Source organism: Hyperolius riggenbachi, chromosome 3, assembly GCF_040937935.1.
Source record: "Hyperolius riggenbachi isolate aHypRig1 chromosome 3, aHypRig1.pri, whole genome shotgun sequence".
Lineage (NCBI taxonomy): Eukaryota > Metazoa > Chordata > Amphibia > Anura > Hyperoliidae > Hyperolius > Hyperolius riggenbachi.
In genome coordinates, this window is record NC_090648.1 from 247670019 (window position 1) to 247958376 (window position 288358).

At 44.3% G+C, this 288358-nt stretch overlaps 4 protein-coding genes across 9 annotated transcripts; all 4 read left to right on the forward strand.

Moving 5' to 3' along the window:
- The first annotated feature begins 14538 nt into the window (after positions 1–14538).
- Positions 14539–51114, forward strand: LOC137561366 (enoyl-CoA hydratase domain-containing protein 3, mitochondrial-like). Its single transcript, XM_068272662.1, has 5 exons — positions 14539–14700; positions 31314–31435; positions 42185–42282; positions 44173–44373; positions 50304–51114. Exons 1-5 carry the CDS (start codon positions 14564–14566, stop codon positions 50613–50615), a joined length of 870 nt encoding a protein of 289 aa, XP_068128763.1. The 5' UTR covers positions 14539–14563; the 3' UTR covers positions 50616–51114.
- Positions 51115–69315: 18201 nt separating this feature from the next.
- Positions 69316–134180, forward strand: LOC137563534 (oocyte zinc finger protein XlCOF7.1-like). 5 transcript variants are annotated; one of them, XM_068276114.1, is made up of 10 exons: positions 69316–69389; positions 70976–71102; positions 82348–82491; positions 91754–91906; positions 112168–112338; positions 113086–113125; positions 114114–114253; positions 121497–121646; positions 125545–125659; positions 130109–134180. In XM_068276114.1, exons 4-10 carry the CDS (start codon positions 91805–91807, stop codon positions 131251–131253), a joined length of 1863 nt encoding a protein of 620 aa, XP_068132215.1. In that variant the 5' UTR covers positions 69316–69389; positions 70976–71102; positions 82348–82491; positions 91754–91804; the 3' UTR covers positions 131254–134180. The 5 variants fall into 5 exon arrangements, with proteins under 5 accessions (XP_068132215.1, XP_068132216.1, XP_068132217.1 ...); XM_068276116.1 differs by lacking the exons at positions 69316–69389; positions 70976–71102 and adding exons at positions 73941–74124; positions 106726–106806; XM_068276115.1 differs by lacking the exon at positions 70976–71102 and having other exon boundaries at positions 69346–69389.
- LOC137562289 (uncharacterized) lies at positions 76316–82405 on the forward strand. Its single transcript, XM_068273621.1, has 4 exons — positions 76316–76453; positions 76706–76807; positions 79216–79989; positions 82348–82405. The coding sequence occupies exons 1-4, from the start codon at positions 76440–76442 to the stop codon at positions 82403–82405; spliced, it is 948 nt and encodes a 315-aa protein (XP_068129722.1). The 5' UTR covers positions 76316–76439.
- A 13567-nt stretch (positions 134181–147747) lies between the features above and the next one.
- Positions 147748–204963, forward strand: LOC137563536 (uncharacterized). 2 transcript variants are annotated; one of them, XM_068276119.1, is made up of 5 exons: positions 147798–147832; positions 148357–148425; positions 180221–180416; positions 194602–194824; positions 201381–204963. In XM_068276119.1, exons 3-5 carry the CDS (start codon positions 180237–180239, stop codon positions 202964–202966), a joined length of 1989 nt encoding a protein of 662 aa, XP_068132220.1. In that variant the 5' UTR covers positions 147798–147832; positions 148357–148425; positions 180221–180236; the 3' UTR covers positions 202967–204963. The 2 variants fall into 2 exon arrangements, with proteins under 2 accessions (XP_068132219.1, XP_068132220.1); XM_068276118.1 differs by lacking the exon at positions 148357–148425 and having other exon boundaries at positions 147748–147832.
- The last annotated feature ends 83395 nt before the right edge of the window (positions 204964–288358 follow it).

Genomic DNA, 288358 nt, shown 5'->3' on the forward strand with positions numbered 1-288358 from the left:
ACCCTTGACCCAACGCTCTGTGCCAGAGATGACACCACTTGCCTCTCAACTGCACGGTACAGTTTGGGTATGGCCTTTTGTGAAAAATAATTGCGGCCTGGTATCTCCCACTGCGGTGTACCAATGGCCACAAACTTACGGAAAGCCTCCGACTCCACCAGCTTGTATGGTAATAGCTGGCGAGCTAATAGTTCCGCCACGCCAGCTGTCAGACACCAGGCAAGAGGGTTACTGGCAGACGTTTGCTTCTTACGCTCAAATACTTCCTTCACGGACAGCTGGGTACTGCTGTGGGCAGAGGAGAAGGTACCGCTCAAGGGAAGAGGCGGTGTGGAGGAGGGTGGCTGTGAAGGTGCAAGGGAGAAAGTGGATGAAGACGATACACCTGAAGGAGGAAGAGGAGAAGGAGGGTGGCTTGTCTTTTGAGGGGTGCTGCTTTTCCTCAGGTGTTCTTGCCATAGCTGTTTGTGCCTTCTCTCCAGGTGCCTTCGTAAGGCACTTGTCCCTACGTGAGAGTTGGCCTTTCCACGGCTCAATTTTTGCTGGCAGAGACAACAGATGGCTTTGCTCCGATCTGAGACACACACGTGAAAAAATTTCCAAACCGCTGAGCCCCCCTGGGGTGATGGCGCTATGGTGGCATCAGCAGCTGACGTTGAAGGGCATGTTGGCTGGCTGGCCATAGCTGATGATACATGGCGCCGGACACTGCCCCCAGCTGTTTCTGAGGACGAGCTCCCTCTGCTTCTATCATGGAGTCGTCTCCTCCTACTCCTCTCTGACTCCTCCTCTGAACTGTCCCCCTGGTCATCTCCTCTACCGGGAACATATGTGGTATCCGTATAATCGTCATCATAATCCTGGCCAGCTGCGATTTCCTCAGACACCTCCTCAACTGCACCAACTTCAGGTGGTTCATCATCCCCCTCCTCCATACTATCGCCACCTAACTCAGACGTATGAGGTGGTGTACCTGCGCCTTCTTGTTGTTGTTGAAGTAGTGGCTGGGAATCAGTGATTTCACCACCACCACCAAATAACTCCTGCGAAGTGTCAAATGCAGCGGATGTGGTGCTTGTTGTAGCGCTGGTGGCTGCGGGAGATGAGGTGTTCTGTGTTAAATACTCAAGCACCTCCTCACGATTTTGGGAAGTGATGGCACGTGCCTTCTTCTGAGCACTGTATTTTGGACCAGGTCCGCACCAAATCACGGCAACACCACCTCGCACAGCCACAGACCTGCCGGTGCCTGGTGGCCTTCCTCTGGGCCTGCCTCTACCTCTTCCTCTACCTGGTTTGTCCATTTTGTCCATCTCGGGGGGATGCTAGGTATATGCAGTGAGGTGGGTTCACTCAACACAACAGCTAGTTAGATGCAGTGAGCTGGGTTCACTGAACAGTAAAGGTACTTAAGATGCAGTGAGGTGGGTTCTCACTCAACACAACAGGTAGTAAGATGCAGTGAGTTGGGTTCACTGAACAGTAAAGGTACTTAAGATGCAGTAAGGTGGGTTCTCACTCAACACAACAGGTAGTTAGATGCAGTGAGCTGGGTTCACTGAACAGTAAAGGTACTTACAGAGAAACTCCAACCTAGAATTGAACTTTATCCCAATCAGTAGCTGATACCCCCTTTTACATGAGAAATATAATGATTTTCACAAACAGACCATCAGGGGGCGCTGTATGACTGATTTTGTGCTGAAACCCCTCCCACAAGAAGCTCTGAGTACCGCGGTACTCTGGGCAAACTGCCACAATGTAACAATGTTCACAGACAGGAATTAGCTGTTTACAGCTGTCTCTAACAGCCAAAACAGCTAGGAGCAGCTACATAACCTGCCCACAGTAAAAATGTCACCATGTAATAAATGTCAGAATGTAAATCGGGGAGAGGAAAGATTTTACAATGAGCAAACACTGACTAAATCATTTATACATAATTATGGTAAAAAATGAAGCACTTTTTTTACTACATTATTTTCACTGGAGTTCCTCTTTAAGATGCAGTGAGGTGGGTTCTCACTCAACACAACAGGTAGTTAGATGCAATGAGCTGGGTTCACTCAACACTAAAGGTACTTATGATGCAGTGAGGTGGGTTCTCACTCAACACAACAGGTAGTAAGATGCAGTGAGCTGGGTTCACTGAACAGTAAAGCTACTTAAAGAGAATCTGTATTGTTAAAATCGCACAAAAGTAAACATACCAGTGCGTTAGGGGACATCTCCTATTACCCTGACACAATTTCGCTGCTCCTCGCCGCATTACAAGTGGTTAAAAACAGTTTTAAAAAGTTTGTTTATAAACAAACAAAATGGCCACCAAAACAGGAAGTAGGTTGATGTACAGTATGTCCACACATAGAAAATACATCCATACACAAGCAGGCTGTATACACCCCTCCTTTTGTATCTCAAGCGATCATTTGTGTTTCTTTCCCCCTGCAGTTCTCATGCACTGAAGTTTCAGGCTGCTTGTTTTTCTCCTGCAAACAGCTCTGCCTGTGTCTGTAATTCTTCAGTATGTGAAAGCCCAGCCAGCTCAGAGGACGATTCATCCAGCTTGTAAAAGATAAGAGAGAAGAGAGAAGCTGCTCTAATCCTAAATAACACACAGGCAGTGTGCATAGAGGGGCCTGGAAGAGGGAGTTCATAGCAGAACCACAACACTGAAGAACTTGGCAGCCTTCCAGACACAGGCCGACAAGTCTGACAGGGGAAAGATACATTGATTTGTTACAGAGATGGTGATAGTAGAACGTGCTGCAGTAAGCCAGAACACATTAGAATAGCTTTTGGAACTTGTAGGATGATAAAAAACAGGATGCAATTTTAGTTACGGAGTCTCTTTAAGATGCAGTGAGGTGGGTTCTCACTCAACACAACAGGTAGTTAGATGCAGTGAGGTGGCCAGGTGGGTCCACTCAACACAACAGGTAGTTAGATGCAGTGAGCTGGGTTCACTCAACACAAAGCTAGGTATATGCAGTGATGAGGTGGGTTAAGTAAACACAACAGGTACTGGGGTATATGCAGTACTGGGTAGTACAATGTGCAGCTCCCTGTCACACACACAGGTAGTCACTGAATGTGCTCGGCTGCTGGCAGTGGCACACACACTATCAATTAGCAAGGCTGTGCATGCAACAAAAGTGTCAGTTTGACACACAGGGAAAAAAATATGTACAGGATGAGCTCTGAAAAGAGCTGTTGCTGTTGATGGGTGCTTTAAAAGCAATAATAATCAGTCAGGAGAATGCAAAGCAGCCTAGAACCTAACTAATCTGTCCCTAGGAGAACAAGTCTGCAGCAGCTGTCCCTTTCCTCTCTCTAGCAGGCACACGAGTGAGTGTAATGGCCGCCGGACCCTGCCTTATATAAGGGGGGGTGGGGCTCCAGGGCTTAGTGTAGCCTGAATGGCTACAATGTGCCTGCTGACTGTGATGCAGAGGGTCAAAGATGACCCTCATAGTACATTATGGGGCGAATCGAACTTCCGAAAAAGTTCGCCTGGTGCAGGCGAACGCGAACCCCCAACGTTCGCCTGGAACCGTTCGCTACATCTTTAGTGCAGAGACTGGCACCACCACTGACAGGTTTATTTGCTCTCTCCACTGGCTGTTGGACCTCAGTGACTATTCCTGGTAGCTGTTTGCTGCTATCTATAAGAAAGTGTGGCTGCTGCTTTACCCAATCTCCAGTCCATTGAATTGTTCTTCTTCTACTAAGTGTTGCTAGGACCCATAGGATCCTGACTTTTTAAATTAGAAAGTGTAGGAATTGAAATGTAGAAGGGGAATGTATGGTTTTCCACAACAACCATTTTTAGAAATCATTGATCATAATTAGGTAGCAGACCCCTGTGATAACATAAAAAAGCTAGAATGTCTACCAAACAATTAGGAAATATGTCCCCAAATAATGTAATTAGGCAGGTGTGTCCCCCAAATAACAAAATTAGGCCGATTTGCCCCCAAATACCATATTTATGGATCAATACCCTCCTCCCCCACATAAGAATTAACAATTACCCATAAAACAACTTTAAGCAGCATGTCCACCAATAATTGTCCTAATGTGTTCCCAAGCATTGCTGTTCAGTAATGCCGTAACATAAAATAAAAAAAATAAAAAAAATAGTATACCCACCAAGAGGTTTGCTCCTGTCCTGCAGGCTCCAGCCAGCTATCATTGTTTAGGCTGCATTTCCACTTGTGCGGTGGGAATCGTCACGGGAAAAATTTGCATGCAGATGCGAATTTCGCATGCGGGTCTATGCGAATGTCCATGCGAATTTTCATGTGAATTCGCATGGATGACAATGTATGCTAATTTAACCATGGCAGTGCTGGTGTGGGTTTCCATTGTTTCTATACGAATTCGCATGAAAATTCGCATACCCAAACCGCATGCGAATTTCCTATTAAATACATTGTATGCGATTCGCATAGCGGTATGCGGTATGCGAATTCTGATGGCTCTGCCATGCGAATTTTTTTTCTGCACAGAAAAATGCAAAGGAATCCTGACAAGTGGAAACAGTTCCATTCACTTGTATTGCTATGCGAATTTGCATGCGAAAAACGCATGCGAATTCGCGAGAGTGGAAATGGGCCCTTACAGCAGCAGCAATCCTTCCATTTGCACATTAAGCCTGAACTCTAACAACAGTATTGGGACACACAGCACATAGAGCCATATGCAATTCACTTTTTCTCCTGAGTTTTCTCCTAAGTAATATTTTTACATCTTGTCATAAAATGTGTTTTAGACAACCAGAAAGCAAGAAGATACTCAAAATAACTTTGATAGTACTTTTTCACTAAATTTTAGGTACTTTTTCAGTTGTAAAATGCTTAAAGAGAACCTGTACTGAGTAAAAATATTTAAAATAAACACATGAGGTAACTTCAAATGAACATTACAGAGTTACCTTGCCATCAGTTCCTCTCAGAAGCTCACCATTTTCTTCTGACAATAATCCCATCCAGTTCTGACAATATTTTGTCAGATCTGAAATATATCAGTTGCTGTCAGTAAAATATCAGTTGCTGTCAGTTATAGCTGAGAGGAAAACAGATGTACCAGGTAATGTTCATGTTTCCCTATGGCTCAAGTGGACGATGTTACAGTTTAACTGTGTGCTGACCAGAAAGCTGTTATGGGGTAATGGCTATTTTCAAAATGGAGGACGGAAAATTCCCTTGATCATAGTGAACAAATAGGACGCGGGACAGGAGAAAGACACTGAGGAGTAGACTACATGGAAGGTAAGTATGACTTGTGTATGCTTATTTTGACTTTTATTTTCAGTACAGGTTTTCTTTAAAAGTGATTTTAAAGAGAAAATGAAAATGATCACCTTGGAGATAACTCAGGAGAAAAAGTTAGGCCCAGTGCACACCAAAAACCTCTAGCAGATCTGTAAAACACTACAGGTTTTTGCAGCAGATTTCAGAGCGATTCTAGGCATGTTTAGAGACGTTTTCTAGACATGCCTAGCGTTTTTGGGAGCGTTTTTGTGTAGCAGATTACAAATATTGTTACAGTAAAAGCTGTTACTGAACAGCTTCTGTAACAAAAACGCCTGGAAAACCGCTCTGATCTAACGTTTTTCAGAGCAGTTTTCCACTTTCCTATACTTTAACATTGAGGCAGAAGTGCCTCAGAAATCTACAAAATGCTGCAGCCCCTGAGTTAGTAACCTGAGAGCTGGGCGAAGCTAGGGCGAGAAGGGGCGTGACCGGGTGGGCTCTGAGCTGGACTGTCCAGAGACAATAGGGTCGCCAGGTGTGAAGTAAAGGTGGAGTGTCCTGGCCTGAGGCCAGGACACTATAAGACCAGGGGGCTGGCCATTCAGCCTCCCTTCTTGGATCGTGTGGATAATGCAAACTTCGCTGGAGTTTAGGCTGGGGTAAGTGCAGTTTTTCTTACTAGGCCTTAGCCAGAGCCCTCCCCAGCCATCTCCCAGCATTAGGCCCAAACAGCAGCAGCCTTTTCCCCCGAGATAGCTGCAGCCCTGTGAGTCACATCCATCCATCCCATTCATCCCGGCTGCCCCAGCCCGGCCAAACCTCATCGCATCCCAGCGGCCCAGCTCACACAGCGCGCTACAACAGATTCAGGCAGCCGACCGGCAGTCCCGGCATCGCCTTGCAACTCACCCCAAGGCGATTCTGGGCAATCCAGGCCCCCCTCCCAGCCAGCTTCAGGCGGCCCCTTAGTGTGCCATCCAGGTTCCCCTACCATCCGGCACAGTAACCCCCCCGGCTCCCCGCACACTTCGAGTGCCTCAGTGAACGGAGGGCTGCTGCATCCCACCCCACTCCCCCCGCCTGCCCAGCTACCACATTCCAGGGCCCTCATGCAGGCCAGCCACCTCAACCCACGGGTACACCGCCTCCCTCCCCATCATTGAGCCGCTGCAGGAGCACACTAGCATGGATGCCCCCATGCAGCAGCTCTGGGACCGAGTGCGGGCCCTGCCAGGGGACCAAGGGATGCTGTGGCTGCAGGCCCAGCTCACCAACCTGTCGGGGGCTCCGCGCCCGGAGAGCACCAGAAGAAGGAGGCCTCCGGTTCGTTTCAGCCCCGCGGGATCCCCAGCCAGGAGCAGGAGAAGGGGGGAGGAAGGCCCCATCACAGCGGAGGTCCAGGCGACGAACTTAGGGGCCCAGGCAGCGGCGGCGGTTTGCGGGGATCAGGATGGCCGGGCGGAGGGTGCGGGGGAAGGCCCGGCCGAGGAGACTTGCTCGCTCGGGCAGGAGCAAGCGGCAGGTCCACGCCCCCTCCCTCCTCCTCCCCGGGGTCCGGAGCTCCCGCAAGATGGCCGCCACCCGGGGCTACGGGAAAATGGCCGCCGGGCTAGATCCTCTAGCCCACGGCAAAATGGCCGCCGCCAGGTCAGGGCGAGCAAGAGCCCCCGGCGGCGCGGCCAGCGCGGCGGCGATCGGAGCGGTGCGACCAGTGGGGGCCCGGCATTAACCCCCGCAGCGCAGCGCACACGAACCCCATCCCCAACCAGCCACCAATCGGCCACCCCCACCCATAGGCCAAACAGACATGGCCACCGAGGGGGACCCAGCCCAGCCCTGAGCCTCCAGGCACCAGGTCAAGTGAAGGGCTCGCCACAGAGCCCCAGCATGGGACCGTGGGCTTGTGGGGGGAGGCAGGAACCACAGACAGAGGGGGCCCCAGGAGGACAGAGGGTCACAGGGCAGCGCAGGGGGGGGGGCCGCAAGTCTGGGGGGAAGAGAGCAGCGGGCAAGGGGGCCACAAGAAGCCAGGGTGGGGGTCAGGGGTCAGCACAGAGGCCCAGCAGGTGGGAAGGGGACAGAGGGCGGCAGCAACAACCGGAGCACGCCACGGAGGTGAGTTCGGCGGAGGAGGGGGGGGGAGAGCGAAGGGGACCAGGAGGAGGACCAGGGCCAATACGGGGGCCAGCAGGAGGGCGGATGGGGATATCAGGAAGGCGCGGGGGAAGCGAGGGGGGACCAGGCGCAAGGCCGGGGCAGCAGCAGCGGCGAAGGACGGCAGCAGCAGGGCGCGCGGCAGCGGTATAACTGGGCGGAAGGGGTCGCCTCTTTGTTATTGCCTCCGCAGGTCGCCCATCACGGCTCCGGGGAGCAGATAGCTCAGGGGCCACATGGACGGGATGGACCGGCGACACTCCACGAGGCGGAAAACCAAGCAGGTGAGACTAACAAAACGACTGCCAATGAAATGTATGCTTCTACAACTGCTAATGGGGTTGCTCAGGAGGGGGACCAGCGGTCTTTACTGCTGGAAATTCTGAAGGCCATTAGGGCAAATAATACAACTCAACAGGTGGGGGGAGGACGACATAAGGAGAATGTATAGACTAATACCCAGGACATTCCCCAACTGGTCCAGGGCGTTCCATATATTCGCCAGCATAGTGGGGGAGAAGACCCCAGAACAATGCGCAGCAATGTTCTGCTACCTAGACGGCATCAGGGAAGCATACCACAAATACGGGGGGAAGGCCTGGCTGCTATACGATGAGCAGTTTCGCCAAAGGATGGCAGTCAGGTCATCTTTGACGTGGGAGCACAGGGACATCATGCTATGGATGTCACTGAGTAGCCCCGCCAAACCAGAATACGGGGGCGGGTACAAAGGGGGACAGAACACCCCCTTTCAAGCGGGTGCCGGCGGGGCGGATGCCTCGCTGGCCCAGCAAAGAAAGGGTTTATGCTGGAACTACAACAACGATACCTGCAAGCGGGGAACCACATGCAGGTATAAGCACGATTGCGCAGTCTGTGGGGCCAGTGGGCACCCAGGGGCAAAATGTTACAAAAGGAACAGAAATGCGCAGGGGGTCAAGGCAGAGCAAGGAGCTGGAAAAGGGAGTCACGCCAGTTAAAGTTGGGGCGATGGCCCCATGGCTAGACAGGTACCCCAATAGGGAACAGGCCGACCTGCTAGCATATGGTTTTCGGGAGGGGTTTAGAATACCATGCGAAACGGCCTACCCAAATGACAGGTGCAAAAATTTAAAATCCGCTTATCAATTCCCAGAGGTGATGGCGCAAAAATTGGATAAGGAGCTAGCCATGGAAAGGATGGCAGGTCCTTATCACCACCCACCCATTCCCAACCTACACATATCACCCCTAGGCGTGGTCCCCAAGAAAGAGGCAGGTAAATACCGCCTTATCCACCACCTATCGCACCTACGGGGCACGTCAGTAAACGACGGGATCGACCCAGACTTAGCGGCGGTACACTACACATCCTTTGACAGGGCAACAGCCCTGGTGAGAGGAAAAGGCCAAGGGGCACTAATGGGCAAGGTAGATATAGAATCGGCTTTTCGCCTACTGCCGGTGCACAAGGATAGCCTGCACCTGTTGGGATGCAAGTTTGAGGGAAGATATTATGTCGACCGATGCTTGCCCATGGGTTGCTCAATATCATGCGCATATTTCGAAGCCTTTAGCACATTCCTAGAATGGGTAGTGAAGAACGAAAGCGGCTCCAAAGGCATAGTTCATTACTTGGACGACTTTCTTTGCGTGGGCCCGGCCGGGTCGGGCGAATGCGGGCAGCTGATGCGCACGCTGGTAGACACATTTGACCTATTCGGGGTACCATTAGCACCTGAAAAAACTGAGGGACCAACGAGGCAGATCAAGTTTCTGGGGATAGAGATAGACTCGGAGGCGATGGAATTTAGACTACCTGAGGACAAGGTGAGTGACCTCAGGCTTGAAGTGGGAAAATCCCTGGCAGACAGGAAAAGGATACTGCGCGAAATACAGTCACTACTGGGTAAACTGAACTTTGCATGCAGGGTCATGCCAATGGGCAGGATCTTCTGCAGGCGCCTAGCCTTTCTGACGAAAGGAATACAGCAGCCCCACCACTTCATCAGGCTAAACCGGGAGACAAAAGATGACTTAAGGGTCTGGGAATCGTTCCTGGCAGATTATAATGGGAGAACGCTGTGGCCCCAAGAGTGGCGCACGAACGAGGAGCTGCAGCTCTTCACCGACGCTGCGGGGTCCACAGGCTTTGGAGCCTATTTCAAAGGACGGTGGGTGAGCGGCAGGTGGCCACACCCATGGCTCCGATCACCACTGGGGAAGAACCTGGCCTTTCTAGAATTCTTCCCGCTGGTAGTAGCACTGTTGGTCTGGGGCCACGAGCTAGCCAACAGAGCAGTCCGATTTCGCACGGACAACATGGCAGTAGTCGCAGCGGTAAATAGTCTGACTTCATCATCACCCCCAGTTGTGAGTCTCATCAGGCAGTTCGTACTAAAGTGTCTGCAGCATAACATTAGCTTTAGGGCAGTACACATCCCCGGTAAGGAGAACGGGATAGCTGACGCACTGTCTCGTTTTCAGCTGGACCGTTTTCGGAAGTTGGCCCCAGAGGCGGACGAGAGGCCCACACAGATACCACCAGGCCTATGGGACACAGTCTCGACAGACTGGCGAGTTGGGTGAGACAGTCCATCTCACCAACCACTTGGAGGGCTTACAGCAGAGTATGGTATAGGTGGGCGGACTTAGAAATCAGGCACCCAACGGGGAACCCCGAAGAAAAAAGGAGCCTTATGCTCCACTTCCTCGACAACATATGTGCCACGGCTACGTCACCCTCCGCAGTGGACAAGGCCATGGCGGCACTGGTGTTCCTATTTAAGTTAAAGGGGGAGGAAGATTTAACCAAGGTCTTCATGATTCGCCAGGTGGTCAAGGGTTTTAGACGTAGGGGTAAGGAGGAGTTGGGAGGTGATTGCCGAAGGCCCATCACGCTGGCATTGCTGATCGAACTACTGAACGCACTGGAGGTACATTGCCGCAGTGCACACGAAATTCGGCTGTTCCAGCTGGCTTTTGCGTTAGCTTTCCATGGTGCTTTAAGGGTGGGGGAGCTGGTAGGCCCCAATAGAAATAGCGGGGGGGGGATACAGTGAAAGGATATCTCGATAGCCCAAGGCAGCTTATGGGTGCACATTCCCAGGTCAAAAACGGACCAGAGGGCCAAAGGAGTAACCCTTAGGCTCAGGGAGATGGCCGGGAGCAGGGCTTGCCCGGTACAACTGTACACAAGTTTTATGCAGGACCGAACCGGTCCGCTCCTGTGGCACGAAGACGGAACTACGCTGTCCAGATTTCAGTTCGTAGCCCTGCTAAAACGCACACTCACAGGGATCGGGTGTGTCACGGCCGAATACGGGTCACACTCATTTCGCATTGGGGCAGCTACCGAGGCAACCAGATGGGGCCTCGGCGCCGAAATGATTAAAAAGATCGGCAGATGGGAATCGCACCGTTTCAGGTCTTACATTCGCCCGCACCTGGCGGAGCGATAAGTGTAGGGCGCGAAGAAGTATCAAAAAAAAAAAAAAAAAAAGTTTGTACTGTAGCATGTTATAATGACTATCATCCCTCACAGGCCGACGAAAATGTATAGTGTGGATAATGGGGCATTCATACATAGTGCGGGCCGAGCGACGAGCTGCAAAGCGAGACAGAGACCGACACCTCGGGCAGGTAAGCGACAACGTGGAGGTTCACTGGCTGGGCCAGGGAGGACTGACAGTCGAGAGGCTGGCCCAAAAATTTTTTAAGTTGGTGAAAGCAAGGCGGTCCCCCGACGTGCTAATGGTCCATATTGGGGGTAACGACGTCGGGCATATGCAGCAGCATCTACTGATGCAAGAACTAATATCACTATTCACGCGGATGTGGTCACTCTGCCCCCATATGACCGTACTGTGGTCGGAAATCATCCCCAGGCTAACGTGGCGCCCGCGCAAGCCCGAGCAGGTCCTAAATCAGTCTCGGGCAAAAATCAACAGAGCCATTTCGAAATTTATGTTCAGGGCTGGGGGGTTAGCAGTACGTCACACGCTGCTCGAAAGGCCGGCAGGGCACCTGGAGAGGGACGGCGTGCACCTAAATGATCTGGGCAACACCATCTTCTTATATGGCCTGAGAGAGGCTCTCGAGGCAGCGCTCTGCGTATGGGCGGGCATTCGCCCTTGAGAGGGCAAGGACGAATGCTGTGGCGGGTCCTTGGCAATGCCGTATCTTTGGACATCGAGAAAGTATTCACCACTGAGCTGGCATAACCAATGAATGAGTCGAAAGAGGATCCCATAATGAAATATCATGATAATGGATAATGCATAATGGAGTGAGGAGTGGTGGTGTAATGTGATAATGTAAGCCGAAGGCTAGTGGCCAGCACGCAAGGGCATTGTCAAGGGACCTGCAGAGCGCTCAAGCGCCCCGCCATCGGTTAATGGAAATATGATTGTTGTTGTAATATGTGTTTTGTCCCTCCCCCCTTTTTACTCATCTTTTTATTTCAATGTTTCGCTGTCACAGCTCAACTAATGTTTAATGTTAACACTGTAATAAAGCTGTGGCCTTATAACTCCAATTGGGTGTCATAGCTTATGTTACGGTAATTAAGAAGGTCGGCTCAAATAGGGCCCTACCCTGGTCATGCGTTTGTGGAACAAACTACCTGCTCTGGTGTGCACCGTCCCATTCACTTTCATTAGCCAAGCGGTTTTTCCCCTGCAAGCATTTAAAAAACGCTGCAGAACCACTCTGGTGTGCACCAGCCCTAAATTGCATATGGGCCATATAAATCTGCTGCCCCACCAATACTGCAAATAGGACTGCTGAACCCTGGAGAAGTGTCTTCCTGTACCCAGGCTCCTCTGCACTCTGCAGTGATAGTTAGGGGCACTGACAGAGGGAGCCATACATATAGTAACTTTACACTGTCCATTTTTAAGTATTAATTAACATTAATTAGATCAAATCTGGCATTTTGCAGCTTTTTTTTCTTGCCAATATTTTAAAGCAATCTGAGCTGAAGCTCAGGATCAAAATCAAATACTCATCATAAGAGAGGGAAGCCTAAGGATCCTATTAAGGGTTCCCTCGTTACTCAGATGTCCCACGTCGCTGAGCGTGGCTCCCCCCAGATCTGGGCCGTGCTGCTTGCAGTGTGGCCGCAGAGTAGACACGCGAGCATGGCCATGCTACACAGTAGCACAGAGCCTGCACTTCCAGCTTACTGCACATGCGTGTGCTCGTGCGGGTCAGCTCGCGTGGCCACGACACACGAAGGACTGTGCGGCCCCAGTGTGATTAGTGACAATGCCTTGTCGCTAATCTTCCGGGGGTCCATGCTCAGTGACGGGGGACATTAGAATACAGAGGGAAGCCTCAATAGGATTCTGAGGCTTCCCTCTCTTTAGGTAAGTTTCTAATTTTGTACCCGAGCTGAAGCTCGGGTACACTTCAAAATTGTTTTTCTCAAGAACTTCAAGGTCTTTTAAAAGATTTGCCAACGGGAAGGACACTGTTGTGAATAGGATCAGCAGTGCAATGCACGACAGTGCAGATGGCGTGCGATCGCTGGCGTTGCATTCCGATCGCTCGGCCATCTGTGCTAAGAAGTGTAAACGAGGCCTGAGAGTAGGGAGAGGTTAGGTCATAGTAAAATATCAGTAAATATTACCGATATTTTACAATATGAATGTAGTACGATATCAGTAAATTTACTGATATTCTACTACCGTTATCCTGCGTACTTTTAAAGGGACTATGAGGACAAAATCGGAACTTACCTGGGGCTTTCTCCAGCCCACCGTAGATCGGGAGGTCCCCCTGGCATCTTCCTAGTTCTTCTCCCGGTCCCTCCACAGAAATCACGACCGGCGACTCCGGGACACTTCCTGAACGATGACGCACCTCGTCATCACGCCGGCCGCTATGTGTGATCACAGCGGCCGGCATGACAGTACTGCGCATGCGCGGTTTAGTTAGAAACCGCGCATGCGCAGTTCTGTCACGCCGGCCGCTGTGATGACGTGTAGCCCGACCGATGATGAGGAGCGTCATCGGTCGTTATTTCTGTGGAGGTACCGGGAGAGTAACCAGGAAGATGCCGGGGGGACCTCCCGATCTACGGTGGGCTGGAGAAAGCCCCAGGTAAGTTCCGATTTTGTTTTCTTTTACTCCTCAGAGTCCCTTTAAACGGGCATCTTTTTCAAATGTACGCCCATAAATGTCCAGCTGGGTTTTGATGAGATGAAAAATAGAAAAATGAATTGAAGTGATTGAGTGAACATAGACAAGAGGATTTGCAAACATGTTGAACAGAATACAGTGAGGCTACATTCACAGTGGGACATTGTGTTGTAATGCAACGTTAAAGTCACAACGCAGCATTACAACGCAACGCAAAAAAAGGTGGTAACGCACATTAACGCTGCGTTACTGCCGTATATAGTAGGTACAGTAAAGCATACAGGCAAATAAAAGTATGCTTTCCTGTACCCGGTAACGTGTATGTTTAGAAGAAATGCACTTCAGCAGTTCGTTACCATAACGCTAAACATTACAATGCAATGCTATCGTCACACTGTAAACGTCCCACAGGATTAGCACTGCTTTAAATGAGTTTATAACGCAGCTCCGCAACGTCCCACTGTGAATAAGCCCTGAGGCAGGGAACACACTTGTCTTTCAGTTTTCTGCGCGCGTTTTTCTACATGTTTTTCTGCACACCAAGTGTGTGTGTTTCTATGTAGGAAAACATGCGTGTTTTTTCACAGCAGCTGATGTAATTGATAGAGAAAACTGACAAAATGTGCAGAGTCATCAGGCAGAATGTCTTTTTTTCTGTGTGCAAAAAAATATGAAGGGTGAACTAGCCCATTGATTAACATGAGTTCTCACTAAAACAGTCAAGTGTGTCCCCTGCCTCAATGAGCAATTAGTACAGTTACTATTTGCACTAATTTGTGCAGTAATACATACTTAACAGCATGTGAAGTGCTATCAGTAAACTGTTACAATATTATTCTGAATAGTTCCATAACAAGTTTTATTGCTGACCACAAACTAGAGTGAAGCGTCGTCTACATAATATTAGCTCGAGCCTGCTGTAGCGTAGATCCTCCATTCTAGAGGGCAGCACTGACTTTCTGTATTTACTTTTACCTCAATGCTTTTTCCTATTTGGAAAGTGGAGCATAACAAACACGAGGGCTGCCATGAGTAAAGTGCTGTGTCTATGCAGAGCTGTGACTGCGCCCCGCACAGCTGTAGCTGCACTCAGGAGGAATAGCAGCACAGTGCAGCGTGATGAGCCCCCTCCACTCACTGTCTGTCTACAGGAGGGTGGGATAAGGTAAACTGCTGGACTGAACAGACGCCACACTGAAAAGTTCAGTAACGAGATGGAAGCTGCAATGAGCCTGAATCTTGTTGTTTATCTAGTCAGTGTAACTATCTAATGTAAATGCTTATAATATTGCTGACAAGTTTCATGTAAATATATATAGATATTCAATGAGCTTTTAAACTGAAACCTTTTGGGTGCAAACAAAAAATATGCTCCCTTGCAGCAGTGAAAAAAAGATTGAATACTGAATGTTATATGCCATTTAGGAGTATAAAAACTATTCGAGTATAAAAACAAATAGTTTCTGTCTGCAGCTCTCTCCAATAGAGAGGGGAAGGAGAAACAGCCTAGTTCACAATGCTAAGTTTCGTTGAAGAATAATTCTGCATGTCGACTCACTGCCCACACAATGCTATGGAGCTGTTCATAGTACTGCGTTGTAACAGATCATGTTATTATAACTTGCTGCATGCTGACTTTGTATTAAATGTCCAGTCTTCATTGCTGTTCACACTCATTGTAACGTGTGCATTATGTAACGAACCACTGTGAATCCAGATATAGGGCTGGGAACCAGAACCACTAGGGCGATTCTTGCAGCGGTTTTGGGATCGCCGACACCGATGCTCGTCAGCGTTTCCTAAAATTGCTTTGCCAATTAAAGCGAGTGGTCGGGAATCCACTAGTGCGATTGCGATTAGGGGTAATCGCAATTGTAGGACGTAGCATTTTGAGCACTGAATGCTAAGTATATAAGCATTGCAAAATAGCTTTTGAAATTGATTTTGCAATGCTTCGGGGGGCCGAGCGATTACGTTTTTAATAAACTTTATAATACTCATCAGGTGTCAGATTTCCTGCTTCCCTCCATAGCTCTGCCCCCTAAAGGAAGAGGTCACAGGCGCTTCTCTGATTGGTCATAGAGAAGCACCTATGACATCTTCCTTTAGTGGGTGGGGCTACGGACAGAAGTTGGAAACCTGGTAAATATTATTTAAAGTTTTGTTTAACTTGTTGAGGACCACAGGCTTATATTCCCCTAGTCTAGTCACTAGGCCATTTTTAACAATTCAGCACTCTGCATCTTCAACAGTTTGCTGCACGGCCATACAACTAAAGGTGGCCATACACTGATAGATTTGCAGCAAAATCGACCATCAGATAGATTTCTGTCAGGTCAAGTCTGACAGGAATCTATCTGATGTGTGCCACACATTAGGAACAGATTTCAGAATTAAATCTATTGAAAATTGATCTTAAGGCATTACTGCACCATTTCATTTTTGAGGCAGATAGATGGTTCGATAGATAATTTCTGACACGTCCGATCTCCCGTTCGATCGTTTTGACGCTCAATTCCTGATAGAAGTGAATGGAAAAGATAAGAAAAACGAGCAGAAGATAAGAGAATCGACTGCAGAATCGAGTGGCAAAAACAATTGAGCGGAGAATTGAGCGGCAGAAACGAACAGTGTATGCCCAGGATTATGGGCCATCGATCTGCTGCCAGCAGCAGATCAACCTAGATTTTCCATCCTGTCAGAACAAATCGATTGATTGGCTAATATGAAAGAATCGATCGATGGCTGAAATCGACCAGTATATGGGTCCCTTTGGAACACAAATGAATCTTGCCTCCTTTTTCTAGCCACCATCAGAGCTTTCTGTTGGTGGCATCTGATTGCTGCTGCTATTGTTTGTTTATTTTTTATTAATTTAAATTTTTGTTGTTGTTGTTGTTTTTTTTTTATTTCCCTCCCTCCAAGATCCAGGAGCGAGATCACCTCTCATAGGCATCAGCCTATAAGAGGGATCTGAATGTGAGCCACTGCAGGGGACAGCCAAGTGACTGGGCTGTCCCCTGTACAGCGCTGCGCTAGATCGCATCGCTGTACAAAAGAAAAAAAGGCCATTTATTTTCCTAACAGCCTGCCAGCTCTGATCGTGGCTGGCAGGCTGTTTACACAACGGAGCTCCGTCACTCAGCAGGGATGTGCGCATCCGTGCGAGCATTCCCCCACCAATCTCCGACCCCGGGACTTGATGCCAATTGGCGTTAGGCGGTCCTGGGGGAGCCACTCTGCGGCCGCCAATTGGCGTTAGGCAGTCGCAGAGTGGTTAAAAAAAACACGCAAATCGCTAATCGTAAGTGCTGTTAAGTTTTTATTTTTAATGCATGGTACAGTTTTCTGTACTGCGCTTCTAGGCGTTGGCAGATCACGAGCACAATCGCACTAGGAATCGCTGCACACAGTGCTGAAGCGATTCTTAGTGGGTTCCAGACCTGAGGCTACGTTCACAGTGCTCAGTTACATTGCGTTATAACGGCGTTTTTTTAACGGAAAATAATGTACAGCAATGAAAAGTCAATGTGACGTTCACAGTGCATGCTGTGCGATGCGCATCAACGGGGTACGTTAAAAAATAACACAGATTCTACTCTGTGTTTATGCAAATTATGTATTGACGCATTTAATGTTAGTCTATGGTGACGCTTTCATGTTTGAATGTTTGTGCTGCGTCGCACTACAGGCATTGCACACATCTGTTTTTAAAGAGGCGGAGCTTTATACTCTCAAATGTGCGACACAAATGTTGCACACCTATGATGCAATTTTCATTCGTATGCCTCCCGTACATCGCATGCCACCGCAACACATTACTTGCTTCTTTGCGTTGCGTTTTTTATCTGCGTTGTGTAGCAACACAAGGCGCTGTGGCACTGTGAACCTAACCTTAGGCAGTTGCATAACTCACATGTTATGAGTGTGAACTGCAATGGAGGCTGGACATAGACTTTAATACAAAGCCTGCATGCAGCAAGTTAGAATTACACAATCTGTATAAGTTGGGCTCAGACACACTATAAGTGCTTTTCTGAGCGCTTGTGATTGATTAACTCCCATTCGCTCCCATTCACTTTCATTAAAATAGCGGTAACCTCTTTTTTTTTTTTTTTTTTTTTTAATGAAAGTGAATGGGAGCAATTTTTAAAAAGCACTCATAAAGCACTAATCAATCACAAAGCGCTCAGAAAAGCCCCTTAGAATTGTATTGGCAATCAGTTGACATGCAGAATTTTTCTGCAATGCAACTGCCCACTAGGGATGCTCATTCGGATTCCGCGGAAATGCAATTTCCGAAATTCCGATCAGAAATTGCATTTCCGCATCGGAATGCGGAAATCTGTAGTTCTAGTGCGGCAGGCGGATTTCTGCTGGAAATCGCGGAAATTCCACCCGACTTTAACATCGATTTTCTCAAAAACTATAAGGTCTTTTTGAAAACTTAAGGGGGCTTTTCTATTAACCACTAAAGTCAGCGGATTTTTACTGTAATGGATTTTAGCAGTTAATAGCAAAGCCCCCGTAAGTCCTAGAAACGCCAAATTTTTAGGGTTTATTAAACAGAATCTTCTGAACAAGATGCAAAAGAAAAGTTTTCAAAAAGGCCTTATAGTTTTTGAGAAAATCGATGTTAAAGTCGGGCGGAATTTCCGCGATTTCCGGCGGAAATTTCGCATTGGATTGCGGAAATTGGTAGCGGAAGGCGGAATCGGTAATTTGGCAATGGCGGAATGCGGATATACCGCGGAATCGGAATTTGGCATTCCGACCATCCCTACTGCCCACACTGAACAGGGCCTTAGGCTAGGTTCACAGTGCTCAGTTGCGTTGCAGAAAAATTCTGCACGTCAGGTTACTGCCCATAAAATTCTATGGGCTTGTTCACAGTAACTGATCGCATTATTGTAACTTGCTGCATGCAGGCTTTGCATTAACCTCCCTGGCGGGCAATTAAATCCACCAGGGAGGCAGCGCAGCACTATTTTTAATTTTTTTTTTTTTTTTTTTTTTTTTTAAATCATGTAGCTAGCCTAGCGCTAGCTACATGATAGCCGCAGAGCAGCGGCATCCCCCTACCCTCTTCGATCGCCTCTGTCGATCAGGCCAGTCAGGAAATCCTGTTCTGAACGGGATTTCCATGAGGGCATGACGTGCACGATGACGTCCAACGTCGTGACATCAGAGGGAGTCCCAATCCACCCCTCAGCGCTGCCTGGCATTGATTGGCCAGGTAGCGCACAGTGTCTCGGGGGGGCACCCTCTGACGCGGCGGGTAGCGGCGAATCGTCGGCGATTGAAGGTAACACGCAGCTAGCAAAGTGCTAGCTGCATGTATAAAAAAAATTATGCAAATCGGCCCAGCGGGGCTAGAGCAATCCTCCTGCGCGGCTTACCCCGTGTCCAGCACGGGGTTACCGCTAAGGAGGTTAAAGTCTATGTCCAGTCTCTATTTCAGTTCACACACATTTTAACAAGTGCGTTATGCAACTGACCACTGTGCATCTAGCCTTAGGGTCCTTTCACGCTGAATCCCAACGTGATGCAATGATATTTGTATGGCACGTTCACAGGCAGTGCAGTTGCATTTACAATGGCAAGGAACCATACTTATATTGTACTGTGTGCTTTACTGCATGGTTACACTGCACATCTAGGGCTTGATTCACAAAGCGGTGCTAACTGTTAGCACGCCTGTGAGAACCCCCTTAGCACGTCTAAACAAAACTTTATGCGCACAAATCTTTATGCACGCAAAACTTTACGTGCGCACTGCACAGAGCGCAGGGCGCTCCGCGCGATGTGCCCATTAAAGCCTATGGGACTTAGCGCGCGCATAGGACTTTGCACGCGGTACTTAGTGCGCGATCTGATTGAGAAAATCGGTGCTAACCTACTTAGCACCCTGGTTAGCGCGCCTAAAGACTTTAGACGTGCTAAGTAGGTTAGCACCGCATAGTGAATCAAGCCCCTAATGCGCAATGTGACTTTTTGGCGCGCAATGTGCACAGAGTGAAAGGACCCTCAGAGTCTGTTTACAATGAATTGGGTGCATCACAGCGCAGTGCTAGCCTAACAGGTATGTACAGCGCACACCAATTTATGACAATGGCATCATGTGAAAAATGCATGCAGCAGTGCTTTGGACGCGACACAATGCACTGCAATGCATTCATTGTATGATGCCATTGACATGTTCTGTGTTTTTGCCTTGCATTACTCTGTACTCCATGTAAACTGGCCCTTAAACAGAGGCGAGATGTGTTGAAAAAAAAATCAGCTGCAGCTAAACTTTTGTTCCAACTACTAAAGCTAGGTGCACACATGTGACCAATGTTGCCGGCAGTGATGGGGAATAAATCCCTCTGACAACAGTTCTGGGCTCAATGCTGTGCAGACATGCCGCTAGTCTACAGGCTAGCGATGCATTCTGTTACTTTGGAGGGGGAGGCGGGACACTGAGCTGCACACGAACGGAGCAGGGTAAGGAGGGAGAACAATATAGTTGGGTACGTTTTCTGCCGAGAAGATCCGGCAGGCCCTATCTCTTACTGGCACATTGGGGCGGTGGTCGGAAATGATACAGAATTAATAGATTCTTGGCAGCGGTGATCATTTGCGACTGCACTTGTCAAATTAGGCAGCCAAAACTCCTGTGGCATCTAGGGCTCAGATGCATCTTCATGGGGGGAGGGCAGTGAATTCACTGCCTTCAGCTGCTTGTGGAAAGGAGGCCCAGTCTGTACTTAGTGTTTAGGAGAGCTGCCAGCATTGGACTACTGGTCTTACTGCTTTAGCTGCACAGACAAAGCACTGGTTTGTTAACCAATAAATAAAAAGGCAATGCAAACAAATTCTAAGTTGGTTTGATACTATATGTATATGTGTTTATGCCATCATGTCACATGTCGTTTCAGGAATGCTTTAACCACTTGCCGACCGCCCCCAGCCGATGGGCGGCGGCAAAGACTGGGCCTAAACGACCGCAATACGCCCATCGGCGGAGGCGGGCGTGGTTATGCGGCGATCGCGTCATTCGTGACGCGATCAGCTGCCGGCGACTGGCTCCGCCCCCTCGCGCTGTAACCCGCCGGCCGTTCGGAAGCGCCGGCGGGTTACTAGCACCCGGATCGACGCATGTTAAGTGTATAATAGGCTTTGTAATGTATACAAAGCCTATTATACAGGCTGCCTCCTGCCCTGGTGGTCCCAGTGTCCGAGGGACCACCAGGGCAGGCTGCAGCCACCCTAGTTTGCACCCAAGCACACTGATTTCCCCCCCCCCTGCCCCCTGATCGCCCACAGCACCCCTCAGACCCCCCCCCCCCCCCCCCGCCCACCCCCCAGACCACTGTTTGCACCCAATCACCCCCCTAATCACCCATCAATCACTCCCTGTCACTATCTGTCAACGCTATTTTTTTTTTAACCCTAAACTGCCCCCTGCTCCCCCCCAACCACCCCCCCCCCTGTGTACTGTATGCCTCTATCCCCCCTGTAGTAACCCACTGATCACCTGTCAATCACCCCCTGTCACTGCCACCCATCAATCAGCCCCTAACCCGCCCCTTGCGGGCAATCTGATCACCCACACCAATAGATCGCCCGCAGATCCGACATCAGATCACCTCCCAAGTGCAGTGTTTACATCTGTTCTCTCCTCCAAACACCCACTAATTACCCATCAATCACCCCCTATCACCACCTGTCACTGTTACCCATCAGATTAGACCCTAATCTGCCCCTAGGGCACCCAATCACCCGCCCACACGCTCAGATTGCCCTCAGACCCCCCCTTATCAATTCGCCAGTGCATTATTTACATCTGTTCTTCCCTGTCATAACCCACTGATCACCTGTCAATCACCCATCAATCACCCCCTGTCACTGCCACCCATCAATCAGCTCCTAACCTGCCCCTTGCTGATCACCCACCCACACCAATAGATCGCCTGCAGATCCGACCTCAGATCACCTCCCAAGTGCAGTGTTTACATCTGTTCTCTACCCTAAACACCCACTAATTACCCATCAATCACCCATCAATCACCCCCTATCACCACCTGTCACTGTTACCCATCAGATTAGACCCTAATCTGCCCCTAGGGCACCCAATCACCCGCCCACACCCTCAGAACGCCCTCAGACCCCAGCCCTGATCACCTCGCCAGTGCATTGCTTGCATCTATTTCCCCCCTCTAATCACACCTTGAGACACCCATCAATCACCTCCTGTCACCACCTGTCACCCCCTAGCACACCTACCCATCAGATCAGGCCCTAATTTGCCCCGTGTGGGCTCCTGATCACTCGGCCAAACCCTCAGATCCCCCTCAGACCCCCTTCCGATCACCTCCCCAGTGCATTGATTGCATTTATTTTCCTCTCTAACCACCCCCTGAGACACCCATCAATCACCTCCTGTCACCCCCCTAGCACTCCTATCCATCAGATCAGGCCCAATACAACCTGTCATCTAAAAGGCCACCCTGCTTCCACAAAATTTGTCCCCTCATAGACCACCTGTCATCAAAATTTGCAGATGCTTATACCCCTGAACAGTCATTTTGAGAAATTTGGTTTCCAGACTACTCACGGTTTTGGGCCCGTAAAATGCGAGGGCGGTATAGGAACCCCACAAGTGACCCAATTTTAGAAAAAAGAGACCCCAAGGTATTCTGTTAGGTGTATGATGAGTTCATAGAAGATTTTTTTTTTTTTTTTTTTTTTTTTTTGTCAAAAGTTAGCGGAAATTGATTTTTATTGTTTTTTTCACAAAGTTTCATTTTTCACTAACTAGTGACAAAAAATAAAATCTTCTATGAACTCACCATACACCTAACAGAATACCTTGGGGTGTCTTCTTTCTAAAATGGGGTCACTTGTGGGGTTCCTATACTGCCCTGGCATTTTAGGGGCCCTAAACCGTGAGGAGTAGTCTAGAAAACAAATGCCTCAAAATGACCTGTGAATAGGACGTTGGGCCCCTTAGCGCACCTAGGCTACAAAAAAGTGTCACAGATGTGGTATCACCGTACTCAGGAGAAGTAGTATAATGTGTTTTGTGGTGTATTTTACACATACCTATGCTGGGTGGGAGAAATCTCTCTGTAAATGGACAATTGTGTGTAAAAAAAAAAAATCAAAAATGTGTCATTTACAGAGATTTCTCCCACCCAGCATGGTTATATGTAAAAATACACCACAAAACACATTATACTACTTCTCTTGAGTACGGCGATACCACATGTGTGACACTTTTTTTCAGCCCAACTGTGCTAAGGGGCCCAAAGTTCAATGAGTACCTTTTAGGATTTCACAGGTCATTTTGAGACATTTGGGTTCAAGACTACTCCTCACGGTTTAGGGCCCCTAAAATGCCAGGGCAGTATAGGAACCCCACAAGTGACCCCATTTTAGAAAGAAGACACCCCAAGGTATTCTGTTAGGTGTATGATGAGTTCATAGAAGATTTTATTTTTTGTCACAAGTTAGCGGAAAATGACACTTTGTAAAAAAAAAAAAAATTAAAATCAATTTCCGCTTACTTGTGACAAAAAATAAAATCTTCTATGAACTCACCATACTCCTAACGGAATACCTTGGGGTGTCTTCTTTCTAAAATTGGGTCACTTGTGGGGTTCCTATACTGCCCTGGCATTTTAGGGGCCCTAAACCGTGAGGAGTAGTCTAGAAAACAAATGCCTCAAAATGACCTGTGAATAGGACGTTGGGCCCCTTAGCGCACCTAGGCTACAAAAAAGTGTCACAGATGTGGTATCACCGTACTCAGGAGAAGTAGTATAATGTGTTTTGTGGTGTATTTTACACATACCTATGCTGGGTGGGAGAAATCTCTCTGTAAATGGACAATTGTGTGTAAAAAAAAAAAATCAAAAATGTGTCATTTACAGAGATTTCTCCCACCCAGCATGGTTATATGTAAAAATACACCACAAAACACATTATACTACTTCTCTTGAGTACGGCGATACCACATGTGTGACACTTTTTTTCAGCCCAACTGTGCTAAGGGGCCCAAAGTTCAATGAGTACCTTTTAGGATTTCACAGGTCATTTTGAGACATTTGGGTTCAAGACTACTCCTCACGGTTTAGGGCCCCTAAAATGCCAGGGCAGTATAGGAACCCCACAAGTGACCCCATTTTAGAAAGAAGACACCCCAAGGTATTCTGTTAGGTGTATGATGAGTTCATAGAAGATTTTATTTTTTGTCACAAGTTAGCGGAAAATGACACTTTGTAAAAAAAAAAAAAATTAAAATCAATTTCCGCTTACTTGTGACAAAAAATAAAATCTTCTATGAACTCACCATACTCCTAACGGAATACCTTGGGGTGTCTTCTTTCTAAAATTGGGTCATTTGTGGGGTTCCTATACTGTCCTGGCATTTTAGGGGCCCTAAACCGTGAGAAGTAGTCTCGAAACCAAATGTCGCAAAATGACCTGTGAAATCCTAAAGGTACTCATTAGACTTTGGGCCCCTTAGCGCAGTTAGGGTGCAAAAAAGTGCCACACATGTGGTATCGCCGTACTCAGGAGAAGTAGTATAATGTGTTTTGGGGTGTATTTTTACACATACCCATGCTGAGTGGGAGAAATATCTATGTAAATAGACAATTGTGTGTAAAAAAAAAAAAAAAAAAAAAAAAAAAAAAAAAAATTGTCATTTACGGAGATATTTCTCCCTCCCAGCATGGGTATGTGTAAAAATACACCCCAAAACACATTATACTACTTCTCCTGAGTACGGCAATACCACATGTGTGGCACTTTTTTGCAGCCTAACTGCGCTAAGGGGCCCAAAGTCCAATGAGCATCTTTAGGCTTTACAGGGGTGCTTACAATTAGGCACCCCCCAAAATGCCAGGACAGTGAACACACCTCACAAATGACCCCATTTTGGAAAGTAGACACTTCAAGGTATTCAGACAGGAGCATAGTGAGTCCGTGGCAGATTTCATTTTTTTTTTGTCGCAAGTTTTTGTTTTTTTTTGTCACAAAGTTTCATTTTCCGCTAATTTGTGACAAAAAAATAAAATCTTGTATGAACTCACCATGAATCTTAGTGAATACTTTGGGATGTCTTCTTCCTCCCTACGTCCTCCAGGACGGCCCTCCTGAGATTGTGTAGTCTCCCCTCCCAAATCGGAAACACCTGACAAGAATTAGAATAATAATTAGTATAAATCCCACCCCTCCACAATCTCCCCTCAGTTTTTTGTATGTTTCCTACACTCACCACGGAAGCACCTACGGAGTCCTGGTGGTAGGGGAGCCTGATGGCACCTACTTTGTCTAAAGATGGCCAGGCAAGAAGGATTGAAAGGATGTCGTTGGAGAGCGGTACGAGTCAGCGCTGGGCGCGACCCGTCTGGTGGTTTTTTAGGCAGCCAGACCTTTTCTCCACTTGGGGGTGGGGGAGGTTGTAGGATTTCTCCCATCCCACTGCTCTCCTGGACGGCATGGCGGCTGGGTGACGCCGTCTCCTCTTCCGCATTGAAGTTCCGGAAGTTGAAGGCGGAAGTGACGCGGAGGCACGCCGCATGACGCAGCGGCGGCGTGCGCGTACATTAAAGGGGCGGTTCCGGCGTGCCAGCGGGGGTCATTTGCACGCAGTCTGGCCACGCGTTACAGCTCTATCTCCGCACAGCACACTCCGCAGACGGACGCCAGATCACCCAGCACGCCAGCAAGTTTGCACTGAGTGCAGCAACACTCTGCAGGGGCCATGCAGCAGCCAACAGAGCCCTCTCCAGAGACGAAGCAGACGCCTCCGGCTGGCACTGAGGAGTCAGGTCAGCAGCCGGTAAGGTTCCTTGCATTCCTGTTTTATTATGCTACAGTGTCCGGTCTGTTACTAGCTAAAACATTCCCTGGATTTGTTTATGTTTTCTTACAGAAGCCAGTCAAGAGCTCAGGAAAATCTAATAAGTGTACTAAATGTGGGGGCAGGCTACCTGAGGGAACTTCTAAATCTTTATGTGCTGATTGTTACAATAAATCAAAGTCTCATTCTCTGAGACCCGAGAGCACTACTGTAGCATTGTTAGATTTAATGAAATCAATGAAACAGGAATTAGCTACTACATTTTCTGCATTTAGAGCAGCTCTACCTCCTTGTCCAGTCCAGATGGTCCCTCTTCCACAGGTTCCGGCAGCTTTACCAGCATCATCTACTGCCCAGCCTGTTGTAATAACTTCCCAATTACAGGTTCCACAGACTGGTTCTGTCCCTATCGATCAGAGTGTATCCTTGCCTGTACCCAATAGTACCCAGAGGGTGGATACGGAGGTTCCCCAGAACGTTGGTATTGAGAATCCCTCACCGTTTTCGGACGTTTCTGAGGCATCAGATGAGGGAGAGCTGGCTGAGTCTGACGCTTCAGGTAATACATCAGCTACAGTTCCTAGGTATTTGTTCAATGCTGAGGACACGTCTGAGCTACTGAAAGCAGTTTATGATTCGGAACAAATTGAACAACCTAGGCCATCCTCTACTCCACAAGATGATATTTATAGGGGACTAGAGGATCGCGGAGGTCGGGTTTTTCCTGTCCATAGAGCGGTCAGGAGTATTATTTCCGCTCAGTGGAAGGATCCGGAGGGAAGGCTTTTTATCCCTAGATCTTTTAAACGGCGTTTTCCCTTTAATATGGAGGAACATGAATCAATGTTCAAGTGCCCTCGATTAGATGCTCCTCTTTCTCAGTGTTCCAAGGATACTGATTTATCCTTTGAAGATATGGGGACCTTGAAGGACCCGATGGATAGGAAGGCAGAGGCCCTGCTTAAAAGAGCGTGGGATTCAACGTCCTTCTCTTTTAAACCGGCCATTTCCTCGGTTTGTGTAGCCCGGAACTTGGATAAGTGGGTTCGTGGGCTCCAGGAACGTCTGGAGGAGGGCACTCCACATGCTAGAATCCTAGAGAGCCTTCCGGTTATCATCAAATCTATTGCCTTCCTGGCGGACGCAGCAACTGAATCCCTCAGAGCTGCCGCCAAGACAGCGGCCTTAATTAACTCGGCACGAAGGGCCGTTTGGTTAAATACGTGGCAGGGAGATGTTACCTCCAAGCAGAAGCTATGTGGAATGGCGTTTCAGGGGGATCTTTTGTTCGGACGAGATTTGGACTCGGTTTTGGAAAGATCTTCCAATAGAGCCAGGAAATTCCCGGATAAGAATAAGAGCGGGAAGCGGTCCTTTCAGAGCAGGAAGCCCTTTCTTAGGCAGGACCAGCAGAATAGAGGGCAAAGACAAAATAAGAAATGGACCTATAATGCAGGCAGAGGCAGGCCATTCCTGTTCAATAAACCCCAGCCAGCCCCGTCCACTGCAAAGTCCGCCAAGTGACAGCCAGATCCCGGTGGGGGGGAGACTTCTCCACTTCTTTCCGGAGTGGCAGAAGATAACAAAGAACGACTTTATTCTATCTCTGATCCAACTGGGTTACAAGATAGAATTTGTATCTCCTCCTCCCTCCCGGGTGATAGTCACTTCTATCCCCAGGGACCAGATCAAGGCAGAGGCCCTTATGGACTCGGTTTCCTCTCTTCTGCAGAAGAACGTGATTCGACCGGTTCCAACTCAGGAACAGGGGAAGGGGTTCTATTCGCGGGTATTTTTAATCCAGAAGAAGTCAGGGAAGTTTCGAATGATATTAAATTTGAAGCCCTTGAATCCCTACATTGTAGTGAAGAGGTTCAGAATGGAGAGCATTGCCTCAGTTCGCAACCTCATATCTCCAGGGGATTTTCTGGCATCAGTGGATCTGGAGGATGCTTACCTCCACGTCCCGATACACCCGCTGTTTCAGAAATATCTGAGATTTGCAGTCCGGACGGGGGAGTCGATATGCCATTTTCAATATCAGGCTCTCCCGTTCGGAATTTCGTCGGCCCCAAGAATCTTTACGAAGATTATGGCAGAGGTGATGTCCTTTTTACATCTCCACAATATAAGGGTCCTGCCTTACTTGGACGACTTCCTTTTTATGGCAGGGACCCGAGAAGCCTTGCAGAGGGAGCTAAATTTTTCACTCCAGCTCTTGAGCAGTCTGGGTTGGATAGTGAGCATGGAAAAGTCTCAGTTACACCCGGTTCAGAGCTTAATTTTTTTGGGGCTAAGTTGGGACACGACGGTCAGACGTGTCTTTCTACCCAAGCAGAAGATAGACAAGCTGAGGTCAGAGATTCAGGGAATCAGATTGGATTCTCAGGTTCCCCTTCGAAGGTTAGTATCAATCCTGGGTCTAATGTCGTCTGCCATTCCAGCAGTAGAATGGGCCCAGGCCCACTCTCGGGGCCTACAGACTTGGGTCCTAGCGAATTGGGACAGAGATCACCGGTCTTTAGACAGGAGAGTGATGTTACCCGACCAGGTTATACAGTCACTTCTCTGGTGGGATCATTTGATCAATCTAGACCAGGGTCGCAGATGGAACCAGGAGATCCCATTAAAGTTGTATACGGACGCGAGCGCCTGGGGTTGGGGTGCCCACTGTTTGGGTCACCAGGCTCAGGGGCGATGGGACGAACAAATGTCTCCCAAATCATCCAATTACAGAGAACTCAGGGCGATCCTTCTGGGATTACAGGCCTTGCATCCGGTAATCTCCGGCTCGGAAGTCCTTGTGTTCTCGGACAACTTTGTGTCGGTCTGTTATGTCAGGAAGCAGGGGGGCACTCGTGTTCCGGACCTGCAGGGCCTGACAGAACAGATCATGTCATGGTCAGAAGCCAACCTGGAGTCGATATCAGCGGTCCATGTTCGAGGGATCCACAACAAACAGGCAGAATCTCTGAGCAGGGGCGTGGTACAGGAGTCAGAATGGGAGCTCAATCCCGATGTTTTTCAGGAGATCACAGAAAGTTGGGGATCTCCGGTTCTCGACCTGTTTGCCAATCCAGAGAACGCAAAAGTCAGAGATTTTTGTACCCTGGATCCTTCTGTTTCAATAAACAGAATAGATGGCCTGTCGATTCCGTGGCCAGAGGGACTGCTTTACGCTTTTCCACCGTTCAAGTTGATTCCAAGGGTTCTCAGGAAGATCCTGACAGAACAGGCGGAGGTCTTACTGATCGCGCCTTGGTGGCCGAGGAGAGCTTGGTATCCTCTCCTTCAGTCTCTTGTGATCAGGGGCCCTTGGCATCTACCATGCAGACCGGACCTGCTGTTACAGAAGGGCCAGGTCCATCCGAGCCCAGAGGTCTTACATCTGACCGCATGGATCCTGAGGAGCAGATTTTGAGGCATCAGGGATTTTCCAGTGATGTGGTTAAAACATTACTGGCCTGTAGGAAGCCAGCAACTAGGAGAAAGTACAACAAAGTTTGGTACACCTTCTCCGCTTGGAAACAGAGGGATGTTTCCAGGTCAGATAACATTATCTCAGTTTTGGAATTTTTACAGCACGGGGTGCAGTTAGGCTTATCTGTTAGTACCCTAAGGGCCCAGGTGTCGGCCCTTTCGGTTTTTCTTTCTAGGCGACTATCAGCCGATGTTTATGTTAAAAATTTTCTGAAGTCAGTAGAGCGTTCTCAACCGATCCCTCAGAAACTGGTTCCTCCATGGGATTTGTCATTAGTATTGGATTTTTTAACCTCAGACAGGTTTGAACCCTTGGGTTCGGTCCCGTTAAAGTTCCTTACACTTAAGGTTGTTTTTTTGGTGGCCATCACTTCGGCTCGTAGAGTCGGTGATATTCAGGCATTGTCTATTAAAGATCCGTACATGGTGGTCCATACTGACAGGATTATCTTTAAGCTAGATCCGTCATACTTACCCAAGGTATCTACGTCCTTTCATAGGACTCAGGATATTGTACTGCCATCCTTTGTGGCTAATCCACAGAATGACAAGGAGAGGAGGTTGAGCTCTTTGGATGTTAGAAGGGCAGTTTTGATTTATCTGGATAGAACCAGAGAGTGGAGAACTTCCACTAGCCTTTTTGTATCATTTGGTGGTTCTAAGAGGGGAAGCCAGGTTTCCAAAATAACAGTGTCTAGATGGATTAAGCAGCTAATATCCCTAGCATACTCAGAGGCTCAGTTAAAGGTACCTGACCACATTACGGCGCACTCAACAAGATCCTTATCAACGTCTTGGGCGGAGAGATCAGGAGCTTCTCTGGAGCAGATATGTCGGGCCGCGACTTGGTCCAGCCACTCGACCTTTGTCAAGCACTACGGAGTGGAGCTTCTTTCAAGCCAGGATCAGGCCTTTGGCCGCAAGGTTCTTCAAGCCGTTATCCCACCCTAGAGGTAAAATTTCTCGCTAAATCTCAGGAGGGCCGTCCTGGAGGACGTAGGGAGGAAGTGCCGGCTGCTTACCTGGTAGCAAGTGTTCCGGCGAGTCCTCCAGGACGGCCGCCTAAGTTCCCGACCCTATTATATCTATTAATGGTATGGTAGTGGTTGGTGGACTAGTTGTTTCTCTTCATTAAACTGAGGGGAGATTGTGGAGGGGTGGGATTTATACTAATTATTATTCTAATTCTTGTCAGGTGTTTCCGATTTGGGAGGGGAGACTACACAATCTCAGGAGGGCCGTCCTGGAGGACTCGCCGGAACACTGCTACCAGGTAAGCAGCCGGCACTTTCCAAAATGGGGTCATTTGGGGGGTATTTATACTATCCTGGAATTTTAGCACCTCAAGAAACATGACAGGGTGTCAGAAAAGTCAGAGATGCTTCCAAATGGGAAAATTCACTTTTGGCACCATAGTTTGTAAACACTATAAATAAATATACACTGAATGTTTTTTTTTTTTATCAAAGGCATGTAGCAGAATAACTTTCGCGCTCAAATGTATAGGAAATTTTACTTTATTTGAAAAATGTCAGCACAGACAGTTAAAGTCATTTTTTTGACAAAATTCATGTCTTTTTTGATGAATATAATAAAAACTAAAACTCGCGGCAGCAATCAAATAGCACCAAAAGAAAGCTGTATTAGTGACAAGAAAAGGAGGTAAAATTCTTTTAGGTGGTAGGTTGTATGACCGAGCAATAAACCATGAAAGCTGCAGTGGTCTGAATGGAAAAAAAGGCTCTGGTCCTTAAGGGGCGAAAAGACTGTGGTCCTCAAGTGGTTAAAGTGGATCCGAGATAAACTTTTACTCATTGCATAATTATGTTCCTTTTATATAGTTTATAGGGCATTCCTCAAGCCAAATACTTTTTTTGTTTTGTTTTAATACTCTAACTCCATATAAACTAAAGAAGCCTCGCCCACAGCTTCAGAGAGGTTCCTTGGCATTCTCAGACTCATGTAGCAAGGGCTCATGGGATCTCAGTCTGGGTAGGAGGAAGTTACTAGCCAGAGATTCCAGAGGCAGAGGGGAGGAGGAGAGGGGATTGAGCTGAGGGCTGCAGATGCTATCAGCTTACCTGTGTGTTATGTGACAAACCGAACATGGCTGCCCTCATCGTATCACAGGAATAAATAATCATAAATTGTTGAAGCTGTTTGCGGCTAGATTTGCTGTGTAAACTATCTAAACTTTAGATAAGATATATAGACAAGTTACTTGTCATAGTTAGTTTTTCATCTCGGATCCGCTTTAAATAACATCTAGTTTTCCTATTTTTCTTTGCCGTCACACAAAAATCCAGACTCCTGAACTTTGTTCAGTGTCTTTCTTATGCACTAATGCACACTCTAATGAGTCTGAAGGTATGCTAGCAATGTTCTGTTTGGTACAATACTAACTGTTTGAAATAACTGATTAAAATGAATGTATTTCTGTTCAGGAGGATAACTATGAATAATCCAGAGAAGCGGAATGCTTTGTCCCTTTCCATGCTGCAGTCTCTCCGGAGAGACCTCTCTAATGAAGTTGATGATCAAAACTTAAAAGTCATTATCATCTCAGGTATTTACAGATAAAAGATTAAAGTGCTGGTTTAAACACTTGAGTTAACAAATATTGCATTGAAATATAATCTGGATGGGGATTGCCCTTTGGGCCCGACATGTCTTAAAGGGTACCTATAGTGAAAGTAAAGTGCCCAGTTTCACCTTGGGCTTCTTCCAGCCCCCTGTAGTCCTTCTGGTCTCTAGCTGTAGTTCCGCTCTCCTTCATTCAGCTGAAGTGTTGTATGATTCTACTGTGCATGCGCAGCCCGTCCGTGCACCTTCACAAGCATTTGGCTACGCTCCTGGCTACTTGAGCGTGATCGAGGAGGTGCGTGTCCCAGATCACGCAAGGAGCTTTCTGAGGGGCACAGCTGCCAAATGGAACAGAGCGGAAGAGAGAGCGACACAGAGAAGAAGCCACAGGTAAATTAAACTGGTCACTTTACATTCTCTTTAGGTTGCTTTTAAGATAGATTAGATGTTAGATCAGATTAAAATACATTGTATTTGAGTCAGCAAGTGTATACAATGTTTCAATCCCTTCAGCAGTGTCTCAGATTACGGCTCCCTGCACACTGCAAATCCGTTTTCCGATTCCGTTTCCGATTCCGATTCCGTTTCCGATTTTCCTTGAATACATTCAACAGAAAAACGGATCAAAAAACGCAGCAGCAGTTGATTAAAAATCTGAATCGGAATCGGATGTAAAAACAAGCGGAATCGGAATCTGAAATGCATGCAGTGTGCAAGAGGCCTACAGCCTGGAATCCCTTTCAATAGAGGTGCTGTGGCTATTAGGTGCAGAATGAACACATTTACTTACAAAGAATAGTTTAGTAAAATTAGTAACCCTTAACCCCTAACCTTAACCCTAACCCTTCACCTCCACCATCCTTATTTCCTAAACGTATCTCTAAAACTTAATTCCACCTCCTTAACTCCTAACCTTAACCACTCCCCTTCCCCCTACTTAACTCCTAACCTTAAAGGGAAGGTTCAAGCAAAATTAAAAAATGAGTTTCACTTACCTGGGGCTTCTACCAGCCCCATGCAGCCATCCTGTGCCCTCGTAGTCACTCACTGCTGCTCCAGTCCCCCGCTGGCAGCTTGCCGACCTCAGAGGTCGGCGGGCCGCATTGCGTACATTTTTACGCATTCCCGCTAGTGCAGGAACATTAACACATACATTTTTACGCATTGAACCAGTAATGCGTAAAAATGTATGTGTTAATGTTCCTGCACTAGCGGGAATGCGTAAAAATGTATGTGTTAATGTTCCTGCACTAGCGTCCGAGGTCGGCAAGCTGCCAGCGGGGGACTGGAGCAGCAGTGAGTGACTACGAGGGCACAGGATGGCTGCATGGGGCTGGGAGAAGCCCCAGGTAAGTGAAACTCATTTTTTTATTTTGCTTGGACATTCCCTTTAACTTCCCTCCTCCATAACCTAACCCTTAACCTCCCCCTTAACCCCTAACCTTAACTTCTCCCCCATACTTAAATCCTAACCTTAAATTCCCTCCTCAACTCCTAACCTTAAAGGACTTACGAGGCAATCACACAAAAAAAAGTTAATTACCTCATGGCCATTGCAGTGCTCCTTGCAGACTATCAGCGCCTGGCCTGTCACTGTGTGGCTCCCTGTTAGCATTATCCAAGCTGTAGTTCAGGCCCCGACCCTGCCCAGGGTCGCCCTATCAATTTACGATCAAAAACGCCGCTTTAAAAAAATTCTGCGTCTGCGCAGTTCTTAGCCGCAAGTGCGGCTGCGCAGGTTCTCTGGCCTGTCCCCGGCCCATCCTCGCTCCCTTCACTCAGCTCTGTACGTCATGTGGGCGTGTCCGCACGGCCGCCCACATGACTGATTGAGGGACAAGTCACGTCTCCCCAGGCTCAGCGCTGTTTCTCTCGGCTGAGGGGGCGCGGCTGACTTGTCCCTCAATCAGTCATCCGCACGGCCGCCCACATGACTGATTGAGGGACAAGTCAGCCGCGCCCCCTCAGCCGAGAGAAACAGCGCTGAGCGTGGGGAGACGTGACTTGTCCCTCAATCAGTCATATGGGCGGTCGTGCGGACACGCCCACATGACGTACAGAGCTGAGTGAAGGGAGCGAGGACGGGCCGGGGACAGGCCAGAGAACCTGCTCAGCCTCACTAGCGGCTAAGAACTGCGCAGCTGCAGGATTTTTTTAAAGCGGCATTTTTGATCGCAAATTGATAGAGGGGAGGGGGGCATAATGGCTGGGGGCTATGACCATCAGGGGGCGCTGTATGACTGATATTGTGGTGAAACGCCTCCCACAAGAAACTCTGAGGACCATGGTATTCTTGGCAGTTTCCTGTCTGTGAACCTTGTTGCATTGTGGCAAATAGCTGTTTACAGCTATTTCCAACTGCCAAAAAAGCATGCAGCAGCTACATCACCTGCCAACAGTAAAGATGTCACCATGTAATAAATGTCAGAATGTAAATCAGGGATTTAAAAGATTTTACAATCGGCAAACACTGACTAAATCATTTATACATAATTATTATAAAAATGAAGCACTTTTTTATTACATTATTTTCACGGGAGTTCCTCTTTAAACCTAACTCTTCCCCTCCTTTACCCCTAACCTCCCCCTCCTTAACTCCTAACCTTAACCTCCCCCCACCCCCTCCATAACGCCTAACCTTGGGGTGGTTAAGGTTAGGAGTTAAGGAGGGGAAGGGGGAAGGTTAGGGAGAAGTTAAGAGTTAAGATTTGGAGTTACACGAAGTCACAGCACCTTTAGTGAAGGAGATTCCAGGCTGTAAGCTGAGACACAAACACTGAAGGCGTTGAAACACTTGCTGACGCTGAAGTGATTGAGGGCTCATTCACAGTGGAATGTTGCATTGTAATGCGAGGTCACAACACAGCATTGCAACGCAAAAAAAAGGTGGTAACACACATTAACACTCCATTACTGTTGCATACAGTAGGTACAGTTAAGCATACAGGCAATGAAAAGTATGTTTTCCTGTTCCTGGCAACCTGTGCGTTTGAGGAAAACGCACTGCAAGTAGTGCGTTACCATAACGCTACATGTTACAATACGACGCTAACGTCGCACTGTGAACGTCCCATAAGCTTAGCATTGCACTTTTAGTGAGTGTGTAATTGCCTGGACCGCATAATACTCGCATGTAAGCCGACCCCCAACTTTTTCCTGAAAAACCAGAAAAAAATTATTGACCCCCATATAAGCCGGGGGTATGAAATGCTGGCCACGTGATCCCCCCAGTATGTCCCAGTATAGCTAGTATAGTGCCCAGTATAGCTAGTATAGTGCCCAGTATAGCTAGTAAAGTGCCCAGTATGGGTAAGGTAGTCCCCCAGTATAGCTAGTAAAGTCCCCGTTCCCCCTCTCGGCCGCCACTGACGCTGCTATTACCTTAGGCGGCGCCGCTTCCTCTATCCCCGTCCTGCTCTGGTAACTAGTTCACAGCAGCGCCCCCCTCGGCGGCTGCTGTGTGATGACGGAGGAAACCATAGAGAGCGGCTTCCTGTACCGGCGATATGTATCGCCGTTACTATGGGAACCGCTCTCTATGGTTTCCTCCGTCATAACACAGCAGCCGCCGAGGGGCACGCTGCTGTGAATTAGTTACCGGAGCAGGACGGGGATAGAGGAAGCGGCGCCGCCTAAGGTAATAGCAGCCGCGGGGGGAGCGAGGAGGGGCACTACCTACCCACCCACCTACCCATACTCAAGGCATGTGGTTACCACATGCCTTGATAAAGGGGGACCCTGTGCTGCCCCCGAAACAATTGTTGGACTACTTTGTGGAAACTGGCACAATAAAGTGTGTGCATTAGAACAGTGTTTCCCAACCTTTTCCGGCCCGGGGAACACTGTCTGACCAAATTTTTCTCCGGGGAACGGCGCGCGCGCGGTGGGGGCGATGCGGCCCCCGGTTGTTTGCGCGACCTAGTGGACAGTGCCGCTATGGGGGGGTTGTGCGGCTGCATAGCTGGCATAGTTGCCCCAGTGTAGGGAGTTTAGTTGCCTCAGTATAGTGCCCCAGTATAGCCAGTATAGTGCCCCAGTATAGCCAGTATAGTACCCCAGTATAGCCCCCCAGTATAGCCAGTATTGTGCCCCAGTATAGCTAGTATAGTGCCCCAGTATAGCTAGTATAGTGCCCCAGAATAATGCCCCAGTATAGCCAGTTTAGTGCCCCAGTATAGTGCCCCAGTATAGCCAGTATAGTGCCCCAGTATAGCCCCCCAGTATAGCTAGTATAGTGCCCCAGTATAGCCAGTATAGTGCCCCAGTATAGCCAGTATAGTACCCCAGTATAGCCCCCCCAGTATAGCCAGTATTGTGCCCCAGTATAGCTAGTATAGTGCCCCAGTATAGCCAGTTTAGTGCCCCAGTATAGTGCCCCAGTATAGCCAGTATAGTGCCCCAGTATAGCCCCCCAGTATAGCTAGTATAGTGCCCCAGTATAGCCCCCCAGTATAGCTAGTATAGTGCCCCAGTATAGCCAGTATAGTGCCCCAGTATAGCCAGTATAGTACCCCAGTATAGCCCCCCCAGTATAGCCAGTATTGTGCCCCAGTATAGCTAGTATAGTGCCCCAGTATAGCCAGTTTAGTGCCCCAGTATAGTGCCCCAGTATAGCCAGTATAGTGCCCCAGTATAGCCCCCCAGTATAGCTAGTATAGTGCCCCAGTATAGCCAGAATAGTGCCCCAGTATAGCTAGAATAGTGCCCCAGTATAGCCAGTTTAGTGCCCCAGGATAGCCAGCATAGTACCCCAGAATAGTGCCCCAGTATAGCCAGTTTAGTGCCTCCCGCCCGTCCCCGCGGCCGCCTCTGTTATTACCTTGTTAACAGCGGCCGCTCTCCCCTCTCCGGCGCGTGTATATTCAAGCAGCGTATCTCCGGCTGCTCTGTGTGATGCACTGATGCGGAAGAAAGGAGGGCAGCGACTTCCTGTAACGGCGATATGTATCGCCGTTACTATGGTAACCGAGCCCTGCCTCCTTCCGCATCAGTGCATCACACAGAGCAGCCGGAGATACGCTGCTAGCATATACATGGTCTGGAGAGGGGAGAGCGGCCGCTGCTAAGGTAATAACAGCGGCGGCCGCAGGGACGGGCGGGAGGGGGGATAAGAGCACGGCACACCAGGCAACGTTCCGCGGCACACTAGTGTGCCGCGGAACAGCGGTTGGGAAACACTGCATTAGAAAACGGTGTGCTGACAATCCTTGGAACATTGTATTGATGTTGGCATAGCCTGTGTCACTTTGTCAAGCACCCGAATAATCTTTGGATGGTGTGCCGACTTCTTTCTGGAACTTCACCTACCCATACTGGCACATGACTCGCGAGCAAGCCTCCCCCCCTCCCCCCCCCCAACTTTTGGGCCACTTTTGGAGGGTGAAAAATTTGGCTTGCTTGCGAGTATATACGGTAAGTACTCTTTATAAAATATGAAGTCCCCTCAATCAGTGTTAGATTCGCCACTTAAGCCTACCTGGAAGAATATATTTGTCCAGTGTTGTGGACAGTGCAGCAGCAGTTTGCTACTAAATAAGGCACATGTGGTATCATTTTAACCGTGACGAGTTGTAGAATACATTTTGGTGTGTCTAAAAGCTGTGAACCACGTCACATGAAAAATAGGTAGGGACAAAATCAAACATAAAAAAAGTCATTTTCAGAATTATGATCAAACTTGGGAAAGTTTTAGCAACACTACAAGAGACATATGTGGTATCATTTTAACAGTGATAAGTAGTAGAATAGAGTTTAAAGAGTATTAGGGTTGAGGCGCATGTCTCCTGTATTTTTTTTAGTCACAAACTGAACCAAAAGAAATTAAATTTTGCATATTCTGTACCAAAATAAAAGACTTGTAAAATGAAAACAAAGTGACAGAATATGAAAGAAACAACATATATTGTTACCTTAGGAACCTGGCTTTTTAAATGTGTATGCCAAGAGAGTATAATACTATTTTTCAAAATAAGGCCTTGTAATCATTGATAGTTTACAACGAGAAAGCAAAAAAAGCTAGGAACATAATCTAAATGTTGCAATAACCAGCATGGATGAGCAAATAAAATTAGTGGGTTTAACTTATAGTCAGCACTGTTTAACCTCCTCACCGGTAAGCCCAAGCTGAGCTCGGCCTAAGCCGCCGCGGAGGATTTCTCAGCCCCTGGTGGGCCGATTTGCTCGCTTTTTGCTAGCACTTTGCTAGCTGCGTGTACAAGCCGATCGCCGCTGCTCCGTGCCGATTCGCCGCTACCCGCCGCATTAGAGCCCCCCCAAGACACCTTGCGCAGCCTGGCCAATTAACGCCAGGCTGCGGTAAGAGGTGGTTCGGGATTCCCCCAGACGCCATGACGTGGATGACATCATCCCGATCGTCGCCATGGCGACGGGGAAGCCAAACAGGAAATCCCGTTCTGAACAGGATTTCCTGTTTGCTCTGATCGCCTGAGGCGATCAGAAGGGGTGGGGGGATGCCGCTGCACAGCGGTTATCATGTAGCAAGCGCTAGTCTAGCTACATGATTAAAAAATAAATAAAAAGAAAAGTGTTGCGCTGCCATCCTGGCAGTTTTAATAGACCGCCAGGGAGGTTAATGTAAAGCTATAATAGATGTAAATGGAGAAATAGTTTGATTTTTCAATTTTCCCTTATTTTCCCTTTAAAATGCATAGAAAATAAGGTGATTACTAAACAAAATTAACACATACTAAAAGCTGAATTTGTCCTGAAAAAAACAATCTATAGATCATTTAGCTGTGATAAGGAGTAATAAAGTTATTGGCGAATAAATGGGAGCAGCGCCTATATGTGAAAATTGCTCTCGAGCTGAAGTGGTTAGTTTGACAAATAAACATTGATCAGGAAAGGCTGCTCTATGTGGGATCAAGCAGGGTGGGAGTGGAATGCATGCATGCCTCCATAGCTTTGTACTGCAGTGGGGGAGGGGGATATTAGTTCAGATCTTTGCTTGCATCTGATGTGATGCAAGGTGGTAAATTATCAATATTTTCTAGATATTAAATCATCATAACTTTTTCACATCTGGTATATGCTATACTTTATACAACTGACTTCAATAGTTAGCTCTCCATGAAATGGACAGATAATCCCCCTGGATTTTGGTAGGGAAAAGGGAGAAGAGTGAACAGAACTAGAGTTAATTTGGGAAGAATTTGGATGGAAAGTCTGTTCTCTTTCATATGAGATACTTCCTTATGGCAGCACTCAGTACTATTTTTTTCTGCCACTTTTGGGTGCATTAACCTGAACCTTGTCAGTTGTGTATGTTATACATTGTAACTTTTGACTGCCTAACTACTTTTGATCTGTTGCTCAGACAAATTCCGATAAATTGGCCTCAATTCACTAAGATCATGCTGGAGATAATAAGGCAAGAGAAAACTTAACTCCACACAGTAAGATAGTTATCTTATCTCTTCATTCCTTAAAGGGACACTGTAGGGGGGTCAGGGGAAAATGAGTTAAACTTACCCGGGGCTTCTAATGGTCCCCCACAGACATCCTGTGCCCGCGCAGCCACTTACCGATGCTCCGGCCCCGCCTCTGGGACGCTTCTGGAATTTCAGACTTTAAAGTCTGAAAACCACTGCGCCTGCGTTGCCGTGTCCTCACTCCCGCTGATGGCACCATGAGCTTACTGCGCAAGCCCAGTATGGTCTGTACCTGCGCCGTGCGCTCCTGGTGACATCAGGGAAAGCGAGAACACGGCAACGCAGGCGCAGTGGTTTTCAGACTTTAAAGTCTGAAATTCCAGAAGTGAACCAGGGGCGGGGCCGGAGCATTGGGGAGTGGCTGCACGGGCACAGGATGTCTGCGGGGGACCATTAGAAGCCCCGGGTAACTTTAACTCATTTCCCCCCGATCACCTCTTACAGTATCCCTTTAAGTTACCTCTTCTGTAGTTAATTTACCTCTTCTGTAGTTATTTTCACACGCAGTTAATAAACAGCCTTTTTTTTAACCGTGGAGTTATTTTAACGATTGAAGAGTTAACTTAAAGACAGAAGAGTTAACTTTAGGTTTGCCTGAGGTAAAATGTTTCCTGAATACTACATGCCTTATCACCATGGTGACTACTCTAGAAGTTATTAAAGACAGGAGATAAGCTTAGTGAATTGAGGCTATTGTTGTCTGACCTTCCCTGCTCATCTGGTTTTGTTGTGATCTTGGCCTGTTCCATTGTCTACACTGTTGTCCGCCAGCCCTGGCCTCAGCCTGTTACTTCACTTAAAGAGGACATGAACTCAGAACTTCCTCTCTGCTCTGAAAGATAAGCAACAGCATAATAACCTTAAAGCCCCGTCTACATGTGGAGATGTGGAGGCGATCCTGCGGCTCGATTAGCCGCCGGATCGCCTCTTCCGCATACCCGCGCGTACCCGCTGCGTCCCCGTTCGTCGCGCGTGCGTCTGATTCGATCCCCCGCTCGTCCCCGCCCCGGCGCCGCTTATCTTCCGCTCGATTCCCTGCCATTGTCCCCAACGAGCAGGGGATCGGCGGCTCACAGATCAGACCTGTCAGAACTTATCAATCGAGATGCATCAGCGGCTCGGTTGATAAGGAACATCGCCGCCTCATCTACGCGTGTAGATGAGGCTTTAAAGCTTACAGAACTCCTGCAATAAATCTGCAGTGTGTCTACTTCCTGATTTAATGGAAGCAAAGGGTTAACTTCCCGTGTTTACATATTAACTGTGTCTGTCAAGGACAGACAAATTTCTGTGCTGACACAGCTGAGAGATAATTTATACTTGTGATTACGTGGGTATGGGGAATTAGACAGGCTCTTCGGGTGCATTTTTCTCTGTTTTCCTTGTGTCCTGTGCAAGAGTACAGGTCCACTTTAAATAGAACCTGAACTGAAAATAAAAAATAAAAATAACCATACACAGGTCATACTTACCTTCCAGTGTAGTCTACTCCTCAATCTCTTTCTCCTCTCCTGCGTCCCATTTGTCCGCTGTGATCAATGGATTTCTCCGTCCCTCCATTTTAAAAATGGCCATTACCCCATAACAGCTTCCTGGTTAGCACACTGTTAAACTGTAAAATCACCCACTTGAGCCATAGGGAAACATGGACATTACCTTGCACATTCAGTTGTAACTGACAGCTGCTGATATATAACTGACAGCAACTGGTATATTTCAGTTCTGACAAAATATTGTCAGAACTGGAAGGGATCACTGTAAGTAGAAAATGGTGAGCTTCTGAGAGGAACTGACGGTGAGGTTAGTATGTAATATTCATTTGCACTACATCATGTGTTTATTTTAAATAATTTTCCTTGCTTCAGGTTCCCTTTAAGGGAAACTGTAACTGAAAAAAAAAATTGCCAGTTAAATGAGGCTGTTATATGGGCAGTTATATAGGTCTTCTTTCAGCCCCCTGAAGTCTTCCTGGTCCCTCACAGTCATTCCGTGCTGTGCGGTTCCCTCTGTGTCACGCTATGAATACTGGATGCTTCCTCCAACATGCTCCCATAGCCAGGAGCATCCCTCACTCGCGCAGTGGGCAAAAAAATGCCACTGAACATGCGCAGACCACTCATGGCTGTGAGAGTGCGATTTACTAGTTTTGGAGTACATATCATATTGTATGAATAAATAATAATACTTCACTGGTATGTACTACTGTGCTGGATCTTAATATCAGAACTACAAAACTGCTTATAACGAGTGTTAGTGTTCAAATTCGGCAATTCATGGTTGGGTGCCTGAACACACGCTTTCAGCACCATTTCAGCAAGGACTAGCAGGACAAAGTGCATTTCCTTTAACTCCAGTACTTATAGTATCAGCGTTAAATGAAATGCACCCTGTCCTGCTGTTCTGTACGGAAATAGTGGTTTAACGAGTGTTTTTGGGTTCCAAACCACGTAGATTCAAACACTAACACTCATTATAACACGCACAGCCTCTTCTTCCATCAGAAACATGAGTAGTTATGGCCACGTCACATGATCAATTCTGCTGTTGCAGTATCGTGTCACCTTGACTTGTCTCCAAAGACATTGATATGTCACATGTCTCTAGCAGTTGCAACATGTAGATGGCAGTAGACTTGCATTAGCAGTTATAGCCACTACTGACATTGTCCCTTCTCATGAACGCATACAATTTTCATTTGCTTGGCAAATGGAGATAGGATTTCTACAAGAAATTTAAAAATAAGTCGGTGAGAGATGTTGCAGAAGCAAAGATGCCCATATGAAATACATTTCCAAACCTCACACTGAAAACCAGCATCCGGCCAGGAGAGTCAAAACACCTGACAATTTTCTTGTTCTGAGTCAGTCATTCAGAGTTAGGCTAGGTGCCCCTTTGCGGTTGTGATAGGAGATTCTAAAATCATGCTCGATTTTTGAAACGCCAGAGTAACGCATTGTTTTGCCTTGATCCCAGAGTGATTGCGATTTGGCCCTCATTTGCTTAAATAGGATCACTACAGATCAATTGCAGAAATGGTGTGGTGTATCATTTTTGTGATCACCCCACAATCCCAATGCTGCTTTGGGCTCACTCCCATAACCTTTCAGTAGCAATTCCTTGATAGCATAATTAATCGCTACTGAACCAATAAAGTCTGGCTCTGCATCTCATGAACAACATGCTCTAATTGCACCTAACAAAGCAGAAGTAGTAGAAGAAATGTTTTCATTTTAATTCCCACAAAACAGTACATACTGTTTTATTTTATTTTTTTCAAACAGCTAAAGGCCCGGTGTTTTCTTCTGGCCACAATCTGAAAGAATTTACTGTGGCACAAGGAAAGGCTCATCATGCAGAAGTATTTGAAGCCTGTGTCAAGGTAAACTTATTGTCTGGAAAATATAAATATATATTTTTTCATTCAAAAATTTTTTTTCATCTGGCCAATTGAATTCTTGACAGTCACCATGACAATGAATTAGTAGTCTAGGTTTGTCAGGAGTATCTGAGATGAGTATTATTTTATTCCTCCATTCTCAGAGTTTCTACTTAGACACAGCTTCCATATAACCACCCCAGAGCAATCTGCCTGTGCCTCCATTCATGTACTGCCACAGGCTTAGGGCGGTATTACATTTGTAGACTTTCATATGCAAGTTCAGTTTAGCATGCACTTTTATATACAGGTAAGATGTGCTTTACAATCTCCATGAAGTAAACTGAGGCAATATAAACAAGACTTTGGCTGCTGTTCGCCTGCCTCATTTCCATATAGAAAGCACTGATTTTAATCATCTTAGCAATGAAAAAATAAAAAAAAGAAATAGTCAAGTTCTAATTAAGCTTGGTACTATATGTACCCATGTTTATTTCATTATGATACATGTCATTTTAGTTATGCTTAGTAAACTGTCTAACTGAAGCCTCCTACTGGAATCCCAAAGTATTATGTCTATAGATAGCATTAAACATGAATATTCAGATGAACTTAGAATGTATGTTTGTATTTAAACACTCCATCTACCATAAAGCTATGCTGTATGTTCTGCTTGACTACTGAAAGGCTAGGTGCATCCAACTTCCTCCAAATCTCATATGTCTGCTCCCAGATACATTAGATTTTCCTCACCCTATCACTATTATGAATATTCATTTTCCTGGTTAGTGGTGATTTGATGAGGGGCTCCTGAAGGGGTACATATGTCACATTATCTCACACCACTTGTAAACCCACATCCAGCTTACATCCACCTCTATACCTTCCCACCTACCAGACACATAAATACATCTGCATTACCACTGTCCTCCTCACCAGCTCTGTTATAAAGCCGTCTGTCTACTCTCCTGTATCCTGCTCCTCCAACATCCAAGCAGGTAGGTCAGGCTGTGACTGGCCGCTTGTGATTAGTAATGGTCAGTAAGATGTAAACAATTCCAACTTGCATGAAGATTTATTGCAAATTGTATGCAGCTTGGAATTGGGCGTAATGAGATCAAATGACCATTTTTACAGATGATGATGACCGAGTGCTAGAGATGCTGTGGGAGGTCCCAACTCCTGTATATAACCACTATCAATTACTTCCTCACTCACCTGGGGCTCAACCCCAGTGTGCTTCTCACTTATCTGTGCACTCACCCTGCAGCCCTGTTCACAATGGTCAGTTGGGTTGCAGAATAATTCTGCATGTCGACTGCCCATACATTTCTATGGGCATGTTCACAGTAACGGTTTGCGGTATTCTGCCTCACTGCATGCAGGCTTTGTATTAAAGTCTATGACCACTCTCCATTGCAGTTCACAGTCATTATAACATGTGAGTTATGCAGCTGTCCACTGTGAACCTAGCCTGCATGGACAGAATTTTCTACCCATTGTCTCTCAACTTGAACACACCCATTCCCTTTGTACTCTCTTCCAGGCCACTCTTCTTTCTTCTGACCACATTACCTATGTGTTGTGCTGTCTATGTCCCCATACAACCTGTCAATAGGGATGACCAATGAGATGCAAATATTTCCGAGTTCATGCAGGATTATGTCAATTGTTATGCAAATAGATGCAGCTTGATAATGGACCAATCAATGTATACATATGTGAATACCATACCCAAATTTCCTTTTGCACAAGCTGCAGACTCAGTTACCACTTTCTGTTCATGTGCTTAGTCAGCTCACCAGCCTTATCTTATTTTTACTCGTCATTTTAAATTTAATTTCTTTCAAATTACGTATGTCAGTGGTTCACAACTCTTTCTGCTATTTGCAGCTCATGACAACAATCCAAACTATTCCAGTTCCTGTCATTGCCCAGGTGAATGGACTAGCCACAGCTGCTGGATGCCAGCTGGTGGCTAGCTGTGATCTAGCAGTGGCATCTGAGAAATCTCAATTTGCTACACCAGGTGTGAATGTTGGACTTTTTTGCTCTACTCCTGCTGTTGCTCTAGGAAGAGCTGTGCCTAGAAAGGTTTGTATGAATTCATTAGTACTGATTGTCAAATCACAGTAAGCAGTATATTCTTGTTTGTTTCCATTACTTGTACATAGTTCTTGAGCTTGAATGGCAATATCTTGACATGTTCTGAAGATTAGATCATAATTTTGTGGGTCAACGAATATATATGCTTTTAAATAAGCAGCCACACCCTTACCCAAGCACCACTTCCATCCTCAACCAATTTTGGCACCCAGCATTGGGGAGGTGTCAGGCTGGTGGATGGAAAGCTGGCACTGCTAAAATACTAGTGAACCCAAAAAGATCAGCACAACTGCTAGACTATTGGTATTGTTTAAAGGAAGATATATATGGCACCCTCTTTATCTTTCTCGCTATAGTATCAATTTAGATGTAAAGGATTTATGAAATTATCTATGAAATTGTTAGAATTGCAGTTTAACTGTGTGTATTGCTGTAGTCATACTAGACTATTATCTGAGAAGTGTTAGGAACAGCAAAGTCCCACAGTAAAATCTCTGGAGATAGGTATTTTTTTAAAGTTGTGCAGATGCCAGGGGCAGAGGCACAGGAGAGTCGTTAGTCAGGAATGAAGGCATGCCTGCAATAATAAGCCTTGGTGGGGTTGCAGAAAACAACCTCAAAAGCAAGTGCACAGTCCAGAAGTAGGCAAGGTACAGATTAAGATGATAGAGGCAAAGTTCACAGAACTATCCAGATAACTAGGGCCCATATGCAATTAAATGTTTCTCCTGAGTTTTCTCCTAGGAGATAATCTTTCAACTTCTTCTTTTTTAAAATAACTCTTCAGCACTTTTCAATGAAAAAAGTAGAAAATGTTGGCAAAAAAAGTCAAGTTAAAATCATTTTGAGTATTGTCTTGCTTGCTTGTGGTGTAAAAAGCATTTCATTGACAGGTAGAGATGGCCCTAACGGTTCTCCGGGGAACCGATTCGCGTTCGCGGTGAACCGCAAACTAACTGCGAGTTCGACCTGCACCCTATACTACATCATTAGGCTCAACTTTGACCCTCTACATCACAGTCAGCAGGCACATGGTAGCCAATTAGGCTACACTCCCTCCTTGAGCCCCCCCCCCTTTATAAAAGGCAGGCTACGTCGGTCATTGCCCTCACTCGTGTGGCAACAGTGATTACAGAAGGAAGAGTTGCTGCAGAGACATAGGGAAAGCTTAGTTAGGCTCTTGTTAGGCTTGTTAGCTTCCTCCTTGCTGATACTTATTGCTAAAAAGCACCCCTCAACAGCTCTTTTGAGAGCTAATGTTGTTCTTGTTGTGTCTTTTTTTTTTTTTTTTGTGTCCCACTGACACTTGCATATGCAGCCCTGTCAGTCAGCCCCAGCTGGCCCTTGGCCCCTTGCTAATTCCTACTGTGCCACTGCCAGGCCCAGCACATTCAGTGCCTACCTTTTCACTGCACATGTGTGACAGGCAGCTGCACATTTGTAATACCAATCACTGCATACCTGTTCATGTTTACTGCAGCTGCGTGACAGAAGCATGTAGTGTTATATACCAGTTACTGCACCTGTTCACGGTACTTGTGTGTGTGTGTGTGTGTGACAGCTGCACATTTGTAATACCAATCACTGCACACCTGTTCATGCTTACTGCAGCTGCGTGACAGAAGCACGCAGTGTTATATACCAGTCACTGCACCTGTTCACGGTACCTGTGTGTGTGACAACTGCACATTGTATTGATACCAGTCACTGCATACCTGTTCAGTGCACCTATGTGACTGCACGCAGTGTTATATTATATACTGTACCAGTCACTGCATACCTGTTCACGGTACCTGTGTGTGTGACAGCTGCACATTTGTAATACTAGTCACTGCATACCTGTTCAGGGTACCTGTGTGTGTGTGTGTGACAGCTGCACATTTGTAATACCAGTTCGTGCATACCTGTTCACTGCACCTGTGTGACCGCACACTGTTTTATATACCAGTCCGTGCATACCTGTTAACTACACCTGTGTGACAGCTGCACATTGTAGTGTAATACTAGTCACTGCACATTGTATTAGTCGAGGCAGTGCATACCCTTCACTTCATTCCCCCCAATATAGACAAAACAAGAGGCAGAGCCAGAGGCAAGCAACCCGGCAGGTCTGTTCGAGGTCGCGCTGTTGTGAATTCGTGCGGCCCTCATCGACTAAACTACAGTGTTCAGAAGACGGCACGTGCCATCAACCCCCAATATTGTCAAGTTCACTATTTAACACAGAACACCTAATCTCCCTCCGCTTCTGCACGGAAGCGTGACATATCTTCCTCCTCCTGCTCTGATTCTGGCACCTCACTTAACACTCCGTCGGCAGCCATCACCAAATTTTTGTGTGTGTCTGCCTCAGATGAGAGCAATGCCATCTGTACTCTCTGCCACCTAAAGTTGAGCCGTGGAAAGACCAAGACCCGCGTAGGGACAACTACCTTACGTAGGCACATAATTACAAAGCACAAACTGCAATAGGATGACCACCTGAGGAAAAGCAGCACACAAAAGTAAAGCCACACAATGCAGTGGAAGATACCAGGCCACAATTTTTTCTCAAAAAAGGCGATGCCCAAACTGTACCGTGATGTTGAAAAAGGCAAGTTGTGTCATCTCTGGCACACAGCGTTGGGTCAAGGGTCCATCTGACCACGGATACCTGGTCTGCAAAGCACAATCAGGCCTGCCCGAAGACTGTCCCCACACACAGCATCTCTACCTGACTGCCTGCCCCAAGACTAAGTCGCTCCCCACACAGCATCTCTGCCTGCAGGCCACTGGACTCCCTTCTCCGGCACCACCAACAGGGTCCAGGACTCCAGGCGGATTCCTAAATTTTTAACAAAACACTAACAAAACTAATAACAGTTTTTTTCTGGTATGTGTACCTAATTTTTCTGGCTGCACTGCAGCTGCAACAACAAAACAAAAGGCATGTACATGTGTCAATTCCCCTTTATGATCACTACCTTACCGCGGTGAAGGGGCTTGCGTATAACAATGAAGCAATGACCGCCGGCTATATGAGTGTCTCGGTGGGGCACACCCAAGATAATAAGGTTGTTCCTTCATTGTGGACAGACCAAATTTGTTCAGCTGGACACTCAGTCACTGTTCTGTCATTCAGCTACCTCAGCCCGACCATATGAGCTTGAAAAACGCCATCGCCTGCACTCTGACCATGGTGCGCACCAGTCCAGCATGGCCGTCACTACACAAACAGCTGTTTGCGGTGCGTTACACAGTGAGTTTGGTGTGTCAGTGTGAAGCCGTACACTAAATACACTCCCTGATTGATGTATACACATGCAAGATGTTTTAAAGCACTTTAGACCTCCAATTTAGCATGCAATCTGATTTCTGCCCTTAAAACGCTGCTGCGCGTCAAATCCTGATTTTTTTTTTTTCCCCCCGGGACTTTTGGCGTGTATCCCACTCCCCCATGCCCCCTCCAGGTGTTAGACCCCTTGAAACATCTTTTTCATCACTTTTGTGGCCAGCATAAATGTTTCTAGTTTTCAAAGTTCGCCTCCCCATTGAAGTCTATTGCGATTCGCGAAAGTTCATGCAAACCGAACTTTTGCGGAAGTTCGCGATCGAGGTTCGCGAACCAAAAATGGGAGGTTTGAGCCATCTCTATTGACAGGATGTAAAAATATCACCTAGGAGAAAACTCAGGAGATAAGTACAGAAACTCAAGAACAGTACAGAAAGGCATGTTCTGCTGCAATGCGGGAGGTGGAGGGCCAGGGCCGGATTACCGACCAGGCAACAAAAGCAGTCGCTTGGGGCCCCATTCAGAGTCAAAGGGGGCCCCATCAGCACATAAACCAGCCCTCGCCATCCTGTCAGCGGTGGCTGGATGGTATAATGGTTAAAGGGACTCTGAGCAGTGCAGTAACTATGGAAAGATGCATATCATTTTAAAGTTCTCTTTCTCCTCTTTCCAATGATATATAAACGGCCGCCCTATGCCTTTTAGTTTTTGCTATTTTTACGATTGAAATCGCAGCCACGGGACGACTTTTCTCCGAAGTCGGCAGCTTGATTCAGCACAATGCAATGAAATATAAGGAACCCAGGGGGATATAATTACAAACATCATGCTGGTAGGTGTGAGGATGTAATTAATTAGTTGTGGGTATGCTTAAAGGCATACCCACAGGCACTGCTCGGAGTCACTTTTAAGGGCTCTGCCTCTGACACAGGAGACCAGGGTTCGAATCTCGGCTCTGCCTGTTCAGTAAGCCAGCACCTATTCAGTAGGAGACCTTAGGCAAGTCTCTCTAACATTGCTACTGCCTATAGAGCGCGTCCTAGTGGCTGCAGCTCTGGCGCTTTGAGTCCGCCAGGAGAAAAGCACAATATAAATGTTATTTGTCTTGTCTTGTCAAATGATGCCATGCGCTGCTGATTGTCTTCAGAGCCAGGCTCTCCTCCTAGGTCCCCCTCCTGCTACTGTGCGCTCTGCCGCTGCCCACTCCGCCCTCCCTTCCCACAGAGAACCACAGCTGCAGCAAGAATGATAGCAGCAGATGGCAAACGCTCACTCACCTATTCATGATCCAAGCAATAGAGATCCCGTCATCTTAAACCCATCTGTCTCTTCTACAGTGCAGCCGCTCGCTCTGAACTTCCTGATTCTCAGATCAGACAGGAAGTAGGAATAGTAGTATTAACAGAGCGGCAGCACTCTAGAGGAGACAGATGGGCTCCGGATGACGGGACCTCTATTGCTTGGATCGCAATAGGTGAATGTGAGTCATCTGGTGCTGTCATTCTCCCCCGCTGCGGCTGCCTTTTCTGCTGGACTATCGTATTCACTGGGATGGAGGCTGCATGGTGGCTGTCTAGTTTGGGAGGAAATCGGTTGTTCGGTGGTGGGGGTGGTTATGTAATTCTGTCTGGGGAACAGCTTTCGGTTTGGCGGTGTCCAGAGCTTTCTGCTATTGCCAGGCTGGAGATGCAGGGGGAAGTGCTGCTGCTGTGATATCTGGCGCCCTCTTCACAGGGGTGCCCCAGCCCCTGAGTGCAAATGTCCCAGCCATTCATCTCTCACTCTGCATTTTGCTGCTGCTATTCCCTGCATTGTGCACCCACAGAGGAAAGCAGGCTGTTGCCCATAGCAACCAGTAGCTCGGCTGCCCCGGTGTGTGCGGCATGTTGCTGTGCAGCTGCATCTTTTGATTCTATTACGACATGATGGGGGGCCCAAATCAATTACTTTGCTTAGGGCCCCATTTAGCCTTAATCCGGCTCTGTGGAGGGCCAATGGAGCGGCACAGGGGTGACCTCACACTGCAGGCAGGTTGAGTGGTTAGAGCAAAGCTATTGGCTGTCCCTCAGACACATTATTGGCAGAGCCAGTTGTTATTGGCAAACTTTAACCTACCGTGTGAATGGGCCATAAGATTGTATACACACAAGGTGAACTGAAGACAATCCTTTAAGCAACTGAATAATAATTGATTGGATGGGTATGCCATACGAAGAGACAAACATAACTGCTGATAGAGTGCAGAGATAGAAAGAGGTGGAATGGAAGCTTCAGAGAGAAAGATATGGCACTAGCTCGAGTACAGTGACCCTAACAAGATCATCACAAACATCTGATTTAGGTGACAACAATCTAGCGTGTATACATAGCTTTGCAGGTATTATGTATGTACATACCAGCAAACTCCATCTACCCATCATTTTCTAGATGGACCATTTCTACTTACAGTTGTTTACCTCAAAATATAGATGACACAGTGGATATCTGTCCGGGCTTCTCTGCTGCAGAAGCATGCATGCTCAACTAATTCGTGTCAATTTTCTATATATTTTTAGCTTTTTTATATGATTGGTCACATTATTAGTACATTTTGTTGAACTGTTACAAAGGCAAATCTACTGCCAATCTGCATGATTTTATCTTCCAGGTTGCCTTGGAAATGCTATTTACTGGTGAACCAATATCCGCCCATGATGCTTTGCTGCATGGCCTCATCAGCAAAGTAGTGCCTGAAGAGAACTTGGAACCTGAAACAATGAGGATTGCCAGAAAAATTTGCCAGGCAAGCCGCTCTGTAGTTGCTCTGGGAAAAGCTACATTTTATAAACAAATGTCACAAAGCCTGGAAGACGCATACGCTCTGACTTCCCAAGTCATGCTGCAGAACCTTTCACTGAAGGATGGACAAGAAGGAATTGAGGCCTTCGCACAGAAGAGGAAACCAGTATGGAGTAATTAATCAGGAAAAAAACACCATTGAAAACCTGGCCATAATCCCTTACATTATAATACAAACTTAATTATAGGTGAAATAAATGAAAATAAAAAGACATTTTAGGTTTATTTTATTTTGAAGTGGGAAAATGAGTATCACTTGCTGATCATAAACGGTAAAACATTAAAAAATATATTTTTACAATTTTTTTTTAAATGATGATTTTAATGCTTGTATTGACCATCCTACTGTATTTATCATAGCACACTTATCACTGGATGATCACGTTTCATTTATTCTTGCATAGATAGATACGGTAAGTTAAATGGCTTCCCCTAAATTGGCCCTTGTCTATGATACACACACCACAAGACACATACATATGACTATGATAGGGATTAGATTGTGAGCCCCTCTGAGGGACAGGTAAATGATGAGACAATATACTCTGTAAAGCGCTGTGGAAGATGTTGTCGTTATATAAAATACTGAATTATAATAATAATTATATTCTTGATCTTTATTCTCCTCTTTTTCTTATCGTGAAATCGAAAGATATGCATTTATTACTAAACATGTTACTAAGGATAAAGTAAATAGTTATCAACAAAAAGGTAAGTATTTCAGTAATCCTTTTACACTTAATGCGTTGGTACGTGTTTTTTTTCCTCTAAAGTAGTGCATGGTGTAAAAGCTTTCAGTTAAAATGCATATAGTGGGAACTGTGTCATAGGAAAACATAGACATTACTGAAAATCAGTTAATAACTGAGACCAAAAAAGGACCCTAAAAAAATTTAAAAAAAAGTGTAAAAAGGACCATAAACCTAATATGATGCCTATAAATAGTTTGAAGACTTTTTTTTTTTTTTATTCAATACTTATTAGTGTATTTATACAAACAGGAGAATCCAGACAGATTTGCCAGCATAGCATTTGCGTAGCCAGCTGAATGCTGCAAAGTACAAATATGTGTAAAGCTGAATATGCATTACATTTAAAGCCACATACACACTACTAAAATAAATCAATCATAATAATCACCAAAAATCTGTGTATACTAACATCCTTCCTCTCTAGCAATAACCAGAGGGAACTGAGCAGCACGGTGGCGTAGTGGTTAGCGCTCTCACCTTGCAGCGCTGGGTTCCTGGCTCGAATCCCAGCAACATCTGCATGGAGTTTGTATGTTCTCCCTGTGTCTGCAGGGTTTCCTCTGGACAGCCTGGTTTCCTCCCACATCCCAAAAACATACAAATAAGTTAATTGGCTTCCCCTAAATTGGCCCTAGACTACAATACATACACTAAACGATACATATAGACATATCATATGACTATGGTAGGGGTTAGATTGAGAGCCCCTCTGAGAGACAGTTAAGTGACAAGACAATTTATACTCTGTACATCGCTGCGTAAGATGTCGGCGCTATATAAATACTAAATAATAAAAATTATTACTGCTGCCGCCTAATTCGTGTTGTCACTGTGGGACCTTGAAAGGAATTTTCTGTAGCTTAATGACACTGACTGGCTGCCTCCTTTCTCTCCCAGCTGAACATAGAGCAGAGTGTCTGTACAGTGATCATTTCAAAACTGTTGCCCAAACCTAGGAAGCCGGTAGCATTCGAGGCACCACAACGGCTTTGAGAATGGTCTGCTGCCCCCGGGGAGACATGGTTGAACTGCTGCTCTCTACCCCTGCAAATCAGGATCTGTGAAGCAAGCATGGCTGGCATGTCACTCATCCTCCTCTCCTCTAATGCCTAGTACACACCATATAATTTTCTGTAAGATTTTTCTGTAATTAGATTATTTTCTGTAAAGTACTAGTAGAGACTGGTCATTATCTCTGGTGCAATTTTTCAGCCCCGAGTCAATACTTTGTAGAACCACCTTTTGCTGCAATTACAGCTGCCAGTCTTTTAGGTTATGTCTCTACCAGCTTTGCACATGTAGAGACTGAAATCCTTGCCCATTCTTCTTTGCAAAACAGCTCCAGCTCAGTCAGATTAGATAGACAGCTTTTGTGAACAGCAGTTTTCAGATCTTGCCACAGATTCTCGATTGGATTTAGATCTGGACTTTGACTGGTCCATTCTAACACATGGATAAGTTTTGTTTTAAACCATTCCATTGTTGCCCTGGCTTTATGTTTAGGGTCGTTGTCCTGCTGGAAGGTGAACCTGTGGCCCAGTCTCAAGTCTTTGACTCCAAGAGGTTTTCTTCCAAGATTGCCCTGTATTTGGCTCCATCCATCTTCCCATCAACTCTGACCAGCTTCCTGTGAGGTTTAGCGCAGACACCGCCGCCACGCTGGGCAGCATGGCGGCGCTCTCCGCTTCCCAGCCGGCGGTTTCCACCACACATGCGGAGCCGCTGGCACAGAGCAGGGGGGATACCGCTGCCGCGGCTGGCGACATGGCGGCGGGTCCCGCAACCAAGCCAGCGGACTTCAGTGCGCGTTCGTGCGCTGACCTGGGGCCTGGCCTCTCTGGTATTTAGAGGCAGAGGGTCATGCGCGCGCACGCGCGTGAGGCGGCAGGACTTTTACCTCCTACGTAGGAAGGTCAGCTGACTCTCCAGTCAGCTGACCTCAGGAGGTCTCCGGATTGGCTGGGCTTCTGGGCGGACTGGCTGAATGACTCTCAGTATAAGGAGCAGGATGTCTGTTGCTCCTTGTCTGCTGTCGTGAATACATTTTGTGTTAGCGCTCAGACCTTAGTCCAGTTTCCCAGGTGTTGATACCAAGGACGTCACACCTTAGATTAGGATTGTATTTGTATATTTACCAGTGTTTTGACTCTGGCTATCCCTGACTTCTCTTTACTCTAATCGCTCTTGTACTTATGCCTATCTGATTCAAGTTGCCGACCCTGCCTGTTTACCGACTCTGAATCAGCCTTCTGTTTCTATACTGCTGCCGCCTTCTCTGTTGCCGAACCTCTGCTTGTCTGACCTTTCTCCCTTCAGCGGAACGTCTCCCACTGTAGGGTTATCTCTGAGGCTTGCCTCTCCGAGACGCCTGCCCTAGCAGACGATTACTGCCAGGGGCCGAGATTCCTCTCTTTGCCTGGTTTGAGGATCTCACACACAGGGTTCCCATTCAGAGGTAACCACACCTCTAAGGAACTGCCGTGTGGTCGATATTTCCACGATCTTGTGAATTATTGCTGTCGTTATTGTTATTTACTGTGTTAGGTGTCCGGAGGTTAGTCACACTTGTATTATTGGTGATTCTGCAGATCATCAATAATTAGGTGACATCTGTATTATTGGCGATACTGCAGATCACCAATAATCAGATTCTCTCTGTGTGCTGACACCGATCCTTACACTTCCCTGTCCCTGCTAAAGAGAAGCACCCCCAGAGCATGATGCTGCCACCACCATATTTGACAGTGGGGATGGTGTGTTCGAAGTGATGAGCAGTTTTAGGGAGCGTTCACACTGCACGCGTTTCCAGCCGCGTTTTGGAAACGCGTGCAGGTGACCGATATGCACGACATCAGACATTGCATAGAGTGCAATGTCTGATGTTCACACTGCATGCGTTCCGGACCTGTGCGGTCCGGGAACGCATGCTGCACGCAGATGTTGCTAAAACGCGTGGCTGTCCCATTCACTTTTCAGTGATGGGATCAGCCACGCAACGCACACAAACGCGGATTGCCATGCGTTCGTACGAGTTGCGTTCCACATGCGTGGCCATCCGTGTTTGTAATGTGAACCGGCCCTTAGTTTTCCTCCACACATAGCATTTTGCATTTTGGCCAAAATGTTCCATTTTGGTCTCATCTGACCAGAGCATCTTCTTCCACATGTTTGCTGTGTCCCCTACATGGCTTGTGGCAAACTGCAAACGGGACTTCTTATGCTTTTCTGTTGACAATGGCTTTCTTCTTGCCACTCTTCCATAAAGGCCAACTTTGTGCAGTGCACGACTAATAGTTGTCCTATGGACAGATTCCCCCACCTGAGCTGTAGATCTCTGCAGCTCATCCAGAGTCACCTTTGGCCTCTTGACTGCATTTCTGATCAGCGCTCTTCTTGATCATACTGTGAGTTTAGGTGGACGGCCTTGTCTTGGTAGGTTTACAGTTGTGCCATACTCCTTCCATTTCTGAATGATCGCTTGAACAATGCTCCATGGGATGTTCAAGGCTTTGGAAATCTTTTTGTAGCCTAAGCCTGCTTTTAAATTTCTCAATAACTTTATCCCTGACCTGTCTGGTGTGTTCTTTGGACTTCATGATGTTGTTGCTCCCAATATTCTCTTAGACAACCTCTGAGGCCGTCACAGAGCAGCTGTATTTGTACTGACATTAGATTACACACAGGTGCACTCTATTTAGTCATTAGCACTCATCAGGCAATGTCTATGGGCAACTGACTGCACTCAGACCAAAGGGGGCTGAATAATTACGCACACCCCACTTTGCAGTTATTTATTTGTAAAAAATGTTTGGAATTATGTATGATTTTCGTTCAATTTCTCACGTGTACACCACTTTGTGTTGGTCTTTCACGTGGAAATCCAATAAAATTGATTCATGTTTGTGGCAGTAATATGACAAAATGTGGAAAACTTCAAGGGGGCCGAATACTTTTGCAAACCACTGTAGATGGTTAGATAGATAATTTCCAACATGTTGGAAATTATCTATCTGGCAGGTAAATTTTACAGAAAATTGTATGGTGTGTACTAGGCATTATAGGGGTCAAAAGAGTCAGGTTGACATTGCCAGTGGTAAATTCGGGGTGTGGTGGAGTTTGTATGCACACGTCTCTTCACAGTCTCTTAAGCTGAGTTTCACGAACATTGAGGGACTCAATCAGCACCACCGGTCAAGGTATTTGCCAGCATTTTTATACACATTTTCCTATATTGCTATTGTGGCAGGAGGGGAGAGAGCCAATTTATTAATAAAACAATTGCCTGGATAGGGGCTTGAACTTTGAGGATTCACAGTGGTAGCAAGGCAGCCAGCATTGTAAAGCTGTGCACAGTCATAATGTGGTTGTCAGCTGTGCAAAGCATGGTCAATAACCATTAAAGCAGAGCAGTAAGTGAACATGCAGTTAAGATGGGCTTAGTATGTTCATTTCTAGGGTGAGAGAAGCAGGTTGCCTCCTAGCAAAACACAATAGCAACCAGCAATAACAAAAACCCATCGTGTTATAATTCTATTCCCCATAAGATTGTCAGTCGCAGAGGCAGAGCCGGATTAAGACCACACAGGGCCCCAAGCAGAGCAATAAATGTGGGGCCCCCCTCCTCAGCCACCCTGTTGAAAGGATGCCCCCCCCCCGGTATAGGTGACCGGATGTCCCTGCAGTATAGGTAGTTGGATGTCCCCCTACTATAGGTAGTAGCCAGATGTCCCCCCAGAATAGATAGCAAGACAACACCCCAGTAAAGGTAGCCAAGTGACCCCCCCACTATAGGTAGCCAGATGACCCCCCAGGATATATAGCCAGCTGTCACCCCCCAGTATAGGTAGCCAGATGTCAACAGATGTATGGCCACTTTAGTTCCCGAAGGCTCATTCCTCCCCCCACTCAGACCTGGTGCACACCAGAGGATTTTTTCTGAGCGTTTTGAGTTTTTAAATCTGCTGCTAATGTTATCCTATGTGTCTGTGCACACTGGAGCGATGAGGTTTTGTAAAAAACCCCATAGCATTACATTGGGAAGAGCTTTTGAAACCTCTAAAAGCTCTTCTCAATGTAATGCTATGGGGTTTTTTACAAAACCTCATCGCTCCAGTGTGCACAGACACATAGGATAACATTAGCAGCAGATTTAAAAACTCAAAACGCTCAGAAAAACTCCTCTGGTGTGCACCAGGCCTATCTTATGTCCTCCCCTTTGCCACCATCTCCCTCTGTCAGGCCAAACATCTTTATTGACACTTCTCCTGGCACCATGATCCTTGCTCGCTAATGCTAATTTCCGAAGTTTCTGTACCTCTCCTTCCATCACTGTTTTCACTCTCCCCCAACATCCATGCCTTTTTGGTGGTCAGTGGCAGTGCATCACTGCCTGCACACAACCCACTTTACTATAGTATGAAACCCTATAGGCCTCATCCATTCTCAGTACTGACAGGTGGAAAAGCCATTATGATTTGATCATGGTGAAATAATCTGCCTGTAACAATTGAAGCATGTATGGCCAGCTTTAGATTATGGTTTCTAATAAGATTGGAGAGAGGAGAGAGAAGGCAAAGCAGGTGGTTTTGGTGCACAGTGCTCAGCACCGGTTACCCAAACCAGGAGCCCCATAGCAGCGGGGTGCGTAAGGGAAATTCGGGGCTCCGGTGATCGCCATACCCCAAATTACACCTCCCTCAGAGTTGCGACGACTTGGAGGGGGAACAGTATTTACCGCCGCCGGGGAGTTTATTGGCAGCAGGAAGAGCCGTCATTCGGCGCTTAACTCGCCCACAGCTTACAAATACTAAGGGCTCAGACACACTATAAGCAATTTTCTGAGCACATTTAGCCATCAGAGCTTTCGAAGAGCTTTTTAGAAAACGCTCAAATTGACTTACATTAAAATCATGGTAAAATCGCGATCGCTCAGAAAAGTGTTTATAGTGTGTCTGGGCTCTTATGCAGAGAAGGGGAGAAACGGCGAGGAGAGAAAAGCTTAAAGGGAAGAAAGTATTTACCTCACCAGGATTGCACTTTATTTAGCTTTCCTGTATGACACAAGAAGACACAGCCCCACTAGGGGACGAGGGAAACCAAGGTGAATGAGGGAGGGCTGGTGCACACCAAGAGCGATTTGAAAAGCGCTTGGCTAATGTTATCCTATGAGGGTGTTCCCACAGCAGCATTGTGATTTTTTTTAAAATAGCAAACATGCTGCATGTAGCATTTTTTGGAGCAATTCATTCAAAAATCGCTCTGAAAATCGCTTCACAAAATCACACTCGCAAATTGCTAGCGACTGCTATTGCGGTTTTGGCGTGCACTAGCCCAGAGAGAGGAGGAGTGGAGAGAAATTGAGAATAGCCTGCGATGGAGCTTATCTGTATTGCAGTCCCACATCACACAGAGGGCATAGATATGCAATTGGCGCCGGTAGACTTGGGCGCAGGATACAGGCATATACAGGCGTATGGCTGATCCTGCTGCCGCATAAGTCCAGGCCGTGTTTATTACTATTCCCCCTCCAGGCCGCCATGGATAGTGGGGGAATGATATAATTTGGCTTCCAGCAATTGCTGGAGGCCGAATTATTGTGTTTTTTAAGCAACTTTGGCTCCGTCTTCTGACGGAGCCGACGTTACTCACTGAGCGCGCTATAGAAGTAATCCACTTTATAGTCTATGGTGGCGCCGGCTGCGTCCAAATCTAATAGGACTCCTGTCCCTGCCAGCCTCTCACACAAGTCAGAAAGCAGCCCTCCTGGAGTCTAGTGACTATCAAAAACTTTTCAACTTGCTTAAAGCCCCATCTACACAATACGATTTTTTGTGCGATTCGATTACGATTCTATTTACGATCCGATTAAATCAGACATGTCCGATCGTGATTCGATTTGCCATTGCAAAACAAGGGCAAATAGAACTGAATCGAATCCTGATCGGACATGTCGGATTTTATCAGATCGTAAATAGAATCGTAATCGAATCGCACAAAGAATCGTATTGTGTAGATGGGGCTTTACACCTTATCCACACATGCAGTCATTATAACAATGGGGAGAGTCCAGACAGATTTTTTTCAATGGGGAGAGACCAGACAGATTTTTTCCCACAGACCAACCAGGTATGCTCTGCATCATGCTGTGTGTATTTACCAGCTTGCCTGCCCTCTAATTGCACTGTTATCAGCTAGCCCAGTGTTTCACATTGCCTTACAACAACAACAAACCTGAATACACCAGAGCTGGACCAGCCCTAAATCACGGAATGAAAGGTGGTCTGGGGGGAAAAGGTGGTCTCTCCCCTTCCCCCCCTGTAATAGATACTTTGCTCCCCTCTGCTCACACTCTGCAAATTGCATCTTTTTTGCTGCCAGGTAATACCACAGCATGTCAAACCAGTGGCCACACTCAGGTATGGGTGATAAAACTAAGGGTAAATGATGATGCTATCATGGAAGAAAAATTAACTACAGATGTACCTGTAGCCTTGGCCCTGGCTTGCAAGTAGTTCAGGACAGAGATTACACAAACAACATTAGCCTGTGTCTGACAGCTAAACTAAGGAGGGGAGGGGAAAAGATCCAGGAGGAAACACTGTGTGTATGTGTTATTATATATGTTACAGAGAGCATTCCTGAAGACTTTGTTTTTAACCTCTTGACGACCAGCTAACGCCGATCGGCGTAAACTGGTCGTCTGCGGGTTACCATGGAAACGGTCGCTCGATCGCGCGGCCTTTCCATGTCAGTTCACGGAGGGTGTCTCCGTGAACAGCCGGAGAGCCGCCAATCGCGGCTCGCCGGCAAAATGTAAACACGCGAGGAAGAAATCCCCGCTGTTTACATCATACGGCGCTGCTGCGCAGCAGCGCCGTAAGGCAGATCGGCGATCCCTGGCCTCTGATTGGCCGGGGATCGCCGGCATCTGATAGGCGGAAGCCTATCCTTCAATTCAATTACGGAGGGAGGCAAGGAGGCAGAGGGCGGAAATGGCTGCGGAGGGGGGCTTTGAGGAGCCCCCCCCGCAAAACGCAGATGGCCGGCGGCGATCAGACCTCCCCGGCAGGACATCCCCCTAGTGGGGAAAAAAGGGGGGGAAGTCTGATCGCCCTGGCATAATACTGATCTGTGCTGCGGGCTGGAGAGCCCACGCAGCACAGATCAGCCAATACAGACCTGGTCGGCAAGTGGTTAATGGACCATAAAGAGTTGCATCAACAGGTGCAATAAATCTTTATTGGGGCTGCCGGGGCCTCTTACCTTTCACTAGATCAAAGCAACTGCCTCTGTTGCCTGGTGGATAATCCGGCTCTGCGCAGAGGTGGGTAGAGGCTCATGAGATTATGATTTAAAAATGGTCAGATCAGACAATAATCATCTAATATACCCCATAACACACAACGTGACTTTTCCCATTGTGCTGCAATACTGTTTTCACAGGGCATGCAATGTCCAGTGTGAACTGAATATGCTCCACTATAGCATTAGTTTTCTTCTTACTTTACTTGAAATGCTTTTGACTAAACTGTCCCAGTGGTTTCAATTCACTAAGAGTTGTGCGATAAAAAAACATGGTTAACCCCTTCAGTACCAACGGTCTCTGGCCCCTTAAGGACCAGAGACCGCTGACACGCGTTTGCGCTGGCTGAATCGCAAAGTCGCAAACCGCTAGCGATTTTACAATCGCTACGGTTTGCTTTTTTAACATAGGAATCGCGGTAGGTCATTTCCACTACCGCGATTCGTTTTTTACCCGAACGCGCGGCGGAGCGATATTTGCCGCGATTTTGCTATGCAGTGCATAGCATAGCAAAATCGCGGCCGCAAAACGTCGGGGAATCGCTGGTTTTGCGATTCAGCAATCGCTAGCGTTCAGCGTGAACGCTAGCGACTGCAGGTGGAAAAGGGCCCTAAAACAAAAACCTCCACATACCGACAAATTGCCACACTGAATCGCCGCTACCGACTCAGCCCACCTATTCTGCAGTCTCTATGACAGCAGAGGTCTATGTGCCGGTCAGTAGCTGATTTCATTGGCTCCTGACGCTGTGATCAGTAAGCCAATGGGATTGGCTCACTTTGATGACAGGGTCAGGAGCCAATGAAATCGGCTCCTGACCGCCTCACGGAACTCTGCTGTCATACCGACAGCAGTGTGAGTGAGCTGAGGTGGGGAGACAGCGACGAGAGTGGCGAGAACGCACAACTGCGGTGAGGTGAAATCCCTGGAAGGAATAACCGTTTACAAACAGCATAGATTTCAATCACCGCCGTCCGGAAGCAGTTAAAATAACCCATTCGGTATTTTTCCAAATTCACTAAGATTACCACACATGTGGTGTTAGTTCGTTAATATACCGAAAAATGTTGCTTAAATTAACACCTGCTTGGTTATGTAAAAGACTCCCCAGCTGTGGAGTAGTTCTCTGCAGCAAGCTGTGATTCTTGTCCTACATGTGGTCTGCATGAGCCGTTCCTGCTCCAGTCCAATGCTTCCTGTATCCCTTTAGATGTGCATGTATGCCACTAGAGGGCACTCTTCTTTGTATCAGTATATAGATCTGAATATCTAAATAGATACAGAAAAGCCTCTTTTAGGCCTAGTGCACACCAGAGCGGTTCGGCAGCGTTTTGCGATCCGCTTGCGGCTGCGGATACGCTTGGGTAATGTATTTCAATGGGCTGGTGCACACCAGAGCGGGAGGCGTTTTGCTGAAACGCATACTCCCGGGGTGAGGCATTTTTTGGATTGCGGAAGCGTTTCTTCCTCCAATGTAAAGTATAGGAAAAACGCAAACCGCTCTGAAAAACGGCAGTTCAGAGCGGTTTTGCAGGCGTTTTTGTTACAGAAGCTGTTCAGTAACAGCTTTACTGTAACAATATATGAAATCTACTACACTGAAAACGCTTCACAAAACCGCAAAATGCTAGGTGAAACGCTACAGAAAAAGCGTTTCAAAATCTGCTAGCATTTTGCGGATCTGCTAGCGGTTTTTGGTGTGCACCAGGCCTAAATGTCTCCTTCTGGCCCTGTGTTTCTTTTTCCTTGTCCTACCCGGCAGTGCATCGGATGGGGTGAGTAGCAGGACCAGATGGCTCTTCCTATTGGCTGTCTCCTTTAGTCTGTTAATTTTACCAAATGCTGATTACAAGTTTATTACTAGTTACCATAAAGTCCAGGCTGGTCTTAATATACCAAACATTTTTACTTTGTTGTAACCTCCTTAGCGTTAACTCCGAGTCAGGCTCGGGTTGGAAATCTGCAGCTCAGAGTGGTAACCCCGAGCTGGATCCATGGGAGGTGTGTAATGTGCAGGGCTGTCGCAGATCTATCTAATGGTATGATTTTTAGGGTCTAACAGCTTGTGAAAAAATTGCACCATTTTCAGAGACTAAAGTCTGGTAATAATCATACCGCCAGCTTTGTGGATTGACATTTATTGAGGTTTTTACAGCGAAAATCAGTACATAACCTTACTAGTCGTTAATTTTACTATTCAATGCAGTAACAGCCTTAGTGAATTGGTGTTTGGCAAGATGTTTGGTAAAATCAGCAGTTTTCTGCATTGCAGGGCTGAGTCTGTACAGATGTGTCGCTTGCCCCTTAGATTGTAAGCCATTGGCAGGGTCCTCCCTTCCCTAGTGTAATCTACAGGATTGTGTGCTCCTTTCCAATGACAGCCTCCTACTTGTATTACTGGGCCTACCTAACCAGCCCATATCGCATAATCATGTGTTTTGTACCGTTTGCCTTGTATAACCTTGTTATGTCTGTCATCCTTGTATCATTGTATATATTTATTGTCCAGCGCTGCGTAATATGTTGGCGCTTTATAAATACAATAAATAATAATAATTACTGAATGCTGCAGTTTATTGCAGCATGCATCCAAATCCCTATAGCCATGTGTGGTCCGATTTGGAAACAGACACGGCACACCAGTGGAAATAGGTCCTAAGGGCCCTTTTCCACTAGCAGTCGCTAGCGTTCGCGCTGAACGCTAGCGATTGCTGAATCGCAATTCCGCCGTTTTCCCGACGTTTGCGGCCGCGATTTTGCTATGCACTGCATAGCAAAATCGCGGCAAAAGTCGCTCCGCGGCGCGATTGCGATCAAGTAAAAAACGAATCGCGGTAGTGGAAATGACCTACCGCGATTCCTATGTTAAAAAGCAAACCGTAGCGATTGTAAAATCGCTAGCGGTTTGCGGTTTTGCGATTCAGCTAGCGCAAACGCGCTAGTGGAAAAGGGCCCTTAGTGAAATGAAGCAATTGTCTTGATTTGGAACAGAAACCAAGAATTCAGACTACAAAACAAAGTCCATATCACCCAGGCTCTGCCTTTATATCAAGCTGTGTAATTCAATGATTGCAATAAGAAAGTTAAACTACAGTACTTTAAATCTATCCATTAACTGTTATTTTTCCTTCTTTTAACGTAACAACATATGTATGCAAAATTACTGCATATTATAGGGTTATTGCTCTATATATTATGAACAAAGGATCCTAACACTGTGTGCAGTTGTAGAGGTAAAATCCATAGTCTCCAAGCACCATATGTATACAAATTAAACATGGATGTGATACATGTCAAATAAAACCCATTAAAAGGATTTGAAGTATTTCGTGCTAGATATCACGCAGTGACGGCCTGAAGGACTTTGATTGCCTTAAAATAGCTGGTGTGACTTAACAGTGACAGCAGCAATAAAGAAAAGATTTCCATATTTGTAAATGCTACCAAAAACTTTATCTTGTAAGAGTTTTGCATAGCGTGTTTCAGAATTATGTTTTAATGAAAATGCTCACCTGTGGCAGCCTGGGAAATTATTATTTTCCACAAGTCATGAAAGCAATAACACTTTCCAATAAACACCTCTGGGTACAGATACATCTTCAGAAACCTGCTTGCAGCAGACAGAAGTAGCATAAACCGATCTCAAGGCATCCACTGAGTATTTACTGGTTTAATGAATGTTGCAGAAGAGAAGACGGATGTAGGAAACTGAATTGCACTGATACTTCTATGGCTAGAACAACAGTATAAGAGCATCTTGTACTGTTACCAGCAGCTACTGGCTTCATTATCATGGAAATAGCCTCAGACCAAAAACAAAATGAGAAGTACACCCTTCAAACAAGTTTTACATTTTTCTTACAACATGGTTTAGAACTACAAATTTAATCTATAGAACATAAAACCTTTTATTTTGGGAACTCTGGAAGTGATTAAAACTGGAGATGTTACTCATAGGTGCAATGATTTTTCACACCTTAGAAATATAGTAAGGTTGGGTTCACACTAGGATGCAAATGTAGCATATGTGGAAACATTGCGGTAAGCACATTCACTTAGGATGCAAGCGGATCCGCTGGTGTCATTCACGTTGGCCACTGCGTCTACGCTGTCCCAGCTCGTCCGCAGCTCACCTGGAGACCAGAAAGCTTGGGAGACCAGGAAGCAACAGGGAGGATTCTCATTGGTCCACATGAAACAATGAGAATTTTCCTTTTACATGAAGCTTTCCATAGTTTTTTTTGAAAACCAATCAGGCGCCCCATGTTTCTGCTGGCCTCGGCTCCCTTGCAGTGGGACATGGGACAGGTGAGTGTTTTGCTTGCGGCTAGCAGCATAGTGTCTGTTCCCATAGCCTCCATTGCATCCAATTTGCGATTTTTGCAGCAAGCTCAGTCCAGCTGCGGAAAAATGCAGCAGGTCAGGACTTTGTATTTGCAGTCCAGTCTGTTCCCATTGTGTTCGTGTTCCAAATGACAGTGTGAACGCATCCGATTAATAACATAGGCTGCATTCACTGTCCGACTTACGGTACGTACACACTTGCGACTATGGTCGTTTGAAACAGCAGCTTAACGATCGGTCTGCCGACAATCGGGTAAAGAACTTTACCAAACGATAATTAAGTACAACGACAAACGAACGATATCGGCACGATGAGAAAATCCAACAGGACGGATCGTATCGAGCGACAATCGTTACAAAACTATAGTGTGTACAGTTATCTGCCGAGCATGATCATTACAAGGGCCAATGCGCCTGCTTTGGATTCTGCCCAGCTTCTGTACTTCCTGTGTAGCGTGGCCCGTAAAGATTGTTACATTACAAATTTCAAATAAACTTTGTTTTCAAGTTAACTATCATTTTTATCTATTGTAACTCCATTTTAGTGTTTGTTTGTTTTTTAAATTTTATATAAATATGTACGCAACATTTCCCTCTGATCGTTCTTTTCTGCGAGAACGATCGTTAAAATGTGTATGATGATCGTTGCATCCCATCTTTGCATTCCAATCGTTCCAATATTGTTAGTCTGGTAACTATCGTTCCTTGCAAATGATCATTATCGCAAGTGTGTATGTAGCTTTAGTGTTTTCCTGTGTTCTGGAAAGCAAAGGGTTTTTTCCTGGAGTGTGAATGCAGCCTAAAGGGGCCCATACACTTAACGATTTTCCCACCGATATACAGCAGATTCGATCACTGTGATCGAATCTGCTGTGAAATCGTTGTGCAAACGCTGACCGAACGATTAATTTCCATCTGAAATCGATCGTTCCCTTCGATCCGTCCGTGCGGAAGATTTCGCTCGATCGTCGGCGGGTCGGGAGTGCGTCGATAGCGGCGTTTCAATGTCCGATGACCAACGCTAGTGGCAATACATTACATTAGCTGTCCTGCCGGCATGAGTCCCCTGGTCTCCGCTGTCCCTTCTCCGCGCTGGGCTCCGGCTGGCTTCACTTCCTGTCCTGGCAGCTCCACATATTGTGAATCTGTTTCATAGTGAAATCGATTCACAATTTGTTTGCAGTAAAGGCAGCCATACGATCCCTCTCTGATCAGATTCAATCAGAGAGGGATCTATCTGTTGGTTGATTGGATGGCAAATCGACCAGTGTATGGACACCTTAAGGACTGGAACCACTACAAAACGCTATCACTAATTGCAATCGCCAGCGTTTTGTATGCGATTTCATGAACGTTTTCAGGAGCGATTTTAAAAAGTGTAATTAATTTGCCAGTGGTTGTGTAGCGATTAGCGTTTTTAATTCTGATTGGTCCTTTCAATGTAAAAACGCTTGCAAAATCGCTTTGTGTAGGTTTTGACGAGCGATTATGACAGTGCTTATATGCTTTACATTGCAGAAATGCTAACGCTCAAAAACGCTGCATGTCCTGGGTTTCGCGAATTTGGTAATCGCAATTGCTCTGGTGGAATTTGGCCCATTCATTAACATTAGCTGAGCGTTTAGGGAAATCGCTAGCGGTTTGAATCGCTCCCTAAACGCTCAGAAAATCTCTCTAGTGGGTTCCAGCCCTCAGTGTTAGTCACTCAGCTGCTCAGGCCCATGGGGAAATATGCACGAGTGCCTATGTGCAGGTTCATGCATCCACAAAACGGCCTGAGATGGGTTATGGGCCATTGTGCGCAGCTTTGTTGTGTACACAATCTAGTGTTTTAGAAGTGCAAATTGAAGATTTTTGTTCCCTGACAAATTATGACCAGTCTTGTGACTGTAAACACAGTGACACAAAAGAACAGCATAACCATTCTATTTCATGTAAACATCAAATATATCAAATATACATAAACATTCTCTTACGGGCTCGTTTCCGCATCGTCATCGCAGGGACAGCAGACTGCTGTTTCCATTCATGCGCAATTCACAGTGCTTGGTTGCCTGTATTTCGGAGTGATTGCACCCGCGATCCCATTCAGTCTAATGAATGATCGCAAGCTCAAAAAGTTAATCAACTTTTTGGCAATGTGGTGCAATGTGGAGGGCGGAGCATTGCATTGCAACGCTCTGGCCAGGTGTAAAACCAGCCTTAGGCCTGGAACCCAATAGGAATCGCTACAGCGCTTTAAAACTGACGCAGAGCTGTGTGCAGTGATTCCTAGAGCGACCGCGCTTGCGATTTCCGACAGCAAACTGTACAGTGTCTCTGATTAAATATTCACGTTTTTTTCCCAATAAACTTTATTATACATACCAGGTGGTCATAGGTGCTTCGCTAGGACCAATCAGGGAAGCGCCAGTGACCTCTTCTGCTAAGGGGTGGGGTTACGGATGGAAGCCGGAAATACGGACACCCATTAAGTTTAAATATCTCTATTTAAATATTCAGTTGCTAGCCCCCCAAGTCGCTGCAAAATCGCTTTTCAAAGTGATTTTGCAGCGCTGCTATACACAGCATTGAGCGCTCAAAATCATGTATGTCCTGCAATTGCGATTACTCTAATCACAATCGCACTAATGGGTTCACCACACCTCACTTTCATTGGCAAATCATTTTTGGGAATCACCGGCGATTGTCGTGATCCCAAAACGCTGCCAAAAATGCTCTAGTGGGTTCCAGCCCTTAACGTCACTGCTGTAAACATCTGCAAAGTGTCTGGGGATATTAGGAGCACCAACGGCCATAGGACGATGGATGTAAATATTCCTCAATTCACAACCTAAATTCCTTGGTGCTGCATTCCACATACTCAATACAGGTACAGTATTTGATAACTTATACAATAGCAAACTGTAAAGATGCTATTGCAATTATCATAATGCTTAAAGCCTGCCTGAACTGACATGTTACATGGGCCCATATGCAATTAACTGTTTCTCCCGAGTTATCTCCTAGGTGATCATTTTTCATCTTCTCTTTAACCTCCCTGGCGTTCTATTAAAATCGCCAGGGAGGCTGCCGGAGGGTTTTTTTTAAATTAAAAAAAAACTATTTCATGCAGCCAACTGAAAGTTGGCTGCATGAAAGCCCACTAGAGGGCGCTCCGGATCCGCACTTTCGATCGCCTCCGGCAATCGAAAGTAACAAGATAGGCCGCAACGAGCGGCCTATCTTGTTTTGCTTTCCTCGTCGCCATGGCGACGAGCGGAGTGACGTCATGGACGTCAGTCGACGTCCTGACGTCAGAGCCGCCCGATCCAGCCCCTAGCGCCGGCCGGAACTGTTTGTTCCGGCTGCACTGGGCTCGGGCGGCTGGGGGGACCCTCTTTCGCCGCTGCACGCGGCGGATCGCCGCGGAGCGGCGGCGATCGGGCAGCACACGCGGCTGGCAAAGTGCCGGCTGCGTGTGCTGCTCTTTACAGAATGAAAATCGGCCCAGCAGGGCCTGAGCGGCGACCTCCGGCGGCATACCCCGAGCTCAGCTCGGGATTACCGCCAAGGGGGTTAAAATAATTTTAGCACTTCTCAATTGAAAAAGCACCAAAAGAAGGTGAAAAAGTGCTATCAAACTTATTTTTAGTATTTTCTTGCTTGCTAGTGGGTTAACAGGCATTTAATTGACAAATTTGTGAAAATATCTCCTAGGAGAAAAGTCAGGAAAAAAGTTAATTGCATAAGGGCACCTGAGTTTTCTCCAAGGTGATATTTTCACAACTTGTAAATAAACTTGTAAATAAAATCGCCGGCGATTAACGCAAATCGCCCAAGTGAGAACGGGCCCATAGTTACCAGGCAGCAGTGAGCCTTTGTGAGAGTTTGAGAGGCATATCACTGCCTACCAACAGTCTGTGGAAAGGAGGCCTAAGGCCCTGTTCAGACTGTCAGCGTTTGTAGAACGCGTATAAATTGAAAGAAACACACAATGAAGAACGCATGCGTTTTTCTTGCATTCAAATTCGTTTTCTATTGCGTTTTGCACACACGTGACCCGGGGGGAAAAAAAGAATTATGGGAACCGCAGAGGGAAATGTACGCTAAAACGCAATAATACGCGTCCATAGACTTTCATTGTGTCCGTTTCTGTGCGTGACGCACAGAACTGCGTGTAGCAATGCGGATGAGAAACGTATGCGTCTCATATACATACATGTGAACGAGGCCATTAGAAAACATTAGTAGCTGTTTCTATGCGTAAAATCTTTCTGTATGCGTTCTGTAAAAAACGGCTAGGAACGCACATAGTCTGAACAGGGCCTAAGGCTCCTTTTCCACTTGCAATCGTAAATGCATTTGCAAGAGCTTTTATTCACTCAACGCGATTGCGATTTGAACTGTCAGGAGCGAAATGCGATCGCTACAATAATCACGCAACACTACAGTTGCGATTAGCAAAAAATCAAAATGCTTTACATGTAAATCACGGTGCACTAACAATCGGCAAAACGCCGGCGATCTGCTTGTTCAAGTGGATGGCGGCTATTGAAAAAGGGCCCTGAGGGTAGGAACACACTAGGCAGAATTGCATATGCATTCTCCATAGCATGTAGTGGAAAACGCATTTGTGATTCTGCCTAGTGTGTTCCTACCCTAATGGCTGCTGAAAAGTGAATAATGAGAATGATGTGGAACAGAGAAGTTCACATCAAACTGTGTAAAAGGTGACACATACGGTAATTGAAGAGTTGTGGAAATGAATGATGGCTTGTAATACAGTACTGTAGATTCATGGCAATGTGTTTATGCAGTGAAAGACTCTCTGAGAATTGGGTGTGTACATGGAGGTGGTAAAATTGGCCAGCGATTGGCAAATCAAATTTGGATGTGTATGCCAGGCTTAAAGGACTTACGAGCCCAAATAAAAAAAAAAAGTTAAGTACCTGCCTGAAATTTGAATGCACGGAGGACGCCACCTGCACCGTTCCGCCGGATTCCCGCAGTTAAATTGTCCCCCCGGGCTGCTCCCGACCCCACAGCAAAATGGCAGCCTGAGCTGGCCGCGGCTGTGCAGTCCACACAGACGCGAGTGCGGCTGCACAGCTCTAGGGCCTCCCCCCGATCCACACTACAGGAAACAGGCCGAGGGGATGATTTTACTGCGGGGACCCGGCGGAACTGCACGGAGGGTGCGGATGGCGTCCTCCGTGCATTCAAATTTCAGGCAGGTACTTAACTTTTTTTTTTTTTTTTTAATTTGGGCTCGTAAGTCCTTTAACATAGCAGAAGGAAAGGATGCATCTGAGCATGTACCGTATGTGTGAGGCCTCTTTTCCACGGGCAGTTCAACGGTGTGCTCAGCAAGCAGTTACCAGACAGCAGTGAGCAGTTACCAGTCAGCAGCAAGCAGTTGTGAGAGTTTGAGAGGCATTTCACTGTCTATCAACTTCCCGTGAAAAAGAGGCCTGAACGAATTGCAGATCAAACAGTGGGGATAGAGAGAGGCAAGGTAAGGAGATGTGGCCACAATAATTAACAAGCAGGGGGGTGGTGAAGCATACATGGCCACATTAATTAACAAACAAGTGGTAGGGGCAGATAGGAAAAATAATGGCTACTCTAATTACCAAAAGGAATTGGGAGGGGAAACAAGAGGACTAATGGCTGCAAGTGGAGACCTGGAGGAGTTATTGGCTGCACTTGGGGGTCAGGGGGGTTAATGGCTGCAATACTTCAGGCAGTGCAGCCATTAACCGCTCCTGAGCCCTAAGTGAAGCCATTAACGCCTTCTGGTCCCCAAGTGCAGCCATTAACTTTGCTGGGTAAAATTATACTTAAGTAATTAAAAAAATTTCAGCATAAGCAGGTCAAATTTAGGGGTCGAGTTGGACTTATATTCAATGATATACAGTATATCTACTTTTTAAGTTTTTACTGCATTGTCTCTGCTCAATGACAAATTCATTGAAGTATGCCAGAGCTAAAATCTATGAACTGTTGACCCTTTTTATCTCTTTCCTGCTCTCAGAAGCCATTTTCTGTCAGAAAATTGTTTTATGTCTGTATTTCCTTATCAGTGAGGGTTATGTTATAGTCTGACCAGGTCCTGGCTGGACAGAAACTGTCACTTGCATTCCTGAGGTTTAACTCTTTCAGACAGAGAAAGGGAAAAAAAGGAAAACAGCATTGTTATTTGTGTGCTTGGCACTGTATATACACTTCTATCTCATCATGTCACCTCGGTATTCCTTTCAGTTCAGCTGTCGCTATCCCTGCCCATCCTATGTGACTGTTACACTGCCATTTGCACTGGTACAATAGAAGACTGTAACAGCCCAAACAGCCTGCTGTTCATCTGTAATGGCTTGCATGGTGGGATCACATGGTAAAGAAGGAACTATTATAGACCCAGAAGAAATTGAGCAGTGGAGGTAATCAGTGAGGCCTCGCTCACAGTGGTATGTTGCAGTGTGGCATAACAGTCTCTGTAATGCCACGTTCTGCACAACAATGCACCAACTATAGTGATGTTCACAGTGCGGCAAATGCATTGAGGTACCACGGCATGCAATATGGTAACCCACACAAAACACGCACGTTAACAGTTACAGTGAAGCAAACTTTTAATTGACTGTATGCTTAATGGTAATGTGTTTAGTTGCATTGCATTACCGTTATACAGGGAACACCGCGCCTCATCCCGCTGTGAACATGGCCTTAGGGTACTATCACATGGTAATATAATGCAATTATATTGCAATGGTACATTCACATCTGCGCATTAGTGACACTGTGCAGCAGATACCCTTAGAATGAAGCACAGCATGCTCTGCGTTTACTGGACAATGGGCCTGATTACAGTTACAGTGAAGCATACGTCTATGTAGTGTATGCTTCAATGTATTAATCACAGTGCACTTGTAACGTGCAATCAAAACTTTCAACAACATTGCAATCTTTTTTTCAGGATACGCAAAGCAATATGCACAATGTGCGCAAATTTCCAGTTTAAACCCTGTTATAGGACATCTTAACTGAGAGGAATATGGAGGCTGCCATATTTATTTCTTATTAAATATCAGTTGTCTGAAACAGGAGCGCGATTGACACAGTGCCGCGTATGCACAGTGGCTACTTACGAAAGGGAATAGTGGGGGAAAGGAGCAGCGCGGAATGATGGCCATAGACCAGGAGGACTTCAGGGGGCTGAAAAAAGCCACATGTAAGTAGCAGGCCACTTTTTCTTTTTTTACTTAACACTCCCTTTAAAAAGACACTGAAGTGAAAAAAAATATGATATTTGTATGTGTAGTACAGCTAAGAAATAAAGCATTAGGGGCAGAGACATAAGCCTAATGTTGTTTCCAGTACAGGAAGAGTTAAGAAACTCCAGTTGTTATCTATGCAAATTGCCATTAAGCTCCACAACTTTCAAAGTCGCAGAGAGCTCTGTGTTCTGAACCTTGTTATCTTAACTGTATTGTTTTTTCTTTTGCAGAGAACAGTTCAGGACAGGTCAAAAGTTCACTGCCTGTTATGTAAAAAACATTTTGAATGCTGAGTAGTGTGTAAACTGCAAATATTAGAGAATGATGCAATGTTATAAAAAAAAAGCTGTATAACTGAAAATAAAAATGAGACATTTTTTTTACTACTTATGTTCTAGTAATTATCTGTACTACACAACCAATTCATTATATCATATTTTTTTCCGCTTTAGTGTCTCTTTAAAGAGACTCCGTAACAAAAATTGCATCCTGTTTTTTATCATCCTACAAGTTCCAAAAGCTATTCTAATGTGTTCTGGCTTACTGCAGCACTTTCTACTATCACAGTCTCTGTAATAAATCAACTTATCTCTCTCTTGTCAGACTTGTCAGCCTGTGTCTGGAAGGCTGCCAAGTTCTTCAGTGTTGTGGTTCTGCTATGAACTCCCCCTTCCAGGCCCCTCTATGCACACTGCCTGTGTGTTATTTAGATTAGAGCAGCTTCTCTCTTCTCTCTTATCTTTTACAAGCTGGATAAATGTCCTCTGAGCTGGCTGGGCTTTCACATAGTGAGGAATTACAGACAAGGGCAAAGCTGTTTGCAGGAAGAAAAGAGCAGCCTGAAACTTCAGTGCATGAGAGATGCAGGGGGAAAGAAACATACAAATGATCTCTTGAGATTCAAAAGGAAGGCTGTATACAGCCTGCTTGTGTATGGATGTATTTTCTATGTGTGGACATACTGTACATCAACCTACTTCCTGTTTTGGTGGCCATTTTGTTTGTTTATAAACAAACTTTTTAAAACTGTTTTTAACTACTTTTAATGCGGCGGGGAGAGGCGAAATTGTGACAGAGGGTAATAGGAGATGTCCCCTAATGCACTGGTATGTTTACTTTTGTGTGATTTTAACAATACAGATTCTCTTTAAGCTCCTTGCCGGTTATCCCGAACTCAGTCGGGGTAACCTGCGCAGGAGGAATTCTCAGGTCCCGCTGGGCCGATTTGCATAATTTTTTTTTTCCTACACGCAGCTAGCACTTTGCTAGCTGCGTGTAGTACGCGATCGCCACCGATCCGCCCACCCCCTCCCCTGCGCAGCCTGGCCAATCAGTGCCAGGCAGCGCTAAGGGGCGGATCGGGATTCCCTCTGACGTCACGCCGTCCATGACATCATCCCGCCCGGTCGCCATGCAGGAAATCCCGTTCTGAACGGGTTTTCCTGCTTACTCTGATCGCCGAAGGCGATCGGAGTGGGTGGGGGGATGCCGCCGCTCAGCGGCTATCATGTAGCGAGCCCTGGGCTCGCTACATGATTTAAAAAAAATAAAAATAAAAAGTGCTGCGCTGCCTCCTTGCCGGATTAATTAGACCGGCAAGGAGGTTAAGTGATCAGTATGTATCTACTGCTTTTGTGCTTGTAGCTGTCACAGCTAGCTTGTCCACTTTCTTTACTTCAGTTCAGATTTAAAGGACTACTGTAGGGGAAAAAGAGTTGAACTTACCTGGGGCTTCTAATAGTCCCCCACAGACATCCTGTGCCCACGCAGTCACTCACTGATGCTCAAGTCCCACCTCCAGTTCACTTCTGGAATTTCCAACTTTAAAGTTGGAAAACCACTGGCCGCGTCCTCGCTCCCACTGACATACCCAGGAGTGTATTGCACAGGACCAGTACAGTCTGTGCTTGCGCAGTACACTTCTGGTGACATGAGCGGGAGTGAGGACACGGCCGCTCAGGCGCAGTGGTTTTATGACTTTAGGTTGCATTCACAGTGGGACGTTGCGGTTTGATGCAGCATTAAAGTCGCAACGTGTCTGCATTAAGAGGAAATGCACTGCAAGCAGTGAGTTACCACAACGCAACATTTTTAACGTGACTTTAACGTCGCACTGTGAATGGTAGATAGGATTAGCATTGCAGTGCGGTAAGCTGCTTTATAAGACTTTATAACGCGCGACCATAATGTCCCACTGTGAATGCGACCTTAAAGTCGGAAATTCCAGAAGTGAACCGGAGGCGGGGCCGGAGCATCTGTGAGTGGCTGTGTAGGCACAGGGTGTCTTCGGGGGACCATAAGAAGCAGGTAAGTTCAACTCTTTTTTTTTCCCCCACAGTAGACCTTTAATGCTAAAAATCCCCAGAAACATAACTATAAAATGAAATTGTAGTTCAGAGCTTTCAGTTCAGCTCTAGGAAAGAGGAAACATATTTTTTTTTCACTTTACCAAATTGTGCTCCGCCATCAGTCATTAACAGACGAGGGAGCGATGTCTTCTGATAGAGCTATACTATTTTCTTACTTTATTACTGTACTTGCTAACCATAAAAATGATTTCACGTCTCCGATCAGTAAAGCTTCCACGAAACACGCCACCATTACGCCGAGCGTAAAACAACCCCAACCAAAGCGCCTGCTCGTTGGTTGCATGATGCATGATCTCGCATTGCACTATGGGGGAGGAAGTTTGTTTCTTCTATACTCCCTTCATTGATAACATGAAAAAGACTACAACTCCCGTCTCATACGCAAACGTAAAGCGGACTGGCCTGATGACGTATACATTATACGGCCAGAGGGGAGCTTTGTTAATGCAAATTATGACAAATACACTAGATATCAGATAATAGAAGATATGCCTAATGCCTTCTGTTTGTTTATAGTTATGATTCTAAAAAAAAAAAAACTCTGACAATGAGCTGAGCCGGTGATCTACCCCAGTACGTTCACAGCAGCCTCTGTGTCTGCAGCGAGGTACAGTATATGGAGAGCTTTCTGCTACAGGGCGCATTCATTTCCCGTATTTGTACAGCTGGTTGCTGATGCAGGATTTACCGACTCGCTTATTCATCCATGGAGACAGCTAAACTTCCATTTACTGCATGCCAAATGTGCTTTTGCAGTTTGTCACCTCACCTTTATACATTATTTGCTTTTGTGCATTTGGTTAACCTTTTTTATATATATATATATATATATATATTCTTCTTTACGCAGATGGTTTTGGAGAGCTGAAGTGCTGTTTTCCTGTTAACTGCTCCACAGCCAGCTATTTAATTTTCCAAAACTGCCTCCAAATGTTTGGGCTATGTTTAGAGCCCATTTACACTTGCTGATAGCAAAACGCTAGCGATTTTGCTAGCGTTTTGCTCTGGCTTTTTTTGGTGATTAACGGCAAAAAATCACCATTTACGCTTGGCGATTTTTTTTTTTTTTCGATTGCGTTTTGTGCTGCTATAGCACTGAAACGCGATTGCCGGGAAATCGCCTGAAAATGGTGCAGGCTACGTGTTTGCGCGTAGTGTTTTTGGGAGATTTGCGTCGATTAGCGCAAATCGTCCAATTGAGAAGGGGCCCATAGACTTTTATTACCCTAGTGCTTTGAAAAGCGCTAGCGTTTGAGCGTTTTGCCGAAATTGCCGGCAAAACGCTCAAGTGTGAATGGGCCCTCATAGTGGGGCACTGCGGTGAGGCATAAGGGTCCTTTTACACTTAATTGGTTACTCTCACGCAATGCATGCCAACGCATTAAGTGTAAAAGGACCCTATCATGGGCACTTGGTAATTCGGCTTGCTGAATTGCCATGCACCACCTATGCGACATTCACAGTGCAGTGGGTGCAGTATAATTGCCTGCAGCATTGTAACATACTTGCATTTTAGCAGTAACAGTGAAGCATACTTTTCATTGACTGTATGCTTCACTGTATGTAATGCAATGCGCGGAAAACATGCAGCCCTGCTTTCCTGTTCCATTGTGTTGCATTCATGCTGTTACAAGGAATGCAACACAATGCTCGCTGTGGTCATAGCCTTTTCTGTGCAATGAAGGCAATGGCAGTTAGATGGCTGTGTCACATCCCACTAGCTCTGTAGGACTGGATTAGGTCAGTCAGTTTCTTTCTGCCATGAGGAAAAAAAACATAGTGCCCACAGAGGCTGTCCATCAAAATTTACTTTAACAGTAGCATCATTCTGTCTACAGAGCTAAATCACTAAACTGTCTTGATGTGCTTACATTCCTAAACTAGAATATTAGAATTTTAAAATATTTTGATATTCGACTAAGCAATGTATACATTTGTTGATTATTTGCAAAATAAAGTTTGATGTTGACAAAAAATGTAATGCTGTATATGCATGATAGAGCAGCCTAGATATTTGTGCTCTGGGGGAGTTCTGACAAGTGACTGAAAGCCAAAATCGACAGCTCTGGATGTTAGCATTCAAGCAACCTAATCACTTCAAAAATTATGATATAACAAAGTCACCAAAAGATCACATTCAGAAATACATTCTGATTTTCAGCTTGCATGTTGGAGAGCTGCATGCTCTGAATATCCATACTTGTAGTTTTCAAACACCTGAAAAATGACAACCTCACTAGCAGAGTTACTCTAATATAACTGTTGCAGGAACAATCTTTGAGGAAGGAACTGATTCATATAGCAGTTTAGATGTAAAGCACTGCACAATTTGTTGTATATAGTGGTGACATCTTCTGGAGCACTTTACAGAATATGACCAGTCAAGTTACCAGTACTACCTGTCTGACAAAGGAGCACACTATTTAATCCTTAGGCCCCGTTCACACTTGCGGTTTTGTAAAAACCGCACCGGATGTCCGGACCGCACCGGAGCCGGATCGGACCTGATCCGCACGGTTCCGGTCCGGATCCGGTCCGTTTGCATCCGTTTTCCGTGCGGTATGAACATGGTTGCGGTCCGGATCCGGATTCTTAAAGAGATAACAACCTGTATAAATACCTGGGGTTCTGGGAGGTCAGCAGAAGCTCTGGGGTCATTGTTGGAGACAGCTGGACGTGTGGAGACCATCCTTGGATACAGAGACAGCAGTTGGGACCATGGATCCAGTCATTTTTTACTGTTATTACCTGGGAATTCTCTCCTTCCTGTTGTTTACCTACTACTATGTGGGGAGTAGGCGTGCTCCTCGCAGGAGATGGTGGGTGCACCCTCTACTAGCCAGGAGGCAGAGGAAGGGAGAGTTCCAGGCCCTCTACCGGGACCTCAGACGACACCCACAGAAGTTCTACAGCTACACTCGGATGTCTATTCCCCTGTAAGTATAGGCCTAAATACACCAACCCCCACCATCCCTAAACACCCCACCCTCACCCCCACAACACCTCATCCCTGTATACCTAGCTAAACACACCACCCTGACCCCCACACACCTGTATACCTAGATATACACTACACCCCCACCCTCCACAACACTCCCAAACCACTGTAAACACACCTCCCCCATCCTCCACCCAACACCTTGTCCCACAACATACTTTACAGCTTCTTCCTTTCCATCTCCTGACAGGTTTGATACCCTTTTGGAGATGGTGAAGGATGACCTTAGGAAGAAGGATACCACGTTCAGGAGAGCAGTCACACCACAAGAACAACTACTCATCACACTGAGGTATGTAAAAACAAATTTCTTTATTGCAAAAACAACCACTTTCCAACATGAAAACATTCTTCCAACATGGAAGACAAAAAATAACATATCTATGGTATAGCCCGGTCAGTGTTATTAAGGAACACCAACCACCAACTTTGTGCTGGAAGAGTTGCAGGGCATAGCTGCCCAAGTGTCTTTCGGGGACACCAGTCCCTAATATTAAAGTGCTTCAAAAACCTAACCACTGGCACAGGACCCTCTGAGCCATGGATGAAGGACACAGGTCAGTGAAAAGGCTAGGCCTCTCACCGACCAGTCAAGGTGTCCTTCATCCATGGTTCAAAGAGTCTTGTGCAAGTGGTTAGGAACAAGAACAAAGTGAGGAGCAAGAGGAACCGATGGCAGAGGTGCAGGACTACAGGTGCAGTGCAACAGGCACAAGGTTGTGACCCAGGTAGTGTCTTTCGGGGACACCAGGCCCTAAAATTGAAGTGCTTTCAAAAACCTAACCACTGGCACAGGACCCTCTGAGCCATGGATGAAGGACACAGGTCAGTGAAAAGGCTAGGCTTCTCACCGACCAGTCAAGGTGTCCTTCATCCATGGTTCAAAGGGTCTTGTGCAAGTGGTTAGGAACAAGAACAAAGTGAGGAACAAGAGGAATCAAAGGCACAGGTGCAGGACTACAGGTGCAGTGCAACAGGCACAAGGTTGTGACCCAGGTAGTGTCTTTCGGGGACACCAGGCCCTAAAGTTCAAGTCCAGCAAAAACAAAAGTTCCCTGACATGGTCATCTGAACACCTCTGAACCTTGGTTGAAGGAGATGGGGCAGGGAAAAGGTTGGGCTAAAAAGCCCTGGGATGGTATCCTTCCTCCGAGGATCGGAGGTATTCAGAGGAGCATGTCCAGGAACAATATGACTGTTTTTTTCAAATTTGATCGGCACCACTACTAGAGAAGGTGGGAGTTGCTGCCTGGAAATCTGGACTCTCTTGGGTGCTGGTTGTGGATGAGCTGGACCCTGACAGCGGTGGCCCATATTGACTGCCTCTGTAGCCGGTGTACATCTGTGATGATTGCCAGGGGGGCACCGCTGTAGGTTGTGGGGGTCTAAAAATTGGTGGTTGCAACAATGGCGTGTCCATGTGTTGTTTGATCGTGTCCAGCAAAGTGGAATGGCACGCCATCATGTTTTGGGAAGGCACCTTTTCCAAATATGGTAGTAGAGACATCACAGTGTGAAAACACGGGTGTGCCTGCAATTTCAGCAGTTCCTTGCTTTGTTGATGCATTTGCTGCATCATGTTCTGCAGCTGGCCCACCGACTGATGATGCTGCGCACGCAGTTGGTCGATTTCTCCTCTGTGCATCTCATGCATCATTTTCAGCTCGTCCCTGTAGTGCCCATGTACAGCTTCGAGCTCACATTGCAGTGAAGTGATGTGGGACTTGTACTGCTCCATGATATGGCCCCTGTCCTCATCTTGCAACTGCCGGGTTATGAGAGTTTGGTGGCTCTGCAGAATCCCGAGAAGTCCGGAGACAGCCCCGGACATCTCGGACTCTGTCTCTCTCCTTGTTGGGGGGAGGGTACCTCGACGCCTCACTGGTGGGGTGTTCCTCACTGGTGGTGTGGCAGCATCTTCCCGTCCTCTGGCCTGCGTCGGGGTTGCCCTGCGCGCTGGTTGTGCTGCAGTCTCTCTGTGCTCCTCTCTTTGTTCTTGGTCCCCTGGAGCTTCCATACCGGTCGATTGTGGAGGTGCAGCTTATGCCACACTCGGTCCTGCAACCTCAACATCCAAGCTCTCTTCTCCCAAGTCATCATCAAAGCCGAGAGCTTGGATAGCGAAGGACTCCCTCCTCCTACTCCTCTCCTCGGGGCAATAGGTGACATCGGCGACCTCATCATCCAACACGCTCTCCTCACTGCTGAAGCGTGCCTCCTGGGTCGGTTCCTCTTGCTCCAAATTGTCTTCAGTCCTGTAGATAAAAAAAAATATTTATTGGTGTGCCAAACAGCATGTGGCGTCAATTCACAGAGCTAGCAAACACTAATCAAACACTTTATCAACCGTTTCTACCAAACGTTTGATAAAGCTTTTGAGAAAAGTTCGCTAAAGCCATGGGAATTGAGGCCAGTTCAATACATGGCCAAAGTCATGGTAGTTGTCTGCTAAAATGAGTTCTCAGTTCCTGCCCACAGTAGTGGTACTTACAGTCTAGGTTCCAAGCTTTCATTGATGAAAGATAATTGCTTGGCAAATTGGTAGTCTTTTGGTCGCTTTCCCCCGCCACTGCCACTTCGTTCGGCAAGTTTTTTCTTCCGTAGCCATTTTACGTATGCATCACGTATATTGCGCCACCTTGTCTTGAACCTTTCTCCTGTAACGACATGAAAAATTGATTTCGATTATTTCTCTTGTAGGTACATCGCAACTGGACAAACATATACATCGCTACATGTGACATTTCGTATTGGGAAGAGCACGGTGGCAGGCATCGTCGTGAGGACTTCGAGGATCATTTGGACGCGACTGAGGGCCAGATACATGCCTGTGCCAGACACCAAGAAATGGGAGGAGATCGCCCAGGGCTTCTGGACCGAGTGCAAGTTTCCTAATTGTGTTGGCGCACTGGATGGGAAACACATCAGGATTCAGAAACCCGTGGGGAGTGGCAGCCATTATTTCAACTATAAAAAGTACTTTAGCATTGTTCTAATGGCAGTGGCAGATGCGGACTACAAGTTTGTGTACGTGGACGTGGGGTCGTACGATAGTTCCAATGACTCTGGAATTTTCCAGCGTACGACCCTTTGCCGGCTGCTGGAGGAAGGCAGACTGCGTCTCCCCCGTGACAGACCCTGGCCTGGGACAAGGGCACCGGCCTACCCCTATGTGTTTGTGGGGGACGAGGCCTTCGCCCTGTCCGACCATGTAATGCGTCCGTACCCAGACAGGGGACTTGATGCCAGCCAGCTACACTTCAATGCTCGGTTGAGCCGTGCAAGGAGAATGGTGGAGTGCACATTTGGGATCCTGGTGTCAAAGTGGAGGGTGTTCCACACGCCCATGCTGCTGAAACCGGCCAACGCAGTTGTCGTGGTGAAGGCAGCATGCATCCTCCACAACTTTGTGCGGCAGGAGGAAAGAGACACTCCGGAACCCCCGAAAGTGCTTCCACTTATGCCCCTGCGGAGGTATGCAAGCAGGCCAAGGGTAGTGTCACTGCGGAACAGGGACCAACTGAGACTTTATTTTAATACACCACCAGGACAAGGGTGAATGTTTGGTTTTTAATATGTTTTGTTGAAATGTGTTTATTTTGTAGTTTCAAGTTTTTAAGTGATTTTAAATGTGTTAATTTTTTACAAGAAATAGATGTTTAATAATTGGTCATTGTGTATGTTTTATGTGCACAGGTGGGGTACATCGCAGGTGGGTGGGATACATCACAGGTGGGGTACAGGTGGGTGGGATACATCACAGGTGGGTGGGATACATCACAGGTGGGGTACATCACAGGTGGGTGGGATACATCACAGGTGGGGTACAGGTGGGTGGGATACATCACAGGTGGGTGGGATACATCACAGGTGGGTGGGGTACAGGTGGGTGGGATACATCACAGGTGGGTGGGATACATCACAGGTGGGGTACAGGTGGGTGGGATACATCACAGGTGGGTGGGATACATCACAGGTGGGTGGGATACATCACAGGTGGGGTACAGGTGGGTGGGATACATCACAGGTGGGGTACAGGTGGGTGGGATACATCACAGGTGGGTGGGATACATCACAGGTGGGTGGGATACATCACAGGTGGGTGGGATACATCACAGGTGGGTGGGATACATCACAGGTGGGGTACAGGTGGGTGGGATACATCACAGGTGGGTGGGATACATCACAGGTGGGTGGGATACATCACAGGTGGGTGGGATACATCACAGGTGGGGTACAGGTGGGTGGGATACATCACAGGTGGGTGGGATACATCACAGGTGGGGTACAGGTGGGTGGGATACATCACAGGTGGGTGGGATACATCACAGGTGGGTGGGATACATCACAGGTGGGGTACAGGTTGGTTGGATACATCACAGGTGGGGTACAGGTGGGTGGGGAACAGGTGGGTGGGCCACGGGTGGATGGGCAACACGTGGGTGACACAAATCCATAGCAAAAGTGGAATACATCACAAGCTAACCACAAGCCCCCCCAAAAACTTCTAGTCAACATACCCTCTGTGCCTTGCTGTTTCTTGCTCAAGTGCTCAAAGTCCTCCACATACAGCTTGGCAATTTTTTTCCACAGGCCTCTGCATTTTTTGATGTTGCTGTGGTCCGCATCCCCCTTGTCCCACAGGGCTGGTACCTGCTGCACCTGTAGGATGAGGTCTTCTGCTGTGTAGGGCCTCACCCCCTCGTTATCAGACATATTGTCAGACATGTTGCTGCCAAAGAGCTCCAGCTTGAAGTCACTGCTGCTCCACTCTGTGAACGCTGGGCCCATGTGGTCCCCATCCAAAATGGCCACCATACCATAGAGAAAGCATAGGAAGTGGGGTAGAACGTCCGGTTTTTATAGCCAGTGTGTTGTGCGCTCTCCGGTCCTCATTGGTTTCCATTGGCCGGATGCAACAGTCCGGCTCCGGTCCGGATACGTCAGCCGGAGGAGCCGGACCAAAAAATAGCGCATGTTGGAACGGACGCCGGAGTCCGGATCCGGTCCGGCTCCGGTCCGGACGAAACGGACGCATGTGAACGGTCGCATAGACTTTCATTGCTATGCCGTGCGTCCGTTTCGTCCGGTCCGCATGCGGTCCGGCTCCGGCACGGCGATTCCGGACGGCGCCCGCTAATGTGAACCGGGCCTTACCGTAGTCAAAGTCTAACATCCCTGCCATGGCTCGGATTTTGTTTTGTTTTTTGGGAGGGGGGGGGGGGGGGAATCAATTAATTTACTAGTATGTTTTTGGATATGAGAAGAAAACTGTGTGAACACAGGTAAAGGATTCAAACCTTGAGCACAAGGCTGGACTTAAACTGTGGTAAATCATGACTGCTTTGCACTGTAGGTTAAAAGCAGAGAGCCACATATGAAACGTATTGTTATTGGTTGTTCGCAGTTCTGCTATTTATTTTGCATTTGTTAGCCTTGCGGGAAAGAAAATTGCCTGCATTCAGCTTTTGCTTCGCACTCGGCAAGCATTTTAAAAGCAATGTATTTTTGCACTATGCATTAACAGAACACAGAAACAAAATGTAAAAATTGTATGTGAAAATGTGACCGCTAGGAAACAAGTCCTGCAAAATGTTTGTGATTCGCTCTGCACCAGTATGCACCCAGCATTAACACTCCAAAGCCAGAGCGCCATCCAGTTGGAGTCCTGTATATCAAGGGCTCTGGTGACCTTTCCATTTTACTATGTGTGACTTTGTAGTAGAAAAACACTCTGAGTAAAAGCTGTTGAACATTTTATTGTTGTTGAGCATTATCACTATTACTATTGAGGTAGACCATGACCTTTGTACCTTTTTTTTTGTTTTTTAGAAATAAAGAAGAAAATGGCATTGCTTGGTTTGCAGAGCAGGACACAGTGGCACTTTAAGGATCAACATGACAACTCCTAATAAGACATGGTGGATGCAAGCCAGTATATAATATGTTTGTACAAAGCTGTTCCCGTTTTTAATGGTAGTATATTTTTTGCAGTATGTATTTACCAGCATTATTAAGAGTATGATTCAATTCAGAGAGCCTGGCACACACTTTCATTTTTCATTGTCCAATGATTGGCCAGTTTTACCATCGCCGTGTAGTATTCGAGCTTACCTACACTAATCTGTTTACAATATTCAGACTCTGTTGGCCCTCCTACTGCATAGAGGTGGTAAATTTCCAGACATTGGCCAATCAAAATTGCATGCGTGTACCAGGCTTCAAAAACAATAATAATGGCTATCATTCATAAAAGTGTTGTCGGTAACAAAAATCCGTGCGGGAAAATACCGATGTCGGTATTTCAGCCTTCTGGGTGGTCATTCATAACAATGTTTCTAGTTGCGTTAGGAGTGCGGAGATATCCCGCTGTAGGCTGGCGGTAGGCATGCGGAAACAGGAGAAGCTGGCCGAGTCCCTCCATGCGGTGTTCTCTCTGCTGCTGCTTGGGAGGCCTGTCCCATTCACTTACATGTACTCCGCATGCCTATCGCTACATCCAGGGGAGCGGTAATCCCCGTCCGCATACCGCTTGCGTTTAATTTTTATGAATTTACATTTTGTTACATTTCCACATAGAATCACCGCACAATGCGGTCATTTATCGCTCTGCTCGGGAAAGTCCGCTTCGCATGCGGAAATGGCCTTTATGAATACACATTTTGCGCAGTGCTCGGTAAAGTCGGCTGTTTTTAGCATTTCCGCATGCGGGAACGCTTTATGAATGATAGCTAATGTGTTTTATACCTTTCTTTCCTTTACTTGTTTAGAAGAAGATATATATTTGTTTTAATACTGTATATCTCATATACTCCTTGGCAGAAATGGTCAATGAGATGCAAATATTTGTATGCAGCTGGACGAAAGACAAGACATAGAACATTTGTATTGGGCTTTTCTCTTGGCAGAGCTTTCTCAGTAGGCAATAGCAGTGTTAGGGAGTGTTGCCCAAGGTCTCCTTACAGAATAGGTGCTGGCTAAGGCCTCCTTTCCACAAACTGTTGAGCTGTGTGCTGAACAAGCAGTTACTAGGCAGCAGAAAGCAGTTACCAGGCAGCAGTGAGCAGTTGTGAGAGTTTGAGAGGCATTTCACTGCCTATCAACAGTTCATGGAAAGGAGGCCTAACTGAACTTAGCAACTCCAGATCAACAGGAAGTTATTTTAACCACTTCCCGACCGCCTAACACACAGAGGCGGCCGGGAAGTGGACCCCGCAAGGACCAGCTCATGCCCAAAGGCGGCGGTCCTTGTAGGGGCATGGGCGGAGCGATCGCGTCATCCGTCCCGCGATCCTCCGCCGGCGCCTGTCACCGCTCACCCGCCGCAACATCCCGCCGGCCATACGGAAGCGCCGGCGGGATGTTAACCCCGCGATCGCCGCATACAAAGTGTATAATACACTTTGTAATGTTTACAAAGTGTATTATACAGGCTGCCTCCTGCCTTGGTGGTCCCAATGTCCGAGGGACCACCAGGGCAGGCTGCAGCCACCCTATGTCGCACCCAAGCACACTGATTTCTCCCCCCCTGCCCCAGATCGCCCACAGCACCCCTCAGACCCCCCTGCCCACCCCCCAGACCCCTGTTTGCACCCAATCACCCCCCTAATCACCCATCAATCACTCCCTGTCACTATCTGTCAACGCTATTTTTTTTTTATCCCCCCCCTGCCCCCTCCTGATCACCCCCCCCACCCCTCAGATTCTCCCCAGACCCCTCCCTCCCTGTGTACTGTATGCATCTATCCCCCTGATCACCTGTCAATCACCCGTCAATCACCCCCTGTCACTGCCACCCATCAATCAGCCCCTAACCTGCCCCTTGCGGGCAATCTGATCACCCACCCACACCAATAGATCGCCCGCAGATCTGACGTCAGATCACCTCCCAAGTGCAGTGTTTACATCTGTTATCTACCCTAAACACCCACTAATCACCCATCAATCACTCCCTATCACCACCTGTCACTGTTACCCATCAGATCACACCCTAATCTGCCTCTTGCGGGCACCCAATCACCCGCCTACATGCTCAGATTGCCCTCAGACCCCCCCCCCATATCAATTCGCCAATGCATTAGTTACATCTGTTCTTCCCTGTAATAACCCACTGATCACCTGTCAATCACCCATCAATCACCCCCTGGCACTGCCACCCATCAATCACCCCCTGGCACTGCCACCCATCAATCACCCCCTGTCACTGCCACTCATCAATCAGCCCCTAACCTGCCCCTTGCGGGCAATCTGATCACCCACCCACACCAATAGTTTGCCCGCAGATCCGACGTCAGATCACCTCCCAAGTGCAGTGTTTATATCTGTTCTCTACCCTAAACACCCACTAATTACCCATCAATCACCCCCTGTCACTGCTACCTATCAGATTAGACCCCTATCTGCCCCTAGGGCACTCAATCACCCACCCACACCCTCAGAATGCCCTCAGGCCCCAGCCCTGATCACCTCGCCAGTGCATTGCTTGCATCTATTCCCCCCTCTAATCACACCTTGAGACACCCATCAATCACCTCCTGTCACCCCCTAGCACATCTACCCATCAGATCAGGCCCTAATTTGCCCCGTGTGGGCTCCTGATCACTCGGCCAAACCCTCAGATCCCCCTCAGACCCCCTTCCGATCACCTCCCCAGTGCATTGATTGCATCTATTTTCCCCTCTAACCACCCCCTGAGACACCCATCAATCACCTCCTGTCACCCCCCCCTAACACTCCTATCCATCAGATCAGGCCCAATACAACCTGTCATCTAAAAGGCCACCCTGCATATGACCGGTTCCACAAAATTTGCCCCCTCATAGACCACCTGTCATCAAAATTTGCAGATGCTTATACACTTGATCAGTCATTTTTAGACATTTGGTTTCCAGACTACTCACGGTTTTGGGCCCGTAAAATGCCAGGGCGGTATAGGAACCCCAGAAACGGACCCCATTTTAGAAAAAAAGACACCCCAATGTATTCTGTTAGGTGTATGACGAGTTCATAGAAGATTTTATTTTTTGTCAAAAGTTAGCGGAAATTGATTTTTGTTTTTTTTTCACAAAGTGTCATTTTTCACTAACTTGTGACAAAAAATAAAATCTTCTATGAACTCGCCATACACCTAATGGAATACCTTGGGGTTTCTTCTTTCTAAAATGGGGTCACTTGTGGGGTTCCTATACTGCCCTGGCATTTTAGGGGCCCTAAACCGTGAGGAGTAGTCTAGAAAACAAATGCCTCAAAATGACCTGTGATTAGGACGTTGGGCCCCTTATCGCACCTAGGCTGCAAAAAAGTGTCACACATGTGGTATCTCCGTACTCAGGAGAAGTAGTATAATGTGTTTTGGGGTGTATTTTTACACATACCCATGCTGGGTGGGAGAAATCTCTCTGTAAATGGACAATTGTGTGTAAAAAAAATCAAAAGATTGTCATTTACAGAGATATTTCTCCCACCCAGCATGGGTATGTGTAAAAATACACCCCAAAACACATTATACTACTTCTCCTGAGTACGGCGGTGCCACATATGTGGCACTTTTTTACACCCTAAGTACGCTAAGGGGCCCAAAGTCCAATGAGTACCTTTAGGATTTCACAGGTCATTTTGCGACATTTGGTTTCAAGACGGTTTAGGGCCCCTAAAATGCCAGGGCAGTATAGGAACCCCACAAATGACCCCATTCTAGAAAGAAGACACCCAAACGTATTCCGTTAGGAGTATGGTGAGTTCATAGAAGATTTTTATTTTTTGTCACAAGTTAGCGGAAAATGACACTTTGTGAAAAAAAAACAATTAAAATCAATTTCCGCTAACTTATGACAAAAAAATAAAAACTTCTATGAACTCACCATACTCCTAACGGAATACCTTGGGGTGTCTTCTTTCTAAAATGGGGTAATTAGTGGGGTTCCTATACTGCCCTGGCATTTTAGGGGCCCTAAACCGTGAGGAGTAGTCTTGAAACAAAAATGACCTGTGAAATCCTAAAGGTACTCATTGGACTTTGGGCCCCTTAGCGCAGTTAGGCTGCAAAAAAGTGCCAATCATGTGGTATCGCCGTACTCAGGAGAAGTAGTATAATGTGTTTTGGGGTGTATTTTTACACATACCCATGCTGGGTGGGAGAAAAACCTCTGTAAATGACAATCTTTTGATTTTTTTTTTACACACAATTTTCCATTTACAGAGTTATTTCTCCCACCCAGCATGGGTATGTGTAAAAATACACCCCAAAACACATTGTACTACTTCTCCCGAGTACGGCGATACCACATGTGTGGCACTTATTTGCAGCCTAACTGCGCTAAGGGGCCCAAAGTCCAATGAGCACCTTTAGGCTTTACAGGGGTGCTTACAAATTAGCACCCCCCAAAATGCGAGGACAGTAAACACACCCCACAAATGACCCCATTTTGGAAAGTAGACACTTCAAGGTATTCAGAGAGGGGCATGGTGAGTCCGTGGCAGATTTCATTTTCTTTTTTGTCGCAAGTTAGAAGAAATGGAAACTTTTTTTTTTTTTTTTTTTGTCACAAAGTGTCATTTTCCGCTTACTTGTGACAAAAATTAATATCTTCTATGAACTCACTATGCCTCTCAGTGAATACTTTGGGATGTCTTCTTTCCAAAATGGGGTCATTTGGGGGGTATTTATACTATCCTGGAATTCTAGCCCCTCATGAAACATGTCAGGTGGTCAGAAAAGTCATAGATGCTTGAAAATGGGAAAATTCACTTTTTGCACCATAGTTTGTAAACGCTATAACTTTTACCCAAACCAATAAATATACACTGAATGGGTTTTTTTTAATCAAAAACATGTTTGTCCACATTTTTCGCACTGCATGTATACAGAAATTTTACTTTATTTGAAAAATGTCAGCACAGAAAGTTAAAAAAATCATTTTTTTGCCAAAATTCATGTCTTTTTTGATGAATGTAATAAAAAGTAAAATTCGCAGGAGCAATCAAATAGCACCAAAAGAAAGCTTTATTAATGACAAGAAAAGGAGCCAAAATTAATTTAGGTGGTAGGTTGTATGAGCGAGCAATAAACCGTGAAAGCTGCAGTGGTCTGAATGGAAAAAAGTGGCCGGTCCTTAAGTGGGGTAAAGCCCACGGTCCTCAAGTGGTTAATTAGTGTCATTTCAAGCTGCATATATTTGCATGAAAGCTGGAATTATTTGCATCTCATTGACCATCGTTAGTACTAAGCAGTATGACTTGTAAAACACATTGGCGTCAATTCACCAGAGGTTACCAACCTATTTATCTCTTAGGAGGTAATTTACCTCCTGTGATATCTCCAAAAAGCAATTCTCCAGAAGTATAGGGGAAAATATTGACAGAGAGAAATGCAAGAGATAAATGTGAGATAAGTATGAGATAAATAAGTGATAGTTAGTAGTTAGTTTTTCTCCAAATCACAATTTACCAGGGAAGAAAGGGGGTGTGGCCATTCGTTATTTTTTCATCTCTTTATCCCCTGAATGAACCTGGAGATATCGTGGTTTTCACACAGCAGCTGCTGCTGTGGAAGATGGAGCCTTTTGAGCTTACTCTGTTAGGCCTGGTGCACACCAAAAACCGCTAGCAGATCCGCAAAATGCTAGCAGATTTTGAAACGCTTTTTCTTATTTTTCTGTAGCGTTTCAGCTAGCATTTTGCGGTTTTGGGAAGCGTTTTTGGTGTAGTAGATTTCATGTATTGTTACAGTAAAGCTGTTACTGAACAGCCACTGTAACAAAAACCGCCTGGCAAACCGCTCTGAAGTGCCGTTTTTCAGAGCGGTTTGCGTTTTTCCTATACTTAACATTGAGGCAGAAACGCCTCCGCAATCCAAAATCTGCAGCAGCCCGGGAGTATGCGTTTCTGCAAAACGCCTCCCGCTCTGGTGTGCACCAGCCCATTGAAATACATTACCCAAGCGTATCCGCAGCCGCAAGCGGATCGCAAAACGCAGCCGAACCGCTCTGGTGTGCACTAGGCCTTAGAGCTTGCTTCTATTATGAGGAGACGAAGGCGCAGGAGGAGGGTCTGTTTAATCGCCCCTCGTATTTTTCGTGAGAGAACAGTTCTTGATAATTTTACTGAGACAGAGGTGGTGAAGAAGTTCAGACTCACTCGTGATATAATTTATGATATGATCCGGCAGTAAAAGGCGGGAATACTCTGGTCAGGTAGTGGTAAAACTCCGCCTCCTACCCACAATGCTTCACTTTCAAGCTTACAGAGAGGAAAAGTATCCCATGTAAATCATTAATACCGATTACCTAACTCTCTGCTTTCTCACACTTTCCTCATGCATATCTCTCCATTATCCCCTGCTATCGAACACTTTTCTCTCTGTCCTCTCACACTGGTGAATTGACTCCAGAGTGTTAAAATACCTCATGAGATAAACTACCTACCTTTTTTCTCTTAGCAAATCCTCTCTGGTGAATTGACAACATTTAGTTGATAAAAAAAAAAAGTTTGTGTGTCTTGTGGGGTTGTATTAGAGGTCAACTGCTCCTACACACACACACACGCACGCACGCACGCACGCACACACCTCCTTTAGGCCTCCTTTCCACGGACTGTTGATCGGCAGTGAAATGTCTCTCAAACTCTCTCTGCTGCCCAGTGACTGCTTGTTGCTGCCTGGTAACTGCTCACTGCTGCCTTATAACTGCTTGCTGAGCTCACAGCTCAACAGTCCGTGGAAAGGAGGCCTTACAAAGACACTTTTACCAAATCATAGCCATCAGCAATACTGTGGAGAGGTTCATCCCAATGTAAGTATTGATATTTTCAAAGCTTGCTAGCAGCTCAATAGACTTTTCTTCCTATCCAGGAGCGTGTGCCTGTTCTTATCACTGTACTTGCTTCACACTTCTTCATGCACGAATAACTACGGTATACTGTATATACCATAAATAGGGCCACTTGTGACTGTAATGAATCACAGTCCCTAATATGAAATATAGCCCTATTATGGCATATTCAGCAGTGATGCATTGTGGGACATCTCATATGTTCACTCCTGAATGATTGCAAATAACTTCTGTTTTTAGAAGGCAAAATTCTGTTTTACATAGCATTTTTAGTTATAGGGCCTTTTGATTCTTTTTAGCTCCTTACACACTCCTAGGAGTTCTGGCTCACCATGAGCTTGCTGGGCAATCTGTAACTCTGGGTGTTTTAAGTGCTACCCCATATAGCCATATTAATCCATGCCATGCACTGATCAGGGCCAACCAATCTGTGTGGCTCTGTAATATTAAAGGTCTGACATGTTGCATTCCAGCAATTCTGGAGATGTTTAGCTTGGCTGGATAGTGTATAGTGGCTGGATAGTATGATGGTTAAGGGCTCTGCCTCTGACACAGGAGACCTGGGTTTAAATCTTGGCTCATCCTGTTTAATAAGCCAGCACCTATTCAGTATGGCTCAGTACTTTGGCTAGACTCCCTAACACTGCTACTGCCTACTGAGCGCACCCTAGTGGTTGCAGCTCAAGCACTTTCAGTCCCCCAGGAGAAAAGCACAATATAAATGTTGTCTTTTCTTTTAGGGACAACAAAGGGATGATTTGCATATTCAGCAGTGGTGCACCTCATGTGCTCACTCCAACCTGAATAACCACAAATACCTTCTGTATTAAAAAGGCAAAATAATCTGATCCATACATCCACCTTTTCCTGGTGTAAGTTCAAGGACTACTTAAAAAAAAGTTTTGCTTTCCAGGGGCATTGCTCCACTGTCACATTTATATCGCGTGTGAGACTCATCCATGTGAGCCCACAGATTTGTGGTTAAAACTCATTAGAAAGGCCGAAGAACATACAAAGGCAGTGGATCTTTGCAGCAGTCCTGGATCCCTTTAGGGGTGGTCAATGAGATATAAATTTAAGTTGATGCAAGATTATGGAAAACAAAAGTTTGCTTTCTTAAAACAAAAAGTATTTGCGAAAAGCTCTGAGAAGTGAGCTTCGAGATGTCTCCCTGAATATATGCAAATTAACCATTGTCGTCCTTAGAAGCTAAACACACCTCCAGATCCACTGGAATGCAATGATGTGTCAGCTTGTAATTAGTGCAAAATTATGCAAACTTACTTAAAAATGGACCTGTCAAATAAAAGCGATCATTTTGGCTGATCATCAGACCTTTAAATATGGAGGACTGAAAAATTGTGTTATTTCCTCAAAATAATTCTATTTTTCTGACAATCAACTGATTGCATTCTTTATAAATTGGCTACATACTGATGCTGCTTAATTTTGTTGATTGCCCCCTTTTACATAAGCCCCGGTTCACATTAGTATAAACATTTCTGCTTAGTGGATGCGAATGGATCCTATGTAAAACAACGGGGTCTGTTCACATCAGTCCGTTCATAACAGATCCATTTGTTCTGTTCTGACGAGTGGAATGCAAGGATGTGTGGTCCGCGATTTTTCCAGATTGAGCTGACAAAGTGAAAGCTGAGGGAATCGGTGGTAGCCTATGAGAATGGACAGTGTCCATTCTCACTAGCCTGGTCACCATGTCACCCTGATTCGAGGGAGGATTCCTGTTGGCCGGTTGCAACCCAGCGAGAAGCCTCAATGCTTTTGCTGGGCCTCCGATCTGTAAACCGATAGTGGCAGCGGAGGAACAGGAATGTGACGACGACAGGTATACAAAGCAAAGCAGGTGACAGACCGGGGACAATGGATGAAAAACGAATGCCAACAAAACAAACTGATCCGTTTGAGATGGAAAACCGATTCTTTCTTACTATAGGGTTAGTTTTTCTTCCTGCATAGTGTGGACCAGTCTCAGTTCACATTCACTAATTTTAGTGTTTTTTTTTTTTTTTTGAACATTCATGTCATTACGTTTTTTTGATTAGTGGATCATATGCTAACTTCTAGGATTATATTTAGGTTTGTTGTTTTACTTGTCTGCACGCTTTTTTTTTTTTTTTTTTTTTTTTTTTGCTATGTTTAGGTACATCTGATGGACCGAAACATGCAGATGTTTTATGAAACTTTGGGATTAAATATCTGTGTGTTTTCCCTGGAATCCTGGCTTCAGCTATATTTACATGGATTGGCGTCTTCTGCCAAGCATCCAATGTGACGTCTGTTGTCCTAGGCAGCTTTGCTTCTGAGTTGATGATTGTATAACTTGCCAATGTTCATAAATAGTATACCTATTTATGCTAGAAGTGAATGTAACTGTAAGCTTTCTTTTTCAGACAGTAAGGTAACTTTTTATTAGGAACAGATCACATTCTCATTATGTCTGGATGCTAAACTGCTTGGAAAGCAAAATGAATGAAGAGAAACACACAGTCATGGATGAGATTCTGAGGCTCAGTCTCCAGATTATGTGCCTTCTGACTGGAGAGGTAAGGTACAGGAAGTTGTGGTACTGTAAAGGTACATAACATCAAATATTTCAGCTAGGTTTGTACTTTATATTCTTGTGCCCTCAAATGGTTGCTAGAGATCATTGCAGGTGGCAGTTTGTGTATGAGTACTGTACGGACTTGCTGCTCAGCCCTGAGCTCTGTGGTTAAAGGGAACCTGTACTGAGTAAAAATATTTAAAATAAACACATGAGGTAACTTCAAATGAACATTGCATAGTTACCTTGCCATCAGTTCCTCTCAGAAGCTCACCATTTTGTTCTGACAATAATCCCTTCCAGTTCTGACAATATTTTGTCAGATCTGAAATATATCAGTTGCTGTCAGTTATAGCTGAGAGGAAAACTGATGTACCAGGTAATGTCCATGTTTCCCTATGGCTCAAGTGGGCGATGTTACAGTTTAACTGTGTGCTGACCAGAAAGCTGTTATGGGTAATGGCCATTTTCAAAATGGAGGACGGAAAATTCCCTTGATCACAGTGAACAAACAGGACGCGGAACAGGAGAAAGACACTGAGGAGTAGACTACATAGAAGGTAAGTATGACTTGTGTAGGCTTATTTTGACTTTTAATTTTCAGTTCAGGTTTTCTTTAAGGAAGGACAAGTGAAGGGTACGGTGGTGCAGGACATATGAATAGACATCAGGCATGAGCAATACATTGACCAGAATTACCTGCAGCGTGCCACCATCCACTCGCATAAGAATTTAAAGAGCGGTTCCGCTCAAACAGCTGGTCCCCTTTATTGGAATAGTCAAAGGTATTACATGAAATTGGGTTTCCGTTATTAAATATCTCACCGCTGTAGTTTAAAGGATATAGACGGTTTGATTTATGATCATTTTGCATAACTTAGGGCATCCGGCACTGCGGTTAAGTTGCTTTTCACAAGGAGTGCACAGCATGTTTACCATTACTAACACTGGGGGTGCACCATACATTAACCCGTTAAAGCTCCCCTTTGCTGTGGTAATGTCCGGCGTTAGAAACAGTAAAATTGCTGTGCGCTCCCTGCGGCAAGCCCTAAATCCAGTACAAATGTGTTGTTTGCTATCTACCAAGCAACCTATTTATTTATTGTTTTTATAAAGCGCCAACATATTACGCAGCGCTGGACATTAGTTTAGGTTACAGACAATATTTAGGGGTGACATACAGCAATATGACAATACAGGAATACATGAAAAACCACATCACGCAGCACAGTATGAGTACAAGGCCCTAATGGGTGGAGGTAGGGAGTCCCATAGTGTTGGAGCAGCTCTTGAGAAGTCCTGGAGGTGTGCTTGGGACTGGGTGATGCGGGGGGGCGGTCAGGCGAAGTTCATTGGAGGAGCGGAGTGAGCGGCTAGGTGTTTACCGCTGAGTAAGATCGGAAATGTAGCTTGGACAGGTTTTGTGGACAAATTTGTAGGTCAGACACAATATCTTGAATCTGATTCTGGACTGGATAGGAAGCCAGTGGAGGGAATGCCCATGGTACTGCCGTGGTGGAGCGATGGGAGGAGTGGATAATTCTGGCTGCCGCATTCATGATGGACTGCAGAGGGCTATTCGAGTTATAGGGAGACCAGACAGAAGGGCATTGCAGTAGTCAAGGCGGGAAATTGAGGGCATGGATGAGGAGTTTGGTGGTGGCAGAGGTCAGAAAAGGGCGGATCTTGCAGATGTTACGAAGGTGGAAGTTACAGGACTTTGTGAGGTTTTGGATGTGAGAAGTGAAGGACAGTGCGGAGTCCAGGGTGACTCCCAGACAGTGGGTTTGAGAGGTAGGGCGAATGGTAGTGTGGTTAACAGTGACATGCACATCTGGGAGGTTCAGGGATGGCCGGGGTGGGAAGATCATAAATTCTGTTTTGTCTAGATTTAGTTTCAGGAACCTAGCGGACATCCAGGAGGAGATAGCTGATAGACAGGAGGAGACCTTGTCCATGGAAGTGGAGGTAGATCTGGGTGTCATTTGCATACAGATGATGGTTTAAAACCCATGGAGGAGATAACCTTGCCAATGGAGGATGTGTATAGGGAGAACAGTAGGGGCCAAGGACAGAGCCTTGGGGGACTCCCACCGAGAGGTGGTTGGGGGTGGATGAGGACTCATTGAAGGAGCGGTTGGAGAGGTAGGATGAACGCCAGATCAGGGTGAGGTTGTGAATGCCCATGGACTGGAGGGACTGGAGGAGAAGGGGATGATCTACTGTGTCAAAAGCTGCTGAAAGGTCAAGGAGGAGAATGGAGGTTTTACCTTCAGCTTTATCTAAGGTCATTGACCACTTTAATTAGAGCAGTTTCAGTTGAGTGGGCAGGCTGAAATCCAGATTGCAGTGTGTCTAACAGTGAGTTGGCACTGTGAGGTACTGGGTCAGGTATTTGTGAGCCGGACGCTCAAGGAGTTTTGAGGCAAAGGGGAGGAAGGAGATACGGCGGTATTTGGAGGGTAGTGAGGGGTCGAGGGAGGGTTTCTTGAGCAGGGGTAGTACAGTGGCCTGCTTGAAGTCTGAGGGGAAGGTGCCTGTGGATAGGAAGAGGTTAAATGGGGTAGTGAGGACTGGGGCCAAATCCGTGAAGTGAGGCTGGAGTAAATCAGAAGGGATGGGATCCAGGGGAGAGGTAGTGGTATGGGAAGTCTGCAGTAGGTGGTTGACTTCCTCAATGGTAGTAAGAGTGAAGGAGGTGAGAGGAGGATAGGGTGGAGGAGGAGCTGGTTGGGAAGGGGTGGGAGGTGAAGATTGAAGATTAGATATTTCCTGATGGATGGAGACAATTTTGTTGGTGAAGTGGGTGGCTAAATCTGTGGCAGAGAGGTAAGAAACGGAGGGTGGGGTGAGTGGGTTTAAGCCGGGAGTTGAAAGTGGCAAATAAGACGCCGGGGGTTGGAAGCTTGTGCTCCAATGAGCTTGGTAAAGTATTCCTGCTTCGCATTAGCAAAGGCAGTGTGGAACTACGGCAGGTTAGCCTTGAACTATGGGAAATCCTGGTTAAGTCGACTTTTTTTTCCTCCATTTCCATTCAGTGGCACGTGTTACCCTCTGGAGGTTGCGAGTATGGATAATGCGCCAGGGCTGGGGGTTAGGTGGGCGGTTGCGGCGCAATGTTGGGGAAGCAGCTTTCTCTAGGGCTGATGAGAGAGTTTGACTATACTGAGCTGCAGCAAGATTAGGACAGGTTAGGGTGGGGAGAGTGGAGGAGAGGGCATGAAGGGGGTCAGCAAGGACACTAGGGTTGAGCTTTCGTAGGTCTCTCTGCTATCGACCAGGTGGGTGGGTGGGTAGTTTGGAGGTGCCTTCTGTGAGGAGGTTGAAGGTGAGAAGGTGATGGTCTGAGGGTGGGAAGGGTGCAATGTCAAGGTCTGTAATGGTGGTGGATTTTGTGAATATAAGGTCGAGAGTGTGACCTGCAGTGTGGGTGGGGGTGTTGTACTAGGCCAAGTGAGTTGGCTATGGTGAGTAGCCAAGTGGCAACAGAGTTGTTTAGTTCATCGATGGGAATATTGAAGCCTATTCAGTGTTTGCTTTTTGGAGAGGGGATTGGTTTTGGCCAGTTTGCAGACATTCAGGGACATCTGTATACACGAAAAAGGTAACCAAAATAAATGATTCCTTTGATTGACCAAAGTTGTGGTTGTATACAAGTCCTTACATTTAGGTGAAGTAGCTATGTGTATTTTACATTATCACACATAATGACATAATGATGTAGATTAGTGGAAAAAAAAAATTGTATTTATTTTCTATTTTTTTTTTTTTGCTTAGCTTTCCAGAAATCATAATGTCAGATAGGTGGGGTTCACACTAACTGGGGCATCACAGCAGATCTGATGTATGATCTGCTATGTTTCTTCCATTCATTTCCACACAGTGTTGCCATCCATTGTAACAGACTTGTATCTTTGTCATATCTGACTTCTGTCCGGTGTCCAGAAAACTTGTGCAATACAGTACTTTGTATTCCTTCTCCTCTATGGATACAACGGACAGATAGGACTTAACTGCACATGCTTGAATGGATCCTATATTTAACATAGAATCAGTCGATGTGGTCTATTCTAGGAAACAGTACATTTACCCTTGTAGTGTGAACCTAGCCTTATTTGGCTTTCGCTCAGATACAGGAACTTGTGTATAAGTATTCATAGATGTTTATGACCATGTGGACCTGTTATACTTCCCTTTTTTTCCCACAATCCTTCAGGGCAAGGTGAGACGTTGCCCCACCCAAACGCAGGAACAAGCAGCACTTCCCCTATAAAACAATCACATGGTTAGTCCACCCTTAGTGCTGTTTGTTCCTGCGTCCAGGCAGGTCAGCATCTCCCCTGGGAGTTGGATCTGTGTGCTGGGCTGCAGGTTTGAATTCCCGTGGGTGGCTGAGACTGTGGAACTGAGGCAGTCTAGCCTACTACCCCATGCTGGATACTATGTGGGTAGCCTACCTTTCTTTCCCAGGCTGATGGGGAGCAAGTGTGGAGGGCGTGATTTTCCCGGACTGTCTGACGGAGGCGGCAGGAGGAGAAGACTGCAGTGGCAGAATGGGCTGTTGGAGGCCATCAGGTACGCCGTGCTGACCGTTGGCTGCTGTGGTAAGCGTGCAGCCGCGTCGGCGGCTGGTCCAGGCGGCCAATGTTTCGCATGGGACTTCCGGTATGCGTAACTTCCGGCGGGTATGCCGGAAGACGCTCTTTATGCCAGCGTCTCTATGGTTCTTCGGTCCCCGCCTCGTGTGACGTCATAGACAGGAAGTATAAGGGAGGAAGCGCGGGCTGAGTAGGTGCTTTCATTGAGACGGCGTTTTGTGTTGGACATAACCATGTCAACTTCTGACAAAACGGACAGCACCTCAGCCGCCCAGAAGGTGAGATGGTGGGGTCATTCTCTTTCTGTGGCTGTATATATCTTATGATTAAAGGTATATTTGTTCAGTATGTGCATATGGAGGAATAGGCTATATACTTAGCAATTGTTAACAAAAGGGTTCTTAAAGTTACAGGTGGTTCATTATTTTGCCATTTGATTTGTTTCATTCTAGGCAAAATCTGGAGAGTCGTCAGAAAGGCCAAAGCCTCCTACTTACAAAAGATGTCCTGTTTGTAATATAAAAATTCCATTGCCATATGCTAAAACTTTGTGCCAATTATGTATGGAAAAAGTGTTGGGGGAACAGCCTGGGTCGTCCATTCAGGACACGTTGCAGGCTTTTAGAGAGGAAATCAATGCTTCGTTAGCTTCCTTCAAATCCTCCATTGCAGAGGCAGGTACATCATCTGCTCAAGTTGTTTCTGAGCCTGCTTTACCCGATAAAGATGGTCAGGAACCAATTGAGGCTGAAAATAGTTCAGAAGAATCTGAATCCAGAGAATTGGAGACAGAGACTTCTTCAAGGTTTAAATTCCGCATTGAAGATACTGAGACACTAATCTCAGCAATCTATGAAACGTTAGAATTAAATAAAGACGTAGTTTCAAACTTGTCATTACATGATCAACTTTATAAAGGTATGGAAGAAAAAGAAGGCCTTGTTTTTCCTGTACATAAAGCTATTAAACAAACAATTGTGAAAGAATGGAATGAGCCTGAAAAGAGGCTTTTGTTGTCTAAAGCCATTAAAAGGAGATTTCCCTTTTCGGCTGAAGATACAGTTCTCTGGGACAAATGTCCAAAATTAGATACGCCCTTTTCTCAGGTAACCAAACAGGGGGATTTGGCTTTTGAGGATCTGGGAGATCTAAAGGATCCAATTGATAAAAAGATTGATGCTTATCTTAAAAGATCGTGGGAGGCCAGTGCGGCTACATTTAGGCCGGCTGTGGCTGCTACTTGTGTATCCAGAACGTTGGAGCTCTGGATAAATCAGTTAAAAGCTAGTATTTTAGCAGGTGCTCCTATGGAACAATTGTTGAATTCCATTACTATACTTACAAAAGCGGCTGCCTATTTGGCAGATGCGTCAGCAGAGATAGTCAGGTTCACTGCAAGAACGACAGCTCTGGTTAATGTAGGCCGCAGAGCCTTATGGTTGAAAACATGGGACGGAAACTTAACGTCAAAGAACAGACTTTGTGGAGTTCCATTCTCAGGAGATTTACTGTTCGGTCCAGAGTTAGATTTGGCTCTGGAAAGAACAGCTAATAAGAAGAAGGTTTTTCCGAAAAAACAAAAACCGACTCCTAAAAAGAGGTTTTTTCGGAAGCCAGCAAATGAGCAAAAGGAATCTTTTAAAGATCAAAGAAGAGGCAAAAGATGGACCTTGGATAGGTCTGCGAGAGGGGGATTTAAATCCAAAAACCCTGAAACACAGCCTAAATCACAATGACTCATTCCAGGCGGTGGGAGGAAGATTAAGGTACTTCAATCTAAAATGGTCTCTGATGTCAGGAAGTCCATTTATACGACAACTGATAAGATTCGGTTATCGAATAGAGTTTGGTCATCCTCCGCCGTCAAAATTTGTAATCACAAAGTCTCCAAAAGAGCCAGATCTGGTTCCAGAGATTCTCAAGATTCTAGAAAATATGTTAAGTCAGAAAGTGATAAGAAGGGTTCCGAAAGTGGAATAAAAGGAGGGGTTTTACTTCACAATTTTTGTTGTAAAAAAACCGTCAGGCAAATACAGACTGATCCTAAATCTACAAAAGTTAAATCCGTTCATGAAAAAGAAAAGATTCAGAATGGAATCAATTTTTTCCGTGAGAGATCTTTTATTTCCAGGGGTCTTTATGGCGTCACTAGATCTCAGAGACGCATATTGGCATATTCCAATCCACAGGCAATCCCAAAAGTTTCTGAGATTTGCCGTAAAAGTAAACGGAATTGTAAACCATTACCAATTCGTTTGCCTCCAGTTTGGAATCACTTCTGCCCCAAGAATTTTTACCAAAGTTCTGGGAGAGGCATTGATTCCTCTAAGACAAAAGTCAATTCAGATCATTCCTTATCTGGACGACTTGTTGATTCTAGGAAGTTCAGTACAGGAACTGGAAAATCATTTAGAGATGGTTTCAGATCATCTCAGATCTCTAGGGTGGATTATAAATTTGGAAAAATCCATGCTAATTCCAAAACAGGAAACAGTGTTTTTGGGAATGAGTATAGATACAAAAAGACAAATGATTTTTTTGCCACCGGAAAAAATAGAAAAATTAATGCTGGCAATACAGTCTTTAATAAAGGATCCAAAGGTGTCACTCAGAGAGATCTCTCGGGTGCTGGGTCTAATGACTTCAACAATTGTGGCAGTGCCGTGGGCATTAGCACATATAAGGCTGTTGCAGAAGTGTCTGTTGGAAAATTGGGATGGACGTCCCCAGACATTAGACTTCAAAATTACGATTCCACAAATGGTTGTATCGTCTCTGCTATGGTGGTTGGAGGAGTCCAACCTGAGGAAAGGCAGACTTTGGAAGGAACCAGTGGAAAGGATCCTTACCACGGACGCGAGTGCGTGGGGATGGGGAGCTCATGTAGGGCACCTAGCGGTCCAGGGAAAGTGGACCAAATGGGAATCCCAAAAGTCATCGAATTGGAGAGAGTTAACAGCAGTAAACATGGCTCTGCTACAAGTACAACACGAGGTAGCCAACTGCCATGTGCTGGTACAATCAGACAATGTGACGACCGTGGCGTTTATAAACAAACAGGGAGGTACAAGATCCCGGTTGTTACAGGAGATGGCAGAACAGATTTTTTTCATGGGCAGAAAAGAACATATTTTCTCCCATCGTCCTCCAGGACGGCTGCTGCTGAGACATTGTATGTCTCCGGCGACACTGGAAACACCTGAAATAAATTAAAAATGCAAATGAAGTGTGAGCCCATAAAGGAACTCCTCCCTCCCCATGCCTTCAGTTTTTTGTTGTTTCCCATGCATGCTGGTCACCTGAATAGACAGGGAGTTTATTATTTTTATTTCCTAAATACGGGATTTTGCCTGGGGCACCTGTATTGTAGATAGGTAGGTTACCTTATGGCGGTTAGGGTCGGTGACGGGATGTTCCAACCCTGGCAGGAGATTGTGCGGTAGGTTTTACCTGATTTCCTGTGGCTCTGAGGATAGGAGAAGCCGCCATGGCCGCCTACTCTGGCGTTCGGGGAGCGTGCAGCCGGAAGTGGATCAGGCCGGATCAAGTCTCGCGCGTTGAGACTAGGAGCGTGGCGTCATGTCCACTTCCGGGACTGGTGGAGGGCAGGGGGCGGCGCCTGATACCAGGAAGTGCGGCTATACTAGCCGCACTTCAGCGCACGAGGGACGCCGCTCAGCTGCATAATGGAGCGGATGCAGTCCTCCAACAATGCAGACGAGAATACCCCGGCGGCCATTCCGAGAGAAAAAAGCACAAGTCCGCGGGTATGTAAGGAAGAATAGCTTCCTATCTCTCCCCATTCTTTGCAAATGTCAGTTTCTAAAGAGCTGTTTGTGTCTTGTGTTTTCTCCACAGAAAGCGGCTGCAAAACAAAAAATTAGATGTAGAGTTTGTAATGCTAGGCTGCAGGAGGGAGCTACTAAGAATATATGTAGAGATTGTCATTTAGAAGCAAAACAGCCTTCGGGTCCTGGGGGAGAGGGATCCCAGGCAGCTAAAGCTTTATTAGATTTAATGAATACGGTTAAAGAGGAGATTTCAAACACGTTTACTGCTTTCAGGTCTGCCCTGTCTGTAAACCAGGATCAGAGCCAGACTCTGGTGCAGGATTCTCGGCCCTCAGCAGCCACCTCAGATGTAGTACAGGAGGTAGGTTTAGCGGGTCAGTCTTCAGTTATCCAAGCATCCAGTCAGCAGTCTCTCATTCAGTTGTCTGATGATTCGGGGGAGGAAGGGGCAGTGTATTCAGATACTTCAGACAAGTCGAAATCTTTAGCATCGTCCCGTTATTTGTTTTCAGCAGAGGACACAAATGAATTATTGAAGGCGGTATATGACTCTGAACAGTTAAAGTCAGATTTACCGGTCACATCTGTTAGAGATGACATTTACAAGGGGCTAATTGTACAAACGATGAAGGTCTTTCCCATACACGATTCAATCAAGGAACTCATAAGATCCCAGTGGAGGGATCCGGAGAAACGGTTTTTTATTCCGAGTTCTTTTAAAAGGTGATTCCCCTTTAAGGAGGAAGAGGAATCTCCTTGGACTAAATGTCCGAAGTTGGATGCTGCTTTGGCGCAGTATTCTAAGAACTCTGATTTGTCTTTTGAAGATGCTGGATCCCTAAAAGATCCCATGGATAGAAAGGCGGAGGCATTGTTAAAACGCGCGTGGGACGCAGTATCTTTTTCTTTCAAGCCTGCAATTGCTTCAATCTGCTTGGCAAGAAATTTGGTAAGATGGATAGAGGGGTTGCAGAATCATCTCATTGCGGGAACTCCGCATGAGAAGATTCTCGAATCCTTGCCGGTTATCTCCAAGTCGGTGGCGTTCCTGGCTGACGCAGCCTCAGAAAGCGTAAGGGCCTCAGCAAAGGGCGCAGCGCTTGTCAACTCCTCCAGACGAGCAGTTTGGTTAAACGCTTGGGAGGGAGATTCAGCTTCGAAACATAACTTGTGTTCCATGGAGTTCCAGGGCGAGTTGTTGTTTGGGAAGGACCTTGATTCAGTTTTAGAAAGATCCTCGGATAGGAATAAAAAATTTCCGGATAGAAGGAAAAAGATTCCTAAAAAGCCCTTTGTCAATAAAAAACCCCCGTCGCGGGTGGATTCCGCAACAAGGGGAGGATTTCAGTCCAAAAGATGGACATATAATGCAGGTAGGGGAAGAGGTTCATTTCTGTTTAACAGACCCCAAAACCCTCCCAATAAACAATCAAAGTGACTATCAGGCTGTGGGGGGAAGGCTGAGTTTCTTTCTTCCAGCTTGGAAGGAGATATCCAAGAGTCCGTACATTTTGGATTTGATTCAGTCAGGCTACAGAATCGAATTCAGTTCAGTCCCTCCTCGCAGCAAATTAGTAACAGGAGTCCCAAGGGACCCTCAGAGAGCGCAAGCTCTGAGAGATTCAGTAATCTCTTTGTTGGAGAAAAAAGTAATCGAAAGAGTTCCTCCCCAGGAACATTTTCAGGGGTTTTATTCAAAAGTGTTCCTGGTTCTCAAACCCTCGGGAAAGTTCAGGATGATTTTGAACCTAAAACTCTTGAACCCTTACATTGTGGAGAAAAAATTCCGCATGGAAAGCAGTGCCTCTGTCAAAAATTCGATGATTCCATATGCGTTTCTAGCGACGTTGGATTTAGAAGATGCTTATCTTCATATTCCAATACACCCGTCGTGCTTCAAATACCTCAGATTTGCAGTGCAGATCGGAGAGTCAATTTGCCACTATCAGTATCGTGCTCTGCCGTTCTGGATTACATCCGCCCCGAGAATCTTCACAAAAGTGATTGCAGAGGTAAGTGCTTTCCTACATCTCCACAATGTAAGGGTTCTGCCCTACTTGGACGATTTCCTGTTTCTTGCAGAAACAGAGGAAATTTTAAAGAAGCAGCTAGATTTTTCAATACAATGGTTAATAAAACTAGGCTGGATCATAAGCAAAGAAAAGTCCAATTTGATTCCAACCCAAACACTTGTATTTCTGGGATTATTATGGGACACAGTGACTCAGAAGGTGCTCCTGCCCGAAGACAAAATTTCCAAGTTAGTACAGAGGGTGCAAATGTTCAGGGAGGGAGAGAGTGTGTCATTACGAGTCGTAATGTCTTTACTAGGACAGATGTCCTCAACCTTCCCGGCAGTAGAGTGGGCCCAGGCTCATTCGAGAGTCACTCAGGCCTGGTTTCTGTCTGTTTGGGACAGGAATCAGGAGTCATTAGACGACTTGGTACAGCTGCCAGACCAAGTGCGAACGTCTCTCCAGTGGTGGACTCACCGAGAGCATCTGTCTCTGGGGAGACGTTGGTGTCAGACGGCCCCAATCAAAATGTATACGGATGCCAGTTTAACAGGTTGGGGAGCTCATTGCTCAACCTTTCAGGTTCAGGGTTATTGGGGTCAGGAAATAATGGACAGTTCTTCCAATTTCAAGGAGCTGATGGCAGTGAAGCTGGGTCTGTTACGACTCCAGGACCAGGTAGTGGAAAAGGAGGTCCTGGTTTACTCAGACAACATAGTGACGGTATCTTACCTGAGGAAACAGGGGGGTACCAGAGTGGAAAATTTACGGGAACTCACGTTGCAAATAATGTCCTGGGCGGAATCGAACCTGATATCTCTGACAGCAGTGCACATTCAGGGGATCAGGAACAGGTGGGCAGATTCGCTGAGCAGAGGGATGACTATGGAGGCGGAATGGCAGCTCAATCAAGAAGTCTTTTTACAGATAGTACAGGAATGGGGGTGGCCGATAATAGATTTATTTGCGACCCCACAAAATGCGAAGGTAAAGGACTTCTGTTCCCTGTACCCCACAGTTCCGGAAAATCGATTAGACGCCCTGATGGTGGATTGGCCTACGGGCCTCCTGTATGCATTTCCCCCATTTTATCTAATTCCCAGGGTACTGAGGAAGATAGAAATATCAGATTGCAGTGTGATATTCATAGGTCCATGGTGGCCCAGAAGGAGCTGGTTCCCACGTGTTCAACAGCTAGCTGTCAAAGGTCCATGGCATTTAGGCAGCAGAGGGGACCTGTTAATCCAGGGAAGCCAACTACATCCCAATCCTCAAATGCTGAACCTCACGGCTTGGATTCTGAAGAAAGCATCCTAGTAGGATGGGGGTTTTCGAAAAAGGTAGTGTCCACGTTGGTTAGATGTAGGAAGCTTACAACTAGAAAAAAATACGAGAAAATTTGGAAAGCTTTTTTACTTTGGAAGGAAAAAAATGAGGTCAGAACGAATGACCTAAACTTTATTTTGGAGTTTTTGCAGAGGGGAGTGGATCTAGGGTTAGCGGTTAGTTCCCTAAGAGTCCAGGTGTCTGCTTTATCAGTTTTTCTTAACAGACAGTTGTCAAAAAACAATTTTGTTAAAAACTTCCTTACCTCAGTAGCCAGGACTCAGCCTATCCCGGAAAAATTAGTCCCGCCTTGGGATCTGTCACTTGTTCTTGATTTCCTGACTTCGGAAAGATTTGAGCCTTTAACAGACGTACCGTTAAAATTTTTGGCAATTAAAGTAGCTTTTTTGGTGGCTATCACGACAGCAAGGAGGATAGGTGACATCCAAGCCTTATCCATTAAAGATCCATACATGATAGTACATCCAGACAGGATAGTTTTTAGGCCAGATCCAGCATACTTACCTAAGGTGGCTTCTGCGTTCCATAGATCGCAGGAAATAATATTGCCTTCCTTTTCCGCAAGTCCAACTAATGAGCAGGAAAGAAAGTGGAGCACTCTGGACGTTAGGAGAGCGATCTTGATATACCTCCAACGAACAACGGAGTGGAGGAGGTCAAGTCATTTACTAGTCTCTTATGCAGGTACAAGTAAAGGCTTACAGGCATCAAAGGGCACCATTTCTAGATGGGTGAAGGAAGTTATTGCGTTGGCTTACAAATCCTCAGATATTACAGCCCCTTCCAGAATAACAGCCCACTCTACAAGATCCTTGGCAGCTTCATGGGCAGAAAGGTCAGGTGCAAGTTTAGAACAGATCTGCAGAGCTGCAACCTGGTCTTCTCATACCACGTTCATCAAACATTATCGCGTGGAGCTGCTGTCAAGCCAGGACCAAAGTTTTGGACGCAAGGTCTTACAGGCCATCATCCCTCCCTAAGGTAAACATTTCTCGCTGGTCTCAGCAGCAGCCGTCCTGGAGGACGATGGGAGAAAGTCCCAGCTGCTTACCGGTAGCCGTGTTTCGGCGAGTCCTCCAGGACGGCTGCCTGAGTTCCCAACCCTATATGATGTATCTATGTCTATGTATATGTTATTTTTATATGCATGGGTACTCGGTTTTGAACTGAAGGCATGGGGAGGGAGGAGTTCCTTTATGGGCTCACACTTCATTTGCATTTTTAATTTATTTCAGGTGTTTCCAGTGTCGCCGGAGACATACAATGTCTCAGCAGCAGCCGTCCTGGAGGACTCGCCGAAACACGGCTACCGGTAAGCAGCTGGGACTGTCCTTGAAAGCGGTACATCTCAAGGGTACCTTGAATGTGGAGGCAGACAAATTGAGTCGCAATCAGTTTCTGGCCTCAGAGTGGTCTCTCAACAAGGAGGTGTTTGCAGAGATTGTGGCGAAATGGGGTCTTCCAGACGTAGATCTCTTAGCCACGGAAGAAAATGCGCAGGTTCAGAAGTACTTTTCACTGAACCCGAGAGACAATTGTTTAGCAGTAAATGCATTCAACCAGAACTGGGAGTTTCCACTGCTGTACGCTTTCTCTCCATTGAATTTTGATTCCAGCAGTAATCAGCAAGTGGAGAAAGTGCAGAAGGAAATTAATATTGATTGCTCCCTTCTGGCCAAGGAGAAGTTGGTTTGCAACTCTGAAATCATTGGTAGTAGAGGAGCCTTGGATACTCCCAATCAGGTCAGATCTACTGTATCAGGGTCCGCTATGGCATCCTCACCCAGATTATCTGAGTCTAGCAGTGTGGATCCTGAACTAAGGTTACTTAGAGGATTGGGGGTGTCAGACAAAGTGGCTTCTACTTTGATTAGTAGTCGCAAACTGGTGACAAGAAAAATATATATGAAATACTGGAAAACATTTCATTCTTGGCTGGAAAATTCAAAGTTTAATAGCTTGTCAATCCCAGCGGTTCTGGAGTTTCTTCAGGAAGGCTGGGATAAGAGTATCTCAATAAGTACACTGAAAGTACAAGTTGCAGCACTTTCTGCGTTTTCTGGGTTGCCTTTGTCTTCCTCACCTTTAATTATAAGGTTTTTCAAGGCCCTGTCTAGGAAGTCTCCGATCTTTAGACCTTATGTGTCCCCATGGGATCTATCTATTGTGCTCAAAGGTTTATGTAAAGAACCGTTTGAACCTGTAGAACATTGCTCCTTTAGATTGCTCACATTGAAAACGGTGTTTTTAGTGGCAATCACTTCAGCCAGGAGAATTAGCGAAATTCAAGCGTTATCTGTAAAGAATCCATATTTTCAGGATTTCCAAGACAGAATTGTACTACAAACTGATCCTAAATTTTGCCCAAAGGTTATGTCCAAGTTTCATAGATCTCAGGAAATTGTGCTTCCTACTTTTTGTGTCAATGCAGGTTGTGAGAAAGAGAACATTTTTCACACTCTGGATGTTAGAAGATGTGTTATGGAATATCTAAAAAAGACATCTGAGATTAGAAAGACAGATTCTTTGTTTACGTTGTTTTCAGGGAAAACAATAGGTCAGAGGGCATCAAAATCCTCTATTGCTAATTGGATAAAGTTGGCTATTGTTGAAGCATATAAGGCAATGCAATTAGAAGCTCCGGCTTCATTCAAAGCTCATTCAACTAGAGCAGTGGCGGCATCATGGGCCAATAATACAGGGGCTTCACCAGAACAGATCTGCAAGGCAGCCACGTGGTCAAGTTTTTCGACCTTTATTCGACATTACCGAATTGATGCAATTTCAGCTCATGATCAGGCGTTTGGAAGAAAAATTCTCCAAGCGGTGGTCCCACCCTGAGGTTGTATTACTTGTTAATCGTCTCACCTTGCCCTGAAGGATTGTGGGAAAAAATCAGAGTTAGTACCTGCTAACGCTGTTTTGAACAATCCTTCAGGGCAACGATCCCACCTGGGTGTTGATTGTCTATGTCATATAGTAGCACGTATGTGGGTTAGTGGATGTTCACCTGTCGGGTACTTGGGTTAAAAGCACTGAGGGTGGACTAACCATGTGATTGTTTTATAGGGGAAGTGCTGCTTGTTCCTGCGTTTGGGTGGGGCAACGTCTCACCTTGCCCTGAAGGATTGTTCAAAACAGCGTTAGCAGGTACTAACTCTGATTTTTTTATGTTTTTCTTCTTCCTCTGCAGTAGCATGAACACACAACCTTCAGATACTGCTGCACTGGCTGCAGTTGCATAAGGCATTGGCATTGTACGTGTCCTCCACTATCTTCTTGCTTACACGTTTAAAATTGTAACTCAATTGCACTACAGGGAGTGTATTCCTGCACTCCCCATAGTCTGTCCACAGGCCCCCCTGGGAACTCTCAGTGCAATCTACAGAAGGAGAAGGACTGTGGGCCAGAGAGCTGCAGACTTTCAGTCTAGGGCAAGGAGGAGGCCCAGGCTACTGATGGGCAGAGATTATTCTTTGCTTGGATGGAGTAAGCTGAATCTTCTAAAGGAATTGCTAGCCATGTCCCATAGGGGCAGACTAATAGAAACACAGGAGCACACCCCCAGAAGTTGAACTGACGATCAGTTTGAAGCAGAGAGGAGAGGTACAAACCTATGGTGCCAATACCATTTTCATCTGTGTGCTGAAACATAAGGTGTACATTTACAAGCTGAAACAGATCCTGTCTTAACTTCTTATGAAGCTAGAGCAAAGGAAATAAGCATGGAAGCATGAAGCTAGCCACACACTAGTAGATTACCAACCAATGTGGCAAAAGACCTCTGATCAGATGAATGATCGATTCCTACCACACACTGCACATACAGTAGATTTTCAATAGATTTTAGTATTAAAGGGATACTGTAGGGGGGTCGGGGGAAAATGAGTTGAACTTACCCAGGGCTTCTAATGGCCCCCCCGCAGACATCCTGTACCCACGCAGCCACTCACCGATGCTTCGGCCCCGCCTCCGGTTCACTTCTGGAATTTCAGACTTTAAAGTCTGAAAACCACTGCGCCTGCGCAGCTGCATCCTCGCTCCCGCTGATGTCACCAGGAGTGTATTGCACAAGTCCAGTATGGTCTTTGGTCTGCGCAGTATGCTCCTAGTGCCATCAGCGGGAGCGAGGACACGGCAATGCAGGTGCAGTGGTTTTCTGACTTTAAAGTCTGAAATTCCAGAAGTGAACTGGAGGCGGGGCCGGAGCATCGGTGAGTGGCTGCGCGGGCACAGGATGTCTGTGGGGGCCATTAGAAGCCCCGGGTAACTTCAACTCATTTTCCCCCGACCCAATTCACCACTGCTCCTCCTTGATCAAGAGTTTCCATCTTCCTCATGGATAGTTTCATTAAATTTTTGCTAAAAATCTATTGAAACTTCGATCAAACTGACATGTTACAGCACAGATTTCTGCTAGATTCAATCAGTGATGGAATCTGCCAGAAATCAAACTGCAACATCGATAACTGTGTGGCTACATTTAGGGACATAAACAGGCCTGGACTTTGTTCACATGGTGTAGTCAGTTGCAGCTTTCCCCTCTTTCTCAGCAAGGAGCCAAAAACCTGTATATGGGGCACATTAAGAATCACAAATATACAGTAGCAAGAAAAAGTATGTGAGCCCTTTAGAATTACATGGATTTCTGCACAAATTGGCCTTGAAATGTGATCTGAACTTCATCTAAGTCACAACAATAGACAATTACTGTCTGCTTAACCCCCTCCCAACCGCCTAACGCCCATTAGCGGTGGGAGAGTGGCAGCTACAGGACCGCCTAACGCCGATTGGCATCAGGTCCTATAGGCGGGGATCACGCATCTCCACTGAGTTACGGAACTCTGCTCAGTAAACAGCTTTCCAGCCGCAATCGGAGCTGGCAGGCTGTTAGGGGGCAAAACACACTTTTTTTTTTTTTTTTTTTTTTTTTTCTAAGCCATTTTCATCAATAAGATTAATAAAAAAAAATGTTTTTAAAAACGCAGCAACAATCAGATGCCACCAACAGACAGCTCTGTTGGTGGCAAGAAAAGAGGGCAAGATTAATTTGTGTGCTAAGTTGTATGGCCGTGCAGGCAGCAAACTGTTATAGCGGCAGTGTGCTGAATTGTAAAAATAGCCTGGTCACTAGGGGGGTGTAAGCCTGTGGTCCTCAAGTGGTTAAACTAATACCACACAAATCATTACATGTTTCCATGTTTTTATTGAACATACCATGTAAACATTCACAGTGCACGTGGAAAAAGTATGAGAACTGGTATGTTCTCCCTGTGTCTGGGTGGGTTTCCTCCCACATTCCAAAAACATACAGATAAGTCAGTTGGCTTCCCCCTAAAAATTGGCCCTAGACTATGATACATATACTACACAATACATACATAGACCTATGACTATAGTAGGGACTAGATTGTGAGCCCCTCTGAGGGACAGTTAGTAACAAAACAATATACTTTGTACAGTGCTGCGCTATATAAATACTTAACCTATTTTGGTTCCTGGACGTAGTTTCTACGTCCAGGAACCATGCGCACTACCACGCGCTCCCGTGGCTCATCGTGCGCGTGCACGCGTACTCCTGGCCGCGGATTCGGTAGCCACGTAATCAATGTACCGGGCTATGGTGCCCGATCACTGATTCCTTTCCCCCGCTGAAAAAGCGACAGCTTCTTTCGGAAGCTGTGCTTTTTCTGGCTGTTCCCTCCCCGATGCGTCACTCTAAGCGTGTGCTACGCTTAGAGTGACGTCATGTAAACAAAAGTAATACTACACCTGAAAAAAAAAAAATTAACACACATTTACATTATAAATCTATTGTTTACCTCCCACCCTCCCAAAACTACCCAAATAAAATGTTTACTATAAAAAAAAAAACCATTACAATTAAAAAAAAAAAAAAAACATGTGAATATTTACCCAAGGGTCTAAACTTTTTAAATATCAATGTAAAGATGAAATATTTCTATATATTTTTTTTTTATTATTTTAAACTTGTAAATAGTGATAGATGCAAAATGGAAAAAAATGCACCTTTATTTCCAAATAAAATATTGTTGCCATACATTGTGATAGGGACATAATTTTAACGGTGTAATAACCGGGACATATGGGCAAATACAATACGTGAGTTTTAATTATGGAGGCATGTATTATTTTAAAACTATAATGGCTGAAAACTGAGGAATAATGAATTTTTCCATTTTTTTCTTATTCTTCCTGTTAAAATGCATTTACAGTAAAGTGGCTCTTAGCAAAATGTACCCCCCAAAGAAAGCCTAATTGGTGGCGGAAAAAACAAGATATAGATCAGTGCATTGTGATAAGTAGTGATAAAGTTATAGGCTAATGAATGGGAGGTGAACATTTCTCACGTGAAAACGACAGAACGCGAATGGGTTAAATACATAAATAAAGTGTCTTACCGTGGACTGATGAACTGCAAGGCTTTTAGAGATACTTTTATAACCATTTCCAACTTCATGCAAGTCAACAATTCTTAATTGTAGGTCTTCTGAGAGCTCTTTTGTGCGGGGCATCATTCACATCAGGCAATGCTTCTTTGGAAAAGCAAACCCAAAACTGTTTTTTTTTTTTTTTTATTTATTTATTTATTTATTTTTTATAGGACAGGGCAGCTGTAACCAACACCTCCAATCTCATCTCATTGAACTCCAGCTGGCAGACACCTTCACTCCACTTAGCTCTTGGGGATGTCATTAGGCTAGGGGTTCACATACTTTTTCCACCTGCACTGTGAGGCCTCATTCACACTTAAAATCGAAAATGCGTTTTTATGTGCTTTTTTCCTTCCTCCTGGCGCTCCACTGCGTGCTGCGTTTCTGGTAAAAGTGCTTTTCTAATCATTTTTCCAGAGCGGTTTTGTAATTCACTCTCTGACGCAAGTCAGGAAATGAACTCTTTGACCCAGAAAAGAATACAATGTATGTATTCTTAAAAACGCAAAAGCAATCGCTGCACAAAGCGATTGTGAGCGTTTGTGTTTTTCCTATACTTTAGATTGAGGCAAAATCGCCCCAAAAATGGTACAGGCACCGCTTTGCTGAACGCACAGTGCACAAACCGCGCTGATATGAACCTTCTCATAGAGATTAATTGCACAAGCATATTGTGGGAGATTTCAAAAATCGCCTGCGCTTGAAAAAAAGGCCAAAAACGCCCCTAGTGTGAACGAGCCCTGAATGTTTACATGGTGTGTTCAACAAAAACATGGAAACATTTAATTATTTGTGTGGAATTAGTTTAAGCAGACTGTGATTGTTTATTGTTGTGATAGATGAAGATGAAGACCAGATCACATTTTATGACCAATTTGTGCAGAAATCCATATAATTCCAAAGGGTTCACATACTTTTTCTTGCTACTGTATATATTGTTAGATTTCTGGACACCAGTATCAAGTTGCACAGCTGTGGAGGGCTTTTTCCATTTCCATTTTACAAACCGACTTCTATTTCCAGAGAAATACAGGATTGACATGTAAGTGCAAGCAACTAAACCCGTATCTGTGGTTTCACAAATTTAAAGTCTATTTCTGTTTATGGAAGAAACCTAAAAAGCTTTTATTCATTTTTTTCCTTTTTTTTTCTTTACTGCATAACTAATGATAAATTGCAGTTATGGATATCACACCAACAAACATTGATTCCAGTGATACCTTTAATGACTGACTGTACATGGTTTATTGCAAGCTTTCAAAACGTTGTTTCTTTTTCAGGTATTATACAGAACTACATCAGAACCGTATAATGCCTGAAGAAGAACCTTAATGTTTCGAAAAGATTGCAATAAACCATGTACAGTTAGTCATTAAAAGTATCACTGGAATCAATGTTTGTTGGTTTAAGGTCTGCATTTCTGCTCCTCGACTAACACCGGACCACACTTCCCATGCTTAACCACGGAAGATACCACAACCTACCAAGTATGAATGGAATTGAAGAACAGGACAAATAAATTGGCATGAGTGTACAGTTCTGATACAGTTCTGTATAATGCCTGAAAAATAAACTTAAAGTTTCGAAAGCTTGTGATAAACCATGTACAGTTAGTCATTAAAGGAATCTCCGGAATCAACATTTGTTGTTTTGATATCTGCAATTATGGATAGTGTTACTATTCTTTATAAAGGAAGAAACAGCTTTGTCTCCTGTGATGATTATATTAACTCTTTTGCTCCCAGAGGGGCTAATTTATCAACACGTGTGAAAAAATAACTGGAGCAAAAGTGGAGTATCTTCCAAGAGCAAACAACTACAATTCATGTTTTATTCAACCTGACCTGATGATACTGACCGGTAATGTTCATTGCCATTTACTTTAATCCACCCAATAGATGAATGTAACCATTCATGGCTTGAGATTACCTGACGCATGCTCGCAGCCGACCACTGGTCCTACCAGCACAGTTTAAGGACCACAAATGTTAATATTTTGATGTAAATGTCAGGTTTTAGTTTTTGAGACGTGTTCTGTTTTTCCCTATTGATTTAGGATTATAAAGTTGTGAAGAAATGTGGGGAGCCTGTCAAAGGAAGTGCCAAGTCCTCTATGATGGAAGATAATTCTACTAGCATAGAAATATCGGACTTAAAACTTGAAAACAGGTTTATGTTGGAGAAGTTGCTGGAGCTAGCTTACAAAATAAGTGATGAGCTTGATGAGGTGAGCATACTGCTATTTCATACAAAGACGGGGCATAACAATAGACCCTGCAAGGGATGCAGCCGCAGGGTGCCCTGTGGGGGGAGAAGTTTCTTGTCCCTGTAATGAGAGACTGACAGCTAAGTACACGGAGAGAGAAAAAGCTCTCTGCACAATTGTTGTAATGACTGCATCTTCTCAGCCACTGATAAGGAACCATACAAAGTTTTGCAGACAAAGATTTGTAGACAGTCCCTATTTAGTGTGCAGCAGGCTCTTGTGCACAGCGCCCAACCTCTCCACCCCTCCCTCAAGTGCTCTGTACTATAGTGATGCTGGAGTCTGCAGAGCAGGATGGACAGAGTGAGTGTAATAAGCTGAGGCTGGGAGCACACTCGTCTGTCGGGTTTTCTGTGGTCGTTTTTCTGTATGCGTTTTCTTGTCTGTATGTGTGAAAATGTACGTTTTATCACAGAAGCTAATGTAATTGATAGGTAAAATGTGTGCAGTGCTTCAATGCTGTCAGTTTTTATTTGCATGGGGAAAACGCATTCAAGTGTGCACTAGCCAATTGAATAACATTGGTTCTCAGTTTACCTGTGCAGAAAGTGAGGGAGAGGGGGCCCCATCCAAAGTTTTTTGCAGGAGGGCCTAGTGATTTCTAGCTACACCCCCGTATGCCAACTACCTATTAAACAAAACCTTATTTCACTAGCTTATGTTGTGATGTAAGATAGCCTGTTCATTTTTTGTGTTTCTTCTTAAAAGTTTTCCGAAAAATCTGGTTTCCTGGAAGAATCATGTGAGGGTAAGTCAAGACGGAACTCTAGAATTGTGAGGCCTAAAATAAATAGTATTATTATTATTCCTTTTGCCTGACAGGTGAGGTCTGGTTGCACACTGGGAGGTAGCGTGCTGATTTGCCCCGCTATGATTAAGAGCTGAGGTAGCTCGAAACATGTTAGCTTATTGATGCATGTGTGTATTGCTATACTGGATACGTCCTAAATAAAGACTTTGAATCCTGGACAAGTGTGGACCTTCTTGCTGTGTACTGTGGGCCTTGCTGACCTGGTCGTGCACGGTCCAGCGATTGGTGGGTCGAGCGGTGTTCACACAGACTTCATCTGATTTGCCCCGCCATGCAGTGCTCACAGGGGTGAAGCAAGGCAGACTTTCCTTTTAGGCAGGGCTCATGCTTGATTCACAAAGCCATGCCAACGCATCGCACAACCGTGCTATGCGTGTAGCATGCAATGTGACGTGCGTGCAGGTTTATGCGTGTAAAGATTTAAGTGCGTGCGGTAACGCGGCAAAGTGCGCGCATTAACGCGCGAACACCTTCGGTAGCGCACGCACGTAACTGTTTACACACACAAACCTTCATGCGCATCACATTGAGTGCTAAACGCATGGCATGGCTTTGTGAATCAAGCCCTTACAGTGGAATTCAATGAAGATTGGTACTTCTGTTAAAAAAATTGTGACAATGCGTTTGTTTTCGAATGCGCAAAAAAAGCAATACATCTTGCAGCATGAACTTGCAAACCGCATGCTAATTCTAATTGACTTTCTTTAGCTACTCTGAAAGAATGCATGTGAAAAACTCAAACTTGTCAGTTGTTCTTCGTAACTTGTGCATGTTGTATGTGCAGACTGATGCTGCAATGCATGTAAATACTAAAGAACTGTGCTTACCAAGCAAGACATTCACTATGAATTGTGACCAGACACTAATTTATTGTACCTTTTTCTTTTTTTTTTCTTTTCTTTTCTTTTTTTTTTTTTTGCTGCAGGCAGTACACAGCCAAAGGATATATCTGAGCATTTAACCAACTTATTTAATTTGGTTAAGAAAATGACCAAGGACAAAAACCAAATGATTGGTAATATTGTCACACACACCTTGGAACTCATCTACCTTCTAATTGGAGAGGTGAGCAGATAGTGAAGCATGGTATCTTCTGAAAAATTTGCTGATAGCAGGTAAAGACAAATACACACCTTTGGCATTTGAACTGCAAACATGCTTAGATGTTTATGTATGTGTCACCACAGTTTAACAAGCTTAAAGTGAACCCGAGCCGACGCTTGGGTCAAAAAAAAAAAGTAAGAAGAGGGAGTCCCCTGGATCCTATATAGAGGCTTTCCGAGCTGAGCCATGCTACACCTGCATAGTAGCATGGACCCGGTGCGGCTCCAGCTTACTACGCAGGCACGGCTGTACTCATGCAGACATCCTCAGCAATTAATGATTACACGGCATGTACTAACGCCAACTTGTGTTCATTATCTCCTAAGTCCTAAGCTCAATCAGTGACTATTCAGAGAAGCCCCCTCTCATGTTTATTTCCCGGCCCATCCTGATCCTCTCCTGCAGGGATCAGTACTCATAAGTGAGGCTGAGGTAATTCATGTCTTTCATCTCTTAGCATTCCTGTGTCCCGCACTCTAGTCAGACTTCTCCAGCCTCAATACTGGATCCTGGCCTGATGAGATCATCAAGCTGGGACCTGGTACACACGGAAGAGGAGGCTGGCTAGAGTGCAGCTACAGGAGCACCTGTGCTGAGAAGTTGCCATCTGTATCTTTCACTGGAGTTGAGCATAGTACACACAAGACTATACTCTCTAACATTGTTTGAAACCGAAGAGTGAATTTTAGAAGACAGTTTGGGGCAGAAGCTAGCGATGTGTTCTGCTTGCAATGCAGATAGGTGGAGAGCAGACACCATGGTTCATGATTAAACTGCACAGAGCAGGTGGGGTGAGTGGTAAAAACGACCGCTAGACAGATCAGTTTGTCACTCGGGGGTTGGGGGCAACTGTACATAAGCTAGATTCACAGCAGAGGCGGCACACAGTAGAACGGCACAGAACGGGTGGTGTGAGCGAGGAAAACTATAATCGCCAGACTAATTGCTCGCTGACGCATCAGTGGGGTCCGGGGGCAGCTGTACATGAGCTAGATGTTCGGCAGAGGTGGCCTCAACCATTATTACAGTTGAAATATCGATGTAATATGGTTTGGTCATGTCAATATCTGGAAGATATTGATCGTTCACCTGATCTATCAGAAATTGTAGCGTATGGCTAGCAGTAGTCTGCTATCCTTACAGCAAAACAATAACTTCATGGTACATAAATCAACGGTCAGAAAAAATCTTATGGGGCTCTATCACTATCCCAGCATTTTGTTTCTGCTGTACTTTGAAAGGGATTCTCAGAGAATTGGCCACATTTTTGAGCACTTTATTTACAAAAGCAATTTTCTAAGCATATTTTTAAAGGCATTCTGCCTGCATGAGAAATTCATTTCAGAGTTCTACTGGAAACAGTCAGCAGCTTCATAGGTATGGCCCAATGGGAGAAAGATGCAAGGCTTGTTGAGCAGGGAGTTGTGCCCCGTTTCATATATGCTCAGGGGTGATGCAGAGGCTCCTGAGTAGTTGTACAGGAAATGTCAGTTACATTCTTTCATCTGTGAAATTCATTCATCTTTTATCTAAAAACCCTTTGTTGGGATGTTGTTATACATTATTGGCATCAGTAGTGGTATATGTTTTTCCAGATCTAAGCCGAGCTATGTTTTCCTTTTCAGTTTACTGGCCTCTGTCCAATGATCCTCTCATGGGTTACTGCTAGATATCATGCATATTGATTTCATAATTTATTACAGAATCTTGTTTATAGATATTTGTATTAGAAATGTACATCTGTGGATCTGTCTCATACTATGTATATGATTAATCATTACATCTTCCAGAGAATCTTCTAGTTCTTTAGGTGGGCTCTGAAATGTATTAAATAAGTCCTATTGTTTTAGAAAATAAATCAGAACTTGTACCTGAGATGGGGCAAAAGGAAAAATGTATACACACCTGGGCCACCACCTGGATCCTCAGCAATTGGCCCCGGAAAATCCTCCAGTCGGCGCAGGCGCAGTCCGGCCATGCACGCGCCCCTTTCATGCGCCCATGGCCGGGAGCGTTCTGCGCAGAAGAACTTTCTGGGGCAAATTATGGACGATCCAGGCGGTGTAGAAGGACGGCAAGGAACCAAATCAGGCTGGAGGAAGCCCCAGGTATGTATAAATATTTCCTTTTGCCCCATCTCAGGTCTACTTTAAGTTAAACTTCTCAGTGCATGGAACTAATAAAAAAAATGTTCAGCAGACTGAGATTCCTCTGTGCAGTGGTTGTCTCTGAAATACGTGAAATCTTTAACCACTTCCTGCAAAAAAGCATGTCCAAAAACCGTTCTTTTTATGCAACTTTAGTGCAAATAGGACGTTCATAAAAGTCCTGCTATTCTGCTAAAGTGCACATGGCAACCCGACCTGAAATTTTGGGTTAAGAAACACATACTTTTCGAAAAAGAGGGAAGCTTCTGGGTCCTGTTGAGGCTTCCCATCTTCGCTTCTGCTTGCCAGGGCCCTCCTCCTTAATATCGGGGCGGCGATCCTCTTTTGGCACAGGCATGGCCATACTCCTGCAGTTGCCAGAAGAGGAACATGGCCTCAATATTCATTCCGACAAGCTTGCCTGAATTCTTGGGGGGGGGGGGGGGGGAATCAGCACAGGACAGAGGATGGCATGGGAATCCTCTATAGAATCCAGAGGCTTCCTTCTTCTTAGGCAAGTATGTGACTTAGGAAAGTATGTGTTTTCGTACGAAAGGTTCGCCATGGGTACACCTTGAAATACAATATGCAACTCATCAGTCTAGTTTCACTTTAGGTTTGCTTCAACTAAATAATGCTATAAATGCAGTGGGATGCGGAAGTTTTGGTAACCTTGTTAATCGTTATAAATTTACTGTATAAATCGTTGGTTGTTATGATAAAATGTCAGTTAAATATATCATTAAATTACAGAGAGTGTGCAATAATTGTTTAAACAAAATTAGGCAGGTGCATAAATTTGGTCGCAAATACAAATTAGAACTGTGCTACACTTGTGACAGTAGTCCTACAGCAACTAAAGACCGCCAAAAGAGTCCATACAGTGCAAGTAGCACTAATAGGCCTTATATAGCTTCAAGCTTCACAGATAATACTTGGCATATGCTTCAGTGTATCTACACCTCCACCACAAACAGACTGGGCACTCACCCTTATCCTATGACCCTCAACCAGATGGGTCACACAGCACTTGTGGGATACTCCCAGGGGATCCCCAGCCTTTAATGATCCACTGCTCACTCAATGCTGTATACTCTTCACAAAGAATGCCTGGCGGGGTCACCAATGAGGAACCAGTACAGCGTGCCGCGTGGAGGCCGAGGCGAGCGGGGATCCAGACACACGGTGCCTGTGGGCGCATAAGCCCAGCCAGATGGCCACCGTATGGGGGAGAGCCCACTAAAACTCTATGCCTTACTATACGCTGAGGAATATGTGAGTGTGTGCATTTTTAACCTTTTAATACATTTCCGGATGGATTTACGCTATGGGAGCCTTGTGCTTTTATTTTGAGGTGCATTCTTTGTGAAGAGTATACAGCATTAAGTGAGCAGTGGATCTTTAAAGGCTGGGGATCCCCTGGGAGTATCCCACAAGTGCTTTGTGACCCATCGGGTTGAGGGTCATAGGATAAGGGTGAGTGCCTAGTCTGTTGGGTGTGGTGTAGGTGTAGATACACTTTGTGTATTGAACGTGCACCACCTGGTTTTATATACGTAGAGTATATTAATTTTACATACCAGTGCAGTGTACTGTATACAAGTTTGCATAAATTTGGGAACCACAAAAAAGAAATGAAATGAAATCAATATTTAGTAGATCCTCCTTTTGCAGAAATTACAGCCTCTAAATGCTTCCTGTAGGTTCCAATGAGAGTCTGGATTCTGCTTGAAGGTATTTTGGACCATTCCTCTTTACAAAACATATCTAGTTCATTCAGGTTTGATGGCTTCCGAGCATAGACAGCTCTCTTTAACTCACACCACAGATTTTCAATTATATTCAGGTTTAGGGACTGAGATGGCCATTCCAGAACGTTGTACTTGTTCCTCTGCATGAATGCCTTAGTGGATTTTGAGCAGTGTTTAGGGTCGTTGATCTGAAAGATCCAGCCCCGGCGCAGCTTCAGCTTTGTCACTGATTCCTGGACATTCATCTCCAGAATCTGCTGATACTGAGTGGGATCCATGCGTCCCTCAACTATGACAAGATTCCCAGTCCCTGCACTGGCCCCACAGCCCCACAACATGATGGAACCACCATATTTTGCTGTAGGTAGCAGGTGTTTTTCTTGGAATGCTATGTTCTTTTTCCTCCATGCATAATGCCCTTTGTTATACCCAAATAACTCAATTTTAGTTTCATCCGTCCACAGCACCTTACTCCAAAATGAAGCTGGCTTGTCCAAATGTGCTTTATCTTACCTCAAGCAGCTCTGTTTGTGCTGTAGGCAGAGAAAAGGCTTCCTCTGCATCACTCTCACATATAGCATCTCCTTGTGTAAAGTGCGCTGAATGGTTGAACGATGCACAGTGACTCCATCTGCAGCAAGATGATGTTGTAGGTCTTTGGTGCTGGTCTGTGGGTTGACTCTGACTGTTCTCACCATTCGTCGCTTCTGTTAATCTGAGATTTTTCTTGGTCTGCCACTTCGAGCCTTAACTTGAACTGAGCCTGTGGTCTTCCATTTCCTTAATATGTTCCTAACTGTGGAAACCGACATTTGAAATCTCTGAGACGGCTTTCTGTATCCTTCCCCCTAAACCATGATGGTGAACAATCTTTGTCTTCAGGATATTTGAGAGTTGTTTTGAGACCCATATCTTGCTTCTCTTCAGAGAAAATTAAGAGGAGGGAAACTTACAACTGACCCCTTGAAATACTTCTTTCTCATAATTGGATTCACCTGTGTATGTAGGTCAGGGGTCACTGAGCTTACCAAGCCAATTTGAGTTCCAATAATTAGTTCTAAAGGTTTTGGAATCCAATAAAATAACTGCCCAAATGTATGCACCTGCCTAATTTTATTTAAACCATTATTGCGCACGTTCTGTAAAGCCAATAAACTTAATTTCACTTCTCAAATATCACTGTGTGTGTGTCTCCTATATGATATATTGACTTTTTTTATCGTAACAACCAACAACTTATACAGTAAGATCATGACGATTAACAAGGTTGCCCAAACTTTCGCATCCCACTGTATATATTGATCTTCCACAATGCTTTTTGTTTTACTTTGTACTTGTTAAAGGATCTTTCTATTTCAGCTTATAGCCAGTTAAAAATTTCCGAAACTGACTGAAGCTGAAATCGCACTTCTTTACAAGCCTGGAATCTGTACTCTATTTATAGTGTACAGACAGCCTGGAAACCTCTCATCTTGCTTTATGAGTAATTAGCAGCGTAGACTAGGAGCTTGTTACTCATTTTAAAATCATGGACTAATCCAGTCACTGGCTGCAGTGGACACTCCCTTTCACAATCTCTGTTAGGAACAATGTAGAACAGTTGTGTTTTGCATTGTTGCTAATCTGAAATAAAACGTGGCATTAATACTTGCAATATAACCAGCCCAACTGCAGAGACTGCTGTTTCCTCAGCAGTAGTGGCATTTCAATACTTTCCATTCCATTTAGAATGGAATTTCCATTTAGAAAAACTCCTTCCCTATCTGTCCCCATCTGGAATAGCTGTGACAAATGCTAACTTCACTTGCTCCAGTACTATCACTAGGGGATATACTGAGATGGTGGGAGGAGGTGCACCAGGGTACATAGAAATCTTATGTACTAGTAAAAAGTAAATGGTCTTACCTCAGATGAAGAATGAATTGTACAAAATAATACATTTTTATTGGACACCAATAACAAAGCGTTTCATTACCAAAAATATATACATATTCTTTTTAAAAATTCATTCTTCATCTGAGGAAAGACAGTTTACTTTTTAGTAGTTTATAAGATGTCTATTTACCCTGGGGTGCCTCCTCCCACCCCTCTCCTAGTATAATGTTCTGTTCCTTACCAAGCTGTCTCCGGACCCAAACATACTCGTGTGGAAAGCCTGAGGTATCAGGACTTGCATAATGCCATCAGGAAGATGTCTCTTTACCCTGGGGTGAATTGTCGCTACTGTAGTACACGCCGCACACCTCAGGCCACCCACTCTTCCGTCTCTATGACGGCAGAGCTCTGTGAGCCGGTAAGGAGCCACTTCCATCAAGGTAAGCCAATGGGATTTGCTCACATTGATGACAGGGTCAAGAGCCAACAAAATCTGCTCCTGACCGGCTCACAGAGCTCTGCCATCTTAGAGACCACAGGGCAAGTGAGCTGAGGCGGGGGACAGCGACGAGATTGGCCGGATCGGTGAGAACGCGCAGTTGTGAGGTGAAAACTACACCCTGGCAGGAATAACGGCCTTAAAACAGGGTGTAGATTTCAATCACTGTGGTTAGTAATGTAACAGCGACAGCTTAGAAACTTTTTTTTCTTCAGTCCTTCAGATTCTGGTGCTGTATACATCAGGCATGAAGCAAGGAGACCTCTCTGCAACTGGAAAAACACCTTTGCTCATAGTTCTATGTAAATATAAAAACAAATGTTATTTAATGGTAGGAATTCCACTTAACGGGACCGTTATTACTAATTAAAAATGAAATAGTGACTTACCTGGGGCTTCCTCAAGCCCACCATAGGCCGCAAGGTCCCCCGGCGTCGTCCTGGCTCCTCTCCCAGTCCCGTCTGGCGGCTCCGCTACGGTACGACTTTGGCCTGAAGTCGTCAGGGCTGCTTTCCACTTTGCCAATATGCGTAATCGCGTCACCTGGCTACACGCCCTTCGCATGTACTGCGCATGCACAGAACTCTCATGCCGGCCGGCGTGATGACGCATAGCCGGCTGACGTGATTACGCATATCGGCCAGGCAGGAAGCAGCCCTAACGACTTCAGGCCGAAGCAGTCAGCCAGGATTGGGAGAGGAGCCAGGAGGATGCCGGGGGAACTTGCGGCCTACGGTGGGCTGGAGGAAGCCCCAGGTAAGTCAATTATTCGTGCTCAGGATCCCTTTTAAAATGGTTAAATAAGTGGCACCAAGAACATAGCACCTTTCTGAATGACAAAAACATAATTATTGCATTTGTTTTTTTGTGGCTGTGTGTTTTTAAATAATTTACAGTCTAATTTAGCTTTGTTGTTGTCCAATCTGTCTCAGGATTATATTATTGTTAAGAAATGTAGCAAGACCACAGTCTGCAACTCTTTTACGCTTGAAGAAGATGCTAGTCCTGTGGTACGTGAACCAACCAAAGTAAACAAGATCTTGGAATTTAATAATAAGATAATCAAACTACTTACTGAAAAGGTGAGCAGCTCTAGTGAAATTACTTCTTAAAGCGGAATATAACCCTGCATTTCAACTTTGCTCTAAAACATTATTTACAGTATATTATATTATACCAGCATTTTTTTTAACTAGACCAGCATTGGAAGGGTTACACAGTGCTTTAAAGTTCCTGGAGATTTCTGCAGACGCATCTGAAGCTGACATAGATACATTTTGTTTATATAAATGTATCTAAGTGTTGAATGTGACTCATCTCTCTGACTGAGAAGGAGTTGGAGGACAGCCAAAGAGTGTGTAACATTTCTCAATAGATACATATAACTAAATAGAATGTAACAATCTGAACTTCTGCATATCTCTCCACGGAACTTTAAACCTCTGTGTTTAAAGAGACTCTGAAGCGAGAATAAATCTCGCTTCAGAGCTCATAGTTAGCAGGGGCATGTGTGCCCCTGCTAAACCGCCGCTATAGCGCGGCTTAACAGGAGTCCCTTCACCCCCAAAGCGACCACTGCAACACTTGGTCGCAGATTTGGTCGTGATTTATGGCTTCCTGGAGGCAGGGCTAATGGCTGCAGCCCTGCCTCCAGTCGCGTCTGTCAGCGGCGCATCGCCGCCTTTTCCCCGCCCCTCTCAGTGAAGGAAGACTGAGAGGGGCGGGGGAGAGGCGGAGATACGCGCTGACAGACGCGCGTGGGGCAGGGCTGCGGCGGTTAGCCCTGCCCCAACCAGGAAGCGCTCCCCCGCTGTACGGAGCGGATTTGGGGGGTCAGGGACCCCCATTAAGCCGCGGGATAGCGGCGTTTTAGCAGGGGCACACGTGCCCCTTCTATCTATGAGGTCTGAAGCGAGATTTATTCTCGCTTCAGACTCTTTAACTCTTCCAATGCTGGTCTAGTAAAAAAAAAATGCTTTTTGCATATAATATGCTGTAAATAATGTTTTAGAGCAAAGTTGAAATGCAGGGTTATATTCCGCTTTAAAATGTAGCATTTCTTTTATGCAGTTGGGAAAAGATGAGTTGGCTAATTGGTGCAAATTGTATAGAAATATGCTCCAGTATATGTAAAAATAGGAAATCCTTTTTTTAAATCACTGCTGGTTTTAAAAATTATATTTGCATCACAGGTAAGAGCCACTGGCAATAAGTTATATCATATTGCACCCATCAGTGCCCCTTAGCATTACAATCAGTGGAACCAGGTTTGCCAGTGTTTATCATCTAGAGTTCTATGTGATTATTACAAGGAATTAGGCCATAAACAGATTGATTTCCCAGTTTGCACACCCACTAGACCATTTTTGTTCCCCAATTGCTTTTGGTGGCCGAGTACACATTTGGGTTTTTCCTGTAAAACAGACATTTTAAAACCACTTAGTTTGCATGAGACACAATCACAATACACCCGCGGGTGCTGTGGGTGGGTGGGGGTGGTCTTTGGGATGACGCACGTACATATGTGTGTGGCCACTTTCTGCCCCCCATGGATGTTCAGGAATTGGTTAATGTATTATTCCCTAGAAATTGAGTGGTCCACATTTTTCCTATTTATTGACAGTATCTTCTTAACCTCTGCTAGACTACTGGAGGCCATGATCTCACCATTTAAGGGTGCATACACACATCAGACTATAGTCTTTGGAAACTTAAAGATCACAGACCAATCTTACCACCCTTCATGTAGTATGAGAGCCATACTCTACACAGTCTTTTCTATGGAGCTGAACTCCACATCAGAAAAAAATCTTTGCAAGATGCTGCACACACAGATGCTGTACAGACACAAAAGATCTGTTCCTGCCAAAAATCCATTCCTGCAAATTGCAATGATAGTCTATGAGATCTGCAGATCATCATACAGACATGATTTAACTGACATTCATCTGCAGATCAAGCAATCATCCATAGATCTGAAAATCCATCCTGGTGGATCTGATCTGCAGATGAATGTCAGTTAAATCATGTGTGTATGATGATCTGCAGATCTCATAGACTATCATTGCAATTTGCAGGGATGGATTTTTGGCAGGAACAGATCTTTTGCAGATACTGATCTTTTGTGTCTGTACAGCATCTGTGTGTGCAGCATCTTGCAAAGATTTTTTTCTGATGTGGAGTTCAGCTCCATAGAAAAGACTGTGTAGAGTATGGCTCTCATACTACATGAAGGGTGGTAAGATTGGTCTGTGATCTTTCAGTTTCCAAAGACTATAGTCTGATGTGTGTATGCATCTTTAGTCAGGGCCCGTTTCCACTAGCACGGAAATCGGGATGAATCCGCAGTTTCCCCACAGGCAAATTGCGTGGGGAAACTGCCGTAGGGAAAAATGGGACGAATCGCTTGCCATAGTTATTCGGCCAACATTGCAGCATTTTTCCATGCAGGGGGCAGAGAATCCCATAGCTGTGCATGGCACATCTTCCGGGATTCGGCTGCACAACAAGGAAGTACCATCCAGCGTCTCTCAGGACGCATGCTGGCTAGTGGAAACAGGATTGTAACCAAGAATCAAACTTTATCCCAATCAGCAGCGGATACCCCATTTCCCTTGAGAAATCTTTACTGGCACTGAAAAAAAAACCTCCAGTGCCCTTTTCACCACCTTATAGCTGCGATTTGTGTCAAATAAGATTGAAGTCTAGGGTGGCACCCTTTTTACACAGATGGCTCAGGAGCCCTTTTCAACTGATACCCTTACAGTCCACTAGGCATGGTCGGAAAATTCCGCGGAATTATTAATTCCGTGATTCCGGCCGGAATTAGCTGATTCCGGTGGTCGGAACGGAATTCCTATACCTCTTAAACGGAATTCCGCGGAAATTTTATAATTCCGACGAAGTTTTCCGGAATGACACCCAAAAAATCTCTCTCCTCCTCCTCCTCCTTAAATCCTTAATCATGCTACTTTTTCTATTGAATTGATCATAATGGTAGTATGGTTTATGCTAGACCAGCTTTAGCATGTAGTGTGGTTCATGGTCTAGAGGGTAAGACAGATACCTACTACACACTGAGTCCTGGATTCAAATCCCAGCTACGGTATATAAGCATGCTTTTCAAAAAGTACAAATCCTTAATCATGCTACTTTTTCTATTGAATTGATCATAATGGTAGTATGGTTTATGCTAGACAAGCTTTAGCATGTAGTGTGATTCATGGTCTAGAGGGTAAGACAGATACCTAATTTTTCCGACGGAATTCCGGATACGTCGGAATTCCGCGGAACAGCTCTGGAATACCGTCGGAATGAAACGGTAGCGGAATTTCGGTATGACTGTATGCGGAATTGTCCCGGAAACAGAAATGGGCTCTTCCGACCATGCCTGCAGTCCACCACCTCACCCCACAGCCATCAGCAACAGGGTAGGCAAAACGGTCATTTATGACAACTGCATGTCTTTATGTGTATCAGCCGGAGTAAATAAAGCTGTTTTATTGCTTTGGAACCTGCATGTGCCAGCCTGCTTTCTCTTCAACTGTGACAGTCCATATTCTATCATTATCATGAGACCTAAATCCAGGAAACAAATCTTTGCTGTTTAAACGCATTGTTTAAACTATTTTAATGTTTTAACTACAATTTCTGTCTGTTAAAATGGACCTGAACTCTTGCACAGGACAAAAGGAAAACAGAGAAATGCACTCTGTGTGTATTTAGAGAGTGTAGTTTGAGCTCTCCCCGTGTCACCTGACTGCCATGGCAGATAAGCTCAATTGAAAGCACAGGATGTTAACAATATGTCTGACTCCATGAAAGCAGGAAGTAAAAACACTGCAGATTTATTTCAGGATTTGTATCATCTGTAACCAAGATTTTTTTTTTCTTTAAAAGTTAATATGCTGTTGTTCATCTATTAGAGCTGAGGTGAAGTTCTGGTCCGCTTTAAGTTCATTTTTTTATTTCGTATTTTAGATTACTTTAAAGACTGAAGATGCTGAAGTATACTCCACCATGAGGGAATATTTAAAAGGCTATCGGGAGTTTTTTAAGGATGTCACAATGGACCATGAGCAGAATCAAAGTATTGGTAGGAACATTTTTACATTAGACACTTGTCTTAAAAAAAAAAAAAAAAATTCTGTATGGTCTAAGCTACAAATATTAACCCTCAAAACCATGCCTAATACTAACTTTAACCTCCTACTCTTAAAGGACAATTGACTTTAGAGGGATATGAAGGCTTGTCATACTGAATTTAATTCCTTTTTAAACAATACCAGTTGCCTGGCATCCTGCTGATCTTTCATGCATCAGTGTCTGAATCACATTTGAGTGAGGCCCCTTTCAGAGTTACCTTGTGTTGCTGCAGGGTAAAGGTCCGTACACACGCCTGACTGCAGGCAACGACGGGTCCGTCGTCACCTCCCGCTGGGCGGGTTTTCAGCAGACAGTCCGGCATGTGTACAGTCTGTCGGCGGATTGATAAGGCTGTTTCTGAGCGATCCGCCAAACAGCCGTATCAGTCTGCAGACAGACTGTACACACTCCGGACTGTCGCTGGAACGCCCGCCCGTCGTTGCCTGCACTCAGGTGTGTGTACTGACCTTAACGCAACAACAAGGCAATTGAGCCTAGCATACTTAGTGCGCCGTAATGCGTTGGAATTTCCCGATCGGCTGCCACAAAGTCAACAGTGTGTTGTTATTGTCTGACTTCCGCTGCAATGTAGATTAATGGGTGACGCAGGGATTTTAAATTTGTTGGCGATGGTGTGGTGCAAATGCACAGAAAGATGCGAATAGGACTGGGAATCCCAGTGACATACTTCATGTCCAGCAAGGAGTGGTGAAAGAAGGGGGTTGGCACTGTACATAAGACCCTATCAGCACACTCTGTCCCAGGGTCAATTCTTTTACTAGACTTTAACTTGGTGTTTAACACCATCAGCCCCCAAATCAGGGGAACCTTGCTGCGCTCGATGTTAACCCCACTCTATGCCTGTGGATCACTGACTTCCTCAAAAACAGATCCCAGGCGGTCAAGCTAGTCACTATCCGCTGACAACCAAGAACCACCAATACAGGGGCCCTTCAAGGATGTGTTTTGTCGCTGTTCCTTTTTTTCCTATATACAAACAACTGTACATGCATGGCAGACTCTGTCAAAGTAATCAAGTTCGTCGACGACCGCACCATAATTGGCTTCATCACCAGAAATGATGAGCAAGAGTACCGCCACCATGTTGACAGAATCTCCCACTGGTGTAGGGAGAATGGCTTGGTCCTCAACACAGCAAAAACCATTGAGCTGATTGTTGACTTTAGGAAGAACGCCTCCGTCCCACCGCCAATGCATATTGACGGCACAGATGTGAAAAGCGTTCCCAGTGCACGCCTCCTGGGAACTACCATCTGCAAAAACATGACTTGGAAGGTCAACACCACCTCGACCCAGAGGAAAGCCCAGCAGAGGCTATTCTTCCTCCTCCAACTGAAGAAGTTTGGTATGCCCCAAAAACTTCCCGCAAGCTTTTACTCCGCACTATTGAATCTGTCCTCTGCTCCTCCTTCCAGGTCTGGTGTGCCGGCTCCTCCGCCAGCAACAGACATAAACTACAGATCAGCGGAGAAGGGTCATTGGTAAACCCCTCCCCCTCTGGACCTCCTCTACAACTCCAGACTGCTCCAGGGCACTAAGTATTGCCAGTCGGTCCATCTTCACCAAGACCACAAGACACAGGAACAGTTTCTTCCCCTCAGCCATCAATCTACTGAACCCTCTTTATTAACTTCCCTCCCCCCCCCCCCCCCCCCCCCAGCAGATCATTCTTATCTTAAGTGCTGTAAGTGATAAAACCTGAATGCACTGCTTGATATTGTTTATAATCGTGGTCAAACTCCATGCTTATTGCTGTGTGTAAATTGTTTCGTGCTTGGCAAAATAAAATCTGATTCTGAATGTCATTTTCTACATTGGGATGCAATTGGGGTGTTGCATTGCACCACAAACGCAACAACCTGGTGTAAAACCAGCCATAAACAAGCATGCAGCAAATGCAGTCAAACGTAACCTCCTTAGCGGTATGCCCGACACTGTGTCGGGCATACTGCTCTCTGGCCTCAGGAGTCCCCATGAAAAATGTTTCTGATCCAATGGCTTTAAAACCTAGCTAGCACTAGGCTAGTTAGTATATGTGCCGGCACCCTCGGATCGCCGCCAATCCCCTAATCCAGCTAGTTAATACATTACCCAGCCTGGATCGAGCGATCGGCACAGCCTCTCCACACAGCTCTGGTCTCTCTATGGAGAGGATGGGGTCTGCTCATGACGTCGGTGATGTCCTGTACGATGGGGGCTCTGCTGATCGCTGGATCCAGGCTGGGTAATGTATTAACTGGCTGGATCAGGAGATCGGCAGCAATCGGGGGTGCCGGCCACATATACTAGCTAGCCTAGTGCTAGCTAAAGGTATTACAGCCATTGGATCAGAAATTATTCATTGGGGACCATAAAACTGTAAAACCTCCTGAGCGGCATAACGCTCAAGAGGTTATGTTAAACATCTTATCTGCATGCTTGTTCAGGGTCTATGGCTTAAAGTTTTAGAGGCAGAGGATTAGCAGGATAGTCAATCAATGTGCATTGTTTAAAAGGCAATAAATATGGCATCCTCCATATCAGTATAAGGTCAGTTGTCCTTTATTTTACGTTCATTTTAATGTTTATTACTAAGTGCATAAAAAAGTAAAATTTAAATTGGTGCAAAATTTTGCTAAAGAATGAAACCTTCTTGCGTAGCGCATCACAGGTTTCCAAGTCCTCACCACTGACACCTCCTCTCCTACTCCTTCTCCCCGGAAGTTCAAACTCTGCCCACTGGAGGTCATATAGTAACCACAGTGACATTATCCATGTGACTTGGGGGTATGTCCAATTTTGATCCCCACCACAGCGCCTCTAGTGACTGACAGACCTAAAAATGACTGGTAGATTTGGAGTGCTTTTGCAAGGAAGGGTAAGGCCCCGTTTACACTTAATCAGTTGCTCTCAGTTATAACTGAAAGGTCAACTGATTTTCAAAGTAATGCCCATGTTTTCTTATGGCACCTTTCACACGTAATCTTTTTCACAATGCACTTCTATGGAGAAGGAAAAAAAATGCGAACTAAGTGTAAACGGGGCCTTAGCGCATATTCCCAAGTGAAGATGTGCCATGATGACTTTTTTTTTTTTTTTTTTTCTTCCATTTATCCAAATTTTATTGATTTTGCAAAGGAAAAAATATAATGTTGTAACAATCAATAACAGCTGATCATCAAATACAACCTGAGAATATAAAATCATACAATAACGTACAATGCCGTAATAACTTTGACTAATATTATATGTAATAGGATAGGACTATTGAAGAGGTAAGCCAATCTAGTCTGTATATTACTAAGCATTAACTCTATTACAAGAACAAATTTCATACCAATCACTGTCACTCATAACCTAATCAAGGCTGACCACAAAAGTGGTAAGAAAAAGATTAACCTAAGCTGTCCTACTGGTTGGTCCTAGGAGAGGACCCTGGACAGCGAATACTGCATTCTAATTACTGAGCATCAAAAAGAGGTTGGAAGGAGGATGGAGAATCTTGATACCTCACGTATATCTTTCCTCTTGAAAAGCTTCATCTAATAGAAACATATTTACGGCCACTATGAACATACATTAAAATTGAACCACCTAAGCTAAGAGAAAAATGAACATTATCCAAACAAGATAAGTATGACTAAACAACAAAAATACTATTGTGATATGTACACAGGTGTCAAGGCATGCTAGTAGAGACCCACACGTTTTCAATTTTTGAAGTTAGGTTGAATAGGCGGAGGTCCAATTCTCCGGGACAACAAACTATTTGCAGTTCCTGTTTAGTCTTCGTGCCATGCTGACTTCTAACCAAGAAGACTTAATGCTGTTATTAAATCAAAGGGTGATTCAATAAAGTATTATTTTAAGGAAATGCATATTTATGCAGCCAGTTTATTGTACTTTTTATGTATTTCATTTGCAATGTACAGATTATAGATCACATTATGGCTACGTGCCAATTGTCCGTTGTGATCCCTGTAACAGCAGGAACGCAAAGGATTGTGAAAGCTTCGCTGCATGTTACCTGAAGCATACAGTCAATGAAATGTATGCTTCATTTTACTGTTAATGCACAAATTTTGCAGTAACGCATCGCATGCAGTACGTTAGGATGCCGCATACCGATATATCACAACACAGCTGCCCCACTGTTAAGGTGGGAGACGTTTTAAAATGATGTTTTCTTGTCTGAAATCACAGAATCCTGGCTTTTTAACTTGGTGTGTATACTTTTCATATCCACTGTATATGTGATAATGTATTCTTACAACACTTCTGAAGAAGTATTTGATATAAAATGAAGCACAAGATCATACTTTGTTTAGTAACACAGCACCTGAATTATTTATTTGTTGCATTGTCCTTTTACAAATAAAGTTATGCTTTCTTTTTATAGGCAGATCTGCTGTCCATAGTAGTATGAATGAGTCAAGCAGCAGTAAAACCAGTATGGATTCTGTCAAACACGAAGGAGTGACTGAACAGTCTGACGTAAATCTTCTACTGCAAAGTAAAACAAGCAAGAGAAAGAGTAAGCCTACACGGATTGTATTTGGTGAGTTTCCTGCACGTAAAAAGAAGAATCGCACAGACACCACTGTTTTGTCTCTAAAAAAGAAAGACCCTGCAAAAGACCCAGCTTTGGCCAGGGACAGCCGACAGATAACCAAGCATTTACCCAAAGATGATCTTGATGTAGCAGCAGAAGATTGCACATTTGGGAAGCCAGATAAAGATCTGAACGGGATTTTGGACAATGTGGGTATAATCCAGACCATAGTGAAAGATGACCATAAACCACCATCTTCTGAAGACTGTCAGTCAGAACTACCTCTACATTCACTAAGTGAAAAGCTGTATGAATGCACTGTGTGCGGTAAAAATTTTACCAAAAAGTCTCACCTTCAATCCCACAGGAGAGTTCACTCTGGAATAAGACCATTTGCTTGTCTGGACTGTGGAAAACGCTTCACTAGTAATTCTACTCTCGTGGATCATCAGAGAATCCATACTGGAGAAAAACCTTTTGTTTGTTCAGAATGTGGGAGGTGCTTTACCAAGAACTCCAATCTAATAGATCATCAGAGGACTCACACAGGGGAAAAGCCCTTTGCATGTACTGCTTGTGGTAAATGCTTTGCCAGGAGCTCCAATCTAGTGGAACACCAGAAGACACACACTGGTGAAAAGTCTTTTGTCTGCTCTGAATGTGGCAAAGGTTTCTCCAGAAGCTCCACCCTTGCAGAGCACCAGAAGACTCACACGAGAGGAGAAACTTATATCTGTTCAGAATGTGGACAATGTTTTACTAAGAACTCCAGTCTGGTCAGGCACCAGAGTATTCATACTGGACAGAAGCCATATATATGTACTGTGTGTGGGAAAGGCTTTTCTAGCAGCTCCAATCTGGTGAGGCATCATATCACCCACACAGGAGAAAAACCATTTACATGCCCTCTATGTGGCAGGACTTTCAATCAGAACTCCAATCTTATTTCACATCAGAAAACTCATAAAGTCAAGACTGTAGAAGTGAAATAAATGTTTGACATTTAACTAACACATGGGCCCATATGCAATTAACTTTCACCTGAGTTTTCTCCTAGATGATATTTTCACAACCTGTAACCACCAGCGAGCAAGAAAACACTCCGAATATTTTGTCAGTACCTTTTCACCAACTTTTTGATCTTTTTTTCAATTGCAGAGTGCTAAAAAGTTATTTTAAATTGAAAATCATCTCCTAGGAGAAAACTGAGCAGAATAAGTTAATTGCAAATGGGCCACAGACTCCAAAGTCTATTCTCTCTCAGTAAAAACTTTTTCCAAAGTCCAACACTTGCAAAAACACTTATTTTGTGTTTTTGTTGTAGAGATTCCACTCTTTCATTCACTGGTGGCTCACATTTAGTGAGGGTGTTCCTAGGAGAACACATATACCATAAAAGCCTGACCGAGGCTCTCCACCTTCCCTGTACTTCCCTAAGCAAAATTAAGTTTGGCTGCAGCTGGGTTTTAAGAAGTGGAAAAGGCAGATCTCAAAGCTAACCCTTTTACCTGATGTAACTCCCGAACAATATTTTATGGACAATCATTACTTAACCTACAGAGTGGTAAACCCGACTGTCTCAGGGTAAAAAAAAAAGATCCATGAAGCAGTTACCCTGAGACATAGTCAGTCTGACCACAGAATCTGCTTACTGTTGCTCCATCACTGCATCTCTTCCCCCCCCCCCTCCCCCACCTGGGCACTTTCTCCTGTCTCCAGTCATGCACTAGGATTAATGCCACAGGTAAAGGCTGATTAGTGTGCGCACCTCATCTTTGGGTGTACACTTGACACAGAAATCTAGGTAGACATGAAACACCCAAGAGGTTAAAAAAAGAAAATTCCCAAAGGAATAGTGATTCTGTACTTTCAGTATCTGGATTGAAAGGCACTAGGGGCCTTATGCACTAACCAGCGATAATATTGCTGTGCAGAGAAAGTGCACAGCAATCTTTCCGAAACTACTGCCAGCAGTGTACCGTGAGTTACACTATTAGCACGACTCTAGGTGCTCTAGTAATGCAAGTGTTGCTACAGTAATGCGTATTGGTAATGCGTATTAATGTAGCGGTTTTCACTGTACTCGAGTACCACTAATCGCGCTTATAACATAACTTTCTGTACACTGCTGACTGTAGTACCAGTAATATTGCTGTTGGCTGTCTCCGCACGGTAATACGGTATTGTTATGGTTATGCTATTTTACATCTGAGGGCTTGGAATTAAGCGATGTTCCTTGCATCAGTCCAGTGACTACTGTTTTCTTAAGTTTTTTTGTGGCCAAAGAAGATACTTGGAGCAGTGGTGATGTGACTGCAATGTGTCCTGAACAATTAAGGGATTATTGCACTTTAAAAGAAATGAGGCACTTTTAACGTCTAATAACTTTCAATGCTGTGTAATGAATATAGTTTATATTTTTTACTTGTCAAGATTTTATCTGGCATCCATACAGCACCTTGCTTTCCAAATCATGCATAGGAGGCAGTTACATGTAAAGGAAGTCATTAGAGTGGTATTAGTACAAGAACTTGGTCATATGTAATGATGATGCATGCACTGCCCCCACACAAATGTTAAAGAGAACAAGAAGCTGGACAGGTAACTTGCTGTTAGCAGGAGATTCAAATATTACAGTTTGCCAAGTAATAGGTATGGATTGTTGCCATCACATCTCAGGAGAATTGATTGAGACGTTTGTGGCTTTTAATTTACATGTATACCAATTGCACATTAAGGCCTCTGTGTTTTTAAGGACTTATATCAGTTAGGTAGTCGGTGTAGGATGTTCGTGTCTTCTAGGAAGGCAACAAAGATTTTCCGAAATTCAGATGTAAAGGTCCAAAAAGCTAAACAAATAAATGTTTTTGAAACATTCTACCTGCCGCCACTTTTCAGATTTATTTTTTTTTGTTTTGTTGTAATCCCCTTGCCGAAATCCCATTTCTTCCCGCTCTGAAAGATTTATTAAGCTGCAAAACAATGGTGACACCCACTCAGGATCATCATCCTCATAGATGTTTCTGGGATGAAAGGATTCAATACAAAAACACATTTCAATAATTGCACTGGATATGCTAAAATATATAAATGGTTTGTGAATATATATGTGTACAAAAGGGTGGTTTTATATATATGTTCTGGCCAGAACCCAAAGTTGGCTACTTCGGGATCTGGCCAACCACATTGGTGAAGTGGCCAACTGAATCACTTTACATTTTTTAACTTTGGCCAGCCAGAACACAAAATGACAGTACCTAGCTGGCCAAGTCCAGAAGAAGGCTTTCCTGTAGCTGCAATAAGTAAAGTTTAGCGACAGCAAATGGGTGCAGAGGACACATTTACGATGGCTAATGTTGGTGTTAAGGACCTCTGTCCTCCCCTCTGCTCTGTTCCTTTACCTGTGTTACCTTCTGGTTTCCGTTCTGCACCAGTGCTTTATGTCCTCTGTTTCCCTCCATTGTCCACTCACCTGCCTCCTCCCCTGTCAATATCTCCTCCAAATTTCACCTATCTACTTGCCACCAATCCTTTGGGACTTTTGTTCTCTGCTCTCCACCTCCATCCTTTGGTCATCTCTGAGCTGACTCTTGCCGCCATTCTAGATAAGGCTTTGAGACTTTGCCAGCCAAGTCATTTTGCATTCTTGTTGGCCAAATTCCAGAAATGTAAATAAACAGAATCTGTTGTCATATTGGCCGCATTACTCGACCACTTCTCACATTGGCTGGCAAGATGCAGGAGTGGCCAGACTGTTTATAACTGTTCTGTTCGCAACATGTATGTTATCCTTGAGTTATTTGTCTTACAGCAAAGAAAATGGAATACTGTCCTTGCAGCCAGTTTGAATTTAGCATGTGTATTCTAAATTAGTTTTAGAATTTGAAACCTGCAGTATAACTGACCCCAATTTTTGCTTTCCTCCATTTTTTTTAACTATGCTTATTTGCAAATATAGTAATATTCTGAGTGATTTTGTATAATTGTTTACTCTTCACTTGAAAGATGTAAAAAAATGGTGTATCAGTTAATTGCTCAAATTGATTTGTTTTTTTTTCAACTAACTGCCCAACTAACTGTAGGACAAGATTTCATCTACAGTTAGTTGAGCAGTCCTCTACCAACAATTCTAAAATATACAGTGGCTTGCAGAAGTATTCGGCCCCCTTGAAGTTTTCCACATTTTGTCACATTACTGCCACAAACATGAATCAATTTTATTGGAATTCCATGTGAAAGACCAATACAAAGTGCTGTACACATGAGAAGTGGAACGAAAATCATACATGATTCCAAACATTTTTTACAAATCAATAACTGCAAAGTGGGGTGTGCGTAATTATTCAGCCCCCTGAGTCAATACGTTGTAGAACCACCTTTTGCTGCAATTACAGCTGCCAGTCTTTTAGGGTATGTCTCTACCAGCTTTGCACATCTAGAGACTGAAATCCTTGCCCATTCTTCTTTGCAAAACCGCTCCAGCTCAGTCAGATTAGATGGACAGCGTTTGTGAACAGCAGTTTTCAGATCTTGCCACAGATTCTCAATTGGATTTAGATCTGGACTTTGACTGGGCCATTCTAACACATGGATATGTTTTGTTTTAAACCATTCCATTGTTGCCCTGGCTTTATGTTTAGTATCGTTGTCCTGCTGGAAGGTGAACCTCTGCCCCAGTCTCAAGTCTTTTGCAGTCTCCAAGAGGTTTTCTTCCAAGTTTGCCCTGTATTTGGCTCCATACATTTTCCCATCAACTCTGACCAATTTCCCTGTCCTTGCTGAAGAGAAGCACCCCCAGAGCATGATGCTGCCACCACCATATTTGACAGTGGGGATGGTGTGTTCAGAGTGATGTGCAGTGTTAGTTTACCGTCACACATAGAGTTTTGCATTTTGGCCAAAAATCTGGTCTCATCTGACAGAGCACCTTCTTCCACATGTTTACTGTGTTCCCCACATGGCTTGTGGCAAACTGCAAACGGGACTTCTTATGCTTTTCTGTTAACAATGGCTTTCTTCTTGCCACTCTTCCATAAAGGCCAACTTTGTACAGTGCACGACTAATAGCTGTCCTATGGACAGATTCCCCCACCTGAGCTGTAGATCTCTGCAGCTCGTCCAGAGTCACCATGGGCCTCTTGACTGCATTTCTGATCAGCGCTCTTCTTGTTTGGCCTGTGAGTTTAGGTGGACGGCCTTGTCTTGGTAGGTTTACAATTGTGCCATAATCCTTCCATTTCTGAATGATCGCTTGAACAGTGTTCCGTGGGATGCTCAAGGGTTTGGAAATCTTTTTGTAGCCTAAGCCTGCTTTAAATTTCTCAATAACTTTATCCCTGACCTGTCTGGTGTGTTCTTTGGACTTCATGGTGTTGTTGCTCCCAATATTCTCTTAGACAACCTCTGAGGCCGTCACAGAGCAGCTGTATTTGTACTGACATTAGATTACACACAGGTGCACTCTATTTAGTCATTAGCACTCATCAGACAATGTCTATGGGCAACTCACTGCACTCAGACCAAAGGAGGCTGAATAATTACGTACACCTCACTTTGCAGTTATTGATTTTTAAATAATCTTTGGAATCATGTATGATTTTCGTTCCACTTCTCACGTGTACACAACTTTGTATTGGTCTTTCACGTGGAATTCATATAAAATTGATTCATGTTTGTGGCAGTAATGTGACAAAATGTGGAAAACTTCAAGGGGGCTGAATACTTTTGCAAGCCACTGTATCTGACCCAAAACCTAGCTAATGTAAACACAGAGGTATGTTCATTGCTGGATCTTCATACCTCTGCATTGTTCGCATCCCTCAGGTCCCTATAATCACTCCTTGAAAAATTTTACTTTTGGCTATAGTCAGGTTTTCAGACAGGAAGAAGCAGACTTACCAGTGTTCCTTCCCTCATATCACCCTACCATTCCCTCTTCTTCTCCGCCCATTCAGTCCCCTGTTTCAGCAGTTGTCTCCTCCCATTTGCCTCATTCTTTCTTTGCTCATGCCAACACAGCCTTATTTCAGTGCCACCCTGCACTACAGTGACACCACATCAGTGCTTGACCGGTAGCTGTATGGATGCATGGAGGACTGCTGTGCACTGTGATTGGCTAAATAAAACTGGTGTCTGTCAGTGCTTCCAGGTGTGACTTGAGAGGGAGGCCCGAAATAAGATGTGGCTTTTCTCATATACTGTATATACCACTGTTGGAAAATGTGCTTCTTTAGCTATCATGTCATTACATACCATTAAAAGGACCTGAGTACCTGTACATTAAAAATCTAAAATGAACCTCCCCATAAGAAAGGTTTGTGATACAGTGTACCATTGGGGTCATGGGCATTACTCACCCACAGAGTGCTGCTTCTCTATCGCCCTTGTTTGTATGGGGTTCTCCATCTTCCACAAGGAGTGACCAGAGCTTCAAGCTTCGATGGTACTGCACGCTCCCAGCCACCACAATGCATTCCTGGAAATGAAATCCATGGATGTGAGTACATCTGGGAAATGTACTGACATTGATGGACTACATCTCCTGGCATGCACTGGGGTAGTCGGCGGCTCGAGACTCCACTGTGGGAGCTTCAAACTGTTGCAGCAGTGGTTGCTCTCTTGGGAAGATGGTGAACCCCATGCAGACAGGGTGACGGAGAAACAGCCCCTGTAGGGAAGTAATGCCTATCACCCCAATCCCGGCCTCCCCAAGGGCACACTCCAGCACAAACCTTCCTTATGGGGATGTTCATTTTATATTTTTTAATGTACAGGTAGATCGGTCCTGAACACCTGTACATGTAAATGATGTAAGCAGTATGGCCTCTGGTAAAATGTTTTTTTTTTTCATTGACTTTGCTAACAACAACTTGGCCTCTTCAAAATGACAACGAATATCTCCCACATCTGATTTTCTCTGCTGGGATAGGCATGCTTGATTTTAAAGGGATTCCTTTATATCTAACAGTTATATGTATTTGTATCGCTGTTTTTCTAGTCCAGGCCTACTCTGATGGCTCTATCGCATCTCTCTTCCACAAGCTGTATGGTTTATCAGTTTTAGTAAGTATTAAATCATGATATATTTGGGGTAGTGCTTAAGGATCCATGCTCTGATTTTTTTCTCTGTTACAGAGGACATGTAAAAGATTCAGAGGAGAACTGCGATTGGAATGCATGCCTCAACTGAATAAAGTGAAAAATTTACTTTTACTGTCCTGTGGGTTTTTTAAAGTGCTTTAGTTTGTTACTCTATATCTTTATTGGGCTATCCAAATGTTCTGGTATGGTAGATTAAGGAATTGCTTTAATTTAGATTTATGTTATAAGACAATGCACAAAACATTGTGCTTTTCTCCTGGCGGTCTCAAAGCTGTGTATCTGGAGAACATTAATCCTTTGGTGCTGCATTTTATGTACGTTTTTCCTATACTTTAGTAGTAAAGCTCCTAAGCGGGTAATTGTTTTAGGTCCTTGAATGGTTGACTTGCAAATGCAAGTGGGAAGCCTACTAAAGTATAACATAAGGCAAAACGCTGGTTGCTCATAGAATTTGTAACAAAACTTTATTGGGAATGATAAAAACATTAAAATCTCAAGATATCCCCTGTAGATAGTGCTCCCCTCTAACAAGAGCTGACTATCGCACTCACATCATGCATTAAAATTGCATCCATACAGGGCCGAGCACAGGTACATCACTGCCAATATAAAGCGTGGTAACAGGATATGTTACCGATGACTGAAGAAAAACTTCAATTCCAATGTCTGCAGTTTTATGATCAGAAAAGCTATGGTATGAAAGTACCATGTATAAAAGAGCACTGAACGTCAAATCCTTTCATCTAACAATGCGTATAAACAGTTTGCCGGTCGAATCTTCCTACTTCCAGTGACAAACGTATAGCAGGAGGGTTAAGGGTTGGGGAGGGGACAGTAAAGTCTATGGGATGTAGGTTAGCTCGATGGTGTAGGTTAATTAATTGGAGCACCGGCCCAGGCCGAGGCTCACCAATCCCGTGTTGTCATCAGACTAGAATCTAGTGAATGTACCACCTCCTCAACTGTCGCCAAAATGTCTTGAGTGCTGGATTGACTCAGCGAAGAGCATTGTTCTCCTTTCCCCACCCACTGGAAGCCACTCCATCGTATGCTACGCTGGCATCACTTCTCCTTCCATAAAAACAGAGCGCTGCTATGTTCTGTTTCTTTTTTGAATTTTCTTTTTTTACATTCCCTTTGGTGACCCTGACAAACGTAACAAGTTTGGTGATTATTTGGGGGCTGTGCAATTAACTTTGAAAGTTGTTCTCTAAGGGCCTGTTCAGACTATGCGCGTTCCTAGACGTTTTCAGGGAACGTGTCTGGGTACCAAAAACGCATAGGAACGGCTCCTAATGCTTTTGAATGGGCTAGTTCACATGTATGCGTATGAGACGCATACGTTTCTCATCCGCATTGCTGCACGCAGTTCTGTGCGTTACGCATAGAAACGGACGCAATGAAAGTCTATGGACGCGTATCAAAAACACGTACTATTGCGTTTTTAGCGTCCGTTTTCCTCTGCGGTTCCCATAATTCTTTTTTTTCCCCTGGGTCACGTGTGTGTGCAAAACGCAATAGAATACGCATTAGAACGCAAGAAAAACGCATGCGTTTTTCAACTTGCGTTTCTTTGATTTTAAACGCATTCTTCATACGCAGATAGTCTGAACAGGCCCTAACTTCAATGTAAAAATACCAGATATTTTCACTGCATTTGCCGACATTCAGGTTCCGGTCTGAAACTGCAAAATCTGTCCAAATTCCGCATTGACAGGTGCCATGTAACTTCTGACATATTCTATATTCTATTCTTCCTACAATGAACGCCAACTAAAAACAGCAAGACAAATATTCATTAATTTGATTCCAATTGAATTTTTGATCTAACAGGGTACTTTTGCATTGGTAACATAACCAGCAATGCTGATAATTTCAGACATCATACAGCACTGGAGTATTATCTTCAGTACAACAGGAGCAAGAGAACAAAAATCTATAGGACAGAACAGTGTTGGCAACTTAGCTGACAGTAAAAATGTGCTGTATTTAGATATTGTGGATGCTTGAGTTTGGTCAGGTAGGGACATAAGGCAGGCAACATATGTATTAAGCAGTGGTAATTAGCATCAAACGGTGCCTGAACGATTTCTTGCCCATTGCTGGTATGCAGATTATAAAGCTAATGGACTTGTCAATTGCCAAGAGCTGGAGGGTTCATGTTATGCAAACTTATACCTGTTCTACTGGAAACACTGATGTGACTATGGGGAAAAAAAAAACCTGTTTCCATAAATCAATCAATGTCACTTTGCACATCGAGCAGGTTTCACAACAAGCTGTAGATAACACAATAAGAGGTTTCTTGCAAGGTGACTTGCTTTGAGAAACTTGAGTTTTAATGCAAGAATTTAAGTTAAACATGTGTTTTCTTTATAGTTTAATTTAGCTAGTTGTGGCTTTCCTGTTAAATCTATATAACTAAGGAAACTGTAAAAAGACAGACATGATCCCACTTTGCAATTCTGTTAGAATATATTGGGTTTGTTTTTTTGGTCAGATTCCACTCCTGTTGCAGTTATATCTAACATACAGCATGCAGGATTAGATGATTGACCGTAAATAGTTTCAAATTTTATAGGAGAAAACCATTTTCTGCTCAAAATCTGTAAGACAGTTTAAGGACACACTGGATGGATGAATGAATGATCCTGTAAAATGTATCAGTTTTCAGTTTTAAGCTGATTAGCTTATGTTGGATATCCATTCTTCTTGATTTTTTTTTTTCCATTTTGCCTTGCCACCTGCTCAGTATACCTGTCACGGTTACATTGTCGTTTGTACGCCAATGCCTGCACAGCCACTGTCGGCTACACGGGAGAAATGCCAGTATACAGATTGGAGCCCTGGCAGAAATATTTAGGCTCCCCATTAGATTGCAACAGACCAATGGGAATCCTCCCTCAAACCAGGGAGCATTCTCATTGGTCTGTTTTAATTCAGTGGCAGCCTGTTAAGGTTTGGATCTGTATACTGGCACTTCTTCCTTGCAGTGGACTCGAGCAGCATCGCCAGCAGTAATGGAGGACCCACATGTGATGGAGGGCAATTATTAAAAAGTTAATAAAAAATGCCAAAAAACATATGCAGAGACCAGACTAGTATGAATGAACAATGTCTGTTCTCATAGGCTTTCATTAATTCTGTAGGCATCCACTTCCTCTGGCTGATTTGCAAAAGTCGTGCATGGGCATCACGACACTGGGGCACTGGCCCCCCTGGAAATCACTAGCCCCCCAAAGTTTCTTCCCTGCTCAGTAACATACAGTTAATTGTTTCCAGGGTCCTGCAGCATACCGTGAACAGGATTGGGTCTGTATAAAATAAACTTAGCATGCCAGCCTGAGTCTATGCAGGTGCTAAAGAGAGTCTGAAGTGACTTAAAAAACAAAACCAAACAGACTCACCTAAGGAGATGGTAGTCTCTGGGTCCTATAAAGCCTTCCCGTTCCTCTTACAGTCCCCGCGTTCCAGCGCTGGATCACCCGTTAGCAGTCTCCGACCGATGGGTCATTGGTGAACTGGGATAATGTACTACAAGGGGAGGACACTGAAGGGAAATGGCAAGCTTTTAAACGTATTCTCAATCAATATTGTAGTATGTATATCCCATATGGAAACAAAATGTCTAGGAATAAAAAAAGGCCTCTATGAATGAATAGAAAGGTTAGGGATAAAATGAAGAGGAAAAAGAATGCCTATAAGGTCCTAAAACAGGAGGGGGACGAGGCTGCACTCAGCAATTATAAGGAATGCAATAAAAATTGTAAAAAAGAAATTAGGCTGGCAAAGATCGAAGCTGAAAATCAAATCGCTAGGGATATCAAATCTAACCCAAAAAAGTTTTACAAGTACATCAACTCTAAAAAAAGAAAGGTTGACTGTATAGGACTCCTAAAGGATGAGGGTGGGAACTCAGTGGTGGATGACCAAGGTAAGGCAGAGTTATTAAATGCTTTCTTTGCGTCTGTCTTCACAAAGGAAACAGCACTGTTGCAAATTACAGAGGCAGAAGAGTCTCAATCTTCTAACTGTAATATTAAATACTTAACGCAGGAAGAAGTAAAGGCAAGACTAAATAAATTAAAAATAGACAAGGCACCTGGCCCGGATGGCATGCATCCTCGGGTCCTAAGGGAATTAAGTTCAGTTATAGATAAACCCCTTTATCTTATCTTTTGTGACTCTCTTGCAACTGGCAGAGTCCCAGTGGATTGGCGTACAGCCCACGTTTTCCCATTATTTAAGAAGAGCAAAAAATCAGATCCAGAAAATTATAGACCTGTAAGCTTAACATCACTTGTATGCAAACTATTTGAGGGGTTACTAAGACATACTATACATGACTTCATAGTAGACAATAATCTTATTTCTCAGCATCAACATGGGTTTACTAAAGACAGGTCCTGTTTGACTAACATGCTCAGCTTTTATGAGGTAGTGAATGCTAATATGGATATTGGGAATGCTGTAGATGTGATTTACTTGGACTTTGCAAAGGCCTTCGACACTGTTCCCCACAAAAGTCTGGTGCAAAAGTTGAGGATGCAAGGACTGGGGAAGAGTCTGTGTGCTTGGATAGGGAACTGGCTAATGGACAGAAAACAAAGAGTTGTGGTCAATGGATCATACTCAAAATGGGAGACTGTTAGCAGTGGGGTCCCACAGGGGTCTGTACTGGGTCCAGTGCTCTTCAATTTATTTATTAATGACCTAGTGGATGCAGTAGTGAGCAATATTGCTATTTTTGCAGATGATACAAAATTGTGCAGAATAATCAACTCTCAGGAAGATAGTGTCATATTGCAACAGGATCTGGATAGGATGGCTATATGGGCACATAAATGGCAGATGAAATTCAATGTTGAAAAATGTAAAGTCATGCATTTTGGTCGTACCAATGGTCTAGCACCATACAAAATAAATGGGAGACAGTTGGGGACATCAAACTTGGAGAAGGACTTAGGAGTACTCATCGACAACAAGTTAAATAATCGTACTCAATGCCAAGCCGCTGCAGCTAAAGCTAACAAAATTTTGGGATGCATTAAAAGGGAAATAAAAACTCGAGATGCGAACATAATATTTTCCCTGTTTAACTCTCTAGTAAGGCCACATCTGGAATATGGAATTCAGTTCTGGGCACCACATTACAAAAAAGATATTGCAGTTTTAGAGCAGGTGCAGAGACGAGCAACAAAATTGATACGTGGGATGGAAGGTCTCACTTACCAAGAAAGGTTAGATAAATTGGGTTTATTTAGTCTAGAGAAAAGACGCCTTAGAGGAGATCTAATTAACATGCATAAATACATCAGAGGGCAATATAATAGCTTGGCGGATGAGCTTTTTGTCCCTAGGCCTTCTCAAAGGACTAGAGGACATGATCTGCGCATGGAGGAAAAACGGTTTAGCCATTTATTTAGGAAAGGGTTCTTTACAGTAAGAGTGATTAACCACTTCGTCCACAGGTCAGTAGATATACGTCCTCTGGGACTTCATCTAAGCCACAGGTCAGTAGATATACGTCTTGTAGCAGAAGCAGTGTTGTGCAGGATTGGTCTTGCTCCTGTGCATATTTTTGGCACTATTTGATGCAGGACTAATTGGTGAATGGGAATATAAGTTTCCTGAGCTAATGAGATTGATTTTTACTATTAAAAATACTTGTATTTTCTCATTTCATAGTGAAAAACACACTTTGTAGCACTATTTCAGAATCAAATATCTTCACCATAAATTGTGACAGGAACATAATCTAAGTTTTGTGATAAGCGGTAAGAATAGCCAAACAAAATGTGTGTTTTTTATCGACAGTAGCACTTTTTATTTTTAAAGTGGAATTGGTAAAACTGAGAAATAACATGTTTTTTCTATTTTTTTCTTTGTTTTCCCATTAAAATTCATAGAAAACAAAATTGTTTGAGGGAAAAAATAGCATACAATGAAAGCCTAGTTTGTCTTGAAAAAAACAATATATATTTCATTTCTGTGTCATAAGTAGGGATAACGTTATTTCTGATTAAATAGGGACATAGCTAAACTGTCAAAACTGCTCTGGTCAATAAGTTGAAAACAAGGTCTGGATGTGAAGTGGTTAAGATGTGGAATGCATTGCCACAGGAAGTCATTATGGCAAACTCTATACCTGCATTTAAAGGGGGCTTAGATGCTTTCCTTGCGTTGAAAGACATCCATGGCTACAATTACTAGGTAATGCCTAATGATGTTGATCCAGGGATTTTATCTGATTGCCATCTGGAGTCGGGAAGGAGTTTTTCCCTTTTTGGGGCTAATTGGACCATGCCTTGTAAGGGTTTTTTCGCCTTCCTCTGGATCAACAGGGGTATGTGGGGGACGGGCTGGAGTTGTACTTTGTACTGGTTGAACTCGATGGACGTATGTCTTTTTTCAACCAAAATAACTATGTAACTATATGTAACTATGTAAGACTGCTCACTTCCACCAGCAGCAGTGGAAGTGAGCATTCTCCCTACAAGAAGAAGATTTTTGCAATTGTTTATACAAGCTTGAAAATAGGAAAATTAAATAAAACTGAGGTGGGTTTTTATCAGGGCTGTGGAGTTGGTACAAAAATTATCTGAGTCAGACTCCTCAGTTTATGAAACCACCGACTCCAGGTACCCAAAATGACTCGAACTCCGACTTAGTTTAATACTTACCAGGGCTATGAATTTGGTACAAAAATCATCCAACTTCCGACTCCGACTCCTCAGTTTATGAGACCACTGACTCCTACTCCAGGGACCCAAAATTGCTTCGACACCTCGAACCCTGGTTTTGATGAGTCAATTTGTATATAAAAATTAGAAACTTCTGGATGAAACGAAATGATTTACATCTCATTGACCATCCCTATGGTGATGGTGGGATAAGGGGAGGAGTTTAGACAGCTAGTAGAACGCTGTTCATTCCAGACAAAATCTGATGTAGAGATAGTAAATTATATAATAACTACTTGACCTAAGCCCGTTTAAAAATGGGCTCTAGGTCTCTGTCACGCCACCGCTGCATGTCAGTGGGCATGCACGCACCCTCCCCCCGCGCACGTGCGTGCAGCTGTCCGCCCGCGCACACCCTTGTCCCAACGGCTATTCGTGCTGTGCACATGTGCAGTAGCGCAAACGCACGGACACAGGGACAGGATGATGCATGGACACTTTTTTATTACATAGGATTGAATGCACTTTCTTACAACTGTAATTTGCCTAATGCCAAGTGGCATACAATTTGCATTATACAGTAAAGTCCCCAGTATCTGGCACAGCTAGGAATTGCCTGATGCCAGGCCTAAAGCAACCTGGCTTAAAAGGATACCCGATGTGACATGATGAGATAGTCATGGGTATGTACAGTGCCTAGCACACAAATAACTGTGCTGTGTTCCTTTTTTTCTTTCTCTGCCTGAGAGAGAGTTAAATATCATGTATGTAAGTGGCTGACTCAGACAGGAAGTGACTACAGTGTGACCCTCGCTGATAAATAATTCCAACTATAAAACACTTTCCTAGCAGAAAATGGCTTCTGAGAGCCGGAAAAAGATACAAAGGGTCAAAAGTTCATACATTTTAGCTCTGGCATACTTCAATGGATGTGTTATGGAGCAAAAACAATAAAACAGTTAAAACTTAAAAAAGTAGATTTAAACATAAAATAAAACCCGGGAATATCTTAAGTCATTTTTTGGAGAAGGAAGATGGATACAATTGTTTATTTCATTAGTTTATTTTTTGCCTCTGGTGCCCTTTAAGTTTAACTCTGCGTGGTACACACAATGCAATTTCCCATCAGATTAATGGTCATACTGATCATTTCCAACAGGTCCGATCTGATTTCTGATTGTTTTACTGATCGATTTTGTATAGAAGTGATCAGAAAAATTATCAGATCTGACCTGTCGGAAATAATTGATTCGAATGTCAATCCAACGGGAAATTGCATTGTGTGTACCAGGCATTACCTGCCACCACAGATCTAATGCAGAGCAGTGAGTAACAGAAACAACTTACAAAACCTCCAAGCGCTGTCTTCACATCCTGCAGCTCCCAGCTGCTTTGCTGCATCCACACTGTATGGCTCCTGATGTGTGCAAGGTGACACGATGCAGTCAGGTGACACGCCAGGAACCGTATGAGGTTGCAGCAGAGCAGTTGGCAGCAAGTGAAGAAGACAGCACTGCTCTGCATTATATGGAAGAACCAAGGCCATAGCTCCCAGTCAACATCCGGTTAGTTGAGGGCTATTTCACACTAGGAGCTGTTCCGTCCGTTTTGATGGAACACACATAGGATGCAATTAGAAAGGTAATATGAAAGTATTGTTTCATGTTACCTATCATATTAGACAAAGCGTTCCATATAATTACATTGTAACACATCTGGGAGCTTTTAATCGTCTGGTGCTAGTGTTTTCCTATCAGGTGGATTAGAACTAGCGCCGTTAAATACATCGAAATGCAGCATAGGGGGCGATATACAGGCTGGGAACGCGAAGAATCACTCGCGTTCTCATGCCTGTCGGCCGGTGACGGCCAAACAGGAAGTGTTCGGCGGCTGGTCCTGGACCATCGGAGTGGGGCTGCGAGGGCACCGATCGGCTGCAGGGGGCTGAGGGAAGCCCCAGGTGAGTAAATCTTATTTTTTTTTTGCCTGGCTTTAGGTTCACTTTAATTCATCACGCTTGCATGAAATCATGCATGCATTAGCTGGTGTGAAAGAGCCCTGAGACTTCTGAATAGTCGAGTTCCGAACCACTTAAGGACCAGCTAACGCCCATAGGCGTCAGCAGGTCTTAAGTGGGTTACCATGGAAACGGCCGCTCGATCGAGCGGCCTTTCCATGTCAGTTCACGGAGGGTGTCTCCGTGAACAGCCGGAGAGCCGCCGATCGCGGCTCGCCACCAAAATGTAAACGCGGGGGGAAAAAACCCCCGCTGTTTACATCATACGGCGCTGCTGTAGAGCAGATCGGTGATCCCCGGGCCTCTGATTGGCCGGGGATCGCCGTCATTTGATAGGCTGAAGCCTATCCTACATATCCATCCTGCGCTGCTCACAGAGGGAGGGAGAGGGAGAGAGCGCCGAAAACGCTGCGGAGGGGGGCTTTGAAGAGCCCCCCACAAAGCGCAGCAAGCCGGCGGTGATCAGACCCCCCCCAGGAGGACATCCCCCTAGTGGGGAAAAAAGGGGGTAAGTCTGATCGCCCTGGCTATTTCCTGATCGGTGCTGCGGGCTGGAGAGTCCACGCAGCACCGATCAGAAGAAAATCCCCTGGTCCTTAAGTGGTTTTAACCCGAAACTTAAAGAAAAACCGTAACCAAGAATTGAACTTCATCCCAATTAGTAGCTAATATCCCCTTTCCCAGGAAAAATCTTTTACTTTTCACCAACTGATCATCGGGGAGCTTTGTATGGCTGATATTGTGGTGAAACCCCTCCCATAATGTGATGTCGGGACCATGGTTTTGACATCACAGTGTGGGAGCCTTGTTGCATTGAGGGAAATACCAGCTGTTTACAGCTGTTTCCAGCTGCCAAAACAGCAAGCAACATCTCCTTTCCTCTGACATCACCTGCCAGCTGTAAAATGTCACCATGTGATAAATGTCAGAATGTAAATCCGGGAGAGGAAAGATTTTACTATAGGTAAACACTGACTAAATCATTTATACATATTTAAAAATGAAGCACTTTTTTATTACATTATTTTCACTGGAGTTCCTCTTTAACTGTATTTAAATGGCATTATTGGCAGTAGTCAATAGCAGGAAAGCAGGACCAATGGTTGATTCCTGCTCAGGTCAAATTGTCTGTGTCCACTAATTTGTAAAAAATAGGGGATTCTGGAAGAAACATAAACGCTAAAAATGCACACCAGAACTCTCGTCCGCGGCCTTCTGCAATTTTACTAAACCTAATTTGCTTGGTGGCGTGAACAGTGAAATAAGTGGTCAGTGGAAGCGCCCATGGCTACTCTCAACCAGACTAGTGCTGAATTTATAGCTTCTTAATAACTATCTCTACTGTAAATCAATGGGAATGTAACTTTCCAGCTTTGTTGCAAATTTTACACAACATGGCAGCAATTGCTTTTGAATGACTGAATTCCAATCTGCATGAAATCTGCAACGAAAGTCATAAATTAGCGTCTTATTAACAATCTCTATAGCTAATGTGGTTTCACTCTGCTTCTAGGGATGATTCATACAGCTGCTGTATCTGAAAGCAACCACTAGGTGGAATGCATACTCTTATTTGCTCTGCATAAGATGTATTCAGGTTAATGTTATTAGAGCCACTCCCGTGCAATGCCAATCTCCGCCTTGTCAGTGCTTTCTACACACCTCACCCTGTTGCACCTGCTTCATTCACCGCCCGGATTTCTGATCAGCTGCACGCTTTGACTTCAGCTTGTGATTCTGGGACTATTCAGATCATCTCAGGAGCTGCTGGTGAGTTCACTAGTTTGTTCGTCATTTTGGCATTGTGTGGTTTAGATAGCAAGGTCACCTGTGGCCGGACAGGTGTGTTGCTGGCATGGGATGGCTTAAAGTACAAAAGTTGTTTGTTCCATCCAAGTCACAGTAGCTGCTTTAAAAAGTAGTCTGAAGATGGGGTATTTTATCATAATAAAGCATCCAAGCTGAACTTCATTGCTACTAATTAATCTATATTCAACTAGCAATTCTTGATTTGTATATCGTGGACTGATAAAAAAAAAAATCAACATTGAAGCTATATCTTTTTCTCTTCTGCTATGAAACTTTTTATGCAACTTTTGAAGAAGTTAGTCGCCACTTCTATAGGAACAGATACTTTAGAACAACTAAGAAAATACATGTAATAGACTTCATATTGTCTTATGTAAGATTTTGTTACTTGATTGCTTATGTTATTAACCACAACAAAAAGGTAACACACCTTCAGTCACAATGTTTCATTATTATTATTTTTTTTGTTGTTGTTTCCTCTACAGTGAGCTTGGATTCCATTGGGCTGAAATAATACCTTTCAGCTTAATTTACTCATCTTTAAACTATGGAAGGTACTACAAAAAACGTTTAAACTATAATTATTTATAAATTCATAAGTTGCGCAGGTCCTAGAAAGGACAGCATATGGCAGTAAAGGTTTTATTTAGCACTAACTCAACTGGTTTTTAAGGGGGCAGCTCTTGTCTTCAGGCAGGGGTGTAGCAATAGGGGGTGCAGAGGTAGCGACCGCATCAGGGCCCTTGGGCCAGAGGGGCCCCGAAGGGCCCACCCTATATCATAGTATCAGCTCTTTATTGGTCCTGTACTGGTGATGATCACTTCTATAGATACTTTGAATAGTGGTAATCATTAACAAACTGTTTCCCATCCCCTTCTTGCACCTCTGACACTGTAGTTGTCCTTAGCAGGGTTTGGTGCGCCATATCAATTATGTATAGAGTGCTTGGGGGGGCACGTAAAACTTGCATCGGGGCCCACAGCTCCTTAGCTACGCCACTGTCTTCAGGTCTGTGTGAAGGAGCATGCTGGCAAATTCAGGACATGGGGGATCGGAGACTGCTGTACACGCACTACTTTTCAGCAAGTTTAATCTTGCATGTGTTCAAGGCTTTATTCTGCTGCTCCTGACAAAATATTCCTGAAGTTGAATTTTCACCTTACCCCCCCACACCCATCACATGTCTGGATCTGAAAAGGAATCCATCCATACTCTAATTAGACAAAACACAGGATCCAATACAGCATGGGCACCACAACACCTCAGGTCTGTTGAAGTATTTAGGACCAGGATGTTAGCAGTACGTCCTGTAAGATACAATATAGGGTCTCCATAGATTGTACTTGTTTTACCAGTACATCCCACATGATCTTCTTTAGGGCTCAAACCCACAAGCAGCCTTTTCTAAGCGCTAGTGATTTGAAAAGCTCTTGCTAATGTAATGCTATGGGGGATTTTTATAAAATCACATTCCTCTAGCGGGATCACACCCATAGCATTACATTAGCAAGAGCTTTACAAATCACCAGCACTTAGTAATGTACTGCTAGTGGGCTCCAGGCCTTACTGATTCATGGCCCACTCCTGACAGTAACATGCCTCTTGTTTTTACCTTGTCAGTATTGCTCAGAGCCTTGCCCTTGACCCCCTTATATCCCCCTGCTCCCCCCCCCCTTTTTTTTTCTTTTGCTTCCAAATAGGGAGTCTGTGAGATGCAAATTAAGTTGATGCAGATTTTATGATAGTAGTTATTCAAACTTATGTAGCTTAAATATACATTTATATTTTCTGTATAATATACTATTTGCATAAAAATTTGAATTCGTTTGGAATTATTTTTATCCCATTGACCATCCCTACTTCTAAATCATCACATTCAAGAAGTGACTAATCACATGATGTTTAATAGATCTCACTCCTTGATAAGTAGCATTGTAATGTGATGTTATTCAGTATTCACTGCACCTGTTTTAGCTTGCTTAATGTTCTTGGGACCTGTCTGTATGTAATCTCTCTTACTACGGGGGAGCAGGGGGGCCTTGCCCTGACCATCTCTTTGGCTGCAATTTAAAACTAGGTTTAAATTGATTGGTCCATTTTTAAGCTGCATCAACTTTGCATCAACTCTGAAAAATGTTATATCATTGATCATCCCTATCACAGTGTATGTGCCGTGTCTAGCTTGTGTCACTCTGGGGTCACCGTGTACGTTCCAGGACCAGCTTGTGCACACTCTGGGGTCACAGTGTAGTTCTAGGACCAGCTTATGCCTGCTGTGGGGTCACAGTATACTTGCCGTGTCTAGCTTGTGCACACGCTGGGATCACAGTGCATGTTCCAGGACCAGCTTGTGCACACTCTGGGATCACAGTGTATGTGCTAGGACCAGCTTGTGCACACTCTGGGTTTGCAGTGTATGTTCCAGGACCAGCTTGTGCACACTCTGCGGTCAGTGTATGTGCCCAGATCTGCTTGTGTACACTCTGGGGTCACAGTGTATGTGCCCGGATCTGCTTGTGTACACTCTGGGGTCACAGTGTATGTGCTAGGACCAGTTTGGGCACACTCTGGAGTCAGTGTATGTGCTAGGACCAGTTTGGGCACACTCTGGGGTTGCAGTGTATGTGCTAGGACCAGTTTGGGCACACTCTGGGGATGCAGTGTATGTGCTAGGACCAGTTTAGGCACACTCTGGAGTCAGTGTATGTGCTAGGACCAGCTTGGGCACACTCTGGGGTTGCAGTGTATGTGCTAGGACCAGTTTGGGCACACTCTGGGGTCACATATATTAGAGAAATAATGAAATACATTTGTATGGATAGTTTGAAGAAATTACGTATCACTGCCTATCTACCTTAGTCAATTATCACGTTGACTTACAACTGGCATGATTTTAAATTGGTCCCCTGAGAAAGCATTGCTATGTAAACACACCAGATCGGATGATGTAATATATCATACAGCATCTATTGTTATCTCATCTGTTTCCACATGGAGAATCCTGCGCATGGCCTGTGAAATTCTCAATATAAACAAATTGGTGTAATGTGGCCAAACAGCGTGTTGCAGGGTCAGTGTACATGAGATTTGTACTGGATTAAACACAATGTAATCATGGTACCAAGTCAACATTGTGTTGTCGCACACTGGGCTATAAACCAGGTTTCAGACACATGTGCCTCTTGAGTCACAGTGAAACTGCTGTCTTCACTGCTGAAAAAACACAAGCTTGCCCAGTCTTGCTTTAAAGCAGACCTGAACTCACAAGTCATCTCTGATCTAAAATATACACAACAGCATAATAACCTTTAAAGAGAACCAGAGATGAAGCAACCTCATGTATTTTACCTTATAAATCAGTGGGAACATGACAGTAAACACCTAATCTGCTCTTTGTTACATTGTTCTCTGTTTAATTTGCCTGTTATCACCTCTAAGATAAGAATCCCGACTAAGCAGTCGGTCTGGCTTTGCTACAGAATAATTATAGCTGAGACTGTGTTCTTTGCTGTCTTCAAGTCCAAGCCTGCCCCCTGCTGGCTTTGCTCAGGAATCATTATAGCTGAGTCATTATAGCAAAGCCAGAATCAATGCTCAGTCCGGGATTCTTATCTCAGCTAGATAACAGACACTTTTAGCAGTGAGGATGGAACAGAGAGCATGGTAAATGTTTTCTCTAATGTTCCCACTGATTTCTATGGTAAAATACACAAGGGTGCTTCGTCTCTGGTTCACTTTAAAGAGGAGCTGTTAGGTATAAGGTCTCAGAGAAAATAAACACATATATCAGTAGCTAAAGATTGGCTGTACTTACATTACATATGCATTTCACTGTCCACGTTTGTACTTCACAGAATTTTTATATAGTCTATGCAGAGATTGATGCTCCTGACAGCTCATGGCAGGTTCCATGTTTTTCTGTCAAATGTGTCGTCATGTCCTGCCTGCTTCCTGATCACAGAAAAGCTCGTACTGAATAACACAGTGTGCAGTGAATATTAATGAGCCATGTGGCTAGGAACAATAGCTGACTCCTGCAGTGTACTCGGCCCGGAGATTTATCAGTGTTACGCGCTGGACTGATTACAAGCTGCTGTAACGTCTCATTAGCAGCCGAGGGGAGGGCCCCAGAATGCTTTGCAGTATAGTATGCGGCTTGCGTCCTCTTAGGTCTAACAGCTTTTCTGATAAGCACACATCAAAGGTAACTGAGATTTTTATCTTCGCTAATGGCTTTTTGGCTTCCTTCTAAACTGTTTAACACAGGAGAATAGAGGTTTAACCAGCCGGGCGGTATGGACGAGCTCAGCACGTCCATCACCGCCGGAGGCTGCCGCTCAGGCCCTGCTGGGCCGATTTTAGTGAAATAAAAAGCAGCACACGCAGCCGGCACTTTGCCAGCCGCGTGTGCTGCCTGATCGCCGCTGCTCTGCGGCGATCCGCCGCGAGCAGCGGCGAAAGAGGGTCCCCCCAGCCGCTTGAGCCCAGCGTAGCCGGAACAAAAAGTTCCGGCCAGCGCTAAGGGCTGGATCGGAGGCGGCTGACGTCAGGACGTCGGCTGACGTCCATGACGTCACTCCGCTCGTCGCTATGGCGACGATGTAAGCAAAACAAGGAAGGCCGCTCATTGCGGCCTTCCTTGTTTATTCTGGGCGCCGGAGGCGATCGGAAGAACGCCTCCGGAGCGCCCTCTAGTGGGCTTTCATGCAGCCAACTCTCAGTTGGCTGCATGAAATAGTTTTTTTTTTATTTAAAAAAAACCCTCCCGCAGCTGCCCTGGCGATCTTAATAGAACGCCAGGGTGGTTAAATTAGCTTCTGCAGCCTGACAGTTACTCTTTAAACAAGAAACATTTGTTACAGCTGATACAAATCTGCACTGTTTCTACTTCCTGATTCATGGAAGCGGACGTATTAAGGGGCCCATACACTCAGCCGATTTTCTGGCCGACCGATCGATCGATCCATCGATTGCAAATCGGTTGGCCAATCGACCGATCGATGGCCGATTTCGATGGATTTCCATCGAACTGGTGGGATGGAAAATTTAGGTCGATCTGATGAGATTGCTTATCAGTTTGCATTGGCCTTAATGGAAATCTGATGGCAAAAAAAATGCCATCAGATCGAATTTCAATAGATTTCAAAATGAAATCTATTGGAATTCTATCCTGGTAAAAAATGTTCTAAAAACGCATCAGATAGATCATCAGATGCATTTCTTATCTATCTGCTGCCAATCTGACGAGTGTATGGGCACCTTTAACATCCAATGCTTTCAATTGGGCTTACGTGCCATCTCATGTCATGTGAAACAGGGAGAGATCAGATTAAAACTTGTGATTGGACACAAATGAGGGGGAATTAAACAGGCTAAACTCTTTAAAGAGTAATCACTGTCGGGCATAAAATCAAAACTCAATTCTTTATTTTTATCTGGTAAACAAGTAATAAGGATGCTAACCAGGTAATCCAAAAGTTAAAATCACTATTACTTGTTGATAAATTATCATTCCCCAGTTTACATGACTTATTTGGTACACAGAAAATTTGGTACACAAAAGAGAAGTTGCAGGGCATGCTGGGTTGTCTTTTTTTTTTTTGCTTCTCTACTTCCCCTCAGACTTAACTAATGCAGCCTGGTTGGCTGAAGCCTCTTTCCCTCCTGTGTTCCCCTCCCACACCTCTTGCCAAAATTTCTCAGGCTGAAACAATGCACTTTCTATAGTGAAGGACGGGCAAATCCGGCAGAGGAGACTAAAGGTGCATACACACATCAGACTATAGTCTTTGGAAAATGAAAGATCACAGACCAATCTTACCACCCTTCATGTAGTATAAGAGCCATACTCTACACAGTCTTTTTTCTATGGAGCTGAACTCCACATCAGAAAAAAATCTTTGCAAGATGCTGCACACACAGATGCTGTACAGACACAAAAGATCAGTATCTCCAAAAGATCTGTTCATGCCAAAGATTCGTTCCTGCAAATTGCAATGATAGTCTATGAGATCTGCAGATCATCATACACACATGATTTAACTGACATTCATCTGCAGATCAGACAATCATCTACAGATCTGAAAATCCACCCTGGTGGATCTGATCTGCAGATGAATGTCAGTTAAATCATGTGTGTATGAGGATCTGCAGATCTCATAGACTATCATTGCAATTTGCAGGAATGGATTTTTGGCAGGAATAGATCTTTTGCAGATACTGATCTTTTGAGTGTGTGCAGCATCTTTGTGTGCAGCATCTAGCAAAGATTTCTATCTGATGGGGAGTTCAGCTCCATAGAATAGACTGTGTAGGTATGGCTCTCATACTACATGAAGGGTGGTAAGATTGGTCTGTGATCTTTCATTTTCCAAAGACAATAGTCTGATGTGTGTATGTGGCCTAAGGGCGGATATTACATCACAACTGGCTTCAAAATAGCCACAGTAAATATGGAAACTGTCTAGAATAGGATTCTCTACTTTTCCTTTATAAAATTCACAGGAATCCTAGCGTGGACAGTGCAATACCTCTTTAAATACATACAGGGTGCATTTATCTCTGTTTTCTTCTGTCCTGTGCAAGAGTTCAGGTCAACTTTAAAGACTACTTGTAAGCACCTGAAGTGTATACACAGTTATACTTGTGCTCCCCTTCCTGTATGAGGTAAACGTGTAAGCAAAAAAAGTCTAAATACTATTTTACCTCAAAATTGTGTTCACATGACCTGTGATCCGATTTTTAAACTCTCTGTAAATTGCATCTGGAATTCTTGCTGTAGCAGAGACTGCAGAATACTTACCCTTCTTTCACTGTTTAAGGCTAGGTTCACACTGTGCTGATAGAAAAAAAAATGATCAGGTTGTTTCAGTGGTGTGCGTTTTACATACTTTTTCTTTCTTCATTTTCAAATTTTGCACCATTTGCCTTTCGCTTTATAAACGTCCAAATGGCAATACTCCCTGAGCACCAGGGAGGATTTTTATTGGTCCACCACTCACTGAACCAATGAAAATACTTGCTGGGGTGGGACGATTCCCATTGGTTTATTGCAAACCAGTTATAGAAGGCTTTCTCAACCAGGGTTCCCTTGAACCCCAGGGTCCCTTGAGTACTCTGTAGGGGTTGCTTGGCATTTTCCCCCATCGTGGAGGAAGTATGATAGAGCACATTAAAATAGATACTTTCGTGGTAATCAGACTAGTTAGAATGGACATCCATTCTCATAGAACAGCATTGATTCAGTCAGCCTCCGCTGTTACTCACTTTATCCAGCTGATCTGAAAAAGCTGCACAGGACCCAAACTTGTGTCCTGCTCACCGGAATGCACTGAATGTATCTGTTCCAAACAGACTGTGAACGGGTTCTATTGCTACTCGGAATCAAGTTATTATGGTATGTCTTTGTTTACCCTGTATGTGGGGCAGCGCCATTAAAAAAAAGTTTCCAGAGGTATTTTGACATGGTGGAGTAGAGCTGCCCCGTACATTTGCATGGCAGGGAGTCACACCAGCCCATATTCCACTACAGCCTTCAGTACCTGTCACTAGAGGTGGTCAGTGAGATGGAAATCATTCCAGTTTGCATGGAATTAATATATTTCTATTTGTTTCAGACATTCAATCAGGTGGTTAGAAACTTTTCAGAACTAGAACACACGTTGGAGGAAATCCATGGAAACCTGACTTGGTGTGATAGCTTATACTTTTAGATCGTTGTGAGTAAAAAATGTATACTCCACATGCACAGGTTGGCAAAATTGGGAACCACTCTTTTTTTTTGAGTACTTTCATAGTGACGTTGCATTGCAGTGGACCCTGTTTAATGCACTGAAACTTGGTCAATGCCTATGAGTTGTTTATACCTCATCAGTTGCGATGCAGTGCATTGCTAGATGATGCAGGAAAACAGGGAGCATGGACAGAGGTGGAGGTGAAATACTGCACATCCGGTTCAAATGCCACCAAGTGCATCTAATTACAGGTATATGGAGCTGTTTGGGAGAGAACAGACACACATGGGTAAGTGTCTGCAAACATGCCCATACCTCTGTATGGGCTCAGTTTACACCCTTTTCACCTTGGATACCTTTTTAAAGTGTTCGAGGTAGAGCATCAGCTCAGAAGTCAGATGACTGGCATTGATTATTAGAGAATGAAGAGGAGAGCCTCTGTATTCTTCTCACATCAGGTTCTCTTTAAAGTAAAATAACAAACTAGCTGAAAATTGGCAATGAATCTGTATTAGTGCTATAAACTATTTTTTGCAGCTTTATTAAAGTGGACCCAAATTAAAAATACAAGATTTTAGAAATAAAATCTATTTTCTAAATTATAATAAATAACAGCCTTTTTTCAGCTGCATGATGACAAATATAAAATATTTTACATTTATTGGAGAAACCCCTCCCTTCCTTTTCAAATTGCCTGGAATTTTCCGGCAAGTGGTGGAGTAGATGGTGTCTGGCAATGGAGAAATTGCTAATGGCTGCCCCCAGTATAACCCTAGCTATGAAAAGAGAAGGGTGAAAAGCATGCACTGAAATGCTCATAGGCTTGAAGGAGTGTTTATTTATCTTTGTATGTGTCAGAGTGTTGCAAGTAAATATTTTTAATAAAAAAAAATATTTGGTTTGGGTCCGCTTTAAGTTACTTTTCTCTTCCAATTTACAGTCCGCTATGAATTTCCAAAACCAAATGTAAGCACAAAATGCACTTGTATTCTTAACTGGAATCTTTACAGTCTGTTACAGTACAGAGCATTCAGGTATTTCCCCTACCTGCATGATAAATCTGTAAGCTGCACAAAGCAGGGTATCTTAGTTATTTTCACCAGCTGCACTAACTGGGGTTAAAAATAAGCTTGCGTCTATTGAGTTCAACCAGGAAATAAGGTACAGCACTGCCACTGTCACTGTCCTACACCTTCACATGTCTCATTTCTGGGCATGGACACCCCCAGCTTGACAGACAGTTAAAATCCTAAAGGAAGGGTTAGGTAATCTTGTTCTCAGAATCAAAGTACCCAGTTTATAATATCAATTTGTAGAGCTGATCTGAAGGAAATATTTCTTAATAAAGGTGGAGTTTTATTTTAAATCCATGGTTTTTCTAACATCTGTAGTGGTATGTAGCTTTACATGCTGTGATACCTTTGTTGTTGACTTGTATAGCGATTACTTTGCGCCCGTGATCACAGGTGAGATTCTACTCTGCCAAAGGCTCTGAAGAAGCCCTGGGGAGTACCAGTTAAGTTTGGGGGAGACACCTTGGGGGGCCCTACAGGCTCTGGGGTCCAGGGGCATTCTACAGTAGTGCAGACCCTGTTCGGGGGGGGTTCAGCAGCCAGTTCAGGGGCTCTGGGGGGAGTTTTGGCTGCAACAAAGGGCCCCCTAATGACGCTTTTTGGTCCATGAGGTGTCTGTTTGGGCCCCTTCGGGTTAATTTTGTCACATTGTAACCAGGAACGGCCTTGCTTGTGTGTTCACTGCAGTAACACTAGTAGACATCCCTCTGAACTTGTGCCCCCCCCCCCCCCCAATTCCAGTTCCCTAATATCTTTGTCATTAAAATGTAGAGGAGAAAGTTACTTAAGTAGAGCAAAGAAAAATGGCAATGCAAGCCGTGTGTGTTTCATAATTTAACAAAAGCAAAATAACAGCCCTCAAAGTGGAGACAACACATTACAGTTCTGTGGAACAAGGTTGGAAGACACTGTGCACTATTAAAACCATATTCTTCAGGTATGTAGAATATGGTGGAGACCAAGAAAAGCAATATTTAGTTTCCCTTTAACCACTTGCTGACCGCACACTCATACCGTGCAACGGCAAAGTGGTAGCTGGAGGACCAGCGACGCAGATCTGCGTCGCCAGGTGCCTCCCTATTTAATCAGGAAAGGCCGCTCGCGCGAGCGGCCGTTTCCTGTTAGATCACGGAGCGGGTCTCCGTGCATAGCCTGCGAGCCGCTGATCGCGGCTCGCAGACTAAATGTAAACGCAGGAGACATTTGTCTATTTTGTTTACATTGAATGGCACTGCTGCGCAGTAGCGCCGTAAGGCAGATCGGCGATCCCCGGCCAATCAGCGGCTGGGGATCGCCGCCATGTGACAGGGGACGTCCTGTCACAGGCTGCACAGGATGGATAGCGTCCTGTGCAGCCCCGATCACCAGGGGGGACAGGTAGGAGAGGGAGGGGGGGGAATTTCGCTGCGGAGGGGGGCTTTGAGGTGCTCCCCCCCCGCAAACCTCAGCCAGCAGGAGCGATCAGACCCCCCCTGCACATCATCCCCATAGGGGGGAAAAAAAGGGGGGTGATCTGATCGCTCTGCATGCACCCTGATCTGTGCTGGGGGCTGCAGAGCCCACCCAGCACAGATCACAAAAAACAGCGCTGGTCCTTAAGGGGGGGTAAAGGCTGGGTCATCAAGTGGTTAAAGGACACCGGACATGAGAGGTATACAGTGGCTGCCATATTTATACTTTTAAACAATGCATTCAGTTTCTTAGTCATGTTTGCAAAAAGTGACGAGAGTCAGAACAAAATAGTCCACGACGACTTTCTAATCCATATACTGTGCTGTAATAGGCTTTGGGGCCTATTCATAAAAAAAAAAAAGTTGCTGTAAATAGCGATACTACCTCTGAATACTATCCCCCTGACCAGACACAAAATTGAACTGAACAGGATATGGAGGCTGCCATATTTATTTCCTTTGAAACCATACTAATTGCCTGGCTGTCCTGCTGATCCTTTGCCTCTAATGCTGGGCATACACGGCCCAGATTCTTCTTATCAATCGAACCGCTGATGGCTCTATTGATGATTTCCGATATGTCCGATCACTGCGTGGATCGATTCCCAGCTGGAAACCGGCTCCCACTAGCGGGAATCGATCCACGCAGACGAGCGAGGACGCGCCGCTGGCTCGATACCGGCGCATTGTCGAGCCGTGTATGCCCGGCATAATACTTTTAGCCATAGACACCGAACAAGCATGCAGATCAGATATTTGATTGGATTTGGTGCATGCTTTTTTCAGGTGTGTGAGTCAAACACTACAGATGGATGAAAGATCAGCAGGACACCAGACAACTGGTATTGTTTCAAAGGAAATAAATATGGCAGCCTCTATATACTCTTTTTTTCCAGTAACCTCCAGGACAGGTCCACCATGAGACGACATAGGCTCCTCCCAGGAACAGGAAACGCCCCACTTGAGCACTCTATAAATTTTAAACTGACCCCACTAACCTCAGTTGACGTTTCCTGTTCCAGGAAAGAGTACTCTATGTCGCTCGCCGGTCCGTCTAGCCAGGTGTGCTGGGGACCTTTGGTTGGCGACGCATGGTGGACCGGCCTGGAGAGGAGTGGAGTCCGATGGGAGAAGGTTGCGCTGGTTACCTTCTACTGAGCGTTATGGCTGCCCGGGTGGTGGTGGTTCCGAGGACGCGAGCGGCGTCCATGATTCACTCGTGGCGGAGGCTGTGGCGCGCCGGAAGTGACGTGGGCCAATCCTGGGCGTCCGGAGGGACTGGCAGTGGGGTTGCCCTCAATGGCGGCGATCGGAGTGCGTACTTCCGCCCATACGCGACGTCACTTCCGGTCGGCGTGAGTGAAGAGACGCCGGATACCTGCATGGCTCGGCATTTCGTTTTGCGAGTGGAGCAGGATGGACGCTAAGCAGGAGCCGGGAAAGGTAAGATGGGCGGAAGGCTTGGTGACCTTTATGGTATGAGCCGAGGAGCCCCTATGCCGCGTCTATACTGAGGTCTGATTTAATGGTAGACATTAAGACACATGGCATGATTCTGCTTAAAGCGTTTGATCGGAGGTCTCTTGCGGGGCAGAAGTTACTTATCTATGTATATATTGAGTCTGTCTGAGGTTTGAATTCATACAAATGGTATATATATATACACATATATATATTTTGCGCATCTGGCTGTCATTTTGGTCGCTATTTCATTCAGATGGCTTATTTTGATTTCAAATCATGTTGTTTTCGGAATATATTGTATATTTCCTTCCCAGAGTACCTCAGTTAGGGTCTATGTATTGTTTATTGATATACATGTACCTTTTTAATTTTTTGGTGTACGGACGGTCACTCTAATCACACTTTCAGTTCTTTATGCACCTGGGTGTCCTTATAGCTACAATTAGGGCACAGGATTGACATTTGGTCTTGTTTGTGTTTTATTATAGGGCACAGAGTCTGCTGACCCTTCAAAGCCCAGGAGGCGTTGCCCGCTCTGTGACTCAAAACTTTCCCATACGTACACTAAACAATTTTGCCAACCCTGTTTTGTTAAATTGATTCAAGAACAATCAGGGGGTTTAAAAGAGGAAATTATGACAGCAGTTAAACAAGAAATGTCTGATACAATTAAATCTTTAAAGGAGGTTTTTTCTGCGGCTATGGTCCCACCTACAGATACGTCTAGTGCGGGAGCTAGTACGGCTGCACTGACATCCCCAGTACCTGGTACAGGTGAGACAGGGTCTGAACAGCCGGCAAAAAGTAAAAGTAAGAGTAAATCCTCCACTAAAAGACCTATTATTTCTTCCTCTGAAGATGAAGACATTGAGGAAAGGGAGGAAGAGGATGATAATGAATCTGAAATATCTTCAGCCAAGAGTATGGAGAGTATATCAGAGATAAAGAAGGTGTCTAGATTCAGATTTCCGGCTGATGAGACTGATCAACTTATATTGGCGATCAATAATACTTTAAAGATTGAGCCAAAGAAATCTGAACAACTATCATTACATGACAGATTGTATCAGGGAATGGAACCGGAGGAGCCACTTACATTTCCGGTACATAAATCTACAAAGAATACTATTCTGAGTCAATGGAGATACCCAGATAGGAAACTGTTTATGTCTAAGGGATTTATGAAAAGATTTCCATTTGCTGAGGAGGATGCCAAAGTATGGGATCGATGTCCAAGACTTGATGCAGCATTCTCTCAAGTCAATAAAGATAATGAATTAGCTTTTGAGGATCTGGGATATCTTAAGGATCCACAGGATAAGAAGGTGGAGTTTGCCCTTAAGAAAGCATGGACTTCAGCAGGAGCAAATTTTCGACCAGCAGCCGCAACAACATGTGTATCCAGGGTATTAGCCTTATGGGTAAAGGATGTTGAAGAGAAAGTACAGAGGAGCGTCTAAAGAGGAAATCCTAGAGTCATTAGAGGTGGTGTCAAAAGCTACGGATTACATAACGGACGCTGCAGCAGAAAACATAAGAGTGAATGCTAGAACATCTGCCTTAATTAATTCCGCTAGACGTAATGTATGGATAAAGAATTGGGAGGGCAGTCAGGCCTCAAAAGCAAGGGTTTGTAACATACCCTTTGATGGAGACCTGTTATTTGGGGCCCAGTTGGATGAAATTCTAGAAAGAACAGGAGATAGAAAGAAGGGATTCCCAAAGAAAAAGAAATTTATACAGAACAAGAGGTTCTTTAGAAAGAATAGACAGGAGGTCAGGGATAAGCCTCAGCAGAAGAGGAAGCCCTGGGCCATCAATAGAGAAGGAGTGAAGAGGAATTTTCCTTTTCGGAACCCAGAAAAACAGGAAAAGAAGTGACGCCAAAGAAAGAGTTGGGGGTCGTCTAACACAATTCTATACCCAGTGGACGGAGATAAGCAGAAACGATTTCATCCTCAATCTGGTAAATCAAGGGTACAAGATTCAATTTCAATCACTTCCAGGAAACAGATTTGTTTCCACTCCTCTGCCAAGGGAAAAACAAAAGCGTCAGGCTTTACAATGCATCATAAAGAATATGATAGAGGAGAAAGTGGTTGTTCCGGTCCCGTGCGATCAACATCGCAAGGGATTTTACTCTACGATTTTTCTAGTAAAGATACCGACGGGCAAGTTCAGGCTAATCTTGAACCTAAAACCTTTAAACCCGTTTGTGACTTATCAAAGATTCAGGATGGAATCGATTTTCTCTGTGAGAAACTTATTAACCCCCAACTGCGTCATGACGAATATAGATCTAAGGGACGCTTACTGGCATATCCCAATAAGAGACTCATCACAGAAGTTCCTCAGATTTGCGGTAAAACAGAAAGATTCAATTCAGCACCTTCAGTTCAGAGTCCTGCCATTCGGCATTTCATCAGCACCCCGCATATTTACGAAAGTAATGGGGGAAGTGATAAAGGACTTTCACATGAAAGGAATTCTGGTAATTCCCTATCTAGACGACCTACTAGTAGTAGCAGACTCTTATCAGCAAGGAAAGGAGAACACGAAGAAGGTGCTAGATCAGCTTCAGGCTCTTGGTTGGCTGATAAATTGGGAGAAGTCGGTACTGAAACCGACATCAGAGATACAGTTTCTAGGAGTAGTCATAAACTCAGAAAAAGAAAGGATGTACTTAACAGAAGAAAAGAGGACAAAATTAAAGAGGATAGTACAGGATTGTATAGCATATCCAAGCCTAACAATAAGAGAAGTCATGCGAATACTAGGATTTCTGACCTCAACATCTCCTGCAATCCAGTGGGCATTATTGCACACAAGACAGCTCCAATATTGGATGATGGAAGTCTGGAGCAAGAAGCAGGACGATTTGGAAAGAGAGGTAACATGTCCAGAGACAGTATTAAAATCATTGGAATGGTGGATGTCAGAAAGAATCCTAACCGAGGGAAGATTATGGATAATCCCAACACAGAGTTATATTACCACGGATGCAAGTCTCCTAGGATGGGGAGCTCATCTAGACGGGAAGATGTTCCAGGGAATCTGGCCAAGACTAATAAGACACCAGTCATCAAATTACAGAGAACTAAGAGCAGTAAAAGAGACATTACTACGAACAGTACAGTTACTGAAGGGACAGCATGTACAGATCAGGACAGACAATACGACGGCAGTAGCTTACATAAACCGCCAGGGCGGGACAAGATCAAAAAAGCTTCTAGACCTGACAATAGAAATCCTAGCAATAGCGGAAGAAAATTTCCTATCCTTATCAGCAGTCCACCTAAAGGGTTCCTTAAACAGCATGGCGGACTTTCTGAGCCGACACAGACTTTCGAATTCCGAGATGGAAATATCCAAGAAGGTCTTCAGAACCTTAGTCAGGAGATGGGGTCGGCCTCAGCTGGACATATTTGCGAACAGAAGAAACACAAAATGCAGAAGATTTTATTCCTTAAATCCAAGAGAGGGGGCGGAGGCAGTGGACGCGCTCAGCCAAAATTGGACCTTCGAGAAGGCATATGCGTTCCCACCAATCCAGCTGATACCCCGAGTGTTGCAGAAATTAATGCAGACCAGAGCAACATTAATCTTGATAGCTCCAGACTGGCCAGGGAGAAGCTGGTATCCAATTCTCCTGAAGATGAGGCTGGAGGGACCAGTGAGACTCCCGCACGGAAGGGTACTGTCCCAGGTGCAGACAGGAAGTGTAAATTACATACCAAATCTAAACCTGTCTGCCTGGCTTCTGAGAGGTCTCCTTTAAGGAAAAGAGGGGTTTCAGAAAGAGTTATCACTACACTTCTGGACTGTAGAAAGAAGATAACCAGGAAGATATACTTGAAATACTGGAAGACTTTCAACATGTGGAAGGAACAATCAGGGTTTTCTGGAGGAATAATACCCACAGTGTTAGAATTTCTACAGGACGGAGTAGAGAAGAACATCGCTCTCAGTACATTGAAGGTACAGGTGACAGCAATATCTACTTATCTGGACAAAAAATTATCAAACGATCCCCTTATCATTCAGTTCTTTAGGTCTATAGAAAGAAAGAAGCCTATAATCAATAGGAGAGTTCCTTCTTGGGACCTATCCTTAGTATTAAAAGTTTTAAAGGGAGACCAATTTGAACCAATAACGGAGATTCCGTTAAGACAATTAACAATGAAGGTTATCTTTTTAGTAGCTATTACTTCGGCCAGAAGAGTGAGCGAGCTGGAGGCCTTATGCTGTGACGAACCCTTTTGTCTAATGTTTAAGGACAAGGTGATATTAAAGACATGTGAGGAATTCCTTCCTAAAGTAGCTACTAAATTTCATAGATCACAGGAAATTGTACTACCATCATTCAAGGAAGAGCCATCCTTGGATGTCAGAAGGTCCCTTATAGCTTATTTGGATAGAGTAGCAGATTTCAGAGAATCAAGAGCTCTATTTATCAATACCACAGGAGCTACAAAGGGTAGAAAGATGTCTAAAAGAACTATAGCCAAGTGGATAAAGATATGTATAGAAGAGGCCTATAGGTTAGCAGGATCTACACTGCTAGGTACAGTTAGGGCTCACTCAACTAGGGCAGCTGCCACATCATGGGCCTACAGAGCGGGTGCTACGCCAGAAGAAATTTGTAGAGCCGCTACGTGGTCAAGTATGGGCACCTTCTCAAGACATTACAGGGTGAATCTGATGACTGCAAGACAACAATCCTTTGGGGAGAAAGTTCTACAGGCAGTCGGCCCACCCTAGAATTGGTAAGATCTACTTGCTCATCTTCTCATGGTGGACCTGTCCTGGAGGTTACTGGAAAAACCAGTGTTAGTTACCTGGTAACATCCTTTTTAGTAACCTCCAGGACAGGTCCGTAACCCACCCAGATAACGGGATATATATAAAGGTGTATATATAGATATATGTATGGAGATGTATATAGTTATCTATGTATGTAGTTAAGTTTTAGGTACATTGTTGAATGACCCTCTTTCTGGTTAACAGTTCTTGTGGTTGACTGAGGTTAGTGGGGTCAGTTTAAAATTTATAGAGTGTTCAAGTGGGGCGTTTCCTGTTCCTGGGAGGAGCCTATGTCGTCTCATGGTGGACCTGTCCTGGAGGTTACTAAAAAGGATGTTACCAGGTAACTAACACTGGTTTCAGTCAGTTTGACAGGTTAAACCTAAAATGTAATCTAATCATACAAGTTTCAATCGGCACACATTCCTTGTGGGTGTAGTCCAAAACATTGACAAAGAGGACCCGCCATAGCCCTGATTGATCTGGAATTACAGGATCTTCTCAAAAAATTAGCATATTGTGATAAAGTTCATTATTTTCTGTAATGTACTGATACACATTAGACTTTCATATATTTTAGATTCAAATACACACAACTGAAGTAGTTCAAGCCTTTTATTATTTTAATATTGAAGATTTTGGCATACAGCTCATGAAAACCAAAATTTCCTATCTCAAAAAATTAGCATATTTCATCCGACCAATAAAAGGAAAGTGTTTTTAAAACAAAAAAGTCAACCTTTAAATTATTATGTTCAGTTATGCACTCAATACTTGGTCGGGAATCCTTTTGCAGAAAGGACTGCTTCAATGCGGCGTGGCATGGAGGCAATCCGCCTGTGGCACTGCTCAGGTCTTATGGAGGCCCAGGGTGCTTCGATAGCGGCCTTAAGCTCATCCAGAGTGTTGGGTCTTGCATCTCTCAACTTTCTGTTCACAATATCCCACAGACTCTCTATGGGGTTCAGGTCAGGAGAGTTGGCAGGCCAATTGAGCACAGTAATACCATGTTCAGTAAATCATTTACCAGTGGTTTTGGCACTGTGAGCAGGTGCCAGGTCGTGCTGGAAAATGAAATCTTCATCTCCACAAACTTTTCAGCAGATGGAAGCATGAAGTGCTCCAAAATCTCCTGATAGCTAGCTGCATTGACCCTGCCCTTGATAAAACACAGTGGACCAACACCAGCAGCTGACATGGCACCCCAGACCATCACTGACTGTGGGTACTTGACACTGGGCTTCAGGCATTTTGGCATTTCCCTCTCCCTAGTCTTCCTCCAGACACTGGCACCTTGATTTCCAAATGACATGTAAAAGTTACTTTCATCCGAAAAAAGTACTTTGGACCACTGAGCAACAGTCCAGTGCTGCTTCTCTGTAGCCCTGGTCAGGCACTTCTGCCGCTGTTTCTGGTTCAAAAGTGGGTTCATGCTTTTTGCGCCTGTGGTCCATCATAAAATGTGAGACTTACAGGAGGGAAAACAGTACACCTCTCTGAACAGTGTCTGGGAGGCTGTGGTTGCTGCTGCACGCAATGTTGATGGTGAACAGATCAAAACACTGACAGAATCCATGGATGGCAGGCTTTTGAGTGTCCTTGCAAAGAAAGGTGGCTATATTGGTCACTGATTTGTTTTTGTTTTGCTTTTGAATGTCAGAAGTGTATATTTGTGAATGTTGAGATGTTATATTGGTTTCACTGGTAAAAATAAATAATTGAAATGGGTATATATTTGTTTTTTGTTAAGTTGCCTAATAATTACTGTATGCACAGTAATAGTCACCTGCACACACAGATATCCCCCTAAAATAGCTCAAACTAAAAACAAGCTAAAAACTACTTTAAAAAATATTCAGCTTTGATATTAATGAGTTTTTGGGTTCATTGAGAACATGGTGGTTGTTCAATAATAAAATGATTCCTTAAAAAATACAACTTGCCTAATAATTCTGCACTCCCTGTAGATGGTGTTGCGATGGGTTCTGATCTTTTTCTTTACTCCTAGCCTTCTGAATTCAGCTTAGTTACATGTTGTTTTTTCACTCCACATTCTGCATCTGGGTCTTGGGCTTGGCCAGTGTGGTGTCACTCACTTGTCACATACTGCAGGAGTTCTTAGAATCTAACTTGTGAAGTAGAACATTTATCCTGTAGGAGGCATTGATATGTTCCACCAGCGGTAGCTGGTATTTATAGGAAATATTTCTCCTGTTTGCTCTTCTGCCTCATCTGTGTGTAATCTCACATATCTACCTTTTTATTTATTAGATTGCTTAGAGCTTATCATACAGGCATTTCCTCCATGCCTGACCTGCATTCCATTCTCTGCCACTGCATCTGGAATCTAATGTTTTTAAAGGAGCCACACACCTGCTGATGAATACTCTGCTTTGTATGACAGTGCTGTGATTTATTTTTATTTTGTGATTGTGAATAAAGCAGGGCTGAGTGTCACAGCTGTAACCTGGCAGAGGAAGGAAGATTCCATGAGATCAGACTGGTGGGAAAAAACTGTAGTATTCTTCCCACATATTAGAGGCATCACACACACACACAGATGCATCTGCCACTCCTTGGAATATAATGGCCTCAATTCACTAAGATCATGCTGGAGATATAGCAAGAGAAAACTTACCACCACACATGGATCTTGCCTTTATTAAGGTGTAGGGAGAAGTTTTCACAGTGAGAGAGTTATCTTATCTCTTCAGTCCTTAAAGGGAACCTTAACTGAACGGGGGGGGGGTAAAGATTTTCACTTACCTGGGGCTATTACCAGCCCCCTGCAGCAGTCCTGTGCCCTCGGAGCCGCTCTGGAATCCTCCGGTCCCCCGCTTTCACTTAGTTTCGTTTTTGACGACTCCCCAGTCGGCCGGCGTATTATTACGTATTGGACGCATTCCCTACTGCAATAAGCGCTGTTGTGGACCTCAACGCGTACAAAAATACGCATTGCCGCATACCTACGCGTGCGGAATGCGGCAACACGTATTTTTTTATGCGTTGCGGTCCGGCGCTAATTGCAGTCCAATGTGTCCAATAATATGCATGGGGGCCGGCCGACTGGTGAGTCGTCAAAAACGAAACTGACAGCGGGGATCCGGAGGATTCCAGAGCGGCTCTGAGGGCACAGTACTGCTGCAGGGGGCTGGTAATAGCCCCAGGTAAGTGAAAATCTTTACCCCCCCCCCCCCTCCCCGTTCAGTTAAGGTTCCCTTTAAAGAGACACTGAAGCAAAAAAAAAAATTTTATATTATGATTTGTATGTGTAGTACAGCTAAGAAATAAAACATTAAGATCAGATACATCAGTCTAATTGTTTCCAGTACAGGAAGCGTTAAACTCCACTTGTTATCTCTATGCAAAAAGCCATTAAGCACTACAACTTTCAAAGTCGTGGAGAGGGCTGTTTTCTGACTTTTATTATCTCAACTGCTAGTGAACTATTTACTTTTTCTCTGCCAGAGGAGAGGTCATTAGTTCAGACTGCTCTGAAAGAATCATTTTGAATGCTGAGTGTTGTGTAATCTGCACATATTATAGAATGATGCAGTGTTAGAAAAAACACTATATACCTGAAAATAAAAATATAATATTTCCTTTGCTGCTAATCTTCTAGTAATTATTCATAGTACACAACCAATTCACTATATCATATTTTTTTTTCGCTTCAGTGTCTCTTTAAGTTACCTCCTCTGTAGTTATTTTCACTTGCAGTCAATTTAATTGTCTTTAACTTTAGAATTCTGCAGTTATTTTAAGGATTGAGGCGTTAACTTTAGAGATCTCTCCTTAACTTAAAGACAGAAGAGTTAACTTTAGGTTTGCCTGAGGTAAAAAGTTTCCTGAATTCTACATGCCTTATCACCATGGTGCTAACTCTAGAAACGTTATTAAAGGCAGGAGATAAGTTTAGTGAATTGAGGCCAATGGCCTCAATTCACTAAGATTATGCTGGAGATAAGGCAAGAGAAAACTAATCACCACACGTTGATCTTGCCTTATTAAGATGTAGAGATACGTTTCCACAGTCAGTTATCTTATCTTGTCATTCCTTAAGTTACCTCCTCTGTAGTTATTTTCACAGGCAGTTAATTAAGTTTGTCTTTAACTCTAGAATTCTGGAGTTATTTTAAGGATTGAAGCGTTAACTTTAAAGATTTCACCTTAAAGGGAAGATCTGCGCTGCCCAAAAAAACAAACTGCACTTACCTGGGGCCTCTTAAAGCTCCTGGCAGTTGATCTGTGCCCTCGTCGCAGCTCCTCTCACTCCCGGCGCCCAGCGGTGAAGAAGCCAGGTCGGCTTCTGGGTCGGCTTCCTGTGCGCTCCATGGAGGGGGGTCACGTGGGGTATGTGATGACATTGGGTCTCTACTGCGCAAGCACAGAACTACTGCGCCTGCGCAGTAGAGACCGGATGATGTCACGTACCCCACGTGACCCGCGTAGTGGAGTGCACAGGAAGCCGACCTGGCGAGGTCGGCTTCTTCACCGCTGGACACCGGGAGTGAGAGGAGCTGCGGCAAGGGAACCGATCGACTGCCAGGAGCTGGAAGAAGCCCCAGGTAAGTGCAGGTTTTTTTTTGAGGGGGGGGGGGGCAGCGCGGATCTTCCTTTTTAACTGAAAGACGCAATTTTTTTTATGCAGATTTCCCCATAGGCATTCATTGGAGTCAGTTTTTCTGCATCCATTCTACGTGTAGTGGAAACAGGCCCTTCAGGTTTGTCGGAGGTAAAATCTTTCCTGAATACTACATGCCTTATCACTATGGTGATAACTCTAGCAACGTTATTAAAGACAGGAGATAAGCTTAGTGAATTGTAGCCATTGTCACTTAGAAAGAATCTGTTGGCATAGGAAGGCTTACTCCTAGTTGGAGTTTTTATTAAGGGGCCCATACACTGTCGATTTTAGCAATCAATCAATCAGAAATCTATTCTATGAAATTCCCCATTCGATCGATTTGTAGCCAATTTCGATTGCTTTCGATTGATTTGATCTGACAGGATGGAAGATCTAGGTCGATCTGCTGCTGGCAGCAGATCAATGGCCCATAGAGTTGCATGCATTTAGGTCGATTTTCAGTAGATTTCCAAAAGATTTGATTCTGAAATCTGTTCCTAGTGTGTGGCACACATCAGATCCCTGTCAGATTTGACTTGACAGGCATCTGACAGAAATCTATCTGATGGTCGAATCTGCTGTAAATCTATAAATGTAAGGCCACCTTTAGTGTGGTGTGTGCACAACTGCAACTCGCTTATTAGTTTCACATTGGATGCATGCAACCTCTTATGCTGGATACACATCGTGCCTTCCCGCACTCTTTGTCCGATTCCCATTTCGATGGATCGTTAGGTCGATTTGGCATACTTTGCATGAGAATCGACCTAACAATCATCGAAATGCGCTCAGAGATGCTCAGAAATAATAGAGCGGCCGGGAATCGAGCGGGCATCTAGTGAAGGAATGCACCGTGTACACTCAGTATTACTACAGAACTATGCCCAAATGCTGGATATTATAGTCTTCCCACTGCATGCATGTAGAACGGTTACAGTTCCAGAACATCTGTGGATCAGAGTACATACTGGCAAGCACTTGCGGGGGGCATCTGATCTCAAAGTGTCTCTGGCTGTAGTCAACACAGTCCTAACGTGAACCCAAACTGGTACCATTCACCATCTTTAGGGCGGTTAAAAACTTGAAGTAACCCTGTAGTCAAGAAAACAAGTGCCAGCATGGTTGTTGGATGCAATTACAGTCAGTTCTGCATGAGGCAGTGCACAGTTTATTTACAGTTAGTAGTTAATACAGGGTTCTTTTTAGGACTCGTTCATACTGTAGTGTACAGTTGTGTACACCACATCGCACCTGGTGTGTGATCTGCAAGGACAATACACATTGCCTGGAAAGTAATGCGGAGTTGTCCCTGCTGTACTGCTGTGCGTCTTATCGCGTAGCAATATATATTTTTATATGCAACATTGTGGGCTGAGTGAATGGGATTAGTGCTAAGCCTGATAGCAATGCATTATATAATGCATGATCATCACACATTCTTGCTGTGAACAAGCTTTTAAGTGGACTATACGTCATACAGTCATGATTGCATCTGTTAAAGTGTAAGGAGTACTTTGAACAGATTGCTTGGATAGTCTCTCATACATCAGTACATGAAAGTTGTAAAATTGTCCAATATGGCATGGCTAGAATACAGTACTTGCGCTGACATATACAGTTAACTCCAGATAGCTGGCTACATTTATTTTAAATGCTTGTGTCTATGGTCAGCAGTTGATGTATTGGGGCCCTAAGAATAATGAATATGAATGAGTATTGGGGACGTTAAGGTATTCCACATTTTGTTAGCCTTGTGGAGTGTTGCATGGCATTCAATGGGTACTCTTCTCTGCCACATCAATGCTTCTCCAAAGTGTACATTTCCATCAGCATTGTAGTACAGTTCACATAACTGGGCACATTCCTATATACTAGTATTTACCATTCTGTAATGACCTGCAACTATGCAGACAAACTGCTCAAAGGTTTTCATTGCTCAACATTTAATCAACCCCCTCTCTAGCCAAAAATTTTATTTTACTTTGCCCTAGTATAATTTTGGAAAACGCTTATAGCAACGCTTGGATTTGTCATGGGCCCCCATCTGGGAGAAATCCCCCCACCCCCCTCGGCCTGATATATGGGTACATTTCTTGGGGGGGGGGGTGGAGATAGAAGCCCCAGAACCGATGGGGCTCATGTCAAAGCTGTGTATGAAGTGAGGGAATATCCCTCTGAGGTCACAGGTCTCACTGACCGGAATTGTAAGTCATCCAACTCCTCTGTCCAATATTTAACAGCAAAGGGTTTGGCTGAAACTGTGTGAGCTTTAATAACTAGTTTGTCTGAAGCACAAAGAAGCAAAGTGTTATCTGTACGGTTTCATTTCTTGTTCCATCAGCATGGGGTGGGGGGGGGGGCTAAAGATATTAAGGTTTCACATGTCAGTTGTTGTGTGTGGCGTGGTTTTTTTTTTTTTTTTTTTTTTTTTTTCTTTATACCTTTCTTAAAGGAATACTATCGATTCACATATTTTTTTTCAATTGACACAGGAATTGTTTGGGAAGTGCTGCTAAGTACTGGTGTATCCATTTTAGTAGCAACTTCTTTGTTTACAGATTTTGTTTACAGATCAAAATACATTCAAACTTTACTAACGCCAAAACTGACGGCTGACTGAGCCATGAGGAGAGGGGACATTCCCCTCACACTTGATCAGTTAACTCTGTGTAGCTCTGTGTGTGACAGAGAGAACAGCTGCAGCTCCTGTGTCCTGTGTTTCTGACTGACGTGTCTGAAGAGAGCAGAGGAAATGTAACTAATTGTCACAGCTTTTCATACTGTTTTTGCTTTCAGAGTTTGATATGTTTTGATATTTGCTTTCTGTAGTCTGATATGCAACTCTGGCTGTGCATTAAAGCAGACACCCCTTCTGCAATTGATTTGTCCCAATATAGCTAAATCCCACCCTCCAATAAATTACAGCTTTTGCCTCTGATATTTAACATGAAAAGTAGGAAAATGTTTACACAGCTATTTAGACATTATTTGCACACTGTCATTTTAGAACACTTGGATATCGATAGTATTCCTTTAACAAGAATTAGCAAGAGCTGAACTGGACCTTTGAATTTAGCTAATCAAATTCATAAGCTAATTGACCACTTGATTGATCATGCTGTCAACTAAAGGGTACCTGAATTTACATGTGATATGAGATAAACATGGGTACATAGAACCTGTCGATCTTGGCAATCATATGTTTTTGCTTTGCAGAAGTTTACAAACCAGTGGTTTTCAGCAGAATACAGCCCCAGCTCCCCTGAAAAGTGAATGGAAAGCCAAAAAATTTTATCGGTTTGACAAATTCTTAGTTCTGAAAACTTCAAATGGGAAATTTTCCCCTGAGAGCTGAATGAATCAGATACTACTTTACGCTGTCATGGCTGCTGTTTACTCATCACATTACAATTGCACCTCATAAACTGAAAATAAGAAAGGGATACTGCAGGAAAGGTCTATTTACCATTCCCTCTACTTATTCAATTATCTCATAAGTTTATTTTCAGTCCAGGTTTGCTTTAACTACTAGCTCCCAGCCTCCAAAAAGTTCTAGATTGGTCTTATTCCGGTTGGAAAATTGGGGATACTATCGTTGTTTTGCTTTAAAAAAACAAAAGCCACATAAAGATACCATTTTATAGTACTTGGCTACAAAACATTTTTTACCTAGAATTAATCTTTAGCATCCTTCCACACTGAATCTGTTACATTCTGTAGCAACTGACAATATCATCCCAGTACACAATATTTTGAAAGCGCTACAGTGATGCAATTTAGGATTAATGATCAGACCTAAATCAAAGTCAGTAAAAGTCCAAAAGAGCTAATAAAATTCCATAAGAATTAAAAAACTCTAAAAGCCAGTCCACTTTAAATGTGTTCAAATAAAGTGCTTCAATACAGGTGCGCTTCTATATCAGCCATGGCAGGATAGTGCAGAAATCTTCAAATTTTATATAAGAGAGCGCTCAACTGTGTTCTTCTGTCCACCACCAATCATCCCGTGAGGGAATAGACTCACCCCGCAAATTTGACCACTGTCAGACTTGTCAGTAAGCGCCCAGCAATGTGCATATCCAGCACCATAGGGTTGCCAACTCCTCTCACTGTACTCTGGTCCTGGATGGTGTTCCCAGATGGATGCGTACCTCACATAAAGAGATGCTTCCATAGCGTAATTCAGTTAAAAAAGATACAATTTTATTATTAAAATACACTCATGATGTGGTTGCAGGTAGTAGGGCATAGAGTTTAGACGGGCTCTCCCCCTTTGCCTCCCGGGCAGGCTAGAAGATGGAGTCCCGCTCTCACCAGATGTACAGGAACTTTCGTGCCGGTTCAGGAGGAAAATGGTGAGAACGGGACTCCATCTTCTAGCCTGCCTGGGAGGCAACGGGGGAGAGCCCGTCTAAACTCTATGCCCTACTACCTGCAACCACATTGTGAGTGTATTTTAATAATAAAATTGTATCATTTTTAACTGAATTACGCTATGGGAGCATCTCTTTTTATGTGAGGTACGCATCCATCTGGACACACCACCCAGGACCCGAGTACAGTGAGAGGAGTTGGCAACCCTATAGTGCTGGATATAAACATTGCTGGGCGCTTACTGACCAGTCTGAAAGTGGTCAAATTTGCGGGGTGAGTCTATTCCCTCACTGGGTGATTTGTGGTGGACAGAAGAACAGTTGAGTGCTCTCTTATATAATTTGAAGAATATCATCCCATTGCAACAATATGCAATCCTATTTCTGTAGTACTTTTACATTGGAGGCAGTGTGGTGGGTCAGGAGTGTACAGAATGCTGTGCGTTTACTGAAAAACATGCAAAATTACAGTGGCAGGGAAGCATACTTTGTACTGTATGCTTCACTGTATGGTCGCACTGCACATTTAACGTAATATCACCAGTGCGTTACAATGGTATTGCTATGTGCACAGTGTGAAAGGTGCCTTAAGCGTTAATTGCCAGCCACTTGACAGGCAGTAGGTTGACAAATGTCATGGCTGTAGAGTAGACAGACCTAGCTGAGGTGAGGCCTTCTTTTGTGGCATGAAGAACCATAATACATTAGGAACACCTGCCCATCGGAGGAGACTTCATTTACTTTGTCACGGAATATGCTGGCACTTTATAAGTCAATATTAATATACTCTGCATTCTGGGGAACCTTTCTAAAAGGTCTGAAACAGTTAGTACTGTTCAGTAGGATGACACTGTTATGCCTTGAATAACTAGTTTCCAGGACTTCTACTCAGTGAAGACAAGACTGTTTGTTTAGCTCATACATTCTGTAGGAATCTGCAGTCATGCTTGAAAATCCAGTGTAACCAGTTCAAGTATGTTCCGATATGTACAGCATGAGAGTTTATTCACAGATGACTCAAATCAGATGTTGCCGAGATGAATCCTTACCCAGTATGCATTAAGTATGACTGGTAATTAGTCATTTGTATTTTGACAAGGAACATGCTAATCTCAATACCAACATATGAGAACACAAGAGTTCTTTTAAAGAGAACCTGAGATCCAGCAAACATAACGATTAATACTTAAAGGATAACTATAGTGAGAGGGATATGGAGGCTGCCATATTTATTTCCTTTTAAGCAATACCAGTTGCCTGGCAGCCCTGATGGTCTATTTGCCTAAAGAAGTGTCTGAATCACACCAGAAACCAGCATGCAGCTAATCTTGTCATATCTGTCTAAATTTGTCAGAAACACCTGATCTGCTGCATGCTTGTTCAGGGCCTATGGCTGAAAGTATTAGAGGCAGAGGATTAGCTGAATAGCCAGGCAACTGGTATTGCTTAAAAGGAAATAAATATGGCAGCCTCCATATACCTCTCACTACAGTTCTCCTTTAAGCCCCCTGTAGGCCATAGGCTCACTGGATGTCCATCCGGTCCTGTCCATTTCTCTGCTGTCCGCCCCAGTAAAGTCCCAGACTGAGCTAGTTGGGGACTAATGTAAATGCAAAACCCTAGCCGCGCACCTCCTTGTATGGAACACTACAGGAGCATGAACAAGGACTCGCGCGGCCAGGGATGTGAATGTGCTGTACTCCCCAACTATGGGTGCTGGCTGCTGCAGGAGAATGGAGCAGCCCAGGAGGATGGCAAAGGAGCCTATTGGGGGAAGGGGGGGAGGGGCTGTAGGAAGCTCCAAGTAAGTATAAATCCTTTTGTTTGCTTGATCATAGGTTCTCTTTAAAGAGTAACTGTTAGGCATGAAAAACAAAATCAATTCTCTATTTCTATCTGTTGATCATATAAAAGAAATGCTAAAAAGGCAATGCATAACTTTAAAATCAATCTTACTTTTTTATTGCAGAGATTAATCCTCATGTCCCCAGCTCCTTAGTACGCAGCCAGTAATCAGCTGCAAAAGAGAAGTTGCAGTGCAGGCTGGGGCGGGGGGAGTTTCTGCACAGACACAGCTAGCTCAGCCTGATTGGCTGCAGCCTGTGTCACTCTCACTCCTTTTCCTCTCATTGGCTGCCACCCATGACTGTCCGGGTCTGCCCCCTCCCCACACTCCAGCCCGACTGGCATCTCAGCCGATTCATGACGGCAGTGTCTGCCACCACCGCATGGCATCCATGGGGATCCCCATCCCTGCTACCATTTCCTTAGGGATTCCCTGCATTTACAATCAACCCTGTAGCATCCTGGAGGAGGGGGGAGTAAGGGAGGAAATGACCTCACAATTGGCTTCAGCTGGATGGAGTAAAGATGGCCCCTGCCAGCGAACAGAATTCTCTCCATTTACCTTTTTCTTATTTTATAAAGTTCACTGAAATCAACACTTGGACCGTGCAATACATAGGTTATGCAAGTAGAGCTAGTATTTATCTACTTATATATGTCGTTTTTTTTATCTGGCATAGTATGGCTGACAGCTACTCTTTAAAGGTTAAAAACAAAAAATGCTATACAACAAAAACGGGCTTAACCTGAATCTATAAGTAATGAAAATGCCATATCTAAAGACGCCTATTGATATGAAGCGATCTTGATCCGGTGTTATAACTACTGGGCAAAGCCGTACCGTACACAACACCACTACAAGGTTTCACTGTCTGTTCGTTTCTCTGCATTGACGTGACTGGATGAGCCAGGCTTGCAAGTTCAATAAATGCTTTTCCACAGCCTGAAGATTTTTCACACTACCTGGTTAAGTTGTCTCTCTTCCTTTCTAATTCTATGAGACAATTAAATGCCCTGTATATTTTATCTTGACCCAGGTAAGTTTATGTGCATCCAGTCAGGCTATTACTATTTCGCTACCTCCCATGAAAGCAGCTCTTTATGTATAGTAAGTCTTCCTACCTGCAAATTAGGCTGAGCTCTGCCAACTTAAATTATGCCTTCCCGTGCCCTGACATGTGCTGCCTTTGCATTACTTGGGATAGATCTTAAGTGATATTCAGTGCACATATGACCTACACCTCTTTGTTGTATGGATGAGCTGTGATAACGTTTCACAGTCACTTCTAGTATGACTACCAGGGGCGTAGCAATAGCCATAGCAGCTGCTATGGGGCCCTGCAGCATAGGGGGCCCAGGTGGCACTTAATGTATTCACCATTAACTTTCTTGTGTTCCTCAGAGCTCAAACTTTCTCAGTGCACATGAACTATGTGCAGTGTTGATCGAATGAGAATGTAAATTGCCAAATTAGCTCATATCCATAGAGTAGGGGCCGCATTGCTTAAGAGTGCCTGCATCTGAGGGCCCCAAGAAAGTTTTGCAATGGGGCCCCATGATCTCTAGCTACGCCTCTGATGACTACAACAAAGTGCCAGAGTTAAGCAGGCGCATGAATGGACTTCTGAACAGGCCACTGTATATCTTCTCATTCCTCCACTTAATACATATCTCTGATGAGGTGAATATTGGGTCAGCGTTCATGACACACTCCTCATACCTCCCAACTTTCTGAGGTAAGAAAAAGGGCCACACCCCTAGTGACATATAACCCAAACGATTCATAAGCACATACTTCATATAGACCAAGGTTCATCATTCAAACCATGTTGGTCCTTTCTATCACCATTAGTTTCCTTCATATTAATATTTAAAAATAAGAAATATCAATTTAAGAGATGGATAAAGTTTAGCACGGGCCACTGCATCAAACAAACCCTTTTTTTCTTATTTTCCACCTGTTTTGATAAATCAGCTTCAGGCATTGAAACAGTGGAGATTAAGTTATGCATATCTAAAAGGCAAACTTGTTTTGTGTGCAGTACACATTACCATTTTAATCTAGTTTTTTTTGTTTTTGTTTAGAGAAAATATGCAGCCAGCCTTGTTTGCTGAGTCATCTTAAAGGGAAGGTCCAAGCAAAAAAAAAAAAAATGAGTTTCACTTACCTGGGGCTTCTACCAGCCCCATGTAGCCATCCTGTGCCCTCGTAGTCATTTACTGCTGCTCCAGTCCCCCGCTGGCAGCTTTCTGACCTCGGAGGTCAGGGCCGCATTGCGTACATTTTTACGCATTCCAGCTAGTGCAGGAACAAAAATGTATGCGTTGCACCACTAACGCGTAAAAATGTATATGTTAATGTTCCTGCACTAGCGGGAATGCGTAAAAATGTACGCAATGCGGCCCTGACCTCCGAGGTCAGAAAGCTGCCAGCGGGGGACTGGAGCAGCAGTGAGTGACTATGAGGGCACAGGATGGCTGCATGGGGCTGGTAGAAGCCCCAGGTAAGTGAAACTCATTTTTTTTTTTTGCTTGGACCTTCCCTTTAAGGCATTCTGGTTTATATATAGCTGCTCGGGTGGTGATCTGGCCGAAACCGGTTACATATCTTTAACTTTTTATGCATAACCGTTTGTGTTAGGTTCAGAAACTCCCCTGTACCCCCAGTACTTTTATATCTTGAGCCCATGGATGGGTTATATTTTATCTAACACAATAAATGAAATAAGTAAATTGACACATTCTTTAATTTGACAAAAAAAAAGATGTAGCCCTTTGTGTGTGTATCCACACACACACCACACCACACCACACACGCCACACGCCACACACACCACCCATACACCACCCACACCACACCACACCACACCACACGCACACACCACACACCACACTGTACAGGGCTCCCCGATATCAGCGGCCTTGTCTTCGGTGTTTCGGCGTGTTGAATTGTCTATAGTTTTGCTGCAACACAGCCCTCCCTTTTCCATACAACAGAGCATGCTGCTTGCCGGAGAGCCAAATGCTTATGTACAGTGATGGTTGTTAACCTGTCAGCTGAAAGTTGTTTCAAACAGCATACGTTCAAGGTGTGTGCATTTCTTTACTGTTGTCTATGCGTGTGGGACTTCCTGTCAACAATCTGCACTGGCAATTCCATAAAATGCATAGAAATGGGACTGAGAAAATTCATTAGATCTTTTTATGAACACCACATGTCCTCACACTGACCATCCCAAGTCCTTTTCCAGCCCTGCTCATTAAACAGCGAAGAACAGCACCCATGAGGACAAAATTATTCTGCTTTACAAAAGAATCTGGATCATTGTGCTAGGTTTTTTTACACTGCCAATCTGAATGCTGTAGTGCAGATTTACAGTACTGTGCTAATAAAAGGCGGAGAGTGTACTTATTGGTCTTTAAAATATTTGGATTGCCATGTAAATATTTACATTTTTAAATATTATAGGAGTGTAGTTTTATTATGGTATTTATTTCAAAGGAAGAAATCAAGCACCTGAATTACCATGTTTATATACCAAATCCTTCACCGCCTTCATGTGGGCCCTTTGCTGCTGACAGTGTATTATCTTTTATTGTTCATTGCAGATGTATCTTATAATGGTTAGAAACACGCCTGCCTGTTAATCTGTTTATGTATTCTAAAGCCTGAATCATTGTGTAGTCAGCCAAATAGTGATTTTTTTTTTCTTTTTTAATTTATACTTCCATCTGCCGGAGACTGTGGAGATAACATTCAGCTGGTTGTGCCAGTATGTGTTCACTCAACGCATCATACTAGATGCTGTACTAGTATTTTATAATATTTGTAATTAGTATTTGTATTCACACCGTGTAAACACTGCATTTATTCTAACACAGCACAATATTAAATGAACACGGATACCAGTCAACAGGGAACCTGAAGTGAGGGGTAAATGGAGGCTGCCATATTTATTTCCTTTTTAAACCATACCAGTTGCCTTACTGTCTTACTGATCCTCTTCCTCTAGTGTGTTTATCCATAGACCCTGAACAAGCATGCAGATTGTGTTTCTGACAAAATCTGACATGTCTAAGTAGCTATGTAAACATTGTCCTACTTTTTCATGTTAAATATCAGGCAAAAGCTTAAATTCATTGTGTGTAGGATTGGAACAAATTGTTAGAACACATTTTTATTGATATGCATAATAATATGCATCATTATTTACCAGCACTTCAGGAACTCTCTCAATCCCAGGTTAAAAAAAACATGTTAATCAATAGTGTTCCTTTAAGTATGGCCAGGCCAGTAGTCTGTCCAGTAGTTCCCAAACTGCTGTTAAAGAAGATCCCCTGATCTGCTCTCTGACCCTAGATCCTGCATACAGAGTCCCTAGGATATATTTTTTACCTAAATGTATCCTCCAGGCCCACCACCTGTGCATATTTTGTGGAAATCTACCTAGCAGACACTAAATACCCCCACCTTTGCATAGGAGGTTACCTTCAAAGCACACCAACACTGCACGTCTTGAAGACCGGTTTGGAACACACAGTTGTTAATGGAGAGGAAGAATCCTGATGCTTTAAAATCTCCTCTGAGTGGGTTTAAAAAAATCCCCTTGTGAAAGGCTGGACTATGGTATGAGGAACAATGACCTCCCCAGATCAGTAATGCCTACATAATTGAACTAACACTCTTTGAAACACATTTGTGAGCTTTTATAGTAAGCCATGGTAGCCTTTCACAGACACTAAAGGCAACATCAGTGCCAAGTGTGCCAGTGATAACTGTGAAAGCCAGCTGTATGTGTGAAAGAATAGGTAATGGTAACGCGTGGCAATATATCAGTGGTGGCCTCTGTATCACAGGAAGTTTAGGTGAAGGATTTGATGAGGAGATCCTTACAGACCATGTAAGAAAGTAAAGAATGAATAGAAGCAAATTGTCCCAAGTTACATTGTACTAATGTATCTTTCCTCCCTTCTCACAGAGATTGGGCATGGTTCATGGTGAAGAAATACAGTTTTTCTAGAAGAAGTTCTTTCGTCACAATGCCGAGCAACTTACTAAAGTTAAGTTCATCTTCGAGTATGGACTCAGAATTCCATAGCCGTGGGGACTTTGAAAGAAGTGGAAGTTTTGATAGTGAAGGCAGTCACAATTCCAGGTCCAGGAGCGCCCACTTGGTAAGACTGTAATACGTAAACATAGGAATACAGATGCAAAGCTAAATGTCATTAAAGCATCTATGAGATAATGAGTAAAAACCAGTTTTGCTTGGATTTTTGGCAGTGCAACCCTTTTTCAAATGTCACTTACAGGTGTTCCTGCATTGTGTCCTACTTGGAAGCATTTCAGAGATCTCACTGGTACACAATATATTGTACTTGTACATATTAATAGTGTATGTGTTTGTGTGTAGTAAATAGAGCAATAGGCATTCTTGCAATTAACAGCTTGTGTGCTGTTCATTGCAGCCACTTCTTACACGGCTTGACAATGCTTTATGGAATTGGGCAGTTTTATACATGCACTTCATTGAAAATGCTACTTAAATAGCCTCAGTTTGTCGTGGCATGGATTCCACAATATGTTGGTAATGTTGCAATTCTTGCAGATCTGTCAGCTGTGCAATGTTACGAGTCACACATTCTACCTCCTCCCAAACCACCACCAGACTGGGCTGTTGACATATGGCAGGTTTGGTCCTGGGATCTGCCTGCCTCAGCACAGATTTAGACTTTTCAGATTAAACTAGGCTTCCCATCTTCAACAGTGTCTGTAAAAAGTAGAATTATTTGTCTTGGTTCACACTCATAAGGGTGTCCAGTCCTGTCAGTTTTTGGCAGTTGGTATCAGTTTTGCATGTGTTTTTATGGATGTGTTCACACACAGTGTACATTTCTGGTCCAGTCAGGTAAAACTGATAGAAAACTGATGTAAAATTGACTGGACTGGCCCTGAAATGTACAGATTTATGTGTGAACCGAGCCTGTGTCCAGTGCAGCTCCAGAAAGGAAGTGGAACCTGAAATGGTAAAATGGGGAAAAAAGGCCGCCACTTCTGACATTCCTTTTATTGAATGCTTATATAAAATACAAACTGGAAATTACAAACCATGCACAAAATCCATACTGGTGCTGTGGGTGGAAGATGAACGCAGGTAGCCTTGTTTCCTACCGTATTGGTCCTATAGAGTCTGTGGCAAAGGGAGCGGGACCGCTGCTTCCTTTTAAATGCATTTAGCGGTGTGTGTGTGTATGTTGTGGCTGTACACTTGGGTACACCTACCTGTACTTTGCCCTGGTTGTCAGGGTAGGCAGAACCTGTAATTTGTTTGGTGTATTTGTAAGGAGGTGTAATCTACCATAGTTTTACCTGTAAGCTCAATGTAGTCTGGACATTCTTTAACTTGCCAACTTTCACCTGCAGTCCTTCTACTCAATGCAGGTTTTTTTTTTTTTTTTTTTGCACAATTCTAGCAAGCTCAAGACTGAGGGCCATATGCAATTCACTTTTTCACCTGAGTTTTCTCCTAGGTGAAATTTTCAAACTTGCCAATAAACTGCCTTTTAAACCACCACCAAGCAAACAAATACTTGAAATAATTTTGATAGCACTTTTTCAAATTCTTACGTTCCATTGCAAAGTGCTCAAAAGTTATTATAAATTGAAAACGAAAAATTATCTCCTAGTAGAAAACTCGAGTGAAAAAGTGAATTGCATATGGGCCTGAGTATGAGAATTCCAGGAGAAGGATCAGCAGTGACAGCAATAGTCAAAAGTATTTTGGGACCAAAAAAATACAGCGGTTAAAATCACCGAGATCAAAAAATGTTTGATGCTGAAAGTTCTATTCCTGTATGTATTGCAGTTATTAGATTCTGTAAGTTGGATAGTTTGTTTTCCAACTGGTAGGTGAAGCAGGAATTCACCTAGCGTGCCTCAGGCATCAGGTGTCTGAAAGTAGAATTATTTGCCAACAACCAGTGAGATTCATTCACCAGCCAGCTCTGGAATGTGACAGTGCAGTCTAGTAACGGGTCATTACAGACAATTCTGGGACATGTTCTCCTTTCACAACATTATTTTGTAGTGGACGGATTACCGGTAAAAAGTACTTACTGTACATTACTGAACTGTTAAATCTCTAACATTCAATTTAGCAAGTTATAGAAGATAATCTTAAAAAAAAAAGTAAAATATTCCATTATCTTATGAGACATATTTGTAAAAAGAAGTTGCAAAGGACACTTATGTTGCAATCTGTATCCAGGTTTATTGTAAAAAAGTGGTGCAATCGCTTTCCTATATACTAGGTAATAAAGTGCAAGAGTTAATTCATTAACTCGGAATGTATCTGGACAACGGCTTCAATTGTTAAAGGATACCCGAAGTGACATGATGAGATAGACATGGGTATGTACAGTGCCTAGCACACAAATAATTATGTATCTCTTGCTCTCAGAAGCCATTTTCTGCTTGGAAAGTGTTTTATTGTTGGAATTTCTTATCAGTGAGGGTCACACTGAAGTCACTTCCTGTCTGAGTCAGGAGTGAGTCAGCCACTTACATACCTGATATTTAACTCTTTCAGGCAGAGAAATAAAAAAAGGAACACAGCATAGTTATTTGTGTGCTAGGCACTGTACATAACCATGTCTATCTCATCATGTCACATGTCAATTCGGGTATCCTTTAAGAATATAGTATAAAACCTTTGATGGTAAGTAACTTGGTTTAAGAAACTTTTTGCAAGACAAGCAAGGAATTCTATGAAATGTTGACTTGATAAGAAACAAAGATGTCTTGATTAAGCACAGAACATGTGTCACATCATCGCAACTAAGACCAGGGGCGTAGCAATAGCCATAGCAGCTGCTATGGGACCCTGCGGCAGAGAGGGCCCAGGTAATACATGATGTAATCACTATTAAGTTGTGTTCCTCCTCCCTCTGTGCCCATGGACTATATGGTATGCAGATTGCATGAGAATGTAAATTGCCAATTTACTCGTATCCAGTGGCGTAGCTAAGGAGCTGTGGGCCCCGATGCAAGTTTTACAATGGGGCCCCCAAGCACTCTATACATAACAATTGTTACGGCGCACCAAAACCTGCCAATGGCAACTACAGTGTCAGGGGTGCAAAAAGGGGATGGGGAACAGCTTGTTAATGATTACCACTATTCAAAGTATCTATAGAAGTGATTATTATGAGCACAGGACCAATAGAGAGCTAATACTGTAGTTGAGGGAGGGCCCTTCGGGGCCCCTCTGGCCCAAGGGCCCCGATGCAGTCGCAACCTCTGCACCCCCTATTGCTACGCCCCTGCTCGTATCCATAGGGTGGTGGCATTGAGGGGCCCATGAAAGTTTTGCTATGGGGCCCCATAATCTCTAGCTAAGCCACTGACTAAGACAATGGCTCTACTCACTTGGAAACTTCAGGATTGTACTTGGTGACACTGAAGCGAAAAAAAAAACAACTTATGATATAATGAATTGTATATGAAGTACTGACAATTAATAGAACAGTAGTAGCAAAGTCGAGTCTCATATATTCATTTTTGTTAGGTTTATTTTTTTTTTTTTTTTATAGAACATTGTATCATTCTCTAATATTTGCAGTCTACAAATTACACTCTCTCTCTATTTTAAACTATGAAACAGAGCAGATCTAATAATCCTCTCAGCTTCCTGTCAGTAAACAATCAAAGAAACCATGAGAAACGGGTTGAGATAAGTGCTTCAGAAAACAGCACTAGCTGGAGAAGCATAGAAAACTAAAGTTTCTTAAAGAGAAACCGTGACCAAGAATTGAACTTCATCCCGATCAGTAGCTGATACCCCCTTTTACATGAGAAATCTATTCCTTTTCACAAACAGACCATCAGGGGGCGCTGTATGGCTGATATTGTGGTGAAACCCCTCTTACAAGAAGCTCAGAGGACCATGGTACTTTTGGCAGTTTCCTGTCTGTGAACCTTGCTGCATTGTGGAAAATAGCTGTATACAGCTGTTTCCAACTGCCCAAAAAAAGCATGCAGCAGCTACATCACCTGCCAACAGTAAAAATGTCACCGTGTGATGTCAGAATGTAAATCAGGGATTTAAAATATTTTACAATGGGCAAACACTGACTAAATCATTTATACATAATTATTGTAAAATGAAGCACTTTTTTTATTACATTATATTCACTGGCGTTCCTCTAACTCTTCCTGTACTGGAAACAATGAGACTCATATCTGTGCTACTAATGTTCTATTTCTTAGCTGTACTACACATACATATCATTCTCATACGTTTTTCACTTCAGATTCCCTTTAATTGTACTTTAAGTGTAGGGACTGTAAAATATCACAGTTCCATGAAATCCACAAATGTAGGCAAAAACCACTGTTATTGAATAGGTGAAACGGTTGGGTAAGTCAGCAGGTAGCAATGATTCTGTTATAGTTAAAGTCTTTTGACATGTTTACAATACTTTTTATTAAACATTTTTCTATAAATGTTTTTTGATTGTGGAATGCATCATCTGTGTTTCCATTAATCCTTATGGGCAAATGCTTGCAAACTAAGGTTCCATTGGAAAATGTGTAACTAGGGGAACATGGGGGCAGCCATCTTTAGCTTTAATGAATACTGACTGCCTGGCTGTTATGCTGATCTTTGGCTCCTGTATCTCAATGAAGTTTCTCCTATATTCAGATCATGTGATACCCCAATTAGAAAAAGTGTCTTCAAAACTGCACCACTTCTCCCCCATTCTAGATGTTTTATTACTCCTGTAGAATGAATTCATCTCTGATTGAAGGAGACTCCTTGGCATCATATATATATATGTTACGGCCAGAACCCGAAGTGTGGCCACTTCTAGTTCTGGCCGGCCACTTCGGGTTCTGGCCGGCCAATATGCGAAGTGGCCGCAGCGCTGCGGCCAATGTGAGAAATGTAATGTTTACAGCCGTCTCGCCCGGCCAAATTGATGACAAACTTGCTTAATTTTAATGAAATGTAGCCGGCGGCAATGTCATAGAATAGATGAAGCCGCCGGCTTTCGCGCACTGCCTCTCCCCGATCCCCCCTCCCTCCTCTCGCCGCCTCCCATTACAATACGTAGCAGCCGGGCGGGGACATGCAGCCGGAGAGTCGTTCGTCGCAGCAGGGGCAGCAGAGCGGGGGAGGCTGCAGACATCGCTTCTGCCAGCACCCGCTCTGCAGGAACGGCAGGATTCCCCTGCCGCGACGAACGACTCTCCGGCTGCATGTCCCCGCCCGGCTGCTATGTATTGTAATGGGAGGCGGGGAGAGGAGGGAGGGTGGATCGGGGAGAGGCAGTGCGCGAAAGCCGGCGGCTTCATCTATGACATTGCCGCCGGCTACATTTCATTAAAATTAAGCAAGTTTGTCATCAATTTGGCCGCGGCGAGACGGCGTCAACAAAACATTTCTCACATTGGCCGCAGCGCTGCGGCCACTTCGCGCATTGGCCGGCCAGAACCCGAAGTGGCCGGCCAGAACTAGAAGTGGCCACACTTCGGGTTCTGGCCGTAACATATATATATATATATATATATATACACACACACACACACACACACACACACACACACACACACACACACACACACACACACACACACACACACACACACACACACACACACACACACACACACACACACACACACACACACACACACACACACACACACACACACACACATATACACATATACACATATATATATATATATATATATATATATATATATATATATATATAAAAAGAAAGTTGAGAGACGCAAGACCCAACACTCTGGATGAGCTTAAGGCCGCTATCGAAGCATCCTGGGCCTCCATAACACCTGAGCAGTGCCACAGGCTGATTGCCTCCATGCCACGCCGCATTGAAGCAGTCATTTCTGCAAAAGGATTTCCGACCAAGTATTGAGTGCATAACTGAACATAATTATTTGAAGGTTGACTTTTTTTTGTTTTAAAAACACTTTTCTTTTATTGGTTGGATCAAATATGCTGATTTTTTGAGATAGGAAATTTGGGTTTTCATGAGCTGTATGCCAAAATCATCAATATTAAAACAATAAAAGGCTTGAACTACTTCAGTTGTGTGTATTTGAATCTAAAATATATGAAAGTCTAATGTTTGAGTACATTACAGAAAATAATGAACTTTATCACAATATGCAAATTTTTTGAGAAGACCCTGTACATACGTACGTACATATATATATATATATATATATATATATATATATATATATATATATATATATATATATATATATATATATATATATATATATATATATATATATATATATATATATATATATATATATATATATATATATATATATATATATATTATATACACATCAGAGATGAGCGAGAACGTTCTATGCTGCATTCCACCTTCTTAAACCTCTGTATCCTTTAGCAGGACCATCCGCTGTGAAGGCAGGAGAGTAAGAAGATGGAACGCAGCTTAGAAAGCATCGGAAGGGAGGCAGAGGCTAGGTGAGTTAACTCTCGCATACCTCGCTCCTGCCTCTCACATACTGCAGGGTAATCTCGCTCATCCCTGATGTACGGGTGGTCAGCATGCGAACTATCCAGCTAACCCACACTGCTATGCAGATTTGAATTGTGTAAGTGCCTGGCTGAAAGGGTGTATGGACTCTACATTTTCTATGCAAACATAATACAGCCAGACATTATATCGCTTGAAAGCGGAAATGTTTTGCATATGGTGCAGTTTCACACTGAAATGATTTTTAACTGAGATGTTCCTGGCAAAGTACAGCTGTGAATCACCAGATTTGCTGCTAATTAGTTAATTTTCAGCAAGGCGTACAATTTGAAATATTTGGCTTGTTCTCTTAATCGCTGCTAATCAAATGCTTATAGTGAGTTGTACAATGTGTTTTAGGAAATAAACGTAACACACCAACCTTATGTCTCATTTATAATGAGCACTGCTTTACCTGCTAGAAAGCAATGACAGGATGTGACATAAACCATTTCCGTGGATACAAGGAGCTTGGCAGCCTTGTGACAGAGAAGAATTGTATGCACAGCCTAACTATCAATTACGAATCCTCTCTGTGCACTTCCTGTGTCTAACAGGCTATGGTGTCATCATTTCTTGACATGACTTTGTGCTGCGTAGGTATTGCAGCGAGAAGCAGAGATTGCTGCTCATTAGTCCTGGATTACTGCTGTTGTGAGTGACAGTCTGTTACCCACTATAGTCCTAAAACCTTAAATACTCAACTCTCCTGGTAGATCAGAGGGTTTCACACTTCAGTGATGTGGCAGATTGTCTATGTAACTTATATAAAGTACGTTATTATTAATTGTATTGCAAAGCATGAAAAAAAAACAGGTAAAATTATAATAAAACTCTTATCTGTTCACCAGGAAATTGGCTGCATGTTTTGCGGTTTGTCTTGCGTATTAAGAATTGTTTTAGTTTTTCCTAATTTATGAGCACAAGCCTAGAATCCATATGTGTCAACCTTGCTCTTTCTCCCATGTGTGCTGTCCCTTTAGTGTAATATTATGGTAAAATCCAGCTATATAATATGACAAGCTAGTTTGGCTTCCCCAAAGATGGCACATAAGATCTGGCCTTGTATAATAAGACCTATTACAGGGAGGCCCGACTTACGAACGGCCCCAAATTGCAACATTTTGAATCTTTAAAAACACACGATTGGTTTGCACGATGGCCAGGGGCCCCGGACCTCTCTCACTGGCCGGGGCCCCAAGGCCAATATGCAATACCTGGAGGGGAGTGCAGGTGGGCCTGGACCTCTCACACCCAGGCTCTGGACCTCTCACATCCAGAAAACCCACCAACACTGCCTCCATACTGAATGCTAAATTCAACACACACAAGCAATAGAATTTAGCATTCAGTATGGAGGCAGTGCTGGTGGGTTTTCTAGATGTGAGAGGTCCAGAGCCTGGGTGTGAGAGGTCCAGGCCCACCTGCACTCCCCTCCTGGTATCGCATATTGGCCTTGGGGCCCCGGCCAGTGAGAGAGGTCCGGGGCCCCTGGCCATCGTGCGAACCAATCGTGTGTTTTTAAACGTTTTCTTTCAGCTCTAGGACATGGCGGACAGGTGAGCGGTTAGGGAGGGACCCCTGTGGGAGGGATGCCTGCACAGGGCGGTCCTGCTAGCGACGCAATCTTGCGATGGCGTCCAACTGAAGCCTCCCACCTGAATGCTAATGGCTGCTAGATGTGGTATGGCAGGTAAAGGGTGTATGACAGTGCATCCTGATTGGCTGACGAGCACCTGCTGACCACTTAAATGTAGCTGGATGCATGTATTGCTGTGTTCTATTGCTTGTGTGTGTTGAACATTTTGAATCTGTAAGAACAAAGAAACGTTTAAAAAGAACGTGTCATTTTTGAGAAAATAAATTTTAAAAAATTCTAAGAAAAAAAGTTTTTTAAACTGGTAAAATGACATTTTGCTGTGGTACGCTATACTATATAGTAAGTTTCACAGTCTGCATAGCCATTTTTTACATTTTAAAGCAAACTTGTGATCCAGTGCTGGTATCCTCCGGAAGTTTGTGTCTGCATCCCAGTCTGTGAATGAGCGCAACTGCACTACATAACTGAAACTGGCACATTATGATCATCATTGGGACAGAAGGAGATGCAATAGGGTGTAGAAGGAAGCACAAAGAGGCAGAGGAGGTACAGAGGGCCACAGTGGAGGCAAAAGTGGCACAGAAGGGGACACTGAGGGAACAGGGGGGCAGAGTTTACACAGAGGGGGACACTTAGAGATGCATGGGACAACAATGTCATAGTGTTTCGACTCCTGGACAGATTCAGGTTAAAGGGAACTCGAGGTGAGAATAATATGGAGGCTGCCATATTTATTTCCTTTTAGGCAATACCAGTTGCCTGGCTCTCCTGCTGATCCTGTGCCTCTAATACTTTCAGCCATAGACCCCAAACAACCATGCAGCAGGTCGGGTTTCTGACAATATTGTCAGAACTGACACGATTAGGTGCATGCTTGTTTCTGGGGTACTTCAGTTCACTACTGCAGCCAAATAGATCAGCAGGACTGACAGGCAACTGGTAATGTTTAAAAGGAAATAAATATGGTAGCCTCCATATCACTCTCACCTCGTGTTCACTTTAAGAACAAACCTACAGTCCCTGTTGTTGTTTGCTAACTTAGGACTACCTGTATATGTATTACTAATTTCATCTGATGTGCGTAAAAGATAATTAGGTATAACATGCAGTGAGTGTGTAGTAACATCAGTAACAAGTTCAGATGATCTGTACAGCCACTAGATTTCGGTTGAAGAGATCAGCAGCACCACGTGGATGTATTCAAGCTCTTTATTGCATAAATATAGCGCCCAGGGACAGCGACAGACGCTGTTTCGGAGACAAGCTCCTTTCTCAAGCTGTATAGGCTCACTCAAAAGAGATAACAAACATAAAGGCATTTATATACAGTTTCAATAGGGTCACATGGACCAATCAGATAACATCACAATACAAAAAAGCATAAGTATCCAATCACAGGGCAAAGCATAATGAGAGGACCTGATGGGAAACAGATATGTAAATCAGAAGCCGTTATCACAGCATGATTTGAAAAGTGTCATAACCCCAATGGCCAATCAGCACTTACCAAGTCAGGAGGACCTGATGGGAAACCACAGCAATGTCATAACGCTCCTCCCAATCTCCCAGGGGGCAATGCGAGAAGCGTACTGCTGAAAACGGAACGAATGACGTCATGACGTCATCCGTTTCCGTGCGTAAAAGCGTCCTAGCAATGCGTAAAAATGTACGCATAAGATTCTCAATAGCATCCATGCGTAAAAGCGTCCTAGCGATGCGTAGAAGCGTACGCGTACATAAAGGTCTCCGTGCGTAAAAACGTCCAAACCACGCGTTTTTGTCTTGGGTAAAACTCTGGTGTTAGTAATCGGGGACCCACAAGGGCATTACCAACCCCACAGACAGGATCAGTATCTACCAACCATTGTCTTTCCTTTTGTTCTTTCTTCAGTGGAATGTATCTCACTCATCTCTCCAATAGAACAGATGACTACTGCTGCCCAAAACTGTTACCAACAGTTGTTTCCAGGAGCAATTTATTCAGCATGTATGCATATCTGAAATATCAGTTCATATGCAATTACTGAAGAGAGTGTGTGTGTGTGTGTGTATGTATATATGTATGTATATGTATGTATATATATGTATATATATATATATATATATATATATATATATATATATATATATATATATATATATATATATATATATATATATATATATATATATATATATATATATATATATATATATATATATAATGTGTGTGTGTGTGTGTATACACTCACACACTCACACACTCACTCATTCCTTCCCTCTTACTAGACTGGGTACCTGACCTAAGGCCTAGAAACTTAGTTACAGGATGCCTAGATACTGCCAAAGTGTGTGAAGTGTGTGTCCATGCAAAAAGGGTGTCTGGAAAAAAAAAGGCACGGGATATAGCCAAAATTATAAGTTTATAAAACAGTATTTTTCATTTCTATGTCAAACGAAAATCTAGTGCTAAATATGTTGAATTAACACTAATGAAATGGCAAAATACCGTCTATACGAGAAAACGATATTTACACTTGTAATAAGAATAGTATTAAAATTGTAGATAATACAGGTACTTTACTGAAATTATACCTAACTGTGCTCTCACACAGAACTCTCCCTATACCTATCCCTAACCCCTAGAACCCCCTTGGTGTTTATAAGCATAGTTTAATAAATTGTATATGTTACATATATTGTACTGGGACTATACCTAAGTCTACTCTCACACAGAATCCTCCCTGTACCTATCCCTAAACCCTAACCACCCCCCTGGTGGTGCCTAACCCTAACCATCCCCTGGTGGTGCCTAACCCTAACTATCCCCACTGCACAAACACCTTTACACACATAGAAACAATAATATATTTGATACCGTAAAATACTTCACTACAAATAACATGAATAGAATAATTTATATATTTTTAATACAGTAAATAGCCTTACAATCACGTAAACATTTAAAATATTATGAATAGTAAGTTATAGATTTGTAATAGAATAGCTTTACAAACACGTACACATAAATATATTTTAAATAGAAAAAGTTGTGCGGCGGGTCAGCGGGCGGCGGGTGCGCGCCTGTGTGGTGACACTGTGGCGGAGAGTGGGAGGGGAGTGGAGGAGAGGGGAGGTGGGAGGAGAGGAGGGAGGGGAGTGGAGGAGAGAGGATGGGGATTCGACACAGACCTAGAGCCCGATTTTAAACGGGCTTAGGTCACCTAGTATATTTATAATAGAATGAATAGCCTTACAATCACGTACGCATTCAAAATCTTAAAATAACGGTAATATAAAAAGCGATATGTTAGTAAGATAATAAATCTGAAAACTATAATTTGCACATTGTAATTCTAAAAACAAGGGTAATGCCAAAAACAATATATTTTGTAATACAATAAGCTTGAAAACGATTATACTTATGAAAACGAAAATGTACTTATTACACTCCTGAAAGCAAAATTTGAAAACAATAAAATAAGTTAAACAAAGTAAAAACATGTTTGTAATAAACCTTATTCTGTAAAGAAAACTTTAGTTAACACGATCCCTGCAACCGCTATTTCTCAGGCGCTGAAATGTACTCTCAGGCGCCCAGTAGCCGATATTTTGCATAGCAGCCTACAGTGCGCCGTTTTTGTCCACTAGCCATATGCGCCCTTTTTTCCTGCTTCGTTTTTCTGTATATACAGACACCTGGGTATGATTGCATAGGACGTTGTAGGAAATAGGACAACACTGTTAAAAGAACTATGTACATCTTATTAAGCTAATGTTAAACATTAACCCTCTAATTTACTTCCATGCATTTGCTGTAGAAGAAGTAATTTCTGTAAAGCTATTTTGTAAGCAGTAGCTTGCTCACAACAAGAATAATGACTCTCATTTGCTAGTTATGTCATTGTCATTTACCTGCTCAAGGAATTCGTGTGTAAACAAGCTCTGAAGGCCTGACAGTGCGTACGTGATACAAGCACAGTTCCTAGAATAACAACAAAGCCTTAAAAGGAATGTGCTACCCTAGCCACTAATTAACAAAATGTTGTACATAACTCTTCTGTAGCTATAAAACATTGGTTTCTTCCACTTGTCATGGGCTAGTGAGCTGACTGACCAGTCATCAGTTACCCTGTCCTTGGAATGCCAATTTATATCTATGAACTTAAGCAGCACAGTTCATTTTGCCTGCAGAAGTCAGGTTACATTTCAGTATCCGAGCACACACTCTGTAGCTTGGCTACAAATGTTGCCTAACGTTTGCTTTATTTGAGAAAAGAATAGTGTTACTTTTTGTTCTTTTTCATTTCAATAACAGATTACATATTTGAATGTGTGCAGTGGTTTTCTTATTTTAAGTTTTTAGTCTGCATTCTGTGTACACTGTTCAGCTGAATTTGAATCTGTTATGCTTGTATGTAGAATTTGTGTTAATACTACTCAGGGCCTTTTTCCACTAGCTGCGTTTTTGCCCAAAAAAAATGCATGCATTTGCTGATTCTTAAGTGCAGCCTGATTAAAATAAGAATCTTGGGTGGCCTTTTCCAACTGCTGCGTTCTGATTTAAAAAAAAAAAAAAAAAAAAACGCAAACGCATGTCTGTGTGAAAGCAAGAAAAAGCTCAAAATAAATTTGATAGTATATTGTCACCTACTTTTTGGCACTTTTTCCATTTGAAAATTGCTGGAAAGTTACCGGTATTATAACAAGATTAAAAATGATCTAGGGGAAAAGGTAAATTGTATATTGCCCATAGCGTCTGAACCAAGCACTACCAGCAAATTCTAGGGCAACTGATGTAACCCAATGGGAAGTCTGACAGAACAAGGAGCCTTTTGGGAGTCAAAGGGAGTAGATTTTCTAAAATTCGACAGTAACAAGAACTGGTGCTTTGGTGACATCTCCACTGAAAATCTGAGTGGCATCATGGGATACCTGTAAACATGCTAGAGATCCAACATTCCATTAGTTGAACTTTCTCCTGAGGTTTTGAACAGATGTTTTCACGTCTTGCCAATAAAGCATACCTTTTAGCAGCTACCAAGCAAAAAAGCACTCAAGTTATACCAAACTTAAATTTAGAACTGTTTGGAGTGCTTTTCAGAGCCCAGTTCTTCCAGATGGATAGTTGGTCAAATGTACTACATTTAATTTAGAATTAAATTGTGATCAGCCACCTCCATTTGATAAAGTTCAAGCCTGTGAAAAGGGGTAATCGTGCTGTTTCTACAATATAAACCTGTACAGAGGCCTGTTGAGTGAAACAGGTTTTAATCTCTGAACTGTTGCTTTGAAACTTTTATTTATTTTTATTTTGTAGGAAAATTTTAAATGGTACTTGCAAATGTAAATGCAATGGCCACTAAATGGACAACGCCAGGGCCGTTTCTTGGGCAGGGCGACTGCACTGGGCGCAGACCAGCAAGTAGATGAAGGGGGGAGCAGGCAGAAGGACATAACCGTTAGGGAGCTGGTGACACGTGGTGCAGCCAAATGGAAGATTACCAGCGCGATCACCTTCCTTGACTCCTCCTAGGCTGCCTGCGTCAGACTTCAAGTTATCATCATGTCACCACCACGTGATGACACCTGATGTCTTGTAGCGGTACTGCAGGCTGTGAGTGCGCAGAACCCATGGAGGAGTCGGCTTTCCGGGCTCTCCTCGCCTGGGTGTTTTCCTGCTTCCTCCTGGATGAGCGGCTGGTCACTAGAAAGTAGGCAGATCTACTTGTCACCTGTGGCTGTGTTTCTGTTCCTAAAGAGTAAGGGTTCCCGAGTCCACAGGGGGTGGGGGGGGGCGCAATTTTTACACCCTCGCCCTGGGTGCAATTTAGCCTAGAAACTGCCCTGGACAAAGCACAAGGTGGTTTAGGAGTACGGTTTTAAAAGTAAGAAATTTAGTGATACTGCAAGACATTTTACACACGGCACATTAAATAACCTAGGAACCTGAATGCATTAATATCCCTTTTGTTTATGCACTCACTTGTTTTCTGGAATATTACACACCCATTTAGAGCTTCATAAAGCTACCAGAACAAGTATAACTGCTGTGCTGTATATGGAAACCTCTAAAATACCTTTTGCTGGGAGAAATTAATGAGTAGAGTAGATACTTTTTTTATTTTTTTTTTTTTTTTTTATTTACATAAGACAATGGGCGTTCTTTTTTTAATCTATAGCTTTTCTTTTCAGGATAATGAAAATCTTAGAGATCTAACAAATGAGGAGAAGAATGTCCTTATGTTTTTCGAGGAAACCTTGGATGCTTTTGAGGATGACACTGACGAACCCCCTAAGTCTCGCAATTCAAGTGTTGGCTATTACTCACCCAGATCACTAGAAGATAGTCATTCTGACAGTGATGACATCATTGACCTAGTGCAGACTGATCATCATCATGTTGGAGTTTCACCAGGTATGATATTGATTTACATCTCAGTGCTGTGTTTGCTCAATTAAGGAACCCACTTGATGATACTTGGGACAATGGTTTTTAGTACAGTGCTAAATATTCACAGTGCACAAAACTAGATATAGGACCTAAGCAAATAGGTGTCAGATTCAGCAGTGCAGCGTCTCGCTCACATGCTCTTCTGCTAGTGAGCAGAAAAGCATTTGGCAACCTTCAGTGCTTTACATCAGCAGTTTTTGACCCCTGCAAGAGGACACAGGAGCTTGCTGCCTATTCGGTCCTGGAAGCCACATGTACCTTCTGGTACAGCAGGTTGGTAAATGGCACTGGTGGAAGCCTGTAGTGACTTGCACCTGACACAATTGTTCATGATTGTCTTGGTTGCAAATTATAGCATTTGTGCATAGCTTAAAACTCTGGGCTCCTGCCTTTACGAAACAATTTAGTACTAATAATGGATGCTGAGCAACATTGTGCCACCAACCAATACTGGGTTCTTAGTAACGGAAGGCACAAACTGGTGATCATTAAAGGACACCTGAAGTGAGAGGGATATGGAGGCTGCCGTATTTATTTCCTTATACATAATACAGATTGCCAGGCTGTCCTGCTGATTTTTCAGGCATTAGTAGTGACTGAATGGCACACCTGAAACAAGCATGTAACTAATCCACTCAGACACATCTGATCGGTGTGCTTGTTCTGGGTCGGTGGTTTAAAGTATTAGTGGCAGAGGATCAGCAAGGCAGCCACGATATGTATTGTTTGAAAAGAAACTAATATGTCAACCTCCATATCCATCTCACTTCAGGTGTGCTTTAAAGATTAATAAAAGCTTATGGCTAGACATACTTTCTGCTAATGTTCTACACTTAGGCCACATACACACATCAGACTATAGTATCTGGAAAATGAAAGATCACAGACCAATCTTACCCCCCTTCATGTAGTATGAGAGCCACACCTTCACAGTCTTTTCTATGGAGCTGAAGTCCCCATCAGAAAAAAATCTTTGCAAGATGCTGCACACACAGATGCTGTACAGACACAAAAGATCAGTATCTGCAAAAGATCTGTTCCTGCCAAAGATCCGTTCCTGCAAATTGCATTCATAGTCTATGAAATCTGCAGATCATCATACACACCTTGTATAACTGACATTCTACTGCAGATCAGACAAACATCTGCAGATCTGAAAATCCATCCTGGTGGATCTGATCTGCAGATGAATGTCTGTTAAACAAGGTGTGTATGATGATCTGCAGATATCATAGACTATGCATGCATTTTGCAGGAATGGATCTTTTGCAGGAACAGATCTTTTGCAGATACTGATCTTTTGAATGTCTACAGCATCTTTGTGTGCAGCATCTTTGTGTGCAGCATCTTGCAAAGATTTCTGTCTGATGGACAGTTCAGCTCCATAGAATAGACTGTGTAGGTATGGCTCTCATACTACATGGAAGGGGGTAAAATTGGTCTGTGATCTTTCATTTTCCAAAGACCATGGTCTGATGTGTGTATGAGCCTTTAGGCCTGTGTGGTTTATACCTTCATTTTGTGCTCAAGGTAATTAGCATTTATTTGACTTTAATACTAATCCACCTCAGAAACTGTTTTAGATATAGGCCTCGATTCATCAACACTTAGCAAATTTGTTACCAGTTTGGTAAAATACCGAATTTGTTAACTTCATTTCAGGATTCATCAAAGTTATCTACAGCTGTTAGCGAACATTCGGTAACGATTCGCTAAAACAGGATAAAGTGCAATTCATGAAAAAGAAAGTGGGCGTGGTTTAGCGTTACATTTAGGATTAGTTATCTCCTTCACTGCTCTGTCGTTATTCCTGTCAGATCATTGCTGACAGAGAAGATGGAGCCATTTGAAGTGGTTATGTATCAGCTGAGAGTGATTCAAAGGCGCAGAAGGGCAAGAATAAGGTCTGCAACCATATAAATTTTTAAGAGAATAGATTTATTTGCTATAACACGACATCTGCATTTCTCTTGAATCATCTTGTAAGAGAACACAGGCAGTGTCAGGGTTAACTAATTTGCTAGCTGCACTATAATTTTTTAGAAAAGGCTCCTATCAAATTGTGGGAGTGTCCCAACCACTTTCAGAATCCTGGTCCAGGTGTAAAGCCCTATTCAGAATGTTGCTACGTAGTGCTCAAAGGACTGCCTTTTACCCACAATTCCATGGGAATCTTATGGCCTTGTGTTAAAGTACCACTGTAAAATGGAAATATCGACACGTTACCGAATTGTTATCGAATTCACACCGAATGAGGAAAAACCTTGATGAATACAACTAGAAATCGCTAAACTTAGAATTCGGTAATTTAACAAACTGGAAAAAGTTATCTCAAAGAGAATGATGAATCGAGGCCATAGTAACCAAAATGAGCCCTGAAAATTGTCAATTACATTTTTCAATAATGATTCAGAAAACTTCTTGCTGAATGCCACGTCACCCATCCAGTGCATAAACTTAAGCGCCCAGCACATTTGCCATGCCCTAACTGAAAAAGCAGTTTGACATTCATACATCAAAAAAGGCGCTGGGGAAAAACTACAAGTACAATTTTGGCAATACTGCTGTTATTCTACTATTTGGAGCTGGCTAATTAAAGTGGATCTGAGATGAACTTTTACTCATTGCATAGTTGTTCCTTTCCTATTGTTTATAGGGCATTCCTCAAGCCAAATACTTTTTTGTTTTAATACTCTAATTCCCTATACACTAAGCAAGCCTAGCCCTCAGTTTTTCAGAGAGCCTTGGCAGTAGCAAGGGCTCATGGGAGCTCAGTCTGGGCAGGAGGAGGGGAGGTATTATTAGCCAGATAATTCAGAGGCAGAGGGGAGGAGGGAGGAGGAGGGGGATTAGTTATTTTCCATAGAAGATACAGATAAGCTTGCCTGTTTGTAATGTTTACAAACAACATGGCTGCTGTCATTGTATCACTGGAAGAAATAATCATATTCTATTGAAGATGTTTGCAACTAGATTTGCTGTGTAAACTATCTAAACTTTAAATAGGATATATAGACAAGTTACTTCTTATAGTTAGTTTTTCATCTCGGAGCCGCTTTAAGATTATAGAACATTAGTGATTTTTCCAATATGCTTTACCTGACCTTGCTCTTGCACTAACCCTCCCTATATCTAATCCTGAGACTAACCTACCACTCTCAGCTTAAACGTACGTACACATGCCTGACTTTTCCGAACGACTTGTTGTTCAAACCGGTTGTTTGAAGGACAGTTGGACGTGTGTACGTTCAGTCGTTAGACTGATAGCAGCAGTTTTGACTGATCCGCTTGGCGGATCCATTGGACTAACTGTCGTTCAAATGACAATTAGGTCCGTACTTGTGTACAAATGACTGGGAGTCATTTGTACAAATAATGGCCATTCAAACAGTCTTTTGATCAGTCGTTTGATCTGGTCCATTGTTCTATCCAGTCCATTGACCATTCAAACAACATGTAAATTAGCTGACCTTAGCATATCAGATGTATTGTCAGTCTGTGTGTAAAAGATGTTTGAACGACTTTTTGTTTTGAATGACAAGTAGTTCAAACGTCCAGTTTGAACGTCAATCGGGCGTAAAATCAGAAGTGTGTACGCACCTTAAAACCCCCTTACTTAATCCTAACCTAAATTTACCACTATCTAAGACGAACACCTACAGACTTATCCCATCACTATATCCCTGCTGCCCTGCTGCCCCTATCGCTTTGGATTCATCCAGCACCTCTGGTGCCCACATTTTCCACTGGGTGCTGCTAAAGCCGCAATTACTATTGCCGTCTGTCAGCGCCCAAATCTCCTGCTCTAGTTTGTTACAATGTGGGCCTCTAAACTTCAAATTTGCTCATACTTCTTGGACATGTGAAGTCCTTTCCAATAACAGACGACGTTGGTTGGACTGAACTCTTGACAGACTCTTTACACTGTCCAGGGCAGTTTCTAGGCTAAAATGCACCCAGGGCAAGTGTGTAAAAATTCTGCCCCCCCCCCATGGAGCCAGTTTATAGGTGCCACAGTATAGGTAGCCAGGCATAGGTGCCCCAGTATAATCGCCCCCAGTATAGGTTAGATAGGCAGGTGCCCCCAGTATAGGTTAGCTAGGTGGGTGCCTCCAATATAGGTAGCCAGAATAGTTGCCCCGGCATAGGTTAGATAGGTAGGTGCCTCCAATACAGGTAGCTAGTAAAGTTGCCAACAGTATAGGTTAGCTAGGTAGGCGCCCCCAGTATAGGTTAGCTAGGTAGGTGCCCACAGTATAGGATAGGTAGGTGCCCCCAGTATAGGTTAGATAGGTAGGTGCCCCAGTATAGGTTAGATAGGTAGGTTCCCCAGTATAGGTTAGATAGGTAGGTGCCCCCCCCCCCCCATAATGGATGGGGGGGGAGTCAGCTTCTCCCTGGGGCCGCCCTCCGTGCTCCGCCCCTCCGCTGCAGAGTGAGTGCAGCAGGAAGCACTGTATACAGCAACTCGCCTTCCTGTGTTTCACTTGCCGCTGGTCTCCTCCTCTGCATAGACGCTTATAGACACTCTACTTCCTGTGTGCGCTGTATACAGTGAGTTGTTGTATACAGCGCTTCCTGCTGCGCTCACTCTGCAGTGAAGGGGGGAGCACAGAGGGCGGCCCGGGGGAGGAAGGGAGGGAAAGGTTGGGCCGCCCTCCCCACAGCTGCAGCTCCCCCTCAAACACAGCGCCCCCTCCCCCAGCGCTCAGGGCGGCCACACGGCCCTAGAAACAGGCCTAGGTTCAATTATACTGCTGCGCTCTCCAGTCCTGTAAATGAAAAACAGACTCCACATAGGGTAATATTGTTCAGTCCTTTTGCTGACTCTATTCCAACCCCTAAAGGTCTTTACTTTATTTAGTTTGGGCATTGAAGAACGAGACCAGATCTGGAAAATTATCAGATTAACTCCGAATTTTAACAGTGAGAATAAAGTAAAGTCCCCACGAGGCTTTTTTACAAATCTCTGAGGATCATGTTGTTGATTGGATTCCCACAAAGCGCAGTCTCCACCTGTGTAAAGAGGTGGCATACGTCTGGTGAGCAGTTTGGCATGCATTGAGGTGGATTGGCACTGATAACGGGTGTAAATACGGAGGCACGGTGTTTGCAAAAACTGAACTGTTTTCTGCTTGAACTGTATTACCCTATGTGGAGATTATCTTTCTTTACAGAAGCGATTGGATATGAGTATAATGCTATGCTTAAGACCCACCTGACAACTGAGGTGGATATAATCTGGTGAGCATCTAGTGAGAGGGGATGAGGGAGATAGATGTGATTTATCACCTGGGGAGCCCGGAACACGGGTGACCTTTGGGGGTTGGAATAGAGTCAGCAAAAGGACTGAACAATATTACCCTTTGTGGAGTCTGTTTTTCATTTACAGGACCGGAGAGCGCAGCAGTATAATTGAACTTTGACATCCATTAACTGGACTTTCTGCAGCAAACCCATTGACTGTTGAGTGTACTAAGTGGTAACTACTGTATGAACTCTGGCGCAGTGTTTATGATTTGACTAGAAACAGGCCTGACACTGTCCATACTGCTTGTTCATTAAAATTGGCTCTGCAGAGCCCCAATGAGTCTTCCAAGTGACAAGGCTGTCCAGATCCCCCCACTTTCTATTAGGATACAATTAAAAGGCATGATTTAGTTTCTGAAGTACTCAAGTGACAAGATCTACAATAAGGTTTGCTAAAAGGCTGGACTTCTTTACTAAAATGGAAGGCTGTCATTGCTAATCCCATATTAATTTGGTGCTTCCCTCACTGTTGATCTTTTGGCTGTAGCATTTTCAATCATCACTGATTTAAAGGAAGCTTGAAACTGCTCAAGTCAGGCCATCTGCCCTACATACTTGCCTTTCCAAGAACATCAGCATATCAGTCAGATGACCAGTAGGTTTTTTTTTTGTTATTTTTGGTAAAATTTTAACAATGGCCGCCAACATATTTTTCTCACTACAAAATCCTTTTAATAGGTTTAGTAGTTACAAGTTCAGATAAATAGCAGAGTGTCCGGACACGAGGGTCAAAAAAGAAATTCTCTTTAAACAATGGCCCCAATTCACTAAAATCATGCTGGAGATAAGGCAAGAGAAAACTTACCACCACACATCGATCTTACCTTATTAAGGTGTAGAGATACGTTTTCACAGTGAGAGAGTTATCTTATCACTTCAGTCCTTAAGTTACCTCCTCTGTATTTTCACATGCAGTCAATTAACAGCCTGTCTTTAACTTTAGAATTATGGAATTATTTTAAGGATTGAAGAGTTAATTTTAGAGCTCTCACCTTAACTTAGACAGAAGAGTTAACTTTAGGTGTGCCTGAGGTAAAATGTTTCCTGAATACTACATGCCTTATTACCATGGTGATAACGCTAGAATAGTTATTAAAGACAGGAGATGAGCATAGTGAATTGAGGCCAATATCGTAAAAGTAACTACTGACTAGGTAATTAATTGTATTTGTGTAATTGTGAAAGTAATATCATCTTTCTTTCCACTTAGATTATGACTCTGGACCGAACACCAATGGTAAACATTACCAATATGACTCAAGAATATCAGAGCCCACCAATTCTGCAAGTGCACCAGTCCCTATCCCATCTAGTAGAGCACAGAAAGATGAGCGCAGGTTTTCTCCTGAGCCACCATCCGACCATATTAAACTTCTTGGTGCTGTTCCCACTCCTGTGGTCATAGCACAGAAGATTTCTGAGAAGAAAACTGAGCTTGCACACTTGGCATCCCCTCAAGAGGAGAAGTCACCAGAACCGAAGAGGAGTATTGCTACCTCACCAATAAGCGATGATCATTTTGTATTTCCTTCTCCACCAAATGGCAAACTGAACCGTTTTCCAAACAATATAAGTGTTAAACAAGGTGGAAAGCAATACAATAAAACTATTGCCAAAGCATCTGTCAATGTACAAGAGCGCAAAGCTCAAGTTCTGGCCCATTTACATGTACCAGGATTACTTGGTGAGGAAATTGATGGAAAAAATGGCAAACCATTGATTCGGAAGACATCCTTTCGGGATATGATCTCTGAGCAAACCAGATATGAAGCTCTTACCAAGCTCGGTTTGGTTAAAGAAATCCCAGTTCAAGCTGACATACATTCTAGCCCCTGTACCTCTCCTGTTTCAAATAGTCAGCACTCTTCAAATTTTTTCCCATCCGAACTGCATAGGAGACTTTCAAATGAAAGAGTAAGTGCCAATGGTCAACATTCAACAAAGAGTCTACACTTAGATTCCAATAAAAAGAACCCATATGAGCAAAATTACAACAGTAGTCAGAACTTATCAAAGTTTCCTGTAGACACAAGGAGGAAACTTTCAAAAGAGCAAGATCATACAGATGCTCAACTCCCAACAAAAATTGTATCTGAAGAATCAAATAGAAGATTGTCCACTGAGCAGAATTTTAACAGTGGCCAAAACCCATCAAGGTTTTCTATGGAAATAAAGCGACGACTTTCAAAGGAGCAAGATGATAATGCTCAGAACACACAAAACAGAAGTCAGAACTTATCAAAGTTCCCTGTAGACACAACAAGGAAACTATCAAAAGAGAAAGATAATATAGATAGTCAACTCCCACCAAAAATAGTATCTGAAGAATCAAATAGAAGATTGTTCACTGAGCAGAATTTTAACAGTGGTCAAAACCCATCAAGGTTTTCTCTGGAAATAAAAAGACGATTTTCAAAAGAGCAAGATGATAATAATGCTCAGCACACACAAAAAGTTATGCCTGAAGTACATAAGAAGCTTTCCAATGAGCCTGAGTCTATCTCCAATATCTTGATGAATGATCCTAGTCCTTTTATTCCTTTGGGGAAATCTGTTGTTATTAAAGGCGAGACCGTGTCAAATCCTATAGATAAGAGTAAACGTCACAGTACCGTCTATAGTAACCGTGAACAAAAGCAGCCAAATACTCAACAGGAAATAAAGAGAACCTCTTCTATTCCAAGACCTACTGGTCTTAGGCCTCAAGGGATTACAGTGCAGTTCTCTGGACGTAATGAGGAGAATAGAAAGGATGCTTTGAGAAAGCTTGGCCTCCTGAAAGAATCTGGACAGTAAAGCCATGTAGTGAACATGACTTGGTTATGGGTAACATACTGAACAAACAGTTGACTGGTGACCTCTAAAGGAGTTTGCTATTGGATACTGCAGCCTCGTATGCATTCAAGTATTCTAATATGAAGGTTAAGATGTCCTTTCCATTACACCACCATTACACCAAAGGAACATTTATTTAAAACCAAACAAACTGGGAATCCTAATGGATGTATAGACTCCATTTTGCTTTAGACCAAAGCATACTCTTGCCCTTGCATGTGTATTAACTGGTAGAGACTAAGAAACTTAAAGTTCTATTTATTTTATATTGCATTCTATTTATGCCATGACAAAGACAGTTGCTGGAGTACCGCTTAATGAAGCTGATTTATTTTTGCAGATTAAAATTACCAAACGTCTATGTATAATGTGTATATATGCAAATATATATTCCTTTACTTTTGTCCCCCAGCTCAAGTTACACAATGCTCTGTGAAAAATATTTGTTCAGTCATCGATAGTTCTCAGTATAAATTTGGAATGTTTCTAATGTCATTTGATCCTGTTCTCACAATTGTTGCGCATAGAGTTGATGATACAGAGGTTACTGTGTTATCCAGAGGAAGAAAAAATGTTAGGTACATTGTAGTACCTTCCGATTAGTTGTTATAGGTACATGTAAACAAGTCTGTTCTTGTGGCATTATAATCCACTGTAAATCTCCTGTGGTCTTTCATATGCTTTCCTCTTTGAACACAACATTTACCAGGATGATCACTATAAAAGAAGCTTTTTGCTTTAAAGCTTTCACCCTTTCCTTTTCAAACCCGAAATACAAAGGACTTTTTTTTTTTCTCAGGAAGGCTCTTTATAATAAGACTTCATTATAGTTAGCATCTGGCTTTGATTGAAGGCTACAAGAAAGGTAGAGATATTACTGATTTTTGTTTTTAGGCTTTGTACACCAGCAGGGGCATAACTAGAGAGAAGCAGCCCGTGCGACTGCTAGGGGGCCCAGAGCTGTAAGGGGACTTCGAATACTACTTTGCTCCCTCTGATACAGAGATCCATCCTTCAGATCAGGTGTTTTTGTGGCTACGCTTGTTATGGGTGTGAAAATCATGATGACCATACTTGTTTTATGACCTTTGCAAGATAGTTCACAGGCTGTGAGGGTCACAAGTGGTTGGCAAGTGAAAGGGTGTAAACATTGGGGGGCCTCATCAAAGTTTTGGTGGGGGGCCCGATTTATAGTTATGCCTCAGTCTTAAACAAAACATAACTTTGAGGTATAATAGTAAAATTACCTCAAGCTACCACTTCTACGTGATGTGAATGCTAGTGTACCACTGTATCATTGCTCCAGAGACCATACTACTTGCTCGAGAGAACATTCTACTGCTTCATATACAAAGTAGCATGATGGAATCTTCACGGTCCTAAGGAAGACTCCTTTAAAGGGACCACAAGCTGCTTATTTGTTAATTTTGGAATCTTCCACTGTGATGGAAGCCATTTCTGTTGGATATAAAAGGGCTTAGGTGTTCACAGTGGAACTGCTGCCCATGACAGCTAGTCAGATTTTTAGTTTTTTTCAAATATAATTGTATTTCATGTTAAAAAGCAAACTGGACTTTAAACATTGCAAGAAAATTCATATTTTTAATCTTCTATATTTTAATATAACTGTCATTAGTATGATTTTTATTATTTTGCTCTGATGCCATTTGTGGTATGGGAAGAACAGGAATCTTTTGTGCCTAACTTTTTATTTTCTATGAATATAAACATTTGTTGTAATTTTATGAAATGAACATTATAGCCATACATACATAGAATATGTAATTTTTCCCACTGGTAACTTTATTTGGCCAAATTATTCATGATACGGTATGGTTATACTAAAGATTTAGCATAGCAAGAAGCACAACAGTGTTCTACAGCCATACATCATGCTGGTATTTGGTTAGTACTGTTATCTGTCTTTATTTTCTTTAAATAAAAAAGCGTACTATAAATGTGTCTGTTTTTCTATATGGTGTAATAACTCAAGATCTCCAATTGTCTTATTAATACGTATGTATAAAAATGCCTAGAACCAAACTACAAAATACATTTTCAGCACCTAGCAAGTGAAAATGTGATTGAATTATTTTTTTTACTATTATTGGAAGCTGAAAGCAAGAAATATATAATTTTTGTGCAGACTGCAGAACTGTGCCGATTATTTGGGACTGCTATAGGCCGTAATGAGATTTACAGCTATAGTAGCACTCAAATTAGAAAAAAAAGAGGTAATTCGGCCGCTGGCAATAGCCGGTGCGCCAGAATTTGTCAGCGGCAATTTTTAATGTATGCACTTTATTGATGAAGTATGAAAAGTCTTTCTGTGAGAAAGATCAAGTTGAGTAAATAAGGGCACATCAAGCTAAAATAAACCTGAAGTCAGAAAAATAACCAAAAAGTGGGGTGCTTAAGTGAACGGGAACCCCTGCCTTGTGTGTATATATAATATAGAAATCAATCTCAAGGCAGAGGCGCTGAACTCTTTCTTATCAAACAAAATGTAGCTTTTATTTCAGCAGCATAAGAATATGAAAGCAAAAATATGCACTTCCAGCATACAGTCACAGGCATCAAACAAGGAAAATAAACATCAGCTCTGCCGAGCTACGTGTCTGGTGTCCTTTATAAATCTCAGTCAGGAGTTACCCTGTCTTTGGGCTGTACCGTTATAGCCCAGAGAAACATACATTCACTCCAGCATCTTCTGTGTAGCAGCCTCTCCACTGTGGAACACACTCTGGCCCTCTGAGCCACTCACTCTCTCCCAGCTTGCATCTGCTCAAGATAAATGAGCCAAGCTTTCCATACATCAACAAAACCTGATCCATGGAATTTGGAATCCACCCACCCTACTCATGAGGATTCCCATATAAAAGAAAAATATTAGCATGGGGGGGTGGGGATTATAGGCGTGGGGAGGGTATAGGGGAGTATACAGCTCATGGGGTGTTGAGGATATAGGTGACAGTACAAATGGGGTGGTGAGGATATAGGTTTTTGTTTTTGTTTTTTTTTAAATAACCTGGATGAATACCTAATACAAGTGGTGGACTCATGATTAATCAGGAGTGCTTACTCGTGATTCAAATGAGGCTTAATTGCCACAGATGCGCGGCTGGATAAGGGGTTATTTACCCATAATGCCGCCGTCCTGTCTGTGCTACAAACAGCTTGTAGGTCACGTTGGAAGCCTCACTATGTGTTCTTCCTCCTTCAAGCCGGAAGGAGGAAGTGCACATTGGTGGTGAGGCTTGCAACGCATCCAATAGGATGCCTGCAAGCTGTTTGAAGCGCAGGCAGGATGGCGGCATTATGGGTAAATAACCCCTTATCATCCAGCCGCACACCTGCGGCAATTAAACCTCACTTGAATCACAAGTTAGCACTCATGATTACTCGTGAGCCCATCCCTGCCTAATACTACTGTCTGGATGGCACACATGGCTTCCTAGTTATATCTAGGGACACAGTGGTTATCTAATACTACTGTCTGGATGGCACACATGGCTTCCTAGTTATATCTAGGGGCACAGTGGTTATCTAATACTACTGTCTGGATGGCACACATGGCTTCCTAGTTATATCTAGGGGCACAGTGGTTATCTAATACTACTGTCTGGATGGCACACATGGCTTCCTAGTTATATCTAGGGGCACAGTGGTTATCTAATACTACTGTCTGGATGGCACACATGGCTTCCTAGTTATATCTAGGGGCACAGTGGTTATCTAATACTACTGTCTGGATGGCACACATGGCTTCCTAGTTATATCTAGGGGCACAGTGGTTATCTAATACTACTGTCTGGATGGCACACATGGCTTCCTAGTTATATCTAGGGACACAGTGGTTATCTAATACTACTGTCTGGATGGCACACATGGCTTCCTAGTTATATCTAGGGACACAGTGGTTATCTAATACTACTGTCTGGATGGCACACATGGCTTCCTAGTTATATCTAGGGGCACAGTGGTTATCTAATACTACTGTCTGGATGGCACACATGGCTTCCTAGTTATATCTAGAGGCACAGTGGTTATCTAATACTACTGTCTGGATGGCACACATGGCTTCCTAGTTATATCTAGGGACACAGTGGTTATCTAATACTACTGTCTGGGGGAGCATGGCTACTTAAAGGGAACCTGAAGTGAGAGGAATATGAAGGCTGTCATCTTTATTATCATGCCAGTTGCCTGCCGTCTGTGCTGATGCTCTGTCTGTAGTATTGGTTCAGAAAAGGCATGCACATCAGATTCTTTGACACTGGTCTAACTGCACTGGCTTGTTGCAGCTGTGCGACACAAAAACAAACACTAAAGCCAAAGGGTCAGCATGACAGCAAGTCAGCTGGAATTTTTTTATAGCGGGATGATAATAGCAGCTCCTGTATTCCTCTCACTTCTGGTTCCCTTTAATTTTTATTTGTGTATGTGGGGTGCACCTTGCTACTCTAATTTTATCTAGGGGCAAATGGCATCCATTCCATCAATGGCTAGACAGATCCATACAATTGTAATCTATTTTACAGATTTGTGTTACTGTTTACTGCATTATCAATCTAAATTGTTAAGCTCAAATATCCTTTTGAGGTTAGTGTTAGACTATGGGGGGGGGGGGGGGGGGAGGGGAATGAGCTACGTTGAGAGTAGGTGGAGACCAGAGTTGGGCCCCAGGGGTTGATATCTATGCCACAGCATTCAGCATAATATAGTATATAAACCTGCACAACTATGAAAAGAACCCTGTGGAATGTGTCTATGTGAAGGGGGGTGGGTAGTTCTAGGGAATGCCTTGGTGTGCTTCTCTGTTTTGCTGAGCCTTGAGCAAAAGAAAGTAAAATGATGATAATTAAAGTGAAACTATAAACAGGCTCTGCTTTCAGTAAATCAGGAAAAGCCTGAAAGATTTACCAGGTTTTTCTTACTGTACGTGTCTTCCATTGGGTGGGGTCCACTTACTACTTCTTTTAGTGTCACTAGCAACAGCTAATGACACTTAATATCCTCAGTTAAAGTGTTAGTGTACATATAATGAAGGATGATTTAAAGTGGTGCCCTGATCATTATTAACCACTTAACAGATGTGGCTGTTTTCACCTACGACCAGAGCAGTTATGACCTTTCTGTTTGTGACTATTATTTCAGCAATACTTTTAGCAAAAAAAAAAACGAATTGTAAAGTCCTTTTTTTATCCCTTTATATTGTTACAATCCTAAAACATTTAATGGTAAAGATGGCAGAAAGAGGTTAACGGGTAGAATTGATTATTTTATCATGTAAGTGTGTATCATGTAAAAGTGGGCATGTTACAGGGATGGCTAAACAGAATTTCCAGTGTAATATCCCATATTTATTTCCCATTGCTGATCCTTTATGATGGTGTCCCTATAACCTGCCCCCTTTCCATGTCTCCCTTTTAGAGCTCCCTGATAGTGTTTGAGGTGCTATAATACTATAGTGACCCCCCAATTTAAAGCATCCACTACAGTGCCATTATATGCAGTGTCTCCCTTTTTCTGCTGCTCTGAATAAAGATTCCTTTACTTATAGATCCACCTACAAAATGTCCTTCATCCATTATAGGGCTTCCAAGATGCTTTTCCCTTTAAACAGTGGCTCATATGAAGAAATAATACCAGATCTTTCATTTACACAGCTCACAAAGCAGCCTATGTAATGCTGTATTTTATTTCATGTTAGTCCAGTGAACCTCAAAGTCCCCTATGCAGAGATATGCAATAAAACATTGCAAGTATGCTGGGTAAGTAACATCTCCGCTGAACTATTCAAGTATGTATTGCAGCACCACCAAGTGAGTTGGGCGCTGGGTGGTGCCGATAGGAACATCTGTACTACTTCATTATTGATATTTTATTCTAGACTGACAAGGCTCCGAATTGTCACACTAAACTCTCCCTTCTACCACTAACACCTCCCCCCCTCCCCCCACTACTGCCTGACACTAACCTACGGTCTTTCAACACTAACACTCCCCCCCCCTCCCCCCCTTCCGGCACCCAAATGTCCACAATTACTGGCCGCACTGATGTTGTGAGCACTAACCGATCAGCTAATTAAGTCACCTCTACACAGTGACTGATTGACTACTATTGTAACTGGTCAGCTACTAGTGTAAGCATCGGGCGCCTGAATGCTGATAGTTTTAAACTGGTGTCGTATTAGACTCACTATCCTGGCACCCAAATAACTTGATCTGAGCCTACTCTGATTCATGTACTGGGTCCCATCCCATCATCAGACCTGCACCCAGTACACAAGTTAAATATGGGACACAGGAAAACCAGAGAGATGATCTCTGGCATGTAAAGAAACAAGACACTACCCACCTTGATATCACTTCTGACTGCTGAAATCTGCATGGGCATACCCGGGACTGCAAGCATTTTTTGATCCGTCAGCGATGTTTTTTTTTTTTTCATGGACCTATAGACCCATGGTTACAGTGATTTTTTTTTTTTTATGCAAGTCAATGGGAGGGTTGAAAAAAAAATTGCAAAAGCAGCGCTTATGGTCAGTAAGGCACTCCGTCTCAGCCCGTAGTCTGGCCTCAGTCTTTGGGCCAGTGCACACCAAAAACCTCGTGCAGATCCGCAGAACACTAGAGGTTTTTGAAGCAGATTTTCAGATCGATTTTAGGAATGTTTAGAGAGGTTTTCTAAACATGCCTAGTTTTTTTTAGAGCAGATTTCATATATTGTTACAGTATAGCTGTTACTGAATAGCTTGTGTAACAAAAACGGCAGTAAAAACGCTCTGATCTAGCTTTTTTCAGAGCGGTTTTCCACTTTCCTATACTTTAACATTGAGGCAGAAATGCCTCAGAAATCTAAAAAATGCTGCAGCCCCCGAGTTTGCGTTTGTGGAAAAAAACGAACCGCTCTGGTATGCACCAGCCCATTGAAATATGACTGGATTTGACCGATCCGCCAAGCGGATCCGTCAAAACCAGCGTTATCAGCTGAACGACCGTTTGTACACATGCCCTATTTGACGTACAAACGACCAGTCGTTCAGACGTCCAAACGAAAAAATCTGATGTGTGTTAACACATAAAATAATACTGATAATAATACTAAGACAATATTGACTGGAAACAGGAATATATAATAAGGGTGGTTAATAAATCTGATTTGTATGCAAATTGTATGCAACTTGGAACTAGGCCAATTAAATACACTTCCTGCTGATTTTGATTGGCCCAGTCACAAGCTCCGTAGCATTTGAATTAAATTTGTAGAATTATTAGCATCTCCTTAATCATCTGTAAATGAAGTCTGACTGGCAATGCGGTACATTTACTTGCTGTATCCTCAGCCAACCAGACAGCCTAATTAAGCGGGGTTCACACATACAACAAAAGTCTCCCGGCAGAGATTGGTCCCTCGGGAGACAGTTTGGGGGAAAATTCTGTACAGATGCGTTGCTGGCCTGCAAACTAGCGATGAGTTATATTACTATGGAGGGAGAAAGGAGAGGGAAAGAACAATAGTCTAGGACCCGACTAGATGGGGTTCCAGGCTTTCTTCTACCTGAAACAAACTTTGGAGGATGCACTGATAAAAATATATATTGTATTTGTGCATTATGTGTGTGTATATATATATATATATATATATATATATATATATATCCCGTATATTCTGGCGTATAAGATGACCTCCAACTTTTCCAGTTAAAATATACATTTTGGGCTATACTTGGCCTATAAGACTACCCCTCTTGACTCTAGGATATTTGTATACTGTACTATATGTACTGGTGCTATGCTGTATAAACAGGTAACGATACTGGTGCTGTACTGTATGTGGTACCCAGTATACAACAACCAGCGAATCAGAGCAAGCTATGTACCTTACCGGCGACTGGCAGGTTGTTGTATGCAAAGCCTTCCCAGTGAGGTGCACCCTCACCTCATCATTGGGACTGCGTTATTTCACTTATTTCCAGAAATCCGGGTAAGTGGATTTTCTTTTACCATACACTGCCCTTGCTGCTTTCATATGATATATACACCTCATATATACCTCATATTATCTATGGACCCCATCACCAGAAAGAGATCACTATGGCCAGTCAGAAGGGAAGCTTTGCCACTCAACTAATCAGACAGGGGTGCTGGTACCAGGCCGGTTTTACCATTGCATGCCTCAATAAGAGGCATATATCGACACCTCACCTGCTTATGATGTCATAGGGAAGGGCGACAAGTGCCATCAATCGAATGAGGACGGAGCTGTGTGGATGAGGAGGGCACTGTGTGTGTCAGGAAGGTGGGTGAGAGAGCAGAAAGGAGGCAGGTGCTAGGTGGCCCAAACTGTCCAAACTCCGCCCCCAGATCACGTGATCCAGACAGCTTCCTGGTATGCCTGCCCCTGGCCTAAGAGGAATTGCTGCTATGTTAGATTAACTTGGAAATTAAAGGGGGGGGGGGGTCAAGGGAAGCTGTACACATGCTAGAATCTGTGTCCAGGCAGCCCCCATTGGCCATCTCTGCCGGAACTGTAATTTGTGTGTATGCAGCTTTAGGGCCTGTATAAACTGCTGCGCTTTTAAAATCGCATGCGATTTTTAAATTGCAAGCCTTCATGAGAATAGGAAAAGCGCATCGCACCAGTGTGTACAGGTCTCCACGATTTTCATTATTTTTCAAAAGACCTTGCGATTAAAAAGCACATGCGATTTGAAAAGCGCAGCACAAGTGCAGCAGTGTGTACAGGCCCTTAGAGATGACAGTTTGGCAGGCGCGGAGCTAGGGGGGGTCGGGGTAGGTCAAGTGCCCCCGGGCGTCGGGTCCCTAAGGGCGCCCAGCTGAGCTGCTTTGTTGTTTTTTGGTTTTTTTTCCTGCGGAGGGGAGCAGCGCAGAGAAGAGGGAGAGCTATGCGGACGTTGGAGAAGGGGGCCATCTCCCCCCCTTCTCTCACCTTAGGGTGCTCTCCCTCCCTCGCTCTCTCCTCCATTAATGTCCGGGTGTCTCTGGCGCAGCAGGCGGGACTTACCTCCGTCTCGCTCCAGCGCCGGAAGTTCGGGTGCCACAGCCGCTGCTCTGGTCTGGACCAGACCAGAGTAGCGGCTAACCTATCCGGTGCTACGACGAGACGGAGGTAAGTTCCGCCCGCCGCTGCCAGCCACCCGGACATTAATGGAGGGGAGAGCGAGCGAGGGAGAGCAGCTCTCCCTCTTCTCTGCGCTGCTCCCCTCCTGCTGGGGAGCCAGGGAAGGGGACACCCGTCACCCGGCTACCTACTCTGCGCACATATACCCCTGCCTACATATACTGGGCATATATACCCCTGGCTACATATACTGGGGACATATACACCTGCCTACATATACTAGGCATATATACCCCTGGCTACATATACTGGGCATATATACCCCTGGCTACATATACTGGGCATATATACCCCTGGCTACATATACTGGGCATATATACCCCTGGCTACATATACTAGGCATATATACCCCTGGCTACATATACTAGGCATATATACCCCTGGCTACATATACTGGGCATATATACCCCTGCCTACATATACTGGGCATATATACCCCTGGCTACATATACTGGGCATGTATACCCCTGGCTACATATACTGGGCATATATACCCCTGGCTACATATGCTGGGCATATATACCCCTGGCTACATATGCTGGGCATATATACCCCTGGCTACATATACTGGGCACATATACCTCTGGCTACATATACTGGGCACACATACCCCTGCCTACATATACTGGGAACATATACCCCTGGCTACCTGTTCTGTGGACATCTCTACCCCTGGCTACCTGTTCTGGGGACATCTATACCGCTGGCCACCTATTCTGGGGACATCTATACTGCTGGCCACCTATTCTGGGGACACCTATAGACCTGGGGCTACCTATTTTTGTGGGGCCTCATGATTTGTTGGGGGCCTCAAGATCGCTGAATTTGTCTTGTTGGGGGCCTCATGATTGCTGAATTTGTCTTGTTGGGGGCCTCAAGATCGCTAAATTTGTCTTGTTGGAGGCCTCATGATTGCTGAGTTGGTCATGTTGGGGCCTCATGCTTGCTCATGATTGTTGAATTTGTCTTGATGGGGGGGTACTCATGATTGCTGAATTTGTCTTGATGGGGGGGCTCATGATTGCTGAATATGTTTTGGAACATGCTGGAAGGTACATACTGAGGGAGGGTGGGTGAGCGTGAGCCTGCTAACCTCCATATACATTTGGCTCCACCCATAACCACGCCCACATTTATTATGTGACCACGCCCCTTTTTGGCGCGGGGGGGCGCATTAATAGTCTTTGTCCCCGGGCGCTGAAAACCCTAGCTACGCCTCTGCAGTTTGGGCTTGTTTGTTCACCAAAGCGTGTTGAGAGGGGGAAATCCTTGGGTAAGGCTGCTATTTTGTAGCTTTCCATCAGTGCTTTCACAACATAACCGTTAAACTTAGTGGAGGAATTCAGTCTGCATTGAGATAGATTCATTAGGAATAATTTACTGTTTAGAAATAAAGATAATTTATCTTATCTCTGAAAGTGAGATTATAATGTCTGCTGCTTTGCTGTTACAAATTGTTGCCTGCAACCCAGAGCAAAGCAACATGTTCACTGAAAAAAGTTATATAACCATTCATGCATTTGCATCTTTAGGATTTCCTGAATATGGACATTAAATATGGTGTTTTGGGAGTCAAGTGGTTTTAGATGGGAATAAAAATGGTCCTTCTTAAACGTCTTAATACAGACAGTAGGTACGTAACTATTAGGAGATAATTATGCTGCAGAATACTTGGGTGATCTTTGATCTGTGTGCAGTTGTAGCTATAGAGTTATTGGCTGCATGATCTTATGGCAGTATGTGATAAACACAGTAGATAATAAGTTTGTGTTTGGAGCTCAAGGTCAGAGGAATTTCATTGATGTCTGTTACCATGACAAAGCTCAAAAGAATGTTTTGGGAAGGATTTACTCAAAAGGAACGAGTTCTGGCCTCAAAGCCCCCTACCTCTGCTGTATTCAGTTATCTGTATGCAATAAATTGATACTCATGCAGAAAGACCAAAAGTTAAGTCACATGTGCCTAAAGCAGTGCTCATTGTTAATTCAATTCCTATCTCATGCTACACACCCTTTTTAGTATCATTACGCAGTTGGTATAAATCAGTACATTTGCAGTGTAGATGCATTCTGATGATGACCAATCTGAATAAATTGTCAAAATTATCATTCATGTACATTTGTTATTGGCTTTATTTCTTTTCGGCTGCCAACCAGTTTAAGCTTGTCTGAATTGTATGTGGTAATTACAACAGGCTTTGACAGACCAACGCACATTTCTCCCAATAATTATGTAATATTAATTCCTGGAAACCTGTCAAAGCAGTTCACCTACCAAAAGTCACAACCAAAGTCACAACAGTGATTGGGAGATACATACTCCACTCTCCATTTTAAGGCAATCGCACGCATGCATTGTCTAGGTGGCGTAACCATAGTGATATTGAATACAGTGTGTATAAGCTGGCTCCATTAATAAGTGCATGGCTCCAGTGCTGGTCACCTGACGTAAAGAAGACTTGGTGCGTGGAAACGCATTATCCTAATAGTACCAGCTGTAGGCACTTGATTGCTACAAGAAAACCTCACAAGCCAAAACTTGAGATCAGAGCAGAATCCTGTATTTGAGAGATATATGTCTGATTTGTTCAACAATTTTGTACTAATATTTAGTTTCGCAAGTTGTCAGTTTAAAGAAAGTATTCCACTACACATGCTAATTCATGGATTTTAGTACAGAGATACCCCAACATCCCCCTCCTACGTAGTGACCAGTCATCTCGCACACTCCAGTACCCCTCCTGCATGAGTAAGCGCAGTGGAGCTCTGTAGAAATATCAATTTGCTTTCCATGCATTGGGCCTCCTCTCCTTCCCGGTATTCTCTCACTCTGTTATATAGTGGACTTCTGATCAGGTGACAAGCCTAGAGGATGCAGCTGCCAGGAGTAGGAGTAGGCCCGACGCAGTGCTGAAGTAGGGAAATATACATGGCTCCCTGGTGTGCTCTGCAAGGCCGGAGGAGAAGCGCCGTTCAGGCCCATCGTGAAGCTACAGCCTTACAACGCGTTCTGTTTCTATGGAGGGAGGAGGAGGGAAGATGGCGTGGTTTCAAATGTTTTTGTTTGAAAAATAAATACTGTTTCTAGGAAAAGAAAGGGAAAGCATAAGTGCCTAAAGCAGTTATTTTAACCTTTGAAAAATGTGGTTTAAAAATGTTGTTCAAAATGCAGAAAATGGCAGTTTAATCACTTCATAACAGAATAATTACAGCTCAAAAACAACGTCTGACTTTTAAAACTGTCATAGGCTATAGCACTGATTAAAGCCTTTCATGGTTATAAAGCAGCATTGTGTCATCACATGATCACACAGCTCCACAGGAGAGGAGGCACTCTGTGGGAGGACAGTGGCTCCAAGACAGGTTAGACATGCTTTCCCTCACTACTGTGCTGCACTTCAATGAGGCTGAATGGTTCACAATCATCCTTCTCCTTATAAAGTACACTATAGGCCTCAAGTCACTAAGCTTTATCAAACACTTTATCAAACGGTTGATAATTTACCTCATGGGTAAAATCAAATTTTTAATTCACTAAGGTGTTCTAGATTTATTGAAAGTTTTATCGATAAAACATTCGACAAATATATAACACCTTAGTAAATTCAAAATTCGATCTTACCCATGAGGTAAATTATCAAACGTGGTTTGATAAAGTGTTTGATAAAGCTTAGTGAATTGAGGCCTATGAGTTTTCCCCCATCCTGACTGTAGTTGTTGAGTGGTGAGGTAGTTCTAACAACTGAAGTGAGAAGAATATGGAGGCTGCCATATTTACTTTCTTTTAAACAATAGCAGTTGCCTGACAGCCCTGCTGATCTATTTGGATGCAGTAGTGTCTGAATGACACCAGAAATAAGCATGCAGCTGATCTTGTCAGACCTGACAACAATGTCAGAAAAACCTGATCTGCTGCATGCTTGTTCATGGTCTATGGCTAAAAGTATTGTAGGCAGAGGGGTACACTAGGGTAGTCAGGCAACTGGTATTGCTTAAAAGGAAATAAATATGGCAGTCTCTGTATCCCTCTCACTTCAGTTGTCCTTTAAAGTACCCCAGAACTGGGGCCCAAAAAATGACTGAAGTCCATGGTTGGCTAGATTACCTTTGCAGAAGTGTGCTGCCAATGCTTGATGTGCTCGGGAACCTCTGTTCCCGGTCCCCAGTGGTCTTTATATGAGATGGAATACTCCATTCAGATTTGAAAACCAGGAAGCTCCCCCTAGCAACGGTGTGCAAATCAGAACTGTGCAGGTGCAAGTTCCAATTGTGTGAGCACAGAGAAAGCAAGCACTCATTCAAAAGCGCTTTCTTTCACTGTGCAGGTGCAACTTGAAACTCCGGAGGAACCTCCAAGTGGAGCAGAAGCAAATGGGACTAGGGACCGGGAAAGGGGGAGACCCGGAGGACAACAACCAGTGGCAGCACACTTCAAAGGTAATCTAGCCTACCATGGGCTTCATTTCATAAATTTAACCCCGGTTCAGGGGTACTGTAAGGCTGGCATCTCTCACTGCCTAATGAGTGTCTGACCAGAAGAAAGCATTCAATTATAGGTGTCAGGAAACTCACTTTCCGCTTGCATACTTGTTCTAGTTGATTAGTAAGCAGCAAAGCCTCTTTCACATAGTCGGCTGCCCTGAGGTTTGCCAATAGAGGTGGTCCACAACCATCTTTCTCTTCGTTTTTCAGCAACCTGGCCAATGTTGAGGACAAGGGCCTCAATTCACTAAGCTTTATCAAACACTTTATCAAACGTTTGATAATTTACCTCATGGGTAAAAGCTAATTTTGAATTCACTAAGGTGTTAGATATTTATTGAATGTATTATCGATAAAACATTCAATAAATCTATAACACCTTAGTGAATTCAAAATTAGATTTTACCCATGAGGTAAATTATCAACGTTTGATAAAGTGTTTGATAAAGCTTAGTGAATTGAGGCCATGGAATACTAATGTCTGTGAGAACCTGTGGAGAAGCATATGATAAATTGGATAAGCTGATGGATTTCCAAAGCGGAACCTTACAAATCCATCACCTGATCGCATGATCACATGCTTCTCCATGAGTTCTCATAGACCTACTTATCAACACTAAGGACTGCTGGTGTTGGTGCTAAGTGTTGTTGCACTTGTTTGTACAAAAGCAACTAAATATAAGTAACAATTACATCAGATACTAGGGGTGCATGTCTTCGCCCTTTTTATATATTTTGCGTTTTCATTAGTCGGCACCAAATTCTTATTGATGTGTACTATGCTCTTAACAGTAGTGTGCAGACCTAATGTTTTATTTTATTTTAGATTGAACTTGATAGCCACATATTTTTTTTATTTAGATAATCATATAAAATGAAAAAAACACACACACACACACACACACACACACACACACACACACACACACACACACACACACACACACACACACACACACACACACACACACACACACACACACACACACACACACACTATAAACGCTCATAGTGAGACCCAGATCCCTAGACAGACCCAATCACTCAATGGAAGGTAAGTAGAATCCTACTTGCACTTTTTATATTTTAATTATTTATCCTCATAACTTATACATACTGTAAATTCTACCTCTAACCTTCTTTGAACAAATAGTTTCACTGTCAATTCCTACAGTGGAACCACTGGGTATCCCTAGAGAGACATTTATATTGCGCTTTTCTCCTGGCAAACGCAAAGCACTTGAGCTGCAGCCAGTAGGGTGCCCTCACTAGGCAGTAGCAATGTTAGGGAATCTATCCCAAGGACTCCTTACTAAGTAGGCGCTGGCTTACTGAAAAGGAAGAGCTGAGTTTTGAACCCTGGTCTTCTAAGTCAGAGGCAGAGGCTGGATTTAAAGAACAGCCAATTTGTTCCATATTTTGTGTAAACAAATTACTTTATGAAGTAACATGTTCTCTAATGTGTTTATTAAATGTTCTCTAATGTGTTTATTAAATGTTCACAGAAATTCCAAAGGTCCCAATCTGTGCATCAGAAACAAAACTGATGTAAATAATCATGCCATACTTTGTGCAATATTTGATTTCTAAGAAGGTTGGCTGTTTCTTCCGGTATGTGAGTGTTGTAATAAGGACACTTCACATTGTGACAGAAAATTCCAAGACTGTACGAAACAGGACATTGATAAGACACGTGAGCCACTTCTGATTCTTATTAGAAGACATGGAATGTTCATTTGTGAGGAGTGACAGCTCATGAGTTATGAAACATGTACCACACCTGTCAGTGTTCTGCACTTCCCCAACACAAAATGTTCCTGCTGTGAATAATAGGTTACATCACACTGAAAAAACAACTGAAGTGAGAGTTTGCTCTGACAGAATCATTTGCTAATTAATCTGTATAGGTTTTCCTTGTAATTTAAAAACAATCTGTCACGACACAGATATGATTGGAGGATCAGCAATTGATGCTTTACTCATAATAATACTATGTTTCAGCCTTTGTCTAGTTTCATACAAACATCACAGAGTGCAGGTGAGGTGTGTGGCGGGATGCAAAGGTATAATGCAGACACATAGCAACAATCTAGTCTTATACTGTAAATCCCAGCTTAATGCTAGTAGCCACAGACAGTAACGTATGCAGTTATCAACAACCGGCTGTTGTAGTGAGGCCACATCTGGGTACAAAGATTGTCTGAACTAATCTAGTTGAGAATGCGAGTCTCACCTCTAGTTTAGTGCTCCTGTAGGGTCCTGGATGTGACACTCACGTTCTGCACTAATCGCTGCCTCTATGCTCACCTGTGTGTGCACGTGCACACCACCAACGTGTGTGTATGTGCTTGCGCATACATACTCCCTACACTCACAGTAAAGTGTGTACATTTAATGCAATTGAGAGGAAAAAAAAAGTTGAAATCAGAGCGGAATGGGAAAGACGGTAGTGAGGACCGAGAAAGCAGATGAGGATGAAGCAGGAGGCAGTGAGGACCAGCAAACGCACAGCAGGATAACACCAGAGGCACTGGGGACCAGTGAAAATAGAGTAGAATGGGACAGAATGCAGTAAAGAAAGAACAGTGAAAACAGAGTAGAATGGGACAGGAGGAAGTGAAGACAAGTGAAAGCAAAGCAGAATGGGGAAAAAGGTAGTGAGGACCAATGAAAGCAGACTAGGATGGGACAGGAAGCTAAAACTGTAACTTTTTCTAAGCATGAGAACAGCAATAGTTCCTTACACGCTTTCTTTCTTCACTTCTTTTGGGCTCTTTCTTTTTAATTCTACATAAAAAAATTAGTAAATATTTTGAGTTTAGTTTCTGCCATTCTTCTCTATTACACAGCCTGAATAGGAACTCCACTAAAATAGCAATAGGAACTCTACTAAAAACTGCAAAATGCACACAAATTGACTTCAGCGCCAGGTACAGGTAGGTCTTAAAGACAACCTCCAGACTAAAAATCTACAGTTTCACAGCATCAGAAGTTTTCCTTACCCAAGCCTCATTTTTAGCCGCACACAAGCTAAGATCTGCCCCATCAAATAAATCTGCCCGGGCATTTTTCCCCTAATGTTGTGCAAAGCATGATGGGATTTCTGATGTTGTTCTCCTTCTTGTTTTGGCACAAATTTGTTTTTTTTTTTATTTTGAATTTGAGATTTGTAGCCTAGCGCTCCCAGCTAGGAGCGGTGATCAGGACACAGGACAGTTGGAACTGCGTCTCATGCTCCCTGTCACCTCCTTTCAACCAAAAAGAGTGCTGCCTCTATGAAATCACAAACATTTGCCTGTTCGTTTAAAACAGGGTGGGTAAGAGATTATATTACCTATCTATTTTAATTAACATAACTAATGTAATGTTGGGTACAACCAATGCATTTTTTCTGTCAATTTTCCATCCAATCGATTTCCGATTTTGATTTCTGAATCAATTCTGTCATCTTTCTTATCTATTTCCATTCACTTCTATGAGAAATCAATCAGAAAAACTAAAAATAAGATTGGACATGTTGGAAATTATCTATCGAACCATCTATCTAATACAAAATTGTATGGCGTGTACCTAGCATAACTTAATGACATTTTGTTTGTTTAGGCTGAAGTTCCCCTTTAAACTGATCGGCAAATTATATGCCCTAATTTCCCTGAGAATAGCAATTTTTAGGAAAATGTTATGCAAATGATTGCATAATTTACCGCATGAAGTAATTCATGACTAAGATTTACCACATGAGGTAAAACATGACTAAAACCTACCAGAATTGCTAAATGTCATTACCTCATCAGGTAAATTACTGTACATGTGGTAATTTGTTTGAAAATCCTACCAGAATTGAGGCCAATGTCAGTATTCTGCAACATTGTTTAAGCTGTCTGACAATGTACCCCCATCCATGTGTAGCATGCCTGTGGCATAACCTGTGCACTACATGAAGTATTTACTTTCAACTTCTCTAAACCTTGAATACATGTTGCGTGTTTCTGAATGCTGTTGCCATTTTTAGGCAGACTGTACAACCATTGTTCCTAGAGTAGATGACTTCAGGTAAAAATTATTTTATCAGATCTAGCTTGCTTTGATTTATAGCAGAAAATCAGGTTGCATAGCCTTTCTGTGTGAGTGTGTGAGCAGTTCACATGATGTACACTCACAGTACTGAAATCTGGCATATTTTTTTTCTTTGCTCTGGAATTTTGCAAAAGTTTGAAAAAAAAAATGAATGTATACAAAACAATATATAGATTGTTATGGGTGAGGTTTCTTTTTTCAAGCCTAATCATTTGAAACATCAAACATATTCCTGCCATTGCAATACCTATTTTTGTGAATTTCCACTACCAACTTAACATACAAATATGTGTTAAGGAGACCTGATCTGGAATTTGTTTCCTATGATTAACCAGCAGACATTGCTTGCAGAACACTGCTGGACTGGCCTCTAGGAACTTGGGGGATTGTCCATGTGAGTAATATTGGTTGGGGCCACAGTTGCTGGTGATATGGCCAGGGCTGTATTTAGGGTTTGGGCTCCCCTAGGCACACCAAACCTACGGCGCCTTCGCGCGCCGCGGCGAAAAATGGGCGTGGCCACAGAATGCAGTGGGCGTGTCCATAACGCAGTGGGTGTGGCTAATTAAAATATCCTAGTAAGAGTGCAGCCCAAAGTCAGTGGGGCCATGGTTTCTCCCTGGGTATGAGTAAAGTGACCTTAAAAAAGCAAGTAGGACATGTCCCCCCCCCCCCCCCCCAAAAAAAAAAACCCCCACACATTAGCCAGTGTTCTCTCGCACAAAATAGTGGTAGGTATTAGAGTGTGAGCTCCCCTGAGAAAAGTCAGTAACATGACTGTTCTCTGTAAAGTGCTGCAGAATATGCCAGTGCTATATAAATACATAATAATATGGTAGGACATTAGACTATGGGTGAATTAGAATGTAAGCTCCTCAGAGGATAGTCAGTGACATGACTACGTACTCCGTGAAGTACTGCTGAAGATGTAAGTACAATATAGTACAGTGGTATGGCAGCATGATGGCGTAGTGGTTAGCACTCTCGCCTTGCAGCGCTGGGTTCCTGGTTCGAATCCTAGCAAGGTCAACATCTGCAAGGAGTTTGTATGTTCTCCCTTTGTCTGTGTGTGTTTCCTTAAGACACTCTGGTTTCCTCCCACATCCCAACAACATACGATACAGATAAGTATAATGTTAATTGGCTTCCCCTAAAAATTGGCCCTAGACTACGATACATACATAGACATATGACTATGGTAGGGATTAGATTGTGAACCCCTCTGTGGGACAGTTATGTGACAAAACAATACATACTCTGTACAGCGCTGCGTAATATGTTGGCACTATATAAATAATTAGTATAAGTACAGTAGCCAGGTCTATAGGTGTCCAAATGTAGACATACTATAGGTGTCCCCAGTATAGATATCCAGGTCTATAGGTATCCCCAGTTTAGGTAGTAGTCAGGGGCGTAACTAGAAATCACTGGGCCCCCTTGCAAGAATTTGGATGGCCCCCCTCCCCCCCCCCATAGGTGCCAAATAATCATAATGTGGCAGTGTTTCACCATAAAATAATCGCAATGTGTGCAGCATTTCAGCAGAGAATAATCACGAGTGTAACATTTCAGCAAAGAATAATCGCAATGTGGGCAACATTTCACCAGAAAATAATCGCAATGTGGGCAGCATTTCACCAGAAAATAATCGCAATGAGTGCAACATTTCAGCAAAGAATAATCGCAATGTGAGCAACATTTCAGCAAAGAATAATTGCAATGTGGACAACATTTCAGCAGAGAATAATTGCAATGTGGACAACATTTCACCAGAAAATAATCACAATGTGGGCAACATTTCACTAGAAAATAATCACAATGAGTGCAACATTTCAGCAAAGAATAATCGCAATGTGGGCAACATTTCAGCAGAGAATAATTGCAATGTGGGCAACATTTCACCAGAAAATAATCACAATGTGGGCAACATTTCAGCAAAGAATAATCGCACTGTGGGCAACATTTCAGCAGAGAATAATTGCAATGTGGGCAACATTTCACCAGAAAATAATCACAACGTGGGCAGCATTTCAGCAGTAAATCACACAGTGGGCAGCATAACACCAGTGGGCTGGCTGAGTACCTGGCTGGGTGAGCGGGTAGTGTGCTGGCTGGGTAGCTGGGTGAGCAAGCAGTGGGCAGGCTGAGTAATTAATTCAAGTATTTGTATAGCGCCTTTCTCCTGTCGGATTCAAAGCACTTGCGAGGCAGCCACTAGAGCGCACTCAGTAGGCAGTAGCAATGTTAAGGAGACTTGCCCAAGAAACTCCTTACTGAATAGGTGCTGGCTTACTGAACAGGCAGAGCCGAGATTTGAACCCAGGTCTCCTGTGTCAGAGGCAGAGCCCTTAACCATTACACTATCCAGCCACTGCCTGGCTAAGCGAGCGGGCAGTGGGCTGGGTACCAGGCTGGGCGAGCGAGCGGGCAGGCTGGGTGGCTGGGCGAGCGGGCAGTGGGTTGGCTGGGTACCTGGCTGGGCGAGCGGGCAGTGGACTGGCTTGGTACCTGGCTGGGCGAGCGGGCAGTGGGCTGGCTGGGAAAGCGGGCAGTGGGCTGGCTGGGAAAGCGGGCAGTGGGCTGGCTGGGAAAGCGGGCAGTGGGCTGGCTGGGAAAGCGGGCAGTGGGCTGGCTGGGTACCTGGCTGGGCATGCGGGCTGGCTGGGTACCTGGCTGGGCAGCGGGCTGGCTGGGTACCTGGCTGGGCATGCGGGCTGGCTGGGTACCTGGCTGGGCATGCAGGCTGGCTGGGTACCTGGCTGGGCAGCGGGCTGGCTGAGTACCTGGCTGGGCAGCGGGCTGGCTGGGTACCTGGCTGGGCATGCGGGCTGGCTGGGTACTTGGCTGGGCATGCGGGCTGGCTGGGTACCTGGCTGGGCAGCAGGCTGGCTGGGTACCTGGCTGGGCATGCAGGCTGGCTGGGTACCTGGCTGGGCAGCGGGCTGGCTGGGTACCTGGCTGGGCAGCGGGCTGGCTGGGTACCTGGCTGGGCAGCGGGCTGGCTGGGTACCTGGCTGGGCAGCGGGCTGGCTGGGTACCTACCTGGCTGGGCGAGCTGGCTCCTGGCTGGGTAGCTGGGCTGCAGTTGCCAGCGCGTCCTTCGCGCTTCTCCCGGCTCGCTCCCGCCCTCCAGCAGAGTGGCAGACATGATCCTGAACTCTGCATGCCGTCTCCTGGTCTAGTGACGTCACTAGACCAGGAGGCGGCATGCAGAGTCCAGGATCACGTCCTGACTCCTGGCCGGCCGCTGCCACTGTGCTGGAGGGCGGGGGTGAGAGCTCCCCTCGTCATCTGTAGGTGCACTCTCCGCCGCTCCCCCCGCACCCCCCCCCCCCCCCCCCAACTAAAAAAAAATAAAAAAATTTAATTTTATGAATAAAAAAAAAAATAAAAAAAAAATTATTGAACTATAGGTGGCCACCCCCCCCCCCGAGGACCCGCCCATGGCACCGGCCCACGGGTGCCTATTAATAGATACGGCCCTGGATATGGCCTCCAAAGTCCACTCTTTAGAACATACTGCTCACCCACTCTACACATCATCTTAGAAATAGGATAAACAAGGACATGTATTTTGACTTGTAAACCCATACATCAACTTTCCTGAATTATCTACCCAGCAAAGATTTCCAGACTCAGCACCTCAACAACAATTCCAGACAACCAGCAAACATGTCTACAGACCAGCCAGTCAACCAACAATTCTGCCAGCCTCTGAAGGTTCATACACACGCTTGATAGGCTGGAACGACGGGTCCGTCAGCCTTTAAGCTAACCAGGTGAATGATCAACAAAGGTAATTATTTGATGTCCATCTAGGTACACCTCATTTACTGCTATGACACTCTATGTATGCTTCTTAAGTTAGGCCCAAAATTCTTAAGTTAGGCTTAAAACACTTAGGGTACTATGTACTACTTTGAGCAAGTTCACATGATTTCCCCTATGTTGCTGTCACTTACAGTAAGTAGTAGAAATCTGACATTACCGACAGATTTTAGACTAGCCTATCTTTTCATGGGGGGAGGGGGGGAGGGGTGTAAGTGACAGCAACGTAGGAAAAAAGTAATTTATGGCTCATTTTACTCTGGAAGAAAAGTACTTATTTGTATGTGTTTTAAATTTTAAGATTTTTGCGACAATTCCTCTTTAAGCCCTCACTGTTCAGTGCAATGCAGTAAGCATGGGACTTGCAATGCACATGTGACTTAGGGTAAGCATATGACGTAAGAAAAGCCCTCCCCGTTGATTAACTCACACCCACATATCAATGTGATGTGCTATGCCAAAAGCATAAATATACCATTTTGATACCTCTGTGTACATAATCTTCTTACTGCAGAATACTCATGACAAATGCGCAAAAGGCTCATACACATGTCCAACTTAAACAACTAATCTACTAAACTATAACTAAACTGTTAAACAACTAAACTCCAACTAAACTAAACAACCAACTCACTTAAATACTATGCATGCAAGCTAAATGACAAACTGCACAACATGTCTGCATTCAAAAACAACAAAGTTGTTCAATAGACTTGTACACACGTTCCAACCTTCATGATAGTTGGTCAGATTGACCCACCGGTTGGATCTGGCAAACAACCTGTTATCAGTTGGTCATCTGGTTGTTTGCCAGCTGTAGACACACCCGAATTATCTTACAACAGACACGTTTGGATGATAGTTGGACAGATTGTTAGTAGGTGTGTATGAGCCTTTAGCCGCCACCATCTCTTGGCCTCCACTGACATGTCACTGCAATGTGTCTCCTATGATAAGTCCTCTCTGGCCTGTAACCATTTGTTGTTGTTATGCACTGCCTACATTGTATACATATACCCTTTCTATGGCTACACATCCTTTCATTGGTCTTTACCATTCCTCCTCATAGTGTGCCCAGTATGACACTGGTACAGTGTACTGTCTGTGGCATATAACCCAGGAAGGTAGCCTGCATATTGTGGCTTATTGCAATAAATTATAATTAAAGTTGATGGCTCCATGACTCATATATTTCATTTGTTCTGCTTAATAAGTGTTAATTATGTGTCCTGACTTAGGTTTAATCTATTTTAAGTTCTGCAACATGATGTACAGTCTGAACAAACTGTAATATTTAAAATTACATATGTATGAAATAAGAATGGTTTAATAATTCAGTAAATGTAAATGTTATGATAATGTTATGCAAATGTATCCAGCTGCAAACTAGAACAATCAATTACAGCTGCCCTAGTATGAAATCTAGCGCTGACTTAGCTTGCATAGTTGTGCCTGATGGTTGTAATTTTATTTTCCATTTGACATTAAATCATAAAAAGTAATCCTGTGATCTATTTCACAAGTTGCTTTGGTACTTATGTATTACGCGTCTACCAATGACCCCTCTGTGTTTTCCCTACAGAAATGTCTATGTCAGATAGGATAGCAGTGAGTTAATCACAAGACAAACAGATGATCTATTCCAGTGATGGCTAACCTTGGCACTCCAGCTGTGGTGGAACTACAAGTCCCATGAGGCATTGCAATACTCTGACAGCTGTAAGCATAACTCAGGGAGGTAGAGGCATGATGGGATTTGTAGTTTTGTCACAAGTGCCAAGGTTAGCCATCACTGATCTATTCCATGGGCAGCAGCTCAGTGTTGCCTGAGGATGCGGAAAACCCAGCAGGACACTATCCATACTATCAACCGAATAGGTTTAGCCGCAAGCAGGGGTCCTGGTGTGCAATTTCCTGGTTTGCACTGAGCTGGAATATATCAGCTGTTTTGTGATGAAGCAGCTGCTAGCCTATCTGAGAGTAGACTTTCTGTGGCGGAAATACAGAGCGGCCGTTGGTAAACGGCCTAATATGCAAGTAGCGTAGCTTCTTTAATGCAGCTTTTCCCTCTATGGCCACTTGCTAATTGGCTCCTAAGATGAGTGATGGCTAATTCACAAGTATGGTTGTGAAACAGCACTGTTAGTGCAGACTTATGTACGGCAACAGCCTTTAACCATGTAACATTTGTAAGCCGTTCCTCAGGCATTTTGCAGAGGTCTCTCTGTGTTTTTAAAAATGTGACAATCCCACTTAGAACTAACCTGTGTAATTTTTTTTTCTTTTTTTTTTTCTCATTATAAGGGTTAAGAACCCAATGCCATCATAACAGTTATAAAACCTGTTGAATACACTGGGTGCAAGGAACATATAACCAGTTTAATAGGTGGGGCTTAAAGAAGAACTTTAACCAAGGATTGAACTTCATCCCAATCAGTAGCTAATATCTCCTTTCCCAAGAGAAATCTTTACCTTTTCTTCAATAGATCATCAGGAAGGTCTGTGTGGCTGATATTGTGCTGAAATCCCTTCCACAGTGTGATGTCATGACCAAGGTCCTGACAGTTTCCTGTCTGTGAACCTCCTTGCATTGTGGGAAGTAACAGCTTTTTCTAACTGCTAAGCAAGCAAGCAGTATCTCCCAAAGAACTCCCAATAACGATCTTTCCGTACAGATCACCTGGCAGAACTAAAGCCGTCACCACCAGTGATACATTTCAGAATGTAAATCAGAGAGGGGAAAGATTTTACAATGGGCAAAATTGACTAAATAATCTATAAATTAATATTATATACCATAGCAGTTTTATTTATTGTTATTTTCACTACAATTCATCTTTAAGACCTTGGGCCTGATGTACTACTAACTAGCAGTACAAATGCCATGCAGAGACAGTGCACGGCAATATTACCGGTAGTACCACAGCAGCGTACTTCGATTTACGCTATTAGTGCAACCTACGTTATTCGAGTACCTCGAGCGTTGCTATAGTAATGTGCATTAGTTACTCGAGTTCCGCGGGTCACGCAATATTACCACTAGTACGTGCATTAGGCATTAGGTTGAAACTTGGATATACAACTCTAGTAACACCACAAAGTGTAATTGGAAGCTTAGTAATGCTTAGCATAATGTTATCGCCTTCAGTACTCTGTACTGTTTCACAGTGATGTAGCTACACAGGCCTGTTTCTATGGGCATGCGAACAGTTCGACTGCCCAGAGCAATGGGTAGAGTGGCACGGAGGGGGGACGCAGCAGCGGGGGAAAGCGGGCATAGCTTAACAACTCACCTTCCACAATGTCTGTTCTCCCCTGCTGCTGTATACTGGAGACATCTACCTATCTGACCTATACTATGGGGCACCTACCTATCTAACCTATACTGGGGCAACTATGCTGGCTACCTATACTGGAGGCACCTACCTGGCTAATCTATACTGGGGGCAGCTATACTGGCTACCTATACAGGAGGGGGGACCTACAGCTGGCTACCTATACTGGGGGCAACTAGACCTGGCTAACCTATACTGCGGGCACCTATTCCGGGATCCATGGGATGGGGGCGCAATTTTTACACCATCGCCCTGGGTGTCATTTAGCCTAGAAACTGCCCTGCAGAGGCATAGGACCCGTTATGACTTTTACATATTATGGCACAAATGAACAGCTTAATGGCGTAGCTAAGGAGCTATAGGCCCCAGTGCAAGTTTTACATGGGGCCCCCAAGCACTCTATACATAACAATTGATACGGCGCACCAAAACCTGCCAAGGATTTCCACAGTGTCAGAGGTGCAAGAAGGGGATGGGAAACAGCTTGCTAATGATTACTACTATTTAAAGAATCTATAGAAGTGATTCTTACCAGCACACGACCAATAGAGAGCTTATGTTGTGCTTGAGGGAGGGCCCTCCCTCTGGGCCAAGGGCCCTGATGCGGTCGCTACCTCTGCACCCAGTATTGCTACGCCACTGCCCAAGGTGGCCCCTCTTGTGCAAGGGTTCTAGTGCAGTCAGGAGATCTGCATTTTCTATTGCTATGCTGCTGCTAAAATTGTCCTACAGATCAGATTCGTTCTCTGTTTATTACCATAATAAAAAAAAGCATGGTTTCTTCCTGAGTGTATTTTCTTATCATGGACTTATAGCAGCAGTCATAAACTGCATTCCTGTGATAGGAGTTATGAGCAGCATACTCCAGCTAGTTATCATTGCAACTGAAATTCATACATTTCTATATTGTCATCTATGTGAATTGATGGTGGAGGAGAGAAACTTATAATGGATGAACAATCATACTTGGCGTTATAATGTGCAGATTCCAGCTATAGTTAACAAGAGATGCCAGATGCACATAAAGTACACTGCTCAAAAAAATAAAGGGAACACAAAAATAAGACATCCTAGATCTGAATGAATGAAATATTCTTATTAAATACTTCATTCTTTACATGGTTGAATGTGCTGACAACAAAATCACACAAAAATGATCAATGGAAATCAAATGTATCAACTCATGGAGGTCTGGAATTAAAATCACACTCAAAATTGTGGAAAAAACACTATAGGCTGATCCAACTTTGATGTAATGTCCTTAAAACAAGACAAAATTAGGCTCAGTAGTGTGTGTGGCCTCCATGTGCCTGTAATGGCCTCCCTACAACGCCTGGGCATGCTCCTGATGAGGTTGCAGATGGTCTCCTGAGGGATCTCCTCCCACACCTGGAGTAAAGCATCCACCAACTCCTGTACAGTCTGTGGTGCAGTCTGTTGGTGGATAGAGCAAGACGTGGTGTCCCAGATGGGCTCAATTGGATTCAGGTCTGGAGAACATGCGGGCCAGTCCATAACATCAATGCCTTCTTGCAGGAGGAGCTGACACACTCCAGCCACATAAAGTCTAGCATTGTCTTGTATTAGGAGGAAGACAGGGCCAACCGCACCAGCATATGGTCTCACAAGGGGTCTGAGGATCTCATCTTGGTACCTAATGGCAGTCAGGCTACCTCTGGCGAGCACATGGAGGTCTGTGCAGCCCCCCAAAGAAATGCCACCCCACATCATTCATGACCCACTGCCAAACCGGTCATGCTGGAGGATGTTGCAGGCAGCAGAACGCTCTCCACAGTGTCTCCAGACTCTGTCAGGTCTGTAACATGTGTGAACCTGCTTTCATCTGTGAAGAGCAGAAGGTGCCAGTGGCGAATTTGCCAATCTTGGTGTTCTCTGGCAGATGCCAAACGTCCTGCGTTGGGCTGTAAACACAAACCCCACCTGTGGACATCGGGCTCTCATACCACCCTCATGGAGTCTGTTTCTGACCGTTTGAGCAGACACAAGCACATTTGTGGCCCGCTGGAGGTCATTTTGCAGGCATCTGGCAGTGCTCCTTGTTATAATTTAAGTAGGCCTCAGTTACTTGGCCTGAGTTTTATGTAAAAGGCTTGTCCGCAGTGTATGCCTTTAAAATAGACAGAGGCATCTCAGGGTCTGCGTGTAGCAGAAGATACACGCAGATACTGAGAACATGTTCCTAAGAGAAGGCCATCGGTTTACTCTGACCTCCACTTACAGGACAGGAACAGTAAACATTGGCCATATTTACTAAACATTCACATTCCCGCATCTGGGTCAAGTGCCTCATCGATTATTAATCGAGTAGGTGTGTATGATGACACCACAAGTGAGTCCACCAATAGACTTATTTAGGGGGTGGCGAAGATGATGTCATATTTAACTCTTTCCTAGCCGGTATTAAATCTGGAGCGAGCAATGGAGAACTCACTTCTGCTTCTTCCTTCTGCACTAGCTCGCAAGGCTGACTGGGACCTAAGCATGTTCGTCCTTTCTGTAATCTGATATAATGTATGCTGTACATATGTAGTTTAGTGTAACGTAGTTAGGAAGAAGGTACCTGATTGACTTCAAGAGGGAGTCTAATCATGAGCTTATAACGCAACATGAAGATTGGCATGGCTAGGATATGATGAATGTATCTATCTGTATTCCTGTGACTTGAATAAATAACGGAAACATTGAAAGAAGCCTGAGCAAGTCTATATCCTGTTTGCTGTGTGGAGAGTCAAGTGATCTCACAGTCTGTGAGACGATGGTGTCGAAGCAAGGTGATAAGAACAGTTTATAACAGTGGTGCCGAAACCCGGGAATCGCGATGAAGTTCTAGATAAGTAAATGCGATAATGAGTAAGAGCATTGCAGGCTCACCTGCAAAGCAGCATCAGGTGTGGCATCCGTAATCTGTGCATGCGACGGCCGCGCATGGACAGATAAGGGGGGATGTGGAGTGAGCTGCAATGGGGTGAGAGCTTCCAAAGGTGAAGCGAGCTTCCATAGGTGAAGTCCGCGGGAGCATATTTTAAACAGGTAAGTACTGAGGATAGTACTGAGGTAGGGGGGTGAAGTTTAACTCCAATCTACCAATAAGAGTAAACAGAGTTCATGAGAACCATAAAGCAACGAGATCAATTACGGTATATATTGATCAATTTAAAGTGTAAAGAGTACAAGCCGCAGGGCGAATCCCAAATCATTAATAAGAATTGATTTGTTTGTATTTCGATTTCAGGTGTTTGGCAATATGGAATTGAGACAGCTGCAGTGCTGGCAGCAAAGATGGAGATGTCAGTCGGATAAGCGAAAGGTTCCAGATGCCAATCTAAGCTTGGAGGAACACGAGATTCCTGAAATCGGAAAGAGACTAAAACACGAGATTCCTGAAATCGGAAAGAGACTAAAACACGAGATTCCTGAAATTGGAAAGAGACTAAACCACGAGATTCCTGAAATCGGAAAGAGACTAACAAAACTGTCGGAGCAAAGAATAATGCAAAGTGCTAATGTTTTTCTTTCCCAGGGTGGTGCTTTTATAATGAAGTGTACCATGCTGATGGTGATCCTAGGTTGCCATTCCGTCCTAGGAGAACGAAGAGAGGACATTCTCATGTATAATAAGGGGTTAATGAGAATGCAAGGCCCAAGCATGTTAATGTTGGGTGACAAAGGTACTGATCCTTTCACACCTCCCTCCGCTTGGCACAGATGGACCATGCAGGGACGGAGGAAAGGAGCACTTGTGCCAGGAGAAAGCAAATTTCATGGCACAATGTGGGTGAAAGGTCTGAAGGGTCAAGTGTGCGGGCAGTGGGAATTTAATGGCAGTGTAAATCTGCTATTGAATGCCACACTCCCAGAATCAATGCACCGATCCAAAGGTTTGTTAAAAGGTACATTGCAGTACAATGGGTACATGCAAAAGGGGGAGTGTGTGATTCAGGGGTAGCTTGTCTTGGTTATGCAGAGTGAGATGGGTCCAGATTGGAGAGGAACGAGCAGGAGGCGTCAATTCTCTTACCAGAGAGATGCAGGGGACCACATCACACTCTGGAGCTACCAACAGAGAGTGCCTCTGAAACAACTATACACACGTAAAGGCTGGAAAGCCAAGGGTGGGAGGTTCTCGAAACAAGAAGTAAAAATCGAGATCAAGCCACATTTCCAGGTGACAAAGAGGGTGGGGAGAGCGGTCCCGGGGGAGGGAAAGCCCACACAGGGAACCCCATTCACACCACACGGGTCACAACAGGGGACGATATTACACAGTCCATATGCAACAGCTTATCCTCATGAGAGTTGGGTAAGTGAAGAGGTACTCTTAATCGAAAGATTGCAGAGAGTACAGTCTTCCCGACCTCAGGTACATATTGTGCCTCAGGACGTAAGGGGGGAAGAGGTCCAATCAGGACAGCTGGGGACATATTTTGTCAGCGAAAGATTGGACAAGGGGAGGTATATTAATTTTTCTGGAGAAGGATCTTTTGCATGGCAGCTTCGAGATGTTTGGGTGAACAAATGGAAACGGTGCAACATTCCTTTAGGCACCGCCACTTCCTTAGTTCCCACCTCAACCCATGTCTTACACCAGGACCTGAGAGGTCAACCTTTTTTGGTGCTAGACAGGGAGGTGAAACAAGTAGAGTTGTCCTCATGTGGGCAATTCTTGCAGAAGTACCTGCGTTGGCCGGGGCAAGTCAAATTTAGTGAAGATGCCTGCAGGCTCAATAACGCAGAGTGCGAGGCTACCATTCAAAAGATCCACCCTGAAGCCCAACCGATAGTTCCGGTGGCGGAAGGAAAGGTTTGGTTTTTTAACATAAGGTCTAATGATACATTCAAGGTATATTCTCATAATTGTTCCGATAAGGGGGAGTTTCCAAGGGGAACATATTGTGTGAGTGGAGATCCCATATGGATCCTGTCATCCAGGTTTGATGACGTTGTTTCTCAAATTGTTAAGAGAACTCTAAAGGTCAAAGTTTCACGGGTAGTTCCCGTCCTGAAAGAGAACACGACATGGGACAAAGGGGAACAGGGTTTGATCCAAGACGGCCACATTTTGTTACAAAGGTTAAACAAACAGTACACTAAGTTAGAGGTAAGATTTCACCATGATACAGGTGATCTTAACGAGGTAGAACACAAAAATGAGCAGGTGAGTTCCAGTCTGCCCTGGTGGACAAAGGTTCCGGTGATGTTCCAGGGACACTCGGACGGGGCATCTGCAGTTCCAAAGTTCTTTCTACACCCACTGGTCGTCTGGATGGGGATGACAACTTTAGGCATCGTTATCCAGGTGAGGTTGCGGGTTAAAATTACGTAAAATAAATTAACCGGTCCAGAGATTGGTGCCTCATAAACAATCTCCGGAACCAATAGTTTAAATTAAGGGATCTACAGGGTTACGGGTATAGGTTTAGTAGTACCTAGGAGCTGATTGTATAAAGGCGCTCTTTTAGAAGGCACCGGGCACTGCTCCGTTTTGTAACAACCAAACGAGTTTCACTTTTCTGTGGTCATGCAAGTTTGTGAGTGATACGCAAGTGACGCAAATGCTGAGCATGTGGTATTGAGGGACTTAGAAGTAGGGCCTCCCCAGAGAGCCTGGTTACAGGAAGACCAAGAGGTCTTGCTCTCTCTCTTCCAGGGGTAACCGCCTAGAGCAGAGAAGTTGTGTGAGCACGAACATCGAAAAGTGAAACATACAAGAAAGAAACCAGGTACTGGGAGGTTCAGACGCTGGGATCTGCAGGTCAAGCCGTTTTAGGGGGGATTGTTATAATTTAAGTAGGCCTCAGTTACTTGGCCTGAGTTTTATGTAAAAGGCTTGTCCGCAGTGTATGCCTTTAAAATAGACAGAGGCATCTCAGGGTCTGCGTGTAGCAGAAGATACACGCAAATACTGAGAACATGTTCCTAAGAGAAGGCCATCGGTTTACTCTGACCTCCACTTACAGGACAGGAACAGTAAACATTGGCCATATTTACTAAACATTCACATTCCCGCATCTGGGTCAAGTGCCTCATCGATTATTAATCGAGTAGGTGTGTATGATGACACCACAAGTGAGTCCACCAATAGACTTATTTAGGGGGTGGCGAAGATGATGTCATATTTAACTCTTTCCTAGCCGGTATTAAATCTGGAGCGAGCAATGGAGAACTCACTTCTGCTTCTTCCTTCTGCACTAGCTCGCAAGGCCGACTGGGACCTAAGCATGTTCGTCCTTTCTGTAATCTGATATAATGTATGCTGTACATATGTAGTTTAGTGTAACGTAGTTAGGAAGAAGGTACCTGATTGACTTCAAGAGGGAGTCTAATCATGAGCTTATAACGCAACATGAAGATTGGCATGGCTAGGATATGATGAATGTATCTATCTGTATTCCTGTGACTTGAATAAATAACGGAAACATTGAAAGAAGCCTGAGCAAGTCTATATCCTGTTTGCTGTGTGGAGAGTCAAGTGATCTCACAGTCTGTGAGACGATGGTGTCGAAGCAAGGTGATAAGAACAGTTTATAACACTCCTCCTGTTCCTCCACAAAGGCGGAGGTAGTGGACCTGCTGCTAGGTTGTATCCCTCCTATGGCCTCCTCCACGTCTCCTGATGTTCTGGCCTGTCTCCTGATAGCGTCTCCAGGCTCTGGACATTACACTGACAAACACAGCAAACCTTCTTGCCACAGCTCGCATTGATGTGCCAATTCTGGATGAGCTGCACTACCTAAGCCACTTGTGTGGATTGTAGTCTCATGCTACCGCCAGAGTGAAAGCACTGCCAGCATTCAAAAGTGACCAAAATTTCAGCCAGAAAGCATAGGAACTGAGAAGTGGTCTGTGGTCACCACCTGCAGAACCACTCCTTTATTGGGGATGTCTTGCTAATTGCCTACAATTTCCACCTGTTGTCTATTCCATTTGCACAAAAGCATAAAAGCATGTGCAATTGATTGTCAATCAGTGTTGCTACCTTGGTGGACAGTTTGATTTCACAGAAGTGTGATTGACTTGGAGTTACATTGTGTTGTTTAAGTGTTCCCTTTATTATTATTATTATTATTATTATTTTTGAGCAGTGTATTTGCAGCTATATGAGAAGTAGCAGGAACTTGCCAAAGCTTTCCTGTAGCTTATCAACTCTGATCAATCAGACTACTACTTCAAATGTAATATTTAGTGCAATAGAAAAATTAAGAGCTGACTTGCATGAAGTCCACACAAAAGACAAATTCAAAAAGCAAAACACAAATTCATGGCTATTTAGAAGTTTGGGATATACCAACAACTGTGGGGACATCAGTACAGCCAGGAGCAGAAAATACAAATCAAAACTAGTTAGCAGGCACTCTGTCCACTGATTTATTCAGACTATAACATCTTATGTTTTCTTAGAAAAATAGACCGTTAACTTTCCATCCAAACATCTGGAAAAATTAACAAAGCTTCATTAGTCACATGATCCAGGCTTTTCTGTCTATGCTTTTCTGCTTCTTAAAATAATGCTGCTTTGAGTTCCCGTAGCCTCATACAGCCTAAGGTCTCAGTGATTGTGGCCTCAGCTTCCTCCCCACATGACTGTGGTCCAGGTTCTGCATTAGTGCACTGGTGGGGGTGATGGCATTGGGAGGAGGTTGTGCCTATGCTATTACTATGCTAGAGTATGGACAATACACGATCAGCCAAGTCATAGAGCTGGTCAATGAGATGCAAATAACTCTGAATTGCATGCAGCTCTAATCCAAATTCCATGCATCTTGGAATTGGACTAATCACTTCTTCTCGATTTTGACTGTCCTAGGTCCAAGCTGCATAAAATCTGAGTCTCAGGCAGCGACTACAGAGAGGTGAGCAGTATGGCTGCAGGCAATGCAGTTTTATTCATCAACAAACTTTGATGCAGTTTTATTATTTTAAATAACATGGTTTGCTTTTCCAACATGATGTGGCCACTGCGTCTGATTTTTATTCAGAACTGCTATTATCAAATAAGATAGCTAATTGCTAAATAAGCATAGGATGAATTGGTAACGCACATGCCATTCTGCCAAAGCTGTGCACTATGGCAGCAATAGCTGGTTATCATATGATGCTTGGACATTTACATATGTAAGGCCAGCACAGGACTGATATCGCTCTGAAGTGCAACATTTATTTGGAAACATAGTATAATATTTAGGGATACCAGCCTACTTTTAGAGACTTTTCAAATAAGTCTTCCTGAGCAAGTGAACTCTAGTGATTCCTTTGGTTCACAAAATGCGTCGAGAAATATGGTAGCCTCAACTGAAAAAGACATACAGGTATTTTGCTCCGCTCTGAGCCCATCCTGATGTAAAACTGGCTGATCTTACAGTATTTATTATTATTATTTATTTATAAATCGCCAACATATTCCGTGGCGCTGCACAAAGTAGAAAAACAAACAAGGGATACATAATGATACAGTCAATTATATATATCAAATATGGACACTGGTACAAAATACAGAACTGGTGATTTCAATAGCAGATTTAACATGATGCATAAAATGTATGACAGAGTACATGCTATTAAATGAATAACATTCCATGACATAAAAGGGTGAGAGAGCCCTGCCCTTGCAAGCTTACAATCTCAAGGAATGGGGTGGAAACAAGAGGTATAGGAGAACCATCCCGCTGTTCTGTCCGATATTATCTACCAGTGACAGGAACTTGTGATATATATTTCAATATATGCTCTGCAACTATGACATGTAATGGCTATACGTGCTGCTGTTCTGCTTTGGTATATACATTGTAATGTTTTGTATTTTGCTATGCATGAATAAAAATATGACTTTTTAATCTGAATTAGATGACCTGACTTACAGTATAACTTAACCTCCTGAGCGATAATCCCGAGCTGAGCTCGGGGTACATCGCGCAGGAGGATTTCTCAGGCCCTGGTGGGCCGATTTGCATAATTTTTTTTTTGTTACACGCAGCTAGCACTTTGCTAGCTGCGTGTAACTTCCGATCGCCGCCGCTCGCCGCCGATCCGCCGCCGCTCACCGTGCCGTGCAGTCCCCCCCCTCCCCGACCCCTTGCGCAGCCTGGCCAATCAGTGCCAGGCAGCGCTGAGGGGTGGATCTGGACTCTCTCCGACGTCACGACGTCCATGACGTCGGTGACGTCATCCCGCCCCGTCGCCATGGCGACCGGGGAAGCCCAGCAGGAAATCCTGTTCTGAACGGGATTTCCTGCTTGCTCTGATCGCCGAAGGCGATCGGAGTGGGTGGGGGGATGCCGCTGCGCTGCGGCTATCATGTAGCGAGCCCTGGGCTCGCTACATGATTTAAAAAATAAACAATTTAAAAAAATAGTGCTGCGCCACCTCCTGGGCGATATAATTGTATCGCCCAGAGGGTTAATAAATCCTCTTAATGTAATAAATTACTTTATCCCTTCAAAAAATCTCACTAGCCTATTATTACAAAGATTTATTTCAGATATCATGTCAGCTACAATGTGGGCAGAGACGTACCATTATTCAATCAGATAGCTTTGGATTGCATAATTGCAGTTTATATTTGACGCTTGCTAAAGTAGAACTTCAGCAATGAGAATAGTGAGTATATAAGGGTTCCCACATTTTTTTTACGTATTTGGGAATCTTGTCAAACATAACAGCTTTTATTTTGTCTTAGAACATAGCATAGCCCAAATATACCTTAACCTACTCAAAGCTGAATGTAGGGGACTTCCAGGCTTTTGCTATCACCATTTATACTGCAACAAATATACACGTGTTAAGTTTATATTATACTGTCGAAATCTGGTCTGGCTTCAGTCCCATTAAAGATGTCTCTGGAGTTTTAGGTACTTGATTTCCCGCAAAAGAGTAAATAGTTTGATACGATCTGTGCCATGGTGTGCATGTTTTTGAACAAGACCACCAAACATGCAAAAATGTGCCCTTTTAGCCGCAACCTCTGAAACAGCGATCTGAAATATTGGTTCCAAATTTAGCAATTTTGTCTGGGGCCAGGTAATAACGAAAAAGGACTTTGTAAAGTTTCAACAATGTTGGAACATATAGAGCTGCCAGCCGGGTTCTTCCACAGTGGCTGCAAATCTATTTTAGTTAGTATTTAAATCCTCGCAGGTCATCATAATAGAAAGGGGATGCAGTACACAGTCTCTTAAAACTTCACCATAGTGGTACTCAAGCCTCCTATATATTCCAGTGATCACCATCACCCAGAAGTTGAAAAGGGGCTTACCAGCTGCCAACAAACCACATTATAAGGTTGTATAACTCGCGTTCATTAACCATTTCGGGACCAGCTGCCTAACCTTCCTTAAGGACCAGGCGAATTTGCATGTGGGCGGGGGGCGCATTTGGGGGGGTTAGGCAGCTGGATTCCGAGCGTGGCTTGCTGGGCTGTGTCCCCCCCCTGTAGCCAGATGTCCCCCCTGTAGCCAGCAGCCTTTACTCACCTTCCAGGCTCCAGTGATGAGCCGCTGTGGACCCCTCTGCTCTCGCCCGCATCTTGGCTCGCACTGACGTTAAGTTCCGGGTCGCAGCTTGATGGCGTCATCAAGCCGGGACCCGACACTTGCGTCAGAGCAAGCGGGGATGCCGGCCAGAGCGGAAGGGAGCACCGTACGCCGGGGGAACGGCAGGAAGGTAAGTGAATTGCAAAAATTGCAGCCAGCAGCGGCAGCGAGCGGGAATCACTTACCTAGAGAAGAGCTCTGTGTGCCGCTGCTGGTCTGGTCTCCTGCATTGCATTGTCCAATTACGCTCTCACAGGAAGTACTGCGAGAGCGTGATTGGACAGTGTCAGTGCAGAATACCAGACCAGCAGCACACAGAGCTATTGCTCTCGGTAAGCCGTTCCGCTGGCTGGCTGGAATTCTGTAGGTGGGGGGGAGTGTGCAAGGGGGGGCCCTAGGTGAGGGAGGGGAGGCTTCCTCCCCTCCCCGCCGCTCTGTGCCCACTTTCCCACCTTCCTGCGCTGTGCCCCCCTCTATCCTCTTAGGAGGTCCCGCGCACCTGCCGATCCTGCAGAACTCCTGGGGATGAATGGCTGTAGACAGCCTCTGCAATCTGTATTGCATAAGCTAGAAACACGAAAATTGTTTGCTAAAACAAGAATTTTCCTCAAACAGTGTCATAAACAAAATGGCCACTGGGGAATTCCCGTTCCCCGGAGGCCACCTCAGAGTGTCAGAATATGCGTTATTTCACATGAATGGGTGGGTCCAGGGGATTAGGGCACCTCCTGCTCTGGTCACCTGGACCCACCATCTATGTGAAAAATCACTGGTTTCGCCACTCTAGTGTGGCCTCCAGTGATCGGGGATTTCCCAGTGGCCATTTTGATTACATCACTGTTTGCCGAAATTTCTTGTTTTAAAGGCAAAATTTTTGTGTTCTCAGCCTCTGCTATACAGATTCAGAGGCTGACTGTGACCATTCAGTGGTGGGAGTTCGTCAGTGTGGGAGGGTGGTGAGATGTCCTAAGAGGATACTGGCGTGGGACCACTCCTGAGGTTACTGGCGTGAGATTATCCCAAGGTAAGTATCCCTGGTTAATTTAGAACAATAAAGGACTTTTTTCGTTGTCGTGTTTTTATTTCTTTTTTTAACTCTGCTGAAATGGGTAAGGGGTACAGTGTACCCCTATACTCATTTCTCCTGGGGAGGGGGCGGCTTCCGGGGTCCGCTTGTTAAAGGGGAACCCCGGATGGCACCATGAACCCCCCAGGACGTCGGCGGCCCCCACCTCCTCCTGGGGCACCGGAGGTGGGGAAGAGCCCCTTGTCCATGGATTGGACAAGGGCTCTGGGGGAGAGGGGGAGGTTGGCCGCCCCTCTCCTCCAGAGCCCCCCCATACCATGGACCATGCGGGCTGGTATAGCTCAGGGTGCGAAGCCCCACGTGGCCGGGACTCCGCATTCTGGCTATCCCAGCCTGCATGGGGGACAAGGGGTTAAGGAGGCTTGGGAGGGGGGACCCCACGCTGTCTGTTTTCATGAAATGTATACAATATGTATACAGAACTCGGAATGCAGTAACCTGTTCTGCAGCAGTGTCATTTAAAAAATTTTTTTTTTACCATGTTCCTACTCATCTGCTTAATATACATGCCAAATTTGGTGATGATAGCATGTACGGGGGCTTTACAATTAACCGCAGAAATTAACACTATTTAATTCAATAGAAATGCACTTGGAACACGAAAATTCGGAACACGAAACTCGGTTTTCGCATGCTGTACACGAAATTTCGACGAAATCGGAATTCAGCTGTTCCGATCAGCTCATCTTTAATAGATGATGACCAGATAAGTTATGGATTTTTTTTTTACATTATATGTTTTCACCATAATCCTGAAGTGTATGAAGGACTGACATAAAACAACTTTGTAAGTGATAATAAGGTGTGGAAATTATGCAGGAAATGTCTGTAATTTTCCATTAGAATACATGAATTAACATTAAAGGTATTACCTGAATCAACATTTGTTGGTTTGTTGTTGACAGATCTGCTAAACGACTAACACTAGACCATCACTCACTCACTTTACAGAGTGGTAATATGATTCTAATTCTTTCAGTGCTGTCCGATCATTGCAGTCTGTTCCATGTTACACTGTTTTGGTTTGTGCTAGTTTGCAGTGATTTGGTTCTGCAAATATCTGCATTTTCTGTGATCTCTTGTTTTGTTGTACCAGGTAATCTTTCAACCTTGCAAAAAGAAAAAACTGTCTGCACAAACCTTGGGATTGGTTTCTTAAGACCAGAGAGCAGAAAAATGCAAGATATCCGCATGCCAAATGAAGTAGGGCGTGCTAGCCACAGGATCAAAACAATGATAGGCAAAGAAAGAAACAGAAATCCCGAATTAAAGTTGGCTGCACCACCAATCTCAATCTCAAATCAGTAAAGTTTAATTGGTACAATAAAAACAACAACACTATCAATACACACATAAAACCATTTAAAATCAATGTACTGAATGACATTGTACAAACCTATATCCTCAGTATGGCATATCTGGGGGACTACCAATATGAAAATAAAGTGCCTCACCTTTTGAAATGACCCTGAACACTGTTTAATGTATTATCCCAGAGTGCAGGGGAGAATTCTGGAGAACATAAGTGAGTAAAAAAAAAAAAAAAAAAAAAAAAAAAAAAAAACTTGCAATGTTTTTGTTTTTTTTGAATTTCCTGCTGTTAGGTGAAAACGTTTGAAGCTCTCATGTGGGTTATATTACAACACACGTGGGGGTGCTGATAACAATATTCTTTCCAGCACTTTGCTTCTATACACTGATTATATTCACTTATCAGTATAATGGCTCATATGTATTACTTTCATATCCTGTGTCTCATATTGCTTTTGGAGTGCTGATGGTGAAATTCTGCCCATAGCATTTCTGACCTCCACACAGGGCAGTTTCTAGGCTAAATTGCACCCAGGGCAAGGGTGTTAACATTACCCCCACCCCCGTGGACTCGCAAACCCATTCTCTTTAGGGACAGTCACACAACCACAGGTCACAAGTAGATCTGCCTACTTACTAGTGTCCAGCCGCTCATCCAGGAGGAAGCAGGGACCAGGAAAACACACAGGCGAAGAGAGCCCGAAAAGCCGACTCCTCCATGGGTGCCATGCACTGACAGCCTGCAGTACCGCTGCAGGACATCAGGTGTCATCATGCGTGATGATGACTTGACATCTGACGCAGGCAGCCTAGGAGGAGTCAAGGAAGGTGACTGTGCTGGTAGTCTTCTTTCTTCTTCCATGCGTCACCAGCTCCCTAGTGGTTATGTCCTTCTTGCTGCGCCCCCCTTCTTCTATTTGCCAGTCTGCGCCCAGGGCGGTCGCCCTGCCCGCGCTGCTCAAGAAACTGCCCTTCCTCCACAATGTAACTGAGCTCCACTGTTGTTAAATGTCTCTTGGTATGTTTTGGGCACCAGTTTTCTAAATCCTTTATCCAGATTAATACTACTAAGGTTCTGTTGAGCAGGGAATCCTTGACTTGAGAGAGTAGCGAAAATAAACAACAATAAGAGACATTTCGCATGACATATGCATCCATGCTCCAGAACAATGTTGTTTGAAAGACGTTATACACACCAGCCGACTGCACGATCTCTGTCCAATAGTCGTCTTAGTTGATCCACCAATTGGATCAAGCAGAAATTGGCTGCTTGTTGTTGTCATTTCACATCATTTGGCTACATTTTTTTAAACTGATTGTCAAGTTATATGGTGATATCCGTTGTTCGATGGACTTTTTCAAACCATTTTTATCCAACATGCGCACAAGGCTTAAATGTAAGCAGAGAAGAAAAAGTCAGAATCTGATATAATACTTCCATTGCACTGGCAGTTCCCAAACCCCCAGTACTCTGTGCTGGGAACATGAGACTTGTGATGATTTTATACAGAAGACATTACTTTTAGACAAAAGCAAGCAGGGTTACTATGAGCAATAAAAAGTACAGAAAAAAAGTTTTGGGGCATATTATGCCATACTGTAATTCCTCTTTAAATCATTTCATACGTAAATATAAAACATGCTAAAAGGTGTTAAATAGTGTTAAATATTGACTAAACTGAAGGGATGAAAAGAAATTATAGTAGCAAAGGCCGGGAAATGTGGAGCTGTTCTTGATCTCTAAGTACTCTGGGTACAAATTTCCAGTTTCACATCAACATTATCATCAGCATGTGTGGGTTGTCTTGATGAGCATTTCTTGAAACTGTAGCTTAATCAGTATTTATTACGCTCAGTAATGGCTTACAGGGCAATAACAAGTCACTGAAAATGAAATAGAAATGTTTATAGACATGTTATCATTTGCAGATAAGCAGTAACATTTCCCATTTGTCTTCAGAAACTGATGATAAGTTCATTAGAAACTTTGATGGCTTTCATAATTACTGTATGGATGCCATTATGACAACATAAGTAATGGAACATACAATAAAGCCAGCTAATGAACTGGAACAATTCTTCAAATGATCTGTGTGGTTGCTTTTGGCCTGTGTTTTAGCCAAGACGTCATTAACACTGTCTGAAAGTTGCACCGAAACTGTCAAATGTAGGGAAAAAATATACTTTGTATCAGGTTTCACTCCACACTGCATTTTTTACTTGTTATTGTACATTGCAGAATCACATTAGCAATAATAGATCTTGTTAATCAATGGGTTTGTTCACATTTCCTGTTTTGTTTTTTGCATTTTCATGCAGTTTCCCGGATAGGGTGCACACTTTCCATCATAATGTAATGCAGACGGAAAAGCACATTTTTAAATGCATAAACATGCGCAATGTACAAAAAATGTGCTAATAAAAAATGTGCAATTTTGCAACTGGCAAGTGTGAATGGAGCCTCCATCTACCATGTGCATTCATTTCTCAATCTTAAAATCCCAAATTGCTTATGGTGAATTGATATACTGTAGATCATATTTCTGTCTTATGGACTAGCTGAGGACCCGACATTGCTCAGGTATGTATTTGGTTGTTGGAGGCTCTGATCACTTTTTTTTTTAATGAGACACAGAGTCACTCAATGACCAAGTTTGTGAGCTTAGGGGACCTTGGTATCAATAATGGGAGAATGGAAGCAATTTAAATTTTCCCATTGAAGTAAATCAAATAAACCTTGCTGTTTGTGGCTCCGGTGAATTTTGATAATTTTGATTGGCTGTTGTAGGCTACACCCACTGTCCTGAATATTAATCCCAGTAGCCAGTGACCAACTGTGCCAAGCTTGAGAACCCTGCGATTAACACTGCTGTGAAAAGCTGCGGGTAGAGGAATGGTGACGACAAGTATTCATGTGTCCCTGTGATACTTATACACAGAGGTCTGAAACCGTGAAGGCGGAGTACTAAGGAGGCGTGGCCAAATTAAAGGATACTGGTACCATTGTAGTTTAATTATAAGTAAACTACAAACTGTCAGCTTTTAGAACTGTGAATTAGATTTATCGTTTCATATAAAGCACAGGTTCACTGTACCTGTCTATTCTCCCTGTCCAGTCATATTACCTCCTCTAATGTACTGGTAGGGATTTAAAACTGATTGTTGCTGTTTTTGAAAACTAAACTGACAGTAAGTAGTGGAGCATTGTGGGTAACCACAAATGTTCACTTATAGCTGAATTATTGCAAATTTCCTACTGTTTTAAGAAGGCAAATTTCACCAAGTAAGGTAAGCTTATCTTTACAGAAAAGCATATAGGCCACATAGGCTCTGATTCACCAAAGTGTGTTAAGATAGGCATGTACAGGTAGAGCTCGGCAATTTTAAAGCTAAACCCATTGGCACCATGTGTGTTTCAGGAGTAAAGTGCACATTGCCATGTTAATGTGTATGGCTCCATTAGGTTAGCGACGTTGTTCCAGCGGCGTTAGTACAAGTGACATTGCCATGCACTACCTGCACATGGCAATCTTACCGCAGTTTGGTGAATCAGGGCCATTAGGTCCTGATGGTTAATACGCTGCCAGCAGTTTAATATTTAACAACAAAAAAGTATGTTTGCAGACTTCTAGTGTGTCTAATATTCATGGCTGTAATAAAGCTTTGTTCCTGGTACCACAGATTGCTCCTTCATTAGATCTTATTGGAAACACCATCTTTTCTACCTTTTCTTTTATGCTGTTGACTTAAAAAAGTCCTTGCTGCCTCTTCAAACTAGTCTAATTAAGATGTCTCAATTCCAGTCTACATGGTATGAACCTTAAGGCTACAAGATATTACTTTGCAGGGGAAAAAATTGTAGTCATTAAAAAGCACTATAAAGCTAGAACAGGTCTTTTCATCTACAGTAAAGTCAGCATTGCCCAGCTTGCTGCAGCTGCCTCTGTAAAGCTATGTGCTTTGATCAGTGATGCATCAAAAAGGCTTGTGAAATTTTAATACCAGACATTCTTTATTTGCATTCATGATTATAAACAATCGTTTTAAGAGGATATACAAGGGAGCAGTTTGATAAAAGGGATAAAGCCATTGCCCTCAACCCCATCAGAGAGTGAATAGATTTCAGATTAAGTATGACAAAAACAGACTGTCAGAAATGTCCACATTGTTAAAAATTATCCTTTAATTAAAAACATACCAAAATTAACCTTTTACACTGCAGAAAACATGCACACGGCAACCTATGACACAGACAGCAATTACAGTAAGATACACACTCTAATATTGTTAAAATTTAGGATATTTATCAAAAATCTGTATTTGTTGTAATGCCACACCAGCCACTTTTGGGGTGCACCCGAGGCGAAATATAAGTGAAAAAATAGCCTAGGAAGCCTCCTCTGTCCTCCTTGCCCTCACTGCTGCCACGCACTGTTCCTCTGAATATATCCAACTAGAGCTTGACAGATATGTTCTTACACCTGCACTCCCCTTCTTGTATGCCTGCACGAGTATGGCTGTGCCTGTGCTGTAATCTGCTTGTCCAGGAGTGGCTCAGTGCTACTGCGCAGGCACTGGTGCCGGCTCATTATGGCTGCGCTCGTGCAAGAAGGGGTGCACATCTATGGACTAAAAGCGGGTCCTAGCGAGCGGTGGGCGGCCGAGATACCTATGTATCTGTTTTTACACTTATATTTTGCCCCAGGTTTGCTGTAAAACAAATCAAAAGATGTGTAAAAAATGTTTCCAAATGTTTTGAAATAATAAATAGGAACACCTTTAAAAAGACACTGTAACAACCCCCCCTCCCCCTCCCTGGGGATACCTACTTTATGAGGGGGGAACCTCTGGATCCTAATGAGGCTTCCCCCATCCTCCCAAGCCTCGGGGATCCAGCACTGTTACCCCTGAAACTACCGCAGACAGGGATATTGGCTGCAGTGCAGGTGCAGTAACGCCTGCAATATTTACGTGATGGGCTCAACTATTTCCACCTGAGCCCATTTGGAAATCCACTACTGCTCCTGAGCAAGATCGCGGTAGGTAAATATTTACCTTGCCGGTGTTTGGGGGCCGCCAGTACTGGATCCCGGAGGGTGAGAGATACAAAGGGGAAGCCTCATTAGGATCCATAGGATCCCCCCTCCGGCAGTTAGTATCCCCAGGTTTTTTTTCTATCGTTACAGATTTTCTTTAAGACATGCCCATGCCACATCCTTAGCCACACCTCTTTTACCCCTGGCCATACATGTCCCTAAGAATAAATGAGCGAAATGTCTATTTTCATAATTCAAACCACACCGGTCTTTTCTATAATCATCACTTTTACCTGCAAATTCACATTTTCAATAAGCAAGAGGGCATAGGTATGAAGTTTAAAGTTTTATTAACAAATTTTTATAGGGAAATATATATTTTCACAGGTCACGATGTCAGTTCTGAAAGAAGGACACTTGAGGAAGAAAGAGGGATAGAGGGAATTGATTATGTTCCCAGCGAGCATAACAGAAAAATATGTAGAAACATATATAGCAAAACTGGTGAAAGCTTATCCATTGTTTAAATAAAAAAAAGAGAGCAAGAAAAAAAATCTGATATTTTTCAGGTGATATGAACATGACATTCCATCGATAGTGAGAGGAGGTAGTAGAGGTTGGCAACTGTCAGGCCACATTATGCACAGGGTGTTGGTGGAGTAAATCATGAGTAATGTGCATTCAGGTGCAGTGTGTGTATCTCTCTGCATACCTTGCACAAGATTCATGCTTCTCCTCTCTGCTGGGATTATACAATGAAGACAACTGCAGACTGACAATCCTCGTGCACACATATCTCATAGAGCAAGTCACCTGGAGACACACCTCTAATACCAGAAATTTTACTGAAATAAGTCATCAGTGGACTTTAATTTACACAGATTTTTGCATGTGAGATTAGAGCACTCTCTTCTCACTCATATTAACTTACTAAACAGGAAGTAATACTGATCTATTGCAGTAAAGCAGTGAGCCTGTTTAATAAATTCAGTGTTTCTTTTTATGTCGAACAACTATAACATGTCACTCTTCAGCATCTCAAAAAAAGACCTCTCACATTTTTGTAAATATTTTATTATATCTTTTTACTGACGATATGACACTTTGATACAATATAAAGTAGTCAGTGTACAGTTTGTGTAACTATAAATTTGCTGTCCCATCAAAATAACTCAACTTACAGTCATTAATATCTAAACAGCTTTCCTTCCCCGGGGCCATGTTACTTGTCAGTGTTACAAGGTCTCAGGTGTGAATGTGGAGCACTCTCACACTCTCACATACTGGTGACTGGAAGTTCAACATGGCACTCCATGGCAGAGAACTATGTGAGGATCTTAAAAAAGGTATTAGTAATTGTGATGAATAATCACCATTTGCCCGAAGTCATTCACCCAAGTCAAGATACTGTGTCTGACCTACAAATCTCTCCATAAAACCTGCCCAACCTACATTTCTGATCTTACTCAGAGGTACACTCCGCTCCTCCAATGAACTTCGCCAGCACTGCCCCCCTCCCCCCACACACACGTCACATGCATGCCTTCAGGACTTCTCAAGAGCTGCTTCAACATTATGGAACTTCTTACCTCCACCCATTAGGGTTGCCCCCTCCTTCAACATCTTCAAGAAGGCCCTCAAAACTCACCTTTTCACTATGGCCTTCCACCCCTGGTGCTCTAAACCCGCTGCTGAACTTTGGTCCCCTACCTTTTGTGTCCCTACCTTTCCCTCTAGATTGTAAGCCTTCGGCAGGATCCTCCTATTTGTTTCTCCTACCTGATCACGTACCTCCATTACTGTACACCCATGCTTGTCTAATCTCCATGCTTCCATCCAGTGACTGACTAAGCATTAACTTCTACTGATACTGTGCTGCGTGATCTGGTTTTCTTGTATTCATGTATTGTCGTATTGCTGTATGTCACCCCCCTAAATATTGTCTGTAACCGTAACTAATGTCCAGCACTGCATAATATGTTGGCGCTTTATAAGTACAATAAATAAGTCATAAGTCAGAACAGATCCCAGAGTAACATTGGTTTAAAAAGCCTGATTCATTTTGCAAGAAATAGCCCCAATTTCAAATTCCAGGTGAGCTGAGATAACAAAGCCAGAAACCAGAGGGGCCAGAAACCAATTAACTTAAGGCTTGACAGGAGGACAGCTTCCCCATGCCCTGGCAAGCCTGACTGCTGCCTCTAATCCACCGATAAATAAATAATATACATTTTCTATCATGTTTCCATACTTCAATTAATGTCAGCCTTACGGAACTCAGTGGGATTGGCACTGGACACAATATGAAGGTGTCAAGAGCAGTGTTTGATATATATGAGTTGAAGAGCACATGCTGAATCAGAGACTGTTATCATAGTCAGTGTTGGTTGTACTGTTATGGAATTATGATATTTCCTCATATTGCAGACTGATTTCTTCCTCTGAGAGGGTTGGAACTGGATCAGATAGCAGTCTGCCCCTCTCTCATTACAACTCCCCCTGCAGTAGTGCAAGGGTTAAAGGTCTGTCAGCATCCTTGCATGCTGATCCCATCCATCATGGATCCAACTGCTAGCCCAATTGGACAATGGCGTAGCTAGGGTGTATGACACCCGGTGCGGATAATTTACCGACACCTCCCCCCCCCCCCCCCAAAAAAAAGAGAAGCGCACAGCGGCAAAAAAATGGGTGTGGACATGACATCACATGGGTGGGGGTAACTGTAATGTAACTGTAACAGTAAGGCAGTGGGCTAATATAGGTAGCCAGAATAGTTGCCCCCCAGCATAGGTTAGATAGGTAGCTGCCCCCCAGTATTAGGTAGGTAGGTGACCCCGCTAATGGAGGGGGAGCCGCAGCCATGGGGTGGGGAGGGCAGCCAGACCTCTCCCTCCCTTCCTCTCCCCGGGCTGCCCTCTGTGCTCCGCCCTCCAGACTGCAGAGTGAGTGCGCAGAGAAGCGCTATACACAGGTACTCACCTACCTTGTTCCAATCGCCGCTCACTAGCCGGCAGTCTCCTCTCTGCATACACGCTGATACAGACACTGCTTCCTGTTTAGCCGAAGGCAGCGTGTGTATCAGCGTGTATGCAGAGAGGAGACCGGCTGCGAGTGAGCGGCGATTGGAACCAGGTAGGTGAGTAGCTGTGTATAGCGCTTCCCTGCGCGCTCACTCTGCAGTCTGGAGGGGGGAACACAGGGGGCAGCCCGGGGAGAGGAAGGGAGGGAGAGGTCGGGCTGCCCTCCCCGCGGCTGCGGCTCCCCCTCCATCAGGGGCGTTGCTATGATCCTAAAAGTTTCGGGGCACCGCGAGGCACCTAGGAGAAAGGTAGAGTGCGGCCCGCGAAAGGCAAAATATGGGCATGGCCATTGCATGGGTGCCAGGAAATGGGCATGGTAATGATGTGGGCATAGCCAACTGTAATGTGGCAAGGTAAAAGCTGGGTGCTGGTGGGAGGGGTAAACGCCGGGGGCTGGTGGCGTGGGTGGGAGGTTTAAAGGCTTGGTGCTGGTGGCGTGGGTGGAAGGGTTAAACGCTTGGTGCTGGTGGGGGAGTAAAACGCTGGGTTCTGGTGTGGTGGGTGGGAAGGAGGGTTAAAAGCTGGGTACTAGCTACAGTGGGTGGAGGGGAACATCAAATAACTGGGTGCTGGCTGGGGAGGGGAGAAACATGACACTATATATATATATATATATATATATATATATATATATATATATATATATATATATATACGCACACACACTGTGCACAGTACACAAACACACTATACATACAGTCTATACACACACATTCACAGCATATACACACACTGTACATACTCACAGAGCACACAACCATACGGTACATGCAATCTATACACACACACACTGTCACTGTACATACCCACAGACCACACAAACATACTGTACATGCAATCTATACACACACACACACTGTACATACCCACACAGCAAACAAACATACTGTACATGCAATATACAGTGGGTTGCAAAAGTATTCAGCTCCCTTGAAGTTTTCCACATTTTGTCACATTACTGCCACAAACATGCATCAATTTTATTGGAATGCCACGTGAAAGACCAATACAAAGTGGTGTACATGTGAGAAGTGGATCGAAAATCATACATCATTCCAAACAATTTTTACAAATAAATAACTGCAAAGTGGGGTGTGCGTAATTATTCGGCCCCCTTTGATCTGAGTGCAGTCAGTTGCCTATAGACATTGCCTGATGAGTGCTAATGACTAATTAGAGTGCACCTGTGTGTGATCTAATGTCAGTACAAATACAGGTGCTCTGTGAGGGCCTCAGGGGTTGTCTAAGAGATGTATGATTTTCATTCCACTTCTCATGTGTACACCACTTTGTGTTGATCTTTCATGTGGAATTCCAATAAAATTGATTCATGTTTGTGGCAGTAATGTGACAAAATGTGGAAAACTTCAAGGGGGCCGAATACTTTTGCAACCCACTGTATATATATATATATATATATATATATATATATATATATATATATATATACACACACACACACACACACACACACACACACACACACACACACTCTATGCATGCACACAAGCACTATACATACAATCTATGCAAACACATACACTGTACTTACAAACTACACCCACACACATACTGTAGACATAAACACATTACATATACCCACAAAAACAAGCACTGTACAAAGAGTATATACAAAAAAAATGTGCATTGTGTACAGTATATACTTACACACTACAAGGAAGGAGACACACATTTTGCACAGTCTAGAGCCCTGCATAGTAAAACTTCCTTTCGGGGGAGGAGGTCTCGATCTGCCAGCGACACCTCCCCATCTGCATTCAGTCCTGGCTGGGCTCAGAGGGCTGACGTCACGCCTGGCCGGACACTTGACAGCGGCTAAGCAGCTGAAGTGAGGCTGCACGCTGTCTAAGGGAAGCTGCTGGTGGTAATTACAACAGAGAGAAAATGTGTGCATCAACCAAGTGAACCTGACAAATCTGGGTTTGCAAATTTGGCCTATTGGCTAATCACGAGACACTGCTCATGCAAATATGCATCTGCTTTCGCATGCCCAAACATGCAGGGTCAAAAACCGCAAAACAATCGCCCTGCGGTAATCGGTTCATGCCACATAACACCATCCAGGGGCGCCACGAGGAGGCTTCCCATTGCCCCCTTACAACCGGGGGGCCACGGGGGTCCCAGGCTCTCTCACCGCCTGGAACCCACACAGCGGCACCCCGGAGGGGGAGGCTGGGGGGTGCAGGCGATCTCCCCAGTGTGGCCAGCGCCGGGAAGAGCCGCCCGCACACACCTCCCAAGTAATTAGCATCTCTGGTGTAATTAGCATTGCATTTTCTTTCCTTTGGAGGCAAGTGGTGAATGGCTTGTTTTAGGAGGTGAGAGCCCTGGAGCGGGCTGTTTGCGCCTGTCCTCCCCTTATGTGTCGCGCCCAGGTCATGCACATGTAGCAGAACGCAATGGACGTTAAGGTAAGTGCCTGTTTTTAATGTGTGTGTGCAGGCGGCTCTTCTCGGCGCTGGCCACGCTGGGGAGATCGCCTGCACCCCCCAGCCTCCCCCTCCGGGGTGCCGCTGTGTGGGTTCCAGGCGGTGAGAGAGCCTGGGACCCCCGCGGCCCCTCGGTTGTATGGGGGGCAATGGGAAGCCTCCTCGTGGCGCCCCTGGATAGTGCTATGTAGCATGAACTAATTCCCGCAGGGCGATTGTTTTGCGGTTTTGGTTTTTGACCCTGCATATTTAGGCATGCGAAAGCAAATGCATATTTGCATGAGCAATGTCTCGTGATTAGCCAATAGGCCAAATTTGCAAAGCCAGATTTGTCAGGTTCACTTGGTTGATGCACACATTTTCCTCTCTGGTGTAATTAGCTGCTGGTGGTGCTGCCCGGGAGAGTCTGCCTGCTGGCTGTTGCAGGCGCTCTCCAGTCCATGCATGGATACATAGTCGGCATCTGCACACATGGGCTCAGAAAGGCAGACTGAGCAATGCGGGGCAGCTAGGAACCTGCACGTTGGGCGAGTGACTGAGCAGCACCCCCTCTATGGTGGCTGGGGTCACCCCACCTGGTGCAGGTCGCACCCCCCGCAATTCCGTCACGACGCTACTGCGAATTGGACCCGGGCTTAACTTCCTCACTTTGTATTCTTCACAAAGAACTTTATACCAACTTCTTGGACTTACAATCCCCTATACTGCACAGAATTTATCCTATTATTTCTTCTACTTTATTTTCCCAATATTAAACTATACAAAGCTCAGTTTATTGTTGGATAACTTTTAAGTAGTATCTGATGCACAATTTTGTTATAAAATAGACAATTACATACATTTTAGTCTTTTGTGCTTGTTATGAATATCCTCAGCAAAGAATCCTGCTTTTCGGAGAGAACGCTACCATAACTGTTTTATTAACCACTTAAGAACCACGGGCTTAAGTATGCTGTGGCCTTTCTTGTACAGCCCCCTCTTCCATGTGTATTATCCATTTACAGCACCCCTTTCTTTCATGAACAGCTTCCTTGAACATCAGTTTTCCTTTTCCATGTGTTGCTGCCTATTTTCAGCCTCCTCTTTCATATGTAGCAACCAGTATTTCATGTCCAGGTGGCCCTCTGGGCTACAGCCCCCCAAGGCCTGGGCCTTTCCAGAAATCCGGCCCTGCCCAACGCCTGATCTGAGGATTCTAACAGTAGGTACACACCACACATGAAGAGACAAACTTACAATCCACACTAATGCAAGGCCACCAAAAGGAGTATAACAAAAGGTCTTGGGTTTTGGAAACTCTAAACTGGTCAGCCAGAGGAGGGTAATTACAGGCCTGGAGAACAAGATTAAAGATTCTATGGACAGAAAGAATTCCAGATCAGGCTGGCACAGGATAAGGTGTCAGCCTTAAAATTCTTTGATCTGTGTCTGTAATGCAGGTACTATTGAAGTGAAATCTGGATAGGAATGAAGCCCATCTGGCTTGTTTAGGTCTCAGACGTATAATGTATGTGGTCAATGTATATCTATATCGGATGGTTGGCACCTTCCAGTGGATAGCAACACTTCTCCAATGCAGCAATTTGCAGCTATCAGTGTCATGGTTTCTCTCTGCTGCAAGAAGGTTGGAAGGACAGACTGGAGCAAGCAAACCTCAAATGCAGAAGTTTTGCAGCCTCGGGATCAGTAGGAGCTCAAACCCTAGAACTTCTGCTAGGAGAGCTTTTGCCATAACAGGAAGCAAAAGACACTAGGGCAGAAAGGATGAAACTCAGGTAGATGTACGTTCCAGGGTCCCCCATCTGCCCATTCTGGCTGCCTTTAATTGTAAGACTCATAGCCAGGAAGTGCCCATGTCATATAACTGTCATAATGCATAAGTCTACTTAAGTAACTAGTTAATGCCTGAAATGAAACATTGATTAGCTTATGATATAGTATAGTCTTTTTGTGCATTATGTTCAAAACTTTAGGGCTAGTTCCCAGCGCTCAGTCGTGTTTCAGAAATACTTCTGCATGTTAATGCACTGCCCATACAATTCTATGGGGCTGTTCACAGTACTGCATTTGTAACTGATCACATTATTCTAACTCGCTGCATGTAGGTTTTGTATTAAATCTACAGTATATCCAGCCTCCATTGCAGTTCACACTCATAACACACGCATCATGCAACTGACCAGTGTGAATCCAGCCTTTGGCTGGATGCACATAACGCACACTTTCTAATAAGTGTGAACTACCGTGGAGACTGGACATAGACTTTAATACAAAGCCTGCATGCTGTGAGTTAGAATAACGCAGTACTGTGAACAGACCTATATAATTGTATGGACAGTGCATTGACATGCACAATTATTTTGCAATGCAAATGATCACTATGAACCTAACCTTACAAACACCACTTTTAAAGGAAATTTGTAACAGAAGAATGTTGACATTTTTAAGAATTCTAAAAAAAAATAGCTTGCGGGTGTTATGCTGGTCCTCTTACTTGCAGACTTCCTAAATTACGAACCCAGGTTAGGATTACTTTGCAGATAAGGTGTTCTGAGCCTACTGACCAGGTTTGTAATCACTAATCACAGCCCCCCCCCCCCCCCTATTTCTGCACAGGTAAACTGAGAACCAATTTTATTTAATTGGCTAGTGCACATTTTAATGTGTTTTCCCTATGCAGATTAAAACAGACAGCAGTGTAGCATTTTCTCTATCAATCTACATTAGCTTCTGTGATAAAACGTGCATGTTTTCACACATACAGACACACATGGGGCTTGATTCACTAAACCGTGATAACTGATATCACGGTCGCGCTAGCAATTTGCGCACGTTTTAACGCGCGTAAAATTTTTTGTGCGCAATCGCACATTTTCACGTGAAATCAGACATGATTACGCATGAAAAACATGCGTGTTATAACGTGCGCAAAACGCTAGCGCGACTGTGATATCAGTTATTACGGTTTAGTGAATCAAGCCCTAAGTGTGCAGAAAATGCATACAGAGAACTGACAGACAAGTGTGTTCCCAGCCTCAGCCTATTGCACTCACTCTGTCCATGGTGCAGAGCTGGCTCTGCAGACTCCTCAAGCATCACTACAGGACGCAGCACTTGGGGAGGGGTAGAAAGTCTGGAGGCAGAACAGAGCTGTACGCAAGACCCTGCTGCACACTGAATAGGGACTGTCTACAAATCTTTGTCTGTAAAACTTTGTATGATTCCTTATCTGTGGCTGAGCAGATGCAGTCATTAGAACACAGCTGTGCAGAGAGCAGAATGTGTTTTTTTTCTCCGTGCCCGTAGTTGTCAGTCTCTCAGGACTGGGCCCCCTGTGGCTTCTGGGCCCCCCTATGGCTACATCCCTTGCAGGGTCTATTGTTACGCCCCTGCCATTGACTGCATGCTTGTTCCAGGACAGTATCTCAGAAACTGCTGAAGCCAAAAGATCAGCCTCGTACCAGGGTATCCAATATTTTTGACAAGAGGTCAATAATAGCAACCTTCTTATGTCTCTCAGTACAGGTTTCAATTTATTTATTTAAAGACCATAACAATAATTGTTTTCAAACATTCTTGATTTAGTTTTCGCATTACTGCACAAAATGTCATGGGTGTAGCAGGAAATATAAATAGCAGCCATATTGTAAATGTCACAGTTCCTTTGTCCTGATATACACGGTGCAGTTATAAAAGAATGCGTCTTTGAGCAGACAGCCTTTTTGATCAGAGTTTACCTTTGTATTTGTCTCTTTGTAACATTTCCCAGCATCTGGAGAAGATGAATACGATTCATTCAGTTGTGCAGGACTGATCTGTCTGACTAAAGAATTTGATAGAATTATCTTGAATACTTCCCTACAGTGCTGAATCTTCGTGGTATTTATTCAGGTCCTCATAAGTTATGCACCCTGCAGACCTCCAGTAAGAATCAAAGAATTCAGAAGCTGATTGAAAGCAACCAGACTGCAGTACATGAGCACAGTGCACAGGAATACCTTTTTCTGGTTGTGCGGTAAAAATGGAATAACACTGCGTGCATTAAAGAAAACATGAACTGTGAATAAACTTATGATATAATTAATTGTATGTGTAGTAGCAATAATATAATGTCCCTGCTGCCTCATATTTCTATTTTGAACATAAAGGGTTGCATCTTGAACCTAAAGTCTGCATAGCACCCATTATAGTATGACATAGTCTGGTTCATTCAGTTGCCAGCTCTCTTTTGTTACGAGAAGGGTTTGCTCATACAGATAAAACTGGGTGGGAGAGGGTCCTTTTCAGTCCCTTCACACGCATGGTAGTTCTGGTTCACTATTAGCTTGCTGGGCAATCTGTAACATAAACAGTAGATATATAAATATCACTTTACTACACTTCCTATGTCAAGGTTAATACATGTATCACTCTACGAGTATCAAAACCTAAGAAAATAAGCTGAAGTAAAGAAAAAGAAAGAACTCCGCATTTTTACCGATATTCTACTAGTGGCTATACTCACAAAGATAGCAGGAGGTTAAATGACCTTCATGCATAAAACGCAAGGTAAATCCATTTAGTAATTTGTATAAGACTATAGACAATGCAACCTTTTGAGCACTACTTAGTACAATACAAGGTTGTTGTCTTTTTTTCTAAAGTTAAGATTTCTGTCTGTAAAAATACACGGTATGGTGGATGATAGAATGTTGTAGAACAAGACTGACAGTTTGAGACACACCTGTAATGTACTGCTTGTTTTTAGCCAACTCTACCGCATTCAGAGCCATCTTACACAACTTGAAGCCAAAATCAACATTTTTAGAAGGGACGTTAGTTATTCTCTTGTGATCTTAATAACGTGATTCTAAACCAAACAAATACAAAAGTACAAGAGATCAAACTGAAAACGAGCTTGGTTTATATTTTAGTTCCTTTCAGCAGATCTCCTCTGTAAGTACAATACCTGCTAATTCTTAGCAACATGTGGAAAAGAAAGTAACAACATATTATTGAGCACATTGGGGTGTATTTACTAAACTGCAGTAAGCAAAAGTCTTGACGTAAGATGAGTAGAGCATAGTGCAATACATTATGCTCCACCCATCAGAAGACTTTATGCATGACTGCTGCAGTTAAGTGAATCTATCCCACAATCACCATACATATAGGACTGCCAATGTACATCATACCTGAGTCGGGCATGATGTACATTGGTGGCATTAGCAACATTTATTCAGCAGGGTGCACATGGGTGGCATCAGGCCCGGCCCTAGACTTTTTGCCGCCTGAGGCAAACTTTGAAGAAATCGCAACCCCCCCCCCCCCAAGCCGTGGGTGTAAGGGGCCGCCGAGCTGGAGGGGATAGCGGGCAGGAAGGGGGTATTGGCCTAGCGGGGTTGCCCGTCCTCCGTTCCCCTCCAGCTTTAAAGAGTTAAGTTGCCGCAGCTATTGTAAGAGGCACGGGCGGGGATCACTCACCTTTTCCGCGTTCCAACGTGCGCTCCACTGACGTCACTTCCTGTAACGCCGTCCACTTACAATACAGTGGGCGGCGTAGCAGGAAGTGACGTCAGTGGAGCGCACGTTGGAACGCGGAAAAGGTGAGTGATCCCCTTCCTGCCCGCTATCCCCTCCAGCTCAGGCGGCCCCCCACACCCACGGACGGGCGTGTGCCGCCCCCCTCAGAAGTGCCGCCTGAGGCAAAAGTGTTACCCCGCCCTGGGTGGCATTAGCAGCATCTGTTCAGTATAGGGAATTCACCGCCTGTAGACCGCTTCCCTGCAGTGGCCGGGTGCTTGGTAGTGCTTGAAGCCAGCCCCCTAAGGAGTTACAAAATTCTGGGCTTTTGCCTTTAGGTAACACTGTCATATCACACTGCAATAAAACTGCCGCATGGTGTTACAAATACTCCCATCTAGCTGCATGAAATTGCAACTGGAAGGCACTTGTACCAAGCAGTCAGGAGACTGAACTGCCCAACAAGTGTGCAGTTCAAACGTCCATGGAAGAGATTTTTTTTTTTGGGGGGGGAGGGGGAGGCAAAACCATTACAGGCAGCATCTCAAATGCCTTGTATATGCACATTTTTATATTAGTGTTTGGTGGTTTTGCAGCATTTTACCATACCTTTTTACAATTAGATAAAAACTGCGTTAAGGACCTAGGGTCAAAATAAACATACACAGGTCATACTTGCCTCCCCTGTAGTCTACTCAATCTTTCTCCTCTCCCGCGTCCTGTTTGCCCACTGTGATCGATGGAATTCTTTGTTCTCCATTTTAAAAACGGCAATGACCCTGTAACAGCTTCCGGGACAGCACGCTGTTAAACTGTAATATTATTCAGCCATAGGGAAATATGGACATTACACCTTGCACATCAGTTGCTGTCAGCTACAACTGAAAGATTTCAATTCTGACAAAAGTCAGAACTGGAAGAGATAATTGTTAGAAGAAAATGGTGAGCTTCTGAGAGGAAGTAATGGTGAGGTAACTATATAATATTCATTTTCAGGTACATGATATGTTTATCTTAACTAATTTTAGTCAGTTCTGGTTCCCTTTAAATAAGCTGGATTGAATAAAGACCTAAAAGGATGTATTCCAGTCATATATTACATACACATATTAGCCTTTGCAAACTCAGACTCACGCCCTTGCACACTACATGCGATTCCGATTTTTTTATTACAATTTTAAATCGTAGCCTGCAGTACTTTTTTTTTTAATCGGAATCAAACATTGGATTGTATATAAACAAAAAAAAAAATCGGAATCACAGCAATAGTGCTGCTAGTATAGTGTAAAACTGACAAGTGTTAGTTTCCAGAGACTGCAGAAATGTGTTTATGTTGACCAATTACTTCAAATCTTGTGTTGTGAAAAAAGTAATAATGTGCAAGAGGAGTGTGCTTAAAGGACCTCTGTCGCAAAAATCTTAAAATTTAAAATATATGCAAACATATACAATTAAGAAGTACATTTCTTTCAGAGTAAAATGAGCCATAAATTTATTTTCTCCTGTGTTGCTGTCACTTACAGTAGGTAGCAGAAATCTGAAAAAACCGATAGGTTTTGGTCTAGCCCATCTCCTCATGGGGGTTCACAGGGATTTCTTTATTTTCAAAATGCACTTAGTGAATGTCAGTTGCTCCATCCAACTGCCAAAAAAGTGTAGGGTGAGCAGGGAGGCTGGGCAGCATCTTTGTATAAATCTTTTTCAGGGTGTATCTTTATAAAGAATAAAGACCATGCTGAGTATCCCCTTTGGAGAGATGGACTAGCCTAAAACCTGTCAGTTCCGTCAGATTTCTACTACCTTACGTAAGTGACAGCAACATGGGAGAGAAGTAATTTATGACTCATTTTACTCAGGAAGAAACGTACTTCTTATTTGTAGGTGTTCTAAATGTTAAGATTTTTGCGACAGTTCCTCTTTAACCATTTCAGCCGCCCGGACGTGATGTTCACGTCCAGGCGGCCGCTCAGCTGCGGTGGCTTACTTCGGCGCGCTCTCGCACGCGATCGCGGGCGCGCCCCCGTGCCCCCGTGCTGTCCCCCAGTAGCCCTGGGATCAGTGAACGGGAACATGGTTCCCGATCACCGATCCGTGTCCCCAGCAGAAAAACCGAAGCGCTTTTACTAGAGGCTTTAGTCTTTCTGCCAATAAAATTTTCCGCATCCTCCTTGTGCTTCCGGTTAGCGAGAAGCACAAGAAGAAAAAGAAACTCAAGGTAGTAAAACTACATCTACATATTTTGTACATTACAATTTACACATATAATAACATTAAAAATTAACTGTTTATTTCCCACAACAAAATATTACCCAAATAAAATGTATGGGAAAAAAAAATTACAATGGAAAAAACAAAACATAAATAGTTACCAAAGAGTCTGAACTTTTTAAATATGCATTTGAAGGGGGTATACTACAAACATTTTTTAAATTATAAGCTTGTAAATAATGATGGACGCAAAACGGAAAAAATGCACCTTTATTTCCAAATAAAATATTGGCGCCATACATTGCGATAGGGACAAAATTTAAATGGTGTCATAACTGAGACAAACGGGCAAATAAAATACATAGGTTTTAATTATGGTAGCGTGGATTATTTTAAAGCTATAATGGACGAAATCTGAGAAATAATGAATTTTTTCCATTTTTTTCTTATTAATCTTGTTAAAATGCATTTCTAAAAAAAATAATTCTTAGCAAAATGTAGCACCCAAAGAAAGCCTAATTAGTGGCGGAAAAAAACAAGATATAGATCAATACATTTTGTTAAGAAGTGATAAAGTTATTAGCGAATGAATGGGAGGTGAAAATTGCTGTGATGCATAAGGGGAAAAATCCCCGAGGGCTGAAATGGATAAGGTTAACACATATATGTATTGTTTGACTAAATACTAGATCCCTTTAGCACCCTCTTCAATCCATCCTGTTTATAGTCCCTAGGGAAATGATCACAGTATCCATTTGCAGTTATGTGGTCCAGTTCTTAACCATGGCAACTGAATATAGGTGATACATGAGGCTTCCCGGGCCAGCAGACAAGGCAAATAACATTTATATTGCACTTTTCTCCTAGCGGACTCAAAGCACCAGAGCTGCAGCCACTAGGACGCGCTCTATAGGCAGTAGCAGTGTTAGGGAGACTTGCCTAAGGCCTCCTACTGAATAGGTGCTGGCTTACTGAACAGGCAGAGCCGAGATTCGAACCCTGGTCTCCTGCGTCAGAGGCAGAGCCCTTAACCATTACACCATGCAGCCGCTAAGTAAGCCAGCACCTATTCAGTAGGCAAGTCTAGCCACTGCAAGCTGAAAAGGGCATATGTGTATCTCCAGATTATCACACTGGATAAAACATGAATTGTACATACTTATTTTTTGACTGAAATGGTATGTTTTTACAATTGTTAGTCATTCAGGAATTTGATCCGTACAGGGAGAATTTTTTCAGGATCATTGTGGAGTTGGCATCTATTGTGAGAAGAGTTATGAATTATGCTTGATTTATTATTGGGGGGCTCTGAGGAACTGATCAAAGGGGTCAAAGATATGCTGCAAGGCCCATATGAAATTAGTTTTTTTTCTCCTGTGTTTTCTCCAAGATGATATTTTTTATCCTCTATTTAGAATAACTTTCTAGCACTCTGTAATTGAAAAAGTACAAAAAGAGAGATGGAAAAGTACGTTCAAAACCATTTTAAGTTTTGTTTTTTGCTTGCTGGTGATTTAAAAGGCATTTTATTAAAAATGTTCAAAATATTACTTAGGGGAAAACTAAGGAGAAAAACTTAATTGCATTTGAGCCCAAGTGTTTTGACTTCATTTACTGTATGTTTTTCTTTGCCTAAGATTACATTGTTGTGATACCTGCATAACTTTGGAGGTGTTGGAGGACGCCGTCCACGCCGGTCCGCCAGGTCCCCGCCACTCATAGCCCTGTTTCCTGTAGCGTGGATCGGGACGTTGGCCCTAGAGCTGCGCAGCCGCACTAGCGACTATGCGGAGTGCGCAGCCGCGGCCAGCGCCGGCGGCCATCTTTATGCAGGCAGGAGAGCCCGACCCTGGCCGTGGGGTCGTGAGCCGTTCGGGGGGCTAAGAGCGGCGGGGACCCGGCGGAACGGCACGGAGGGCGCGGGCGGCGTCCTCCAAAGTTATGCAGGTATCTAACTTTTTTTTTTTTTTGGAACATTTGGCCTCGGAAGTCCTTTAACCACTTTACCCCCACGCGTACGGATTTCTCCGTCCTTTTTTCCATCCTTTCACCACCAGGGACGGAGAAATCCGTACTTTCTGCGCTCCCTCCGCTGCCCGCTCTCCCGCTCGCTCTAGCGCGCACTCCCGCTCGTAAACATGCCGCCGCCGCCGGCCGCTCGCCCGGAGATCAATGAACGAGAAAATCCATTCCCGTTCGTTGATCTAAGCCCCGCAATGATCCGCTGCTTCTCCGATAAGCAGCACGATCATTGTGAAAACGAAAAACGTTCCCAGCCTCCTAGTACTCCCTGCAAGCGTCCGGAAGGTCGCATTAAACAAAAAGTTACTGTTGCCATCTTGTGGCCAAATAGTAACACTACACCCTAAAGCATTTTTCACATACAAATAAATTAGTTTTACACAAAAAATTAACCCCTTACCTCCCACACTCCCCATTTTTTTTTTTTGTAATAAAAAAAAATTACAATTAAAAAAATTACATAAATAGTTACCTTAGGGACTGAACTTTTTAAATATTTATGTCAAGAGGGTATAATACTGTTACTTTATAAACGATGAGCTTGTAATTAGGGATGGACGCAAAACTGAAAAAAAATGAACCTTTATTTCCAAATAAAATATTGGCGCCAAACATTGTGATAGGGACATAATTTAAACGGTTTTATAACCGGGACAAATGGGCAAATACATTTCATGGCAAATACAGTAGCATGCATTATTTAAAAACTATAAAGGCCGAAAACTGAAAAATAATACATTTTTCCCACATTTTTTCCTATTTTCCCATTAAAACACATTTAGAATAAAATAATTCTTGGCATAATGTCCCAAAAAAACAAGATATAGTTCATTTTATTGTGATAAGTAATAATAAAGTTATAGACGAATGAATGGAAGGAGCGCTGAAAGGTGAAAATTGCTCTGGTGGTCAAGGGGTAAAACCCCTCAGTTGGGAAGTGGTTAAGCTAAATGTATTTAGATAATGCTGTATATATGTGCATAATAACAAACACTAATAATATACCATACGAAAGCCCCAGTATCTAAATCTTGGCTTATGTCTCACTTCATTATGTTGTATTCCACAGCAAATAGAGTAAAATTCAGTTTTTCTACTGTGGCTGAGAGATTGAAAACTATTATTCAGTTGGTTACTACAGCAATATCTCCATGCCTTCTTCAGCCTCACAAGATGAAGTTCAAGTTACTTATAAAAACGTTTCAGAGATATTTAATATATAACAAAGCTCTTTAAGTTTCCCAACAAAACCCACAAGAACATCTTAACCTTTATTGTTTGTGATTTGTCGTTAGAAACCAGCACACAAGCATGTTGACCTTATACTTACAGCCCCAACCCATAAAGGTGTGACATAGAGCACTGACAGAGACAGCGTACATCTTCATAATGCTTCAGGGCTTTTCATGAAACAGTCATTTTTAAAGCGACTGTGTAGTGAGACAATTATGGGGTTGCCATATTGTTTCCTTTTGAACAATGCTAATTGCCTAGCTGATCTTTCTGTCTTCATTAATGTCTGAATCACACATGAGAAACAAACAAGGAGCTAGTGTGGCCAAACTGAAGTCACAGCACCTGATCTGAAAACTTGTTCTGGGTTGATAGCTTGAAGTGTTAGGTCCCTTTCACACTGGTGCGGTGCTGCATTTTATCGCAGCCTACTGCTAGGGTAAAGAAAGTCTATGGGGGACTTCACATTGCCTGCGCTGCGATGAGCGTACCCAAACGCAAGCGCATACCTACGTTACTGTGCGTAGTTATGCGACACAAGGCAGACAACATTTGAAACATTTTATAAACTGACCACCACAGTTTTACGTGTCGCACATGCGCATAATACGCTTCCGCGCACGTCGATTCGGGAACAGGAAGTGAGCATCACTTCCTGCTTGACCTGCTGCCAGACAGGGTTTGCTGTGTACTAACACGGTAATCCCCAAAGTTCTGTTTTTGGTGGTGCGGTGTGGCCCCCGGCCAATCCGCAGTGTGAACCTGGCCTTAGATGCAGAGGATCAGCAAAGCCCGGGCAATAAAGTCTAACTAAAATCAACTAAAACTCAGTTGAAATCTATGCAGCATTATTATATGTTAAGAGACCTGGCACTGCTGTTGAATTTAAAAACAGTGAACTTTAAAGTGGACCTGAACTCAGAACTTCCTATCGGCTCTAAAATATACGCAACAGCATAATAACCTTTAACTACTTAAACTGAATGGGAACCGCATTTAAAAAACTGAGATACTTACCCAATTAGAGGGAAGGCTCTGGGTCCTATAGAGCCTTCCCGCTCCTCTCCTGGTCCCCTTGTTCCAGTGCTAGCTCGCCCGGTAGCAGTATTTGACTAAATTAGTCAAATACTGCTTTACCCGGCCGAAGGAGGCTTCAGAAGTCTTCAGAGAGCCCGAGTGCTCCTGAAGAAGGGCGGCCCTGTACTGCGCCTGCGCAAGCACGCTCTCTTGCACGCTCACGTCTGTGCAGTATGGAGCCGCACGCCTTCGGGAGGACACGGCTCCCGAAGACTTCCAAATACCCATTCGGCGGGGGATTGAAACGGGGGGAGCCAGCACAGGATAGAAAGTACCGAGAGAGAAGACGGAAGGCTCTATATGACCCAGAGCCTTACCTCTCCTTAGGTAAGTATTTGCTTCATTTTTTAAAAAATGCGGTTCCCATTCACTTTAAGGACCAAAATGATTGAAATCTATGCCCTGTTTTGGTGGGCTCCTGGCTGGCAGGGAGTAGATTTCAATCACCGTCCGCAGCGCGCATTCGCCGTTTCCGTCGCTCCCCGCTCAAACCCGCCGTCTCTCGCCGCAGCTCACAGGCTCTGTCTGTTTCTATGACGGCAGAGCCATGTGAGCCGGTCAGGAGCCGATTTAATTGGCTCCTGGCCGTGTCTATCAGGTAAGCTACTCCCATTGGCTTACATTGATAGACACAGTCAGGAGCCAATGAAAGCGGCTCTTGGTCGGCTCACATGACTCTGCCGTCATAGAAACGGCAGAGTCTATGTCAGGAGGATCCCGGCGTGCGGCTGTGATGGCGATTGTGGTGGGTATGCTCGGCGATTCGTCGGTATTGTACCAGTGGCAGAGACCGCTGGTACTTACAGCTGATACAAATTCTAACAAATCTCCAGTGTTTTTACTTCCAGATTCATGGAAGCAGACATGTGCTTTCAAATGAGCTTATCTGCCATGGCAGTCATGTGACACGGGAGAGATCAAATTACAACTTGTGATTAGACACAAATGAGGGAGAATTAACCACTTAAGGACCACGGGCTTAAACACCCCTAGTGACCAAGCCATTTTTTACTAATTAGGCCACTGCAGCTTTAAGGCCTCCCTGCAGGGCCACACAAATCAGCACACAAGTGATTCCCAGGGGTGCAGCTAAGGTTTTTGTGGCCCCAAGCAGTCAGTAAGTCATGGCCCTACCTTGCGAGGCACAAAGTGGGCGTGGTTCTGCAGCGGGAAAGTGAGTGTGGCCATGACATGTGGGTGGAGCCAACTGCATGATGCTAACATGTTAATATGGACAAATTAAATCTCAGAAGGATGCCATGACGAATTAAGGCAGTTCTGATGGCAAAAAAAACCAATACAAAACTCAGTACTAGGAAGATGTACCTAATAAGTGACTAGCAAAGTACAGGTAGTCCCTGGTTGACAAATGAGATCAGGACTGTAGGTCTGTTCTTAACCTCTTGACGACCAGCTAACGCCGATTGGCGTAAACTGGTCGTCTGCGGGTTACCATGGAAACGGCCGCTCGATCGAGCGGCCTTTCCATGTCAGTTCACGGAGGGTGTCTCCGTGAACAGCCGGAGAGCCGCCGATAGCGGCTCGCCGGCAAAATGTAAACAGGCGGGGAAGAAATCCCCGCTGTTTACATGATACGGCGCTGCTGCGCAGCAGCGCCGTAAGTCAGATCGGCGATCCCCGGCCTCTGATTGGCCGGGGATCGCCGGCATATGATAGGCTGAAGCCTATCCCACAATGCGCAGGACGGATATCCGTCCTGCGTAGCCCAGGAAGGGAGAGGGAGGTAAGGGGAGCGGGGGAGCGCACAAAACGCTGCGGAGGGGGGCTTTGAGGAGCCCCCCCCGCTACCCACTAATGGCCGGCGGCGATCAGACCCCCCCAGCAGGACATCCCCCTAGTGGGGAAAAAAGGGGGGGTAGTCTGATCGCCCTGCTGCACTGCTGATCGGTGCTGCGGGCTGTAGAGCCCACGCAGCACCGATCAGTGAAAATTCCCCTGGTCGGCAAGTGGTTAAAGGACAACTGTAGCGAGAGGTGGAGGCTGCCATATAATACCAGTTTGTTGGCTATCCTGCCGATTCTCTGCTTCTAATACTTATAGCCACAGACCCTGAACAATATTAGGTGTTTGATATTGTCAGACGTGACAAGATTATCTACATGCTTGTTTCTAGAGTGATTCAGACACCACTGCAGCCAAATAGACCAGCAGGATTCCAGGCAACTGGTATTGCTTAAAAGGAAATAAATATGGCAGCCTCCATATCCCTCTTGCTACAGTTGTCCTTTAAAAGGACTTCCGAGGCGAAGTTAAAAATCTACTTTTTTACCTACCTGTGGCTAGTGATGGTCGTGTCTAGGAGAACTCATGGAGAAGCATGTGATTTGTTTGATCAGTTGATTTGCAAAGCCCTGATTTGCTGTGATCACATCCTGCTTTAGCACATGATCATGACTAACAAATCAGAGGCTCATCTATCACATGACCAAACTGATCACATGCTTCTTTGAGTTCTCCTAGACATGGCCAGTACTGGCATATCATCAGTGTTTTTGTAATGATGGTGTGTGACTAAAGATGGGGGGGGGGGGGGGGGGAGTCCTACACAGAATACAGCAAGTTCAAAATATTTTGTACACCATTCAAAGGCCATACAGAGCTTACACTCTATTCATTATGTTCAGATTACTGATAATTGTTTCAGGGGCCACACCAGGCCCCCCTTTATTAAGTTTGCCATGACTAAAGGGGCACCCTGTGTGGCCCCAAAATCATTGTTGTCCCCCTGAATGTGATGAATAAACTGTAATCTTCTTACATTTCTGAATGTGCTGGATTCTCAGCAATATAGGACTGGTCAGTGAAATATACACTCTTGTAGTTAGGAATATCTTACATTGTTGAACATATCACTCATACTGCTTTAAACCCATCCAGATTACAGGCAGCATTGTACAGAGAACACAGAAGTGACACATGAATAATAGTAAGTGGCTGGTGGCTCTTTCTCCACAGTTGCTATAGATGGTTGGGCACCAGTTGGATTTCTTCAAAGACCACATAGGCCTAGCCCATGGGTAACTGCTGCCCCCACAAGAGAGGGCTGCAAATAGAATAGAAAGGCTCCACATGTAAGAGGACTGCTGCTGTCCATGGGGAGAGGTTACACAAGGGATAGGGGCTGCTGCTGTTACCGGGAGGGAGCTACACAAGTAATGGGGGCTGCTTCTCATGGGAGGTATTTACACAAGAAATGGGGACTGCTGCTACTCATGGGAGGGAGCTACACAAGAAATGGGGACTGCTGCTGCTCATGGGAGGGAGCTACACAAGAAATGGGGACTGCTGCTGCTCATGGGAGGGAGCTACACAAGAAATGGGGACTGCTGCTGCTCATGGGAGGGAGCTACACAAGAAATGGGGACTGCTGCTGCTCATGGGAGGGGGCTACATAAATAATGGGGCTGATGCTGTCCATAAAGGGGGGCCTACACAAGTAATGGGGGTTACAGTTCATAGGAGGGGGTTACACAAGTAATTGGGTTACAGTTCATGGGAGGGGGCTACACAAGAAATGGGGTTACAGTTCATGGGAGGGGGCTACACAAGAAATGGGGTTACAGTTCATGGGAGGGTGCTACACAAGGAATGGGACCTGAAGCTCTTACTAGCATAAATTAAAGAGACAGACATCTGGGTGGAGGAGGTGTCTATTAGGCCTTGTTTTCATCTACACAATTTTAGCCACGTTAAAGGACAACTGAAGCAAGAGGGATATGGAGGCCGCCATATTAATTTCCTCTTAAGCAATAACAGTTGCCTGGCTATCCTGCTGGTACTCTGCCTCTAATATTTTTCTCTATAGACCCTTCACAAGCATACAGCAGAACAGGTGTCTCTGACATTATTATCAGATCTGACAAGATTAGCTGCATGTTTCTTTCTGGTGTTATTCAGACACTACTGCAGCAAAATAGAACAGCAGGGCTGCCAGGAAACTGGTATTGTTTAAAAGGGAATAAATATGTCAGCCTCTATATTCTTTTCACTTTAATTGTCTTTTAAGGAAACACAAAGCAATGTGCATAGACTGCGCGATCTGATTTCATCCATGTGTTGTGATTCACTACAAAATCACAATGCAGGGTTGCATGCATCTTGACACATTTGCGTTGTGATTCTATACATTAATTATGAACGAAATCGCAATCACAGTGCAGTGCGTCGCAGTGGCCACCTGCATTGCCCGCAGCGCTAGATGGAAACAAGGCATCACACTTCCCAGCCAGCAATGGAATAGTAGTTGTGTGAACATAGAAATAATTTATTGGGGGAATAGGAGGGCAACACTCACTTCATTACAGTATGAGGCAGAGATCACTAAATATTGCTCAGATCTGGGTGTATACTGATCTATTATGATAATGTAGTGGCTCATTTAACCACTTGAGGACTGCAGTGCTAAACCCCCCTAAAGACCAGGCCATTTTTCACAATGCTTTACAAAGCTATAATAGTTTATTGCTCGGTCATACAACTTACCACCCAAACAACTTTTACCTAACTTTCTTCTCACTAACACAGTTGTCTTCTGGTGCTATTTGATTGCTGCTGCGATTTTTAGATTTTATTATATTTATAAAAAAAAGACAGGAATTTTGTCAAAAAAAAAGACAGGAATTTTGTCAAAAAAAATGATATTTTCAACTTTGTGGTGACATTTTTCAAATAAAGTAACATTTCTATACAAGTTTTTGTCCAAATTGATTGTGCTACATGTCTTTGATAAAAAAAATAAAAATCCAATAAGTGTATATTTATTGGTTTGGGTAAAAGTTATAGCGTTTACAAACTATGGTACAAAAAAGTGAATTTGTGCAGTTTGAAGCAGCTCTGACTTTTCTGAGCACCTGTCATGTTTCTTGAGGTGCCAGAATGCCAGGATAGTATAAATACTCCCCGAATTACCCCATTTTGGAAAGAAGACACCCCAAGGTATTTGCTGAGGGGCATGGTGAGTTCATAACAGATTTTATTTTTTATCACAAGTTAGCAAAAAATGCCACTTTGTGAAAATAAAAAAAAAAAGTGTTTCTATTTCTGCTAACTTGTGACAAAAAGAAAAAAAAAAGAAAATCTGCCATGGACTCACCATGCCCCTCAGTGAATACCTTGGGGTGTCTACTTTCCAAAATGGGGTCACTTGTGGGGTACTTGTACTGCCCTGGCATTTTGTGGGGGGCTAAATTGTGAGCATCCCTGTAAAGCCTAAACGTGCTTATTGGACTTTGGACCCCTTTGCACAGCTAGGCAGCAAAAAAAAGTGTCACACGTGGTATCGCCATACTCTGTAGAAATAGTATAATGTGTTTTGGGGTGCCTTCACACATACCCATACTAGGTGGGAGAAATAACTTTGTAAAGGACAACTTTTTCCATTTTTTTACACTAAATTGTGCATTTACAGAGATATTTCTCCTACCCAGCATAGGTATGTATGGAAAGACACCCCAAAACACATTATACTACTTCTCCTGAGTACGGGGATACCACATGTGTAACACTTTTTTGCAGCCTAGCTGTGCAAATGGGCCCAAAGTCCAATGAGTACCTTTAGGATTTCACAGGTCAATTTTACTCATTTGTTTTTCAGACTACTCCTCGCGGTTTAGGGCCCATAAAATGCCAGGGAAGTAAAGAAACCCCACAAGTGACCCGTTTTGGAAAGACGACACTCCAAGGTATTCTGTGAGGGGTATGGCGAGTTCATAGAAGATTTTATTTTTTGTCACAAGATAGTGGAAATAGATTTTTTTTTAGTTTTTTTCTCACAAAGTGTCATTTTCCACTAACTTGTGACAAAAAAAAAAAGAACTCCCCTACGCATAGGGCAGGCTAGTCAGGACAGTAGGGACAATAAAAAGAGGTGTCACACCTCATTCCAGCACTGGTGCAGACACAACAACGTTTTCTTGGGGAACGGTGAGATGGGGTACCTGGAAAGACATACGGGTAGTGTCTTTCATGTAGCTGGCTAACTACATTTTGGGGTTGGGCCACGGCTCCTCCTGGATACAGGAGTTCCGAAACGATCTCTTCCTGAAATTGAAGGAAGGATCCTTTAGTTCTCACAGCCTTACTGTAGAGAACAAAACTGTTATAAATTGCCAACTGAATCAAATAAACAGACACTTTCTTATACCAGCGTCTCGTTCTGCGGTAAACCAAATAGGGAGCCAACATCTGGTCGTTGAAGTCCACCCCTCCGATGTTAAAATTATATTCGTGGACGCCGAGGGGTTTTTCAACAACCTCAGTTGCTCGTTGAATTTGGACTGTCGTGTCTGACAGAAGGTAAACGTCCCTCTTGTCCTTTCATTTCACCATGAGCAGGTTTTCGTTACACAAGGCAACCCTCTCCCCCCGTGCAAGTCGGATCCTAGTGAGCCATTGGGGGATGCCCCGGCGACTAGGCCGCACAGTGCAACAGCACCAAATTCCGAGTAGCTGTAAATGCTGATAGAGGGCCACGCTTGTGTAATAATTGTCCACGTAAAGATGGTACCCCTTCTGGAGGGTGACACCAAATCCCAAACAATCTTGCCACTGCTCCCCAGTGGGTTAGGCTGGTGTCTTATATAAAAAAAAAAAAAAAAAAAAAAAAAAAAGCAGATCCGGAGAGGCTGAGAGGGTAGAGATAGATGGGGTCAGATGGGAAAGGCGAGAACATTCTGGCTGATGTGTGTATGTGTGGAGGAGGGCAGGGGATTGGATAGCCCCCAGCAGTTTTTTTTTTTTGGGGGGGGGGGGGGGGTTGGGTAGTCTCTGGTAGTTTGGAGGGTGGGGTTTAAAAAAAAAAAAAATACTAAAAATGTATAGCTATAGCAAGGGGGAGGAGGATCTCTGACTCTGAAAGAGAAAAAACAGAAAACACCATAACTACTCTGTAATTCCCGGGAGTGCTGATCCAGGGATTTTATCTGACTGCCATCTAGAGTCGGGAAAGAATTTTTCCCTTTTAAGGCTAATTGGCTCACGCCTTGAAAGGTTTTTCCTTCCCATGGATCAGTCCTGTCCAACTTGATGGGATTAGAGGGCCAACATTTTCTCACACTACATGGTGGAAAGAGAACTTCAATAAATAGTGTCTCTGCTAGTCCACCCCCTCCTCCCCCAAAAAGTCACATAATCAGGCAGTTTTCCCCAATAACTACTCAGTAATTCCATAACTAGTCTGTAATTCCCAGAAGAGATGATCCAAGGATTTTATCAGACTGCCATCTGGAGTCGGGAAGGAAATTTTCCCTTTTAAAGGGGCACTATTGCTAATTTGATCTTTTTCAGACCCCTTAACATACATATGTCTCTTTGTAGTAATGTTATGGCACAGTATATAGTCCAATATAAATGTAATTGTTCACTGCCACTAATGATTTATAGCCAGGCAGTCGCGTCAGTAGCTTTCCCTTTCCGACGCCAATGCAGGACTATACCATTGTATAGTAGGGAGGCATCTGTTATTGATGGTAAGAGCTGCCATTATTTGAATCCCCTCTGGGCAGCTTATTTACCTTTCTCCGCCTTGTAACTGCACTAATGTGCAGTTACTCTGCTCACAGCAGCTGCCGTAAAGCGTAGGACGCAGCCTCCTCCGTACTAGTGTTGTCCGGATCATGAACAATTCATGAACAATTCGGATCTTTGATCCGAATCTCTTTTGTGAGTTGAATCATCCGAATCAAAATGAGTGATTCGGATCGCAAAGGGGGCGGGGCCAGGAGCGACACACCCCCTCTCAGCGGGCAGCGGGGTCCTGGAAGCAGAGCAGAGATGGATCGTTCTGTTGAAGGGGAGGCAGCCTTGCACAGCCACAGGTAGATGAGAGAGAGGGGACATCGGTGCCACTGCCAGATATGTGTAGAGCACACATACTGGCTATAATGTGCTGCTCATTATAGGCCGTCTGTTCCGTAGTTGTGCAGTGAACAAATTGGAAACTTTTGGCTCAGCTCAGTAAGGCACCGTGCTGGGCTAGAAGGGCAGGCACTGTGATTGCAGGGCAATATGATCCTCCTGCACTCTGCTCTAAACAGCTGCACTTCACTTCTGGGAATGCTTTCTTTCACTGTGAAACGTTTGCATTCAAAGTATACAGATGAACATATAGGTGAAATATATGTAAAGCATATGATTGCAGCATGTGGGTATTATGTGCAAACAAACATTTCTGCTCTCTGCTCGTCCCTCCTCCGTTCACTCCCTGCCCTCTGTCCATCTTATCCCCTTCTGTCCGTTCACCCCCCTCCCCTTCTCTGCCCACTGCAGGGAAAGACCTGTCCTGCTAGCCCAGAGGGGATTCAAATAACGGCAGCTCTTACCATCAATAACAGATGCCTCCCTACTATACAATGGTATAGTCCTGCATTGGCGTCGGAAAGGGAAAGCTACTGACGTGACTGCCTGGCTATAAATCAATAGTGACAGTGAACAATTATATTTATATTGGACTATATACTGTGCCATAACATTACTGCAAAGAGACATATGTATGTTAAAGGGTCTGAAAAAGATCAAATTAGCAATAGTGCCCCTTTGAGGCGAATTGGCTCACACCTTGAAAGGTCTTTTGCCTTCCCCTGGATCAGTGCTGTCCAGCTTCATGGGTATGGAGGGCCAACATTTGTTCAGACTACATGGTGGAAAGAGGACTTCAATAAATCCCCACTAGTCCACCCCCTGCTCCCTTTAAAAAATTTACATAATCTGGAGGTTTCCTACAAAATAAGCATTATCTGGCGGCAGTTTCCCCACAAAATAAACCTGATCTGACAACAGTCTCCTCACATAATATTCATTATCTGGCAGCAGTTTCCCCACAAAAAAAAAAAAAAAAAGATCTGGCAGCAGTTTCCCCACAAAATAAACATTATCTGGCAGCAGTTTCCCACAAAATAAACCTGATCTGGCGGCAGTTTCCCCACACAAAAAAAACTGATCTGCGGCAGTTTCCCCACAAAATATGCATTATCTGGCGGCAGTTACCCCACAAAATATGCATTATCTGGCGGCAGTTACCCCACAAAATAAACCTGATCTGGCAGCAGTTTTCCCACAAAATAAATCTGATCTGGTGGCAGTTTCCCTACAAAATAAACCTTAGCTGGCGGCAGTTTCCCCAAAAAATATGCATTATCTGGCAGCAGTTTCCCTACAAAATAAACCTTATCTGGCGGCAGTTTCCCCACAAAATAAACCTGATCTGTTTCCCCACAAAATACACATTATCTGGCGGCAGTTTCCCTAGAAAATAAACATCTGGCAGCAGTTTCCCCACAAAATAAACCTTATCTGGTGGCAGTTTCCTCACAAAAAAAAAAAACCTGATCTGGCGGCAATTTCCCCACAAAATAAACATTATCTGGCAGCAGTTTCCCCGCAAAATAAATATGATTTTGCAATAAGCATTATCTGACAGCAGTTTTCCCACAAAAAAACAAAAAACTTAATCCGGTGGCAGTTAGGCCCCATTCACACTTAAAAGCACAAAACGCCGGTGATTACTGACGGCGTTTTGCGGGAGCGATTTTTCAGTGGAAAAATCACTGAACACTGCGGTGATTTTTCCACGATCACGTTTAGCGTTGCTATGACACTGAGACGCGATCGCCGGGAAATTGCCTGAAAATGGTGCAGGCTACGCATTTGCTGATTTGCGTTAATCGCTGGCTATTAACGCAAATTGCCAAAGTAAGAACGGGCCCATAGGGTTTTATAGCACTAGCGGTTTAAAAAGCGCGAGCGCTTGAGTGTTTTGCCGGCAATATGCTCTAGTGTGAATGGGGCCTCACCCTGCGAAATTAACATTATCTGGTGGCAGTTTCCCCACAAAATAAACCTGATCTGGCAGCAGTTTCCCTAGAAAATAAACATTATCTGGCGGCAGTTTCCACATAAAATATACATTATCTGGCAGCAGTTCCCCGTGAAATAAACATGGTCTGGTGGTAGTTTCCTTGCACTGCTCTGATCTTTCACCTGTTCACCTTCACCACTCACATCTGCCATCTGCATGCTGATCCTTCATACCTACTTGCTGCCACCTGCTGCGGATGACATCATACGTCTAGTGACCAGTGAATTATTACCGTACTAATGTGTACAGTGTGTGGGTATGTGTACAGTGCCTATGTGTACAGTGTGTAGCTAAGTGTACAGAGGCTATATATACAGCGTCTCAGTAAGTGTACAGCGCCTGGGTATGTGTACATTGCGTATGTGTATAGCATGTGGGTAAGTGTACACTACCTGTGTGTACAGCAAGTGGCTAAGTGAATAGTGCCTTTCTATACAGCTTGTAGGTGGGTAAGTAAGTACAGGATCTTCTCAAAAAAATTAGCATATTGTGATAAAGTTCATTATTTCCTGTAATGTACTGATAAACAGACTTTCATATATTTTAGATTCAAATACACACAACTGAAGTAGTTCAAGCCTTTTATTGTTTTAATATTGATGATTTTGGCATACAGCTCATGAAAACCCAAATTTCCTATCTCAAAAAATTAGCATATTTCATCCGACCAATAAAAGAAGTGTTTTTAAAACAAAAGAAGTCAACCTTTAAATAATTATGTTCAGTTATGCACTCAATACTTGGTCGGGAATCCTTTTGCAGAAATGACTGCTTCAATGCGGCGTGGCATGGAGGCAATCAGCCTGTGGCACTGCTCAGGTGTTTTGGAGGCCCAGGATGCTTCGATAGCGGCCTTAAGCTCATCCAGAGTGTTGGGTCTTGCGTCTCTCAACTTTCTCTTCACAATATCCAACAGATTCTCTATGGGGTTCAGGCCAGGAGAGTTGGCAGGCCAATTGAGCACAGTAATACCATGGTCAGTAAACCATTTACCAGTGGTTTTGGCACTGTGAGCAGGTGCCAGGTCGTGCTGAAAAATGAAATCATCTCCATAAAGCTTTTCAGCAGATGGAAGCATGAACCCACTTTTGAACCAGAAACAGCGGCAGAAGCGCCTAACCTGGGCTACAGAGAAGCAGCACTGGACTGTTGCTCAGTGGTCTTTTCAGTACTCTTCAGTACTTTTTTCGGATGAAAGCAACTTTGACATGTCATTCGGAAATCAAGGTGCCAGAGTCTGGAGGAAGACTGGGGAGAGGGAAATGCCAAAATGCCTGAAGTCCAGTGTCAAGTACCCACAGTCAGTGATGGTCTGGGGTGCCATGTCAGCTGCTGGTGTTGGTTCACTGTGTTTTATCAAGGGCAGGGTCAATGCAGCTAGCTATCAGGAGATTTTGGAGCACTTCATGTTTCCATCTGCTGAAAAGCTTTATGGGGATGAAGATTTCATTTTTCAGCATGACCTGGCACCTGCTCACAGTGCCAAAACTGCTGGTAAATGGTTTACTGACCATGGTATTACTGTACTCAATTGGCCTGCCAACTCTCCTGACCTGAATCCCATAGAGAATCTGTGGGATATTGTGAAGAGAAAGTTGAGAGACGCAAGACCCAACACTCTGGATGAGCTTAAGGCTGCTATGGAAGCATCCTGGCCTCCATAACACCTGAGCAGTGCCACAGGCTGATTGCCTCCATGCCACGCCGCATTGAAGCAGTCATTTCTGCAAAAGGATTCCCGACCAAGTATTGAGTGCATAACTGAACATAATTATTTGAAGGATGACTTTTTTTGTTTTAAAAGAACTTTTCTTTTATTGGTCGGATGAAATATGCTAATTTTTTGAGATAGAAAATTTGGGTTTTTATGAGCTGTATGCCAAAATCATCAATATTAAAACAATAAAAGGCTTGAACTACTTTAGTTGTGTGTATTTGAATCTAAAATATATGAAAGTCTAATGTTTATCAGTACATTACAGAAAATAATGAACTTTATAACAATATGCTAATTTATTGAGAAGATCCTGTATATCTGCCTATAGTGCATGAGCCATACATCAGGAGACTTGGCGGCCAATCGACCATCCGATTTGATTCTTATAATCTAATGAAAATCGGTGCCGCCAAGCGCATGCCTGATCGACGATGCAACCAATTTCAGTCCCAAATTGGTCACATGAATCGTTGGGCATGCTGCAAGATGTAGGGCTGACTTGCTCAATCTGGTGCGCAGCAGTAACGGCAGGCGATATTGGGACGAGCGATGAATGTGATTTAACACCGGACGCTGTCCCCCCTAATGTGCCCCCCGGTGCCCAGTGCACTATATATGTCTGTGTTTGCCGCTTGTCCTCTGCTGGCTGCATACACGCGCCCCACACGGTTGGCAAGGTAACGGGGCACCTGTGTGATGTCACATATAGAGTGGCTGGATAGTGTACTGGTTAAGGGCTCTGCCGTTGACATGGTAGACCAGGGTTTGAATCCTGGTTAGGTCAAGTACCTATTCAGTAAGGAGTTCAAGGCAAGACTCCCTAACACTGCAGGGTGGCCTCTTGAGCGCGTCCCAGTGGCTGCAGCTCTTGAGCGCTTTGAGTCCGACAGGAGAAAAGCGCTATACAAATGTTCAGATTATTATTATTATTATTATTATTACATATACACCCACGTGTACGCTGGCAACCGTGAGGGGCACATGTATGGACCAAGGACTGCGTCCAGAGCCAGCAGAGGACAGCCAGCAGCCACGGGCACATAATGTATAGTGCACTGGGCATCCGGGGGGGGGGTACATTGCATATTAGGGGGACAGCGTTGGGCCGGCGAGGTGACGAATGCCTTGTCACAAGGCTGATTCTGGATCGATTTCAGCATGAAATTGATCGGGAATTGGCCTGGTGCGTATGGGCAGCTGACAGATATCTCTCTAATCAGATTTGATTAGAAAGAGATTTGTCTCTTGGTCGAATCTGCCCATCATCACCTGATGTATGGCTACCCTAAGTGTACAGCTGATGTGTACAGCAGGTGGTTGAGGGCACTGTATGTCAGTATAGAAGTGTATAGCTTGTAGGTTTATACAGCTGGAGGGAAGGTACACGGCACATGTGCATATCTCCCAACTTTTTGAGATGATAAAAAGGGACACTTAAGCCACACCCTGGCCATGCCCTCACCACGCCTCTAGTCACGCATACCATAAAGATTTCATAAGAAACATATGTTGTTTTATAATTTAAACAATACTGGTCCTTTCTATCCTGGTTCATTTTCCTTCATAGTAACATTTTAAAATTAGTAATATATCAATTTAAAGGTTGGGAATAAAGTTTAGAGTCAATCAAACACATTTTTAGGGCCCGTTCACACTGCACGCGTTTCCAGCCGCGTTTTGGAAACGCGTGCAGGTGGCCAAAACGCACGACATCAGACATTGCATAGAGTGCAATGTCTGATGTTCACACAGCATGCGTTCCGGACCTATGCGGTCCGGGAACGCATGCTGCACGCAGATTTTACAAAAACGCGCGGCTGTCCCATTCACTTTTCAGTGATGGGATCAGCCACGCAACGCATACGAACGCGGACATGCGTGCGTTCGTACGCGTTGCGGTCCGCATGCGTTGCGGTCCGCATTTTGTAGTCTGAACGGGCCCTTAGTATAGAAATATATATATTTACATAGAAAGAGGGACAAAGTCCTGAAAGAGGGACAAAGTCCTGAAAGAGGGACAAAGTCCTGAAAGAGGGACAAATGAGGGTGAAAGAGGGACAGGGCTCCCAAAAAGGGACTGTCCCTCCGAAAAAGGCACATTTGGGAGCTATGCATGTGTGCACAGCACTTCAGGAAGTGTACAGGGTGTGGGAGAACAGTGTGGGGATAATTGCAAAGCATAGCTGCTAGCTGTCCCTTTTTTGGAGAGACAGTCCCTCTTGGGAACCAAATCCCCATTCCTCTTTCTCCCTCATTTCTCCCTCTTTCAGGACTGATGTATGTAGCAGCATTGCATTGAGAAAATGCAATGCTGCTATTTGCATTCCGCTTCGATAATGGCTGCAATATGCGTCAATCAAGGTAATTTTGGGCGCCTGGAGTCACCCGATTAGTGGTAGTGATTTGAAATATTGGCGCTGGGTCTTTTGGAAATGCAAATAGCGGCACTGCATTTCCACAATGCAATGCCGATATTCGGCTATTCAATGTCGCTATTAGCCTTTCCGCAAGCCCAGGCGCCCAAAATTATTTCATATCACTATTGGTAATCGGGCCCCTCCAAGCGCCGAAATTTACCTTAATTGCCGCACATTGTGGCCTTGCAGTAGAGGGGTAGGAAAGCTTTATTGGACTGGGCACCACCAGGGAGGGTCTTAACCACTTCACCCCTAAGGGTTTTTACCCTAATGGACCAGAGCAAATTTTCACCTGTCAACACTCCTCCCTTTCATTCGCCAATAACATTTTTACTACTTATCACAACAAAATCATCTATTATACCATGTTTTTTTTTCACCACAAATTAGGCTTTTTGGGGGTGACATTTGTTTTCAGCAATTCCTTTACTTTCTATGCATTTTAACCACTTGAGGACCCACCCTTTACCCCCCCTTAAGGACCAGCATTGTATTATGTGATCTGTGCTGGGTGGGCTCTACAGCCCCCAGCACAGATCAGGGTGCAGGCAGAGAGATCAGATCACCCCCCTTTTTTCCCCACTAGGGGGATGATGTGCTGGGGGGGTCCGATCTCTCCTGCCTGCGTGTGGCTGGCGGGGGGGGGGGCACCTCAAAGCCCCCCTCCGCGGTGACATTCACCCCCCTCCCTCTCCTACCTGTCCCCCCGGTGATCGGGGCTGCACAGGACGCTATCCGTCCTGTGCAGCCTGTGACAGGACGTCCCCTGTCACATGGCGGCGATCCCCGGCCGCTGATTGGCCGGGGATCGCCGATCTGCCTTACGGCGCTGCTGCGCAGCAGCGCCGTATCATGTAAACAGCGGGGATTTCTTCCCCGCCTGTTTACATTTTGCCGGCGAGCCGCTATCGGCGGCTCTCCGGCTGTTCACGGAGACACCCTCCGTGAACTGACATGGAAAGGCCGCTCGATCGAGCGGCCGTTTCCATGGTAACCCGCAGACGACCAGTTTACGCCAATCGGCGTTAGCTGGTCGTCAAGAGGTTAAGAACAGACCTACAGTCCTGATCTCATTTGCGCCGTACAATGTGAACAAAGCGGATTATTTCCGCTTGTATTTACATTTAGCCTGCGAGCCGCCATCGGCGGCCCGCAGGCTATTCACGGAGCCCCCCGCCGTGATTTGACAGGAAGCAGCCGCTCGCGCGAGCGGCTGCTTCCTGATTAATCAGCCTGCAGCTGGCGACGCAGTACTGCGTCGCTGGTCCTGCAGCTGCCACTTTGCCGACGCACGGTATAAGCGTGCGGTCGGAAAGTGGTTAAGGGGAAAAACAAGAAAAAAAAAAAACACACTATTTCTCCAATGCAATCCCCTATAGTTTTAAAATAAACAATACAGCCGTACATAAAACCCAAACATTGTATCTGCCTATTTGTCCTGGTTATCACAAGATTTAACCACTTCACCACTGAGGGGTTTTACCCCTTGACCACCAGAGCAATTTTCACCGTTCAGCGCTCCTTCCATTAATTCGTCTATAACTTTATCATTACTTATCACAATGAAATGAACTATATCTTGTTTTTTCCGCCACCAATTAGGCTTTCTTTACGTGGGACATTATGCCAAGAATTATTTTATTCTAAATGTGTTTTAATGGGAAAATAGGAAAAAAAATTATTATTTTTCAGTTTTTGGCCTTTATAGTTTTTAAATAATGCATGCTACTGTAATTAAAACCCATGAAATGTATTTGCCCTTTTGTCCCGGTTATAAAACCGTTTAAATTATGTCCCTATCACAATGTTTGGCGCTAATATTTTAATTGGAAATAAAGGTGCATTTTTTTCAGTTTTGCGTCCATCCCTAATTACAAGCCCATAGTTTATAAAGTAACAGTGTTATACCCTCTTGACATAAATATTTAAAAAGTTCAGGCCCTAAGGTAACTATTTATGTATTTTTTTTTCATTGTAATTTTTTTTTTTTAATTACAAAAAATAAAATAAAATTGGGGAGTGTGGGAGGTAAAGAGTTAATTTTTAGTGTAAAGCATTTATTTGTATGTGAAAAATGACTTAGGGTGTAGTTTTACTATTTGGCCACAAGATGGGAACAGTAACTGTTTAATGTGACCTGCAAGCGTCCTTCCGGACGCTTGCAGGAAGTACTAGGAGGCTGAGAACGTCTTTTTTTTTTTTTCACGATCGCGCTGCTTATCGGATAAGCAGCGGATCATTGCGGGGCTTAGATCAACGAACGGGAATGGATTTTCCCGTTCATTGTTCTACGGGCGAGCGGCCGGTGGCGTGTTTACTAGCGGGAGTGCGCGCTAGAGCGAGCGGGAGCGCGTAAAGTACGCATTTCTCCGTCCCTGGGGGTGAAAGGATGGAAAAGGGACGGAGAAATGCGTACGGGCGGTTGTAAAGTGGTTAAAGTATGTCCCCAGTACAAAGTATGGTGACAATATATTATTTGGAAATAAAGGTGTATTTTTCTATGTTGTGGTTCTCCTTTTCTCATTGCACACTACCAATGATTACAAGCTTTTTTTAGCAAAAATAACAGTAATACACCCTCATGTTATACATATTTAAAAAGCCGAGTCCCTAAGGTAACTATTTATGCATTCTATTTTCAAGTCTGTCATGTTATGGGGTTTTGTTTTACAAGCGTTATATTTTGGTACAGAGTGTATGAAAGACAACAGTTACTTACGGTAACGTCTTTTCTGGGAGTCGGAAGGACAGCAACCCAGATGAGAGATGATTCCCTCCACTACTGCTGGACAGGAAAAGGTTAAGAAAGTACAGCGGAGCATATATAAGCACACATAAGCACACATAAGCACACATCAACTCACTATCCTCAGTAATAACGAAGATGACCACGAATAATGCTTGAACAATTTAATAATAATATAATAAACCTGAACAACAGTGGGTAGTTTGGGTGCTGTCCTTCCGACTCCCGGAAAAGACGTTACCGTAAGTAACTGTTGTCTTTCCGAGGGTCGTCTCCAGGACAGCAACCCAGATGAGATACAGAGATTATCAGTATCAGGGTGGGACAACTGCATGTAGAACCCTTCTACCGAATGATAAATCAGCATTAGCAGATACATCCAATCTATAATGTTTTACAAAAGTATTCTTACTTGACCAGGTAGCTGCCCTACATATCTGGTCAATAGAGACTCCAGCTTTTTCTGCCCATGATGTAGAAACAGATCGGGTTGAATGGGCCTTTAACCTCCTTGGCGGTCTGATTCTTTCCAGATTTTAGGGTCTAAAAGCAGTGCAATTTTTTTCCACTCTTTCAGACCCTAAAACCTGAAAAAAATCATTCTGGCAGGGAGATCTGCAGCAAAAAAAAAAAAAAAAAAAAGTACCTTCCTGGGCTCCTGTGCTGCAGTTTTCTCTTTGCCCACAAGATGGCGCTAATATACATATAAACGAACTTCTCTATATTTCTCTAATATAGAGAAGTTCGTTTTCAATATTAGCCCCGCCCCCGATGACGTCACGCTGCCACCACCGCTCTGCTGCTGCCACCACGGCTGCGCTGCTCCAACTGGCTGCCGGGTCCCCGGAAGAATAGCGGGGACATGGGGGATCCCGGCGGCCAGGGAAAGACCCCACACTGCCGGGGAGAGAGGCTGGAGTCCCGCTGCGCAGCGAGATCGCGCGCGGGACTCCAAAACTACAGGTAAAGCTCTGCACTGCCTACCCCGACCTGAGCTCGGGATCACCGCTAACAGCTTATTTTTTCTACCCCGAGCTCAGGTCGGGAAAACCGGCAAGGAGGTTAACATACTTGGAACCTGTTGACCTTTGACCTGGTAAGACATGGAAATACATTGTCTGATCCATCTAGAGATGGAGGCCTTAGAAGCTTGCTTACCCCTATTCAGCCCTGAAAACAGTAAGAACAATGCCTTAGATTTCCTCCAGGGTTCTGTAACTTTCAAGTATTGTAACACACACCGTCTCACATCTAAACAATGCATCTGTATCTCTCTCTCGTTGTTTGGATTACTACAAAACGAGGGTAAGAAAATCTCCTGTACTCGATGAAATCTGGAGCAAACCTTGGGTACAAAAGCAGGATCTAGACGGAGAGTGATTCTATCCTCGCTTACTATCAGGTAGGGTTCTGTAATAGACAAAGCTTGTATCTCTCCAACCCTTCTGGCTGAAGAGATAGCTAACAAAAAGGCAGTCTTAAGAGTCAATAGCTTCTCTGAAATCTCCTCGATGGGTTCAAAAGGAGGCTCCATCAAGGATTGAAGTACCAAATTCAAGTCCCAAGGTGGAACCAGAGTCTTTACCAGTGGCTTAATTCTGTGGATTGCCTTAAAAAATCTAATGAAGAACTCATCCTCAGCAAATCTCTTCTCTTAGGAACACACTGATAGCGGAAGTCTGTACCTTAAGAGTGCTCACGCTCAAGCCCTTCTTCAATCCGGCCTGGAGAAATTCCAAAACCGAATAGGATTGCAGTGTATCCATATTATTGTCCACACACCAGCTACAATAAACTCTCCAGACTTTTGCATAGATCTTCCTGGTTACTAACTTCCTACTTTGAAGCAGAGTGTTAGACAAATCAGTGGAAAACCCCTTACCTCTCAGGAGTTCCCATTCAGTTTCCAAGCAGACAGATGCAGCATGTTTACCTGTGGATGAGACACTGGGCCCTGCGTCAACAGGTCCTGGCGAAAGGGGAGCATAAACGGTTCTGCTACAGCAAGCTTCCTCAGCAGAGAGAACCAGGGTCTCTTTGGCCAGAATGGAACCACCACAATCACTAGAGCTTTGTCCTGGAGAATCTTTCTGAGAGTCCTGGAAATTAGACTGAAAGGAGGAAAGGCATATAGAAGAGGATACTCCCATTTGAGAGAGAAGGCATCCACTGCCCATGGTTTCTCGAGAGGACACAGGGAGCAAAACCTTTGACACTTTGCATTTCGTTTGTTCGCAAACAAGTCTATTGTCGGTTGTCCCCACTTGGCAGTTAATTCCAGAAAAATCTCCTGATTTAGGGCCCATTCGTCCTGACTCAATTCTGACCTGCTGAGAAAATCCGCTACTTGATTTGAGGACCCCTTTAAGTGGACCGCCTTTAAAGAACCTAGGTTCCTCTCTGCCCAGCCCAGTATCTTTTCTGCCTGGACTGAAAAAGACCAGCTTCTCGTCCCCCCTTGATGGTTCAAGTGAGCTACCACTGTGTTGTTGTCTGACCTTACCAAAACATGCTGCCCCAACATTTCTTTTTGAAAATGTAACAATGCTCTCCTTACTGCTTCTAATTCCCTTAAGTTGGAGTGCCTCATCCCCATAGTCCTGCTCCATGAGCCCTGTACTGAGGTACTGTCCATGTGGGCCCCCCAACCCCACATGCTGGCATCCGTGGTGATTAGAGTTGGGCCGAACCTCCGATTTTCGGTTCGCGAACCGGGTTCGCGAACTTTCGCGAAAGGTTCGGTTCGCGTTAAAGTTCGCGAACCGCAATAGACTTCAATGGGGATGCGAACTTTGAAAAAAAAAATTAATTATGCTGGCCACAAAAGTGATGGAAAAGATGTTTCAAGGGGTCTAACACCTGGAGGGGGGGATGGCGGAGTGGGATACATGCCAAAAGTCCCCGGGAAAAATCTGGATTTGACGCAAAGCAGCGTTTTAAGGGCAGAAATCACATTGAATGTTAAATGACAGGCCTAAAGTGCTTTCAAACATCTTGCATGTGTATACATCAATCAGGTAGTGTAATTAAGGTACTGCTTCACACTGACGCACCAAACTCATCGTGTAACGCACCGCAAACAGCTGTTTGTGTAGTGACGGCCGTGCTGGACTGGTGCGCACCATGGCGAGAGTGCAGGTTTTGGTGGCTTTACAGCCCATATGGTCAGTCACCTGGCTGATGTAGCTGAATGACAGAACAGTGACTGTCCAGCTGATCAAATTTGGTCTGACCACAATGAGGCAACGACCTTATTATCGTGGGTGTGCCCCCCGAGACACTCATCTAGGCGCCGGTCATTGCTCCATTGTGATACGCAAGCCCCTTCACCACGGCAAGGTAATGATCACGAAGGGGAATGGGCGCATGTTCATGCCTTTTCTTTTGTTGTTGCAGCTGCCCGCAGTGCAGCCAGAAAAATTAGGCAGTCATGTACACGCACCCGAAAAATTATTACAGCGGCCGCTGCTAGCAGCGGCCTAAAAAATTCAGCAATCCGCCTGGAGTCCCGGACCCTGTTGGTGGTGGCGGAGAAGGTAGTGAAGCGGCCTGCAGGCAGACATGCTGTGTGGAGGGACTGGGAGCGACTTAGTCTTCTTGGGGCAGGCCAGGCAGCCAGTCACACGGCGTGCAGGCAGAGATGCTGTATGTGCGGGGACTGACTTAGTCTTGGGGCGGGCAGCAGCCCTCCGGGATCCATGCCTCATTCATTTTTATAAAGGTGAGGTACTTAACACTTTTGTGACTTAGGCGACTTCTCTTCTCTGTGACAATGCCTCCAGCTGCGCTGAAGGTCCTTTCTGAGAGGACGCTTGCGGCAGGGCAGGAGAGAAGTTGGATGGCAAATTGGGACAGCTCTGGCCACAGGTCAAGCCTGCGCACCCAGTAGTTCAAGGGTTCCTCATCGCTGTTCACAGCAGTGTCTACATCCACACTTAAGGCCAGGTAGTCGGCTACCTGCCGTTCCAGGCGTTGGTGGAGGGTGGATCCGGAAGGGCTACGGCGAGGCGTTGGACTAAAGAACGTCCGCATGTCCGACATCACCATGAGATCGCTGGAGCGTCCTGTCTTTGACTGCGTGGACACGGGAGGAGGATTAGTGGCAGTGGTACCTTGCTGGCGTTGTGCCGTCACATCACCCTTAAAGGCATTGTAAAGCATAGTTGACAGCTGGTTCTGCATGTGCTGCATCCTTTCCACCTTCCGGTGAGTTGGTAACAGGTCCGCCACTTTGTGCCTGTACCGAGGGTCTAGTAGTGTGGCCACCCAGTACAGCTCATTCCCCTTGAGGTTTTTTATACGGGGGTCCCTCAACAGGCAGGACAGCATAAAAGACGACATCTGCACAAAGTCGGATCCAGTACCCTCCATCTCCTCTTGCTCTTCCTCAGTGACGTCAGGTAAGTCAACCTCCTCCCCCCAGCCGCGAACAATACCACGGGAAGGTTGCGCAGCACAAGCCCCCTGCGACGCCTGCTGCGGTTGTTCTCCTGCCGCTGTCCCCTCCTCCTCCTCCTCCTCCCCCAAAGAAACACCTTGCTCATCATCCTCTGAGTCTGACTCATCTTCTGCACATGACCTCTCTTCTTCCTCCTCCTCCCCCCTCTGTGCTGCCGCAGGTGTTGAGGAAACAGCTGGGTCTGATGAAAATTGGTCCCATGCCTGTTCCTGCCGTAACGGTTCCTGGTCACGCTCATTCGCAGCTTCATCCGCCACTCTACGCACAGCACGCTCCAAGAAGTACGCGTAGGGAATTAAGTCGCTGATGGTGCCCTCACTGCGGCTCACCAGGTTGGTCACCTCCTCAAACGGCCGCATGAGCCTGCATGCATTTTTCATCATTGTCCAGTTGTCGGGCCAGAACATCCCCATCTTCCCAGACTGTTTCGTTCTACTCCAGTTGTAGAGGTACTGGGTGACGGCTTTCTTCTGTTCTAGCAGGCGGGAGAACATGAGGAGGGTCGAGTTCCAGCGAGTGGGGCTATCGCAAATGAGGCGTCTCACCGGCATGTTGTTTTTACGCTGAATTTCTGCAAATCGTGCCATGGCTGTGTAAGAGCGCCTCAAATGCCCACAGAACTTCCTGGCCTGCTTCAGGACATCCGCTAAGCCAGGGTACTTTGCCACAAATCTTTGAACCACCAGATTCATGACATGTGCCATGCAGGGTATGTGTGTCAGCTTCCCCATATGCAAAGCGGCAAGCAGATTGCTGCCGTTGTCGCACACCACGTTGCCTATCTCCAGGTGGTGCGGGGTCAGCCACTCATCCACCTGTTTCTTAAGAGCAGCCAGGAGAGCTGCTCCAGTGTGACTCTCCGCTTTGAGACAAGCCATGTCTAAGATGGCGTGACACCGTCGTACCTGGCATGCAGCATAGGCCCTGCGGAGCTGGGGCTGTGTAGCTGGAGAGGAGAACTGCCACTCAGCCAAGGAGGAGGAGGAGGACAGCGAAGAGCATGTAGCAGGAGGAGAGGAGGTGGCAGGAGGCCTGCCTGCAAGCCGTGGAGGTGTCACAATTTGGTCCGCCGCTTTCTGCTTGCCATCGTTCACCACCAGGTTCACCCAATGGGCTGTGTAGGTAATGTAGCGGCCCTGCCCGTGCTTGGCAGACCAGGCATCCGTGGTCAGGTGTACCCTTGACCCAACGCTCTTCGCAAGAGATGACACCACTTGCCTCTCAACTTCACGGTGCAGTTGGGGTATGGCCTTTCTGGAAAAATAAGTGCGGCCTGGCATCTTCCACTGCGGTGTTCCGATGGCCACAAATTTACGGAAGGCCTCAGAGTCCACCAGCCGGTATGGTAACAGCTGGCGAGCTAACAGTTCCGCCACGCCAGCTGTCAGACGCCGGGCAAGGGGGTGACTGGCCAAAAGTGGCTTCTTCCGCTCAAACATTTCCTTCACGGACACCTGACTGCTGCTGTGGGCAGAGGAGCAGGAACCGCTCAAGGGCAGAGGCGGAGTGGAGGAGGGTGCCTGTGAAGGTGCAAGGGAGAGAGCGGCATAAGCAGATGATGCACCTGAAGGAGGAAGAGGAGAAGGAGGGTGACTTTGCTTTTGTGTGCTGCTGCTGCTTTTGCTCAGGTGGCCATCCCATTGCTGTTTGTGCCTTTTCTGCAGGTGCCTTCGTAAGGCACTTGTCCCTACGTGAGTGTTGGCCTTTCCACGGCTCAATTTTTGTTGGCAGAGCGAACAGATGGCTTTGGTCCGATCTGAGGCACACACATTAAAAAATTTCCACACCGCTGAGCCACCCTGGGATGTGGGCACCTCAGCAGCTGATGCTGAAGGGCAAGTTGGCTGGCTGTACATAGGTGGCGAATCTGGCGATACATGGTGCCGGACTCTGCCACCAGCTGTTTCTGACGAAGAGCTGCCCCAGCTTCTTTCAGCAACTTCTATCCTCCTACTACTCTCTGACTCCCCCTCTGAACTGTCCCCCTCTTCATCTCCTCTATTGGGAACATACAGAGGATCCCTATCATCGTCATCATCGTAATCATCCTGCCCAGCTTCGCTTGCCTCAGAAAAATCCAAATGTGTAGGTCCTTCATCCTCCTTACACGTTACATCCATAGTGTTGTCGCGTAACGCAGACATATGAGCTGGTGAAAATTCATCTGGCTGTAACAATGGCTGTGCATCAGTGATTTCACCACCACTAAATAATTCTTGCGAAGTGTCAAATGCAGCGGAAGTGGTGCTAGTAGTAGCGCTGGTGGCTGAGCAAGATGAGGTGTTCTGTGTCGCTAAATACTCAACCACGTCCTGACAATCTTGGGAGGTGATGGGACGTGCCTTCTTCCGAGCACTGTACTGTGGGCCAGGTCCACACGAAATTACATTTACACGACCTCGCGCAGACCTGCCGGGTGGCCTTCCTCTGCCTCTGCCACTACCTCTTCCTCTTCCTCTACCTGTTTTGTCCATATCGGGTATGCACGGAGTGGTATATCACACTGCGTGCACTCACGTAGGTAGGTGGGTTCACTTAACTGCACAGGTATGCGCACTGATGCGGTGGGTTCACTGAACAGTACAGGTATACAGTGGCGGGTTCACTGAACACAACAGGTATGCAGTGGCGTGTTCACTAAACAGGTATACAGTGGCAGGTCCACTGAACAGAACAGGTATACAGTGGCAGGTCCACTGAACAGAACAGGTATACAGTGGCGGGTCCACTGAACAGAACAGGTATACAGTGGCGGGTTCACAGAACAGGTATGCAGTGGCAGGTTCACTGAACACAACAGGTATGCAGTGGCGTGTTCACTAAACAGGTATACAGTGGCAGGTCCACTGAACAGAACAGGTATACAGTGGCGGGTTCACAGAACAGGTATACAGTGGCGGGTCCACTGAACAGAACAGGTATACAGTGGCGGGTTCACAGAACAGGTATGCAGTGGCAGGTTCACTGAACACAACAGGTATGCAGTGGCGTGTTCACTAAACAGGTATACAGTGGCAGGTCCACTGAACAGAACAGGTATACAGTGGCGGGTTCACAGAACAGGTATACAGTGGCGGGTCCACTGAACAGAACAGGTATACAGTGGCGGGTTCACAGAACAGGTATACAGTGGCGGGTCCACTGAACAGAACAGGTATACAGTGGCGGGTTCACAGAACAGGTATACAGTGGCGGGTCCACTGAACAGAACAGGTATACAGTGGCGGGTTCACAGAACAGGTATACAGTGGCAGGATCACTGAACAGGTATGCAGTGGCAGGATCACAGTACAGGTATGCAGTGGGCTGAGGGCTCACTGAACAGAACAGGTATGCTGTGGCAGGATCACTGAACAGCTATGCAGTGGCAGGATCACAGTACAGGTATGCAGTGGCAGTATCACAGTACAGGTATGCAGTGGGCTGAGGGCTCACTGAACAGAACAGGTATGCTGTGGCAGGATCACTGAACAGGTATGCAGTGGCAGGATCACAGTACAGGTATGCAGTGGGCTGGGGGCTCACTGAACAGAACAGGTATGCTGTGGCAGGATCACTGAACAGCTATGCAGTGGCAGGATCACAGTACAGGTATGCAGTGGGCTGAGGGCTCACTGAACAGAACAGGTATGCTGTGGCAGGATCACTGAACAGGTATGCAGTGGCAGGATCACAGTACAGGTATGCAGTGGGCTGAGGGCTCACTGAACAGAACAGGT

Bases quoted from the DNA above. Each gene is read 5' to 3' on its own strand.
- LOC137561366 (XM_068272662.1), top strand. From the start codon at position 14,564: ATGAGTAAAGTGCTGTGTCTATGCAGAGCTGTGACTGCGCCCCGCACA. The intron at 14,701-31,313 runs GTAAACTGCTGG...ATTTCTGTTCAG, and splicing joins CTACAGGAGGGTGGGATAAG to GAGGATAACTATGAATAATC. The intron at 44,374-50,303 runs GTTTGTATGAAT...TTTATCTTCCAG, and splicing joins GAAGAGCTGTGCCTAGAAAG to GTTGCCTTGGAAATGCTATT.
- LOC137563534 (XM_068276114.1), top strand. From the start codon at position 91,805: ATGCTAAACTGCTTGGAAAGCAAAATGAATGAAGAGAAACACACAGTC. The intron at 114,254-121,496 runs GTGAGCAGATAG...AATCTGTCTCAG, and splicing joins TCTACCTTCTAATTGGAGAG to GATTATATTATTGTTAAGAA. The intron at 125,660-130,108 runs GTAGGAACATTT...TTCTTTTTATAG, and splicing joins TGAGCAGAATCAAAGTATTG to GCAGATCTGCTGTCCATAGT.
- LOC137562289 (XM_068273621.1), top strand. The intron at 76,808-79,215 runs GTATGTAAAAAC...TTTCTCTTGTAG, and splicing joins CAACTACTCATCACACTGAG to GTACATCGCAACTGGACAAA. The intron at 79,990-82,347 runs GTATGCAAGCAG...TTTGTTTTTTAG, and splicing joins CCACTTATGCCCCTGCGGAG to AAATAAAGAAGAAAATGGCA.
- LOC137563536 (XM_068276118.1), top strand. From the start codon at position 180,237: ATGGTGAAGAAATACAGTTTTTCTAGAAGAAGTTCTTTCGTCACAATG. The intron at 180,417-194,601 runs GTAAGACTGTAA...TTTTCTTTTCAG, and splicing joins GGTCCAGGAGCGCCCACTTG to GATAATGAAAATCTTAGAGA. The intron at 194,825-201,380 runs GTATGATATTGA...CTTTCCACTTAG, and splicing joins TCATGTTGGAGTTTCACCAG to ATTATGACTCTGGACCGAAC.